The 288358-nt window shown below is 38.0% G+C and overlaps 2 protein-coding genes and 1 pseudogene across 5 annotated transcripts in view; 2 read left to right on the top strand and 1 right to left on the bottom strand.

Moving 5' to 3' along the window:
• Window positions 1–27857: 27857 nt before the first annotated feature.
• PLPPR5 (phospholipid phosphatase related 5) lies at window positions 27858–155054 on the top strand (the record flags this gene model as incomplete). 2 transcript variants are annotated; one of them, XM_082659013.1, is made up of 6 exons in its annotated part: window positions 27858–28094; window positions 68960–69092; window positions 74937–75187; window positions 125805–125981; window positions 135312–135446; window positions 155022–155054. In XM_082659013.1, the coding sequence occupies 6 exons, from the start codon at window positions 27858–27860 to the stop codon at window positions 155052–155054; spliced, it is 966 nt and encodes a 321-aa protein (XP_082515139.1). The 2 variants fall into 2 exon arrangements, with proteins under 2 accessions (XP_082515139.1, XP_082515140.1); XM_082659014.1 differs by having other exon boundaries at window positions 135312–135431.
• Window positions 155055–240750: 85696 nt separating this feature from the next.
• LOC309833118 (CBY1-interacting BAR domain-containing protein 1-like) lies at window positions 240751–241604 on the top strand (annotated as a pseudogene). Its single transcript has one exon. The product of its transcript is annotated as a CBY1-interacting BAR domain-containing protein 1-like (transcript).
• A 35529-nt stretch (window positions 241605–277133) lies between these two features.
• Window positions 277134–288358, bottom strand: part of SNX7 (sorting nexin 7) — a gene marked incomplete at its 5' end in the record, with an annotated part of 97480 nt that continues 86255 nt past the window's right edge. The window contains 2 exons of one of the 2 annotated variants that reach the window (XM_082657479.1): window positions 277437–277496; window positions 288158–288215. In XM_082657479.1, the coding sequence (XP_082513605.1) occupies window positions 288168–288215 (48 nt within the window). In that variant the 3' untranslated portion in view covers window positions 277437–277496; window positions 288158–288167. Of the gene's footprint in view, window positions 277497–288157; window positions 288216–288358 lie in introns of both variants that reach the window. The other variant, XM_082657478.1, reaches the window with a different exon arrangement.

Consider the following 288358-nt stretch of genomic DNA (forward strand, 5'->3'; position numbering starts at 1 on the left):
ATACCACTCTCTCTCTCACTACCTACCATCCAGTGTTTATAACTTCACTGGAACTTTTTCTGGTGGTCATCCAACCACCTAGAATGCTCTTTTCCAGACCATGCAAGCCTGGATTCTTCTCAGTTTCAGGTCTCAGTTTAAATGACTCTTCTTCAGAGAGGCTCTCCCTGACCACCCAAAGTAAAGTAATTGTTCTCATTGTATTCTCTGTCAAACAATTTTATTCATTTTCTCTGTAATACTTTTTGCATTCACAATGACATATTTACTTGTTGATTGTATGTGTCTCTCATTACACTGTAGACTTCATGGGAACAGAAACGTCTATATTGCTCTCCAGTATATACCCAGGGCCTTGCACAGTGCCCAGCATGTGGTAGTTGCTCGATAGATAACTGATGACTGACTGACTGAATGAATGAATGAATCAATGAAAAACTGAATAAATTGTTTGATTAACTTGGTAAACCAAAATTATTGGGTTCAGATTCTATCACAAGATGTTCAAGCCAAATAAGCTTAATTATAGATAAAATTAAAACATATATATATATATAACTTTTGAAAATTGTAAAGCACAATAGAATTGAAAGAATCATTCAACAAAAATATATACTCTTTGTTCAAGCTGATATTTATAATTATAGACCAAATACTGGCTCCTTAAAAAAGCATAAATAAAATCATTATTGCATAAAATTTATACAGTAGTGCTTTACATTTTTAATAGTATAGGAGTAAATTTGCCTCTGTGGAAACATCAATTTTATCAACAAAGCATTAATTAGAAATCAAACTATAAATGTTGGGCTCCTGAATTAAAAGTGAAGGCATATCTGTCTCAACACTGCGAGTGCTTTATTCTCACAATGTCGCTCATGAAAGCATCTCCTTGTGTCTGTGCCTTGTTCCTCTCCACGGGGCTAGGATTTATTTATGTTGTAGCATTGCTCTGGGAAAAGGACACCGCACTGCCCACTTCCGTTGCCTCAAACTCTGGCTCATTCAAATCAGCTTATGCAAATAGATGTCTGAGAGCAGCCTTCTCTGTCTCCACCAACTCAGCAGGCATATGTGGATCTTTGTTTAGGTCAATGCATGCCATATATGCGTCCACATGGCATGAAAAATATATTTCTTAAAGGAAAATTCTTAGTATAAAAATTTAAGCTAAAAGCACAGAATATAAAATGATGTGGGAAAGAAAGTATAGTAAATTTGACTACAGGCATGATATGTAAAGTTATATTATAATCCAAGAAAATTCATTACAGCAGAGATGAGAAAACATTGCCTTATCATCTATTCACTTTCCCAGAATACTGCTGAATTCTGGGAAGAACAAGTGGAAAATAATAACAGTTAAATATTCTGAAGCCTTAAGTTTTCTAAGCACTTTATGTACATCAAGTAGTTCATGCCCCACAAAAATTCAGTGAGGTAGGCAGTATTATTCATTGTGTTTGACAGATAAGTAAACATGACACGTAAATATTAGGTAACTTATACAAAGTCATGCAGCTAGTAAGTGGTATGGATAAGATTTGAGTCTAAAGCCCACATTGTTTGTTTGTTTGTTTTTTCCGCGGTACGCGGGCGTCTCACTGTTGTGGCCTTTCCCGTTGCGGAGCACAGGCTCCGGAAGCTCAGGCTCCAGACGCGCAGGCTCAGCGGCCATGGCTCACGGGCCCAGCCGCTCCGCGGCATGTGGGATCCTCCCGACGCCGGGCATGAACCCGTGTTCCCTGCATCGACAGGCGGACTCTCAACCACTGCGCCACCAGGGAAGCCCTAAAGCCCACATTCTTAAATACTGTTCAATACTGCCTCTGATAAATAAGTTACATTCCAATACATTCTTAAAGAACCTACAGATCAGTAAAAGGGAAAGACACGTGCCCGAACAAAGGATTAATCCTTTTATATAATTAATATTTATAATTTCCAGAATATTTTTACTATATTATTACATTAATTCATATAGGTAAACAATTAGCATAATACTTGGCATATAGTATATGCTTGAAAAGTGTTCTTCTTCACTGGATCCTCACCTCTACTCTGTTAGGTAGCAGAGAGTAGATGTCAACATGAGGAAAGCTATTCATGATTATGAATTAACCATGAAATTCTGGTGACATATTCAGCCAGAGTTTTTCTCACTCATGCAAAGTGCCATGTTGGTCAGCAAGGGCTCTCCTTCAAGCATGGATCAGAGGCAGTAAAATCTTTGACCACGGTTACCAGTCCTAAACCTCAATCCAACTCCGTCCACCTCAACACATGGCTACTTGGGAAGGCACAGAATGAGGTCAGATGTTGATAGCTCCCTCCATCTCAACACAGGTCATTTCTTTTCCTTTTTGTTCTTTATTGCAGTATAGTTGCCATACAATATTAAGCAAGTTTCAGATGTACTACATAGTGATTCACAATTTTCAAAGGCTGTACTCCATTTATACTTATTATAAGACATTGGCTATATTCCCTGTGCTGTACAATATATCCTTCTATTGACAGCTTATTTATTTTATACATAGTAGTTTGTACCTATTAATCCCCTACCCCTATCTTGCCTCTACTCCTTCCCTCTCCCCACTGGTAACCAGTAGTTTGTTCTCTATATCTGTGAGTCTGTTTCTTTTAGGTTATTCAATAGTTTGTTTTATTTTTTCAACACAAGTCATTTCTGCTGCTTACATTTTCTTAATCAGAACCAGTTATACGACCTGAATGCAAATCCAAAAGAAGTTGGGAAATGTTGTTTTTCTATGGGCCCATATAAAGAAAATCATGTAATAAACAAAAAGAATTGTATCTGCTACTAGTACTAGTATTCCTCTTTGTCAGATCAGTATAGTGAGGTACATGAAGGTATAGTGACCTACTCTTGACCATTCAGTCAGTACACATTGAAATGAAACAGGCTTTCTGCATTTTAAATTAGTGGTCATTATGCTAAGTATCATAACCAAATAGTTAAATCTTATGAAGAAAACAGTTATTTCAGTTGAGAGTTATTGAAATCCTTCATAGAAGAAATGCCATTGAAACTGTTATTAAAGGTAGATAGGATTTGTGTACAGAGAGATGGGATAAGGGAATCCTAGGCAAAGCTACATAAGCAGAGTAGAAGTAAAGTAGTAGAAAGTATATATAGGAGCTAACTCAATTTGACCAATCAGGATAATTATTTTAATGGGCATAAAATTATCCTGCTAAGTGAAAAATTTCACCTTGGTCTGATTGATACAAAAATCTAAGTGCTTAGTTGATATGGACATTAAGACAACTTATTATTTCATGGTTTGATCACCTTTGCTCCTTTTATTGTTAACCCAGACATAGCCTTGGGTTCTAAAATGTACATATGTTACCTGAAAACTCATAATTTATTTAAAGTTTGCTAGTGGTAAAATGCTTCAAAATATTCCCCCGATTTCAAGTATGGTCATTAATGACTGGTATATACTTGAAAAAAAACAATCTAAAAAGCCATTAATATAGAAACGTTAAATTTAAGCAAAACTAGCACTCATTCATTCATTTATTTATTCATTTGGCATTTACCTTTCAAGGATTTATGTTCTAGGCAAAATACTTGATGCAGGTTAGACATGATTGAGATAGGTCACTCACATTCTTTTAATTAGTATAGACCAGTGCACTTCACATAGAATTAGAATAAACAGGATTTGCAATAACAAAGATATGCTTTGTAAGTATTTGTATTTTTTTCCCTTTTTGAAACTCAAATGCAATAATTAAATTAAGTTGGGCACAAATACTGACATACAAAATGGACGAATTTTTTTAATCATGCCTGTCAGGATTTAACCTAAATAAAGCAGAGGATCAGGTTTTTCTCTCTTTCTGTGTATATTACCCAGAACAAAGGGGAGATTCTGAAGCTTTGGCAGTGGACTTGGAAAAGAAGCATACAACATCTCCCTAGGCAAAGCCCTAAAACGATTTAAACTGTGTGCTTCTGTGAAACATGCTATACGTGATATTATTAGGCTGAAGCCGTAGAAAACAATAAAAATAATACAGCTTTTCATTTGTGTTCGTCTTGAAAATTAGGCAAAGAGGATTCACTCAAGAACAGATTAGTTACATAAAACATGACACATGTACCCAGTTAGAGGGCACCTCCTTGTTTAGATTCTTTGGTCTCTGTGGTTACAGAAGGCTGGGCCAGATGAAGATGGACTTGCCTCATCTTTCTCATAAAGTGAAGGGGTGACAGGCAGATAGCGGCCCACAGCCTTACCACGTGCTGGGGTGTCAGGAAAGAATAGATTGAGTATCAAGGATGACAAAATATCATCAAAATGTTCCATACAAAATTAAAAATAATTATTTCAGGATTTTTGGCACAAGAAGGTAATGGATGGGTTTTGATACAAACTATAGTGTGTTATAATTTAAAACCAACTATACATTATAGAAGGCACTCTAGGATTAAAGGAAGTTCCCACAGCAAATAAAAATAAATAATGTAAATGTTCTCTGGGGTTACATTTTTGCAGCTTCATTGTTTCGTGGAAACTTCTGATGTGGGAAACCATATTATTCACTGGAGATAGATAGTGATATATGCAATCGACACAGGATAGAATATTTCAAGTAGGGCTTCAAGGTTTAATTAGAAAAGGCAGGTTAGTGACCTATAAACCTAAGAAAGAGATTCCAGTATTTCTGTCTTAAAAAAAAATCAACAAACATACAATCAATAGACTGTTCTTATGGAGCCTTTGACGTAAACGATGAGGGATATATAAAAGAGAATGAGAAAACTTTATGCCTGCTTGAGAGGACAAAACATCCCATGATGAGCACTGTTGTTTGTCAATTTTAAGAACCCTATGAGAAGAGGAGGACTGGAGACTAATATGCAATAATCAGAGAGTGATATAAGTTGGGATAGAATGAAGAACTAAATTGTTGGTTTTCACTCATCTTATTATAGCGTTTTGGAGAAAAGGGCTATCTGCAAATACTAGGTTAGACAGAAAAACATCCAGAGAAAAGTGAGCCTTGAGTTGAAGCTTAAGTGAAGGGAAGAAAAGATATTGAAAAGAAGAGGGTAGAGAATTCCATGACAGGGAACTGTATGAACCTAGGATATAGAAAGATGATAAAACTTGGAAGTTGACATCAGGGCAGAGTTGGAAGTTGCTTGAGATAACTTAAGGAGGATCAGACAATGATAAAAATCATGGAATTGATATGTTCAGCAGAGAATTCATTGAAAGTCATTTTTTAAAAAGTGTGATGTGATAATTACGCTCAGTGTCTTCTGAAGAATAGCCTGGAAAGTTTAAAAAAGAACAGAAAGTTGAGATGTGATGTCAGGGAGACCACAGATTGTACTAATTAAAGCATGAGATGATAAGGGGCCAGGAATACTCTATGTTATATAAAGAGCAACAGATGATCTTCCTTGATTATTAAAATTAACCCATCCACAGTGATACTCCCTAATCCTCTTCACGCACTACTTTTTCTTAGCTTTCCTAACCATTTTATTTTTATTTATTGTCTCTCTCATCTCTACAATAGGTAATCTTTTTTGTTTTGTTTTGCTTTTTCAGTGTTGTATTTCCACAGCCTAGAACAGTGCTTGACATATGATACGTGCTCAATAAATTTTTTTTGATAAATCAATGAGTAAATATTGCAAAAATTCTGAAGAAAGTGATCCTTAGGAGCAGATTGAATATAAAGAATGCCTACTCCTGGGCATATATCTGGAGAAAACCATAATTTGAAAAGGTACATGCACTGCAATGTTCACTGCAGCACTATTTACAATAGCCAAGACCCAAGTGTCCCTCAACAGATGAATGTATAAAGAAGATATGGTGTGTGTGTATGTATATATATATATATATATATATATATATATATATATATATATATATAAAGGCAGACAGAGAAAGACAAATATCATATGATATCACTTATATGTGGAATCTAAAAAAATTATACAAATGAACTTATTTACAAAACAGAAATAGACCTACAGATATAGAAAACAAATTTATGGTTACCAAAGGGGAAAAGGGGGGGAGGGATAAATTAGTTTGGACTGACCTATATTCACTACTATATATAAAATAGATAACCAGCAAGGACCTAATGTATAGTACAGGGAACTATATGCAATATTTTGCAATAACCTGCAAGGGGAAAGAATCTGAAAAAAATATATATATATATATATAACTGAATCACTTTGCTGTACACTTGAAACTAACAACATTGTAAATCAACTATACTTCGATTATAAATGAATGAATAAATAAATAAATAAATAATAAAATTAGGAGTAAGATAAAACTAAAATAATGATTCCAGAGAATACAACGTAGACTATTTTTTAAGTGATGGGAACAATTGAAGAGTTTTTATCCAATGGGGGTAGTTTGGAATTAGTTTTAGGTTGGAACCTAAATAATATTAGTAAAATTTTATTTGGTTAGTATTGTCTTCCCACACTTAACACAGTACCTACAAAGTTGGTGTTCTATAAATTCATTTTGAAAGAATACATTCTATATTGAGTTTAAGGATTAGTGAATGTGCTCTGTTTGGAGTTGGAAAGGTAAGTGTGAAGAGCAGGGAAAAATAGGAAAGGTAGATATGAAAGGTTTCAGCATAGAAGCTGGATGATCTGGTGTGGCAAAGGAATTTTCAGAGGTTGGAAATGCATAAGTGTTTTCATGTGTTCATGCAACTAATTTTGTGAAAGAAAGGTTACTCTCATTTGACTAAAAACTTGTTTTAGCAAATTTAGAAATTAATTTGAGAAATTTGCAACCTGGAGGCAGAGCATACAAGCACTAAACTTTGGAATTAATTTTACGCATATGTGTCTTTTATTCATTAGGTAAATTTCTGAAAAGTTATATGCAAATCAAATAAGGGCAAATCTAATAACATTGACTCACATTAGAAGAGCTATTTTATATGCATTTCTGATTGATTTGCAATTGGCAGTCCTTCATAACACCTTCATCCTTTCTTTGTCCTTCAAGATTCTGTCAATTAGTTGATGAACTGTCAGCATTTAAATTCTTCAGGAGCTTACTATTTAAAGGATGCCTGTAGTGAATGCTTTAGTTGTATGAGAAAATCATATTGGGATATATTGAGTTTTATAGAGAGTAAGGAACATATACCATGACATCTCAGAAAAGTTTTAGTATCATAAGTACACACAAAGCATGGAATGAAATAATAGTTGTTTAAAACACAACAAAGTTAGTTTGTTGTTTGTCCCCTTTAAGGGAATATATATAATGCTCTTAATCAGTGCGAGAATTTGACCAGCTATTAAGGTCTCTGAATTCAAATTTTCCAAGACTGGGGACTTGATATGAAAACTCGAAAATGCCATTGATTTGCTTCTATTTCATTCTCTTTTGTCTTAAGACAAGCTTAATATTTTTACTTTGGGGATATTTTAATTATGTGTGTCTGTGTGGATAAGTGTGCCTCCAGTATATAATCTGTACATACACATAAATAATTAGTCAACTTACTTTTTTCCCCTTCTCCTTGGAACATCTATTTGTGAATAATTTGAGTCCACTTGAACCAATTAACATCTTCCAAGAAAATATTTTGTACACCAATTACATGCAAATGTTGGGGAAACAAATTTGAATAAATTTTGAACCTGACTCAAAGAGTTCTGAAATCCATGATCCAAAGATCTCTCAAGGAACCCAGAGAGCAGGGGTCCTCGTCCAATGGTCCCTTTTGGACCCCATGGCCTATAATACTGTTCTTAATCTTTCCGAAGATTAAATAATGACTGGGAATGAGAGTAAATTATATAGGAAAATACCATTGTGTAATTCTCATATGTGAACATACTCTGAGTATTATTGAAGATAGACTAAAATATGTTGCGGTTACACCCCTCCCCCCCAAAAAATATCCTTTAAAATCTCAGTGGCTTTCAGCGACAAAAGGTTTGGATTTTTTTGTTTGTTTTGTCTTCCTTATTCCTGCAACATATTCATCTCAGGTCAGTGGTGAGCTCTGTTCCTTTTTGTCTTTGTGGGGTGGGGTGTACAAGCCAATATGGTTTCATGTCGATGACAAACAACTGTGTCTTCCAAAGACTTCCAGCTGGAAGCGGCCCGCTCAACTTACCTTCACAATGCTTTGACCAAAGCATGTCACATGTCTATGCCCAACCTCAAAGGGATGGAGAGTGCTGTCCCATCAGGTGCCTGGAAGGAGGAAAATTACAAATCACAAGTGCTCTTAAAACTAGCTCACCCTGAACTGAATAAGCAATGTGTGTATATACTTTTTTTTAAAATATAAATTTTCAGTTTAAACCAGTTCAAAAGCATTTTGGAAAGAATAAAGCACTATATAAATATACGTACTATTATTATTAACATATTTTAGGCAACATATGATCATTAGAATGGAGAATTTGGTAATTATAATAAATGACTAGTTTTGAAGTGTCCTTTGCTTTTTTCCCCCCATTCATAGAGTATTTATTGAGTACCTCTGATTTTCCTGGTACTGAGCACATAGGAATAAGTGAGACATATAGCCTCCTATCAAGGAAATTACAATCCAGTAGAAAAGAGTCACTAGTAAATCAACAATAATGACAGATTACATTGAATGTGATGACAGAAACAAATAAGTGATGTAAAGAGAAATTTCATAAAGTGATGTCAGGATGACTCTGCTTGCCCAGGTAGATTGCCAAGAGTAGGTGACTTTGAGATGAGTCTTAAATACTGAATAGAGATTATTACAGAATGGATAAGAAAGGTCTGGACAAGCACAGACATAAGAGTTTATATAATGGTGAGAAATTGCAAGGACTTCCGAGGCTAGAGAATAGATTTATGAGGGCAAGGGGTCCACAAAGCAAAGTATAAGTTGAGAGATGTAGGCAGATATATTTGTGTCATGCTAAAAATTTTTCAACATTTCTGAAAGATAGTGGTGAAACATAGTAGACTTTGCCTTAGAAAGAACATTCTCTTGGTAGGTGAAGAACAGATCTTCATTACCTTGTATAATACCTAGTATATAATCGGTAGTCAACAAACAATGCTGACAGAATGAGTGAGTGAATGGTGGCATGTAGGCCTCACTGCAATACATTAACCAATTTTTCTGAAATTTGGAAATATCATACATTCAAAATGTTGGTAATGTTTATGACAAGTATTTCTGAATAAAGACTCAGAAATGCAACTATTAATTTATTCATTCAAGTATTCATTTCCAGATTTTCTAAATTCATTCATGTAACAGATTTTGCTTCTATGCAAAGCACTACATTAAGTGCTATGAGAAGCGAAGGTACTGACATATAGATTTATTTTTTCCTGCAAGGACTATAGAGTCCAACAACAAAAAGAATAAGACCCAGGCTCAAATAATTGCTTCAATGTGGTATATGGTGAAAGGAATAAAAGAAAAACAGATTGGTGCTTACTCTAGGCCAGTGGTTGTAAATGCTTTCTGGAAGAGGTTATCATTCAGGCTGGCCTTTGACAGATTTATTTTAGACTTTTAGAGGTAGTCAAGTTAGAAGTAAATAAACAGCAATGCCTATTTCGAACAATCTGATCCATTTTGTATTTTATTGTCGTTATTTATGTTAATCCGTCGAAATTATGAGTCAGACTAATTTTTAACTATGCAGCTGATTCAAGTCAGTGAGATAACCCTGAATTTGTCTTGCATACAAGTTAGCTCTCAATGCACCAGCTACTCATATTTAGTTACCTTTCCTGACTTGTGGAACAAATATTGACAGTTTGTTTTTGTCACCAATATTTCCAGAAAATTAAAATTTATCAGCCTTTCAAACCATTTTCCAATTTTATCCTTTGGGAAAAACGTGGTAATGGAATGATTAAGTACATATGCAGATTTTACAGGAAATACATTACATTTTATAACCTGATAAAATGCTTGTTGATAAAATGCTTTCATTATATTATTTTATTTCATAAATTTATTAATCATTAGAGTATTTGTTATGTTCCAGAAAATGTACCAAATGATTAAGAATACCAGATTCATTAAGCCTATTGATTTGCCAAGCATTCAACTATTTGCTTTGCACACCTTATTCATTTAATCCTCAAAATGATGATATAAGTATTGTTATTCTCATTTTACAAATGAGAAAATTTAAGTGTAGAGAGTAACCTGCCAAATGTCACATAAACAATATGTGGGGATCCAAGATTCAAACCCAGATCTGTCTTTTCCAAATCATACTCTTAATTTCTATACAGATTGAGGAAAGAGTGAAAAAAATCTGACTCATCCTAATGTCCACCCAGGATAACTGACATATACAGAAACCACAATACTGTAACAGAAGTGCTGAAATGGGGACTGGAAGTTCTAAAAGGCAGAGTCTGTCTTTTCCCTTTTGGAATCCCAATGCCTCACCTTGTTCATTGGTGTATAGTGGTTGCTTAGGATACATTTGTTGAATGAACAAATGAATAAATAACTACAAAGAGACAAAAGGAGAAATTGGAGCATCAGGAGACTTTTTTGCATAAGAGGAAATTGAGAGGTTAAATATCTGCCCCAAACAAAACATCTATTCTAATCAAAATTAGGCTTGAGCCCAGACCATCTAACTCTATTCTTTTCCATGGTACCACAGCTGCAGGAAGATGGCATACAGACACAGATGACACTTGTCCTTTATCAAGATGACAATACCCTTGAACTCAGGTGTCGCTCTGTATTTACTGTAAAGCTCCAGTGTGTTATTGTATGCATGGGGTGGAGGGTTATGTAGTGATGAGAGCATGAGCTCTCAGGCAGGTATGAGCAGGTTCAGATTTAGGCTCTGCCCTTTATCTCAGGTAAGTTGCTTAACCTCACTAAACCTCAGTGTGATCATTTATAAAATGGATGTGTTGTGCCCGATCCATAGAACTGTGAGGATTGAATGTGAAAACTCGTGAAAAGTGCTTAGCACAGTGTCTAATGCACAGTTCAAAAGACCTGGCTGTTATTTTGTATCATCAGATGTATTTACTTAGTAGGACTGCTGCAGCAAAGCACCCAAAACTAGGTAACTTGAAACAATAGAAATTTATTGTTTCACAGTTTTGGAGCCTACAGCTCTGAAGTCCAGGTGTTGGCAAGGCCATGCTGTCTCTGATGGATCCATGGGAGAATCCTCCCTTGCCTCTTCTAGCACCTGGTGTTTGATGGCAAGGCTTGAGGAATGTATTACTCATTATTTAGCTTGAGGATGTATTACTCCAGTTACATGGCTGTCTTCTCCTCAGGTGTCTTTACATCATCTTCCCCCTGCACGTGTCTCTCTCTGTGTCCAAATTTCCCCTTTTTATAAGGATACCAGTCATACTGGATTAAAGCCCACTCTAATGACTTCATCTTAACTTGATTACCTCTGTAAAGATGCTATTTCTAAATTAGGTACTTGGGATTAGGATGTCAACATATCATTTTGGGGAGACAAAACTCCACCTTTAATACCAGGCATCTACTTTTAACACCGCTCCTTAAAGGAGCCGTGTAACTTCAAATCTCCCAACCCAGAAGAGCTGTATAGAAAGCACTTTTCTGAGAATGTTCTCTTGTGCGTCCTACTTTTCTGTACCTAGCTTCTCAGCTATCTCCTGACAGCCTCAATTGAGAGTTGCCTCTTGGGTCTGGTTTAGATGTCACTCCTGGACTAATTAGGGGAGTCTCTTGCTGAACCTGCAACCTCTGTCCCCAGTGGCCCCTGAGTTCTGTTCTTCTCGCATCAGTACTGCCTTTGGTGGTAAGACTGCCTCCCTTGGAGGCCAACCTTGTCCTCATTTTACCTTCATTCATCCTCTATTGACATAGATGATAGTAGTAACTGCTCATATTTATTGAAAGCTCTAATGAGCTAGGAGTTATATCAAACACTCGACAGGCATTGCCTCATTTAATCCCCACAACAGCCACATAAAGGTTACAGATGAGGAATCCAAGGTTCAGAGAGGAGGTTAACTTGCCCCAAATTGCACAGCTAGGAAAAGACAAAGCTAGAATGTAAGCCGAAATGTGTTTAACACAAAAGATTGGTTCTTAACTATACAGTCTCTGCCCTAAAGGAGCACAGAATATAGTAGAAAAATGAGACCACAAAATCAGTAACTATAGAAAGTAAAATGAATGGAATAAGAGATAAACATAAAAAACTATGTGGACACCCATCAAGGGTCTTAATCCCCATGGCAGTTATCAGGGAAGGCTGCTGAAGGATTATAATTCAGTAGGCATACATGGAAGTATGTGTCATGGGCAGAAACAGGTAAAAGAAGAGGGACCAGGAAGGGCTTGTATAGCATACAGAGGTCTGCAGTCTTAAAAGATGGTAGAGGGATGGAGAGCATACCAAGAGGAGATGGCATTAAAGATTCTTATTTAAGCAAGGAAGTGACATGATTTGTTCACATGTTGGGAGATTCATTCTGAAAGGAATGTGGAGAAGAGATCTGACAGGCACACATTGAGAGGTAGGGCATGTCTATTTCATGAAACAGATAAGAAACCATGAGGCTTGAACTAAGATGGTGGCTGAAGGAATGGAAGAGAGAGAGGATTTCAGAGAGAGCAGGTCTAATCTATTGCACTTGGACCTGACTTAATGTGTGCAAGAGACAGTAAACAATGAAATAACTTCCAAGGTTCCAGTGTGATACCTGATGGGTGCAAAGCATTGCTTTTTACTGGAATAGGGAATGAGAAGGGAAATCAGGTGTGGATAAGATGGGAGGCAGTCGTGGCTTTAATTCTGAATTTGTTGAGTGTGAGGTACATGAGGTTATGTAAGTGAAGGAATTTCAGAACTGGAAAAAGAAGTACAGATATGAAACCAAAGAAGTTAAGTACAAATCTTGTATTCCTGACTTTGAATTGAAATGTCAGTATGAGCTCATGGTGTGTCTTCTCTAAAAGAAAAAGTTAGCTCTATCCATTGAAAAGACCTAGAAATGAAGACCAACCTGGTAGCAATAGACAAACCCTTATTGATCAGATTTTGGTCTGTAAATACCATTTTCCCCTAACAGGAACCAAACTATTTTGGAAAAATAGCTGGTTCTAGGTCTGGGGAAAAACATGTACAAGTTGATTCTGGAACACCTTATCATACCAAAAGCAAGGAAACTACCTATCCAAAAGACCCAGGAAATCATTTTGAAGACACTCTCTGGCCAAAAATAGGATAACCGGAGTATAAATAAGATTAACAACCTAATGGTTTGAAACACATCAAACACTTTTAAATCCATAAGTTTGTAATTTTATATATATAAACTTTTCTGAATGTTTGAAATGTTTCTTAATAATAATGCAAAAAAATTAGGCAGCTAGTACAATGCCTTGCACATAAAAGACATAAGTTGGACTTCTTTTTATTATCACAGCCTGAAAGTAGCTAGCACCTTTCTATAACTCATTTTATTCCTGCTTTCATGTTAAAAAGTTTATTTTCCATTGATAAAAACTTGCTGATTCAAGGGAAACTGTTGAATTGTCTTATTCCTCTTGGTTCTCATTTTTTAAAAGGGAACAAATGAAAATCGATAATTAATAAACTTGTTTTTCTCAGCTTCAAGTTACCTGAAGAAAATCACTGCAACATAATGATTTTATATGTAACCAATCTTGCCATCGACCACATTGCTTTTGTCTTTTGTGTTTAATACAAAACTGCTTTACTCCACATTTTGAAATGTTTTCATCTTTCTCATAAAAAGAGGGAGGCACATAACATATTACTGATTTTCACTAACAAGTGCTAGACCATGTGAGAAACCTCATGGGGTTAATTTTTTGTTTTTTGTTTTTCCCATGCTAGGCTGATTGAATGTGTCCCATGACTTAGTTCAGCCTCAAAACATGGCACTGGATCAATCAGTAGGTTTGACACAACTTCAGCTGCTCTGATATAGGATTCATTAAAAAGGAGTCATATTCATGAGATATTTTAGCTGATAAAAGAGAATAATAAAAGTGTGTCCTTGCTACTTTTTCCCAAGGGGAAAGGGAAGAAAGGGGTGTTGGTGGGATAAAAAAGAGTCAAGGGAGTGGGGGCCATGTTTCTTGGATGCAGGAATCTTAAGGTCTGCCTTTTGACTTCAAGATTAAGCTTTGTTCCCATGGTAGTATGGGTTTCCAGATTGGGACACCCAGGTCCCTTCATATAAATATATTCTTCTAAACCTCTGCTTTTTTCAATTGGGTTACTGTGTTCTATTTTAGTACACTTCTCACTTACTCTATAATCTAAAAGAGAGACTTTGATACCGGAGCTAAATTAAAGAAGAGACCTCGCTTGTTTTTAGATAAAGTGAGAGCCGTCAACCTTCTTGAGAACATCATGTTTTGATTGATAGATTTTCTCACTGGCTCTTTTCTCTCAACTTCCCCTTGGTAGAGGACCTCATCAACTTCCCTATTCTGTTTTGTTTTCCATCCATCTCAGTGAAGGAAGTGGCTCCATGAAGGCTGACCCTATTGCCCATCTCACCTTCTCACTCTTTTCTGTCTCTTTCAAAATCAAAAACAAGTTCTTCCCCTCCGGCTTCCTTATTCACTCATACTTCTATTGGTTCTCAGCCATCAAATGTGTGCGCTGATTGTTCCTTTCTTGGGAAAACAGAACAGAACAAAAAAGTTTTTACCTTGTGACCTCCTCCAGCCACTATTCTATTCCCCTCACATTACTGATTCTTAAACTACAAGAACAAATAATCTGGACCCAATGCCTCTGTTTCCTTACTGCCTTCTGAGTCCTGGCTTCCTCTTGACCATTTCATGTCGAATAAAATTGTACATGTGACCAGGTACCTAATCACCGCATTTAGTGGCTCAGACTCTGTCCTCATGCCCCACATCTGCACGACAGATTTGATCTGTGTTCCTCACACATCCTTTGTGAACTCTCCCTCCAAGATCTACTTGACACTGGGAAATCCTTGATATCTTCAAACATTTTCAACCATTAATTCCCTGTTGCACTGGCTGCTCTATTTTTCTTTACTCGTATACTTTTCTTTCTAAAACTTTCCAGAATATTGGGCCTGTAGGAGGATAATATACAGTATCACTTGATTCTACTGCATAATTTTGAACCAAGTGAAAAACTGAACATGGGAGATCAGCAATTGGATATTAACTGTTTCTATAGATCCACGGCCAAAAAGGGATGCTAATATTCTTTGTCTCTCCACTTATCCTAAGCTCAGAGCTTGAAGGAATCTATTCAAGGAAACAAATTGGCTTTGTAGGGCAGACATACTTACCCAGAATTGTTGCTTCCCACAAAAAGGGGGAAATGAATCTCCAGATCTTTCAGGCTTTAAATAGATAAGATTTACCCAGTGGAAAAATGTGAACCAGTGAATGTCACTGCACTCCCAGTCAAATAAATCACTGCTCCCTCTTGGGGAGAAGTGATTAAGACACATCATGAGTGTTACTCTAGTGCAGGTTTTTCCATAAGGAAATACGGAACTATATATACACACAGCGTGAGGTATTCTTCATTCTTATGTTAATCATCATCTTTATGTAGATAATTCTGTCTCTGAGTTTGATGTATGCCTAACTTTACAATGTGAAACTTACTCACCTGCCTCTACCCCATGTTCTTCTCCATTATAGCCAATGGCAATACCACTCCCAGTCATCCAGACAAAAAACTTTGGCATCATCTTTAATTCATGAGTCTCCTTTCTTCCTATTGCTTTTCTTTCAAAATGTCTCTCGTACTCATCCTTTCTCTTCAATTTGTACATCTACCACTCTCTTCTGCTCCTTATTTATCATCCATGCATTCAATAACTATTTATTAAGTACATACCAGGTGCTAGGAAATGTTTTAGGCAGTGGAGATATAACAGAAAGGTAAACCATGGATTCAGCCCTCATGGGGCTGAGAAGAGCACACAAAGGTTTTTATCCATCTCCTTTTGATTCAGTTATCAGAACATACAACATCTGCTAAAGCTGAAGCCCACAGTCTTAGAAATTTTTCTTTCATTGCACTCCCAGTCTGCACATCATTAGTATAATTCAGATGGAAATCCTGTAGAGATGCAATATTGCTAACAGACTGCACTTTCCCAGAAAATTTGACCTCCCAAATTTGATTTATTTAACATATTTGCATTTTAATGTATTTTTCTGAAAGGGTAATCTCATCAAGATGGGCTGCTGTGGTTTTACTGAGTAATTCACAATTTTCAGCTCATTTATATGTATTTATTAATGTGCAGTATGAATATTTGCACAATGCACAGGCACATATGGATTGTGTCCACCAGAAATGCACATTTAAAAATTTCAAAGGCTGAGCATTTGGTATCTTGGTTACCTTACAGATGTTCCTCCTCTAGCTTAATATACTCCATTGAGTCAGTCTCCCAGTTTTAAGGTTAATAATAAGTAACACTTCTGTGGTACCCTACAATTTATAGTACACACTTTTCTCTGACATTAACTCATTGAATAACATGTCTGACATCTTGGCAAAGCTCAATAACCTCTTGAAGCTACAGAAGAACCATTTAAAGGGCCAGTTCTCCTCCAGCCTCTGTCACTAACCTGCAGTGATGCAAGTTCCTAAGTCAATCCTGACTAAGCTGTTACATTTAGGTATGGCACATGGACATGGTCAGTGGATGTGGCCAGAGAAATTCTGATATGACCAGATTAAATTCTGGCACTCTCTCCTTCCACCAGCCCCAGCCTCCTTTCAACTCCATTTTCTAGGCTCAGTTGGCACAAATGTGTTTTTTTCCAATGTCTCTTTCCTAGTTCTCTAGTTCTTCACGGGAATTGGTATGCTTTTCCTTAATCATTGGGACAGGGTGCCTATTTCTGCCAGCTGCTACCATGAGAAGGAACTCTGGCAGAAGAACCCTATCTACATTCTTCTCAGATATTGGATGGGATGTTTACATTAATATGCTGAATTCTTGTCTGAAATGTTCACAATATTCCTTAGGACATATATATGTGTGTGTGTGTATATATATATATATATATATATATATATATATATATATATATATATATATATATATATATATATATATATATATATATATTCCAAGAGACTGTTGCAGGTACATATCAGTCTTCATTATTTCTAAACATCATATTTTATCATCTTTCAAATACAGCTAAGTCATAATTTATACCTTTCTGTATGGGATTAAAAACTCTCACAAAACATGTCACCTTTATGTGTAAGAACAAAACTACAAATATATCAAAAGTTTTATTAGTATGATGATGTCTTTCTTATAATTTTCCACACTTTAAATATTTCCTTTTTAATTTTTTATTGATGTCTTGTGTACAGTTCAATGAATTATAACCTATGTATATTTCAGATCATTGTCACAACAATTGGGATGCAGAACAGCTCCATCACCCAAAGAACTCCCTTGTGCTATTTCTTTACAGTCACCCACACATCCACTCCTAGCCTGTGGCAACCACTGATCGGTACTCTATCACTGTAGATGTGTCTTTTCCAGAATGACATAAAAATCGAATTGTACAGTATATAACCTTTTGAAACTGGCTTCCTTCACTCAGCATAAAGTCTCTGAGGTTCACCCAAGTTATGGAGTTTTATTCCTTTCTATTGTTGTGTAGTATTCCTTAATATGGATATACCACAGCTTGTTAATCTATTCAAGTATATCTTTTAATATATTTATATTAAATATAAATGGTATTTGTAGAATTGGTACAACATATTAAAAACTGTCAATATGATGCAATAGAAATTTCTTGGGAACCGGCCAGATCTAGGTTCAAACACCAGTTCTGCTACTTATTAATCATGGGCCAGTAGGAAAGTATCTCTGAGATTCAGATTTGGCAAAGTGGGAGGTAATGGTACTTAATATTGCAGGGTTCTAGAATTAACTACATACAATTGAAACATGTGAAGTGTCTGGCACATAGTAAATAGTCAAACGTGTCTGTATTACCTCCCATCTGCCACTAAGTGAAGGTAGCATAGTATATATTTTTAGAAATTTTTGTCTTCCTGATTTTCAGGTGTGGAAACTCATAATATTGACCTTATTGTAATGTTTTGTGAGCAGATGGGAGGTAATCTATTCTTACTATGCCTGTACAGACCTTTGCAGAGCATAAATTCTTAATAAACATGTCTCTAAACAAATGCAAACCACTAGTTTGCATGATTTTCTAGTACAAGGTTATCTTATGGAATAATTTTCTAGAGGACCGGAATCTGGTAAACTTGTTTTGAGCAGCACCAGCAGAACTGGGGGTCCATGTAGTCTGATGAGATATATAACAGAATATATATATGTATATATATATATATATATATATATATATATATATATATATATATATTTTTTTTTGCGGTACGCGGGCCTCTCACTGCTGTGGCCTCTCCCGTTGCGGAGCACAGGCTCCGGACGTGCAGGCTCGGCGGCCATGGCTCACGGGCCCAGTTGCTCCGCGGCATGTGGGATCTTCCCGGACCGGGGCACGAACCCGTGTCCCCTGCATCGGCAGGCGGACGCTCAACCACTGTGCCACCGGGGAAGCCCAAGATGCATATTTTATCTGCTTCTCATCTTGCAGTCATACATAGCCAGGTGGAGAGAAGGGGGCAATATTTAAATACAAAGGAGGCTTGGGTGATTCAGAGAGCATTGGTAAAGCCCTCTGATGAAGCTGATTTCTAAGCACTCTTATCTCACTTGATACTGGACTCCATTACCTGTCAATAATTGATTTGTTGCAATTCCTGGAGCGTAGCATTTGGCTTCCTTATCAATATGAGCAAGAAGCAGCAATTAAATTTCTGACCCAAAGGTAAAAAATATGTGTATGCTTAGCCCAGACTCCCCATATTATATTCATTTTATACTTCCAGCTGTACAACTGAGTAAGACTGTCCTTCAGACACCAACATTTATCGTCTGAAAATCATGTTGAGGAGGGTTTCAGAGCAGTTGTATTGCCAAGTAGATCGTTAAAGTTATGTACCATTGAATCAATTTTAACTCATGTTTTCTGACTTTTACAATGAGGTAATAAAAATTTACTTGGTCTCAAACTTAACTTTAAAGAGTTCAACTGGAAATCCATCAGATTGGGAGGCACAGACATCATTAAACAGTGAGTAAATATAACTTATTTTTTCCTAACGTTACAATTTATGAAATAATCACCTGGATATTTCAGCAATCAAGCTTATTTGTATTGATCTTGTATAGGTTGATCCACTTGCAGTTGCCAATTTCATACGGTTCAACCTAATGAAGCATTCTAATATATTGAGTTGGGAGAGCAGTGGGATGCTCTTACGGACTGCATTATGTCCTCTCACCACTAATATGTTGAAGCTCTAACCTCCAGTGTGACTGTATTTGGAGACAGGACCTCTAAAAGGGAGATAACTAAGGTTAAATGAGGTCATAAGGCTGGGACCCTAATCTGCTAGGATTGGTGTCTTTGTGAGAAGAGGAAGAGCTACCTCTCCATGCGAGGGCAGAGGAAAGGCCACATGAAGATACAGTGAGAAGGCACTGTCTACAAACCAGATAGAGAGGTTTCACAAAAAACCAACCCTGATGGCATCTTGATCTTGAACTTCCGGCCTCCAGAAATGTAAAAACAAAAATTTTTGTTGTTTAAAGCCACCCAGTCTATGGTATTTTGTTATGGCCACCCAGGCAGACTGATATAGGTGTCAATCCCCAATCCTCCCAAAATTTTCACTCCTGGTTCAGCAGCTAAGCTGGATTATCCAATATTAAAAGGACATAGAGCATCTACTCCTCAAGCCTATGGTCTCATTTACAGGTCCACTAAACACTAAAATGAAAACTCTGTGTTATTTCAGAGCAGCTTATGTTTTATGCTCCTGTAGAATTACAAATAGGTATCTTGATTAGTAAAAACCTGATTACTCAAACTGGACTCCACATAGACTGGGACCCTCAAGTAAGTGGTAGTATTCTGCATACTACTTTTTGGAAGACTGATGTTGTCATATCTCTTCAGTAAATGGAGTGGCGGGAGTGTAGTTTTAAGAATCAGAGATTCTTAGAACTATTTTAGCATATAGTAGTCACTCAATAAACATTATTGTGGTTTCAAATAAATAAAAATATATTTCAGGCATTTTTTTTCGCAAAATGTCCAGAGTTTATCCTACCATCAGCACTTACAAAAATCAATCTCCTACATCTAGAATCACTACAATAATAAACAGTAAGAGCTGAGCTTCCAAATAATGACCCCTATGTCAGATCATCAAAGAAAAATGTAGTACATTCAGCACAATTTGATTACTAATTTAAGAGTTCTGACAAAGAACGTTAGAGGGTTTCTATTAATAAAAGCAGTAGTTCCCCAGGATACCCTATTTCATGAGCCTTTCTAAAGTTAATTAAGATTTTACTATTCATGTTCTTCTATTTTTATTGGCGATCTGTATGAGACAAAAGAAGTATTAAAGCAAGTCATCAGTAAGTGGAAAACAAGGTAAAATATTTTATCCTTATCAAGTACATTAAAGGCCCCATTACACATTGAAGCATTGATTATAATAACATAATTGATAAATAATGAAATATGATTAATCACACCTGACTTAATAACAAAGGGTGATAATCACAAGAGTAACAAAACAATATGCACAGTGATGTTTCTCTTCCAGATACTTCCCCCACTTTCCTTCAAAGTGATACAGTCTATAAATACTTATACTTTAATGGCAATTTTTCTGCTACTTACTAGCTTCCAATTAATTCAGCAATTAAGACATTATTTCTTTACTTGACCAAAAAATTACTTTCCATGCTTATAGATGTAAACTTGTAGGTGGAAAAAGCTCAGTAATTTATGAACACATTCAAGAATGATGAAATTTAGGGCAGAAATTCATCATGCCAGAAGCCTTTGTGCTCTCACTAAAATAGCATTCCAAAAATCATCTGTTTTTTTTTTTTTTTCGGTACGCGGGCCTCTCACTGTTGTGGCCTCTCCCGTTGCGGAGCACAGGCTCCGGACGCGCAGGCTCAGCGGCCATGGCTCACGGGCCCAGCCGCTCTGCGGCATGTGGGATCTTCCCGTACCGGGGCACGAACCCGTGTACCCTGCATCGGCAGGCGGACGCTCAACCACTGCGCCACCAGGGAAGCCCCCAAATCATCTGATTTTAAACTAATAGTACTAATAGTTGATCATGGTCCATGTGTGAACATAAGGAACCATTCTGAGTGTCTAATTTCTGTTGTATCTTTGCTTCAATCATTACCTAGTGCATTGAAGGACAACCAAACAAACGCTGATTGGCATTCACAAGCTGAATCTTTGACAAAGGACCTGCAGCTGTCATCAGCATAGTTGGCATCACATGCTCCATATCGCTGCTAAAGAAACTGTTTCTCAAAGTGTTAGCAGGATTTGTGATTTTGTTTAGTAGGACGGTTCTCATTTATCATAGCTCACATAACAACTTTCAGGTGTCTTCAAGTAACATGAAGTTACAAAGACAGTTCAGCAGAATTTTATGCAGGCACTTTTCCAAATGGATCAATAAAAGTTTTGCTGATCCAGCAGTGGCAGGATTAATTATACCAGAAGAGTAACAATAACCGTAATGATCACTTATTGTGGTGAATGGCCAAGGTTCTATATCACATCTTAGTGAAGTAGGCAACATTATCCTCATTTTAGGACACTACAGAAATTAAAATGACTTGGGCCAAGGTCCCTCAGTTATGAATCTACAGAGTAAAGATATGAAGTCAGTTCTGTAATCCCCAGTCCTCAGGCTTACCCATCATACTTAACTGACACACTCTTATGTTCTTATCCTTAACAATTGTTTAAAGGTATTCTTAGGGAAATTGAATATTTTGAAACTTCCCCTGATGTTATGGATCCATAGATTTATACTTAACAAAATAATTTTTTTTTTTATCACTGAAACATATGGTAAACAATTCCATATTCACAGACATGGCAACAGAGCAGGAAGCAATTAATCTGAGCTTTGGGGAACTGAAACTCAGTGCTGGGGAGAAAATCCAGGACGCACTCAGATGAGGTATTCTCTCCTCCTAATTAGGATGCTTTCTAATGTAGATTTGTCCAGTGCTTTAATATTTATGAAACATTTTATAAATATAAGTCATTCGATGTCTTTGTAAAGATTCACTAACCCAGTTTTACAGATGAGCAGACTAGATTCAGAGAGGCTAAGTGATTGTCACGGCCACACAGCTTAAGTAGTAGCAGCATGTCCCAATTAACTTTCCCTAACTTAATAATTTAAATTTTTAATTTTACTATAGGATAATAACAATAATTTTAAAAGATAGCATGCTAGTTAAATTTTTCTGTTCTTTCCCTGCTTTAATATTTAATAAATTTGGGTTCTTTTACCTGGTCAATCAATTTCACACCTATACCTTCAGTGAAATATAACTAGGTTTTCTAATAAAATATGTGCTTCGTTTGTGATAACTGTTTTGAAAGTGAAAATTTAAAATACTGGAAATATAGAAGAATAGAATAGCTGTAATACAGTCACAGAGTAAGGCACTTTAAAGATATCTTCGTGGTTCTAGAGGAAGATAAGTACCACTTATTCAGGTCAGAAGCATCTGGCCTTTGAGATAAACATCCCATTACAGCTGGAACCTCAAAGGCAGACATACAAATTACTATTCTAGCTGTTTTTCTTTCCTGTTTTCTTGAGAAAGCAGTTACCTCCTAAATCAAGCACTGAAAACCACCCTGTGAGGATGCAGTATGCTATGACATCCAAAATAAAGAGGTCAAAGGTGTAATCCCAAATGCTCCTATCTCTCTTTAGTTTTCGTATGAGGATATTGTCTCTTTGAGTTTGTATGAATGTGTTTAAGTACAACATTTCTTTAGTTAACCACCCCTACATCTTATTTCTTATTCAAGCTTCAGGGGTGTTCTCTATATCAAATTGTTTGGAAGTTAGTAAACTAGTGCAATTGTTCATTTTCTAGATCCTGGTCAATAAAGATCTGTTGAGATATTGTCTTTTGCAGCTCAATAAGTATTAGAATGAATTACTTATTCTGAACACAGCTATCTGGCCTATATAAAGCCTTTTTTTCCCAAACCTATTCCCATGAGATCTTCTACCAATATATGTTAATATTTAACGTTCCTCATTAGTACAAAGTCCTGTAACTTGTCACACATGTGAATCTCCTTAAACATCTCTAGTGCAGGTTCAGCATTATGAATACGGATTTTTGTTGTTGTTTTTAAAAGAAGGACTCTATTCTTCTTTTGGAGAGCTTCCCTAGTCCATTTATGTAAAGCCTTCTAAATTCATACCTTACCATCTCATCTATGAACTGAAAGTAACGTTATTTATCTCACCATCTCAGCTATGTATAGAAAGTAATGTTATTTATCTCTGTTTTTGCACATGGAATGAGAAAATTTCAGGAAAATGCCTGGGTTTACCTCTCAGTTACCTGAAACACATGGAAACCATTGTTTATAATTCCATATCTCCTTTGGTCCTTGGAAATGCTCAGGTATCTCTGCCAAAAACATTCTGTCTATAAACTAATGAGGTCCAAATCCCTGAACCTGAGCAGAGAATCTCAATCTGGCTCTCGGTATTCATAGATTTGTTGTACGGAACCCAACTGGTCATAATCCTGAGGAGTCATGTCCATCTCCTGTTCCGTTTTAGCAGGCACATTAGTTTCTCAAACTTAAAGAAGAAGAATACATTCAGTCATCTAGCTATCCACAAATATTCAATGCTTGGCTTCCCAAGGATTATTCAAATGGTCTTTGCACTTGCTACCAACCTAAAGGTCCCCTCCACCTTGCCTTTTTGTACATTTGTCTTCTATCTATAGAAGAAAAGTTATAAACCATACAGACAAGGACTACATCTTTCTATGCCAGTCTAGCACCTTACTAGTTCTTACTGGAGCATGAGTATTGGGGTGGGTAGATGGGAGGTATTGGAACTGATAAATGATTCCCCCAAGATCTGTCCCAGTATTCGTGTTTTATAGGTGGAGAAACATGGTGGGATGGAGTGGTTGTTAAGTCATGCACAGATAAATACAATATGAATCACTGGAAGTTGGAAAATAAAAGTTATAAATACCACACTTTTGACCTACATTACTCACTTTGGTAGGAGCTGACATGGGGAGAATTTGGACAGGACAGACTGACGGCTACAATACATTTGAAAGCACAATGATATGCCTAAGAATTAAATTAAATTAAGAATTTGGGCAAGATTCCAAAAGATTAAATATGAGTAGTGCTTTTTTTAATCTAGAAACAGATAGTTACATTAAGAATTGAGGCAGGGGCTTCCCTGGTGGTGCAGTGGTTGGGAGTCTGCCTGTCGATGCAGGGGACATGGGTTCGTGCCCTGGTCCGGGAGGATCCCACATGCCGCGGAGCGGCTGGGCCCGTGAGCCATGGCCGCTGAGAGGCCCGCGTACCGCAAAAAAAAAAAAAAGAATTGAGGCAGGGTTCCAAAGGATTCTTTGAAGTTGAAAAACGTCTTTTAGAAAAGAATTAGCTTACATGATTCACAGGAAAATAAAATGAAGAAAGGCCCTAAATAAGTACCTTCTTTGGCACTTACTTGGTACAAAGCCCAGAGGTAAGAAAATTAGTTCATTTTGTCCCCAAAGAAGCTCAGGCTCAGGAAAGTAAAGTAATCAGCCCAAAGGCATATTGCTCATGCTCTTTCATCCACCTCACACCATTTCTATGTATAACCAAGCTGTTCAAATATTCATGGAAGTTTAATTTAATGTTGGTATCTTTATAATGTGAGTTAAGATTATTAACCTTGAATTTCAGCATTGGATGGTTAGTCAACCATGAGTCGGTCAACAACAGTTTTTGACCATCTAAAATGAACAAATCATGGGGATATTGAGAATTCTGAAGGAAAATAATATCTTATTCTTGAGGTGGATACCATCTGAAAGAGAAGATAGAATGTGCACAAATCTACAGAAAAATATATACAGAAATATGGATACACCCAGAATCATTTTGTTTTTGTTTTTGTTTTTCTTTGCGGTACGCGGGCCTCTCACTGTTGTGGCCTATCCCGTTGCGGAGCACAGGCTCCGGACGAGCAGGCTCAGCGGCCATGGCTCACAGGCCCAGCCGCTCCGCGGCACGTGGGATCTTCCCGGACCGGGATACGAACCCGTGTCCCCTGCATCGGCAGGCGGACTCTCAACACTGCGCCACCAGGGAAGCCCCAGAATCATTTTGTAAGCAATAAAAAGAGAAGGAAGTGACTGGTGATGGGTGTTAGAATGACCTGGGTTAAGGCAGGCTAGATACATGTATGACTAAAGGTTAAACTTTATAGAATTTAAACACAATGTGCCAGACATAATGAAATGAGCATCAATGATCCTCATAACAACCTTGTAAAGTAGTTACGAGTATCATCCCTATTTTACCGGTGATGAAACCAAGGCAGGAAGAGGTTAAGCATTTTGCCCAGGTTCCCAGAACTGGTAAGTGGCGGGGCTGAGATTTGAACTGAGGCAGTACCAGAGTTGTTGCTCTAACATTGCCCTGTGTGCCAAATAAGTATACAGGCTAGGTTTATCTGGGGACATAAAGATTGGGATTCCCTAACCTCGATGTAAATTTTATACGTGAAAACACTTCCCTGTTGTTCTTAGAGGAGTAAGTTCCTTAATTCATTCAAAGATTAAATATCTACAGTATACCATACACTGCTCATGCTGGGGACAGAGCAGTGAACAGGACAGACGAGGACCCGGCTTTGTTACACGAACAGTACTAGGCACACATAACACCGGAACAGTGCATTACAGTGCATTTTAATTTCAAAAGTAATGCACGTTTTCATCAGTTTGAATACATTACCTACATTAGACTCTCCTTAATCCAAAGTTACATTTTAAAACTATCCTTTTAAATTAACACCATTCTTCCAAAAATGCTATTAAACAGGATTTAAAACCAGATTTGCAGTTTAAACACTCTTACAGTCTTAGAATGATTTTCTGAATGTAGCACTAGACCATGTATCTTTGTAATAGTTATATTTTCATCATATGATAAGTCTTGCTTGTCCATTTAGGAACAGTTTGCTCCCACTGCCCCAAATTGCTTATTACATAGGTTTTTCGGTGTTGTTTTCCTGGTAAGCACTAAGTAATTAGTTATTAAATGATGTCTGTAATAACATGGAGGGTAAAATAATTCTACATTAAAGAAAGTCACACTGCCATTATTATCTCATCCCTAAACCACCAATCACTTGCCAAATTTAAAAGGCCTTTTTTAGCTTAAAAGTGTTTTTTCCTGATGATAAAGGCCCACCTCTAAAAATCATCAGGCTACAACCCATTAACATGAATATTCTACAAATCTCCTAAGGTAATTCCACGTTGTAATGAGAAGGGCAGGGCTCTAGGAGTATTTTCATCCCCTCGCCTTGCATACAGGCTTCCTACCTGCTCTCCGGAGTGAAAGGTAAGCAGTGTCAGGTTCCACTAAGCTCCACCCCTCCCTAAGCCCCCTCAGTCGGCTGCCTAATCTTGCAGGCAAGGACCCATATGGCATCACGAAACGGGCTCCTTACATACATGCAGTTGCACAGCTACTTACATACCCACGCACACGCGTGCCTGCCCAACGTATGGGTGTGTTTTGTATGCCTGTGGTGTAAGCCCTCTGTCTCCCTCTCCTTTCACTTGACCCCTGGGGAATCCCGGCAGTACCTGGGAACTCAGGGAATAGCGAGGTGAGGCAAATGGCCCTTTTTCCTTCCCTAGGGGCTGCCACTGCTGGGTCCCAGGAATCTGCAGTGCCTCGTTTCACAAGCAGCTAATAAAGGGAAACTGAGAAGATGAGCCAGAGGAGACTACGTGAACGAGGAAGGGGCCGTTGTACAAGACATGATGCTTCGGGAACTCCCGAGCTATGATTTCTGTTTTTACATACAAAGCCCTAGGAAGCTGGAGGGGGAAGCAAAAAAACTCAGAATCTAAAATCCTCTGGGATGATGTTTCTCATTGCGCCTAGAAACTCGCGCTGGGCGTGTGTCCTGCACGGGGTTAAGGAATCCAAAGAGGCGCCGACTGAAAGTCGCTGCGCGGAATCGGCACTTGGCGCTTTACGGGGTTGCGCTCCGAAGACGCGTCCGCGCACCATTTTCCCAGGCGTTGCGCGGGTTTCCTAAAACACCCAGCTGCTGCTTCAGAAGGGAGTTTCTAGAAGCTCCTTCTCTACTGCCTCCCCTCCCCCCCTTTTGGTTTTTACCCCTGTGAGGAGCTTCGCCTGCTCCACTGCGTCCGCCCTCCGAGGGATACAGGTGCCGCTGTCCCAGCCGCCGCCGCCCGGTCCGCCCCTCCTCCGGGCGGGCCTGGGGGCTCGGCCCCGCGCAGCTGCATAGCGAACGGTGTCTCTCCTGGCCGCGACCCGCCGCCCGGGACTCCCCGCCCTCCCGCGCGACCCCGCGCCCGGGCGGGCGGTGCTTGCGGCGGGCAGGGGGCGGGGAGGGGAGCGGGGGTTCGTCCGGGGGTAGCCACCTCCTCCGCAGCCAGCCGGCGCCTCGAAACCCGGACCTGCCTCCGCCTCTTCCTCCGGCGGCTCCATCCTGCCTCCCGCACCTCGTCCTCCCGCCGCCCCCGCCGCCGCGCCCCCGGTGGCTGCCTCGGCGGACCCGGGAGGGGGCCCGTCCGCCGCCCGCTCGGCTCGGCCCGGCCCGGGAGGCGTGCATGCCCCGGCTGCCCGCGGCGCTCACCAGCAGCATGCTCTATTTCCAGATGGTGATCATGGCAGGGACGGTGATGCTGGCGTACTACTTCGAATACACGGACACGTTCACTGTGAACGTGCAGGGCTTCTTCTGCCACGACAGCGCCTACCGCAAGCCCTACCCGGGCCCGGAGGACAGCAGCGCCGTGCCCCCCGTGCTCCTCTACTCGCTGGCCGCCGGGGTCCCCGTGCTCGTGGTAAGCCCGGGGGTGCCCGCCCTCGCCCCGACTGCCCTTTTCCGCCCCTCGCCTTCAGGGTTGAGGCCCCGCTGAGGTCGGGGCGCGGCAGCCTTTGCCTTCTAAGTTCCTCCAAGTTGGCGGCAGACCCTTCCCCAGAGGACATTCTTCTAGGGCGCGTCGGTATGGGTCCGAAGGAAGCCCCCAGCTCTCCCCACCTGCCGCCCCCGCACCCCCGCTACCCCCCGCGGTGGCTGCAACTTAGCGTGACACGGAGGGGGATGGGAGGGAAGGGGGCTGTAGACGGTAATGGGTGGGAGTCGGGGCTGGGGAGGAGGTGAGTTATCCGGTTGAATCTTGACTTCATCTACTCTGTGGCCTTGCTCCGCTGGCTGCCACCTCTCACATTGCGACTAGAAGACGAGCAGCAGCGGGGCCAGCGGGAGGGAGACGGCGATCAACTGCTGGGGTGTGGAAGGGACTTCTGCTTCCAGAGTCGGGGCGCAAATTCCCTTTTTACCGCCTCCTTCCCTTTCGAAAGGAAGTGCCAATTAGACTAAGCTGACCAGGGAACAGATATCTAAAAAAGAACATGAGACCTCTCCTAAATGAAGAGGCTCCAGTAGCAGTGCTTGCTGAAAAGCAGGAGCTGTGCCTAAATTACAGGATTTATTTAAACGCTCTTCCATTCCCTGGGCGGCTTAAGTCCTTTTCTCACAGAGCTTTTCTGAGAATGCCTTTTGGATTGTGTGTGTGTCTATACGGGCACATGCACGCATATATATACACAGATATACATATGTAATTATTAGAATGATAATCGTATAATAATTTACATATGTGAATGTGGTGCAAAGTTATAGGTAGGAGAATTGGTGGTGTTTTTTCAGAAAATAATTATTATGGTTCCTTTAATACTGTCAAAGTATTGGAGGTTCCCTTCTTGTGGTACAGCTCATCTTGTCTCTCTCTCTCTCTCTCTTTCTCTCTCTCTCAACAGATAACTAATAAGAAATTAAAAATGAAGAGGGAAAGGAAAGGGACTTTTTTCCCCAGTGGTTGAATGTGTAAATTGCAATAATGAATGTTAAGAATATCTGTTTTATCTGTTAGGTTTGGATATTCATGTTTTCTTTGATTTTAGAGGAAATGAGTTAATAATTTACAAAATAATGAAAAGTTCCTAACACACATAATGGAATTCCACAAACCAAGGAACTTCTTGATAACTTCAAAGTAACTTTATCACAGGTACTGTGATAGTTGACGTCAAATACGGCTCCAAGAATACTGTTTTGAAAAGTGTTAGACCTTGCACCAGAAAATGTTTTGTTTTGGTTTTTTTCAGTTGTAATTTGCTAAAATATATCAGACACCCCAAATCCAGCTTCATGTTTGTGTTCTCTCTCCTCTATTTGGAAAGCTGTAAGAGAAAAAAATAAATTGGTCATTCTTGGGCCCTTTTGCTTTCTGCAGATGTTGAGTTTCCAGACACATGTTTTCTAGGAGACTGAATAGCTCAGGGATTTTTCAAGGATTTTTTTTTTTTTTTCTTTTAAGAAAAAAGCCTGTCACTTTCAGGACACTGGTTTGGGTACAGCCATAATCAGTAATGTCTGTAACTCATCCCTTGGTGATTACGATTCTGTGGCTTATTTAAATGAGATAGCACTTTTCAGATCCTAACCATCCATCCATGGTGGCAGGTGCCATTTAGAGACATAACATATTTTCCCAAAGAATTTGATTATTCTCCACTTAGGGGGAACCACAGAGGGGAAAGGGAATTAATTAGTCATTATTGAGCACCTGCTTTGTGCTGGGCACTGAATAGTCATGGCCACGTATACTTCTCAGAGCATCCCTTCCAGGAGATAGTCTCTCCAGTTAACATTTGAGGACCCTGAGGATCAGATAATAAACTAGAAGCACCTGAAAACAAAAATGGTGGGTGTGGTGTTTGATGCCTGTGAGACTGATGCCAAATGCCATACTGCTTGTCCTACTTCCAAAAAACATGTTCTCTGAAAGAAGATGAGAAAGGCTGCTTGGGTGGGGATCTAGAATATTCTTGAGAGATTTTAAAAGGGAGGATCCAACTTGATTTCCATGTTTCGATTTTCAGTTCATTAGTTACAAGAGAGAGAATTTGGGAGTCAGTCTGAAGAGAAGGAAATGTTGGATATTCAGGCTAGCTGTGCTGCTGGCCTTTGTTTCTGCTTCTGCTCTTCCCAATATTACACTCTCATAATGTGAAAGTTTGGGAACAGTAATGGCAGCCCTGCTTTTCCATTCTTCTCAAGAACACTGGCTTAGCACAGTCACTTTGCATGAAAACAATATTATTAATAGTAATGTTAGTAGTACCCATCATTTGTTGGGTTATATACCCTATACCTGTCTAATACTTGCATTATCTATGAAAGCAGTTATTATTACTGTCACCTACCCTTTGGCAAAACTGAGGTTTAGGAAGTTTAAGTAACTTGCCCGAGGACCAAGGCTAAAAACATTACACCCAGAATTTTAACCCTACTGTGTCATGCTCCCAAACCTGCGCCTTTCTATTACAATATGCAAATTCAGCTTACTCATAAATCATTCTTCTAAATAAATGCCTCAAATGGTCTCTTTCCCCATCTTTTACATTTCTTGGACTGTAGTGATACAGATTCTTCATTATATATATTTTTAATCTTCAAAACTCATTCTAATCCTTAAAGTTAATTTTGAAAAGTAGCTCTCCTCACTGCCACAATCTGTGGTTTTGTTTCAAATTTGCCAAATTTATTTATCTAAAAATTAAAAGGAAAATATTCTTTAAATTTTATCACTTTTATATAGTGTTGACTTGGGGCACATGTTTGGAGTCTGACAAGTTTGGATTCAGATTCAAAGTGCATCCTGCTGTTATGGTAGGAGTTGGGGATTCTGCTTGCTGTGTAACCTTGAACAACTAATTTATAGCTCCTTGATCCTTAATTTTCTAAGTCACAGGATTTTGAATATTAAATGAGATATAATATATAAATATCATCCTTTGCCCATAGTTGATACTCCATAAGAGATCACTATTTCATTAACACTATTAGTAAAATAGTAATTCAGTAAATGCTTATTGAATTCCTGTGTTGCAAGCAGCATATCAGCCAGAGTGGGGGTTATAAAGGTAATTTCAGAAGTAAACCATGGTCACTAATCCTTAAGAGTTTACAGTAATTTGGGAAATTAGGTAATCATGCCAAAAGTCATAATGTAAATCACCATAATAAAAGTGTTTATGTACATATTTACATATATATATATATACCGCAAAGACCTCTGGTGGTTCAAAGAGGACAAGATCATTTTTATTTGGAGAGGAGAAGAAAGGCTTCATGAAGAAAAGGGTGGCTTTTGAGATGTGACTTGAAGGAGAGGCTGAAATGGAGTTTGAGTCAGGACATCACAGAAAGCAGCAGTGTGAACATGAGTGACTGCTTGGTAGCAGAAAATGCAGTCTGTACTCTTGAAACAGTGATTGGTCTGTCTTGTTTCTAAGAGTGGTGTGTGGGGAATGCAGGGGTATATGGCAGAAGAGGAAGACTAGGGTCTCATTGCTGAGTCCTGGAATGTCAGGCTGAGTTTTTCTCCATTTATTGGGAATTGAGTAGGGACTTGTCTGATAGGTGGTGTTTTAGGACATTTTGGGGACAGTAGTGTAGGGCTCTCCTATTAAAATATCTGTGTAAGATAATTTTACACTCTAAATCCCCGAGTCTATTTTGTGTTGTGAAATATTATTATTTTAATTGTGTTTTCAGAAAACACCTGTAATTTGGGCTCATTTACAAAGATGACATGGTTTATAAACTCTTTGAAAACAGGTACTGTTCAGTTTGATCTGTATGCAGTCACCCAAGCACTACCTACAGAATTTACAGATATAAATTTAATTAGTGATCTTTGTTTTTCATTGATTAAAAGACCTGGTGATGACAATGATTTCTGCCCCCCAAATCTGGATACAGTGGCCACTAGCCCCTATTATACCTTAGATCTCTGAGCAACACAGATGATTTGAAGGAGACAAAGCTAGACCATCCCTCGTCATAGAGTCAGAATCAAGACAGAGAAGACCAGCACTGAGGGTTAGGGAGCATCTCTGATTGTTTATGCCTGCATCCCCAGGAAGCTCCCTCTGGGTTCCAGAGGCATGGAGCTACTGCCACTATACCAAGGATGTTGCATCACTAAATGTGGTGGAAGTAGATGGTGACAGAAAGGCATCTTATATCCAGAGGTCCATCTTGTTAAATCAAAGCCTAAAGCTCTCCCATAGACCTCTCCTTCCTTGAACCTTGCCTTGGGTGCCCACTACTATCTCCACCCATCTCCACTCCTGGAATCCTATGAGTATAAAATGAGTTGACATTTAAGTACCAGAGTAGTGCCCAGCTGAATATGTGTTAGCTACTGTTAGTCCTCCCAAGGTTGGGATAATTCATCAAGACAATCTATTTGGGCTTCCCCGGTGGTGCAGTGGTTAAGAATCTGCCCGCCAATGCAGGGGACACGGGTTCGAGCCCTGGTCTGGGAAGATCCCACATGGCGCAGAGCAGCTAAGCCTGTGAGCCACAATTACTGAGCCTGCGCGTCTGGAGCCTGTGCGTCTGGAGCCTGTGCTCCGCAACGAGAGAGGCCGCGATAGTGAGAGGCCCGCACACTGCGATGAAGAGTGGCCCCCTACTCGCCGCAACTAGAGAAAGCCCTTGCACAGAAACGAAGACCCAACACAGCCAAAAATAAATAAATAAATAAATGAAATAATAATAAAAAAAAGACAACCTATTTAAGGCACCTAGCAAAATACCTTTGTTAGTGGGTTCCAGGGCTGATAAAATATTTGAGGTGAACAGAAGCCACCTAGTTCAATCCATCACCCACAAAAATTGGGGAGTCTGAATAGCAAGAACACTAAAACTCAATTAGAACTCTGTTCTTCCAGTCAAGTCAGTGATTTCTGCCTTTGACGACTCCTCCATTTCTTCAGCGGGCTAACACTAGCTAATATTTCCTATGTACCAGACACTGTGTAATGTACATTTAATGTGTTACTTCATTTAATGCTCACCATGATAGTACTGTCTTTAAACGTAGGCACTATCATTAAGCCCACTTTATAAATGAGAAATAGGATGTTTAGTGAGATTAGATGTCAGACTTGTATTAATTTTTTTCAGTCCATTAGTATAATTAATCTTCACAATAAACTTATGAAGGAGATTTGGATGTAAAAAGGTGAGATGACCGGTCCAGAGTCCCACAATGACAGTGCTAGAATTATCAGAGCCTGTGCATTTAGTTCTTTTGTTATGTACCTTTATCCTTACACAATAAACAAATCTTTAAAGATATTTAGTCATAGGGATTCAATACTAGAAGGATCAAATTTTTCTCAAAACTTTTATCTTCAATTTCATTTTTTTCTGGTTTGATGGGAAACTTTGTGTTCTAGTGTAGACAGTGGTTTCGATGTGTAGTGTAGGAAATTGTTTTGTTTCCTATTAAGCTTAAAATGTTATGGAGAGGTTGGTGGCAGCGGGAGGGATTCAGAGATATTTCTGTTCTGATCTGCAGCCGCGTTTCTTATCTCTGTGGCACACATTGGCACAGGGCTTCAGGCACCTGCTTTTCTGTGGAACCGCCCTCTGGTTCTAGATCTGCAAACTGCAGTGCACGGAGAGCTGAGGGGACCTCTGTTTCTAAGACATGTTTCTTAAAATGGGACCTAGCACTAGATTTGGGGGGGGGGAGCAGTGAACACACTGAAATTATGTTATAAAATACCGTATGTACATATGTATGTATGTGTGTGTGTATGTACGCATTTTTCTAGTGAGAGCCTCCATGGCTGTATCGGATTGTCAGAAATGCCCAAGATTCCTAAAAGTTAAGAACTACTCTTTGAGGATTTATGGATCTGTTTAAACTCCTCCTTAGGTCTCTTAGGCCCTTGCTTTACTTAGATATTCTCATTCATATTCATTCATTCATGTTCACCCTCCCTCCTTCCCTTCTCCTCCCTGCATTCCTTTGATGGTCTCTCTTTTTTCATTTATCCCCTCCCCTTTGCAAACTGATTAGGAGATTGTGATGGGGGTAAGGGGAAGCAAAGGCCCAGGAACCTGAAAACCAGCTTGTGTTTCCTTTCCCTTCTTTTTCCCTGCCTCTCCCCCTCCCTTCTGCCTCTTCTCCTCCCACGCCCCTTCTTCCTTTTCCTCTCCCCTTCTCCCCCTCCATCCCCTGTCACTCATCATCCCTGTTGCTTCTCTGCACCAGTTACCTTATCTGAAAAATGTTGACTTATTCCTTCCTGCCTTTCCTACCTTTTGGAACTGTTCTTGAGAATCAAACGGATGTAAATGCACCTTGGAGACAATAAGTCACTTCATGCATATGTGGAAAACATAATGTGAGCAGATTACATGGGTGTAGCTGCTTGGTCATTGGAGATGGTTAGACTGCTTATAGCATGGCTTTGTCAGCTGAATACACTTACTCTGTGGAGTAGAAAAACGGAAAAGGGTTTTATACTTCTTTTTTTATTTTCTTGTAGAAAGAAGAGCAAAAATAAAAAGACAACAGTATGAAATGGCCTAACTAATTATTACAGACTATATTACTCCAATACTCAATGCCGTTTTTCAAAATGTTTCAATAAGCTCTTACTGTCAAGATTATTATAAAGAATCATCCCATTCATTTGTGTAATTTGAAAGAAATAATGTTTCCAGGGAGCAATGTTGATACCATCTGTTAAGTGTGCATTGTATCATATTCATTTTTAAATTTGTACTGTACCCAAAAGTCATTATTTGTAAAAGTTTGGAATGATGATAATGGATCTGCCCTGTGCTAGGCACAGTGCTATTACTTGACTTGTATAATGAGGGAGGCATAGTCATTGCCCTTCAAGAGTTCAAACACTATGCATGAAATTATATCTCCAAGCCTCAGCTTTCTTGTCTGTAAATTGAGATGATACTTAACATTATCTTTTAAGAATTAAACATAAGCATGCATTAAGTGATAGCTGCTCTTTTAACATAAATGCCAGTAACATTTATTGGTGCTACGCAGCAAAAGGACATCAGGTGTCCTTAATCATTTCTGTTGAATGGATGTGGTAAACCATTTACTCTTCATATTTACTATTCCAGGTACTATGTGTGGTAACTAACACATCTAGGGAGCTTACGCAATTCCTCCACTGGGTAAATGCCATATCTAGGATCTGAATCTATTACTTCAAATCCAATGCTCCCTTGGCTACCTGCCATTGCCCACTAATTTGATTCATAGCCTGAATGGTGGCATTCCTAGAAGGCAGAGGAGAGTTAAAGCATATTGATTATGTATCATTGTGCTCTTTACAGCGTCCTTATGCTTGTAAATGTATAGGCTCAATTACAACCAGACATGAAAAGGGGAATTTAAAATCTGTGTTCAATATGTATATGTATAGCTGATTAACTTTGCTGCACACCTGAAACTAACACAACATTGTAAATTAACTATACTCCAATAAAAATTTAAAAAATAAAATAAAATCTGTGTTCAAAGACAAAACTTCATTGGTTCCTAAAACCAGTGGAACAGCCAATAGAACTTGCTTCTCCCAGCTCAACATTCCCATCCATACAGTTCGAGGAGGCAAGTTCTGATGTCAGAGATCTTAACCTAGGAAGAGGAAGAGCTTTTAAACAGACTTTGGAAAATCATAAGACTATCGTTTTGATGGGAGATATTGTAAATATGTGAAATGGAGTTCTATGTTCAGTACTATTTAAACTATTTCTGAGAATGCCAGTTTTCACTCAGCAGGCTGCTTACTTTTTTAGTCTTATTACGACAGATGTAGTTTGAGAACCACTGTTAGTAAAATCAACATTTTTTTTTGTAAAAACAGAATCCTAGAGATTCTTTTTCCAGTTCAGGTGCATTTAAAACTTTACAGACAGTCTTGGTGGACGTTTCTCACTGAGAGAACATGTGTGAGTGGAAGCGTGTGTGTGTGTGTGTGTGTATGTGTTTTTGGTATTTAATACATTTGTAATTTTTTGTATGAACTCACTTTTATTTCCCTTGCTTCTAACCTTTATAGTGTTCTCCCACCCTTCCCCTCAGGAAAAATAATATTTCTGAAACATTCTGCTATATCCTTTCAGACCTAGCACCAACTCCTCTAAGTAGATCCTTTTTCCCATATGAGGTAGCTGCATTCTCCTCTATGATTCCTTTGTGGCTTTAACACATTATGGCATTAAAATAATCTTATATTGTGCTTTATGTTGTATTTAATTGTATTCATGTTTCTATCACTAGACTTGAGCATCTCAAAATCAGGGTTTTGTAATCTGACTCATCATGCCCAACTCTTTGGTTATTTTTGGTGGATAAATTATCCAGGGACTAATCGAAGTTTGTGATGATGAGGTTATAATGACCAAATTCTGCTGAGCACACAGTTACTTAATAACCATTCATTAAAATAGGCAAAATATTCCATACAGCCTATTCTGTAAGTTTAATGAACTGGCAGCTCTCTGTCCTTTGATGCGTTTTAAGTGTATAAACCCTGTATAAAAGGTTCAGCATAGCCAAGGTGTGATTCTGTGTCCTCAGACTGACATGCTTCAAGCAGAAACCTTCCTATCCATTGAGAACAAGTCACTGGGATATGGGTTACAGGCCTCCCTGGAGTCTTACACCCTGATCATTCAAGGGTAGGAAGTATCTCCAAACTATTTGAGTCAATCCAGTTCAATAGCTTGAATTTCACCAATTAAGAGTCCATTTTAGCACTGATCATGCTAACTAAAAGTCACTACTTTCATCAGTAAAAAATCATTTTATACCTACAATGCTAATTTAGTTGTTAATTAACATATGATAGCAAAAAGACTTACAGCAGCCTCTTTGGAGTGTGACCTTTCTGATAAAATGCTTGTGACTATCGGACTTCCTCTCTCCCTCCCTTCCTCATTCCGTCTTTCCCTGAGCAACTATTTGTTGAGTACCTTCCATGTGTAGCATACCTTGAAAATAAGGCTTACAGAAGTTACCTGACTTGCTCCAAATCCCAAAACCAGAATTAGAGCCGATCTTCCCCTTTTCCAAATCTTTCAAAGCAGGGTCAGGAAGTAAAACACTCATGAAATCATGGGGCGGTTAAATACAAATGTAGTTCTGACATATCTGCATATTACCAAAGTAACTTACGGCATTTCTTCTCTAAGGATTTGTGTTGATATAACCAGCCCTGCTATGTTGAGGAAATTGTGTATTGTGTTTCTAGCATAATGATCCCTTTTTTGAAAGGGTGCTCTCAGTAGTGCCAGCAGAAACTGTACTTTTCTATCGAGATTTTTTAATCGAGATTTCAGATTTAGCTTTTTCTCACACTGGGGTGCACAGAAGCACTCTTGACACTGAGAAGCATCTTGTATTTCCAGAGATCTCATCAAAGCAGAATGCCATGTTCTCCCAAACAGAAAAATTGAGCAGTCTTGGATAAAGGCAGTGCACCTGGGGCCTCATCTTGTAATTTAAAATGAGCTCCTGACATTTCCAGTCAAAAAACAAAACACTATCTTTGGGTTGGTGGCAATGACCTCTTCCTTCACACGTGCCTTTCCAGTGTGGGGTTTACTCAGTTACTAAAATGAATGAAGAGACTTAGTCAAAACTACGTGACAACCCTTTTGGTCTTTCACAAAGAGACCTTTGTTTCTTCTTCTTGCTGGCTCCATCACATGGTTCCTTGGGGGGTCTCCTTTTCCTTTTTCCTGGGGCTCAGTCTAGAATACAGATAGAGGAATCCAGTAGACACTTTATTCAAGCCACACTGTCAGGCTTTTTCTGCCACTCCATTTTTGGAAAAGATTTGTGAATCCCCTGTGAGAGAGATTATGCTTCTTTGTAGCTGGGACTTTTTAGTCATGAAAGAGGCCTTAGAGATCATTTAGTTTCATCTCTTAATTTCCAAATGAATGGCCAGAGAGATTAAATGACTTGCCCAAGGCCATGCAGCTAATGAGAAATTACACCAATTGCTGACATGTATGGGCACTTGGTATACATCAGTCCTTGTTGTACTTTACACTTATTAACTAATTTAATCCTCACAGCATGAGAGGTAGGCACTATTGTTATCTCAATTTACAGATGAGAACACTGAGGCACAGAAAGATTAAGCAACTAGCCCATGACCCCACAGCAAGGAAGTGACATGCCTGGGCAGAATGTCTCCATATGAGCTTTTAATAACACAGAGATGGTTCTTTTCTCCAGTACCAATTTTTTTGTCATCTCCTGGAGAGGTTAAGGCCGCCTGCAGCAAATCGTTCTGCATAGCAATATTAGTTGGGAGATAGAGATGAAGAGTATGTGATTATTATGATAGCTTTTTCGTTATGACACTGTAGTGCTGATTGAAAACATTTTCCTGAATATTGTATTTACAATTAGCAGTTAATCTGTGATAGTGAAGACATAGTAACAGATAAGGAAAAAGAGCATTTAATTCCCTAATCACTTGGTTCTATGATGCCTTCTTTTATGTTGCTGACATCAGATCTTTTCAGACAAAAAATAAAACTACATTTGAAACTTGCCACAAGTGGATATCACAAAAACCTAACCATTTTTAATACGCAGACCTTTAAGTTCTTTTTTTTTAATTTAAAACTGAGGGAATATAATTAGGGAGTTGATTACACAGGTGATGGGAAAGTTGAGAAGCTGAACAGGAAATGGTGAGGCCACCCAGAGTTTATGCAATTGCAGAAAGCCACTACTACAACTGCCAGGGCAGGAGAGACAAAGGAAGGAGATGGGGTTAGCAGAGCCTGGGGCAGAAGTTGGAACCTAAAATGATGTGTTTCACAGGAGCTAAAAGTATGGAGGAGAGCTCTTGTTAGAGGTGTTGCCTGAGGAGGGAGGAAGGAAGTGGTGAAGAAATACCGATTTTGCCTTCCTCTGCCTTTCAATCTCCCATCCATACCTCCCAGACTTTAAGTTCTTTTAATGTGATTTTTACGTAACACAGTAAAATGATCACACTACATATAATTGATATATAGCCTATCTACTGCATTCAAGACATAGTTATTACATTTGGCATACTAAAGTTTGGCAACTAGTTAGAGGCATGGAAAAACTATTGGTGTAAATATATTTCAGAGAAAAGGATAGGCAATTATATATTTATATGTTTTGAAGTCTTCTCTTTTTTTTGAAGGAACTTAGAGACATTCTCAAAACTTGGTTCAATCCTGTGGTGCCATTTCCTGCGAAACAGCAGTGACCTGAGAAAGTGCAGCTCTCTGCTCTCTGTAATTCTCTCTGCTGTTTGTTTCCATCTATTAAATGATCTCTATTCTTTAATCTGGGCAACTTCAATCATACCTCTTTCATAATTCTTTCCTTGATGTGTCTAGTCAATATTTATCTTTCCTATAAACTCCTTTTTTTTTTTTAATATAAGTCTTTCCCCTTATATACGTTCCATAAAACAGGAGTTGTTGCAGCTGTGAGATGGGGAGCTGGAGAGAAAGCAAGACAAAAGAAAAGGATCAGGGCTTCCCTGGTGGCGCAGTGGTTGAGAGTCCGCCTGCCGATGCAGGGGACACGGGTTCGTGCCCCGGTCTGGGAAGATCCCACATGCCGCGGAGCGGCTGGGCCTGTGAGCCATGGCCGCTGAGCCTGCGTGTCCGGAGCCTGTGCTCCGCAACGGGAGAGGCCACAACAGTGAGAGGCCCGCGTACCGCAAAAAAAAAAAAAAAAAGGATCAGTAACAATAATGTACTCTTTTATGGAAATAGTGAATGCAGAGAGTTGGTAATAAATTTTGTATTCACAGGTTTCATGATAATCTGAAATTAAAATAAATAAATAAAAGGAGCAGTGACTCACTGGACTCACAGGCAGGTGACCTGAGCTGTCCTCCTTGCTCTACTGCTTTCAACCTTTGAGACCTTGAGAAAGTCAAGTAGCTTTCCCGCCGCTGTATCATTAGATAATTGGTTTGAAAGTGTTTGAACCTCACCCAGGGCAGAAAACTGGCTCATGGCCCCCGGAGCAGCTCTTTCTGTGCATGAAACAAGTCTGACTATTAGGACGCTCTATATTACAGTGAAAGTCTGTCTCCCTGTCTTCTGCTCAGTGGTCTCTCTCACCTTTGGAAGCCATCTGGAAGCACCTAGATGGTTTCTCTCTGAATCTTCCTTTCTTGAGACTTAAAGTCTTCATCTTGACATAGCATGGATTTGAGTCCATTTTACCCTTTTGGCCACTCACGTCTGACTTTACTTCGGATGTCCTATGTTTTTAAGGTGTGGCACCAGCACTGAATGATGTGTCTCAGGTGTACTTTCACCCCTCGCAAATAGAGCAGGAATTTTGCATACAAAATTTTTTCTTCATACATTAGCCTTGGGATCAATATCCAGTCACCTTGTGGTTAGTTATCTCATCTGTAAAAGGAGTAGCTTAAACTTTTCGTCAAGTAGGCAGAAGCCCTGTATGATGATGTACACCGTTCTGCTCCCATGGCCACAACAGACATTGCTAAGAGACTGTGGCATTTTCTCACCAGCTGAGACTGATCTGGGCTTTCAGTCCTTAAGACAGAACTCCAGGCAACCTCTTGTAACTGTATTTGCCCTCTTGGAATCAAATGACTATTAAAATGCTTCAATTGTATGTAGCATGTACAATGTAGTATACTGCATGGCTATGCATTATCGTTAATTACATTTAAATACTATGGCCGTCAAAAGATTATAAATGCTTATAGAACAGCAAATATGCCTCGTATGTCTTTGACTCTTGCTCATCACATAATGCCTAATAGAGTGCCTTTCAAATAGTAGATATAAGTAATTATTTGTGTATTTTAGAAGAGAATTAGAGAAGCATAAATTAAAATTATTTATAATTTTACCCGTTCACAGATACTTAAGTCGTAAAGTCCAAATTATTTTTCCAAAACCCATCTTTAATATTTTACTTTATTTGCCAGTGATCCCTGATTTCAAATATTTTCCCCATGTACACTCACTTCATTTTTTTCATTTACTTAAAGTTACGTAGAATGTAGTTCAAAATAAATCTTATTTACTTGATATGAAGAATATTTCAAACACCTATCATTTTGTTTTAAAAATCTTTAACATCATCAAGTTTTGCTTCTGTAACCACTATTTCATTCCCCATGTCTTTAATTGTCCGTTGCACATACTTTTGTAACTTAAATTGTCACTACTTAAGCTTTTATGTAGCACATGCTCTTTCTTCATCAACTGTGACATTTTCTTTATTTCAATACTTTATTTTATTTTTCTCAAAACAAATTGGTTGATTTAAAGAGCATATCATCTTCCATTCTGTTTTGTAAATTAAACCACCAGTACATTTTACGTGTGAAATTTGCATGTATGGTAAATTGGAAAACTTTTTTGGTGTTCTGAAGGAGAATTCAGATGGCTGGCAGGGTTTCTAAATGAGATGAGTCATGATTTTATTGTCACTCAGGGTCTCTGAATCATACTGTATACATTTTCATTAGTAACCATAGATTAACGGTTGAAACATTTGACTCAATACATGGAACTATTTTTGAGGAGAGTTTCTTTCCTTGGAGAGTGATAAAAATTAGTGGTGCTTTAGAGAATGACATTAATGAGTAAAGAAAGATTCAGTGCTGCTGGGGCAGGCAAATCACTTACAACTTCAATTAACTTCAGGAGGAACCAGGAAAATGAAATTAGGATTTTACTGTTTATGGATACTTTTCATTGAAATTCAGGATTTCCCAATTAGAGTAAAATATCAAACAAGTGCAAATTAGTTCCTCTCTGAATCAAATGGGTGCACATGAAATGGTCTCCTAACAATCACATTAAAGCACAATGACCTGGTATTCAGTAATTCATTTCTTCATGTATTCTTGAGAAAACATTTACCAGTCCTCCCCGGACAAGGCTTTGTGTGTGGAAGCGATTCTACACATTCAAATGGAAGAAAGGATTCCTGTCCTCAAGGAACTCAGTCCCATGTGTGTGAAGAGTTAAAATATACTAATCGTGATAACTGACAGTGAGTGGGCTGGGGTGAGGGAAAGCGAAGAAGGGAATGAAAGAGAGTTCTGAGAGCAGGTGATGTTAGCTAGTCAGGGACGTGACGCAAGGGTGTTCCAAGCAAAGAACAAACACAAAGTCATTTAGGCTGGAGAAACCTTCTTGTTTGAAGAAACTCCAAGAATGTCTGGAATGGAAAGGTGTCTAACACAGAGGCAATTAGGTTCAGAACATAAGGATGTTTAGTAAAAAGTACATTACAGTAATACTCAGAGTTTGAAGTCCAGATTCCCTTATCTGCTTGAAGAGGTAAACCTGTGATACACAGTCTAACCTCTTAGGCTCACTTGATCTGTCTGCAAAATGGGACATCTAAATCTACCTGTCTTACAAAGTAAGTTTATTTCTGTGACTGATTTTTATTTAGTAAACTAAAGGAGAAACATTAGAGTACTTTTCAGAGTTTTACGGCAATATTCATCACATGGGTCTTGGCTGGCAAGTGTGTTCCAGAGTACTTATATTTTCCTTGTTTTAAATAAACATACCATTGTGAAATAAACTGTTAGATAGCTACTGAGAAGTTAACCCCCCTGACACATATATTACATGATTTTAAATCAGTATTTGCAACATGGACAATGCTAAAATATCCATATTTGTATAATTATGAAAGCTTATGTTAGTATGCATATTTAAAATTTAAATTGGTTAGTATATTTTTGTTACTATTGCTGTGTTTTGCTTCTATAATTAGGTCATTTTGACTTGCATTTTATAAATTACATAACAGGTGTGCTCACCTGTGTAGTAAATGTCTTCAGTCTTCTCATTTTAAATTGGATACTAAAGTGAAAAATATGCATCTACATGTTGCTCTAGAAATGTGAGGACACGAGTGTGCAATTCTTTTAGAAAGCACGGGTTAAAATTTATGTGTAATGGAACTGTATCATTCTTGGTAGGTGAAACTCAGATTTTCCAGTTTATGGCATTAAGGATTGAATGTGCTTGGTTTTCTTGCAAGATGCTCTATCCTTCTAAATTTAGTCATCTAATTAAGATTTCCATTCATGGGGAATGACTTTAAAGAGCACATAAGACAGGCTTTTACACAAACAAGCTTTGATTGGATTAATTGGATTTGCATAAATTTTATGAGGTGAGTGTGCTAGTGTCTCAGCTTCATCTGCTTGGAAGGGAGAACTTAAAGGGATTTGTAAAGAGGAAACACATTAAAGGTTGCAAAGGAAGCACGCAAAAGCAGCCAGGTTAATGGCATGGCGAGAACAAAGCAGCGCTTTGGCAATATATAAGCTGGCCAAGTCTGGAAAAGCTGGGCATAGGACAAAAGAGATGGGAGGTTCAGAAAGACCACAAGATTTTGGGGTGTGTGTGTGTGTGTGTGTGTGTGTGTGTGTGTGTGTATGTGTGTATGTGTGTATGTGTGTGTGTGTTTGTTTTTGTTTCCCCAAAAGAAAAGGGATCTAAAGCAGCCCTGATGCCTGATGTGGGTTTGACTACAGAGGCTGGGGGAGCTGGTGGTACATTTAGGACTGAGATAGCCAAGGCAAGGATGGCAGCTTGGATTGTAGGCAGGCAGGCTTCTTGCAGGCAGTTCTAACAGAGGGTCGCTTGGTCATTAGAGACCCGTGCTGATCCAGGCTTACCGAAAAGATGGCATTCTGGAACTGGGACGCTGAGAAGTAGGACAGAGCAGGGCAGCACCAGGGAAGCAAAGAGGTGGTGAAGTGGAGCAAGGCACATGTGAGACAAGGCAGGCTGGTCAGAATAGGCAAGTCCAGAGGAGACAAAGGACAGAACAGGCTGCTGAGACAAGGTCTCAGGCACACAGCCCGGGGCACCGGGGCTTGGCAGCCCAAATTAGGATCTCCAGCAGTGGAGACCAGGAACCCTTCCCAGCAGGCAGTGATCAGAGGCTCAGAAGTTGATTCTGAGCCGAGGCTCAACAACAGATGTGAGGTAATAGAATTCAGAAAGCCTTGATATGGAACCAAACTTCAGACCTTCCAGCCGCTAGTGCACAAGTGATCTGCAGAACATTGATTCTGGCATTCACGTATTAAATAGTAACAATGAGACATCAACAATAGCAACCTCATCACCCCTTACATTTGCTTAAAACGCTATCCTTCACAGAATGGTTCACAACAATCATGTGACATGGATAGTCTAATCACTTAGAGGTGATAAAACCCAGGCTCAGAAAATTAATATTTTCTCACAGTCATGCAGTCAAAACAGTGGCAGGGTTTAGATTAGAACCTGTCCCTGGTGTGTTTAAACCTTTGTTTTTTGTTTTTTTTTAAACATCTTTATTGGAGTATAATTGCTTTACAATTGTGTGTTAGTTTCTGCTTTATAACAAAGTGAATCAGTTATACATATACATATGTTCCCATATCTCTTCCCTCTTGCATCTCCCTCCCTCCCTCCCACCCTCCCTATCCCACCCCTCCAGGCGGTCACAAAGCACTGAGCTGATGCTTTGCAGAAAGTAAAGAAAAGGGCAGCTGGTATGAGGATAAATGAGAAGGGCTTTCCTGACCTCGGGAAGTTCACAGTCTAGTCAAGGATCCAGGCTCATGCAGAAATAACCTTAACGTTTCAAAAACTCATCCCTTTACTAGAAGAGCAACTGGGGCCTGGGAATCATTCAGCCACTGTGTGATGTCTGAATGAATATCGAGTGAACTGTGGTAGCCCAGTGAAGAGAATAATCAGTTTGAACTCAGGCTATAAAGAAGGCTTCTCTGAGAACATGGCATTTTAGCTACTAAGGACAGGATGCTTCCATGAGGGACATGCTTGTTTGGATTTGGATGGAAGGGAAAGAGAATTAGTATTTATTGAGGTAGATTTAGATTAGACATACCTGGGCTTGGATCCCGGATCTACCTCTAAATCAGTGTAATATGGGGCCGGTAACCTGACCTCATTGACTCTCGGTTTTCTTATAGCACATGCTCATTGTACAGAAGCTAGTGCCTTGGAACATGTTAATTTGTGATCTGCAGATTGGATCCTGGATCTACTACTTAATCAGTGTAATGTGGGGCCGGTAACCTGACCTCATTGACTCTCAGTTGTCTTATAGCACATGCTCATTGTACAGAAGCTAGTGCCTTGGAACATGTTAATTTGGTGGTGGGGAGTGTAAGTTAATTTTCACAAAGGTTCTATCATTTTGTATTATCACCCTTTTGCAAAAGAAGAAACTGAGACTCAAAAAATGTTAAGTAACTTGCATGAAGTTAAGCAGTTTGAAACCAGAAGATCTTCCTGGCTCCAAAACCCATTCTTTTTTTTTTTTTTTTTTTGCGGTACGCGGGCCTCTCACTGCTGTGGCCTCTCCTGTTGCGGAGCACAGGCTCCGGACGCCTCGCAGGCTTAGCGGCCATGGCTCACGGGCCCAGCCGCTCCGCGGCATGTTGGGATCCTCCCAGACCGGGGCACAAACCCGTGTCCCCCGCATCGGCAGATGGACTCTCAACCACTGTGCCACCAGGGAAGCCCTCAAAACCCATTCTTTTTCCAGCACCCTCCAGTGACATGCAAGGGATGTATTGAGGGGCTCCAGGGGGAGCTTTGAAAAGAGGGAGTGAGCTTCTTTCATTTAGTCCATTTGATTGTATTAGGGAGTTTGTAGCAGGAGAGAGTTAGAACCAAGAGAAGAGAGCAGTAATTTATGTGCAATTGAAACAATTCCAAATGCAACGATAACTATCACTGATGGAGAAAAGAGGTTTAGAGGATAGGGTAAAAATTCCATATGAAAATCAGACAGCTGAAATGCCTATTGAAATTGTAGCCCTTATAAAGTAAGATGAGGTGGGTTTAAAGGTGTGAACATATTCAATGAGTGAATCAAGACAATATTGAGTTGAACTAAACAACCAGAAGAACTTATGTCTCATGGGTATTTTGAATTAGGAGAAAACAGCTTAACTGTAAGAATATTAAATAGGATGGAGGTGAAAAAAAAGGGGGTTATTAGTCTCTTCCCAGAGTATGATCTGGGATCATCTCTTCGTGTTTAACGGTCTTTTTATATCTCCTTTTGTCAATTCTGCTTTTCCCAAATTATTCTTGATTGATGCAGGATCCCAGATAAGTAGATACGATAAAAATGTAAATGTGAGGGCTTGTGGATTCTCATAGTACCATAAAGAAGGAAGCTGTCTTGCTACTGGATATGTGATATGAATAAAGACTTTTTGGTATGTTGAAGTATTGGCAAAGGCATAAATTCTGAGTCACACAGATTGTCTGTATGTGAATATGTGGATGGATGGGTGATGAAACATTGACACCGGGGCATGGCTATGGTGTCAGGTCCATAAGTGTCTCAGTGAGATCCTACCATTGTTATAGCTAACATCGTTCATTCAGGTAGCAGGTATTCAGTTTGTGATTCAACTGAGCCAAGCTTCTTTTCATTCTTCCTATATCTCTCTTCCTTCCTCCCTCCCTTCCTCCTTTCCTCTCTTTCTTCCTTCCTTTTTTCAGCAAACATTCATATTTTGCCTTCTCTGTGCCAGGAACTGGGCAAAGTTCTGATAATAGATAAATAAAGGAGTCAGGAATCGTAGTTGAGACTCAACCATTGTAGACCTTAGAGGAATTAAAACTCATTCCTGCTTTTCTCCTTTGGCTTTTGGCAGACAAAAGTTTGGAACTGTCAAAGATTTTACAACTTTTGTCTAAAGTTACATTCATGATCTATAGCATAGCTATATCACCAGAGGTAGTTTTGCATGAGTATTTTGAGAGAGTTACATTCTTACTATTCCACTGTCTCCTTTTCATCTTTGTTATCTTTGGTTACTGGCTTATTTAATAGGTACTTTCCAAAAGCTCTGTCTACTGTAGTCTAAGTATGTAATATATATGATGTGAATGTTCCGTAAGAGCCTCCTCTATGGAAGAGGCCAGTTTCTGACCAGAGTATAAGCCATCGCTCCCTAGCAAATATCCACACGTATTAGCCACGCATAGGGAAACTGGATTAAAAACATACCAGGAAAAAGGTATACTTAAATAATGCCAAGATGAGGAACTAGATAAGGGGAGGAGCTGGTTCACTTAGAAGCGTTTATTGAGTTTGCTGCATTTAAATAGATGGTATCTATAAAAAGTTTACTTAAGAATCCTAGTTGATTGGCAAAAATTCATAGTCAAGAAAAGCCAAGTTAGAAATTCTAGATACATTAGCACATGTCTATAGAAACAATAATAACATTGCTTTCAGGAAGGAAGATAGGAAAAAAAAAACAACAACAAGGTACAAATTTTGTGAGTTGATTCCTCTCTGATCTGTTTGTTGTTTTAGTTAGACCATGTAGGAATAATGGATGGTGAATTGATTTTTGCAGGTTAGACCTCAGATGTGATTGACACGTCAGAGCTGCATCTAATTCAGGAACATGACAAATGTCAGGACAGTTGATTAAAATAACCATCCAATACAGTAGAGTTTCATGTGTATTTATTTAATCCATCCTCAAATGTATGCTTAGTTGTTGGTAGAGTGTCTATCATAGAGCACTTCATCTTTTGAAGACCAAAACACTGTAATAAAGAGACATGATGAAAAGTTTCCTAAAAGCTCTCCTCATATTTAGTTTTATATTTCTGCCTTAGAGAATCAGTCAGATGTGCACACTAAGTAAATGCCTACGAATCTATTTCCGCGATCCACTGGCAGCTCTTCCCTCTGCTCTGGCTCCTCTGAAAACCCAGGGCCTCCCGAGCCATCTGCAATTATGATGGACCAGGGGATGTAAAAATAGAATGTAGCCCCATGATATCTAATAGAAATATAATACAAACCATATTTTACAATTTTCTAGTAGCCACTTTTTTAATTAAAAAAATTAAAAAGAAAACAGGTGAAATTAATTTTAATAATATAGGTATTACTTAACCCTGTATATCTAAAATATTATTTCACCAGGTAATCAATACAAAAATTTATTAGTAAGTTATTTTCCATTGCTTTTTGTACTAAGTCTTTGAAATTCAGTGTGTGTTTTACACTTACAGCACATCTCAGTTTGGACCAGCCACCTTATGAGTGCTTAATAGCCAAGTAAGTGCCCAGGGCTATTGACAACCGTATTGGACAGGACATTGTTTTCTTGTTATCTTAAAGAAACTTAGCGGTTTCCTAGCCTATTCTTCCTCTGCTTTTAGGGGATACTTTTGAATTGATATATACCTTTTTTTTTTTTTTTTTTTTTGCGGTACACGGGCCTCTCACGGTTGTGGTCTCTCCCGTTGCGGAGCACAGGCTCCGGACGCGCAGGCTCAGCGGCCATGGCTCACGGGCCCAGCCGCTCCGCGGCATGTGGGATCTTCCTGGACCGGGGCACGAACCTGTGTCCCCTGCATCGGCAGGCGGACTCTCAACCACTGCGCCACCAGGGAAGCCCGATATATACCATTTTGAGTTGTGCTTCAGAAGACACACCTGAGTAGATTTTTAAAGAAGTGTTCTCAAATTAACAAAGACTTGGTTTACTGTAACTGTTTCGAATATGATTTTTAAAACACTTTTTTAAAATAAAATACTCTTTTTCATCAAGGTTAAGAAATAGAGAAAGATGTGAAAATATTAAAACACTTCTGAATCTTAAACTTGGATCTGGACATACTACAGATTTCCCTTCCATGAATCGTGCTGTGGGAGGAAAAAATTCATTGCTGTGTGTGGATTCTCCCCCAGTCACCTCTTCCTTTTGCCAGTTCTTTGTATATGTTGAAGTATGTGGAGAAAGGTTATTCAAGGCATCATTAAGACATTCTTGCTTTTTTTTAAATAATAAGATTTTGTCTTATCATCAGCACACATGGTGGCAGCAAGTGCCCTAAAGACTGCAGTTCTGTCATATGTATCTTTTCTTTCTTTGTTTCATTCATTCATTCGTTCATACAACACTTAGTGCCAGACCACTTGCTGGGCATGGAGGTTAAACAATGAAAAGGCTCTCACAATGTAGTGGGAAAATTGTGTAAAAAAAACTACAAATATTAACATATGATGTCCTTCACTACCCTCAAGAGGACATATTACTTAATCTTTGTTGGGAAAGTGTTTCTCTTTTCCTTTACTTTTATTGAAGGTGCTAATTATGTTCATGTTCCTGGGTTCCAGCCAATCCTTTCTCCAAGCAAATACCCCTCTCCAGAGAAGCTTATGTTCATGTTTGTGCTCAATTATTAGAGCCATCAAATCAGTCTGCATAGATATCAAAAGAAATGAATACTTTACTATTTCAAATTACACTGGGTTATATTGGTACTTTTACAAGTATTGCCACCAAAATCTCATTGTTGACAACTTTATTCATACTGCAAATACTGGCAAAAAATATACTGTTTCAGCGTTCAGTTCATCTGTGTGTGTGGATCGGACCTTCTCACTGGTTCCTGTACATCTCCAAGTACATGAATCACGTGCCATGATTTTTGTTAATGGAGGGGCACATTGCAGAATCTGTTTTCCTCTAGTGCCAATTTACAAGTGTTCCCACTTGCCAGGATGCTCTTTGCAAAGATGAGATTGGATACAAACACCTAATGCCGTGTATCAGGACAGGTGAGGCAGAGAGCCATTCTGTGACCCAGTGGAAGAGCTGGGGCATGGGAGCAATTGAAGAATGGACACAGAAGAGTAGACTACCCCAAGGGTGCTCTGGGCATCTGGTCTTGCAGCAGAACATGAGCTATGGAAAGAGGACTTACAGAAGATAGGAATTATAGGAAAGTCTGCATCAGGGAGGCCTATGGGGAGTAGTGGCGTGTGCTGGTATTGGGCAGAACACATCTCCCAGGAATCTAGGAGCTGGGGGGTGTGGGGAAAACCTGTTGCTAAGTTAGAGAATAGGGCTTTAGCCACCATGTAGGGTTAAGCAGAAGAACTCCACTACTTGGAAGACAGAGGGGGACTGAAAGTCTCATCCATAGCGGCACTGGGGTGCTAAATAGGTGACCAAGGCAGAGACTCAGGAACTGGGCTCATCCAGCAAAAAACAGGCACAAAGTAGAAATTACATTTCAGGAACAAGGCATAAATCTCGTTATCAAATATAGGCAGGAGTGTTCAACCTGAATTAGCAGTAGAGACTTGATATTGAATCACAGAGCCTGTGCTATAGTTGTGTAGTTCTCTCCTGCCTAAACTCTGAGTTTTCAGAGATCAGGGAGAGCTCAGCTTAAACTTTGGGGACAAAGGGGAAAGAAATATACTCAAGTGACCCTGGTTTTGTGAAGAGGGTGGGGGAGGGGAGGTACAGAGCTAAGAATGAACTAGGATGAAACACTGTCATCCATTTCAGAGTCCCACCTTCAACTCCTCACCAAATTGATTTCATTATTTAAATTGAACCCATTGTCAGGTCATTTACGATTAGACTGTTTGGGGAATTGCTGTGTTGATTCAGCTAACAAGGTTTTGTGAAAGGCAAAGGCAATGTGAAAAAGTTTTCTGCTTTCATCACCACCAAACCCTTTCTTGGAGGTCACCACCACCAACCTTCTTGTTTGGACGTTAAATTCCTCCACTGCTTTGCAACACCGGACACAGCTGATCAAGGACCCCCCACCCCCACCCCCCTGACATTATCTCCTCCTGGTTTCCTTGACGTGATCATTTTCTTCCATCTCACTGACACTCCTGCTCTGTGTCCTTTGTTGCTCGTCTCTTTGTTTCCCACTCCCCAGTCGTAGGTGATCTCAAAAGGTACCCTTAAGCTTTTCTTTCCTCTGCTCTCCTCTCCTCATGATTTGCATGTGCCCCTTTGCTTCCCCACTGCTCTAAGCCTGGCTCATTACCTGGAAGGATTACTGCAACAGCTAACTTAACCTGGCTTTTCACCCCTCTCTGTAGTCTCTTCTGCTTCCAGATTGATTTTTCCTGAAGCACAGGTCTGATCACACTACTCCCCTGCCCAGAAATGTTATAGCTTCCGACTGTGAACAAAATTAAGTACCAGCTTCTCACTTAGATCTCAAGGCATTTACATCATGGTCCTAAGATAATCTCCCATTAGGCCCCCATATCTAGTCTGCATTCCAGCCAGATTGGCCCACTTACTGTTTCTCAAGGGTATCCTATACTTTCCCTCCTCTGAGACTTTATTTATATTCTCCTTTTGCCCTGTAACTGTGGTAACCACATGTCTTGGTTTTTCTGGATCAGTCCCGGTTTATTCCTATTGTCTCGATAATAGTATTACTCAGCTCCCATTTCACACTCAAAAGTGTAGTAATTTGAATGATAGATTATATGGTCACCCTACCTATAAAGCTCTTTTTCCTGTTCCTTCTCTCTGTCTTATGCCTCAGGCTGCACTCTATTTAATTTTGCTTGTGGTAAACATAGCCCTATCCTTTTAAGCCATGTGCCATATTAAAAAAAACCAAAAAACTAACTTTCATGAGATTTACTTTCTCACTCTCCACCCTACCATCACCAATTTAATGTATTCCCTTCCTATTTTCAGCCCCTACATTTGCCAACATGGTATTGTAGTTGTTTGTTTTTAAATGTAGTTATTTGTATATTTTAAATCCTTCATAGTAACTTACAAGTTCAAGGCCTTATTTTTTGTATTGATTAGATTACTTTTATTTGTAAATAACAGAAAACTCTGACTTAACCATTTAACAATAAGGAAAATTTATTGTATCACATAACAGAGGGTGCCAAGTTAGGATGGCTCAAAAATGACTAATTTAGTATCTGAACAGTGGATTAAAAATCCAGGTTGCCCCTTTTATTAAATGCTTTTTCAACATCCTTGGAAATGATTGTATGTTTTAATATTTCAATTTAGTAAATTGTGTTACTAGACTATTTTCACTGCATTCCTGAATATAATCAATCTGTTTCTCATTGTATATTGTTCATACTGCATGGATGAAATAGTTTTGGTAATGCTTATTTATGAGGCGTACATTAATATTTGTAGATAAGTGGTTTTAAAAAAATCATTGAATTATTTAAAAAAAAAGAAGATCCAGGTTTCTCTTCTCTTTCCATTCTGATACACTATGCGTCTACTCTAATCTTGCTACCTCCGCTCACAATTGCCCAGTGGCCAGCCTTGTTCTAGAAATCACATGCAAATGTGATGATGTCTAGAAGAAGAATATTTCTTCTGTGAGTCTCTAAGCAAGAATCCCTGTTACAGAAGCACCCATTCCCAGCAGAAGTCACCTCATCCCTCCTTGGGCAGAATTTCATTACATGCCCAGCCTAAACTAGTCACAGATGAGGCCGTCAGGACTTGACAAATCATTCATCCCCTGAGGTTGAGGTGGCCCTGATTCCCTTGAAGATCGTGGCCATTAGGGAAGGTTGAGCAGAGCAAAATCAAGGCTCTGTGAGGAAGAGGGATAATTACCACTAGTGAGGCAAGCAACAGTATCTGCTTCATATAAGTTTGGGTTCAATCAATGTTTATTAAATAAGGTTTTAGTTTTATTTCAAGATATGAAGAATTGTAATTCACTTGAATATTCTAATGCTGTAATGAATTATAAATACTGATCTTAAATAAACCTTTAAAATGATCAGTACTGCACATAGCAGGTTCATTTCAACACTGTTTTGCTTAAGTTCATATGGAGAGATTAGAATTAAGACTTCGAAAGAAAACTTGATTGAGATTTTAATAGCTATCTAAAACTGCTGGCCAGAACACTGTGCTCAGAATTGCTCATTAAGTAGAATTATTTCCTGTTGCTTTTTGAGGGAATGTTTTTCTGAGTATTTGAGTGCTATATTCATAGGATTCAAATACTCATAGGATATCAACTCTCTGTTAACAAATTTACCTTTTGGCACTGAATTGCAGAATTCTCAAAATACCTGCCAACTATGAAATGTAATCAACAATAGGTCAAAACATTATGATTTTGAAATGTCCTGCAGCATCAAGAGGAGTTGGAAGGAGAGGCTGCTGAACGAGAATCCTCTTCTCATACCCACGAGAGGACTCTTGTTCTTTCCACCCAGGGTGTGTTCAAGCCCAACACCTCCCAGGATCCTCTGTGGGTAAATCAGTGGTGGAAGCCAGAGAATTTGGAGCAGTTCTTGTGTTCCTTGCACAGTAGTTAGTACTGTACTCTGTAAATGGGGGCTCGTTCAACCTTCTGAAGTGTTGTCACCAGTCTGCCACACAGATGGTCCCAGTGAGGAGACCCTAGGGAGCCAGTACCCTCTGGGTCAACAGGAGATGGAGCCAGCACTATTAACCTGAAAATATTCCGTGCAATAAAAGGGATCAGAAAGACTCGTTTTATTTCTGAATGAAACAAAGGACAGAACAGAGGAAAACTGCTTCTAAACCCTTCATTGGATATTGCTGCTCAGAATTCTGGACCTTGGTGCCAGAGGGCTTCGGGCTGGCATTTTATGTTTTCAGAAACCCTCTTGTTAAGTGCTGAGATGTAATGACTCTAAATATTTTGACAGCCTGCAGTAGGACTCAGGAGAGAGGCAGAATCTAAGATTATGCCTGGTTTGGATATTTGAACAAGTTTTCTGAAGGGTAAAGGGTCTGGATAAGATCGAATTCCTCCCAAGTGTAAAAGTCAGGGATTCTTATCTAAGGGCAGCCTATTTGCATGTATGTTCAAATATATGTCAAAGTTAATCTGAATCTCAGTGGGGAATCGTGGTAGGAAAATAGCACAGAAACTGAGTAAGCTGTGTATGGAAGAGATAGTGGACTTCAAAGTCAGACTTTTTTTCCCTTAATAACTTGAATGAATAGAAACATTTTCACATCAGTCCTATAGGCTTCTACTGTTCTATTAAACTCCTGCAAATAGATATATAGTCATTATTCTTTTGAGAAATAATATGAATATATAATTTTTATTCAAAGTTTTTAAAATAAACTTCCTGCTAATATTATCTGAACATCCCACCAAACTGCGCCATCACCAGTACTTCAAATGACATTTTGGGGTAACAGGCTGATTCTAAAAATAAGATGCAGGAGGCTGGGAAGACATTGCAGAAATTAATATTCCCAGCCCCACTGCACTCTGCCTACCCATACAGACTGTACTCTTCGTTTGAATGCACTTAACTGTTCATTAGAACATCTTATCTATAAGCCTCATCTAGCTTTTTTTAAAAAAACAGATTCCAGTATTTGTACTTTATTCAGAAAAGCTAATTGAGGGAAATAATATTCATAAGTGCTGAAGTTCAGGTGAAAAACTTTGCTAGACTTTCTTCCTAAAGTCAAGCCAAATAATAAAAAATATTACAGTGTCAAGTTTGACATTGAGTGATAAAGTAGGTTAATATGGATTTTATAAAGCGCTTTGACTACATTCCTGCAAAAATCTTTAATGATGAATATAATATTAAAATTGGAGTTACACTGCCTAGATTTGAATCTCAGGTCTGCCATTGGCTATGAGACCTTAGGAAAATTACTAAACCTTTTTGTGCCACAGTTTCCTTATCTGTAAAAAGGGATAATAATACCTAGGGTAAGGTAGTGTAGTTGTGAGGACCATGTCAAATTGATATACATAAAGTGTTTAGAACAGCACCTGGTCCATGGTAAGTGCTATATATCGCTTTTTAAGATGACAGAAAAGAGGGTGTATTTATGAATTTATATAATAAATATGTATGTGTCATAAGCTTAAATTAAGGGCATTTGGGATAAATAATCAGTTTTCTAAAATGCATTTCCTGTTATATATTGGAAAACCTTACATTGGCTTGCTTAATAAATTCAGTGGAATCAGAACTGTTAGGGTTTCACATTTAAGTTCTAGTTGTACCTTTTCCTAATAAGCTGGAAGCAGTGAGCTGGAAAGTTACACGTATACCAAATACAAGTGAGCCCAGACTGCAAAATGAGCTTATGTTCCAAGATTCATCTCATTCATTTATTTTTGGGTTTCAATCATGCTAGTCTTTGTACATTCTCATCAGCATTTTTAATGACTTGGTAAAGTAGAAGCATTTCCTGCGTAATCAACATTTATTTTTCCTGAGAAAGTATTTTAAAAATAAAGTCCTTCAAACGTCTAGTCTTTTTTTTTTTTTTTTCAGTAAAAATGAATGGCCTTAAAAGACATTTGTCCTGGCAGTCTATTTAAAGATGAGAGAAATGAAAGCCAAGAAAACCAGAAGAAGATGCCCTCAAGGGAAAGATCTGTATGATGAATTTGAAATTGCAGAGAATACTATTTCTGCTTTCCCAGGCAGAGCTGTCACCTCAAAAGCCTATTTTCATGAAAGGAGAGTGTTACTCAGAGTATCAGAGTTTAGTCTGTTGAATGCATATTCCCTTAATGCGGGTAAGGCACTTGAAGGTGACCACTAATCATTCAGTCCTGTTGTACAACAGAAACTTGTATTTTGGTCCAGGAGAAATCTTAACCAAACAGCAGTGTAGATTCTTCGAACTAGCAAAAAAAAAAATTACTGTCCACTAAAGACAGTAATGAAGAGTTACTACATTGGCTCAGGTCCTGAGATTATTCTCCCCAGATTCAGTTGCCAGCAGGCATTCCAAGGAAGTCCAGTAAGGGAACATATAACTCATCTGTACTATAGAGAAGAAATGTCATTCTTTCTTAACCATCGATTGAAAAGGTCAGGTAAATCCCACTATCCTTCCCTGGGTGCTTTTCTGCTACACAGATACATCTCAAAACACTACTTAAAAACCTCTTTATTTCCCACCTGTGTCATTTTTCAGAGTAATATTTTTCTCTCTCGTGTGACTTATTACTTGGTCTCTTTTGTTTTAGACATTCTTCTCTCCTCTTCCTAATAACTAGGGAAGTGGTGAATGAGTTCATCATTGCTTTATAAAGTTAGCATTTCTCAGCTTTACTTTTTCTAAAGAGCCCTAGTTCTTTTATCCAATTATCATAAATAGCTATACTAGCTCATCCTTCCTAAATGTGAATTTTTCTCTTCTTAAAAAAAAAAAACGACTTTGCTTTTACTTACTCTGCCTAGTGTTTCTGGGATACAACTCTACCAGGATTGTCCCTAGAAGATAAATTGCTAAGATCACATCAATTTCGGAAAGTTAACAGTTTTCTTTAACAGATTGTCATGCTTTGGGTTATGTAGGAAAGCTAATTGGGAGGAAATTGCACTTTTAAATGCAGAAAGTTCAGGCAAGAAAGCTTTAGCTACCAGACTTTTCTTCCTAAAATAAAGCAAGATAATACAACTTTACAGTGTCAAGTTGAACTCCAGAACTGGACTGCATGGAGCTGAGTGAGTCCTGACTTCCTGACTTATTACCTGAATGACCTTAGATAAGTCACATAACCTCTCTGCACCTTAGTGTCCTCATCCATAAAATGGAGACAGTAGAATAATACCATCATAGGGTAGCTGGAAATTATGAATCTTGATGTGCTAATGTGCACTGTGAGTCTCCAGGAGAGGTTAGAGTTTGCAGCTTTCAGCTGATTTTTTTTTGATCTAGGAGTCTCCTCCCAACCTCCCTAAAAAAAACCCCAAACAAACAAGAAAACAAAAAAAAATTACTTTACATCCTGTTGAACTTAGTTTTTAGAAGCACTGACATAGGGACATTTAATTACTGCTTGTGCTTCAAAGGCTCATTTCTAAAAACTCTGTTATCTCCAGGTCCCAAAGAATAAATTTTCTCACGTTGCTTTTTTATTGTTGATAAGAACAGGGGAAATTAATTCAAACATGTATTTTAGAAGAGCTTGAAAGCAAGCTAATAACCTGTATACTCGTTTTTATTAATTATAAGCTAGCTCTTTTGAGGAATGACAGGTACGCTACAACCGTAATGGCCTACAGATTTGTGAACATGCAGAATTTGACCCTATATGTTAAAATTTTTAAAAAAACACTACAAGCATGCAAAATGAATTTATATTACAGTGCTCTTATAATTCATTTTTCTCATAGCTTATGTTCACTACATTTATATGAATGGTTGGGCAAAGTATGGATATCATGTAAAGTTTAATTAGCAGCTATTATTTTAAATAGGAAAGAAGTTTTTTTTAATGGTTTTCACAAGCGTCTAGTCATTAAAAAAAAACAAACAAGAATGAGCATAGCATGTAAATCTGTGCCTTGTCAGGCAGACCGTGTTTCCTTTTACTGCATCCTCATGCTGCTCTCCCAACCCCCCAACACAACACACGTATGCACCCCAAGATTAATGGCAGGACTTTCATACTATTGCAACCTATCAAACCACTTTATTATGCTATTCCAGGCATCCCAGATTCCCTTACCACAAACACTAACCCATCACAGATCTGAGCTGGACAGATTCTTCAAGGTCATCTAATGATAGCTAAAATGTGCAGAGAGCTTACTCTGTGCTAGCTCCTGTTCTGAGAATTTTGTAACAGTTAACTCATTTGATCTTTACCACAGCCCACGATGCATTATTTCTATCTGTTTTTAATAGATGAAGTCACTGAGGCAAGGAGAAGTTATGTGACTCATCTAAGGTCATTCAGCTAAGAAGAGGTAAAGGCAGGACTCAATTCCAGGCAGTCAGGTTCTCGAGCCCATATTCACTGTACTGCCTTGGAGACACAGGCATGCCTTTCCCCGGGCTTGGAGCGAATATTCCAGGTAGTATTTCTCCATCCTCTGCTCTCTGGTCCTCAGGCCCTAGAGAGTTAATACTGACCACACTGCTTAGACTGGATCCCTTTCTGCAAGGGTGTTTGCTCACTCGCATACTCAAGTCCTCAGTCAGCACTTACTCCTTATCTCACCCCTTCTTTGTTCATTCACTACTATTACTTGTGTATGTGACCGTAGTGGCAGGGAAGTTGGATGTTTCTCCGATGTCCTCCTGCATTTCAGCCATAGTGAGAAGTGCGGTGAGTAGACTCTGAGCCAGAGAATGAGCATGACCTGCTGGGGTGCTGAGCATTAGGTGACCTGTCAGGGTACTTCATCTCTCCAAGTCTCATGTAAAACATCTGGAAAGTGAGAGCATTGGATTTCTTTTTATTTTAGGCTTCATTTAACCTCTTTTACAATCCCACCCTTCACTACAATGCCTAGAATAGCTCTTTGCACAGTACAAGTACCTAATAATTATTTGTTCAAATAAATATCTAGAAACCCCTTTTATAAAATGTCCCTGACAAATTTAAAACATGTGGTAATCAGAAGTTTTAGACTCCTTGAAATAGCCTGTAGAGAGCTTGAGGGCTTATTAAAACACTAACGGCTGGAACCCGTGCCCAGAGTTGCCGAGTCAGTAGGACTGGGGTGAGGCCCGAGTTGCATTTCCATCAAGTTCCCAGATGCTGCTGATGCTGCTTGTGTGGGGACCGTATCTGGGAATCACCGCCCATCGAGCACTCTCAAAAAAAAAAAACATATCCCTTTCCTCTGGTTTCCCAATTAAAAATGATTTAATAAGATTGTCGCATCCATTGGGTGGTTTGACAGCTTTCATGTGTCTCTTATCCCCTGCTATCTGCATTTTAACAGGAGTCTCTTTTTAAAGACTACAAACCTTATTTCACAGGAGCAAATCTAGTTCTTGGCCTCCTAGCCTTCTATCTAAGCTACCTTTGACCCACTGTGGCACTAAATCTGTCCTCTCCCTAAGGTATTAGGGCCTCCTTGTTGTCACACACCCACATCTTAACCACTGCTCTTAACATGTAAAGATTAAGAGCGTGGGCTCGGGAGGTGGGCTGTCTTGGGTTGAGAGGTTGGTTCCTCACTCTATATCCAATCCTAGACACTTTCTCTGTGCTTCATCGTCTTCATCTGTAACTGGATTTCAATAACAGTACCTACCTCATAGGGTTGTTTTAAATATTAAATTGGTAAATATTTGCAAAACACTGAGAATAGTCCCTAAAACGTCGTACATGCTATGGGTTTTTGAAATCTTTTTTCCCCCACCTTCATTGAGATATAATTGAAATAGAACATTGTGTAAGTTTAAGGTGTACAGCGTGTTGGTTTGATACATTTTATATTGCAAAATGATCACCACTATAGCCCTAGCTGACACCTCCAACCCATCCCATGATTACACATTTTTGTGTGTGTGGTGAGAATATTTAAGATCTACTCTTTCAGCACCCTTCAAGTATATAATACAGTATTTTTAACGATAGTCACCATGCTGTACGTTAGACCCCCAGAAGATGTTAATCTTATAACTGGAAGTTTGTGCCCTTTGACCAGTATCTCTCCATTTCCCCAACCTCCCAGCCCCTGGTAACCAAACCACCATTCTACTCTCTGTTTCTATGAGTTTGACTTTCTTTTTTTCTTTTCTTTAGATTTCATATATAAGTGATACCATGCAGTATTTGTCTTTCTCTGTCTGATTTATTTCACTTAGCATAATGTACTCGGGGTTCATTAAAGTTGTCACAAACTAGGATTTCCTTCTTTCTCATGGTTGAACTCCATTCTGTATACACACACACACACACACACACACACACACACACACACACACACAAAACACACCTTCTTTATCAGTTCATCTATAACTGGACACTAAGGTTGTTTCCATGTCTTAGATATTGTGAATAATGCCACACTGAACATAGGAGTGCAGGAAACTTCTATATCCTGATTTCAGTTCCTTTGGATAAATACCCCTCAGAAGTGGCATTGCTGATTATATGGTAGTTCTATTTTTTGAGAAACCTCCATACTGTTTTCCATAGTAGTTGTGCCACTTTGCATTCCCACCAACAGTGCACAAGGGTTCCCTTTTCTCCACACCCTCTCATACACTTGCTATCTCGTATTTTTGATGATAGCCATTCTCACAAGTGTGAAGTGATATCTCATTGTGGTTTTGCTTTACATTCCCTGATAATTAGTGATATGGAGCATCTTTTCATGTACCTGTTGGCATTTGTAAATCTTCTTTGGAAAACTGTCTATTCAGTTCCTTTGCCTACTTTTTAATTGGGTTGACTTTTTTGCTGTTGAGATGTGTGAGTTCTTTATATGTTTTGAATATTAACCCCTTATCAGATGCATGATTTGCATATATTTTCTCCCATTCCATAGGTTGCATTTTCATTTTGTTGACTGTTTCTTTTGCTGTGCAGAAGCTTTAAGTTAGCTTTTATTATATGTTAAGTGTTTCCCAAATTTACCTCTCAGGGTAAATTACCTTCATGATTTCTATCATGACTGCATATCCCCTCAACTATCATTTATTTTTTCTTTAAATCAATCTACTTTGCTAACAAGTTATTATAAAAGAAAACTTGTATTATTACTGTAAATGGAACACTGGTATCACTTGATAAATAGAGGGTAACCATAAATTAAATATAGTGAAAACCAATGTTTTTTTATTATAGCCAGTTATTTTCTGCTGAATACTCTGAGCCTGAGACTTATTCCCTTTTTATGAAAAACAGGTAAATTAGCAAGTTCTAGCTGCTCTAACAAATAAACCGCCACATTTCACTGGCTTCATACACTAGAGTTTTTCACTCACGTAACAGTCCAGCGCAGGGCTGCTGATTCAGGGACCTTGACTCCTTCCGTCTTGTGGCACCAACAGCTGAGGGACCCAGAAATCTCTCTGCGTCCAGTTAACAGATGCAGGGAGAGAACATGGAGAAGTCATCTGATTTTTTGCCTTTTTGGTCTGAAACTACCATAGGTAATTCGTCCTTTGGTGTAAATCACCTAGAGGTGGGTGAGCAGGGAATGTTGGTCCAAGCTAGGTAGCCACTTCCCACAGCTACTTTATAGTATGAAAGTGAGAATACAAGTTTTTGGTGGTCAAATTATGAAACATAAACAGGTTCTAGCAAGACATAGCCATAGTTTCTGAATTGCTGGGAGGGATTGTGCAACTACTTCTTCACTAACTATATTACTATTTTAGTTCAATTAATTCTCCTCTCTCCTAACCTCAATTTCACTCAGAAACTGTTCCAAGAAGTTAACAACTGCCTTACTTAGAGAGAGTGAAATCCATATAAACACAGAAGAAACCTGTTTCTCTGTATCATGACACAAAATTAATGAGATAGTACCCAGTGTAGCTTTTTACCTCTTAGTATAGCTTAGAACTTTCCTTGGCTAGATGGGAAATGAGCTCTGTCTCTATATATGTCTGTATAATAACCAAGAATGAAAAATGTGGTTGATAGGAACTTACATATAAACCCAGTACCCTCCTACATTTTAAAACTTAACTGTGTGCCATTACTAAACTTTTATGATTTAAAGTTGTTATTATTATTTGACATATATTTGAAATGTGTGAGACACATGTCCAGTACCACCACACTGATTGCATGATTTCTGCTGCTGCAGTACCATCTGAAATATTTTTCCTGTGCTATTTCAAACCAATGAAGCATGGATATGTTTGAGTGACCACCAGCTGAAGGGGAGAGGAATTTCTAATTGGGTTTTTATAAGTGAAAACTAAAGCTATTTGGAATTTGACATTTGATGAAAGTCTACTATGATGTTATCATCCTGGAAAAAACTTACTTCTGTATTTTGTCATGAAGAAGTAGGGATAACAGAGGGTCAGCCCCTGGAAGCTGAGGTGTGAGAGCAACATTATGTGCTCATAACAGGGAAATTTATACTTAGTGAGTTATGATTCATACCTGTATTTTTGTAGGTTGCTTTCATCAGCCACGTGGAGCTTTTTACTCACTGGCGAACATAGTAAAAGATAAGAACCAGAACTGGATACCAGATCTGTGTTCAAAGATGAGATGGAGGCATTGATGGGTCATTTAGGAAAGGGGACTGTATAGGCCCAGCTCGATAAGCAAGGTAGGGTTCAAGCAGCTTCATAATGTCAACACTGAGTTCAGTAAAGCATGATGGAGTGACTCAGAGGGTGGTGTATCATAGGGAGCATATAGTACTTCATTTTGGTTGGTCAGTGGACTGTAGGGCTTCCATTTACAGGCTGGGTGAGGTTCAGGAGCACAACTGTTTCCTCCAAGGAGGTAGACTGTCAGGGTGCAGTGGGGAGGGGACTGTGACTCAAGGAACAGCACAGTTGCTCAGACACAGCTCTGTGGAGCAGTGACAGCCCTTCAGTATCAGCTCCTGAGCCCTTGGTGGGCATCTTACCATATTCCAGATATATTGTCATGGACCACGAATGACAGCAACCTTCCAGGGAGGTTGCTTGAGGGCTTCCAATGGAGCTGGGGGAACAGGGGCCTTCCCCTCTCTTAGCAGGGGAGGCGTGATGGTGGGATGAGGTTAGTGAGCCCAGATGAGGGGAGCTGGAAGGCAGATGCAAGGAATGAAGTGAGGGTTGACTGCTGTGTTCTTACTGTGCCAGTCTACACCCCCTCTACCAGTAGAGTCTTTTTTTTTTTTTTTCTTTTATTTCCCAGTGAATGGGGAGCTTTTGCTGAGGTGGGGGAGGAATACCCCCAAGGAACTGATGGTCCATGGGAAGCGGGTTGATTCTCCCCGCCAGAGCCACAGGTGTCCTTCCCGATGTTCTACTCCTTTCTCATTCTCTGTAGCCCGCTGCAGCCTGTGGCAGGCAGGAGGAGGGGCCATGCTTCCTCTTGGTGGGTCACAGTTAACACTGTTCATCATCTCAACTCTCTCTGGAAACGGCTTTCATTTATAAGTTCATAGAGAAAGGGAATTTTATCAAGGAAAACTATGAAGCTTTTAGCATCTCTATCTATGGCTTCCATGCCCTTGTCCTGTCATGTTTCCCTGTCTCCCACTCTCAGGACAGAAAGCAACCAATTATGCTCTTTCCCAAAGGGCTGCTTTGGGAATCTACTGAAAATGGCAGCCAGTGACTCCAGATTAAGAACTCCTTCTTGACAATGGTGAGAAATGCCTAAAGCACCAGGTCCTCAGTTACACGTCAGAACCTAATGCCTGCAGTAGAAATATGAAGAAATTTTACTGGAAAGAGAACCTCAAAATAATAATGGCAGAGTTAGAAAGGGTGGTGTGAAGCTTTTTTGGTCTTTGTGGGAAGACTGGTGTGTGTGTCAAAAGGATCAGGAAAATCTTTTTCTATACTCAGTTCTCTTATATCTGGAGATTCCAGGAGTTATAAAAGTGCTTTGTGCCCCAGCACCTTTCCCTTAAAACCGTAGAAATGCTAGGAGTATGGTGGGACTCCAGGATGTAACATGAGCATTGAGGACCGACAGTAGGGATCAGGGGGCTGACCTGGCTTAACCTGGGAAAATTAGAGGAAAAGCTTACACATTCCTAGGTGAAGACTGTGGTCAAAATAGCTCTAAATTTGGATTCAGATTCTGGTTGTGCCAGTAACAACCATGTTTGACTTCTTTATTTCTCTCTGGGTTGGTGTCCTTATCTATTAAGGGCAGATTGAGCTCGATTTCATTCATTCATGCGGCCATTCATATTTATGGCCGATCACTGTGTTTTAATATGGAAATATAAAGATAACATTATACAATCCCTGTCTCAGAGAAGCTCTCAATTAAGTGGAGGAGACAGATGTTACTGATACTTGTAAAAGCATGCGTAAAGTACCATAATAAATATACAAAGTGCTTTTGGAACACAGGGAGGGAGGGATGGGTTGTACCAGGAATAGAGTTGCATTAGAGTACGCAGTATGTAAATCATGTCTTAAGAACAGAACTGCCTACCATTGCCTATCATAAGTGTGGACCAAGTATACAAGCCAGAATGTATGGGAATGCCTGGTATGTTGGGGAATGAAAATGTTTAGCTGTGACTAGAGCATAGCGTGTCTGGAGGCTTGTAAGGGAAGCTGAAAAAGATGGATTTAGGTTCACCTGTAAACAGTCTCTTACAACAATTCCTGTTACTCCATTGGCTATGAAGACACACTGGAAATTGTAAACAGGAAATTTGGATTGCACACAATTTGAGCAGGGAAAAATGCAAGCACAGAGGTGAGTTCTGAGAATATAAGAGCAATACAAGAATATTAAAATATAAGAGCAATAGAAGTTAGCAGTTGATAGAGAGAGGCAGAGGAGGGAAATGAAGGTTTCAGCATGGTGTGTAAGGGTGTGAGAGTTTTAGCCTGTGTGTCCAAGTTGGACAGGAGGTTTAGGGTGGGAGACTGGAATTTCACTTTGGATGGGAAGGCTTTGAGGCTTCAGTATGTAGGTCTGAGCATGTTGAGATGTTGCTATTTGATAGGTGGTTGGAGACCTGCATCTGGAGCTCAGGGGAGAGAGAAATATTTAGGACTTGTTACAGTAGCAGGGGTTGGTAAAGCCTTAGGAGGAATGAAATCCTCTAGGGAGGGCTTCTGACAAGTCAAGAGAAAAAGAACCTGATAAAATCAGGGAACATAGAATTTAGGTCTGCAGTTCACTGACCAGAGCGTCTACCTCCAAGGCAAACTCAGTCCACTTTAGCCTTATGTTCAGGTCAAGTTGAGAGCTACAAGGAGAAAGGCTATCTCCTTTCCTCTCCTAATACTGTCTTCCCCATAGGGCTTCCATCCAAATCCTCTACATCTGTTTAAGAACTATCCTTCCTTGAAGCGTAGTAAGAATCACCCCCCATCTTTCTTTGATGCCATGTTAATTTGGGTTCCTCTAGAAGCAGGTACCAAATGTGATTAGATATATACCATATGTTTATCAAGGGAAACACTTGTAAAAGCTAAAAGTTGCAGGGTGGTAAACCAGAGAAGGCAAGGAGAACCTTCAGACTATGATGGAGGGCTGACCCCTGTGAAGGAGAGGTGGAAGGAAGGAGGATTGGGTAGGAAGCACCTCAGAGTACAGCACAGCTCCAAGAAAGGCCAGAATCATGGGGAGTCTTTATCCCTCATCTTAGAGGAATAGACTCACCTGAATCCCCCCACCATGCCTAGCCATTGCCAGGAGGAGCCTGCAGGAAGTGTGGCCTCAGCGGGGACTCAGTATTTGATCCAGAGGAGTGTCAACTGGGAACATCAGACCAAAAGCCTGCCCAGAGCAGGAGATCCTAGTGGCACATTTCATGGCCACCATAGATGGCCTCAGTGACTCAGTGACACTTCCTAAATGTTCTCCTGGCACTTATTGTCCAAACCAGTCAAAACTCAGCATTTACAGCCTTGCACCATTATTAATTATCTCACCTTGTGTCTGCCCAACTAGATTATAAACCCTTCCTTAAACATCAGTGCAGTGTCCTTAACTCAGAGGCATCTATGTATTCATCGTAATAAGAATTGTGTTATTTTCATTACTTGAATTTATCTGAGAGGTGTAGCAATGGGAGTTTTGACTTAGGAAGTTGGGATGAGGGAAGTTAAGAAAGAATACGATTTGGATGAGGCGTTCCACAGATGTCACAGTGAGGGAGGGAGAACTAGGGAAGCAGACATACCCACTGAAGGAAAGCAGACACTAGGGCCTAGGCACATGAATTTGATGAGATGAAGTCCAGGTAGGCAGACAGAAGCCAGTATCCAGAGAACATGGTAGAAAGTGCTAGTCGAAGGGCAAGAACTAGCACGGAGGAGGTCCAGCAAGATATAATGGATGGGAGTTTGAAGTAGACATCACGGCAACTCTCTTTTTTTGAGAACTAACCTTTCTACCCACCAGGCAGTTTTCATACACCATATCACACCTTCTTAACCTTGGTTAATTGGACCAAAGAGACACCTGTCTCAAGCTGAACCTTCTGGGAATTTTGAATGGGGGTTCAGTAAATCTAATTTGTCGAATTTTCCTTGAACTGAGCTGACATGTTGAAGCAGGGCTCTTGGAGACTGCTGGAGCCCTTGTGTACACTAGGAAGCAGTAGAAGCGGCTGCAGAAAGACAAGAATGAGTCAGGCATTCAGAGACAAGCTGAGATGAGAGACAGCATGACTCCAGAGAAGAAGAATGAGACTGAGAGAGTCGTTGCCTGGACTCCTGAGAAATTTCCATCCCTCAACCTAATCCTGTGCCCTTTCACACTAGGTTCTGAGATAACCCACGAACCTTAGAATAAATTCCCTATTCTTCTTAATCCAGTTTGAGTGGGATTCTTTTAGTAGCAGCCAAATAATATTGACTGAGACAGTGTGTTGACAGATGTGCTCAAGACACAAACAGGAAGCTCAGAAACATGCAATTTGCAGGGATACAGACAAGCGAGAGGTTAGCATTAGGAAAACTGGGAAGAGTATCCCGGACAAAGCAGCTTTTAGTCTGGTAAGTAAATGGGTAACCAAGTCAGAGAGTAAACATACAGGATCTGCTTAGAGGAACTAGGGTAGAGGGTAGAGCCTTCCTCACAAGAACAAGGCAGAAAAAGGTGGTTATTAGGTGTCAGGTAAAAGGTCAGCGGCAGACTAAGATCTTCCGATCTATTGAGGATGGGACTCCTTCATGCATTCAGTAAGAATTCTTGGGTATCTACTACAGTCTAGGGGATTTAGTGTGTTAACAGACTGAGCTGTGGGTTCAGTGTACTGTGGGGTGGAGCCAACCCGGGAGTGGAGACCCTATGATACCTGCTGTGGGGAAGAGAAGGCTCAGAGGGCAGAATCGGGGGGCATCAGTCAGCTCATGATGTGGAGTGGATGATAGAATGTTAGAATTTGGAACATTCTGGGGTAAAACAGACCTGGACGAAGTTGGGACTGAGAACTCAGAAAGTAACTTCTTTCAAGGAGCAGCAGAGAGGAAGGTAGGGTGAGGAAGGAAAGAGTGATTCAGAATGGGAGATAAGAAGGTGTCAGGCACACAGCTTGTCTATTTGTCAGTTTCTCCTAGGACCCTGGTGGCAGCTGATGAACCCATAAAAAAATACCTGTTGTGCCTGTTTATGCTGACCTGCTCGACTTTGCCAAAGTTAAAAATTTCAGGAGGATTTGGAAAGCTATAGACTCTAGCCTTTCCTAATTCAATTCTACCTTACCAGATAGGCAAGACTAGATTCCTTTAAAGTAATTCAGCTCAACATCTTCTGGTTAAACTTTGAACCCTCACATACTGGGAAGAAGAAATATAGTAGAGGAAAAGGAGGGAGAAGGAAGGATAAAAATTAAGAGATGCCTCATAATCTGTTGCACATATTGGGATAAAATTAGTCTCCTGTGATCTCCTTCTCTACCTCCCACTCATAATTTTGAATATCTGGTAATCGTAGGTATATCTTTTCACAAAGACCCCAAAATCACTTCTCCAGTGGATGTCAGGGACTCCCTATATAGTGCGTTATTTAACCTTGATAAGATGACCTAAAAACTAACCTAAACAATGACAAATTAGGAGACATGCTATTGGCTCTGGTTTCTTTTCTCATAATCTTATTTCTAGTGTGGTTGTGGTGTTAAATAGAGTCAGAAGATCTAGGGCTGAGTCAGAAATTTCTGCTTGGCTTCTGACTGGTCTTATGGGGAGCAAATTATTTAACCTCCTCAAGCTTTCATTTCCTCATCTGTAAAATGGTATTATGACACATGACACTTGTTCTAATACCCTGATGGGTGATTTTAAAGACCATGTATAAAAACTAATGAAATGGTACAAACACCAGTGGAAGGTAGCCAGGTCCTTTCATAAATCACATAGTTGAGTAAAGAATCTGTATCAGAACCTAATTTTTCTCCTCACTAGCTCTGTGGCCTTTGACAATTCATTTGAGTTCCAAGTCTTGTTTTTTTTCCCTTGTCAAAGAGGTATGATAATATTCTCTGTTTCATGTAGTTTTTATGACGATTAAAATGACATATGTATACTAAAGTATAAAGAATATATTAGTGATTACAATTCTTAATGATGTCCCAGAATAGAATAATGATACTATTTTGATTATATTTTCTTGTTATAAAAGTATTAATATAATTTTATATTAGTATATTTATATCAGATCCTTTCAAGATTCTTTTCTTTTTTTTAAATAAAAGCATTCTTTTTTAAAAAAAAAATATTTACTTAGTTATTTTTTATTTGTTGCACCGGGCCTTCGTTGCGGCATGTGGGATCTTCGTTGCGCCGTGCGGGATCTTTAGTTGCGGCATGCGGGATCTTTTAGTTGCAGCTTGCGGGTTCTTAGTTGAAGCATGTGGGATCTAGTTCCTTGACCAGGGATCGAACCAGGGCCCCCTGCATTGGGAGTGTGGAGTCTTAACCACTGGACGACCAGGGAAGTCCCAAGATTATTTTCATTGAGATTTGTTCTGATATGCAGAGTCAAATTTAAATGAGACATAATCACTTAAAAATGAAACTTGAAATTCAATTACAGATAAAAAATGAGTGCATCCTTAAAGCAAAGATCTTTCATATATTTCACTTCTAATGAAGTCTTTTAGAAAGCAAAAATGTTATAGTCTGTTTTTATTCATAATTTATCAGTTTAATACTTTTTTGAATTGAGGGAAATACGGGTTTTATATATATAGGGATAAGGTTATAATAAAAGGGTCTGGCGCTTCCCTGGTGGCACAGTGGTTGGGAGTCCGCCTGCCTATGCAGGGGACACGGGTTCGTGCCCCAGTCCAGGAAGATCCCACATGCCACGGAGCGGCTAGGTCCGTGAGCCATGGCCACTGAGCCTGCGCGTCTGGAGCCTGTGCTCCGCAACGGGAGAGACCCGCGTACCGCAAAAAAAAAAAAAAAAAAAGGGGTCTGGTTACCCAAATATGGTTCAGGTTTATATTGAGATTATTACCACTCAAAGGAAGTCCTTTTTTTGCATTTTTTAAAAATTAAAATAGTCTACACTTATACTGGCTAAATTCTAATGTTCTTTAATCTTTTATTTCCTTGGAAGATAATAGTTGGAGAAACTGCTGTGTTTTGCCTACAACTGGCCACAAGGGATTTTGAAAACCAGGAGAAAACTATTTTAACTGGAGACTGTTGCTATATAAACCCACTGGTGAGGAGAACTGTGCGATTTCTTGGTATGTGTTCATTGAATTGTTTTTATTGTTACTGAAACAATGTTTATGTATAAGCCAACCTTTAAAATGACCAGCATATTAACTGTATTTGAATATTAGATTATATTTTCTTTGAAATGTTTCAATTTGGTTTTTAAAAATAAATACTGCATACTATTTTCTCTCCTGTTTTGCAAAACTCCATTTCGTGGTGTCATTTCCATATTATTTTAAGGAAAACAAATCCCACCACACTTGGATATTTAAATTCTAAAAGAAACTAAAAATTATGTAATTTAAAGAAATGATTTACTATGTTTATTAAATTTCAGAAACAGCGCTTAGGTAGAAATGATAATCTAGGTTGTTTATCAAACATCATGAAGGACAAGCAAAATAGCTGGACAAATAAAAGAAATGCTGTATTTGTTAATTATCATAAGTAGCACTCCATGAACTACTTCTGGGGTGTTTTTTCTTTTTTTACCAAAAAATGGTACAAAAACCATTTTTTACAAAAATTGGTGATTTTATTAGGGGACAAGATTTACTGATCCTTTAAATCTCAAATTCTAGCACTAATGATATGAACATTGACAAATTACTGAAAATCATCTCAATTCAAAAGACACGTGGCCAAGACAGGTTTTTTTTAACTCAAACAATAAAATTTAATATAGATTATTATTTCCTGGCTTTATCAAATAAGAAAAAGTGCATCTATATATACTAAATAACATTTAAGATAAATTCTGATCAGTATTAAGATTACGGATACTGTAACCCTTCAATATATTTCTCATATTGATGGGAACAAGATGAAGACTTTGGAGATATTATGCACAGCTCACCTAATCTATATATAAACCCACTAAAGACTAATCAAATGTCATCATGCCTTTAAATCTCTCTGGAGACGAAAGGTCTTCATATCTAAGACTGTTCATTTTATTGCCGTCAACTTATACATCCCCACAGCCCTCATTTATACTGTGGAAGGGATAGCTTTTATATGAAACTTTAAAAGTTATATTTTTCGCATGCATCAATGCTGTGTTCTTGACCCATTTAATCTTTGCATGAGAAACATTTAATAACAAAATAAGCAATAATATACTCAGAACTAAAGTATTTTGATGAAGTTGAACCTTCCTAAATATTGTTAAATTATATTATGCCTACTTAAGTAAAATATTTTTATTCATTTACTCACATATTTCTAAAGAATATACAGGCATACCTCCAAGATATTTGAGCTCAGTTCTAGACCACTACGATAAAGCGAATATGGCAATAAAGCAAGTCACATGAAGTTTTTGGTTTCCCAGTGCATATAGAAGTTACGTTTACACTCTATTGTAGTCTGTTAAGTGTGCAATAGCATTATGTCTTAAAAAAATACATACCTTAATTAAAAATACTTTTAAAAATTAAAATCACTAAAGAATGCTAATCATCACCTGAGCCTTTAATGAGTTGTAATCTTTTTGCTGGTGGAGGGTCTTGCCTCAACGTTGATGGCTGCTGACTGATCAGGGTGGTAGCATCTGAAGGTTGGGGTGGCTGTGGAAACTTCTTAAAATAGGACAACAATGAAGTTAGCCACAGTGATTGAGTCTTCCTTTTACGAACGATTTCTTTGTAGCATGCAATGCTGTTTGATAGCTTTTTACCCATGGTAGAGCTTCTTTAGAAATGGTAGTCAATCCTCTCAAACCTTGCTGCTGCTTTATCAACTAAGTTTATGAAAGATTCTAAATCCTTTGTTGTCATTTCAACAGTCTTCACAGCACCTTCACCAGGATTAGATTCCATCTCAAGAAACCACTTTCTTTCCTCATCCACAGAAGCAAATCCTCATCCATTCAAGTTTTATCATGAGATTGCAGTGATTCAGTCACATCTTCAAGCTCCACTTCTATTTCTAATTCTTTTCCTATTTCTACCACATCTTCAGTGACCTCCTCCACTGAAGTCTTGAACCCCTCCAAGTCATCCATGAGGATTGAATCACCTTCTTTCAAGCTCCTGTTTAATGTTAATATTTTGACCTCTTCCCATGAATCATGAATGTTCTTAATGGCATCTAGAATGGTGAATCCTCTCCAGAAGGTTTTTAGTTAACTTTGCCCAGATCCATCAGAGGAACCCCTATCTATGGCAGCTGCAAACTTATGAAATGTATTTCTTAAATAATGAGACTTGAAAATCAGAATTACTCCTCATGACCTGCAGAATGAATGTTGTGTCAGCAGGCATGAAAACAACATTAATCTCATTGTACATCTCCATCAGAGCTCTTGGGTGGCCAGGTGCGTTGTCAATGAGCAGTAATATTTTGAAAGGAATTTTTTTTCTGAGCAGTAGGTCTCAACAGTGGGCTTAAAATATTTAGTAAATCATGTTGTAAACAGATAATGCTGTCATCCAGGCTTTGTTGTTCCATTTATTGAGAAAAGGCAGAGTATATTTAGCATAACTCTTAAGGGCCTTAGGCTTTACGGAATAGTAAGTGAGCATTGGCTTCACCTTAAAATCACCAGCTGCATAAGCCCCAAGGAAGAGAGTCAGCCTGTCTTTTGAAGCTTTAGAGCCAGGCATTTTCTTCTCCTTAGATCTGAAAGTCCTTGATGGCATCTTCTTCCAATAGCAGGTTGTTTTGCCTACATTGAAAATTTGTTGTTTAGTGTAGATACCTTCAGTAATGATCTTAGCTAGATCTTCTGGATAGCTTGCTGCAACTTCTGTATCAGCAGTTGCTGCTTCACTTTCTACTTTCCTGATATGGAGATGACTTATTTCCTTAAACCTCATGAATCATCCTCTGCTAGCTTCAAACTTTTCTTCTGTAGCTTCCTCACCTCTCTCAACTTTTTTTTTTTTTTTTTTGCGGTACGCGGGCCTCTCACTGTTGTGGCCTCTCCCGTTGCGGAGCACAGGCTCCAGACGTGCAGGCTCAGCGGCCATGGCTCACGGGCCCAGCCGCTCCGCGGCATGTGGGATCCTCCCGGACCAGGGCACGAACCCGTGTCCCCTGCATCGGCAGGCGGACTCTCAATCACTGCGCCACCAGGGAAGCCCTCTCTCAACTTTTATAGAATTGAAGAGAGTTAGGGCCTTGCTCTAGATTAGGCTTTGGTTTAAGGGAGTATTATGGCTGGTTTGATCTTCTATCCAGACCACTAAAACTTGCTCCATATCAGCAGTAAGGCTGTTCCGCTTTCTTATCATCCTTTAAGAACTTTTCCTTTGCGTTTGCAACTTGGCTGACTGTTTAGCACAAGAGACCTAGCTTTCAGCCTATCTCAGCTTCCGACTAAGCTTCATCATTTCTAGCTTTTGATTAAGAGTGAGATGTGTGACTCTTCCTTTCACTCGTACACTTAGAGGCTATTGTAGGATTTTTAATGGCCTAATTTCAATAATGTTGTGTCTTAGGGAATAGGGGGTCCTGAGGAGAGGGAGAGAAATATAGGGGAACGGCTGGTTGGTGGAGCAGTCAGAGTACACACATTTATCAGTTAAATTCACTGCCTGGTATGGGTGCAGTTTGTGCTGCCCCAAAACAATTACCATAGTAACATCAAAGATCACTGATCACAGATCACCAATAACAAATATAATCATAATGAAAAACTTTGAAATATTGGGAGAATTTCTGAAATGTGACATAGACACACAGAGTGAGCAAATGTTATTGGAAAAATGGTGCCAATAGTGTTGCTCAATACAGGGTTGCCACAAACCTTCCATTTGTAAAAAAAATGCACTCTCTGCAAAGCCCAATAAAGCGAACCTCAGTAAAACGAAGTCCGCCTGAACGGCACACAGTAAAGTGTGCTTTTAAGTCTCTGCATGTTTCTTACTTCTTATATGATTTTATAAAATATTTAGGAGTGCTTTGGTTTGTTTCTTATTTCCTTGTTTATCATGATTTGGATGTTTCTAGTTTGTTAAAATAAAATGGAAGCTTGCGTGCAAAGCATTACTGCATAATAAGACATCACTCTTCATAGCGACTTTATTCTGGAGGTCAGCACAGTGGATACACTCATGAGATCTCACTTTAATAAGTATCTTTGTAGTTAACTTCAATATTGGCCTTGGGCCTGATGCACTATTTTAATTCTAAAGCACATTTGGGAACGTTACAAGTATCAAGAGACATTTCCATATCCTTATCACACATTCCTCTGTATTTTAAACAGGAAAACTTATTGTACCAGATAAAAAGAATGGTTTGGTTAAATAAAATGAGTACTTCTTAGCCTAGGTTTCAAGAGAAAAGAGGTGAAGACTTGCCATTTATATTGCCGTGCTAGACCATGAGATTTGGAAAGAGAGAGTATATGCGGTAACATTTTATTGAGCTTTGTTCTTTTCCATTTCTCTGCTTATGCCAGATTTCTGATTTGAGTATCATTTACTTGTATGGCTCATGGAATACTGGTAAGATGTAAAGAAAGCTTTTCATTGCTTCCTTGTAAGTTTTTTCAATAGAGAACTAAGGTCTTTGGTTCATGTTGGTTTGTATGCACATAGAGTTTTGCTATGTGCAGGTTTGGGTGCAAGAACCTTGCATAATGTTACATAATATTTTGAAAATGAAAAGGATAGTCATGTATCTAATCCTGGAAAATTATTTGAGCCTGGTGAGTTGCAACACAACTGCCAATAATTATGTAAAGGCTTAGGAAACAAACAATCCAGAAATATATGACAAAGAAAAAAAAGCATCGAATTATCATAATAGAATTTTATGACTTTTTAATGAGCCGACTGTTTGGGAAGTATTATTTTGGCATAGTTTTAAAATGTCCTGATGGATTTTATTACCCAAAATTATAAAAGAACGGATTTCTTTACATAGATACCACATCTTTGCGGATTGTATCTGTAAGTTTATTGACAATGATGCCAAAGAATTTATTTTGCCTATCCTATCTAAGTAGAAAGATAAGTTTTGGCGATAATGACCAATGACATTGAATTTAGAAAATATTTTTGGTATTTGAGTAAATTGGCATGTTCCTTACAAAAGGGGAAACATTTATGTACTTAATTTTATACCTTCAGGTAAACAAAGTAAATAAATTTTACTACTGCAAAGATAATTTAAACATTATAATGTAATTGCTTTATTATTTACTAAATTGTCCCAAATTTGATAAATTGAAACTCAAGCCATAAAAGATAAGGCGGGACTTAGCTGTTATGTAACTTTAAAAAATGTGTTTCTGATGGCGATATAGAGATTAATCTGAAAACATTCTGCTTTACTTAAGATTTTCCATGGTATTTAAATGAAGACTGATGGCATTGGATTTTGCTGCTAATTGGCACCTCCAGCTGAGTTAATATCAGTTTGAATGAGCTTAAGAGGCATAATCAAAGGGAGATGACTGCTCTGCTTAATGTTAGTAAGATTAAAAAAAAATGCAAAAATAGGGAAAAAATAAAGATTACTAACATTAGCAGAAGGTGATAGACTGAACCCTCTCAAGGGAAACACATCTCCATTTAAAAAATCTCATTATCCAAACACAGCCTTAGAATATATTTTCTTCTTTTATCATATGTCTTATAAACCTGTCGTGCATAAAAATGTAGCCAGTGGTAGACAGCTCAATATGTTAAATAATTTAACACTCCCACTACTTCAGAAAGCAAAGGGAGGAGCTGGAGGGAGTGAAATGGAAGGAACCGTATATATATATATATATATATATATATATATATATATATATATATATATATATATGTATGTAGGAACTATTTTATAGTTTCTAAAATATTTCCATCTTGGTGTATTGTAAATTAACCACAATAAACCAAAAAGTTAAAATGGTGTGTTTTCTTCCTCAGGAATTTATACGTTTGGACTGTTTGCTACAGACATCTTTGTAAATGCTGGACAAGTAGTTACAGGAAATCTGGCTCCACATTTTCTCGCCCTGTGTAAACCCAACTACACGGCACTTGGGTGTCAGCAGTATACGCAGTTCATCAGTGGGGAAGAGGCCTGCACGGGCAACCCGGATCTCATCATGAGAGCAAGGAAAACATTTCCATCCAAAGAAGCGGCTCTCAGTGTCTATGCAGCTATGTATCTGACAGTAAGTAAGAGTTAGAAACCATTCTTAGTTTGTCTTTTTGGTAATTCTCCCAAAGCAGAAATTATTTCTCCCTGCCATAATGGAAGTCACAGTAACAGCTTTCTGCAGGACATTTAATTTATTTTTAATGATAGCTGTTTGTACTGTGAATAAAATTAAGTCAGTTGACTCTCGTGAGATTACGTGTGGGTATTTGGTTGTATTAAAAAATATAGCCATTAGCATTTCCATTTGAGAATATGTTTGTCTTTATTATTAAATAGGGCTTAATGGAAACAAATTTGTCCTATAGCAGTTGCCATAAACTTGTAATAGTGCAATTAAGAGAACTACCCAGGCCTCTTAGCCACCTACTCAAGTTCTAATGTACTCTGGTGAAGGTGGGGAAAGAGGCACTCTTCTTCCAGAAAGTTCTTTTGTTATTGGTAACTATATCATCTTAATATCTCAATGAGTGTTTTAATATTTTCTCATAGAACTAACCAAAATGCCCTTAAAAATCATGTATATTTTCTTTATTCTTGAGTATTTGCCATCATTTTAGTGGTAGGAGCCAGGCCCTAAGTGCTGCTATCTTAGGACATTTAGGTGGAAGTAAGTGGTCAAAGCTGAATGCATTAATGACAGGCAGGAGTACAAAGAAGGGCAGCCTTGGCAGGCAGCTCTTGACCCCAGTATTTATATCCATCAGTCTTTCCCTCTATCACCAGAATGTGCCTTGCCAGCTATAAGGTTGAACTCCCAAAAGTGTGCTTTGAAGGCTTTTCCATAGCTACAATAAAAAGTGCAGAAAATTTTTCCTTTCGGAGTTCTCCTGTCCAACAATGCCAATAACTACTTCTGATTTCAGCTCATTGATGAGACCTCAGGACCAATTTGAAACCAAATTTGATAATTTCTGATTTCTTGAAAAAACGCAGAATTATTTTTACCTTCAACGAGCTATTTGATTATGGAAATGTTTCTAACGCTCCTGATGCAATCTTGTCAGTTTATCTCTAAAAGAGAGAATATCTGCTGTGACACCTCTACCTGAGATTGGAAATAAAGGTTACTAAAGAAAGGACAAGTTAAGAGAGGAACTATGGCATCATACATAACATTCACAATGGCACGGTAATTTTGGAGGTCATAAGGGTGTGTGCATTTTTTTTGTTGTTGTTTGTTTGTTTTTGCGTTACGCGGGCCTCCGACTGCCGCGGCCTCTCCCCTTGCGGAGCACAGGCTCCGGACACACAGGCTCAGCGGCCATGGCTCACGGGCCCAGCCGCTCCGCGGCACGTGGCATCCTCCCGGACTGGGGCACGAACCCGTGTCCCCTGCATCGGCAGGCAGACTCCCAACCACTGCGCCACCAGGGAAGCCCAGGGTGTGTGCATTTTAACATTTTAAAAGTTTTTAATCCAAGCTAGTCTACCACTTTTTTTTTAATTTAATTTTTTTTAAAATATACAGCAGGTTCTTATTAGTCATCCATTTTATACACATCAGTGTATACATGTCAATCCCAATCTCCCAATTCATCCCACCACCACGCCCACCCCCCGCTGCTTTCCCCCCTTGGTGTCCATACGTTTGTTCTCTACATCTGTGTCTCTATTTCTGCCCTGCAAACCAGTTCATCTGTACCGTTTTCCTAGGTCCTGCGTTAGTATATGATATTTGTTTTTCTCTTTCTGACTGGCTTCACTCCATATGACAGTCTCTAGATCCATCCACGTCTCTACAAATGACCCACTTTCATTCCTTTTTATGGCTGAGTAATATTCCATTGTACATATGTACCACATTGTCTTTATCCATTCGTCTGTTGATGGGCATTTAGGTTGCTTCCATGACCTGGCTATTGTAAATAGTGCTGCAATGAACATTGGGGTGCATATGTCTTTCTGAATTATGGTTTTCTCAGGGGATATGCCCAGTAGTGGGATTGCTGAGTCATATGGTAATTGTATTTTTAGTTTTTTAAGGAACTTCCATACTGTTCTCCATAGTGGCTGTATCCATTTACATTCCCTCCAACAGTGCAAGAGGGTTCCCTTTTCTCCTCACCCTCTCCAGCATTTGTTGTTTGTAGATTTTCTGATGATGCCCATTCTAACCGGTGTGAGGTGATACCTCATTGTAGTTTTGATTGGCACTTCTTTAATAATTATTGATGTTTAGCAGCTTTTCATGTGCTCCTTGGCCATCTGTATGTCCTCTTTGGAGAAATGTCTATTTATGTCTTCTGCCCATTTTTTGATTGGGTTGTTTGTTTTTTTAATATTGAGCTGCATGTGCTGTTTATATGTTTTGGAGATTAATCCTTTGTTGATTCATTTGCAAATATTTTCTCACATTCTGAGCATTGTCTTTTTGTCTTGTTTATGGTTTCCTTTGCTGTGAAAAAGCTTTTAGGTATCATTAGGTTCCATTTGTTTATTTTTGTTTTTATTTCTATTACTCTAGGAGGTGGATCAAAAACATATTGCTGTGATTTATGTCAAAGAGTGTTCTTCCTGTGTTTCCCTCCAAGAGTTTTATAGTGTCTGGTCTTACATTTAGGTCTCTAATCCATTTTGAGTTTATTTTAGTGTATGGTGTGAGGGAGTGTTGTAATTTCATTCTTTTACATGTACCTGTCTAGTTTTCCCAGCACCACTGGGAAAAGAGACCATCTTTTCTCCATTGTATATCCTTGCCTCCTTTGTCATAGATTAGTTGACATAGGTGCATGGGTTTATCTCCGCACTTTCTATCCTGTTCCACTGATCTATATTTCTGTTTTTGTGCCAGTACCATATTGTCTTGATTACTGTAGCTTTGTAGTATAGTCTCAAGTCAGGGAGTCTGATTCCTCCACCTCTGTTTTTTCCCTCAGGGCTGCTTTGGCTATTTGGGGTCTTTTGTGTCTCCATACAAATTTTAAGACTTTCTATTCTACTTCTGTAAAAAATGCCACTGGTAAGTTCATAGGGATTGAATTGAATCTGTAGATTGCTTTGGGTAGTATAATCATTTTCACAATATTGATTCTTCCAATCCAAGAACATGGTATATCTCTCCATCTGTTGGTATCATCTTTAATTTCTTTCATCAGTGTCTTATAGTTTTCTGCATACAGGTCATTTGTCTCCCTAGGTAGGTTTGTTCCTAGGTATTTTATTATTTTTGTTGCAATGGTAAATGGGAGTGTTTCCTTAATTTCTCATCATTAGTGTATAGAAAAGCAAGATATTTCTGTGCATTAATTTTGTATCCTGCAACTTTACCAAATTCATCGATTAGCTCTAGTAGTTTTCTGGTGGCATTTTTAGGGTTCTCTATGTATAGTATCATGTCATCTGCAAACAGTGACAGTTTTACTTCTTCTTTTCTAATTTGTATTCCTTTTATTGTTTTTTCTTCTCTGATTGCCGTGGCTAGGACTTCCAAAGCTATGTTGAATAATTGTGGTGAGACATCCTTGTCTTGTTCCTGATCTTAGAGGAAATGCTTTCAGTTTTTCACCATTGAGAATGATGTTTGCTGTGGGTTTGTTATATATGGCCTTTATTATGTTGAGGTAGGTTCCCTCTCTGCCCCCTTTCTGGAGAGTTATTATCATAAATGGGTGTTGAATTTTGTCAAAATCTTTTTCTGCAACTATTGAGATGATCAGATGGTTTTCATTCTTCAATTTGGTAATATCATGTATCACATTGATTGATTTGCATATATTGAAGAATCCTTGCATCCCTGGGATAAATCCCACTTGATCATTGTGTGTGATCCTTTTAATGTGTTGTTGGATTCTGTTTGCTAGTATTTTGTTGAGGATTTTTGCATCTATATTCATCAGTGATATTGGTCTGTAATTTCATTTTTTTGTAGTATCTTTGTCTGGATTTGGTATCAGGGTGATGGTGGCGTCATAGAATGAGTTTGGGAGTGTTCTTTACTCTGCAATTTTATGGAAGAGTTTGAGAAAGATGGGTGTTATCTCTTCTCTAAATGTTTAATAGAATTCACCCGTGAAGCCATCTGGTCCTGGACTTTTGTTTGTTGGAAGATTTTTAATCACTGTTTCCGTTTCATTACTTATGATTGGTCTGTTCATATTTTCTGTTTCTTCCTGGTTCAGTCTTGGAAGGTTATACCTTTCTAAGAATTTGTCTGTTTCTTCCAGGTTGTCCATTTTATTGGCATAGAGTCGCTTGTAGTAGTCTCAGGGTGGTTTGTATTTCTGCAGTGTGTGTTGTAACTTCTTCTTTTTCATTTCTAATTTTATTGATTTGAGTCTTCTCCCTCTTTTTCTTAATGCATCTGGCTAATGGTTTCTCAATTTTGTTTATCTTCTCAAAGAACCAGCTTTTAGTTTTATTGATCTTTGCTATTGTTTTCTTTGTTTCTATTTCATTTATTTCTGATCCGATTATTATGATTTCTTTCCTTCTGCTAACTTTGGGTTTTGTTTGTTCTTCGTTCTCTAGTTCCTTTAGGTGTAAGGTTAGATTGTTTATTTGAGATTTTTCTTGTTTCTTGAGGTAGGCTTGCATTACTATAAACTTCCCTCTTAGAACTGCTTTTGCTGCATCCCATAGGTTTTGGATCATCATGTTTTCATTGTAATTTGTCTCTAGGTATTTTTTGATTTCCTCTGATTTCTTCAGTGGTCTCTTGGTTATTTAGTAACGTATTGTTTAGCCTCCATGTGTTTGTGTTTTTTAACTTTTTTTCCCTGTAATTGATTTCTAATCTTATTGTGGTCAGAAAACATGCTTGATATGATTTCAATTTTCTTAAATTTAGTGCCATTTGATTTGTGACCCAAGATGTGATCTATCCTGGAGAATGTTCCATGAAGAAAGTGTAATCTGCTGTTTTGGGGTGGAATGTCCTATAAATATCAATTAAATCTAGCTGGTCTATTGTGTCATTTATAGCTTGTGTTTCCTTATTAATTTTCTGTTTCGATGATCTGTCCATTGGTGTAAATGAGGTGTTAAAGTCTCCCACTATTATTGTGTTACTATCAATTTCCTCTTTTATAGCTGTTTAGCAGTTGCCTTATGTATTGAGGTGCTCCTGTGTTGGGTGCATATATATTTACAATTGTTATATCTTCTTTTTGGATTGATCCCTTGATCATTATGTAGTGTCCTTCCTTGTCTCTTGTAACATTCTTTATTTTAAAGTCTATTTTATCTGATATGAGTATTGCTACTCCAGCTTTCTTTTGATTTCCATTTGCATGGAATATCTTTTTCCATCCCCTCACTTTCAGTCTGTATGTGTCCCTAGGTCTGAAGTGGGTCTCTTGTAGACAGCATATATATGGGTTTAGTTTCTGTATTCATTCAGTCAGCCTGTGTCTTTTTGTTGGAGCATTTAATCCATTCACGTTTAAGGTAATTATCACTATATATGTTCCTATGACCATTTTCTTAATTGTTCTGAGTTTTTTTGTAGGTCCTATTCTGCTCTTGTGTTTCCCACTTAGAGAAGTTCCTTTAGCATTTGTTGGAGAGCTCATTTGGTGGTGCTGAATTCTCTTAGCTTTTACTTGTCAGTAAAGCTTTTGATTTCTCCGTCAAATCTGGATGAGATTCTTGCTGGGTAGAGTAATCTTGGTTGTAGGTTTTTCCCTTTCATCACTTTAAATATGTCCTGCCACTCCCTTCTGGCTTGTAGAGTTTCTGCTGAGAAATCAGCTGTTAACCTTATGGGAGTTCCCTTGTTTGTTATTTGTCATTTTTCCCTTGTTGCTTTCAATAATTTTTCTTTCTTTTTAATTTTTGTCAGTTAGATTACTATGTGTCTTGGCATGTTTCTCCTTGGGTTTATCCTGCCTGGGACTCTCTGCGCTTCCTGGACTTGGCTAACTATTTCCTTTCCCATGTCAAGGAAGTTTTCGTCTATAATCTCTTCAAATATTTTCTGGGGTCCTTTCTCTCTGTCTTCTCCTTCTGGGACCCCTATAAGGCAAATGTTGTTGCGTTTAATGTTGTCTCAGCGGTCTCTTAGGCTGTCTTCATTTCTTTTTATTATTTTTTCTTTATTCTGTTCCACAGCAGTGAATTCCACCATTCTGTCTTCCAGGTCACTTATCCGTTCTTCTGCCTCAGTTATTCTGCTATTGATTCCTTCTAGGAATCAATTTCAATTATTGTATTTCAATTATTGTATTGTTCATCTCTGTTTGTTTGTTCTTTAATTCTTCTAGGTGTTTGTTCTTTAATTCTTCTAGGTCTTTGTTAAACACTTTTTGTATCTTCTCAATATTTGCCTCCATTCTTTTTCTGAGGTCCTGGATCATCTTCACTATCATTATTCTGAATTCTTTTTCTGGAAGATTTCCTATCTCCACTTCATTCAGTTGTTTTTCTGAGATCTTATCTTGTTCCTCCATCTGATACATCGCCCTCTGCCTTTTCATTTTGTCTATCTTTCTGTGAATGTGGTTTTTGTTCCACAGGCTGCAGGATTGAGGCTATGTAAGAGGCTTGTGCAAGTTTCCTGATGGGAGGGACTGGTGGTGGGAAGAGCTGGGTGTTGCTCTGGTGGGCAGAACTAAGTAAAACTTTAATCTGCTTGTCTGCTGATGGGTGGGGCTGGGTTCCCTCCCTTTTGGTTGTTTGGCCTGAGGCGGCCCAGCACTGGAGCCTATCCTGCTCTTTGGTGGGGCTAATGGCCGACTCTGGGAGGGCTCACGCCAAGGAGTACTTCCCAGAACTTCTGCTGCCAGTGTCCTTGTCCTCATGGTGCGACACAGCCGCCCCCCGCCTCTGCAGGATACCCTCCAACACTGGAAGGTAGGTCTGGTTCAGTCTCCTATGGGGTCACTGCTTCTTCTCCTGGGTCCCGATGCACACACTACTTTTGTGTGTGCCCTCCAAGAGTGGAGTCTCCCACTGGAGACTGGAGTTTCCCCCAGTCCTGTCGAAGTCCTGCAATCAAATCCCAGTAGCCTTCAAGGTCTGATTCTCTAGGAATTCCTCCTCCTGTTGCCGGACGCCCAGGTTGGGAAGCCTGACGTGGGGCTCAGAACCTTCATTCCAGTGAGTGGACTTCTGTGGTAAAAGTGTTCTCCAGTTTGTGAGTCACCCACCCAGCAGTTATGGGATTTGATTTTATTGTGATTACACCTCTCCTGCCACCTCATTGTGGCTTCTCCTTTGTCTTTGGATGTGGGTATCTTTTTTGGTGAGTTCCAGTGTCTTCCTGTTGATGACTGTTCAGCAGTTAGTTGTGATTACGGTGCTCTAGCAAGAGGGAGTGAGAGCACGTCCTTCTACTCCGCCATCTTGAACCAATCTCCTCTTTATTACTTTTCACTACCTGGACTTTTAAAAAAATCCCATCAAGAAAATTTTTATAGAGTTAAGGATCAAATCTCATCCTATCCATTTTCTCTTCTGACTTCTGTACAATTTTCCAGTTACAGTTTCCTTCTTACGCTCACTCTGCTCCCAACTGTGTTCCTCTAATTTCTCCTGATTTCCACTACACACTTGAAGGTGTGTAGACTTTATATGAAATCTAAGCTATGCGTATTCTTTCCTATTCACTAAATTGCTTGACTGCGTGTTCCACCTCTCCTAGAATATGGAACATTCAGCCTTAATATGAAGATTTAAAACTTGAGTGAATCAGGAGCCATAAAGTACTTTTCACTCATTGTCATCACATCTAAATCTGATGTTTGTATTTGTATCTGGGTATGAGTTGTAAATGTATCTGCATATACACATGTGATCAAGCCAATGACTTTAGACAAATTTTAGAATACTCTCTGACCCCAAATACTGTGACATGGTTATCTTAGCACTGATATAGATGTTAGATTTTACTGTGTAATCAGGGTGTGCCAATGGTGGTGAATGTGTTAGTATAGTGAGATACCTGGTCTTTTTATTCTGCCAAAATGGTGTGTCTGCCGGCATTTGTTTTAGCAACTTCTTTTTTTTTTTTTTTAGCAACTTACTTAAAGACATTTATTTAAACTGCTTCTGAATTATAAGCCATACTGTTCTAATCTGTAATAAACCTTTGGAGATGTTTTAATAATAATAATTATTATTATTAGCAAACATTTATTGAGCATTTGCTATATGCCAGGCATGAGTGCTTTACTTTTACTAATTTATTTAATACATTACTAGTTCTTATTTATGTGTTTTAAAATTTGTTCTTTATTTATCATTATTATTATTGTAATAACTGATTATTTGTATTAATTTATTGAATCCTCATAACAACTTCATGAAGTATATAATATTATTATGCACATTTTACAGATGAAGACACTCAGAAGGTGAAGTAACTTGCCCGGATCCATAGAACCACACTTTTTCCTGGCTACAATGATTCTAAATGTTCCAGAGAGGGAATCATTAAATCATTATTAGCCCTAATGTGTGTGTGGTTAGCTGAGTTCCCTCCTGGTCCTACATAATTTCAGCATACATAAAAGTTAAAACCAAAGGTTCAGATGGTAGATATGTTTAGAGAAAAAAATTAATAACACTCCAGCATTCGGAATTCTTCTATCGTTAAACAGTGATTCAGACTAAAAGTCAGCATTCCTGCTTGTAATTACATTGAAGGGTACCGCTGTCTTTTTAACAATAGATTCTGTTCTCTGCTAACTGCTTTTCTCTCTTCTCCACCACCCCTTTGTGTGTGTAAGTGTGGGCGGCTGCCATGGCAACTCTGAATATAACTCCTACTGCAGATGGAGGGAGTAGTCAGGATTTGCTGTTCTGTTTGAACCTGTACATATATTTCTTCCCAGCTTCACTGGAGACACCTTGGGGAAACTATATAAGAGAAATGTTGGGGTGTTTCAAATTAATACAGTCTCATGAAACACTTGCCAGAATTTTGACGTGTAGGTAAATAGGGGAAGACAGCCATATACTCAATATTCTCTGTGGAAATAGGCTTATTTCTATATTTAGGGAGAGAGATTTGTTTAATGTGGTGAAGGTGTTATAAATGTATGTAAACACATAAATAAAAATAAATGAGCCCTAGGAGGAATTATGTGAATAAGAACTGAAGAATATTTTCCTGCTGCTTCTCTTTGTGGATTAGTAAATAAAATTAAGGAACTTGAACTCTCCCTTAGCATCTGACTTTAATTAAGGCTTTGGAGATAATTTGGTCACAGAGTTGTTCTCTTTTGCTTTACTGAGAACTTTCAGGAAAAAAAGAAAATCCTATGCCTAGTTTTGCAAATGCTGTCGGTTTCCCAGGAAAAAATTCTAAAGTTTATTTAACCCTCAACCATTACATTTATAATTCAGTGTTAAGTTGCATTAGAATAATATTTAAATTTAGCTGTGTGGTATTCCTTTTCATATAAAATGGATAAAGCTTTTTTTGATTAAAGTCAAATGAACTCCAGAGTTGAGAACGAGACATAATATTTGGTGACTTTCCAGTTAACCTCATAAACCAGTGAAAGAAAAAGTCGTAGAATGGTCTCTTTAGGTCACTTCCAATTCTGGCCTTAGATTTTCTGAAAATCTTTTTTTTTCTTTTTGCGGTACGCGGGCCTCTCACTGTTGTGGCCTCTCCCGTTGCAGAGCACAGGCTCCGGACGCGCAGGCCTAGCGGCCACGGCTCGCCCGCCCAGCCGCTCCGCGGTATGTGGAATCTTCCCGGACCGGGGCACGAACCCGCATTCCCTGCATCAGCAGGCGGACTCTCAACCACTGCGCCACCAGGGAAGCCCTGAAAATCTTTTTTAAAAATGGGAAGGGTCAGCTACATTTATTGAATATTAGTCTTTTCCCACTGTCTGTTGCCACGTAACAAACCACCCTTAACCTCAAAACAAGAATTTATTATCCTCAGGACTCTGTAGGCTGACCTGTGGTTTTCTTGGTAGTCAATCCTCTTTGCTTCTCTCGTGGGTGGCATTCAGCTGACCAGTCAGCTGGGGGTGGACTGAGCTGGGACAGCCCCAATAGCTGGGCTCTCTCATTCTCAAGAGGCCTTTCTCACAGGTTGTTTTCCCTGACAGAATCTTAGAGCAGCCTACCAAAAGGGCAGAGGTCCAAGCTGTAAGGCATCCTGAGGCATAGGTTCCAAAACTTGTTCAACATCCCCATCTCTGTATTCTCTTGATCCAGTCACATCACAAGGCCAGCCCAGATTGATGGGGATGGAGAAACAGTCTCCACCTAGAGATGGGAGGCACAGCAAAGTCAGATTATAAAGAGTGAATATGCTGGGAAAGGAGGAATTTGTGGACATTAAACAATTTACTACAGTCTTTTCCCAGAATATTAGTAGAAAGCTCTAAAATATCATTTTCTTCTCTTCTTCCTCCTCGTTGTCGACAGATCATTCGTATCATCCTACTGTCACTTCCCACATGGCCATCTTTTATAATAAGTTCACAAGGTCCCACGTGCAGCAATGACTGCTTGCAGGCTGCCAAGACCAGAGTTAAATAAACACAGCCCACTGGTGTGTCTGCCCCTCCTTTTGTGATGTTTTACCTAATTCTGCACAGGGGCACGAGCAGGGCTTCATTCTGGGGTACAGGAACTTGGCGGAGCATGCCTATTACTTGCAGCAGTTGGCTCCATGAGACTGACTGGTCGGGGACTGTGTTTGGAGAAGAAGGGTTGGGGTGGGTAAAAAGAAAAGCTCTGGGCTGCCTTCGCAAATTGGTCTTCACTGGCTGGTGAGACCTGGCTGCCCTCAGAAAGCCATTCCTCTAAATCTTCTCTGCTCAGGAGTCATTTAACACTGAAATGTGTAAGGTCCCTGTGCTCTAGATTTCAAATGAGCAAATTTTATTCTACTAGATAATATATCAAAAAGTATTTACTGAGCACCCACTCATAATGTGGCTGCTGTGCTATTACTTGACTACCTGTGCCACAACCACTGATATTAGCAGACTGACGGTTCTGCTGTCCGCCTTCAGCTATGTGTTATTGGTAACAGGTGGGGAAGGTACGAAAGGTATCTGCAAAGTACCCATGGGGTTCCAGTATTTTCACTACCATAGACCCCTTTTATAGTTTATCTTTCCCCTCCCCCCCACTCCTCCATGAACTCCATGTCTTTAAGTTTTCTATTAACACATTAACACTTTTCCTTCTCGCAACTTAGGCCCAGATATTAAACAATGGTCCATAATAATAAAACTATAATATGCTGCTTTGAAACTGCACAATACAGTTATTAAAACTGCACACATACAATTATTAAATAACAAGCAGTAAATGATTAAAGACACATGGATACTCTGCCTCTTCACCTTAATTTTACCTGGCTTCTGTAAGTGACACTTATATCTGGGTATTCGGTGATTGACCTGTGGCTTTGTAGTGGCATCTGGTTTTCTGGTCACATCACAAAAATTCCTGTGCATTCCACAACATATCAGAACCACTCAGCAGCATGAGATCACCAGTGTCGCCAACTGACTTAATATAGTTCCAGCCAAAAGCAAAGAGTTACTGACATTTTACTTAGTGCGTGTGGGCTTATTATGGGTAAATATACTGTTCTGTTAGTTTCGTTGAAATATTGAAAAATATGTCGTGGCATTCCATTCATACATCTGGGGTTTCTTAGGTGTTAGCAAACTCCAGCTTGGGGATTGCTGGCAGCACTTGCACATTCTAATTAGGAAAAGGGGACTTACTATCATTGGGCAATATAATATAAGATAGCCAGGGCTGCATCATGACTTTTGTAGACCCTAGGCACTTACATGTGCCTTCATAGGCCCCTTCTGCCATTAAAACAAAATGACCTCATTACTATAAAAACAAATTTGTAAATAATATACATTCAACATTTTCTTTACTATTCACTTTTTCCTTCTGATTTTAAAAGATATTAAGACAGTTTCATGGGTCCCTAGAAGTATCATGGGCCCTAGAAGTATCACTGTGCCTACTGGAGAAGTTTGTCCTGAGGATGGCACATAATAAAGCTCTAAGTGAAATATGATTGTTAGTGTAGCAGGTAATGACAGGGGGAGCCACTGAGTGTCCAGGAGGGAAGAGATCACTTCTGACAAGCACCATGGGGAGAGCTTCAGAAGTAAGTGGTCCTTGGGATGGATCTTGGAGATGAATATGATTTGAATAGGTAAAGAAGAGGCATTCCAGGTAAGGGGACAGGGAGAGCAAAGGCCAGGAGCAAGAAACAGCAGACACAATTAGGATGGACTAAGGTGGGGAAGCTCACATTAGGAGTATATGGTGTGTGTGTGTGTTGTGGGGGGGGATTGTGAGGTTTAAGGATTAGCAGGAATAAATAAATCAGAAAGACCTTGTAAACCAATCTGAGGCCATATGCTTGAGTTAATAAGCAATACAGAGTAAAATAACGTTGCAGAAGCAGTTCTTTAGAATGATTTTATTTACTTCAGTTTCATTAAATATATTTTCAGTACTTAGAATGCATCCAGCCTGTACATACTGATATCAACTCCTCCTGAAGTTTAAAATGGCCTGATAGAGAGTAAAGAGGGAGTTAAAAAGGAAAGAAGCTAAAAGCTTAGGGCATATTTTAAGGTTGTCAATCTCAGACATGAAACGATAGGGATTTAAATTCAGCTGGTTTCCTTAAGATTGAAAGTCCTAGTGCTGATGAGACCAGAGTCAGACGATATGAAATGTATAGATTCAAGCAGCTGAGGGATCCCTAAGCAGTTTCTCTTAGAGCACAGGAATAGGAGTCAGACCTAGACCTAGAGCCAATGCTCTGCTGTGCACCTCAGGGTTTATACACCACCACCAGCTTACTTAGGTGCCGTGGCTAAACGGAGCCAAGTCCCTGGGCCCAAGTTTTGTATTTCATACTGTTTCTGTATTCCATCCTCCTGTTCCCCAGCTTCCATTTGTTAAAAAGTAACTGTCTAGCATCATACTAAGTACTCTCTATGCCTTAATCTTCACAATGGCTGGAATGAGGTTGGCTGTCTTCATTTTAAAGGTAACAAAGCTGAGGATACAAGAGGCTAATTAATGTGATTAAAGGTATTCAGCTAGTTTTTGTTAGAGCTGGTACTGTGACCCAGGTCGGTGTGACTCCAAAGCCAGTATTTGGTCTCTTATATTGCACAACCTCCTGAGATGTGCCCCAGTGAACAGAAGGCAGCTACATTCTGAGTTATCTTCAGAGTCCAGTACCTTACATATAGTAGGTGAAGAAAACTACTTGTTGATTTTAATTGAAATGTTCCACAATATGAATTAGGAAGGTTGTCAAAAAAGTATGCATTCCATAAGTTCCTGTTTTGTGTCCTATTTTCCAGGCAGCCAGGTAGCTCAAACACTAAAAGTTACACAAATGGTCATTATTACTGGACTTTAATTGTACTTTGATTTTAAGCAAATACGTATTTTATTCTTATGAACCTTAATTTTGAATATCTGTGTTCTGCCCATTGTTTGAGATGTTAAAAGAACTTCAGTTGCTTTTAAAATGACAATTTCTAAGTTATCTTCAACTTCTTTACAATGTACAATAATTGGCGACATAATAACCTAACTACTACTGGCCATGCTTAATGCTGATTAGGCCTCTGTGGTAGGCAATATTACTTTGATGTTACGGGCCAGAACTGTATTCATAAGTGTGGAATGTGTCTTCCCAAGGCTCCAGTGTGCTAACCACCTCTTGTTTATCTTGCCTGATCAGAATGATGTCTTGGATGTAAGGATCAGTATTGTAGTCTGTGAGATGTTCAGAATGTCCACCTCACTTCAGACTATTATGTGGCAAAGAGTAGGAGAGTTAACATAGCACTGACATAAACTGTGATGTAAGGAGTTGCTCGTTCCATGTGAATGTGAACCGTTTCTTATCCTCTTTCTTGAATGAGATAGAAAAGAACACATTTAACAAATCAATGGTCACCACTACTTGGTTGAAGATTCAGTAGTCTACATTCATTCTCCAGGATCTGTCCAGACCGGTGAATTAAATGGAGACGAGGAGACCTACCACCCCTGCATTCTTAAGATCCTAATCGGTGGCATTAAATCCTCACCATCTTCCCTTTCCTAATGCAATATTATTTTTTATTTATTATCTTGGCAGGACTGGGAGAATATAGTTTCATAAGCTTCCAATTGAATTACCCAATACTCCAACTGCCCAGGGGAAGATGACCACTAGGTGTGCTCTCAGACCTAGTAAATCCACTGTGAGCCAGACTCTGGCCTGGACTCATTTATTTAGTCCCTATGTGACCGACCCTACTCTACCATGAGGCCATGATGATGTTAATTCAGGTGTCCAGGTAACAATGTCCATTGGAATCCTATGTCCAATAGTCCTCAAAATATCTGGATATTCTCTTTTCCCTAGTGTAGTCACCTGAATGAATGGTCACAGGTCCTTTTGGGGCAGGACTGGGAAAATCATTACAATGTATACTTTCTATAGTTTTGCAGGTCCTTCCCTCTGGAGACCAGCTGCCTCTTCAGTCAGTGAGTTTGATTCAGGTCTGATAACTGCACAAAGGAGTAAAAGTTTTTATTGCAGCATCCACTCTCAGCTCTGCATTCTTGCTTTCTTGTGATTATATATTAAGTAGTCTCATTGGCTCCCCATCTGTTTTGCCCCTAGGGAAGACTATGAGCTATAAATCATCTTTGAAACTTGCTGCTGGTCAAGTCTGCTTGGCTGTCACTCAGGCCTTCTGCATTATTATGATAATTGAGACACTCCCTCCCACCCCACCCCTCTTCTGATGGTTAAGCACCCATAATAATAATTGGCTTCTCTTTCTTCAGGCTCCTCATCATCTGCATAGATATCAAGGAACCCAGCTCTGTGATAGGCTCTCCTACCATCAACCCTGGCCTGCACAGGAGAAGCGCCACTGAACTTCTGTGTCACGCTGGTGCCCCTCTCACTTAGCACACTCCTGATGCCTCAAGGAATAGCTCCTAGGTCCTCCCATTGTACACAATACTCTGGTGCCCCTTTGAGATCATGTTGTATGTCCATTCCAGCAACACCCACTTCTCTGAGACTTTTCATTTGTTCCCCCACCAACTGCCAAGGCAATTCAGTCATGTCAGCTTCATTAAGAGAAAGGAACCATTTGCTCTAGGCTTTCAGGAGCCAGCCCAGCAAGGTGCTTGTACTGTCCCCTGGGGCCTTGCAAGAGTGTTAAATCCTACATCCCCCAGGGAACGTGTCCTGGTGTCAACAAACACTCCCTTACCGTGTTTCGGTTTCATCTTCCTTGATAAAGACCCCTCAAAATCCAGCCCTGTAGGTCTGTCCTGGCTCTAGCCAGTGTGTACTGGCTAATTCTTGCAGCTCTTTGGGGGTGAAATCTATCTGCTTCTCATCAGGTTCATCACATCCTGGGCAACTGAGTCCTAGTTATTTGCCTGGCAGCCAGGAGGGGAGGTGGGGGCAGATCATGAGGGGTCCCCTGGCACTGGGGGACAGAGACTTCTCATTCCGCCACAATCATGCGTCCTGGCATGGGTGGACTGGGGGAGTACCAGCACTTTGTAGGTAGAGGTGGGCCGTGTCTGAAGGCTCGGAGGGTTTAGAGGAGTCTTCGTGAACCAAAGTCTTCAGGCACATCCAGCCAGATGTCCCCATCCTTTGTGTTAAGGTCTTAGATTTTCCAAACCAGGGTCCTGACCTTGGCACCATAGACCTGCCTTAGCTGAGCACTCAGTCATCTTTGAAGGCCCCTTGACTCTTAGCTAGTAAGTCGTAAATTAGGCCTTCAGCTTTTTCTACCCTCGCACTGCAGAATAAGCAGCCTCTTTCTAAGTTACCAAAGAGGCTCTCTGGCCGACACACTCAGTTTTCATTTGTTTGTTAACTACCCTCAGCTTTTCATTTTCTCTCTGTAGGGCACCAACACGACTTAATAAGAGTCAGCCAGTTTTATTATCCCTGAAGGCAGCGTTTCCCCGATTTCTCAACTGGATCATCAACCTGGTTAGCATCTTCCTCCCACCTAGTGTGACCAACTATCAGACTTCAGACTTTCAGTGGTAAAATCGGGAAAGTTTGTGTAAACCAGGATGAATTGGTTACCCTACTCCTACCGGAGCATTCTCCCAAGCCACTACTGATGGCTTTTAGCAATTGCATTGCTATCTGGCAGACTGTCTGTGCCCCACACACCACATAGAACTGGGTCCTTATTTCCGCCAGGATTTGTTCCCAAACCCTGTCTTACCACCTGCTTTCTTAGACCAGCCCTGGTACCAACTCCATTAGTTAGGATCCTCCAAGAAGTGGACGAGATTTACTGGCAGCTTGGAGGGGAGGCAGTCCTTTCAAAAGTTAGAGGAAAGTAACAAGGTTGGATAGGGAGAGTCTCAGCCAGTCTTGAGCAGAGGTGGTCCATTAGAAGAGCCCCACATTGGGCATAAATGGCCAAGCCTTAGGTCCCCTGCCATTCTTAGTCGCTGGTGGGGGTCTGGCCAGGAAGATTGTGGCCTCTTCTCAGACACTGTGGAGAATCCAAATGCTTTACAGGTGGAGATTCTCAGCTCACTGCTCTCCTAACAGCAGAAGAGCTTTATCTTTTCTGAGGGGAGATCAGAGCAACTTACCTCTGTGGCTGCCACACAGCTTTCATCTAGTTCTAACTCAGAGAGGATCTAATAAGATAAGGGCTTAGTAGTGTGATGTATTATCTTCTGTGATCCTCCCTGTGTCAAATATATTTGCATTTGAATTGCCTTAATGTATAGGAAAAAAATGATAACACTGTAATTTCAGTCATCAAGCTCCTCCTAAACTGACGATATAGTTTAAATCCAGATTTCCTGTCACGTCCTCCACTGTATTACAAAAGACATCACCTTTTCCTATGAACACAGTCTGCTTTGAGCCTTTCATTTGTTTATGCCATTTAAAGAAAACCTTGGAAGAACAAAGGACTTCAAATAACAAATAGAAATTCTTTTATAATAATATAGAAATTTAGGGCTTCCCTGGTGGCGCAGTGGTTGAGGGTCCGCCTGCCGATGCAGGGGACACGGGTTCGTGCCCCGGTCTGGGAAGATCCCACATGCTGCAGAGCGGCTGGGCCCGTGAGCCATGGCCGCTGAGCCTGCGCGTCCGGAGTCTGTGCTCCGCAACGGGAGAGGCCGCAACAGTGAGAGGCCCGCATGCCGCAAAAAAAAAAAAAAAAAAAAAAAAAAAATATATATATATATATAGAAATTTAGAGTATAAAAATAATTATTACTGAGCGCTCACTGTGCAAAGCGTTTTACATACAGTTTATTTACTGCTTCCTTTCCTTCCTCAAACATACTAATCAGGCCTCTTTCTATATATAGGGATGTGTGCCATTAGCTATATACAATGGAGGGAAATATGATTTCCTTAGAAATGCTAAAATTTCCACCACCAAAAAATAAAACCAGCAATCACACAGAAACCATCCATTAATTTGAACTACCATCCCATTTCTGAAAGAAGCTTCTAGAAAGACTAGTTTATACTTCCTCACCTTCTAAACTAGTTACAGCATGGGTTTTGTCCTTCTCCACCCCGCATACACTCTACCTAAACCACTCTTCAGATTTCATCCACCAGAGGTCTTAATCAGAAGCCTCTTCAGATCCTTGTCTTTCTGACCATTTCAACATCACTGAGACTCCTGATCACCCCATCCTATCTGAACTTTTCTCTTTTTTTAACCTTTGAGAACATTATATTTTCCAAATTGGCCTTCTGTCTCATTAAGTGCTTTACTGCAATGTCAGAAAACCACCTACCAGCATTTACCAGGTTTCTGTTCTTGACCTCCTTTTCTTCCCTCTGTTATCTCTCCCAAGGGTGATCTCATTCATCACCATTTCCATGTCTTTTGAAGTGAACCCTCAAACTCCTTCCCTGGCCTATCCTCTCTCCTGAACTCCAGAGTTTATTCCTAACTTGAACATAAATATGTTGTGTTTCATCAGCTCCTTAAACTCAGCATTTCAAAAATGAAAATCATGACCTTGCCATTGCTCCAAACTAGCTACTGCTTTTGTATCTTCTGATTTGATTATTGGCATTCCTACCCTCCCAGTTACCCAAGTGAAACCTGTGTCTTCCTCAGCTCCTCCTACTTCCACACCCCAACGTCAGATGTCTGATTAATTATGTTGGTTCCACATGTGAAATCTCTCAAATCCAGACTCTTCTTCTCCACCCTGCCCCCCACACTTCTGCTTGAACATGGGTCCTTTAAATCACTTGCCTCGACTATTGCAGCAGCCTCCCAAAAAAGTTTCCTAAGAAAGTTCTTCACTTACCCCATCCATTTTACCCTGTGCCACTAGAGTAACACTCCTAAAGCATGAGTGTAAGCAAGTCTGTCTTTGCACAAAAGCTTTTCATAGTCTCCCCTCACCAACCCCTCAAGGGTCACACTCCTACACGTGATATACGAGAGCCTCTTTGTCCTGTCTTCCCTTCTGCTATAGACTGAATTGTGTCTCCTGCAAAATTCATATTAATATATTGAAGCCCTGACTTCCAATTGATGGCATTTGGAAGTGGGACCTTTGGGGGTTAATTAGGTTTAGATGAGGTCCTTATGATGGGATTAGTGCCCTTATAAGAAAAAACATCCGAGAGCTTGCTCTCTCTCTCAGCCATGTGAGGACACCAAAATAAGGCAGCTCTCTGTAAACCAGGAAGAATACTCTCAGCAGAACCCAACCATACCGGTCCCTGATCTCAGACTTCCAGCCTTCAGAGCTGTGAGAAAATAAATATCTGTTGTTTAAGTCATCCAGTCTATGGTATTTTATTATGGCAGCTTGAGCTAAGATACCTCCCTAAGTTCATAACACCGTCTTTCATGAGCTCAGTTCCCAGGTCACGAGAACTCAGTTCACACTAGATCATCACCACAGTTACTGACCACAGTATTTTTTTCCACTTTAATACTTTTACTTTTGCTGTTCTCTCTCAACCTACAGTATCTGCAGTACCTCCTACCTCCATATTCACCTAATCAAAATTCTAGTCACCTTTTCATGTATCAGCCAAAGTTCTCTACTACACATAATAGAAAGTGAATCTGGCTGATTTAGCCCAAATGAGGTGAAAGGACCGGCTGAGAAACTAGGTTCAGGGAATGAGCAGGAACCGATGGAACCTGAACAGCTGGAACTCAGCCAGAATCTGACCACAGGAAGGGCTTGGTGAGGATACACTGCTGTGACCACAGGACCCGTTCACCACATTGCCACCCTCTTGCCATGCCTCTACGAGCACGGCTTCCACTGCAGCTCCCGGTGGAATGAATATTTCACTTTATCCGCTTCTCTGTGTCACTTGCAGGCCTGCAGGTACATCTGATTGAGTGTGGGTCACGTGCCAGCAGCTGGCTTGCCAGGGCTTTGAGGAAGGCACTGTCCAGCTCTTGTTGGCTTTATTGGTGGGATAGAGTCTGTGCTTCCCATATGGGAGGTGTACTGTAAGGAAGGGGGTTCAAACATTTTGTAGTAAAAAGAAACACGCTCTTTACCTTTATAACCTAGAGCAAGGTTGATCTCCTTTTTGAAGTTTAGTCACATCTTTTTAATTGAAATTACTCTACCCGTCTTCAGTGGCACACCTAGCCTATTTGACACCAAAGCACATCATTCTTTAGCATCCCTTCCTTTAAATGGAAAAATTACTTTCAGTAATAGTTATATGATAACAGTAATAATCATTATTTTATTGATTCATTTTTTCAGGTTTAAGATAAATAAGAATGTTTTAATTTTAAAGGCGTTAAAATTTGGTAAAGTGTTTCATGTATGAACTAAAGTTTGCACTTACCCAATAAAAACACTATACACTGCTTTTCCATTATTTTATGATTTTATTATGCTGAAGTATCTTATTATTTCATTACATCATTTCATTAAGTTAAACATAAAAACTCCAAGTAGTCACGTAGATTGGCAGAATCAAAATAATTCAAGGTCTTTTTCTTCATCTTTACAGTTACTAAGCTTCATTTTTTTTCCCTCTCAAATCTACTGTTTAAATGTGGCACCATAGGGGTTTGAGACACTACATGACCAAAGTGTGCTTGAATGGTTCCCAACCTTTACAGACTTACTCTCCAGATGAGTATGTGTGGCTGAGTCCACATGCCAGAAGTCGAAAGTATAGCTGGGAGTTCAAGTTAACTTCCATGTACAATGCAATATTTATTAGAGATTATGTAGTCAAAATGTGCTGATTTGAAGATCATATATATATATATAAATAAATATATATATTAACACTCATCAGTAACAGCATCAATTATTTCAGCTTAAGCCAATGTTCCACTTACTATTGCTCCTTAACAAACCATCCCAGACTTGGAATAAAACAATTTACAGTGCTCACAGATTCTGTAGGTCAGATATTAAAAAAAGACGCAGCATGGCTGTCTTGTCTCTTCTACATGATGTTTTTGGCCTCAGTTGACAAGACTCAAAGGCTGGCTCCAAGGGCGCCTTGATATCTAGAGCATGGAATCATCTGAAAGATTGTTCATTCAGATGCTGCATCAGGGCTGGGAGGACTTGAAGACTAGGGCTACTTATATATGACTTTTCCATAGGTCTTGGCTTCCTCAGAGCATGGCTGCCCCAGATGGTCAGGTTTCCTACAAGACTCCAAGCACAAGTGTTCCAGTGAACAAAGCAGAAGTTCATTGGCTTTTATGAGCCAATGCACACCTGCTGCATTTTGTTGTTTACAAGCAAGTCATAAGACTGCCCAGATGCAAAGGGAGGAGAATTTGACTTCACCACTTAATGAGGGAATGGCAAGGGAGCAAGGGGATGGCGGGACTGTTGCAGCCATCTTTGAAGAGTACAATCTGCCATAACCAACAAAAGATCCTGGGGGGCAGAAGTCCCTATTCACTGACATTGTTTAGAATTGCCTGGCAATTATAGAAAGCAGTTAGACAGTTGGTTTTATTATTGTATTCCCTTTATTGCCTGCACCTGGGGCAGACTGCTGTTCCCACTCTGCCCTTAGTATGCCACTGCTCATGTTCTGATCTGGGAAGGCCTTGGTAAATTAGCACTTAAAAAGGGTAAAGGTTCTCCCAGTTGTTTTATTATTTATGTATTTCTGCCTCCAGTAGATTATAAATTCACTGAGGTTAGAGACCATTTCTTTATAGCCACCACAATGCCAGCAGTAGCATGAGTATAATACAGACTAGAAACGTATGTTGATTGGTTCAAACAACTACACCCTATTTTAAATGCTCATTATTTGTAACTACGAAGTTTAGATGTTTTCCCCTTGCCCCCTAATAAATCTATAATCTCTAATTATAGTGATCTAGAAAATGATACTCAGAGGTTGTTCCTATACAAAGCACTGGATTGATCCTTCTGAATAAACAGGTCAAATTCCTTTTTTTTTTTTAAGTTTAAATTTTATTTCATTTGTTGGTACAGACTCTTTTTTCTAACACCTTTATTGGAGTATAATTGCTTTACAATGGTGTGTTAGTTTCTGCTTTATAACAAAGTGAATCAGCTATACGTATACATATATCCCCATATCTCTTCCCTCTTGCGTCTTCCTCCCTCCCACCCTCCCTATCCCACCCCTGTAGATGGTCACAAAGCACTGAGCTGGTCTCCCTGTGCTATGCCGCTGCTTCCCAGTAGCTATCTATTTTACATTTGGTAGTGTATATATGTCCATGCCACTCTCTCACTTTGTCCCAGCTTACCCTTCCCCCTCCCCATGTCCTCAAGTCCATTCTCTATTAGGTCTGCGTCTTTATTCCCATCCTGCCCCTAGGTTCTTCATGACCATTTTTTTTTTTTTTTTTTTTTAGATTCCATATATATGTGTTAGCATACTGTACTTTTTCTCTTTCTGACTTACTTCAGACAAGACTCTAGGTCTTGTATGACAGACTCTAGGTCCATCTACCTCACCTCACAAATAACTCAATTTCGTTTCTTTATATGGCTGAGTAATATTCCATTGTATATATGTGCCACATCTTCTTTATCCATTCATCTGTCAATGGACACTTAGGATGCTTCCATGTCCTGCCTATTGTAAATAGAGCTGCAGTGAACATTGTGGTACATGACTCTTTGAATTATGGTTTTCTCACGGTATATGCCCAGTAGTGGGATTGCTGGGTAGTTCTACTGTTAGTTATTTAAGGAACCTCCATACTGTTCTCCATAGTGGCTGTATCAATTTACATTCCCACCAACAGTGCCAGAGGATTCCCTTTTCTCCACACCCTCTCCAGCATTTATTGTTTGTAGATTTTTTGATGATGGCCATTCTGACTGGTGTGAGATATCTCACTGTAGTTTTTCTTTTTTTTTTTTTTTGCGGTGCAAGAGCCTCTCACTGTTGTGGCCTCTCCCGTTGCGGAGCACAGGCTCCGGACGCGCAGGCTCAGCGGCCATGGCTCACGGGCCTAGCCGCTCCGTGGCATGTGGGGTCTTCCTGGACCGGGGCACGAACCCATGTCCCCTGCATCAGCAGGTGGACTCTCAACCACTGCGCCACCAGGGAAGCCGCTCATTGTAGTTTTTATGCACTTCTCTAATGATTAATGATGTTGAGCGTTCCTTCATGTGTTTGTTGGCAGTCTGTATATCTTCTTTGGAGAAATGTCTATTTAGGTCTTCTGCCTATTTTTGGATTGGGTTGTTTGTTTTTTTGATATTGAGCTGCATGAACAGCTTGTTAATTTTGGAGATTAATCCTTTGTCAGTTGCTTCATTTGCAAATATTTTCACCCATTCTGAGGGTTGTCTTTTCATCTTGTTTATGGTTTCCTTTGCTGTGCAAAAGCATTTAAGTTTCATTAGGTCCCATTTTTAAATTTTTCTTTAATTTCCATTTCTCTAGGAGGTAGGTCAAAAAGAATCTTGCTGTGATTTATGTCATAGAGTGTTCTGCCTATGTTTTCCTCTAAGAGTCTGACCTTACATTTAGGTCTTTAATCCATTTTGAGTTTATTTTTGTGTATGGTGTTAGGGAGTGTTCTAATTTCCTTCTTTTACATGTACCTGTCCAGTTTTCCCAGCACCACTTATTGAAGAGACTGTCTTTTCTCCATTGTATATTCTTGCCTCCATTATGAAAAAAGTGGTGACCATATGTGCGTGGGTTTATCTCTGGGCTTTCTATCCAGTTCCTATGGTCTACAGTTCTTTTTTTTTTTTTTTTTTTTTTTGCTGTACGTGGGCCTTTCACTGTTGTGTCCTCTCCCATTGCGGAGCACAGGCTCCAGACACGCAGCCTCAGTGGCCATCGTTCACGGGCCCAGCTGCTCCACGGCATGTGGGATCTTTCCGGATGGGGCCACGAACCCGTGTCCCCTGCATCGGCAGGCAGACTCAACCACTGCACCACCAGGGAAGCCCTACAGTTCTGTTTTTGTGCCAGTACCATACTGTCTTGATTACTGTAGCTTTGTAGTGTAGTCTGAATTCAGGGAGCCTGATTCCTCGAGCTCCGTTTTTCTTTCTGAAGATTGCTTTGGTTATTCGGGGTCTTTTGTGTTTCCATACAAATTGTGAAATTTCTTGTTCTAGTTCTGTGAAAAATGCCAGTGGTAGCTTGATAGGGATTGCATTCAATTTGGAGATTGCTTTGTGTAGTATAGTCATTTTCACAATGTTGATTCTTCCAATCCAAGAACATGGTATATCGCTCCATCTGTTTATATCATCTTTAGTTTCTTTCATCACTGTTTTGTACTTTTCTGCATACAGGTTTTTTGTCTCCTTAGGTAGGTTTATTCCTAGGTATTTTATTCTTATTTTTGCAATGGAAAATGGGAGTGTTTCCTTAATTTGTCTTTCAGATTTTTCATCATTAGTGTATAGGAATGAAAGAGATTTCTGTACATTAATTTTGTATCCTGCTACTTTACCGCATTCATTGATTAGCTCTAATAGTTTTCTGGTAGCATCTTTAGGATTCTCTATGTATAGTATCACGTCATCTGCAAACAGTGAGAGCTTTATTTCTTCTTTTCTGATTTGTATTCCTTTTACTGTTTTTTCTTCTCTGATTGCTGTGGCTAAAATTTCCAAGACTATATTGAATAATGGTGGTGAGAGTGGAAAACCTTGTCTTGTTCCTGATCTTAGTGGAAATGGTTTCAGTTTTTCACCATTGAGGACGATGTTGGCTGTGGGTATGTCATATATGACCTTTATTATGTTGAGGTAAGTTCCCTCTATGCCTACTTTCTGGAGGGTTTTTATCATAAATCGGTGTTGAATTTTGTCAGAAGCTTTCTGTGAATCTATTGAGATGATCATGTGGTTTATATTCTTCACTTTGTTAATATGGTGTATCACATTGATTGATTTGCGTATATTGAAGGATCCTTGCATTCCTGGGATAAACCCCACTTGATCATCTTTTATGATCCTTTTAATGTGCTGTTGGATTCTGTTTGCTAGTATTTTGTTGAGGATTTTTGCATATGTGTTCGTCAGTGATATTAGCCTATAGTTTTCTTTCCTTGTGACATCTTTGTCTGGTTTTGGTATCAGGGTGATGGTGGCCTCGTAGAATGAGTTTGGGAGTGTTCCTCCCTCTGCTGTATTTTGGAAGAGTTTGAGACGGAGAGGTGTGAGCTCTTCTCTAAATGTTTGATAGAATTTGCCTGTGAAGCCATCTGGTCCTGAGCTTTTGTTTGTTGGAAGAGTTTTAATCACAGTTTCAACTTCAGTGCTTGTGATTGGTCTGTTTATATTTTCTGTTTCTTCCTGATTCTGTCTTAGAAGGTTGTGCTTTTCTAAGAATTTGTCCATTTCTTCCAGGTTGTCCACTTTATTGGCATATAGTTGCTTGTAGTAATCTCTCATGATCCTTTGTATTTCTGCAGTGTCAGTTGTTAATCCTCCTTTTCATTTCTAATTCTATTGATTTGAGTCTTCTCCCTTTTTTCTTGATGAGTCTGGCTAATGATTTATCAATTTTGTTTATCTTTTCAAAGAACCAGCTTTTAGTTTTATTGATCTTTGCTATTGTGTCCTTCATTTCTTTTTCATTTATTTCTGATCTGATCTTTATGATTTCTTTCCTTCTGCTAACTTTGGGATTTTTTGTTCTTCTTTCTCTAATTGCTTTAGGTGTAAGTTTAGGTTGTTTATTTGAGCTGTTTCTTGTTTGTTAAGGTAGGATTGTATTGCTATAAACTTCCGTTTTAGAACTTCTTTTGCTGCATCACATAAGTTTTGGGTTGTCATGTTTTCATTGTCATTTGTTTGTAGGTATTTTTTGATTTCCTCTTTGATTTTTTCAGTGATCTCTTCGTTATTAAGTTCTGTGTTGTTTAACCTCCATGTGTTTGTATTTTTTAGTTTTTTTCCTGTAATTGATATCTAGCCTCATAGTGTTTTGGTCAGAAAATATACTTTATATAATTTCAATTTTCTTAAATTTACCAAGGCTTGATATGTGGCCCAAGTCATAATCTATCCTGGAGAATGTTCCATGAGCACTTGAAAGAAAGTGTATTCTGTCATTTTTAGATGGGATGTCCTATAAATATCAATTAAATCTATCTGGTCTATTGTGTTATTTAAACCTTGTGTTTCCTTGTTTATTTTCATTTTGTATGATCTGTCCATTGGTGAAAGTGAGGTGTTAAAGTCCCCTACTATGATTGTGTTACTGTCGATTTCCCCTTTTATGGCTGTTAGTATTTGCCTTATGTATTGAGGTGCTCCTGTGTTGGGTGCATAAATATTTACAGTTGTTTTATCTTCTTCTTGGATTGATCCCTTGATCATTATGTAGTGCCCTTCTTTGTCTCTTGTAATAGTCTTTGTCTTAAAGTTTATTTTGTCTGATATCAGAATTGCTTCTCCAACTCTCTTTTGATTTCCATTTGCATGGAATGTCTTTCTCCATCCCCTCACTTTCAGTCTGTATGTGTCCCTAGGTCTGAAGTGGGTCTCTTGTATACAGCATATATACAGGGCTTATTTTTGTATCCGTTCAGCCAGCCTATATCTTTTGGTTGGAGCATTTAATCCATTTACATTTAAGGTAGTTATTGATATGTATGTCCCTTTTAGCATTTTCTTAATTTTTTGGGGTTTTTTATTGTAGGTCTTTTCCTTCTCTTGGGTTTCCCACCTAGAGAAGTTCCTTTAGCATTTGTTGTAAAGCTGGTTTGGTGGTGCTGAATTCTCTTAGCTTTTGCTTGTCTGTAAATGTTTTAATTTCTCTGTCGAATAAGAATGAGATCCTTGCTGGGTAGGGTAATCTTGGTTGTAAGTTTATCCCTTTCATCACTTTAAATATGTCCTGCCACTCCCTTCTGGCTTGCAGAGTTTCTGCTGAGAGATCAGCTGTTAACCTTATGGGGATTCCCTTGTTTGTTATTTGTTGCTTTTCCCTTGATGCTTTTAATATTTTTTCTTTGTATTTAATTTTTGATAGTTTGATTAATATATGTCTTCGCATGTTTCTCCTTGGATTTATCCTGTATGGGACTCTCTGTGCTTCCTGGCCTTTATTAGTATTTCATTTCCCATATATGGGAAGTTTTCAACTGTAATCTCTTCAGATATTTTCTCAGTCTCTTTCTTTTTCTCTACTTCTTCTGGGACCCCTATAATTCGAATGTTGGTGTGTTTAATGTTGTCCCAGAGGTCTCTGAGACTTTCCTCAATTCTTTTCATTCTTTTTTCTTTGTTCTACTCTGCAGTTATTATTTCCACTATTTTATCTTCCAGGTCACCTATCCCTTCTTCTGCCTCAGTTATTCTGCTATTGATCTCTTCTAGAGAATTTTCAATATCATTTATTGTGCTGTTCATCATTGTTTGTTTGCTCTTTATTTCTTCTAGGTCCTTGTTAAAGATTTCTTATATTTTCTCCATTCTATTTCCAAGTTGTTGGATCATCTTTACTATCATTATTCTGAATTCTTTTTCAGGTAGACTGCCTATTTCCTCTTCTTCTGTTAGGTCTGGTGGGTTTTTCCTTGCTCCTTCATCTGCTATGTGTTTCTCTGTCTTCTCATTTTGCTAAACTTACTCTGTTTGGGGGTCTCATTTTCTCAGGGTGCAGGTTCGTAGTTCCTGTTATTTTTGGTGTCTGTGCCCCAGTGGCTAAGATTGGTCAGTGGGTTGTGTAGGCTTCCTGGTGGAGGGGACTAGTGCCTGTGTTCTGGTGGATGAGGCTGGATCTTGTCTTTCTGGTGGGCAGGTCCACGTCTGGTGGTGTGTTTTGGGGTGTTTGTGGACTTATTATGATTTTAGGCAGCCTCTCTGCTAATGGCTGGGGTTGTGTTCCTGTCTTGCTAGTTGTTTGGCATAGGGTGTCCAGCACTGTAGCTTGTTGGTCATTGAGTGGAGTGGGTCTTGGTGTTGAGATGGAGATCTCTGGGAGATTTTTGCCGTTTGATATTACGTGGGGCTGGGACGTCTCTGTTGGACCAATGTCCCAAACTCAGCTCTCCCACCTCATAGGCACAGGCCTGACGCCTGGCCGGAGCACCAAGACCCTGTCATCCACACAGCTCAGAATACAAGGGAGAAAGATAGAAAGAAAGAAAGCAAAAAGGAAAATAAAATAAAGTAATATAGAATAAAGTTATTAAAATAAAAAATAATTATTAAAAATAAACAAAAATTTTAAAAGTATTTAAAAAAACGAAAGAAGTGCAACCAAATCAAAAAACAAATCCACCAATGATAAGCACTAAAATCTATAGTTTAGAAAAAACAAAACAAAACAAAAAACGGAGAGACAGAAACCTAGGACAAATGGTAAAAGCAAAGCTATACAGACAAACACACACAGAAGCATATGCATACACACTCACAAAAAGAGAAAAAGGAAAAAAAAATTATATATCGTTGCTCCCAAAGCCCACCTCCTCAATTTGGGATGGTTCATTGTCTATTCAGGTGTTCCACAGACGCAGGGTACATCAAGTTGATTGTGGAGATTTAATCCGCTGCTCCTGAGGCTGCTGGGAGAGATTTCCCTTTCTCTTCTTTGTTCTCACAACTCCTGGGGTTCAGCTTTGGATTTGGCCCCGCCTCTGCTTGTAGGTCCCCTGAGGACGTCTGTTCTTGGCTCAGACAGGATGGGGTTAAAGTAGCAGCTGATTCGGGGTCTCTGGCTCACTCAGGCCGGAGGGGGGAGGGGTACGGAATGAGGGGCAAGCCTGCGGCCGCAGAGGCCAGGACGATGTTGCACCGGCCTGAGGTGCTCTGTGTGTCCCCCCGGGGAAGTTGTCCCTGGATCATCGGACCCTGGCAGTGGCGGGCTGCACAGGCTCCTGGGAGTGGAGGTGTGGGTAGTGACCTGTGCTTGCACACAGACTTCTTGGTGGCTACAGCAGCAGTCCTAGCATCTCATGCCCGTCTCTGGGGTCTGCACTGATAGCCATGGCTCGTGCCCATCTCTGGAGCTCGTTTAGGCAGCGCTCTTAATCCCCTCACCTCACGCACCAGGAAACAAAGAGGCAAGAAAAAGCCTCTTGCTTCTTTGGCAGTTCCAGACCTTTTCCGGGCTCTCTCCCGGCCAGCTATGGCGCACTAGCCCCCTTCAGAGTGTGTTCATGCAGCCAACCCCAGTCCTCTCCCTGGGATCTGACCTCCGAAGCCCGAGCCTCAGCTCCCAGCCCCCACCCGTCCCGGCGGGTGAGCAGACAAGCGTCTCGGGCTGGTGAGTGCTGGTCGGCACCGATCCTCTGTGCGGGAATCTCTCTGCTTTGCCCTCTGCACCCCAGTTTCTACGCTCTCCTCCATCGCTCCGAAGCTTCCCCCTGCCGCCACCCGCAGTCTCCACCCGCGAAGTGGCTTCCTAGTGTGTGGAAACCTTTCCTCTTTCACAGCTCCCTCCCACTGGTGCAGGTCCCGTCCCTATTCTTTTGTCTTTGTTTTTTCTTTTGCCCTACCCAGGTACGTGGGGAGTTTCTTGCCTTTTGGGAGGTCTGAGGTCTTCTGCCAGTGTTCAGTAGGTGTTCTGTAGGAGTTGTTCTACATGTAGATGTATTTCTGATGTATTTGTGGGGAGGAAGGTGATCTCCATGTCTTACTCTTCTGCCATCTTGAAACTCCTCCTAATTCCTTAAATACATTATTTACACTTCCTATGGCACTTTTATTAGAGCCAAGAGAGGAACTGGGCATACACCTTGGCGTTTATATATTTCCCCCAAAGGCCCTCCCGTGGAGTCTCTTTGCCACTCTCATCTCAACTGGGTAAGCCTTTAATCAATCTCGTAATTGGACATGGTGCCTGCAGTGGGTCCATGCACATCCTGAGGGTGGGGAGGTCCTTTTTACACTCTTCAGTGATCCTAGTTACTTGTCACTGCCTGGGGACGTGAAAGCAGCTGAGTTGGATTCACAGGGATGCTGGCTGGTAGGGTCCCTGTCCGCAGCTGAGCTGTGAGTGGTGATGACCACAGCCTCAGCACCCGGTACAGCACCCCCTTGGACCCTTCAGCAGTCAGCTTTACAATACTTCTTATACGCTCAAACAAGCCCTAAAACTTAAGGCCCTTTTGACTCTTACTTTCCCTAAAAAGGGGTCCAACATATTTGTGTGAATAGCTGAATAATAAGTGACATGCTTTTACTGTGTGTGCCAGTACTGTGCTAAGTGCTTTCCATAGATTAGCTTGTTCAGTCCTCACACTTGTAAGCCATGGATATATTATAATTCCCAAATTAAAGATGAAAAAACTGAGACTCAGAGAAATTTAATAACTTGCCCAGCGTCACACAGCTGGTGTATGCTGGAGCCAGAGTCTGAATCCAGAATGCGCCCCAAGTGTATTTTCTGAGCCACTCCCTTGCGCTTCCTCCCCGGTACAGCCAGTAAACTAAGGTGCACACCTGGAGTGCTGACAGTGTAGAATTCCATCCAGGTCCCTTACCTGGGGCCCTTTGTTCTGGGTGGCTAATGTCTCTGTAGTTTCCCAGGAGCGTAGTTTTGACTCCCATGTGCCAATGGTATAATACGGTGTTTCAGCCTGGTTAGTTTCTTAGGGTGAGCCAGAAATCACAGTGCACTTACCAGAATGCTAAAGATAGCCACTGCACGTAAATCAGGCATACTTCTTACACTTAAGTGTTCTTAATGGCCCCAGTGTGCTCATATATTCACAGCTATTAGGTTTAACTAACTTACGGTGACACCCACTAATTCACTTGGGCCATTTTTAACATAGAATCACAGGGTCTTTTAAACTCATTCTGTAATTCATTTTCTTTATTCCATAAAGTTTTCTTAGTGGGTATTTTCATTTCATGAAGGTCTATGGTATTAAGGTGATAGCTTTGGGGTTATTTACAAATATAATTAAAATAGGGAAAATTAAATAGTAAAGTTGAACAGTCATTGGAGGTATTACTTCAGCATGAAAAACTTCTCTTCATCCCACCTACAAACATGGTTTAGGCCCTCATCGTAGCATGCCTGGATTACCAATAAAATTTTCCTAATAGCCTCTTCTCCTGCCCATTGTAATCCATTTATTCTTCACGTAGTTTTCCAAGTGACTCTCTAAAAGGGAAATCATAACATGCAGGGCCAGTTTCATTGGGCGTGTAACCTGTGCTGTCACACGGGGGCCCATGCTCAGGAGGGCCCCGTGGTTGGTTTTGATGCTCTGCTCTTGACATTCCTAATGATTTTTCCACAAGAGGTCTCGCATTTTCACTTTGCACTGGACCCTGCAATTTAAATAACCAGTCCTGGTAACATATAACCATGTAATCCTCTCATCACACTTCCTCATGAATGATCTAGAAGCCTCTCTTTGAATTTCCTAAGAATTCATGAAATATGGTTTAGAAACATCTGGATTTTTTGTAAACTTCCTTATTTTGCAATTCTATAATTCTATGACCATAAAATGCTTTACAAATATAAATACTAAGGGACGTCAAAGATCTCATATTTACACAAGCACCTTCCAAACTGATCCAGTGCACATAAACCTAAGATGGCAGTAGTTTTTGTTCATTTGTGTTGGTTTCTCTGCTTGCTTGCTTTATCACACTGTTGACTTGTATAGACTTCATGGTCACACAATTCCCAAGGGTTTTCTTTAGCAGTGACCTTTGTCTTTTCCTTTAAACTCACAGGTCTAGATTCAGCTTTTCAGTAATATTCAATGCCATCAATTATCTTAGTGTTTGACAAGAAATGTCTAAAAGGGCTCAAAGTAAAATAATCTTGATTCACTATATTTTTATATGAATTTGCAGCACTTGTACCACATTTTAAAGAAGAAATTTAGATTTAAACAATGAAACAATTATTAGTTGGTTTATTTCCAAAACACTGACAATAACAATTGATTCAGTTATGTATTCATTAATTTATCAAAAAAATATTGCTCACCTATGATGTTCTAAGGATTCAAAGACAAAGGCATTCAGCCCTTAATCTCATGGCGCTTAATACTTAGATGTAGCTGGGAGGGGGAGGGTTCTATTAATTTGCTAGGGCTGCCGTAATAAAATTGCACAGACTGGGTGGCTTAAACAACAGGAACTGATTTTATCACAGTTTGCAGGCTATAAGTCCAAGATTAAGGTGCTGCCAGGGTTGATGTCTGGTGCTGTCTCTCTCCTTGAGTTCCAGTCTGGTATTTTAACTTATTTGTTGAAACTTTACCTGATGGCAAGCATGTCTTACATGGAGTTTTGGTACCTAGCTCAGCCTTCAAAAGCCTGTTTAACTCATTAATGTTATATACTTAACGGATATTACTAATAATGCTATAGGACTACCATGAAGTACAACGTTTCCATGATGAAACAGGTAGAATGTTTTGATTCTTGGTGAATGTGTGAACATAATTGTCTGTTTAGGTAGGAATATAAATTTCCTCACTGGAACCTTCTGTTGAGGCCTGGGACTAATTATGCTTTACTCCTCATTCACCTTACTTTCTACCCCCACTGACCTGCACTCAGTTCACACTCATGCACATGAATGCACGTGCACACACACACACACACATCCAGTTAACCACCACATCTTACCAGTTCAACTCCTTAAATATTTACTTAATCTGTTCTTAATTACAGCCATTACTCCAGTTCAGGATATGACGGTCCAACACCTAGAACCCCTTCAGCCAAAGTGATATTTTAAAACTCAGATCTTGTCCTGTCGTCTCCTGATGTCCCTTTAATGGCTTTCCATTTTCCTTTTAATAAAAATCCAAACTCCTTCACCTGACACACAAAGCCTTTGTGTTTTTTGGTTGTTTATTTTTCTTTTTAAAGCCATTTTTATTTCTTTGTTGTTGTGAACGAATATGCTAATTTTTTAATGAAGTATAGTAGATTTATAATATTTAGTTTCAGGTGTACAGCATAGTGATTCAATATTTTTACAGGTTATACTCCATTAAAAGTCATTACAAGATAATGGCTGTAATTCCCTGTGCTATACAGTATATCCTTGTTGCTTATTACATAGTCATTTGTATCTCTTAATCCCATATACCTATCTTGCCCCTCCCCATTTCCCTCTCCCCACTGGTAACCACTAGTTAGTTTTCTGTATCTGTGAGTCTGTTTCTGTCTCACTATATACATTAGTTTGTTTTATGTTTTAGATTCCACATATAAGTGATATCATACAGTATTTGTCTTTCTCTGGCTTATTTCACTAAGCATGATATCCTCTAGGTCCATCAACATACAGAGCCTTTGGAAACATGATCCCTGTCGCTCCAGACTGATTTCCCGCCACTCCCCTCTCTGCGGTCACCTCCCAGCACTCGCCCACACCCCACCAACCAAACCTTCAGTCTGACACACTGATTTTCAGTTCCTCCAATTTCTCCTTTGTGCATGCTCTCACCTCTGCTTGAAGAACCCCTCAAGCCATGCCCTCCTCCAAGACAGAGGTAGAGGCTACTGCATATGGCATGGTGGTGGTCAGAGCATGGACTTCACACCTAACTGCTTGAATTTGGAGCCCTGCTTCATCACTATTAGCCATAAGTCCACGGGCTACTTAACCTTAACCTAAGTCTTAACCTTTCTGTATCTTAGTTACCTCTGCTGTTAAGTACCAAAGTCGTGGAATTATTTGGATTACATGATTGACACAAGTACTGCATGTAGAATAGTCCTTGACAATAGTAAGCATTCAGGTGATCTTAACTTTTATTGTGATTAATTAGTTATTGAGAGTGAGCCACACACCGTGTTAGCCACTGAGGTGACAAAGAGGAAAGGATATTTCTATCCCTCATAAGCTAGCAAAGAAGAAAAAAATATATTGTTTCAATACAAAAATGATGTCTTTTCATAATTGTTATGAACAAAATGCCTAGTAGCAAAACGAGAACGAGTTCACTCCCCACAACAGCTGGACCAGAGACTGGGAATGTGATTTGAGGTGCAGAGCAGGCATCAGGGAGAGAGGGATCTTTTAACATCTAGCCACTCATGTGCCCCAGGCCTAGAGCTTCTTGAGGTACGGGATGAAAGCTGGTGGGGATATGGGAGAAGAGAGGCCACTCATAGGGCTCATCCTCTCCATTTAATCCTTCTTCTTGAGGAGGAGTGAGGTGAGAGTTGGAGATCGGATGGGGGCACAGTGGAAATGAATCTAGGCGGCTTTTAGTTGAATGAAAATTGAGGGGTGGGAGGAGAGAAGTCTCAAGACATGAGATGGGGGAACAAAAGGCACCTCCTAAGACCCTAGGGACCATAGAGGAAAACTTATCCCCCTGTGATTTAGCCACAGATGGGGGTTAGCAATGAGGTCAGCAATATCCTGAAAGCACACTCTCAGATTTTAAGGTATCCCTTGAAATCTCACACTGTTATATTTAATATTTATTATTTGTGTGAAATGGGTAAAGTACTTTGTTGCTAATTGCAAACATATATATACTGTCTTTTATTATATACTCCCAGTAACTATGAGACTCTGTGTGGGGTTGGGGGAGGCCAGGGGAGCATGCCTTCTCTTCACACATTTCTTTTCCTTATTGCATTATTACATTTTCTTTTTAAGTCTTATGAGTCTTTTCCTATTATTGTATAATTTAAGCGACTATCTCAAGATCTGTACTCCAGTTCTTAGTCTTTAATTTTTTATAATTCGTATGATATATAGATTATTATACATAGTGCATATCATACAGCGATCATGTATTTGGATAATCACTTATCCACTAATTATAGCTTCTTTCCTTAGCTAAAGAAAATCTGAGAAACATTGTGAGTCCTAAGATTTAACCACAAATTTAAACAGTTTTGAGGATTTGTCAGAGATATTTGAGATGTGCTTTTACCATTTTTACCACTAACTTCTTATCCCTGATTTTTTTTTTTTTCTTTTTCTTTTTTGCGGTACGCGGGCCTCTCACTGTTGTGGCCTCTCCCGTTGTGGAGCACAGGCTCCGGACGCGCAGGCTCAGCGGCCATGGCTCCCGGGCCCAGCCGCTCCGCGGCATGTGGGATCTTCCCGGACCGGGGCACGAACCCATGTCCCCTGCATCGGCAGGCGGACTCTCAACCACTGTGCCACCAGGGAAGCCCCTTATCCCTGATATTAAACTTAAATTTCTTATTTGCATATTTTAATAGTTTAGTAGGTTCTACTTTCTTAATTTGCCTTTAAGTTAAACCAAACCTAATTCCTCAATTCATCTAACAGTCTAGTGCACGTTTTGTTGTATTTAAAGGTCTCTAGGTTGGTCTTTGACATATTAATTTCACTTTCTTGCTTACCAGTTAGAGAATTTTAAATCTTAGAGATGATGGAATTCTCACAATCACAGGAATCAAATTCCTTTTGCTTGCATGTAACTCCTCACATGTCACATAGCTTTCTTTTCCTTGTATCCCAATCAGAAATAAGACAGAAGCCTATCTTTATCTAAATATTATCTTACTATTTTATCTGGTGAATGGAAACAGCTGTTAGATGATGGAAATGTTTTTATAGATGACAGAGAAAATGTCAAGTAAAGGAGTTTTTGTTCTTCTGGCTGATGGACGAAGTGCTGTGTGTACAATATATTTATCATGGGGGTCATACTGGAGAGAAATGGCCTCCATGTAAAACCAGCCACGGCTGCATTACAAGGATAAAGTAAATGTGTCAGTGATGAAGGGGCTGCTATTCACAGCCAAACCATCAGTCGGCCATTGTGCTGGGGGCAGCTGAGTCACTGAGCGTATTCTGATCCTAACTGTGTGTACCAGCTGGTCCTGAACACTGAACTTGTTGTTAATTTACATCACATTTGTGACTCCCTAGCGTTACCCATTCAGGGACATCAACTACACGATAAATTCTGTGTCTGTGATTATGTGATCTTTTGTTAGGGACCCATTAAGTATATTGTAAAGAAAATGGATGGCCACTCTTGGTTTTTCAAATGCAATATGTTTAAGGACCTTTATTCCCATGCACATAAGTTAGGCGATTCAATTTATTATTTCTCCCAGCAAATGTAGTTTTAATCCAAATATATCATTTTAATCCTTTAGGTTTTATCCTGGCACAGAGCAAACAAAAATCTTCATGGTGCCTTGTGACAGTAATAAAACTTACACTCCTTGTAAGATAACTGTGCTAAATCCTACAGACTGTTATTGTCATTTTCATTTAAAAACTGATCTAACTAAGATTCAGAGAAGTTAAGTAATCTGTCTAAGGTCACAGAAATAATCAGTGGTAGACTGACATTTTAGCCCAGGTTACTAAACTCCTAAAGTTCAGCTTTTCCTCCTGGTTTACACTGACTAAATAAGGAATCCACCAAGTATTTAAAGGGTATCGGGGGGACCTTCAAGTTGATGGAGGAGTAAGACGTGGAGATCACCTTCCTCCCCACAAATACATCAGAAATACATCTACTTGTGGAACAACTCCTACAGAACAACTACTGAATGCTGGCAGAAGACCTCAGACTTCCCGAAAGGCAAGAAACTCCCCACCTACCTGGGTAGGGCAAAAGAAGAAGAAAAAACGGAGACAAAAGAATAGGGACAGGACATGCACCTCTGGGAGGGAGCTGTGAAGGAGGAAAAGTTTCTGCCCACTAGGAAGCCCCTCCACTGGTGGAAACGGGGCGTGGGCAGGGGGGATGCTTTGGAGCCACAGAGGAGAGCGCAGCGACAGGGGAGCAGAGGGCAAAGCGGAGAGATTCCCACACAGAGGTTCGGTGCCAACCAGCACTTACTAGCCTCAGAGGCTTGTCTGCTCACCCGCTGGGACAGATGGGGGCTGGGATCTGAGGCTGGGGCTTCGGAGGTCAGATCCCAGGGAGAGGACTGGGGTTGGCTGCGTGAACACAGACTGAAAGGAGCTACTGTGCCACAGCTGGCTGGGAGGGAGTCCGGGAAAAAGTCTGGAGCTGCCAAAGAGGCAAGAGACCATTGTTTCCAGGTGCTCGAGGAGAGGGGATTCAGAGCACCACCTAAGTGAGCTCCAGAGACAGGCGCGAGCCATGGCTATCAGCTCAGATACAAGAAACGGGCATGAGATGCTAAGGCTGCTGCTGCAGCCACCAAGAAGCCTGTGTGCAAGCACAGGTCACTCTCCACATCTCCCCTCCCAGGAGCCTATGCAGCCTGCCACTTACAGGGTCCCATGATCCAGAGGTAACTTCCCTGGGAGAGCACACGTCGCGCCTCAGGCTGGTGCAAACTCACGCTGGCCTCTGCCGCCGCAGGCTCGCCCCGCATACCAGTTATAACTACTGGACCCCTTCCTCCCCCCGGCATGAGTGAGCCAGAGCCCCCTAATAAGCCACTGTTTTAACCCCGTCCTGTCTGGGCGGGAACAGAAGTCTAAGGGCAGCCTACACACAGAGGTGGGGCCAAAACCAAAGCTGAACCCCAGGAGCTGTGCGAACAAAGAAGTGAAAGAGAAATCTCTCCATGTAGACTCAGGAGCAGCAGATTAAATCCCCACAATTCCTTTTTTTTTTTTTTTTGGTGGTACGCGGGCCTCTCACTGTTGTGACTTCTCCCATTGCGGAGCACAGGCTCCGGACGCGCAGGCTCAGCGGCCATGGCTCACGGGCCTAGCCGCTCCGCGGCATGTGGGATCTTCCCAGACCAGGTCATGAACCCGTGTCCCCTGCATCGTCAGGCAGACTCTCAACCACTGCGCCACCAGGGAAGCCCCACAATTACTTTTTTATTTTACTAATTTAAATTTTTAAAAAATTTTAATTATTTAATTTTATTTATTTATTTATTTTTCTGTCTTTTTTTTCCTCCCTTTTCTTCTGACCCATGTGGCTGACAGGGTCTTGGTGCTCCACCCTAGTGTCAGGCCTGAGCCTCTGAGGTGGGAGAGGCCAAGTTCAGGACATTGGACTGCCAGAGACTTCCCGGCCCCACATAATATCAATCGGCGAGAGCTCTCCCAGAGACCTCCATCTCAATGCTAAGGACCACCTCCACCTAAAGGCCAGCAACTCCAGTGCTCGATGGTCCATGCCAAACAACTAGCAAGACAGGAACACAACCCCACCCATTAGCAGAGAGGCTGCCTAAAATCATAATAAGATCACAGACACACCAAAACACACCACCAGAAGGACAAGATACAACCCCACCCACAAGAACACAGGCACCAGTCCCCTCCACCAGGAAGCCTCCACAAGCCACTGAACCAACCTTACCCACTGGGGGTAGACAACAAAAACAATGGGAACTATGAACCTGTAGCCTGCGAAAAGGAGACCCCAAACACAGTAAGTTAAGCAAAATGAGAAGACAGAAAAATATGCAGTAGATGAAGGAGCAAGGTAAAATCCCACCAGACCAAACGAATGCAGAGGAAATAGACAGTCTACCTGAAAAAAGAATTCAGAGTAATTATAGTAAGGATGACCCGAAATCATGGAAACAGAATGGAGAAAATACAAGAAACATTTAACAGGGACCTAGAAGAACTAAAGAGCAAACAAACAATGATGAACAACACAATAAATGAAATTAAAAATTCTCTAGGAGGAATCAATAGCAGAATAATGGAGGCAGAAGAACAGATAAGTGACCTGGAAGATAAAATGGTGGAAATAACTACTGCAGAGCAGAATAAAGAAAAAAGAATGAAAAGAATTGAGGACAGTCTAGAGACCTCTGGGACAACATTAAACATACCAACATTCGAATTATAGGGGTCCCAGAAGAAAAAGAGAAAAAGAAAGGGTCTGAGAAAATATTTCAAGAGATTAGAGTTGAAAACTTCCCTAACGTGGGACAGAAATAGTCAATCAAGTCCAGGAAGCACAGAGAGTCCCATACAGTTAAATCCAAGGAGAAACACACCAAGACACATATTAATCAAACTATCAAAAATTAAATACAAAGAAAAAATATTAAAAGCAGCAAGGGAAAAGCAACAAAAAACATAAAAGGGAATCCCCATAAGGTTAACAGCTGATCTTTCAGCAGAAACTCTACAAGCCAGAAGGGAGTGGCAGGACATATTTAAAGTGATGAAAGGGAAAAACCTACAACCAAGATTACTCTACCCAGCAAGGATCTCATTCATATTCGATGGAGAAATTAAAACCTTTACAGATAAACAAAAGCTAAGAGAATTCAGCACCACCAAACCAGCTTTACAACAAATGCTAAAGGAACTTCTAGGCAGGAAACCCAAGAAAAGGAAAAGACCTACAATAACAAACCCAAAACAGTGAAGAAAATGGTAGTAGGAACATGTGTATCGATAATTACCTTAAATGTGAATGGATTAAATGCTCCAACCAAAAGACATAGACTGGCTGAATGGATACAAAACAAGACCTGTATATATGTTGTCTACAAGAGACCCACTTCAGACCTAGGGACAAATACAGCTGAAAGTGAGGCAATGGAAAAAGATATTCCATGCAAATGGAAATCAAAAGAAAGCTGGAATAGCAATTCACATATCAGACAAAATAGACTTTAAAGTAAAGACTATTACAGGAGACAAAGAAGGGCACTACATAATGATCAAGGGATCAATCCAAGAAGTAGATATAACAATTGTAAATATTTATCCACCCAACATAGGAGCACCTCAATACATAAGGCAAATGCTAACAGCCATGAAAGGGAAAATCGACAGTAACACAATCATAGTAGGGGACTTTAACACTCCACTTTCACCAATGTACAGATCATCCAAAATGAAAATAAATAAGGAAATACAAGCTTTAAATGACACAATAGACCAGATAGATTTAATTGATATTTATAGGACATTCCATCCCAAAACAACAGAATACACTTTCTTCTTAAGTGCTCATGGAACATTCTCCAGGATAGATCATAACTTGGGCCACAAATCAAGCCTTGGTATATTTAAGAAAATTGAAATCATATCAAGTATCTTTTCCGACCACAACGCTATGAGACTAGATATCAATTAGAGGAAAAAAAACTGTAAAAAATACAAACCCGTGGAGGCTAAACAGTATGCTACTGAATAACCAAGAGATCACTGAAGATACCAAAGAGGAAATCAAATACTTAGACACAAATGACAATGAAAACACGATGACCCAAAATCGGTGGGATGCAGCAAAAGCAGTTCTAAGACGGAAGTTTATAGCAATACAATCCTACCTCAAGAAAAAAGAAAAATCTCAAATAAACAACCTAACCTTACACCTCAAGCAATTAGAGAAAGAAGAACACAAAAACCCCAAAGTTAGCAGAAGGAAAGAAATCATAAAGATCAGATCTGAAATAAATGAAAAAGAAATGAAGGAAACAATAGTAAAGAGCAATAAAACTAAAAGCTGGTTCTTTGAGAAGATAAACAAAATTGAGAAACCACTAGCCAGACTCATCAAGAAAAAAAGGGAGAAGACTCAAATCAACAGAATTAGAAATGAAAAAGGAGAAGTAACAACTGACCCTACAGAAATACAAAGAATCATGAGGGATGACTACAAGCAACTATATGCCCATAAAATGGACGGCCTGGAAGAAATGGACAAGTTCTTAGAAAAGCACAACCTTCTGAGACTGAACCAGGAAGAAATAGAAAATATAGAGACCAATCACAAGCACTGAAGTTGAAACTGTGATTAAAAATCTTCCAACAAACAGAAGCCCGGGACCAGGTGTTTTCACAGGCTATTTCTATCAAACATTTAGAAAAGAGCTAGCACCTCTCCTTCTCAAACTCTTACAAATTATAGCAGAAGGAGGAACACTCCCAAACTCATTCTACGAGGCCATCATCACCCTGATACCAAAACCAGACAAAGATGTCTCAAAAAGAGAAAACTGCAGGCCAATATCACTGATGAACATAGATGCAAAAATCCTCAACAAAATACTAGCAAACAGAATCCAACAGCACATTTAAAGGTTCATACACCATGATCAAGTGGGGTTTATCCCAGGAATGCAAGGATTCTTCAATATACGCAAATCAATCAGTGTGATACACCATATTAACAAATTGAAGCATAAAAACCATCTGATCATCTCAATAGATGTAGAAAAAGCTTTTGACAAATTTCAACACCATTTATGATAAAAACTCTCCAGAAAGTAGGCATAGGGGAATTAGCATAATAAAGGCCATATATGACAAACCCACAGCCAACATTGTTCTTAGTGGTGAGAAACTGAAACCATTTCCTCTGAGATAGGAACAAGACAAGGTTGCCCACTCTCACCACTGTTATTCAACATAGTTTTGGAAGTTTTAGTCACAGCAATCAGAGAAGAAAAAGAAATAAAAGGAATCCAAATTGGAAAAGAAGAAGTAAAGCTGTCACTGTTTGCAGATGACATGATACTGTACATAGAGAATCCTAAAGATACTACCAGAAAACTACTAGAGCTAATCAATGAATGTGGTAAAGTAGCAGTATACAAAATTAATGCACAGAAATCTCTTTCATTCCTAGACACTAATGATGAAAAATCTGAAGGAGAAGTTAAGGAAACACTTCCATTTACCATTGCAACAAAAAGAATAAAATGCCTAGGAATAAACCTACCTAAGGGGACAAAGTCCTGTATGCAGAAAACTATAAGACACTGATGAAAGAAACTAAAGATGATACAAACAGATGCAGAGACATACCATGTTCTTGGATTAGAAGAGTAAAACTGTGAACATGGCTATACTACCCAAAGCAACCTACAGATTCAATGCAATCCCTATCAAACTACTACTGGCATTTTTTACAGAACTAGAACAAAAAATTTCACAATTTGTATGGAAACAAAAAAGACCCTGAATAGCCAAAGCAATCTTGAGAAAGAAAAAAAAAAACAGAGCTGGAGGAGTCAGGCTCCCAGACTTCAGACTATACTACAAAGCTACAGTAATCAAGGCACTATGGTACTGGCACAAAAACAGAAATATAGATCAGTAGAACAGGATAGAAAGCCTAGAGATAAACCCATGCACGTATGGTCACCTTATCTTTGATAAAGGAGGCAAGAATATACAATGGAGAAAAGACAGCCTCTTCAATAAGTGGTGCTGGGAAAACTGCACAGCTACATGTGAAAGAATGAAATTAGAACACTTCCTAACACCATACACAAAATAAACTCAAAATGGATTAAAGACCTAAATGTAAGGCCAGACACTATCAAACTCTTAGAAGAAAACATAGGAAGAATACTCTTTGACATAAATCACAGCAAGAACCTTTTTGACCTACCTCCTAGAGAAATGGAAATAAAAACAAAAATAAACAAATGGGACCTAATGAAACTTAAAAGCTTTTGCACAGCAAAGGAAACCATAAACAAAGTGAAAAGATAACCCTCAGAATTGGCAAAAATATTTGCAAACGAAGCAAGTGACAAAGGATTACTCTCGACAATATACAAGCAGCTCATGCAGCTCAATATCAAAAAAAAACATTCAACCCAATCCAAAAATGGGCAGAGGAGCTAAATAGACATTTCTCTAAAGAAGATATACAGATTCCCAATAAACACATGAAAGGATGGTCCACATCACTAATCATTAGAGAAATGCAAATCAAAACTACAATAAGGTATCACCTCAAACCAGTCAGAATGGCCATCTTCAACAAATCTATAAACAATAAATGCTGGAGAGGATGTGGAGAAAAGGGAACCCTCTTGCACTGTTTGTTGGGAAGGTAAATTTATACAACCACTATGGAGAACAGTTCCTTAAAAAACTAAAAATAGAACTCCCATATGACCCAGCAATCCCACTCCTGGGCATATACCCTGAGAAAACCATAATTCAAAAAGATACATGTACCACTATGTTCATTGCAGCACTATTTACAATAGCTAGGAAATGGAAGCAACCTATATGTCCGACAGATGAATGGATAAAGATGTGGCACATATATACAATAAAATATTACTCAGCCATAAAAAGAAATGAAACTGAGTTATTTGTAGTGAGGTGGATGGACCTAGAGACTGTCATACAGAGTGGAATAAGTCAGAAAAAGAAAAACAAATACTGTATGCTAACACATATATATGGGAAAAAAAAAAGTGGTTCCGATGAACCTAGGGGCAGGACAGGAATAAAGGCACAGACGTAGAGAATGAGCTTGAGGACACAGGGAGGGGGAAGGGTAAGCTGTGACGAAGTGAGAAAGTAGCATTGACATATATACACTACCAAATGTAAAATAGATAGCTAGTGGGAAGCAGCCACATAGCACAGGGAGATCAGCTCAGTGCTTTGTGACCACCTAGAGGAGTGGGATAGGGAGGGTGGGAGGGAGACGCAAGATGGAGGGGATATGGGGATATATGTATATGTTTAGCTGATTCACTTTGTTATACAGCAGAAACTAACACAACATTGTAAAGCAATCATACTCCAATAAGATGTTAAAAAAAATAAAATATCAATAAAATACAAAACAATTGATTAACTTTTAGAAGCAAAATGTTTTTTAAAAAGCTGTTTTAGGGCTTCCCTGGTGGCGCAGTGGTTGAGAGTCCGCCTGCCGATGCAGCTGACGTGGGTTCGTGCCCCGGTCTGGGAAGATCCCACATGCCCCGGAGTGGCTGGGCCCGTGAGCCATGGCCGCTGAGCCTGCGCGTCTGGAGCCTATGCTCCACAACAGGAGAGGCCCGCGTACCGCAAAAAAAAAAAAAAAAAAAAAAGCTGTGTTAATAATCAGAACCTGAAAAAATAGACTGTGATAGTTTAACTCTGAAAATTAAAGATAATTCCATAAAATCATTTTATTACTTTATGTGCTGCTTGAAATAGTAATATATTAATAGATGTAAAAGTTAGATATAGTTAAAAGATATAGCTAACTATTGTCTTACAGAACACAAGTGCCCTAAAAAATGGTTTTAGGTTCAGTACACAACTCCAACCAATATAATAAATAAAAATAATAAAATAGCAATAAATGCTGAAATAGGAACAATATTTTTGAATATTAACTGATATATGTTTCATTTCCCTTGAATCATATGCTCTTGTCTATGTCTGCAATATCTAGTAGAAATATAAAATGAACCACATATATGATTATTAATTTTCGAAGTCATATTTTTCAAAAGCAAAAACAAAGGTTCAAGTTTTAAAATATATTTTATTTAACCAAGTATGTCTAAATTTTAACATTTCAATATGTGTCAATATAAAAATTATTAATGAGATATTTTGCATTCCCCTTTTTGCAAAGTTTTCAAAATCCAGTGTCTATTTGTCTTTTGCAATTCAGCTCAGTTCTGATACTACATTTTCATCTCAAGTATTTGATCTCTATTTAGGTTTCATAAAACTTACAGTGTAAAAGTAGAAACACATACCCAGTTTGTTCCAAACATATTTAAAAGTTTTCTAATAATCAAAGCAAGTACCAGTTTTAAAAACTGAAATTAACTAATATTAAAAATGCAGTCCCTTGGTCCCACTGTCTATGTTTCCAGTGCTCAGTAGCTCTAGCTAGCAGCTACCATATTGGGCAACGTAACTCTAGGATTTATCATCTGTTATTCAGTGTCTCAGAGAAGGACATGCCATAAGAGAAGGGCCAACATCTATCTCCCCGTTTCCCTGTCTGCTAGCTTCTGGCAGCCCCCACTCTACTCTCTGCTTGTATGGGGTTGACTATTTTAGATTGCACATATAAGTGAGATCTTGCAGTATATGTCTTTCCTCGCCTGGCATATTTCACTTAGCATAATGTCCTTCAGGTTGATCCGTGTTGTCTCAAATGGCAGGACTTCCTTCTTTTTTAATCCTGAATAGTATTATATCTATACATACCACACAGATATAATGTATAGCAATGTAACTACACTGTATTGTGTACTTGAAATTTGCTAAGAGAGTAGGTAGATCTTAAATGTACACATACACACAAAATGGTAACTATGTGATGTAATGGTTACATTAAATTAGCTTGATTATGGTGATCACAATGTACACATATATAAAAACAGCAAGTTGCATACCTTAAGTATATCGATTTTTTAAATTTGTCAATTATACCTCAGTAAAACTGGAAAAAGGAAAAGAGAGATGGGCCAGTACCAATTAGAAAAGGAAGACAATGTTTGGCTTCAGTAGTCAAATCTCTCTTTGTCAAAAGAGAACAGGAATTTCTAAATTCCAAAGCTACCTTTACATACCAAAAGCAAAATTTGACGATCTGTGTATTTTATTACAAGGTAATAATAAAGAGTACACAGGATATAGTATAAACAGGGTGGTACCACCAACATATAGGAGGGGAAGGTGGCAGACTTTCTCTCTCCCTCATTCTGTTCCTCTTCAGTGCAGGATGGATGCCCATGATGAAGTTTAGGTCAGTTAGGGGAAAAAAAAGTAGCTGCATGCTCTATACAATCTAGGTTTAGTACATAAAATTTATGGCTTCAATATACCACTGTTTATTGTGCTTCCCCAACACAGCCCTGAAAGGTCTGAATTATGTGGACACAAATCTGGTACAAAGTCCATGGTCTTTCTACCACTGCATTACCTCTCATCACAATTCTATTACATACCCTATCAAATACATTTACATTGCAGTTTGGCAAATGTATGATCACGGATAAGTATGGATATAATAATAAGACTTTCAGGACACTGCACACCTGGCTTAATAAATGTACACTCCAAATTTTGTTCAATGTCTCTGTACCAATTTGCAAATAAATCTCCAGTGGAGTGCCATGGAATTCTACCCTTGACACTGCCTTGTTATTGGTGATCTGTATGGTGCTAAGAAGAAGCTGAGAGAAATGGGACTAATTTGATAGATGTCAACCTCAAAGGTCAAAAGGGTTTTAACAAGGTGGAATGCTATTTTGAAAACAATTAAGAAATTTGATTTTTTAAAAATAACCCCAGGAATCCAAGATAAGAAGAACTTGGTGGGACATCAGTCCATGTGAGGACTACAAACAATATGACCAGTAGTAATGCTATGTGGTTATTAAAAAAACAAAACCAAAAAAACCTATTGCTTCTTAGGATATATGAATCAAAGTAGTCCAAACCTGGAAATCAGTTTAAAGAATCCATCCTAACCTGATTATGAATTGTAGATCCATGAGTAAGACTATAGGGTGCAATCCGAATAAACCCACACATTATGGTCAATTAATCTATGACAAAGAAGGCAAGAGTATACAATGGAGGAAAGACAGTCTCTTCAATAAGTAGTGCTGGGAAAACTGGACGGCTACCATTCTCTAACACCAAACTCAAAATGGATTAAAGACCTAAATGTAAGACTGGATACTATAAAACTCCTAGAGGAAAACATAGGCAGAACACTCTTTGACATAAATCACAGCAATATTTTTTTGGAGCAGTCTCCTAGAGTGATGGAATAAATACCAAAATAAACAAATGGGACCTAATTAAACTTAAAAGCTTTTGCACAGCAAAGGAAACCATAAACAAAATGAAAAGACAGCCTAAGGAATGGGAGAAAATATTTACAAACGATGCTACAGACAAGGGACTAACTTCCAAAATATGCAAGCAGCTCATACAGCTTAATATCAAAAAAAAAAACAACCCAATCATTTTATACATAAGGAGTTCAAGGCTTAGATAGGTTGAATAACTTGCTTAAGTAAGTGACAGAGCCAGGACTCAAACCCAAATCTCATTGGTTCCAGAGCAGGTAACCTAATCACTATGCCACAGTTATCCCTTATGGATCATTTTTACAAATTCCAGTCCATTCATTCATTCACGCATGAAGCAGATATTGATTGATTATCATAGTTTTCTTTTGACACCATGACAAAATACCACAAACTTAGGGACTTAAAACAACCCAAGGTTATTATCCTAGAGTTCCGTAGATCTGAAGTCCAGCATAGTCTCACTGGGCTAAAATCAAGGTTTCAGCCTGGCTGCATCCCTTCAAGAGGCTCTAGGGAGAATTCATTCCCTGCCTTTTCCAGCTCCCAGAGGCTATCTGAATTCCTTGGTTGGTTGCTCCCTTTCTCCATTGTCAAAGATGGCAGCATAGCATCTTCAGATCTCTCTGACTACAGTTAGGGAAGGTTATCCATTTTTAAAGACTCATGTGATTTGGTGACATATTCACAAGTTCCTAGGATTAGAGCTTCGGCATTGTTAGGGGGCTAATATTCTTTCTATCACAGGTGCCTACCCTGTACCAGGTTTTGATCCAGGCAATATGAGATAGACAAGGAGGAGAAAGACAATAGCAACTAAACACATGCATATGCAAGACAATTTCTGATAGCGATGTGTATTTTCTGACAATAAAAGAGTTCAAAAATTCACTTTTCCCCAAGCATGCCATTCATGCATTCATTAATTCAACATTTTTGAATACTTACTACATAAAAGGAGTTCTATGCATTTCAGGTAGAATGGTGAATGGACAGAGGTTTTATTCTAATGGAATATTCTCGTGGAGGCAACAGATATACCTACACAGAAATGGGGAGCATGATTTTAAATAGTGACAAATGCTATGAAGAAAATACTTTATACTCTTTCTCTTGTGCCTTTGCATTTTTCATTTATTCGTTCTTTTATTTAGTAAGTCTAGTAAGTCTTTTGAGTGCTTACTGTGTTTCAGGCAAAGTGCTAAGCTCAGGGCTTACAGTGCAGACTCCAGATTTGCCTTCTGTGTCCTCACTGTAGTGAAGGGAACAACCCAAATGAGTATAAACCACACATTGTGGTAAGTGTTCTGGGAGAGGATGACGCGGGTGCTTGGGGAGCGCATAGCAGGGTTACGGATGCTCTCCCTGGGTCTAGGACACCTTCTACCCCCATTTCCCCTTTGCCAGGAACTCGTACTCATCCTTCTGGATCTAACCTAGATTCCTCCTCTTTGAATAACAGTTTCAGTTGTATAGTAAGTAATTAACAAACACAAACATTTGTGTTTTTATTTTATAATAGTATTGTTTTAAAATTGTACAGTGCTTTCTCATTTACCCAAGAGATAGATTAATATTCTCACAAGTGAGTCCATTCACTTTACTATGTGGGCATTGAGATTATATTTTAGTAAAAGCAAACAAGTAAGCAAAACCCCTTTATATGTGTGTCAATTATTGTATATATTGTATAAGCAAGGAAAAAAATGTGTAGAAGAATATACACCTCGCTGTTAGCAGGTAGCAAATGACTGGTTTTAATCTTCTGTATCTTGGGGCTAATAGATATTCATGGGATTGAGGAATAAGAACTGCCTAATAATGGCTAAATGGCTTGGCCTATGAGGTAGTGAGCATTCACTGACCCTTGAGGACTGAGCAGATACCATCCTGCTCAGATTATACACCCTTCTGTTTGTGTTTTATTTTAGCTACATTTTGACATCTGGTTAACCTAGATGGTTTCATAAGTGAATTAAAAACCAAGAGAGCATAAATAATCAATTCCTGTCCTGTGTCCAACTTGCTTAATAGATTCTCATGCTATAATTTCCTCTTCTGCAAATTAGGTATAATAGACCTTCTGTAAGGATAACACAATTAGACTGGTTAAAAGGCACTTACGTTCATAAGTACCAAAAAGTTTCCTAGTACATATAAGTGCAAACTCAAATTTTTCTTTTGTGACGTCCATGTCAACTGATTATGGTACAGAAAAATCTGTGCATTATAAAGCACTACAGTGACCCACTTTAAAGTTGAAATTATTTGAAGAAATGTCGTCCTTCTCCCATAACGCTTAAAATTCAATTATCTTCTATTCTGGTTCTGGACATTAAGTGGGGATCTGGTGGGGGAAGAGCCAAATCCCAGGCTATTCCTAATATAAAAGCCTTTTCATGAGTTTGCATAGTGGCCAGACTGTGTCTTGGGACGCTTTATAAACAATGCTTAAGTCATAGAGCATCTTAGGAATAAACTCAAATTCAAGAGACACTTCAGAGGATTGTAACCCAAGGTCACAGATTACTATAGGCTTACACAATTTGGATAAGTTAGGGCTGAGCTCTATCTGTGATGGCCTCTGGGGTTGAAGGAGAAGGCAAATGTTTTCCAAAGCCATACAGATTCTGTAGGAGATTTCCCACACAAACCACATATATACTACTTCCTACTTCTTCCTACTAGTAGAGTATAGATGTAGCCTCACTGCTATGTACTATGGTGGCCTTCTTTCCCGTATTTTTCATTTCATTTCTCTTGCATTCACTGATACTTAGCTTATGCCATTTTCTCTAGGCAAGAAATCAATCAAGAAAGAAACAAAGGTTAAAGGCACCAAAGTGCTTTACCCCTACTTCCCATTGACATCTCTCCTTCTCAAAAGTGCCACCCCCAATAGTTAAGTTGTATATTCTTCATAGTAAGCTTTGTCTTGAGTCAATTTTTTCATCTATAAAATGAAGATAATAATGATTTCTTACTAATATGGTTATTTTGAGGATTTAATAAGTAAAGTAAAATGCTTAGAACATTGCCTTGAACAGCCATCGCTCATTAAATCATAGCTATAATAAGTATTAGCGGTATTAATACTATTCAGTTATCATTTCACGTTCATTTTGTTTTAATAAGGATAGGATGTCTTTAGCGTTCTGACAGATGTGAAGAAATGCAAAGGTAAGAAGTTAGTAATCAGCCGCATAGCTGTGTTACAGAAAGTCCCACAAGCAGCTCAAATTTCACTCCCTGTTTATATGCACGAGTCAAATAAGGAATTACTCTATTAGGTACGTCACTGGACACCTGAAGTGGTGTGATATTCTTGCCTTGTTACTCATGTGGGCAAGACTCTTTAATATATTCTCTTAGAATGGCAAAAGCACCATTTTCTCTTTCTCATCTCCTATTTCCCTCTCATGTATACTTATACTTCTTAACTGATTATTTTGCTCTTTCAAGCACAGGCTTAGAATACACAGACATAGCTCTGAAGGTCATAGGCCCAAAATGGAGATAATCCAGGTTTTTTTTCCCCTAGAGTATCGGGACCAGGGATAGATTGCAAAGAGCTAGAACTTGGCTAGGTAGAAGCCTTGTATCAAATGAACTGTTTAAATATTCATACAGTGTGTACTGGCAGCTAACAGGGCTGCAAACTTGCCCAGAAAAAAAAAAAAAAAGAGAAAAGATAATTACTGAATTTCATAGCATTCTAAAATGGCTGCCATGAACTAAAAGCATAAGTGCTGATTTTGGTTTAATCTCTTAGGCAAATGTATTTTTTATTCAACTGAGGACAATAGGCAAGTGGTTACATACATTTCTAAGTATTTTTCTGATTATATTATCAGTATCAGATTCTGACATTAATATCATAAAAACTGATTGCACTGTCAAAGCCATCTCTTTAATAGTTACTTTACTAGTGACTTGAAATAATAACTGACACATTTCCTTCACAGTCAACAGATTCACTTATATAGGAACACATGGTTTAAGTTATGAGCAATTGAGCTATAGAATAAATCAGATTGGGGGAAAGACTGGGTTTTTTGAGCATGGTGGCTCACAACTTGAAGGCATTTCATTCTGTGCAATCAGCTGACACTTAATTGTTCTTCATTAGCATATGTGAAGATGCCAAAAATGTAGGTGTTTACTAATTGTTTTGTTTTGGCTTTAGCTGACACATTTCCCCCATCATCGTTAATTTTTTGTTGTCCTAATGCTGGTTGATAAAATTTGGTTAAAACAAAGTAATTTCACAATTTCAGGTAACAGCATAAAAGCAAACCTTGGCACTGTATTGAACTTTAAATTCTTTTTTCAAAGTAGTATCTGTTTAGTGGAAATCCACTCCATTTTGTTTTTTATAACTATACTCACAACTTCTAATTTTTATAAAGTATGCATCCTCTCCATATGGTATACAAAAATGTAAACATTAAAAACATTCATTCATCAGTTTTCCCCTTCTAATAGTATTGATCTAAAATGTAAATTCAGATGAAACAGGAATAAGTACATTAAAAGTTAAAAAAAGTCACTTGGAATGTCTGCACTCAGTATCTTAGATAATTACTAGTACATAAGAATTGGCCATTAGTCAATATAAGGTAAGTAAAATGAACTAATCACTACTTTTAAACTACTTTTAAGAAACTTCTTTCAAAAAAATTCGTAAACTTCAGTTAATTATTTGAACTATATAGGCATATCTGTGTCAATAAATATATATATATGTACAGACACATATATGAGGTGTATATCAAGGAAATACGTTCATGGAAAGTCATGTTTTTCATTTACTATTTCAGATGTACATTACCAACACAATCAAAGCCAAAGGAACAAGACTTGCTAAGCCCGTTCTATGCCTGGGCTTAATGTGTTTGGCCTTTCTTACTGGGCTCAACAGAGTAGCAGAATATCGAAATCATTGGTCCGATGTGATAGCAGGCTTTCTGGTTGGAATATCTATAGCAGTATTTCTGGTAAGTACAAATTTCTTTAAATATAATTTGTTTCTTAATCAACGTGTATAACCACCTATTAGAAAATACAGGTGTGAATCACTGGGTTTAGTTGTCAAAAGGTGGTATAGCAAATAGAAATATTTATGTTTTAAGTCATTCGTTTCTTCCTGCTCCCTCGTTTATTCTGCCCAAAGTCAGGTTTGGGGGTGAAGAAAACACATTGGGTTGACCAAAATGTTCGTTCGGGCTTTTCGTAACATCTTACGGGAAACCTGAACGAACTTTTTGGCCAACCCAATATATTCTACATTTAAAGGTGAACAAAATGTTTTCATGTAAAATGGAACGGGGCTAAAAACACTCATGCCTCCCCAGATGGTTTTTAAAACTGGGTTGTTTGAATATTTTAAAAGTTTCCTCATGGCACTTTGCATCCTGGAGTATGTAGACCAACCCAAAGTGCCCTGGTGCCTCTGCGCAGTACTCTTAGTGAGCCGCCAAGTCTCAGCACCTGATAACAGGTGAACCTCACTTGTGAGATGAACCGGTTCCCTGCAGTGACTAAAAACCCAGGGATAGTTTCCAAGACGACGTCGCGCAAATCAGATTTTGCCAAGGAGTGAAGAGCATACGTAGTGACTTCTGATGAAGTCATCTCTACTCTTATGATAAAATCCCCTTGGAATATGTCTATAGGTTTTAGTTGTTGGAAAATATACTTCAGTCTGGCTGTAGAATTAATCAATCCATTATAAGTATGGATATTTTACCCAGATGGAAAAAATGTGTAGACTACTGTAGAAATCAAAACATATTTTTGGGGCTTCCCTGGTGGCGCAGTGGTTGAGAATCTGCCTGCTAATGCAGGAGACACGGGTTCGAGCCCTGGTCTGGGAGGATCCCACATGCCGCGGAGCAACTAGGCCCGTGAGCCACAACGATTGAGCCTGCACGTCTGGAGCCTGTGCTCCGCAACAAGAGAGGTCGCGATAGTGAGAGGCCCGCACACCGCGATGAAGAGTGGCCCCCGCTTGCCACAACTAGAGAAAGCCCTCGCACAGAAACGAAGACCCAACACAGCTAAAATAAATAAATAATTTAAAAAAAAAAACCGTATTTTTGTATTGACACATTATAAGAAACACTTTATTTTAATTTTAATTATATTTAAATTGTTTCTCCAGAGTAACTTTCCTTCTTCAGTTTATTTTCACTAGTTCATAAGCAGTAAGCAAAAACTTATATGAACCTTTCTTCTACCAAAGCTTTGGGCACTATCTATGTGTCGGGCATTTTAGGAGGTTATTTCTTCTAGAACTTCCTGCGGTAAAGTGGTGACTATCCCCTGATCCCTCTCTAGACCCTGTGCTGCTTTTCTTGCTGATGTCACTCCCTCTGATGTCCAAAGTCCTGAGAGACTTAGGCTCACCCCACTCTGTTTCCCAGAGATATCCTGTAGCCTCAGGAAAACTGGGGCCCACCCACGCTTGGGCCAAAACCTTTCCCTTGCTGTCACTTATCACAATTGAAACAGGTTAACTTTTTATGAAACAGAACAAAACAAAAAGCATCTTACATAAATCCTAAGAAAATAATCATAGGCAGGGCAAAGAGCACACCAAAAGTCAAAGTTTTAAAACACTGCTGTCAGATGTAACTGCGTTTCAGCTCTGCAGGTCCAGAACATCTTTGCTAGCACCTCATCAGGCTTCGTCTTATCCTCCTGTGGCTGTTTCGATCTTCCCTTTACTGCCAGTGAATGTCGTGACACCCTGCGTTGTGAAATCTAGAGCCCTCATGTCTTCCCTGTCGCTTCCTTATCTGAGAACCATGTGGTGAATGATGAGTTGGGCTCTGGATACCCCTTGGGTTCAAGACCCTCCTACTGCACATATTTAGAACATTCCACAGGCCCCTTCAGACATTCCCATGCACCCAGGGAAATGACCTTATAAAAAGGTCATGTGAAAATGCTTTAACCACGTAATGGCTAAACAAGCTTTTATACGTTCATTCCCAACTGTTTATGAATGTGAGTGCCTACAGGTGCCAGGCAAGGTGTCAAGAACTGGGGCTGCAAGGAGGCTCAGCTAAACATGACCTGTCTGCTGTGGGAATCTGTTTCCGGGGTCAGGGAGGAATAGTCAGGTTATTCCCGCAAAAGTTCCCTCCCTCTCTTCCTTCATGAAACAAACATTTACTGAGACCCTATTCTAGTCCAGGCACTGTGCTTGGTGCTGGGAATAAATACACGAAAAAGATACAATCCAGGTACTCAAGTAGATCGCAGTCAGGTGGGACAAGGTGGACACAAAGAGTTCTATAGAGGGTAAATGTAATGGTAGAGGTACATATACTCAAGACATCTACCCTGTTGGGATTAGGGACAAATCAGAAAGAGGAGATAATTTATAAACTTGAAAGGTTTGTAGAGCAGGTAGGTCTAGCCTGGGGCATAAGGAATGAGGGGCAAAGAGCACAGAGCACAGAGGCAGTGTGAAATGCTTCATAAAATAAGTATGTATGAAGCCTCTCCTATAGTCTAGGCCCAAGGCGCCATGTGCATCTGAGAGAACACGGCACCCGGAAATGGTACCAGACATCCAGCGCGAGTGACGAGAAAGGGGAGTGGAAGAGCACACAGGGGAATACCCTGAAAGGCCTTGTATGTTATGACAATAACGTAGACTTTTGTTTAAAAACGTATGTGATTTGGGAGCCTCTATCAGGGTCCAAGTGAGTTGAAACAGAAAAACAGCCTGATTGAATCTGAATCCCAGCTTCTTTATCTACTCAGTTTGTGCCGTTAAGCAACCCTCAGTTTCTTCCTCTTTAAAGGAGGCTATAAACAGCCTCCTTAAGGGATTATTATAAGGATTTATAAAGGTTAAACAAAATGGTGTGTATATTCAGGGCATGGCCACATGGATGACTGAAATAATTTCTGTAAGTGAGAGTTTGTTTCCTGTCAGTCCTTTTACTTTCTGATAAGATTTGTGCTTTGGGGAAAATATGTTTTCTGGAAAATAAAGCTCCAGGTGAAGATAGAGGAGACAAGTTAGGCAGAACCAGGGAAATAAGATGGCACAAATCGGGCCTCTGAGGGCACAGAGAGAGGGGAGGCTATCGGGAGGTATTTGGGAGGTGGAATGTTTTGGAGCTTGATGGAACATTGGAGATGACGAGGATGAAGCAGGCAGCAATCTATGATGATTCTCGGATTTCTCACTTGGGCAACTAAGTAGAATATTTATTTCAAGCAGTGACTGCAGCTCTGGCTTACAATATGCTGGGGTGTTTCCAGTGATCCTTCAGTGTGTGCAGATCACTAAAATGTTTCCAAAATAAAATTAACAGTAACCTACTCCAAGACTCTGTGTGTCGGTTGAAGGCGTTCACATCCCCCATCACCCACACCTGGTGTCTAGCGTTTGCCTTTGACCCACTCTCCTCCTTCACCCCCACACCCAGTGACTGATCTAGTTCCAGTTCATTTCCACCAGAGTCTTTCTCCCATGTCGTATTTCTGCACTGTTCTGACCATAGCCTCTCGATTTTAGAGATCAAAACTTCTTACCTCTATTATATCAACGGGTTCCTAGCTGCCTGCTCACTTCAGACTCTCCTCCACATACCTCACATTCTGCTTCATACACATGATACCATAATTCATTGCCAATAACAAAGCAAAACAAACAAACAAAACCCTCTTTCCTGCTGCATTAAATCAGACACTTCCATTGAACTTCTGAGATCCTCCATAGTCTGGCTTCACTCTTCCCGGCCAAGTTTATGTTTCCCTCGTTGCAGTGGAACTCCTGCACTTGGAATCGAGTCAGTTTTCTTCCTGTCTTACACAGACAGGCTCTGTCTGGCCTGTGCGTTGCCTCAGCTGGAACACCCACTCCTCTGTATAGTTTAGAGAGCAAAACAGGAGTGGGAGTCAGACAAACCTAGGTTGAATCCTTCTGTTGCCACTTTTTCTTTTTGCCACTTTTGCTGGATGTGTGACATCATACAAGTCACTTAGCCCCTCATCATCCCTAAAATAGTGAGGCCTCCCCTGAACTGTATTTAAAGTGATTACCCCTCCCCAAGGACTCCTTTTCTCATTTCCTATTCACTTTTCTCCACTGTGTAATTCAACTTTTAATATACCACATATAATATTTTTGGTTTTGTTTTTTGCTATCAAACCCACTGGAATGTAAGCCACTCACAGAGAAGGTGTTTATTTGTTTTCATCACTGTGTATTCTCAGTATTGGGTCTGGTACATAGGAGGTTCTCAGGAAATGTTTGATGAATGAATGAATGAACTGTTTTATTTACTTTCCAGAGCTCTTTTGAGGGTTAAGGGAAATCACATATATAATAAAGGCAGTCGAGTGTGTGGTACAGAGAAGGCTCTAGGTATCATGGTCTTCACCTTTGATGACTGTATTCAAATCCTTTATGCACTTGAGATTTTTCTTAGACAAATCCCAGCTTCCCCAGGAAGTGTCCCTGACTACATGGTTCTCCCATTTTTCCTGAATTTCCACTGCACTTGAAGTCAGTCCTGTTACAGTCTAACGAGTAATTACCTTCAGTAGTAAATTTATTATTCTTATCTCACGTGCCTTTTCTTCAAAGTTAGAGAACACAATCCCCAAGCTTAGGAAAATACAAAGCAAATACTAGTTGAACAATAGGTGTAGATTGACTAATATTGTTTTATAAAAATGTGTGCCTCAAAGCACTTACAACAAAGATGCATATTAGTGTCCAGCAGAAAAGTTCAAGTTTACTGAGCCAAAGCAAAAGCTTGTCGGGTTGACATATGTGATATCATAATAATAAAAATAGGAACTATTTGAATACTCTTTACTATATTAACTCAATTAATCCTCATAACAGCATGTTGAGATGTAATTATTATTGTCCTCAGTTTTCAGATAAGAGAAACAGGTCTCGTTATATTAAGTAACTTGCCTGGACTCACAAGGTTAGTAAATGAAAGAGCCCGGGATTAAGCCCCAGGCCTGTTTGACCCCAAAGCCCGTGCACATAGCCCCATACAACAGAGATGTTTTATTTGCCACAAGCAAGAGAGAAAATGATCACAGATGGATCAGATTAATTTATTATCACTACCGGATAAAGGAAACAAAAATCTATGTGTAACGGTGACTTAGGAGTGTCATTTTTTGGAAGAGAGGGTAGAATTACACTCATGGAAGCCACTCATGTAAAAATAGAATGTTTCAAAAGAAAATCACTTTAAATTGTACAGGAACGTTAGAAAATTTGAGAATTTTTAGGCTGGATACATACATGCTCATTCATTAATCTGTTCATTCACGGTGGCACTGAGAATACAATAGTGATCAGAAAAAAAAAACATGTCTGCTACCATGGAGCTGACAACCTTGAAAGAGAATCACCTCAACCAAAACACTATGCTAACAGATGTATAATTTCATATAGAGATAGGTGCTTGGATGAAAAGAATCACAGGTCCTTGCCTGCAAACAAACAAACAAAAACAGCCTGGGGTCAAGGAAGACTAGTAAGGAAGTGGAGGGGAGATGGTGATACCACAGATGAGTAAGATATGGTGCCCAAAGACAGTGGAGATGAGTATTCCGAGCAAAAGGCAGTGAAAGGGAGCAGAAGGTGTTTAGATAACCAAGAAGGAAGGTTGAAAGGTGGGCCAGAGTTTACACTTGAAGAGAAATGAGAAGCCAAGCCACAAAGTGGTTTTAAGAAGGTTAACATGATACAATTTGCATTTTGGAAAGACCATTCTCACTTCTTTGTAGGAAGGGATCAGAGGGAGGCAAGATTGGATTTAGGGAGACTTTAGAAAGCCATGCAGGAATTCAGGCAAGCGGTGGTGATTGCTTAGTCGATGGAGTCGGTGTCGGAGATAGAACAAAGCAGATATAAGAAATCAAAATCTTTAGGAAGGAAAATTGAGCAAATTGAGTGACTGGTTGAGTATAAGAGGTGTCCAAGTTTTCAGCCTCGTGCAACTGCATTAGGGGAACGGGAATGTGAGGGGTATTGCCTTTCCCTGAGAGAGTCCAGAAAAAGATCCAAGTTTTGGAGTAGGGCCAGGAGATGGGCGCATCTTGGGTTTTATTTTGAACATTTGTTGAATTTTTCATACCTTTGCCAAACAAAGAAATGGAGCTAACTTGCTAATCTATTACAAACTCTTCACTTTCAAATTGAGAAGACTGAGACCTAGAGGACTGTTCAAGAACTTACAGACTCAGGATCAAAAAAACAGGTCAATTGCTTTTCTTGGAGTATTTTTCTAATAGGATATCAGTTTCGTGCTTGTGAACGTTACAAGACTTACTAAATATTTGAATATGATTCTAGGGAAGATTTGGTAATTTCCTTCCTTATGATTTAAATAATAACAGTAATGAAGAGTAATCATTATGTTAATAGATGCTTTAATGAATATCTACTCTGTGTTAGGCATTTAAATATTTCACATGTGAATTCTTAGATGCTTCAATGGGGTGTTGTCCTGACCCTCAATTAAGGTAAAGAGATAACTGATAATACCTTTCAAAGAGTTTTCCAAACCTAAATAACGTTAAAAGCAATTAAACTAATTTCAGTAGCCCATATTAACTCTAGATGAATGTTTCTTCATCTAGTGACTTCCTTTTGTCTATGTACATAGTTATTTTAGCAAATTTTAATTCAGAAGAATTTGTAGCAATGTTTTTCATCTGCCGATTTTCCATTAATTTATAATATTAATGAAAAGGAAAATGTGCATGTGTGTGTATATATGTCATGAAATGGGTATGAAACTGCTGTTTGTTATGTTGTTGTTGGCTAAAATTCTTGATTATATTCTTTGTGCTCTTGGCAGTAATCAGTTGGCAAACTACAGCCCATAGGCAAAATCTGGCCTGCTGCTTATTTTTTTTTAAACTTTTTATTTTATATTGGAGTATAGTTGATTAACAATGTTGTGACAGTTTCAGGTGTACAGCAAAGTGATTCAGTTATACATATGCATGTATCTATTCTTTTTCAAATTCTTTTCCCAATTAGGTTGTTACAGATTATTGAGCAGAGTTCCCTGTTCTATACAGTAGGTCCTTGTTGGTTATCCATTTTAAATATAGCCGTGTGATAAGTTGTATTGGGACACTGATATGCCTATTCCTATATGAATTGCCTCTGGCTGCTTTCACGCCAAAATGGCAGAGCTGAGTACTTGCTGCAGAGATTGTATGCCTGCAAAATCAAAAATATATACTATCTGCCCATTACAGGCACAACACTATCTATTAGTCCTTTGCAGGGTCAACATTTGATAGAAGGATTATCAAGTACCCATCTCTAAGCCTTTGCCATCCCTTACTTTAAACATCTTGATGGCAGTGATGAAGCTGAGGTATCAAATAATCAGGCTTTGATCTATGCTTCTGATCTGTAATTATTCAAGGAAGTGGAAGGATAATAAGTATATAGCAATTTGCAAGGAAATTTTTTTTCTGAGATAAAGTCTCAGAGTATGTGTTATTTTGTAGATTTGAAAATTTTATTTAAAAACTGGAGAGTAACCAAGATCTAATTGGCCTTTGAAAATATTCAGTAATGAGCCCTACTAAAGGAGAGGCTTTCCAATGGAGGATTTGTGAAAAATATACAGTGTAAATTTATACTTGTATATTAAGCATTTATTTTTTTAAATGAATGTTAGGTTATAAATTGCAAGTAAGTTCTATATTTTGGTTTGATAATAGAATATAAAACCCAGAAAAAGAAGACTCAAGAATAGCTTACCCATTAGTTCAATATAAGCAAATAATAGCAAATAATTTTCCTGAATTGTTTAAATCACTATTACTTTTTTTTTTTACATCTTTATTGGAGTATAATTGCTTTACAATGGTGTGTTAGTTTCTGCTTTATAACAAAGTGAATCAGTTATACATATACATATGTTCCCATATCTCTTCCCTCTTGCGTCTCCCTCCCTCCCACCCTCCCTATCCCACCCCTCCAGGCGGTCACAAAGCACGAGCTGATCTCCCTGTGATATGCGGCCGCTTCCCACTAGCTAGCTACCTTACGTTTGGTAGTGTATATATGTCCATGCCTCTCTCTCACTTTGTCACAGCTTACCTTTCCCCCTCCCCATATCCTCAAGTCCATTCTCTAGTAGGTCTGTGTCTTTATTCCTGTCTTAGTCAGAAAGAGAAAGACAAATACCCTTTGCTAACACATATATATGGAATTTAAGAAAAAAAAATGTCATGAAGAACCTAGGGGTAAGACAGGAATAAATCACTATTTCTTAAAGTTTGACTCACCTACATTTTTTTTTTTTTTTTTTTTTTTTTTTTTTTTTGCTGTACGCGGGCCTCTCACTGTTTTGGCCTCTCCCGTTGCGGAGCACAGGCTCCGGACGCGCAGGCTCAGCGGCCATGGCTCAGGGGCCCAGCGGCTCCGCGGTATGTGGGATCCTCCCGGACCGGGGAACGAACCCGTGTCCCCTGCATCGGCAGGCAGACTCTCAACCACTGCGCCACCAGGGAAGACTAGGAATGCCTTTTAAAAGTGGCAACTCCTAGGCCTTATCCTTCATCTGTGAAATCAGAATTTTTAGGAGAGGGCTTCGGAATGTGCATTTTTAAAAGTGCCAGAACTTTATTTTATGCACACTAGAATATGAGAACTTCTGGTTTAATTCAAATTCTGTCACTTATGGGATATAAGTGGGATAATTGAAACAAGGGCCAGTTTCCTTTATGTAGAAGTTCTTCTATTTCAGTGGTAGCAGTAGTAAGCTATTGTCGAAATGCCAAATATATGTGGGATACAATAACAGACAATAACTTAGGTTAATTAAAGGATGCTACTAAATTAGAAAGTGCCAATTGTAGAAGGTTTATTATGAATGTAATGATCTTAAAGCAATGGGAAATAATTAGCATTTATTAGCCACAATAGGAAAGGTTAGCTTGCTATGAATTTTTAGCCACAATAAGGAAAGGTTAGCTTGCTATGAATTTTTATAGGGTTATGATCTTATTTTTGGATTGATTTGAGCATTGACTATAAGCTAATTTAATGAAAATTTTGGAATAATAAAATTGTCCTTATTAACTGAGCTACATATTAATTGATGAATGTTCTTGAACATGCTTGTACTGGATTAACCATTAAAATTTACACAGAATAAATCTGGATGTAAAGTTATAGACATGTAATATTTAAGTAATTCCAATACTTTATTACTGTGATTAGATTTATCAGGCTATCCACAAGGGTCATAGTTATAAGGAGCATGGCTTTGCTTTAACTGTATTTTTTCCCAAAATTTTAGGTCGTGTGTGTGGTAAATAATTTCAAAGGAAGACAACCAGAAAATGAGCATATACACACAGATAATCTGGCACAGATGCCAATGATCAGCATTCCTCGAGTAGAAAGTCCTTTGGAAAAGGTAACATCTGTACAGGTGATTCATAATTTAAATTCTAAATGTGATTGTTAGAGCAAATGAATAATTACTCTTGAGAGTTCCTACACAGTCATTTTTGATTTACTAAAACAAGCTCAGAGTCTCATGTGGTATTTAGCAAGAATTTAGTCACTGAATACAGCATCTTAGAAAAATGCATATCACATGGAAAATATTTCTTCAAATCCCTCACGCTAAATGCTGAGTCTGTACATGGGATGCGTTCTGTAAGTTGCCATAGCTTCAAGATAGGAATGTTATACAGTGGTCCCACACATGGGCAAAATAATAAGATAGTTTTACTTGAGAATATAAGCATTTTTTCATAGCATATATTCCATTTCTTCCATGTCTCACTTATATGAGAAACTGCTTAGTGTAACAACTGGCACACAATCAGGACTCGGTAAATATTTGTTGAACCCCAGTGTATAAAGTTCTGGCAGCAGGGAATCACCAGTCATGCTCTCCTGCTCAGGGGGGGAACTGGGGGTCAGCTTGGGCTGAAGGGAGCCTGACTAGGTAGCACTTTGAGTGGCAGGTCAAGGCCTCATTGGGCATAGCAATGAACAGAGAAGCAGGTAGATAACAATAACTTTCCTTGAGACTCTAAGTGACTGCTCAGAGGGTTACTAATGGCTTCTCCTCAGCCCTGTCCACGTCCAGATTTTGATCAATATCTTAAATGAAGAGTTCAGTTACATGCTAATTGGCGGTTTAGATGGTCTGAGTCTGTGAGGGATAATTAATACATTGGATGAAAGAATAAAAATTCTTGGAAGAGTACAACAAAGATACAACTAACAATTAACTAGAAATAAAGGAAGTGTTTTGTATTTGGACTTTTTAAAAAAGTTCCTGTAGGGTAGGGTATGTCTAGGTTAAGTGCACAAATGAAAAAGGCTCAGAGAGTATAGAAGTCTACCATTCAACTTGGGTCAACAGCATGATATGTCTTCCAGAAGTTAATATGGTTTTAAGTCCCACTTAGGGAAAATGATATCCTGAATGAGGGGTTTGACGGTTTGCTTTGCTCAGACCAACTTGGTGTACTGTGTACTGCCCTTGGCAACATGGTTTAAAGGTGAATATTGATAAAATAGAAAAGTTGACAATAAATATTTGTTAAGTGAGCAAATAGATGTGTCTAAGATGGTGAGTGGACTCAAAATCATGGATTATAAGAGACTGGAAGGAACAAAAAATGGTTAGTTTATAGGAAGAGAAAACTCAAGAAAGAAGCAATATCTTCCCATAAATATCTGAAGTACTGCTGTATGGCAGAGGGATGCGATTTGTTCTGTGGGGCCTCAGAGATCACAATTAGGATGAAAGAAATGAAAGTGCAGAAAGATAAATAATGTCTGGTAAGTAGTAACAACTTTCTGAAAGTGGAATTCCCACCTTAAAAGCAATGAAATTTATTTTTACTATAGGGATTCAAGAATAGCTAAATAATCACTTATCCATGATACTGCGGAAGGAATTCAAGCATTTAGATGAGGATAGAGACACTAGATGATGATGATGATGATGACGATGATGGTAATAAAATAGCAATGGGCATTTAGTGATCATTCAGAATGTGTCAAATACTATGCTGATTGCTTCCACAAAAACACTTCTGTGCTCTACAAGTAGAATTTTGTTCTTTACAACAATTTTTACAGCTGAGTATTATTAGTGGCAAAGACTGCTAATAGTTGACCAGTATTCCTTCTCCCCTTCTTCCTTTTAGTTACTGAAATTTCCCACTCCAATTTTAGCTACACTCACAGCTGCCCAGCTGTAGTCTTTTTCCCAGCTTCCCTTGCAGTTAGGTGTGACCATGCAACCAAGTTTAGACCAATACAATGTGAGCAGAAGGGTAGGTGCAACAACCTCTGGGTCATCTCTTTGAAAACTCTTGTCCTGGACATTCTGTACTCCTTCTCGCCAAATGGAAAAGGTAAATGACTGGAATAGTCTTTAAGTTTTAAAGACGACCTCCTCTCCTTGACAGCGTAGGTTCTGGATGAGCTTATGGAGCAGTCCACATACATACCCTAGATGGTTCTGAAAAACAAATAAATTTCTTTTCTCTTTGAGTTATTGGATTGTTTTCATCTTTTTTCTACAGTGGTTAGTTGATGCCCTCTTATAATAAATTTCCTCATTATACGGTTAAGAAAACTGAACTTCCAAGTAGTTAAGCAGTTTGCAAATGTCCATATCACTGATAAACAGCAAAGAAAAATTATACAACATAGTAATCCAAGACACATGCCTATGTGATAAAATATATAAGTGAATAATACATATAAAATTCAGTCTTGTTTAATTTTAAATTAAATATAGAAAACAGTAGAATTTAGGAAGAGATCTTAAACATACTTTGAAGAAAATGGTTAGGGTAAAAAATAGAGTCTTTATTTTATATAGCTCTCAATATATTAACTTGAACAAAAACACAGTCTTCTGCTTTTTAGCATATTTGCATAACGGTTTATGCAAACGGTTTATTTGCATAACGGTTCTTTAGTGGTCTACTAGCATTGCCAGATATTCTTATATACCATTACATCATTATGTATATTAAGTTATTAAAATATTTCTGTTCTTGATTTTATGCAAATTCATTTTTATTTATAGTGACTTTTAAGATGTTAGGTGGTAAAAGCAAAAATATTCTATTAGAATCCATAGATTGCAAGAGATCCGTGTTTATTAACTTCTTTCTTTCATTAATATTTTTGTTTATGACAAATTCATGTGCCTTGTCTTCACTCCAGTAGTTAGGCAATAAAGATGATTGGAATCTAATTTGATTCTCCCCTTCACACACCTAGCACATTTACGCTCACCCCGCTGAGCTCCAACTTCCCTCTCCGCTCTCTCCATCCCTGTCTGCAAGGCAGAACGCTGTCTGCGCAGTTTGTGGTCTGCTGCCCTCACTCACATAGACCACAGGAAGAGCATGGATCTCAGGAGTTTCCGCCAGGAGCTCTGCGGGTGAGAGGACATGTATTTGAGCTCATCAGCCAGAAAGGGAAGAAGACCATCACTTCAGGGAAGCCCACAGTAGCTTTCTCTTCTTTCTGTGATAAGGAATGTTTGGAGTAAATATATTGCTTTTCATCGTAGTTCACAGTGGGAAACAAGTGAATGCAAATCGCTCCCCAGTAAGTTGATCTTAATAACCGATAGTTGGAGAGTGACATTAAATCCTTAAAGCTGGCCCTCTGAGGAGAGAAAGGAGGCGCAGTGTTAAAGTGTGGTCCACAGGCATGGCCTAGTGTTTTAGCATTATTATGCCAAACTATCATTTTCTGGTTGTCAGTTTTACATGGAGAAGGCAAAGGGTTTCTTTTGGAAGTTATGTACTTATATAACCTCATGTTCAAAGTACATGTTTGATAGATGGTACACTACAGAGTAATTACAGCCTGCAAACGTTCTTGCTTATAAAATGCCAGCAATTTACCCCTTAATTATAGGGAGTTTGTCATATAGTTAATTACCACAGTTTGAGGAAAAGTCATGATTTTTCTGAAAGCTAAATAAATCTGAACATTCATTACATTTGGTTTTATGAAAAGAATTAATCATCTGTGGAAAGTAGCCCATCATATCTCAATGCCCACTTATTTAAGTTACCAGTAACTTTATTACAGCCGTTTGTAATATCAAATCATGAAAGATCTAAATGTATATCTGTAGTGAATTATTAAATCAGTTGTGATACATTCCTACAATGGGATCCAGTACATTATAGTGTGGTACTTCTGCTTACAGTTTCTAGAGGTAGACTAGCTGGCAGTTACGGACAATTTTGATCTTGGGCAGCTTACCTAAATGCTCTGTGACTCAGTTTTCTCCTTCATAGAATGATTCATAGAATGATAGTCGTAAGAGTTCAATAAGATAATAGTCAAGCATTTTAGGGCAGTGTCTGGCACCTCTGAAGCCCTTAATCATTACGAATTATAATCATTATTACTATTCCACAGTTAAAATGAATGAGGTAAATCAAGATGTGGAAAGTTTTCTAGTATGTTGTAAAATTTTTATAAGTTGATATGTATAAAATGTGTCTGTGTATGATGAAGCCAGTTGTGCAAAACACCACACAAACTACTTCTCTCTAGTAGGAAAGAAAAGAGCATATAGATGAGAGAGAGAAGGGGGCAGGGTACCCACAGACACCAGTCTGAGAGCAACTGACATAGTGGACCTGATTCTCTCTCTCCTGTCTCTGTCTTCCTCCCTTTCCTCCCCTCCCTCCCTCCCTCCCTTCCTTCCTTCCTTCCTTTCTTCCTTTTCTCTCTCATTTTCTCTTTATCTTCCTGTAATGAGGCTATATTTATGAAAAATTGTGTAACTAGAATAATTACAGTGTTTTAAAATTATTCAGTTTTCTTCAGCTGCTCTCTGAGGAGGTCTTGGTTATGCTTCCTTGTATTGACTGTTGATATGTTCTGATTGAGCAAAGTCCCTTGGAAAAATTTCCCTGGAATAATTTAAATTCCTGTGTCCCTTCCTTATGACTCCCACAAACCTTTTGAGAGTGTTTGGTTTATTTTTCTCTGCCAAATTGGTTGTAGCTCGCATGCCTTTATGCATCACGCCCAGGGTCCAGCTGTCCTTGGCACACCTGCAGTCATCTCCATTTCATATCTGTCCTGGGGCCCTGACACGAGCTGTGTGTAGGTGCCTCTCATTTGCAGGAGCCACAAAATCCCACCGACCGAAGGCCTCAGGGAGCCAAGTCACACCACTCCTCCCCTTCAAACTTATCCTTTTCTGGCTCCTGCCTTCAAGGGCCCATGCATCCCAAACAGAATCTTCAGGGGTGCTGGCTTCAGGAGGTCTCCAAAAACACAAAGACACCATTAATTACTCTCGGGAGGCCAAAAACCAAAAGTCTGCCTCTCCTTCTAGGAAATGAAGATGGAAACATTTACATATTCATTAGCTTTACTCTCCTATATTAGCAAGAGCAAAGTAGGAGTTAATATCTTAATAGCTGTGTCACAGAGAGAAAACAAGATAGAGTAAAATTATAGGCATTTCTACTAGATATGGTATAAATAGTTCCAGTTTGATGGATGTCACCAAAGGACAATTGAAATTCTTCTTTGCCAGTAAAGAAGTTCAATGTTGCAGAAGTGGCTAAAATCCTATACGATCCCAGTAATACCTCCAAAATTTCAAAGAGTGAGGACAAGAGATAAGAATGACCTTTAAGGGAATGAGAAGACTTATTTAGAGCACAATTCAGCACCTTGGACCAACACCATGTTGAAGCAGGGTTAGCAGATAGGCAAGTACACACCAAAAGAAAGCCTTCAGGCAAGAAGCTTTCCTCTGATCAGGCTTCTCATTAATATGGGCACGTGCCAGATGAAAGAACCCTTTCCTGAACTGAATGGGTACCATAAAATGGGTAAAAAAATAAATAAGCTGCCTCCAAGGACTATGCCATCTTCCTGTAGTAGAGTTTAAGCTGAACAGAATAGCAGTCCTGATATTTCAGCAGCCATAGCAATAGTTTCATTATAGCTTCTATATAGTTTCATATAGAAATAAAGTGACCTTCCTGGAAATGTCCATGGCCTCAGCTTCTTCTCCCACTCCTGTCAGGCTGGTAAATCATCAAAATGATATTATAAAACTACATTCTCCTGCTCTTCAGCTTAAGATCTAGGTGAAGGATTCCCTGACTATTCAAGAAAACAGTTCAGGGGTCTTTGAATCTTCTCCCACTCAGTTTAGGAAGATAAACTGAGGTAAATCTATTCTGATTCAAGTATAAATAATCAGGACAATTACTTAAATCCTTTAAAACGATTTCTTGACACAGAAGAGAGACATATTTTAAGAGATAGAATACGTTTTTGAGGGAAAAAAAGATTACAAGATAATTAAATTCATTGTAGATAATATCTGCTTTCTACTGTCAAGGAAATTAAAGAAAATATGTGAAATGAGAGGTGAAAGATAGCTGGAACAATTAGGAAACTAATGTAAGAGAAGAATGTCATGGCAAGATTAAAACCAATACTAGAAACCATAAAGAACAAAATCCACAATGGAGAAAGTGAAATCAGTTATGTTAAGGACAAGTTTCAGAATTCGTAGTACAAGAACAAGAGAATAAAATTGATCTGAGTAAAAATAATAGATATGAAGGATATACCACAGAAACGTAACATGTGAATCACTGTAGATGCTAAAGAAGAGGACAAATGAAGCTATAGCAATATTCAGAGAAATACTATAAGTAAACTTTCCTTCCAAATAAATATCTGAATCTTTAGGCTCCAAGGGTTAACAGGATACAAGGGAAAATTAAAATATATACCAGAATTTAGATATTTCTCAGTGAAATTTTCAAATTTCAATACTGAAGAAAGAATTCTATAAATATTGTGGTAGATGGTATTGTTGTTCCCAATTATTAACTACCCTCTTCTATACGCAGAGTATCCTTCCTGCTCCAGTTATTTTGGACTTGATCAATAACATGTGAGTGAACCTGATAGATAACCCATCAACCAGAAACTTGTAGAGCCATCATGAGCTTCTGCCCACCCTGTTGCTCTTGAGCCTTCTTCCAGGAGAAGGCTGTGTTCCAGATACGGGCTGTTCTGACAGCCTGAGTCCCAGAATGGGAAGTCATGGGAAGCAGACCAACACCCAACCTGTAGCTTGGGGCAGATCCGTAGAACCTGACCACCAACATGTAGTATGAGGAGGTATATACACACATTTGTTGTTGGAAGCCAACTGAGCTTTTGAGGTTAAAATAGAGTGTGCCTACTGAAAACTAATACACACAAAACTAATATACCACCCAAGACTAACAGCATGTTAGCCTCAGACTTCTCCCTCTATAGGATTAGATGCCAGAATAAAATGGAGTAATGTCTTCCGAGTTTCCATGAAAAAGGTGGTGACATACGAATTCTATTCCCACCCAAAAGGTCATTTAAGTGTTAAGATAATCATAAAGCACCACGTGCGTAAGAATTCAGGAACTATATTACTCATGAAAGAAGATACTTGCTCGTACCAGAAGATATTTACCAGTTAACTGAGCAAAACACCAATATCTAGAGCTCTCAAATTGAAAAGTCATATTATGAATGAGTAGGCAGGAAAAATGGAAACCATTTAAATATAGACTTAATTAGAATTGACTGTGGTAAATGCAGTGACAGAAACAGGGCAAAATTATAAAATTCATTTAGAGAGAAGATTTATAACAAAATAAATTAATACAGCAATGACAAAATGAGACAAATCTTAGATAATGCTAATAAAATTGTCAAAGTATGATAATTTGTAGATTTTATAAAGGGGGGACTCAATATTACTGCTTCATTCTTGCATTACTGACTAGAAAAATTTAGGTTCAAGCATTTTTTAAAATAAAATTTATCGAGAGTAGTTTAAACAGTTTAAAAAAGCCAATGACGAAGTGTAAGATGTAAACTACACACTTGCCAATGGTTTAATGTTTGTAATATATAAAACATCCTAATTGAAAACTGGGTAAAGTTCATGAATAAGCACATCATTAGAGATCAAATGCTAATGAAAAAGAAGTATATGGAAAAGTACTCTCTGTCATGTTTGATGAAAATTTGTGAAGGGTCTTGTATGCAACACTGGGAAGTTGGTTCTTACCCTGTAAGCAAAGGGGAGCCGTGAAGGAGTGTAAGGAAGGAAGTGGCGTGTTCAGAATGGAGAATAAATTGAAGGAGAGCAACACTGCAGCAAAACAAAATCAAACAAAAACCAATCTGAGAGGCTGTTGTAAAAATCCAGATAAATGATAAAGATTACATGGACTAGACCTCAATATAGCCATGTTATGCCATATTGACTGACCAGGCATCATTTGGCAAAGTCTCTCTTGGTCGGGTGCTGATTCTGATCAGAGGAGTTGTATTACTCCATTCAGGCTGCTATAACAAAATACGATAGACTCGTGGCTTATAAATAACAGAAATTTATTTCTCACCATCCTGGAGGCTAGGATATCTAAGATTAAGGCACTGGCAGATTCAGTCTCTGGTGAGGGCTCACTTCCTGGTTCATAGATGGCCATCTTCTCCCTGTGTCTTCACATGGCAGCAGGGGTGAGGGAGTTCTCAAGGGTCTTTATAAGAGTACTTATCCCATTCATAAAAGACTCTGCCCTTATGAGCTAATCACCTCCCAAAAGCCCCATTTCCTGATATCATGTTGGGGATTAGGTTTCAACATATGAATTTGGGGGCACACTAGCATTCGGTCTATATGCAGGGGTTATCTAACCATACCAGTACTTTACAGTGAAAAAGGGCTAACTGCTGACCAGGGTGTCACTAAGAAAACTATCCCTCCACCCTACCCACCTCAAGAAACCTGCTGACCTTTCATCTATGGAGTTTTCCTGTCCTCTCTTCAGACATTTCTCTTGGCCATAACTAACAGAAAAGGAGCACCTTGACTTCCTTCCAGGGATCCTCCTGGGTCAAGCTGCATTCATCCCAGAAACAAAACACTAAGTGCTTTTGTTTTTTCCCTCTTGCCCTCTGCTTGTTCTCTCTCTAAGGCAGAATGCTGCTGTTCAGATTTGCATAGGTAAGCACATACACATGATGTGTGCTTATGCATTATCAATTTTAACTGGTACCAAACAGCAAATCTAAAGAAAGGGACACTCACTATCTAGCAAGGGAACAAAAATATTTAAAAATAAATGTAAGGATAGATGGGATTTGATAGAAAATGGAATATTTCCAATAAATCTGAGAGGAGTTGATAATCTACATAGTTTTATTAAGGCAAATAGAACAGGCCACTGTAGCCACTTATGGCTGACTCATTGGAGATCACTTTGAGAACTCACTTAGTGGATAGGGCCAGGTATAGGCAATGCTTTTTGAGAAAAAATATTTTTTTTCCATCTAAGCCTAAGCATTTTTTCTTAGGTTTATGTGACCTAATCATTTAAACCAAAGGTAATTCCCTCTTGCCAACAACAAGAAAGGGAAGGTAATGCTAGGAATAATTTACAAGATTACAGCTTTGTACATCGGGTCAGGGACTTTTCACTAACCTGTACTACTCAAGAACCTTCGTTGTATGAAAGCACTTCCTGATTAACAGAAGCATCACCTGAGTGAAAGTGGTAACCAGTGATGGCAGTTCGAAAAATCTAGAAATGGCATAAGGAGTGTGTACTAATACAGATAGAAATTACCATGTTTTGTTTAATTCCCATGGCAACTGCGAAGGAAAACTATATGGATAGGAAAATTCTAAGGGAATTCACGGTGACCCAGGAAAGCCCACGCATTAACATTTACATTGACTGTTTTGCAGATTATAAAATCACAGAAATCAAGGTGAAGCCTGAGCTGAAATTTAGGCAGAGTGGGGGTGGGGTGGAGGTTGGAGAGACAAGCTTCTGCAGCTGGCAGTCCTGAGCCTGAAGCTTGGTTTGTCTACATTAGAACTAGGTGGGGTTAGACAAATTATTCCTCTTCTCCTTTTCCAAAAAGATTGATATAATAATGTTTTCCTTATGGAGTGATTATTGGGATTAACAGATCCCAAATGAACTTCTTGGCACATGGTAGGTGCTTAACACAAGTTAGTTCCCTCCTATAACAATAATGATTCCCTTAATAGGATTTTCATTTTATTGCAGGATAGGATACCCTTATAGATATATTTCACGGATTTAAAAATTTATACAGATCGTCTATGTCATACATAGCACATGTGGCAGAAAATCTTATAGTATAAAATGTTGCATACATTAGTGTCATAGCAACAGCAAAACAATCCTGTGGTTTCTTGCCAAGACAAATATGATTATACGTTACGGTGCTCTCTGTGATAAATTCTTTTGAGGTTTCAAAATGTTGTGTTTGAATAACAATGGCAATCTATTTAAGATTCAGTTACTTTTCTATAATGCAAATCTTTGTTTAACAGAGCTGCTGAACTGTAATGTAAATGTTACATAGGACCTGTCAAAACAACTGATTAGTGATCAGATATTGGAATAGTTAGTGGAACAAAATATCTTTATATTTTAGGCCTTTTTTCTCAATCTAAGCTTTGAGCACTTATGAAAAATATTTGAAGTGAATCAGTGTTTACATGCCGTACTCTGTTCTCATTTGTTAAATTTAATATTGCTTAAAAAAGGCAATTGAAAACGGAAGCTTAAAAATTCCAACCAGGCATCAACGTTTTAGGTTAGAAAAATTAACATATACTTATATTACTTTGCCATATGTCATTTTTCCTATTTGTACTTACATATATTCATTATTTATTTCTCCACACTATTTATAAATCATAATATACTATACAAAGAATAAAAGCCAGATTTTTTTGTTCAGTCGTATCTAGCAGGCCTTTTATAAAAGCGTCTTTTCAGTACATTACTTTTGAATATAAACAAGCTCTCTCATCTCATTTTATGAATAAATATAGAGTTGATGACTGCATTTTTAAATTATATGATTCTTGCAGTCATTAGTTAAGGACAGAATAAGACAATGACGGATTAAAAAAATCATTCTCAGTGCACACATCGTTAGTTACACATGGAAAACTTCTTCCACCCATTCATCCCCCCCTTCTCTCAGATTGGTTCCCTTTTGGTAGACTGTCCTAGAGACGCTTTTGAAGCTATGGCAGCCTTCAAAATCAGTCCAGAGCACCATGACACTATGAACATTTTTGGTAGAGAAAATACAGTTTTATTTGACTAAAACTAGGAAAATAAACAATGACCCCATTCCCAGTCTTATGAAACAACCACATTTAGTTTTTGTTGTTTGTCGTTTCTGTTAAAGGAGCAACAAGTAACTTATGTACATTATTTAAAATTTGAAAATCTGGGTAACCAAAACAGTAATGAATAGGAAATATCCATATCCTACCACAGTAATCACTGGACATATTTTCTTAAAATAGCCTTCGAGACCCCATGAGTATGTGTCTGAGTTTGTGTGTGGTACAGGACCTCCCTGGATGCTCCCTTCTGTAGCCAGCTTTTGCCCATGTAACAGTATATCATGAGTATGCTCACAGCTCAATGAATATATCATCATATCAAGCATAACTGTAAAAGCTCATCTTCAGTGAGAACCTAATATGTGTTCAGAATTATGCAAAGAACATCACACATAAAATGCCATTTTAGTTTTGACAGAAATCATTTGAGTGTAGCTTGTTATTCCGATTTTACAGAGGAGACTTAAAGAGGTTAAGTAATTTGCCCAAGGTCACATAACCTGCATTCTGAAATTGGAATACAACACTGTTTTTTCCATTTTTTATTTATATTCCATGTTTATCACTGCAGAGCTCTAGATCATAATCACTGTGCTGTACACATAGAATTACAATATAGAATTACATTGAAAAGCTTTAATCCATATAAATTAATCATTACCTTTGTTAGGCAGAGGATTGCTTCCACTTCCAATTTCCCACAATTATAAACAATACTAGGGTAAACATCTCTAAAATAGATATATTTGTAAGTTCAATTAATAACTTATTTAAGATACATTTATAGAAGTGGAAATGCTGGAAAAAAAGAGGATGAGTACTCTTAAAGTTTTTGGTTTGATTCACATCAAACCAAGAATGGAGAATATTGTTCTTAAAAATCTTCACCAATCTTATAGGTCAAAAATAAATGAAGTACCTCATTTTAATTTGCATCTTTTGAATACCTTCCCATACATTTATTTTGTATTTCCCTTTTTGTGACTGAAACAAATATTGAAACAATAGTTCAATAACTGACAAATCAAATTCTAGTCATCACTTGGCCCTTAGACTTAATTCATAGAGTGGCTTACTGGTACTCCTTTTTTTAATTGGGGTTTATTAAAGGCATAATTTACATCCTATAAAATTCCCTTTTTAGCATATAGTTTTACGAGTTTTGACAAATGCCTAGCATCATGTAATCATAACCACAATCAAGTTATAGAACATTTCTGTCACCCTAAAATGGTAGCCAACCCCTCCTTTAGCCCCCAACCCCTGGCAACCACTATCTTTTTTCTGTTCCTATAGTTTTACCTTTTCCAGGATGTCATATAAATGGATTCATATAGTATGTAGCCTTTTGAGTCTTCTTTCACCTTGCATAATGCATTTGAAATTCATTCATGTTGTTACCTGTTTTCTTTTTTTCCTTTTTTATTGCTGAGTGGTATTCTGTTGTATAGGATGTACCACCATTTTTTAAAATCCATTTACCAATTGAAGGATATTTGGGCTCTTTCCAGTTTTTCCCAATTATGAATGAAGCTGATATAAAAATTCATGCACAGGTTTTTGTGAAAATGTATATTTTTCAATCTCTTGGATAAATACCTAGGAATGGGATTGTTGGTTTGTATGGTAAATATATTCAATATGTTTACCTTTACAAAATTTTTCTGAATTATCTGTGTCATGCCTAATGGCCCTTATGGGTTTGAATGGTTCTGAAATTACTCTTGATGTAGCTCATCCAGATTTTTATTGACTGGTACCTCTTTCTGAAAATAGGCAAGTTTTTAAATAAAGAGTTCTAATCAGCTCCTGGTTATACAAGAACTTATCATGCACTTGATTCATTACCCACATCCTCTGATTCTTCTCTGTCAAGTAGCATTGGGCTGCTTATTTAGCAAATATAATGCATTTTTAAAAGTTAAAGAGAAATTAAATAAGAAGCCATTAGTTAGATTAAAATACTAGTGTAAAAGAAGGCATGGGTACAATTTATGGGTGAGTTACATTTTTTACCATCATTTGTTATGTATAGTAAAATTTTATTTGTTACTAGGTTTGTAATATATGAAACATGTAACAAATATCAAATAAGCAGCACTATGGTACCTTTCCCAGGACTCATGAGTTTACAGTCTCATGAGTCTGTACTTTTATATATTTTATAAATAATTTTATAGGCAAATTCAGAACAGGGTGATGATAGCTATGCTAGAGGAGCACATAAACGGGGACCCATCCAAACTTAGCGATGCTTACAACATCCTCTAAGTAGAGATCTGAAGGACTGGTGGCCATGGGAGAAGGAGAGAAAAATATTCCAGATAGAGGAACCAGCTTGCACCAAGGTTTTATTTGGCAAGTGAGGTAAGAGCACTGGGGCAAGAGACTTGAGGATGCCATTAAAGAGAGTTCAAATGGGGTCCAGAATGAATGTAATAGAAATAGAATTGAAAAGAAGCAAGATGAGCTGCAGCAGATGCACAATTATTGGTTGGGAAATTTCTAAAATGGCCAAAGAAACTTTGTAGTATGAGGGAGGTAGGCCAGGAGGTACATTGAGTTGATGGTTGAGAACATAGTTGTGAATATGGGCTAAAGTTGTGTTAGACAGGTCATTAGAGTTAGGGAAGTTAAGAAACTTTAGATAGAGTCCAGGGATACCCACATCCACTAAGGGCCATAAACACATTAGTATTAATAGACTTACGTGGAGTTTCATGTCGGTGCATTGGGAAATATTGAGTTACAGTGAAACCCAAGAGTTTATTACACATCTTCTCAATACCTTATGCCCCATGAAGTTCTAAGCAAGGGAAATAATGTACAGCTGTTCCCAGAAGTATTTAAACACAGAGATTTTTTTTTTTTTTTTTGGAGAACCATTCAGGATTACTGCTTTTTTAGGCAATACTCTTTTTACCAGATAAATAATATTTTAAGAATTGATTGTATATATCTGGCAGTGCTCACATTGCTAACTAATCACTTTTCTGTACCTTTTGGCAGTGGTTCTCAGACTGGTGTAAAAGGAAATTCCTGCGAAGAAACAAAACTCTGAACTAATATAAAACTCTGAATTGAAACAGAACCACTATAAAAAAAAAGAAATAGTTCCCCAAAAGTCATCTTTCCTGAGAGAACTCTGGTTCTATCACATTTATCTTTTATGTCTTCACATCCCCAACTTTTCAAAACAAGAAATTGCTTAGATGAACTTTACAATGTTTCGTAGTCTCAAGTTTGAAGTTCTCTAATAATTTCTTCTAATATGGACCTAACATCATTTCTCTTTTCTAAAATACTCACCAAGTTCACAACCTACCAGGAGGAAAACAATGTGACAAAGTAGAGTCTAAGAGCACACACTTCATATGCTACTGCTTTTCTTCCTTCTCTCTTCTCTTACCCATTTTGCCTTCATCAAGAGACACAGTGAAGGAAGGAAGGAAGCAAATGCAAAATAAAGATAGCCAATATTTGGGAGTATGACATCCATCCACCTTCCCCTGACAAAGTGTAGGTTGTGTCTGTAATAATTGTTGATTATTATAGGACCATGATTCCTTATCCTAAATCACTAGTGCTAGGTGTTTTTCAGGATTAAAATATTTTATATTTTAGGGAAAAGTACTGTGTATTCTGTTACACAAGCAGGATCTTGGGCATCACTTTGTAATCAAAGATGGATATTTCCACAGCATAACAGAGTACAAATTGCCTCACAGCTATTCAGGTTTGTTTTTTACAACCAAATGAATTTGCACCAATTTTACCAGAAACATTTGGGTTTTAAAGTTTGTTTGGATATTAGAATTGTAGACTATAGCATTGTGAAATTCCAACCAATTATAAAAATCTTCTTGACTTCATTCTCTCTCTTTTTCTTTCTTTTCTTTTACTTTTTTATCTTGTTTCTCTGGCTTTTACAGACAACTATCGATATAATGATATGTTTGAGTAGAGACAAGGACCTTTGTTCATATCATCTCATTTAATCTTAATAAAAATCTATTCGAATAGGTATTATTATTTCCATTTCACAAATGAGAAAGCTAAGTCTCTGAAAGGTTAAATTGCTTGTGAAAATTTCAGTTGGTACGGAGCCCACCTTCAAACACTTGGCATTCACACTACCTGACTGCAGAGTCCACTGTGCCACCCAGCTTCCTTACCAATAGAGCTGAGTACACAAATCATTGAGTTAGCCATCATATGCACAGATCCCATTTTATGCTTAAGTTTAGCATAAAAGCTGATTGCTGATAACCTCCTGTTAAAAAACAAAAGCTGTTTATAATCATCCAGAAAGAAAAAAACTGGAACAACATTTAACCTCAGCATTTGGTCCAGCAATATAACAGCGTAGAACTTTAAATAGACTAGCACTTTATCCAAGTAAGTCAGCCAATATTTAAATAAACACTGAAATAATATACAAAACACATTTTGTAGGTGTCCCAAATCCAACCTATTGAGAGTGGTCAAGAAGAAAATTCACAGGGAAGGTCCTTTAAAGGCTGTCTTGCAAGACTCTTCAGCTGGATAATGGGAATCAGCCACTGTGAACACCTTCAATTAAGGCAATAAACGTATGTGCGCTAGAGCGCACTGGTGTTGGAATTGGTTGCAAAGCTAAGCCAAATACAGAAACCGTGTCCTTCTGTGCAGGTTTCCATTACAACGAAAAGGGATCTAGATACTAGATTGTTTGGGTTGTTATTGTTATTTTTCAATATAAAATTTTGTATATATTTATTCAAATATATTTTGTGTTTTCACTGATTTTTTTCACTCATTAATGAGAAATTAGCGTTCTTCAATGAAATAGCCCTTAATAGTAGTGACTATTTTTTGTTTTCTTACCTGAGGTACTCATTTTGCATCTCCCTCTGTTTTCTCAAAGAGAAATGGCGGGTGGCAGATCTTGTCAGGTGGCAAGTCATCACCAAATTTTCATGTCATAAGTAAATGACAATTTTGTTTTAAGTAACTTTTTAAAATTCCAAAGCATAATTTATACAACTGGGGGTATAGAATAAATAGGAAAACAGAAATTTTCACATAGAACTTAAGGCTTCAAAAATTGATATGCTAGAGACTTAGAGTTTATCAAATTTAAGAATCCAAAACTACTTTTCAGAAACAAGCGCTTGTTTTTCCATGGGACCTCTGCACTCAAGGACTGGATTCAGTATTTTGCTCACTGATTTGCTGTGGACTTGAATGAACACTTTCTAATGGATGTAGCATATTCTAATCTTCAACTCTTTGGACACAAGCTTTGTTATCTCCACTCTAATCCTCTGTATGTATAATTGCACTGATGATTTATATGACCACTTTCTTCTTGTGACTCTGAATGAAGCTTCTATGCATGAGTTTTTGGTTTGCCTGCTGAGTGTTTGCACTATCATCTACTAATAAGATTTAGTATTGCATATTAAGAATTCAGCTGGATTAAAAGGGGAAAATCCTTGTCACCTAGTTTGCCTCATAGGGAGTCCATTCCTCAAGACAGGTGATCTGAAAATATTAAGTGCAATTCTGTTTTTTTAAATATTACTGAGAAAAATGCTGATGAAGTGAGCAATGCCATAACTTCCTGCATAGGAATTATACCATTTGAATATTTCAAATCATGCATTTACATGCATGTAATTGTTATAATATAGAATCATAGAGTCTTATAGATGGTAAGGACTTTAAGTAATTAGTTTGCCCTTTCTCTAGATTCTTTCAGGGAAAAACTTCTCCTGTGCTAGACAAGAATTCATCTTATTTCTTAAAGCATACTGAGATATAAGGTCCATCCCTTTCAGTCTGTGGTGTGGGTTTATTTGCTCTTAGTGAAATTAATAAACAGATGGCCCCTGCGCTCTCTGTATACTCCTTTAATGTACTTGGAAACTGTTATTAAATTTCCCCTTTATTTTCTCTTCCTTTTGCATAGTCACTTTGTTATTTATTTTCCTCTGTTTACCTAATGACAATCTTTAAATGATTAGCCCCAAGTAGAACCCTTCTAATTCCAGTCAAATAGGAAAAATCAACTCAGAGATTAGAGCTTAATTGTGATGTGAAACTGAAAGGGTACTAATTGGAAAAAGCAGGCATTTCCCCAGAGCCCTGGGATCTAAAAGTGGAGTCAGTCTGGAAACAAACTGTTTACCCTTGAAGTTTAACCTGGTAATGACTTAGCATAAAGAAAGGGGTAATATCCTTCAGAATTTATGGGCAGTGAAAGGAAGATCTAGTGGTCACCAAAACGTGCTTTTATTTTATTTATTTTTATTTTTTTGCGGTACGCGGGCCTCTCACTGTTGTGGCCTATCCCGTTGTGGAGCACAGGCTCCGGACGCGCAGGCTCAGCGGCCATGGCTGACGGGCGCAGCCGCTCCGCGGCATGTGGCATCTTCCCAGACCGGGTCACGAACCCGTGTGCCCTGCATCGGCAGGCAGACTCTCAACCACTGCGCCACCAGGGAAGCCACAAAACGTGCTTTTAAATGGCAAGACTGAATCTAGGATTTCCTGGTTCTCAATAGCACACTTACAGTTATCCATTCAATGTCTCATTTCTAAGGTGACCTCGTGTCCCTATTTGGGACAGCCCCAGTTTAAGCCTGTCATGATTAGCATGCCTTTTCTCCCCCACTATGTCCAGGTTTAGATGATAATTTATATGCTCTCCCTGCAGTCAGTCATTGCACATTCTTTGTCACTCTCTCCAGCTTGTACCTATCCCTTGGTTTTTCTTACTCTGCTTGTGTTCTCCCTTGCACTGATTATCAGTGATTTGTTTCTGATACTTTCTTTGCTTTATTAAGGTCTTTTAACATTTCAGTTCTATCTTCCAAAGTGATGGCTGTCCCCTTCACTTTGGATCATCTTCAGCAAATTTAATGAGCCTTGTGGATACTTTATTATTTAGGTTAAGGGAACACTGATACCTAGGCCAGTGGCCTTTGGAACAGCATCCATTTTCTCTCCCTTGTTTTGTGTGTGTGTGTGTGTGTGTGTGTGTGTGTGTGTGTGTTTTTGCGGTACGCGGGCCTCTCACTGTTGTGGCCTCTCCCGTTGCGGAGCACAGGCTCCTGATGTGCAGGCTCAGCAGCCATGGCTCACGGGCCCAGCCGCTCCGCAGAATGTGGGATCTTCCCAGACCGGGGCACGAACCCGTGTCCCCTGCATCGGCAGGTGGACTCTCAACCACTGCGCCACCAGAGAAGCCCTCTCCTTTGTTTTAATCTCCTTTCCTTTCTTTTTACTGTCATGTCTTCACCCTTTCCCAACCCTCCATTTGCCACTGACCGATTAATCTTCAATTTATATCTTAACATCTTTCCAGAAATTACTATGTGCTATGTCCTGTCCAGAGGAGTGCACTCCTGTCAGTTTTGTACTGAAACACTGTATATCAAATTGTTCACAGATTTCAAGTCCCCATGGGGCCACTGGAAATAAAACTATGATGTACTGTTTCCACAGTTCTTATGGCTTTTACTCAATCATAGTGCATTATATAACTCTGACAAACATTTTTTGTCCTAAAGTCATGCTTGTGCTTTTGGAAGGAAAACTCAAGAAAACTTAGAGATGAACTGTTGAATTTGCCAACATTTTCATCATGCATTTTTTTAAATGGGAAATTAAAGTACCCAAGGTCTTGTCAAGCAGTTAGTAAAAGGGTCCACATGCTCTGCTCACTACTGATTCTTACTGATATTGTTTTTCTCTAGGCTTAAGTGGGTCACACCTAGAAAATAATGCCTTAAGCTGTGGTTAGTAATATGCTTCTAGTGTTTAATATGCCTCAATTCAGTGAAAATGAATTTTAACTTATTCACATACATTCAGAAAATGTTTTAGCTGTTTAAAACACCTTAACTTGAAAAGAGCTACACATACATGGAAGAAATCTCATGGCGTGCATTCATTATGTGAAATTCTATTTATGATGTCTTTGACTTATAAAGAGTCCAAGCTACTATGAAAAACATTCCAAACAGGTAATTTGATGGTAAAACCCTTCCATAATGCTGCTGTTAGTGGTTGGGGCTGTCACTTAAGTTAGCTCTTGACATGACCTATATGTGGCATGATTAATTATGTCATGTCGATTTTCCACTGCAGTATTTCAGCAGCCATGGTATGGCCTGTTGCATGTCTGAAACCATTTAAATATTAGCCATTCCGCAGGGTTCCTTTGTACACAATTCAGTTGCTTAAACAAACAACAACAAAAAAAATTTAAAACCTCCTTCAAGAATTTTCTGGTTGAGGTAAACAACAGAGATTGCAGTCTGTAGTCTGGATTCATGCATCAAAAATGAAATGTTTAAAGGCGATCTTTGTCAACTAGCAAATGCCATTCCAGTCTGAACATTTCACCACTCCTTCTATGCCATCTGTCTCACAGGGAGCAATTAGTCTGAAACTTCAACATGCAGCATTAAAATTCCATTAACACTGAACAGAATATTAACATGCCTGGCATTGCCATTTTTATCTCTCCAAATTTCAGTGTTAATTTTGAATAAGGCAGGTATAACATTTTACTCTATTTGGTTAATTAATAATATTGAATAAAATATATAATTAGCAGCCAAATTTATGTAATAATATGTACAACTCATTTAAATAATGCTGTATGCTTTTGCAGTTTAAACATACCTGGGCTACAGTTTTATATGAGGCTAATGATTATTTGTAAAAGCACTGAATCTTTTACAAAGCCAGTTTTCCCAGGGCTCTGACTTTGTAATTCTTTTCTTTTTGCAGAACCACATCACTGCCTTCGCAGAAGTCACATGATATTGAAGCAGATGGTCTTTCACTGCATTGGACATCATCCCTTTTCACCATCCATTCATAACACCCAAAGTGTGTTTGATGACAAAAACGTTTATCAAGTTGTCTAATCATTTTTATAATTTAAAAATCAGTGTCAACTTATCTGTTTCCCCCACTAGACTGTGAGCTCCTCAAGGGCAGGACTGTGTCTTTCTTCTCTGTCTCCCCAGCACCTATGACAAAGCCTCACACAGAGTAGGTTCAATAAAAAATGAGGACCAATGAACAAAAATTAATTCTGAAATAAAACATTCACTTCAGTTTCTCACAGAATCACTGAGACCATGTGAAAAGAAACCTCTACGCGAGTCGTATTTGTGTAAGAAGTCCCTCTATTTTGAGCTAGTCAAGCTTTTTAATTTTTCATGTATCTTCTATTCGGCAGCACACCATGTTTCATTTGAAGTGGACTTTGAAAGTCATGGGGGTTTTTATTTCATTATTCAGCATGACTTATTTCCATTCTAACAGATTTCAGTGTGTGAAATTACTTTTAGAAAGTATGTTCTGTACTAAAATAATGTTTGCACATAATATTATGCTATATTTCACTTAAAATACCATTCATACTATAAATTCTAAGACTGGTGCTTCTGCTTTTGAAGGGGAAAATGCCAATTTTTACTGTAATAAGTAATGTATCATAATTAAAAATTATTTATTTGGATTTTTGTTCCTGACAGTTGTGGTTTAATTGTTGACTTGTAGTTTTTGAATTCAGGCAGTGTTTAGGAGAGTCAAAGTGACTAAATCCTTAGCAATGATACCTATTTATTGAGCATTTTTCCACTGATAATGGTCTCAAGAGTGGTCTAAGGCTCCATTCTTTTACTAGTCAAGTTTCCAGATAATTTAAATGGCAAAGAACCACACCCTGACAGCTCAGTTTAAATTATATAAAAGTAAGAAATGTAGTTAATGTATTTTACTTTGCGTATGTGTAGTACGTTATAGTTTACAAAGTACGTTTTCATTTATTAGTTCATTTAATCTTCACAGTAACCCTGGGTAAACATTAAGAGATTGGCTTTAGTGTTACAGATGAGAAAAATAAAGACAACGCAGGTTAAGTAATGTGCCCAATTCCACACAACTAGTAAGAGGCAGTTAAAGTTTAAATTTAGATTTTCTGACCCTAGTATTCTTTTTAAATATGCCACAGCTGCCATATCATTTTGGACACATCGAGGCCTTTCAGAGGTCAACGGAGTCTGGGCAACTATCTACACTTCAAAAAAATGAAGACATGCCAAAATAAAGTTATAAAGTTATGCTGTATTTTAAACATTTGTGTTTTAAGAAGAACGAACACTTTTCAAAGCACAACAATATACTAGCCAATTTATAATCCTATTTAAAAATAACGTCAAGAGTCTAGATGTGAGGTCTTTTGTAAAGTCAAAACCTAAATCAGATGTCTGTCCTGCAACCCTCACCCCCATGCCCTAACCCCACCCCTCAGGAGAGGCCCTGAGGGACTTCCCTTACACTGAGCATGTGGAATTAAGGATGAAAATCATAATATAAGGAAAATAAATTGGACTCTGAGAAAACCATTCAATGTACTGCTCAACAATAACTTTGTGATTTTCAAAGCTACGCAGAGTAGCTTTGTCTTATATGAGAAGTGGTTAATTGACTGAAAAGATTCTTCCCAACCTTGATAGAGCTAAAGGAAACAAACTTTTAATTTTCTCTGTGATTTTAACAGAAATCAGAAAATAAATATAACCAAAGACTTGTCCATTACTCCCAAATTAGATGTTACTTACTCTTTTTCATCACCGTGGGAGTTAAAGCACTTTTAGTAGGGCCAGAAAAACAAACAAACAGAAAATTCACGTTTCTACCTTTCAGACTTCTCTAGAAAATTCAGTTCCGGTAGAAATTTAGAACACAAAAAAAGCTTGGAATGCCTTTGACCCTCATTAAAGACTTTTTAGGAAATAACAGTGATGTGGAATTCACTTACTGGCAATGAAAGTGGAGGGAATGATCATAATATCTTAGGAGGCAGGATTACAAGTAAGACTTAAAGAGATCTGTTCTCTTGGTTCTAGCATCAGTCTTCAAGGAATCAATTAGTCACATTTTTCTTGTTGGAAGCCTTAGCTATATATTATATATAAATGTATCTCTGTACCTGGTTAAACCTGGTCTAAATGCAGGAGTTATAAATTCCTCAGAAATCCACATTTAAACCAGGATCAGAGTAAGGTCATCTGTAATATTTAAATGTCATGGACCCAAGATTGTGCAGTGAATGATCCTGCCATGAAGGAAATTCAGAAGGATAAAAAGGATACACATGCATAAGGCAAAAAGTCAGCAAAGAGCCCTTAACCATGATGCTGTTACTGAGAATAATGATAAAACTCATTTAAGAAAATATTCATTTGTAAATATGTACATAGGTAGTCTAGTGAAAGCAGGCAAACACATGTCTTTCTGATAAAAACATCTTTTTATTCTAGTTACTTGGGGCCCAGGTCAGTATAAATTGGTCAGCCTGAAAATTTCAGTAGTCTCTGTTTGCATGGCAGAAATTCTGCACATGTTTTATCTGATTCCTAAGATTATCTAAAAGGATCTTTTATGTTAAAAGAGAGGTGAACCTTCTTTGACAGACTTTGTCTATTCCACTTCTAACTGGGCCTCTCTTTTCTCAGGATCTATCCTAGCCAAATATCTCAGTTCCATTTACCATACAGTTTCCTTTGTGAAAGAGCAGTAGGGGAGGAAATAATTCTCTGCTGTGTATTGTATTTTTCAAATAAAATTTAAAAACTAAATTAAAAAACCTAAGTTTGATTTTTTTTCCCCAGGTATTAATTCTTTCTTGGGGGTAGAGGAATAAAGAATGCTGGCTATCCTGATGGAAGTCAGATTGCCAGAGCGACTGGAGAATGTTTGGAAGGGGATCACAGTGGCTCAGATTGGACCAGTTCTTTGGGCAGCTAAAAGACCCTCTGCATCCCATGGGCCATCCTGGGATCTCACCAACTTCCTTATTTACAAATCACAACCCCCTGGAGACAATATGGGATACTGAGCAGGTACACAATCTACTACATAATCTGCCTCCTATGTATGAGCAAGATGCTAAAGACTAGTTGTAAATGACCTTGTGATGCCGAAAGCTCAGCTTCTCTGTACACAGTTGCTGAATCAGATCTTGGAGACAGAGTTTTGGGTGAAGTAGAAAAGAGTAGCTTTATTACTTTGCCAGGCAAAGGGGACACAGTGGGCTCCTGCCTCGAAAAATTATGTGGCCCCCCTTGGAGAAGATAGAAGTTTTGTTTGTTCGTTTGTTTTGTTTTATTTTGCGGTACGCGGGCCCCTCACTGTTGTGGCCTCTCCCATTGTGGAGCACAGGCTCCGGCCGCGCAGGCTCAGCGGCCATGCCTCACGGGCCCAGCTGCTCCACGGCATGTGGGATCTTTCCGGACCAGGGCACGAACCCGTGTCCCCTGCATCGGCAGGCGGATTCTCAACCACTGCGCTACCAGGGAAGCCTAGTGAGAAGTTTTATAGTAATTGTTCAAAAAGGGTGTGATCAGCTCATGGATATTCTTCTAATGGGTTCGTGGGTAGGTAAGTAGGAGTCAGCATCATCAACCTTCAGGTCCAGCTGGTCTGGGGTCTACATGCTTGTGTGCAGCATACCATCGTTAATCGTTAACTTCTCCCACCTGGAGGGGGTTTCAGTATCTGCAAAATAGTTCAAAGATATTGTTGTGTGTATCCGTTAATGGGGAAACAGGACCTTGCCCCAAGGCTGCTCGACTGTTTGTTTCTCCCTGGTCTCGCATCCCCTCCCTTCGCTAATTAACAACTGCTTGGATCTACCCATTGGAACTCAGGGAAGGTCATGGAGGCTGAATGAAGGCTGTTTCCTGTCATCAAAGAAACGGGGGACACAGAAAGGTTTTGTGCCTAGGAGCCCCACGGGGCCATGCTCAGTATCACTTGTTCCTGCCTCTAGGGTACCATTTATTAAATTTTTATTTTATACTCTAAAAAGTTTCCCTGGACATATACCAAATGGTTCTATTTACACCTTACAAACATTGATCTCACATTTGGCAGGCATGGTCTTTCTGAGTTTTGTGAGTTATGATTCTTTAAAAATATCAATTAAGGAAATTTATTCCAGATTTTAAATGAATGATTTTCTTCCAAGAAGTAAAAATAAAAGTATTCAAATTCTTCTTTCCTGTCTCCTTCACTTTAGATCATAGTTGGTTCTTGGTCTGATAGAGCCTCAGGACATGATCAAGGTGTAGTAAAAATTAAGTTTGCTCTCACCACCCCAAGATTGTGAGCCATGAATGGATTATAGGATCTAAATTCTAAACTCACACTGCCATTTTCAAATCTGTGCACTTGCTCACAAGGACCTCCAGACAAAAAGAAATACAGAGGAGTGGGCATGAAACCACCTCCAACAATCAGACAAAAACTGAAAGTTTACGTCTCAAAGATGCCAATATTAACGAGGGTGATTCTTACACCATCCTTTGGCCTGTTGACCTTCATATTACTGCATTTATAAATTCATTTCCATTTTCATTTTGCACTGAAATACTGTCACTTGTAGAAAAGGGGAAAAAGTTTTTTTCTTCCCAGGAGGAAAACAAGAGGTACATTTTAAAATTGATATTTAAAAAAGGTGTATTTTAAAATTGAGGAAAAGAGGTGTATTTTAAATTTGATATTTAAAAAAGAAAAACCTTTCCAAAATATTGATACATTTTGAGTATTAATCAGATTTCCCTAGAGATATTGTTCTTACTCAAAAAGGCCTTTAGGCCTTCACTCATTCAGCAAATATTATAGAGAGATTCTGTATACCAGATAATTTGCAGTGTGTCGACTAAACAGTGGTTAGAAAGAGAGACATGGTCCCTACTCCTCCAGGTTGGATAGATCAGCAGCTCTGCCACTGATGGTGCCCTAAGAGGTCTGTTTAAAGTTAAGGTGGTAGAATTGGCTTGGAGTTTACCAGCTACCTACTCTTGGGACTAAGCAAAAGACATTTTTATAGATTACAGCAACAGCTAAAGTTAATTTAAAAAACCTTTGCCTCTATAAATGACACTGTACTATTTATTGCAGAGCTTTAAAAAAAATCAAATGCCATAATAATAAGCAAATACTATTCTCACAAATCTATGGTTTAGCCGAGCCATTTTTCTAGTCTGAGCTGGGTTCATTCATGCATCCGTGACCAAGTTGACAGCTCTGTTGATCTTGGCTGGACGTTCTCCAATGTATGGGGATCATCTGGATGTAGGCTAATCTAGGATGGCTTCACTTGGGACAATTGAAATTTTCTCTGTGTGGTCTCTCCTTCAGACTAGCTAAGCTGCTTCACACAGGGGCCAAGTTAGAGCAGAAACATGCAAGGCTCTGGCACATTATCAATTTCATCTCATTCAGTTGAGATGGGCCAAGGCAAGTCCCAAGGCCAGCCATTTTCCAAGGAGTGAGGGAGGAGCTGCAAAGGCACATTGCAGAGGGGTGGACACAAAGATGGGTGGAGAACAAAGGCTATTTGTGCATTCAATCTACCGTAGACTTCCTGCAGCTAGACCTTAAAAATGTTCAAGCAGAGCCTAACTGAACTGAGTTCCTCAATGTGCTGAGCACGGATTTATTCTGATAAGCATGAGAAACTCACAAATGACAATAGAGAGCAAGCTCATTGTATCTGACCCAGAATGCACCTCCCCAATCTCCAGCCAAACCCCCAAAGTGCCTTTGAAATAAACTGACTAGAGAACTGTCCACCTGGTACTTAGAGCCATGGGGAGCTTGCTGAAGCCCTCCTAAGTTCTCCCAGAAAGCCTTCCTAGCTCTTCTCCTGTAGGCACATAAGAAAGAGAGAGAAGGAGAAAAAACATCTGAGCAAAAAGAGTAGGGAAGAGATTGAAGCAAAAGAATAAAACCTGAAAAAAAGAAAGAGACTAATTGAAATATAAGACCATGTTCTGATACATTAATTGTGTGCTTGCATGTGTGCGTGTGTGTGTGCGTGCGCGAGCTTGCTTTGTGCAACTCTGATGTTTAAAACTTGTTACCATGGTGCTACGGACTTAATATTCATGTCCCCCCAAAATTCATATATAAAACATGAATCCCCAACTTGATGGTATTTGGAGATGGAGACTTCGGGAAGTAATTAGATCACAAGGGTGGAGCCCTCTTGATGTTAGTGGCCTTACAAGAGAGCTTGCTCCGTCTCTTGCTGCTCTCCACCATGTGAGGATACGAGAAGACAGCTGTCCACAAACCAGGAAGATGGCTCTCCTCAGATACCAGGTCTGCAGGCACCTTGATCTTGGACTTCACAGCCTCTAGGCTAGTGAGAAATAACTGTCTGCTGTTACCCAGTCTACGGCATTCTGTTATAGCAGCCCAAACTATATAAGACACATGGTTCAAGTAAATAACACCACTTCGCCAACAACAGTGTTCAAATTTTATTTGCCGTGGTGTAACTGAGTATTTGCACAAAGTACCATGTTTCTGCTAACTCTTCAGTTCATAAATTACTAGGTAAATAACACATGCACATAATGATCGGTGACCAATCATACCACTTTTTTGAAGTCTGTCAATGTTCACTTCACGTGTGTTATTCTGTTCACACACAGACATAAAAGCATGCAGTTGTGTTGACCCCTTATCTCCCAGTGACAAATCCATGAGACATTTTCAAAAATACATAAGTAACAGAGGAAACTGGCCAATAAAGACGGAAGGGCAGTAAAGAAGAAAAGGTGATAACGCTGAAAAGGAAATTCAAATCAAACATAAATGGCATAAAAGAAGATATAGCTGACCATGGGAATGTTGAGTGCAGCCAGAGAAATTGAGTAAAAGCGAGCTTATTGACAAAAATAAAGAATGAGATTGTGATGAAAATGAAGGTGTCCCAGAGAAGTGATTCTGACCAAAAACATCACATTAAAGGAACTCTTGGAGATATTTTCACAGCATTGAAAGTTCAAAGGATAAATTATTGGTAAACGTAGAAAGGAGTATGACAATTAGCCAAGGCAGAGAGAAAATAATCACTCTATGCAGTAAGTTATATGACAGGAAGAAAGCAGCAAGCACTGTTCAGGCTGCTATGGATAAATTTTTTACAAAGAAATAAAACATTTAATTCAAAATGTTTCCATCATTTTAAATTACAGTGTACTAAATAAATATTAGTTTTGCTAATTTTTTCACTTCCCTACATATTTAAAATTGACAGTAAGGGAGCTTTTAATGTTTTGACCAAAAAATAAATGTAGCAGATTAACTGTAATATTCCCCATCGCTTATTAAGATCTTTTTGCATTGATTCAGTTTGCATGGTCATTTTATGTTTTATGGTCCCACACTACTGTACAAAGACTGCCTATCTATCTATCTATCTATGTATATATATACACACACACATATATCTACAACTGTCTATATAGAGAGACCTAAATAGAGACCTGTATATAAACACAGAGAAAGAGATATATCTAAAATCCCTAATATATATATAACACAAAGTTTTCTTTTTAAAAGAAATGTTATCTATACTTTATTAATACATAAGAACTTTGTAATCTCATAATTGTTCATTATTAGGTCTCTTTTTTTAACTTTTTTACTTTTCTTATTGAAGTATAGTTGATTTACAACATAGTGTTAGTTTCAGGGGTACAGCATAGCGATTCAGTTATGCATATACATATATGTATATATAAATATATATACATTCTTTTTCAGAATCTTTTCCCTTATAGGTTATTACACAATATTGAGTATAGTTCCCTGTGCTATAAGTAGGTCTTTGTTGGTTATATGTTTTATATATGGTAGTGTGTATAAATTAATAGCAATCTCCTAATTTATCCCTCTCCCACCCCTTTCCCCTTAGATTTCTTTTTATTGTGATTATAGAGATCCAATGGGAAAGGGAGTCACTTATTTTTATATGACCAAATTAAGAAATACTGGTCACATCAGTGGATAGAAACGTATTTGTATTAGAGTGCTATCTCAGCTATTCAGACTCCTCAGTAGAAGGAGTAGAAGAGAGACCAAGAAAAGTGATTTTTTTTCCAAATAACTCAAGCTTGATAATTTAGGTAATTTTTCTAAATTATATTGTGCACATTCTAGCTCACATACATAATTTAACCCACCCAGCATTTTCCCACCCAGTCTTTCGAACATGAATCATTTTTGTTGCTCTAATAAAGTAAAGCTCTTGGGAGTTATAAAGAGCTATATAGAGGACTTTGTTCCCTTGAGCTAAAGAAGTTCAGAAGCTATAATTGTTGATATTTTTTCCCTATTCACCTTCTTATGGCTTTCTCTGCACTCTGCTGTTAATTCTCATTATTTCTTGAATTTTATCTCTCTTAGCAACCTTCTCACCCATTTTCATTCTGCTATTATATTGTCAACTCAGGCTGCCATAACAGAATACCACAGGCTGGGTGGCTTAAACCACAGAAATGTATATTCTCACAGTTCTGGAGCCTGGAAGTTCAAGATCAAGATGCCAGCAAGACCGGTGTCTGGTGAGGCCTCTCTTCCTGGGTTGTAGACAGCTGCCTTCTCACTGTGTCTTCATATGGCTTTCCCTTTGTGCACACATAGGGAAAGAGGGAGATCTGATATCTCTTCCTCTTCTCACAAAGACATCAGTTCTATCAGGTTAGGCCCCATTCTTATGACCTCATTTAACCTTAATTATCTCCCCAAAGATCCTATCTCCAAATACAGTCACATTGGAGATTAGGGCTTCAACATATGAATTTTGGGCAGAACACAATTTAGGTCCTAACAGCTATCCACTGCCTTAAAATTTCATCTCCTGCAGCTGTGTCCTACAGAAGAACTGAAGAATGCCAACAGAACACAGATAATCATAGTGCTATTATATGTAAAATTAAGTCCATTAGGCTAAAGTGGACTCAACTCTCTTATGAAATAAAATGTGAGGGCTTTTTTCACTATTGTTACTCTGACTTATTTGCTGTGCCACCAGTCATCAAAAGTGGGGCCATGATTATATATGTGATGTAGATAAGTACATCTTAAATTAGGGTATTTTTTTTCTCACTGCTAAAAGTGAAGAAGTACAACATGAGATTTCTGGATGTTATCCTAAGTCATAATCTGTAAGAACTCAGATGTCAGATCATTATGTCTGCTCTCTTAGAAAATTCTTTTAGCATATGGTTCAATATTAATACATTTTTATTATAAATGAAATTTCAACTTTTGAGAACATAAATTGCAATGACTGAAAGTAAAACTTCAATACTACGAAACTTTCAAGCTCTCTTGGCTAGCTTGCTTTATCTGTGATATGGTGCTTTGTGCTAGGAAATCAACTTGTATGTTATACCAGATAAGCCAAATGATATAGACTTGGTATTTTGTAAATGGGAAATTCATTATACATATGGTGACAATATCTGGGATCACGTCCCTACCATTTTAGATGCCTTTATATTTATTCTGAATACATGGTCCTAATTTTGAAATGCTAAAGACATATGGACATAACAGGTGGACCACCATCAATTGAGACTAACACTCTTCACTTTGACAATATATATTTTACAAAGATAATATTGCAATTTCTCATCTCCCATTTTTTTTCATTATTGCTGGCTCTTTCTAATTCAACAGATTTCCAGGAACATTGTAAGGATAACAGAAGCAATAGTAAGGAAAATTATCTTCAATCCAGGTTAATCTAGATGTAGTCATAGAATTGTTATACACTATTTATACCCTTACATAAGCTCACGGTATTTACTTTTGAATTGTGTCCCCCTAAAATTAATATGTTGAAGTCCTAGCCCCAAGCATATCAGAATGTGACTTTATTTGGAAATAGAGTAGTTGTAGATATCATTAGTTAAGATGAGGTCAAACTGGAGTAGAATGGGCCCCCAATCCAATAAGACTGGTGTCCTTATAGGAAGGGGAAATTTGGACACGGCCAAACACACATAGGGAGAATGCTATGTTAAGATGAAAGCAGAGAGCTAAACCAACTATACTTCAATAAAAAGAAAAACAAGATGAAAGCAGAGACTGAGGTGATGCTTCTACTTGCCAGGGAACTCCAAAAACTGCCAGCAAACAGACAGAAGCTGGCGAGAGGCATGGAACAAATTCTTCCTCACAGCCTTCAGAAGGAACCAACTTTGCAGACATCTTGATTTCAGATTTCTAGCCGCCAGAACTGTAAAACAATAAATTGTTCTTGTTTATGCCACCCAGTTTGTAGTACACAGCCGTAACAAAATAATACACCTATTTACTATCTATAGTACTCTGGGCTAGTGGAAAAGACACAGGCAGAACCAGGTTTGAATCTTGGCCTCTCCACTGCCAGCCCTGTGATTCAGACCACACTATGTATACATACTAAATTCTGCATTAGTTAGGTTACACTAGATTTTACTACAGTAACAGTCAGCCCTCAAATATCAGCCCAAAGTAATTATTGTTTATTTCCTGTTTACACAGTATGTCTACCAAGGATTACTTGGAGGCTCTAATCTATTTCATAGCCCTCCTAAATTTGAGACCTAGGCTGGCAGAGAAGACACTATTTGGAACTTAGGCATTAACTCTGGCAGAGGGGAAGAAAAAACAGTGATGAGCGTGCCTGGCTCTTAAACAGTCTACGCCACTAAGACATACATCACTTCTGCTCACCTTTCATTGACCAAAGCAGATAGACCATGCTTGACCATATTTTAATGCAACAGAGTGTATCCAGAAAGGACAAGACAGCACCATATATCTCTAAACAGTCTTAATGGCAAGCCAATAGAAGTGACATGATTATGAACTGAGACTAATTAATTAAACCTTTCATAATTTCATTCAACAATGTTTATACAGACTCTACTGTGTGTCAAGTACTATCCCAGATAATAACACACAAGACAAAACCCCTCTGTCCAGCGAGTTTTCATTTTATTGGAGGAATTGGTAAAGTAAAGAAGAATGTAAATGTGTAATATAATTTCAGATATTTATAAGTGTTACAAAGGAAAGTGAAGCAGATGAGGGCTATTGAGAAACACTGGAGTGGGGAGACAGTGCTAGGGTCAATATTTCAGGCAATGAGTATAAATTTCCTAGCATGGTGCATAGCAAGTGTAGGCACCCAGAAAATGTTTCTTTCCTTTCCCCAACACCCTAGATCATTAGCATCAACAACAGAGGACAAAGTGAATTTTGTGCCTATTAAATTATACAACATAGAAAAAAGGATTAAAATGCCTAATTCTGGCAAGGATGTAATATAACTGATACAAGCATATATTTCTGCTGGCAGTGTAAATTCCTTTGGAGAGCAATTTGGCAATATGTTTCATGATCCACTAAAATGCTCATAACCCTGACTCCATAATTTCATTCCTGTGAATCTGTCTCCAAAAGCAATATAATTTAATAATCACAAAGATGATTGTTGCAGTATTATTTGTGATATCAAAAACAACCTGAATATATAGCAATAGGGGAATGCTTAGATGGATTATGGCTTAGCAACTATATAGAATATTATGTAGTCATTAAAATGATAATTATGCACATTATGTAAGCAACAGGAAAAATGTTTATGATATAATTTTAAGTTAAAAAGGATGCAAATTATACCCTGTAATTACTGTGATGTAAAAATCATATATGTAAATGCATAAGATTAAAGAGAACAGAGAAAAGTGAAGTCTAGAATAAGCAAATTCTTAGCAGTTAAAAAATATATTTCAGTCACTTTGTTACCTTTATCAAATGTTTAACAAGCACTTTCACAGTAGTATTGTTTATGGAATTGTTACTGAGTCCAGGCTTGTACTGCTTGCTGCGCGACAGGCCAATAAATCGAGAGAGGAGTTGCTGGGACAAGGAATAGAGACTTCGTTTGGAAAGCCAGCAGGCCAAGAAGATGGTGGACTAGTGTCCCAAAGAATCATCTTCCCTGAGTTAGAATTCAGGCTTCTATTATACTAAAAAGGGAGGGGGTAAAGTCCTGCTTCCAGTCAGACTCTGGAAGGGATGTGTTAATTTCTTCCTTACTGCTGTCATTCACAGGTGAGCCTGGTCAGGAGGCTTCCTGTGAGCTAAACAAAGGTATTTTAGCTTAATGTTCATTGCATTGGAGACAGTGTTCCCAGAGATGGGCCATTATGTATAATTTAAGCTTATAGGCCACATCCCTTTAGCAATTAACTTGTAGCAAAAAAAATAGAATACAAAGGGTAAAGTAATTTGTTCTTTCCTCTTATATAATGAATTCAAAATTATAATTAAAAGGGCCATGGAGAACAATGCCTCCACACTCCATGGATCTAATCTTGAATGAAATCCTAACACGTATGTGCTCTAATCTGACCAAATGTTATCCTTTCCTAATTTATAATCCTCAAATTAGCATTTTTATTATTTCTATATTAAATTACTATTGTAAATGATGTCCTATATATTAAACAAATATAATTCTTAAATTTGGTGAATGATGCAATCACCCAGAGCTTATTTCTAATACATTACAATAAAATGTGGATTTAAATTTTAAGATATTTGAGATCTTAATTGTTGAAGTTTGGGGGGGAAAGAAATGTCTATTGCTTAAAAGCAGATTATTAACTAAGGCCAGTAGTTCTCTAACAGGAGGTCAATTTTGTCCCCAGAGAATGTTTGACAATGTCTAGAGAAATGGTCACAACTTGGGGGAGGGGAGTGTGCTACTGGCATCCAGGGACTAGAGACCAGGGATGTGGATAAACATTCTACTATGTACAGGACAGCTCCCACAACAAAGAATTATCTGGCCCAAAATGTCATTAGTGCCCAGGTTGAGAAACCCTGGGGTAAGCAGTGGGAAGAATACAAGCTGAACAGTACAGAAACCCAACTTTTAGTTTTATTTCCACTGCTAAAAGAATGACCTTGAGCTAGCTACTTAAACTCAATCCCTCAATTTACTTATTTGTAAAAAGGAGATGAATAATTTTTTTAACATCTTTATTGGGGTATAATTGCTTTACAATGGGGTGTTAGTTTCTGCTTTATAACAAAGTGAATCAGTTATACATATACATATGTTCCCATACCTTTTCCCTCTTGCATCTCCCTCCCTCCCACCCTCCCTATCCCACCCCTCCAGGCGGTCACAAAGCACCAGAGCTGATATCCCTGTGCTATGTGGCTGCTTCCCACTAGCTATCTACCTTACATTTGGTAGCGTATATATGTCCATGCCTCTCAAAAGGAGATGAATAATATTTATCCTATCTCATGGGATGGTTCTGAGAGTAAAATGGGAGACATAATGTGACTGTGCTCTGAGGAGCTAAAATGTACCATATAAATGTTACCATCTCATGTATTTGAAATATCTCTTTAAGTTGATTACCAAAAAGAAGAAGAAAAAATGAAGGTAGAAACAATTATTCAATAGTTTATGAGTAATTGCTTCTGACATTTTTAATATAAATTTATTTATTTACTTTTGGCTGTGTTGGGTCTTCATTGTTGCACGTGGGCTTTCTGTAGCTGTGGTGAGCAGGGGCTACTCTTTGTTGTGGTGCGCGGGCTTCTCACTGTGGTGGCTTCTCTTGTTGCAGGGCACAAGCTTTAGGTGCGTGGGCTTCGGTAGTTGTGGCGCATGGGCTCAGTTGCTCCGTGGCATGTGGGATCTTGCTGGACCAGGGCTCGAATCCATGCCCCCTGCATTGGCAGGCGAATTCTTAACAACTGTGCCACCAGGGAAGTCCCGCTTTTGACATTTTTAATCTGTTGTGTTTCCCTGGAAAATATTGATGAAAACCATGACAAAATATTGCTACCTTACTGATATTTTCCAGATAGAATAATCTAGCTTCCTTAATCAATTGTCTGCCCGTCCTGTGTCTTGAATTTCTTCATTCATTGTCATTGGATCCTTGCCTTTAGATACAAACATTCCCAGGATCCTTTGGATGGTCACCATCCAGGCTCCACCTCAAGCTACCACTTCCCCTCTACCATTTTTTTACTTGTTACCGAAAATTTCTTATCTCCCATTCACTCCACTGCCAACTGGCATATAACCCATGCATGTCTTCATTGCAACTGCTCAAATTAATCTAAACCTCCCTCTGACTTCACAGCAGCTAAAGAGACTGGCCTAGAAGCAATGACACCCCAATAGCAACAAGCACATTCAGTGCCTACATCTTGGTTTTAATATCATTCTTCAGTGAGAGGAAGCAGGGCATCTCAGGAAAATGGCTGATTCTAGGACTGGGGCAGGAAAGATGAGCCTGGGACATCATCTTGTAGTGCCAGAAAGAAAGGAAATGATCACACACACACAGAGTGATGGAGGTGTGTTGAAGAAAAACAGGGGTCTACTAAAAGAGCTCCCAGTGACCAAAGCTGGAACAATTTGTGCAATCAAATAAATAAAGTAGCATTGGATTATAACCCAAAGTACAAAATAAATACCAATGATCCCATGTTTATATAAATAAATGATTGAATAAGTACATGGCAGAGAATAGACAAATCTGTGCAGCATAAGTGTTAATAATTTAGGTAGATACTTAGCCCTCAGGGAGATGGAACATACCTCTCTACTCTTTAAGTGGGGACTGAGCTTGGTGACTTCCATCCAAAGAGTCAGTATGGTGACTTCCATCCAAAGAGTCAGTATGGAAAGAGAGGAAAAGGAATGATTTCACAGTGAAGAAACCTGTCAATTACTACCTCAGCCAGGTGACCACAATTAATATCAATAGTCATAAATCATGTTTATAGTATGTATCCTTGATATAATGTGATGAGAATGGCACTTTACCTCTGTGACCTTCCCAAAACCCATAAACCCAGTCTAACTAGGAGAAAAATATCAAACAAATCTCCACTGAGAGACATTCTACAAAATACCTGATCAGTACTCTCAAAGCTATCAAGATCATCCAGAACGAGGCAAGTCTGAAAAATAATCACAGACAAGTGGAGTCTAAGGAGATACGACAAGTAAATGCAATATGATATCCTGGATGGGATCCAGAACAGAACAAGGACATTAGGTAAAAACTAAGAAAATTAGAATAAAGTATGGACTTTAGTTAATAATGAAAGACTGTTGGTTCATTAACTGAAAATTGTGCCATAGAAACGTAAGATGCTAATAAAAGGGGAAACTGGCTGTGGGTATATAGGAATTCTCTTGTACCATCTTCACAAAGTTTCTGTAAACCTAAATATTTTGAAATAAAGTTTACTTTAAAATAATGCTTATTGAAAAAAAAACAACTGTTGTCAAGATTAGTCAGTGCATCTTCTTTTTGCCGAACTACCTGAAAGTCACAGTCAGAGACAGACACAGAGAAAGTCCACATTCTTTACTATCAAGACTTCAACTTCATCTATTGGCTGTTACTAGTTATTCATAAATATGCCTAACATCTACTTGGCAGTCTCTTTATAAATATTGTTTATATATTAATTAAGAGCTAGAGATATTTGATGACAAAGAGGAATACAGAAGAGAAAAAGCCTCATGCTTCTTTAAAAGATCAGAACTACTGGGTGGGCTGTAATGGGATAGATCTGACTGAAGGATGGGGCTGGGAGGTAGCAGGCATGGTGGCCACTGCTGGTCCTAAATGGAAGGCCAATCTGGTAGGTAATAATACAATACCTGAAAATAGCAGGGGAATAAAAAACAAGAGGTAATGCAGTATGTTAGTCTGTCTCAGAAGAGCCCAGAGTGGAGCAACACATATTAAAGAGCACAGAACAGCGTCCAAGTTGCTAGTGCAGATCCAACAGGCAGTTGCCATTGAATATATCTACCAGCAGGGCATTGGTTCAGAAACCACTGAGCTGGGTGCAGTAGTGGGGCTGAGCCTCTGACGTTCTTCTCCTCCCCACTGCCCTGCCTCCAAAGAAAAATATAAAGGCAAACCTCAGTCCTGATGTGATCAGAGTATAAAATAGACGTCATCACAACAGGCATGAAAACATGAGGATCAAATAAGGATCTGATTACCAGTGGAAATAGAAGATTAAGATCAGACACTGGGATGAAGCAGAAACCTAGGTTTATTTAACAAACGCTTAGAGAGCATCTATATGTCAGGCTATCCTAAAGCGCTTCAGAAGTGTTAATTCATTGGTTCCTCATAAGAGAAGACAACATTTTATTATCATTTATCCTCTATACCTATGACAGTACATAGTTCCTAAAAGACCCTTACGAAATGTTTTTTGAAAGGAAGAAAAGAAAGAAGCAAGGGAGAGGAAGGGAGAAAAGGGGGGAAAGAGGGGAAGGAGGGAGGAGTGGATCGCTATTCCTAAAAGTCCATGTTGAATCCACTTAAATATCTCTTGTCTAGATCTAGATTGGTTTTAGGGAATGGAAAGGAGCAGAGAATATAGATGGTGGGGTTGGGGGGAGAATAAGAAGGTTAAACTATCTTTGAGGAGGGGATGGAGAAGATAATAACCATAAAATGGCTAACATTTATTGATCTCTCACTATGTGCCAGGACTGTGCATGTACAAGCCCATGTGATCCCTACAAATCACCTTTATCATTAATATTATTATCCCTCATTTTACATATAAGGAAAGTATAACACTTATAGTTAATAACTTACTCGAGGTGACACAGATAACAAGGTATAAAGCTGAAACTCAAACCCAAGTTAGATTCTCTGCTCTTAGCCACTAGGCTAAAAGCAGACAGAGCCTGACAAAAGTAGATCAAAAAGTGGGCCTTTTTTTTTTTGGTTCGCGGGTCTCTCACTGTTGTGGCCTCTCCTGTTGCGGAGCACAGGCTCCGGACGTGCAGGCTCAGCGGCCATGGCTCACGGGCCCAGCCGCTCCGCGGCATGTGGGGTCCTCCCGGACCGGGGCACAAACCCGTGTCCCCTGCATCGGCAGGCGGTCTCTCAACCACTGCGCCACCAGGGAAGCCCGTGTGCCCCTTTTTAAAGAGATCAATGCGGTGCTCATTTTAAGCAATCAAGTCTGCCTATCAGTGTAAGAAGCACATTCTACAGAGTCAATATAGTCAGCATTTGTGAAAACAAGTCAGAAACTGGTGTACAGGGATAAGGGGAGGGAAGTTTTGGAGGGTGGAGAGGGTAATATAAAAAGCCTTGGCATTTACATCATATAAATCAATATCTGCTTTAAATCTTGCTGATGACTGTGAAAGGCAGAGGATATTAAATAAACTGTGATGTAAGTCAGATATATGCCACAGCCTGGAAGTAAAATAGTCTAAACAAAAAGTCAATTTATATGGCAGGAATTTTGAAAACCATTCAAACACAATGCATAGTTGTACAGAAATTATTCAAATTTTCTCTTTTTTTTTTTTTGGTTTTCAACTAATGCCATCACCTGGAAGGGGGAAGACCTTTTTAATAGTTAAATATTAACTAATCCCAAACTGACAAAATCAAAATACCACATAATATAACAAGAACCAAAACCAAAAACCAAGAACCAAAAGTGTCTTCACTTTTAGGCACTTTGTTCAAAGTGCTCCATTTTCAAGGGTCTCAGAGACACACTGAGAGCAGAGTCATGAAGCTCAGGAGATGTCCTGTGTCCTGACTTCTTGTACCCTTATCTTTGACCGTCACCCTTTCCCAATCTTTGTTTTAGTCCCATAGCAGAGTGGAATTGTGCTGTCTCAGAATCTGGTCTCTGACCGGAAATGTCAAATTAGTTTCCAATCAATATTAAAAATTGCTGCCTGGGTTGCTCAGTTAAGACTGATAGTGAAGCTGCTTCCGGGCTTCCAGTGGGAAAGAGTCCAGTGATCGATTAGCAATGTCTGGCACGATTGCTGAGGGGCGAATTGCAGGGAAATGTGCCTTATTTGGCACCTGTGGCCCCTTGAGGCTTCTATTTCTAGCATGCCTTAATAGGACTCTATTCGTGTGATTTCCATCCACCTACACGGATAACAGTGGATGGGTTAACCAACCCTCTGCAAGCCTAGAGACTTAGGCATGGAATGGGGGATCTTCTCAAGGCTGTAGAAGGAGCCAAATTTCAACACAGCTCCTCGCAGCCCTGGGCTGCCAGCTCTCACTCCCATTTGCTTCTCTCCATGTGATAAGCCCACTCCAAGATCTACCAAGAGTGTCCCGGACATTGGCCTGGGAACTTGCCTGGCTCTTGCTATTCTTGCCCTAAACATACAAACCAAAACATTCCTAAAGGTAGCATTACGCTAAATCACTCCTGGTCCATTTTGCCATTCCGTATCTCCCAAACTCCCATTTTTCACGGCAGGTATTGCTAATCCGTCGCTGAATTTGCTCTGCCTGAGACTGTATGCAGCTTCAGAAGCAGCTTAACTCTGCAACCTAGAGTGAACATGGAAGGAGCAATCCACTCAGGGCTAGGAATCAGGGGGATCTGTCTCCCCCCCACCAAAGGAACAAGAATCTGTGAGAGGGCTTCCCTGGTGGCGCAGTGGTTGAAAGTCCACCTGCCGATGCAGGGGACACGGGTTCGTGCCCCGGTCTGGGAAGATCCCACATGCCGCGGAGCGGCTGGGCCCGTGAGCCATGGCTGCTGAGCCTGCGCGTCTGGAGCCTGTGCTCCGCAACAGGAGAGGCCACAACAGTGAGAGGCCCGCGTACCGCAAAAAAAAAAAAAAAAAAGAATCTGTGAACACTGTGATTTACTCTAATGATGTTGTGTCTGCTCTGGAAGGGGAAAATTTGTTTCTAGAGCCAGAGTATCAAAGCCAGTATATCCTGAATATAGACAAATATATATATATATATATATATCCTGAGTATATTTATATATATATTTATATATACTTATATATATATGTATATATATTCAGTATATCCTGAATATAGCCAGGGCTGAATATAGACAAAATTCTGAAGGAGACTAAATTAAGGGTTTTTTTTAGTGAAGTATAGTTGATTTACAGTGTTTCAGGTGTACAACAAAGTGATGCATATATATATATATATACACATATATTTTTTCAGATTCTTTTCCATTATACATTACTACAAAATATTGAATATAGTTCCATGTGCTATACAGTAGGTCCCTGTTCTTTATATATTTTATATATAGTAGTGTGTATCTGTTAATCCCAAACTCCTAATTTACCCCTTCTGACCCTTTTCCCTTTGGTAACCATAAGTTTCTTTTCTACGTCTGTGAGTCTATTTCTGTTTTGTAAACAAATTATTTGTATCATTTTTTTTAGATTCCGTATATAAGTGATAGACTAAATTGAGTTTTAAGCTTCCTTCCACATGTCCCTCTTTTAATTTCTTCACAATCCAGCCTGCCTGGAGTCCCTTACCATGGTTCCCCCTCCCTGCCAAAATTCTTTTTCCCTCTAATGACTTCTTCCACCTCCAACAGTAATTCACTGCCTCGTTCCTTCAAAACTAAGCTCTCAGCTTGAGTACATCTTAAGTATTTAAGAGATGCTGGCAGTCTGATTAGAGGGGGGAAAATGTCAAGAAAAAATGCCCATTAGATAAAAGGAGTTCTTCCCAATAGGTAATAAAATATACTGAATCTTGCGACATAGCGCATACTGTGGCTGCTTGGATGAAACTTACATGTAATGGGTATGAAATAGTTAAATAGCAAGTCCCAGCTAGGTGGCACTGTGTTTTAAGTAAATAATTTAAAACCCAACTACAATAAACCTGCTGGGAAGTTTGCAGAAAATGGCTTCCAAATAGTAAGGGGCAATTAATTAAGCTATAGGGCACCATAAAAACAAATGAAGTTTTATGGGCATAAGGTTGCCAGATTTGGCAAACTAAAATACAGATGCCCAGCTACCTTTGAGTCTGAGACAAACAATGGATAATTTTTAGTATAAGTATCCCCAATGCAATATTTGGGACACACTTATACTAAAAAATTATTCACTGTTCATCTGAGATTCTAAGTTAACTGGGCATCCTGTATTTCATCTGGCAACTCTATATGGATATTTACTATATGTCTGGCACAGTATTAAGTGTTACACACACATTTTCCTGTCTCTTGTTCTTACATTCAGATCCCCAGTCCCTGGCTATCCAACTCCCAAGTTTCTCGGTAAATCTTCAGATTGTATTTCACACATGCTACCAGTCAGTTACTCTATTACACAATATCACTTCTGTCTTTTTTTTCTCTGTCTCTCTGCTTTCCTCTTTTGCCAGGATAGTCTGGCTACAACATCATGCAGTAATGCTGGATATTGCCACCACAGCATCTTCTGGGTACCATACTGCTCTTTAGGTGGCTCTGGCATCACCAGACATCTCTATGTCCCTATGGACACCTGTGCTTCTTCAGCCTATGACCACCATTCCCTCTGGGCACCACTTATTTTCCAGGCACTACAGCAGCCTCTGCTAAGGAGTGCCACATCTTCCAGGAACTATCTCATCCACTCGACTTTTCAACTCTTTCCATGGGGATTGTCATCTCATGAGAGGTGTGTTGCCACTGAAGCTAAAGCACTAAAGCCAGCTGTGTTCTCTGTAGAAATAGACAGAACTCTCAAGATGTGTTAGATTTTTACTTTCTCATGTGGACCCCCAAAAACTTTTGCTTGTGTTCCAATATCTTAAAGGGTTTTAAATGAAAGTAAATAGCACTTATAACTTTTTACTTCCAGCTCACCCTGTCCTGTCACCAAAGAGCACCTTAATTCCACATAGTCCACAGTAGTCAGACATGAATTGGTTAGGGGACTGAATTTGACGTGCACCTGCTCTGTGCTCAGAAACCTGTCTCTTCTATGAAGGAGGTGTTTGTTGCTGGATGAAGCTTGTTTACTTATTCCTTGCTCCTAGGAAGTTCCACAATCCTTCAGAAATGACCCCAACAGATTAATATTTTATCCATGATTATATTTAATCCTTATACAACCCAGTGAAAGAGATGTTATTTTCCCTATTTTACAGTAAGTGATTTAGAACCACAAGGAACTTACAGACATGAGAAATGCACCTCAGTCATAATCATCTGCCACTCTCTTCCTTGTTGGCCTTGTCTCTGCCTCGAGAACATGTCAAGAGCCTTCTTGCCTTTACATTTTCTGTGTCTACTGTCCAGAAAATGACAACCCCAGGCTGACTCCTCATAATTCAGTTTTAATTCAAATGTCACTCTTCAGAGAGTCCTTCCCTGACCTGCCTTTCTATAGCGACTTTCACAGCCATGCCACTTTCCATTCCAATAATGCTTTTATTCATCATAGCTCTTATCAAAATGCAAAATTATGTATTTGTTTACTATTATTATTTATCTATTATCTGTCTTCCCACTGGAATTTAAGCTCTAAGAAAGAAGGAACCTTGAACCTGCTTTATCCCCAGGAGCTAAATAAATATTTGCTGAAAGAATAAATGAATCTAAAACCCAAACCTTTGATAGTACCCTAGTAGTTAAAGCCAGAGATAGTTGTAAAATCCTATTCTCTTTAGCTACTGAGAATATTTTAGAAGATGTTTCATAAATATAAATACATAAACATGCACACATATTTTACAGAAGATGTTAATGAAGACCAAAGAATCTGGTGATATACTCCAATGCTGAAGAGAAAGAAAAGGACAATGGGAAAGGTGGTTTTTTTGACTCAAAATAAAATTTGGCCACTTGATAATTTTTCTTTAGATAGGTCTTCATTAGAAAATCTATTTAATCTAATACAATTGAGAGCCTCCTTCTAGGTGTCAGCCTTCATGCTGAAGATATTTCTGGAAACATTTTATTATATTTTTTCAAAATGAACAATCCCAACTCCTTTAGCCTTCCTTAAGGGTCTTATTGGATCCAGTTATGAAATACTCTAGCCCTTGAGTCTTCACTTGCAACTTAAATCAGGGACTGCACACTCAAATGCCCACAAGGCCAGAGAGATAATAAAAATGAATGATCGCTGGTCTTTCTGTGAATATGTTTACATTGTATAAATGCGGGTGCATGCCCAGATACAGGGTTGGTGGCTGCAACATGCAGCTCCTGACAAATGTTGCTGTTGACCCTGAGCCTCTGGATCTTCTAATATTTCAAGAGAACCCAGAAATCTGGATTTTTATGAGAAAATTACTCATTTTAGTTTATAAACCACTTTAGGCTACATAAGTATGTCTGTGCACCCAATGAAACATGCTGGCAGTTGGTTCAAAACTCTAAGCTATTGATTCTCTCTGGGTACTCCACTTAGACACAGGCAGCCTTTGGCTCTCCAAGACTTTGACCATCTGTGTTCGGATACGTTATTCTACCAGACTGTGTGGAGCAAGCAACGTGTCATCAGGCACCCTTGATTAATAGAGATTACAGTCTTTTCTTCTAGCTCATGTAAACACCTTAGGCAGTATTGACAGCACTGAATATTAAAATAACCTTGTCTTTCTTCTGGGTCATATATTAATTTTTTAAATTGGGGTTTTCTATGTTTATTCTTTATTACAGATCTCCTTGCTTTCTTTCTAGGTTGCTGGCATTTGATATAGCTCAGTCATATCATCAAATAATAATGATTCTCAATTGCTTAATATGTGGAGTGTTTTTTTTTTTTCCTTCAGGGCTTTTCCTTAGCTAGTAATCTAATGTATTGTGTTTAATTTGGTCCATTCTCTGTACTCAAACAGCATGCTATATATTCCATACCTGAACTGTTGATTAGACATTAAAATTAACTCATAAATCCAGCCCTTCCTCTTCACCAAATCAATTCCTATCAGTTTAGTTTCGCTTTTTCCATTACAATCGTTTTCCAACTGTTTCCTGAACTCAAGTCTCATCCCCATGTTTCCAATCATGCACACTGCTACCTGAATAAATATTCTAAGACCATGGTTTTACCATAATCAGATAAATATTCATAGCTAATTATCTATAAGTCTATGCATCAGAGCATTCAATATTATCAGATCCTAATATATATTTAAAATGGCATCTTTTGGTTTTCTCACAAACAATCTAACATTTAGTCCCAATTTTGCAGTGACCACTTGCTTTCAACCATCTCTGACTTTGCCATGTTCACACTGTGTACATGGTATGGAAATGGCACATCCTTGATCATCCTATTCTGCTCTCCAGACCCATTGTACCTTTCAGACTCTGATCAAACATCAGCTCTATTTGATAATTTTCTCTACAACCCCAGGTAGTAAATCCCTGCCTTGTCTGTGCTATATACCTTTAATACAGCATACAACATACATTTCTAAATTTGAGGGTTTTTTCTCACATTTTTCTGGGATCATAAGGTGGACAGGAACCATGTGTTATTCACTTACATAGGTCCACTACTCAAGAACTGACACTACAAAATTGTGGCCATTCATTAAAATATTTCAATCTAAATAAATGAATTATTGCAATACTCTTTAACAACATAGCACAATGGCTAAGAGCTAGGATTGGGGAAATGAAAAGACTTGAGTTCAAATTCCAGATGTAACATTTATAAGCCAGGTAATTTTAAGTAAGTCAAATCAACTGTTTTGCCCTGCTTGAAAGATGCCATTAAGAAAATGAAGGGACAATCCAGGGACTGAGAAAAAATACTTGAAACATACATTTGAGACAAAGGACTTACATGCAAAATACAAAAGGACCCCTTAGAGCTCAATATAATACAAAGACAAACAAACCAATTAAATATGGGCAAAAGATTTGAACAGGCAGTTCACACAAGAATATATATGAATTGCAAATAAGTATGGGTAGAAAGGTCTAACGTCTTTAGGTGTTATTAAAATGCAAATTAAAACCACAATGAGATACCACTACACACCCATTAAAATGGCTAAAATGATAAAATAATTAAAAGTCTGACCATATCATATGCTGCTGGGTATGTGGAGTAAGTAAAACTCTCATTCATCAGTGCTGAGAATATAAAATGTCACCACGACTTCAGTACAGGTCTTGGCAGTTTTGTAAAAAAGTTAAAATGCATTCATTATACACCCAGCAATTCCATTCCTAGTTATTTACCCAAGAAAAATAAAAATGTATGTCCATTCCAGTATTTGTACATGAATATTCATAGAAGTTTTGTTTGTAATAGCCAAAAATTGGATACAATCTAAAGGTTTATCAGCAATTAAATAATTAAACAAATTGTGGTAGAGCCATACAATGGAAAATAACTCAGGAATTAAAAAAAGGAAAGAATTATTGACAGATGCAGCAACATAAATAAATCAGAAAATCATTATGCTCAGTGAAAGAAGCCAGGTAGAAATAGTACACTTTATTATTTCATTTATATAAACTTCTAGAAAATGCAAACTAATCTATAGTGACAGAAAGTAAATCAGTGGTTTCTTGGGGATAGGAGATGATGAGGGATGGATTTCAAAGGGACACGAGGAAACTTTGGGGTATGATGGATACATTCACTTTATTGTGATGGTGGTTTCACAAGGGTATGCATATGTTAAAACATATCAAGTTGTACACATTCTACCTGTGTACTTGTTTTATACTTCAATTTTATGTTAATAAAGTTGTAAAAGAAAAGAATAACCATCATTAGCTACTAAATTTAAAAAATTAATGCTGATAAACTTAAAAGAATTGACAGAAGAAATTATTCTCAAATTACTTCTTATTTTTTTAGTTATTTTCCTCTCCAATTACTTAAGGCAAATTGAGACAGAGATGGCTAGCTGTGCCAACCAGAAAGAATTAATGACATAATATGCAAAATAGCTAATAGACTGGCACAACATCTTCCACAAGTGAAGACCTTTAACATAATACATGCATTGGATTATTCTTTTGGTCATGACAGATTTTCTACAGATCTCATGCAAAACCAACTGACTATAACTATGGGGGTCAAAATGATGTCTGTGGTCAGGCAACCAAAGAAAATAAACTGATCAGCCCTATAGAGGAACTACAGGTAGCTCTGTGTTATAAACCACTTAGCTATCCAGCCCTCTGGCCATAAACTCTGGGGAAGACCAATCCACATATTAAACTTGTGAAAAATACCACTAGACATGTGTTTGAGTGAGAGACAGAGAGAGGGGGACAGAGACAGTGACAGAAAACAGGAGAGAGAGAATACAATTTACTATCCTATAGGAAAAAAGATGGAGAAAACCAAGTCTACCGCTTCATTCAAAGAATACATTCCACAGAGAGTATATGTGCATCCGATGTTCCTTTAGTCAGCATCAGTCTCTTCTCCTAGTATAAGCACTAAATGTGATCTAGTGCTTAAAGATACAAGTTTTGCTTTAATATAGCCAACTTCTTCACCTGATGCTCAAAGAAGGTGGCCATCTATCTGTTGAACTTTCTGAAAGGTGGTATGTAAATCTCTGTTCCAAGTGGTTTTCAGTGATAAGTTGGGGGTATATGCAGTAGTTGTCTTATATGTCAACTTTAGAACTTACCCTCTAAAAACACACAACGCCATCACCACCACAACCACCACCATTACTACCACTATCAGCACTTAAAACGTGATTTCACTATATTAATTATTCATAATATCTGCCGCACATTTTTCTAAGACTGAAAAGTGTGTGCTATTTCAATTTTTTTCCATAGGGAAAATACTCTGCTGAAAATGTTTTAAAATAACAAAATTATGGTTCAGTTCCTAACTGAGAAGTTAGTATTAGACTTACCCTTATGTAATAAAAAACTGTTAATACTGGAGAAAAAAAAATTGTAACTGTTTTCAAATGTTGAAAAATGGACAGTACAAGGCTGTGATCCTTGACAGAAGGGAAGCTCATGAGGTAAATTTTCCATTCATGCTGGTTTTCTGCCTGGGAGAGATTTCCAAATTATTTCTCAGAAGATTGAACAAGCAAAAGGAGCTATATGGGTGGATATAGGAAAAGGTAAGTGGGTAAATGAATGTTAGACGTTGGGGATTTTAAGACATCTGGAATTGTTAGGGCAGGACCCTGGAGAGAGGAAACGACTGAAAATAAGTCTGAGAAATTAGCATAAATATTCACCTTATGTTGTTGGCTAAATTCTAAGTTGTGCATGTGTGGGACATGAATATGTGAGGACAAGCCAAAAAGAGATGCTGGGGGACTAAGAAGTGGACAGAGGTTTCCAAGTCCTCACAGTTCTGGGGAAACATTGGCATCCCCACCCAGCCACATGGAGAGACCTCGACGAATGACTTGAGCATCCAGATGAGAATTTAGAAAGCCAATGCCTTAGGAGTTAGAACTGCAGCCTAAGATCCTTACTCTTGTAACATGCTAAAACCAAGAGCAAATGAGATCAAAGTAACCTGCCAAAAATTTAACTATTCATCGGGACAAAATCCCCTCTTTAGAGGAAAATGATGTAATCCAGAAACTCTCCAATTATCATTCACAATGTTCAGCATATAATAAAATTACTAGATATGGAAGAAGATGAGACAAGAGACCTATCTCAACAAAAAGTTGGCTGATAGAAGACCCATAAATAATTCAAAGGTTGGAATTAGCAGTGAGGGACTTAAAAGAGCTATTATCAGCATGTTAAATAATTTAGTGGAAAATATGGACAAAAAGTATGAACAGATGGAGAATTTTAGCAAAAAGTTGGAACTCTAGAAAAAGATCAAATGAAAACTTTAGGACTGAAAAGAAAATCTGTCTGAAACAAAGAATTTATTGAGATGCTTAAACAGACTTGAAAATAGCAGAAAAAATTTTAGTAATCTCAAATTCAGATCATAGGAATTATCTAATCTGACTTACAGAGAAGAAAAATGAAAGAATAAAAAATGCGGGCCAAAGTTTCCATTATCACCTGAGCTAATGTCAAACAGTTGAAGATACATGCAACTAGCATACAAGAGTGAAGAGAGAAAATGGAACAAAATACAAAATATTTGAAAAGATAGTGACCAAACATTTTTCAAATTTGATTAAAATTATTAATCTACAGACGAAAAAAATTCAGCAAATTCCAAGAGAATGAATAAATATAAAGACCACACTGAGGCACATAAAAGTGAAAATTGAAGCATAACAAAGACAAAGAGAAAAATCTTAAAACCAGTAAGGGGCAAAACACACATTAGCAGTAGAATAATAAAAATGACGGCTGTCTTCTCATCAGAAAGAAGTGGAAGGCAAGAGAGCATGTAATGACTTTTTTTAACATTTAGAAAAGAAAATCCTTTTAATTCAGAATCATATGTCCAATAAAAAATGTCTATCCAAAACTGAAAGCAAAACGAAGACATTTCAGACAAATAAGTGTTTAGTAAGTTCAATAGTGGGAAACCCACACTACAGAAGTACAAAGGAGGTTCTCAGGTTGAAGAGAAATGTTTCCAGATAGAAGTCTGGACCTGTAGTAATGAAGAACACTGAAGGTGACAAATATGAGGGCAAATATAAAAAATTATTTTTTGGGCTTCCCTGGTGGCGTGGTGGTTGGGAGTCTGCCTGCCGATGCAGGGGACACGGGTTCATGCCCCGGTCTGGGAGGATCTCACATGCTGCGGAGCGGCTGGGCCTGTGGGCCATGACCACTGGACCTGTGCGTCCGGAGCCTGTGCTCCGCAATGGGAGAGGCCGCAGCGGTGAGAGGCCTGCGTACCGCAGAAAGAAAACAAAAACAAAAACAAAACAAAACAAAAATTATTTTTTAAATTTCCCTTCAAAATAACAAAGAACATATGGGACATATGCAAAACAAAGAGCAAGACAGTAAGCTTAGACACAATCATATCAGTAACTACAATAAACCTAAGCAGACTAAACCACTCTATTTAAAAGACAGTGATTGCCAGAACAAACTAAATGCTATTTACAAGGGATCTATTTTAAATATAAGGACACATATACATTGAAAGAAAAAGGGCAGGAAATTATATAGCATGCAAACACTAATTTTTTAAAAAGGCAGTGTGGCTATATAGATATTAGACAAAGCAGATGTGCTTTATGGTTCAAAGATAGGATTTTTAACAGAGATAAAGAGGGAGAATTCTTAATGACAAAAAGTGTCAATTCATTAGGAAGTTATAATGACTTAAATATATTTAACCAAATAACACATTTTCAAAGTGCTTGGAAAAATGGAGAAAAAGGGAAAAGAAAACAATAGGTAAGTCCACAAATAACACTTGGATATTTTCATACTTTTTCCTCAGTAATTTATAGTGGGAACTGGCACAAAATTCAGTAAACATATAGAAGATTAGAAGAACACTATTAACCAGCTTTACCTAAATGACATTTGTAGTGCACTATGCCGAACAACTGCAGAAAATACATTGCTTTCAAGTGTACATGGGACATTGACTAAAACAGACCATATGCTTGGCAGTAAAAACGAGTCTTAATAAATTTAAAAGATAGAGCTCACACAGAGCATGTTTCTTTAACACAATGGAATTAAAAGTAGAAATCAATTTAGAAAAGTGGAAAATCTTCTAATAAATAAAAATTGAATAACACACTTCTAAATAACATATGGATCAAAGAATAAGTTGTAATGGAAATTAGAAAATATTTTGCGTCCCTCTGCTGTGAAGAATAGACAAGGGGGAGAGGGCAAGGAAAGAAAAAAGGAGACAAGTTTGGTGGTTATTACATTTATCCAGGTGAGAGATGAAGGCATAGATGAGTGTGGTAATAGAGTGTGAGAATCGGTCAGATTCTGAATATGATTGAAGTTACACACAATAGGATTTGCGGATAAGTAAATATGAAGTTTGAAAAAAAAAGAGAGAAGTCAAGAAGGATTGATCTGAAAATTTTGGCAAAAAGATGGAGCTGCCATTAACTAAAATGAAGAAAATTAAAACAGAAACAGGTTTTGAGGAGAAATAGTATGAACTGAGTTGTGACCACAGAGATTTATTATCTATTCAAGAGATGTCCAGTAGACTGTTGGATATATGAGTCTGTTATTCACGGGAGAGATTGGAGCTAGGATATACATTTTATATATACCTGATTATATATATTTATATGTATAATTTATACCTGAAATAAATTCAACAGTCTATATTACAGAGTGAGTAAGACTTATCCCTGAGGCTCTCCATCATTAAGTGGCCAGGGAGATGAGAAAGAAAGAATCATCAAAGGAAACTGAGGGGTAGCAGGAAAAGCAAGATTATGATGCTCTGGAAACCCAGTGAAAGTGTTTCAAGGAGAAAAGAATGATCAAATCTACAAACGTCTACATGTAGGTTAAGTTAAGATGAGAGCTGTAGATGGACGCTTTGTTTAGAACAAGCAAGTCAGCTGATGACCTGGAGAAGACTAGCTGTAGTGGAATGGTGGGAGTGAAAGCCTGACTAGAGTGAATTGAGTACAGAGAGTAAACCAGTGCGCAGAGACAACTATTTTCAGTAGGGCTTTTCTCAGACAAGAAAAAAAAAAATAGAACAGTGACTGAAAGGGAAGTTGGGTTAAGAGATGAATTTTTAAGAAGGAAGAAAGGATAGCGTTTTTGTATACCAATGAAGAAAATCTGATAAAAAGAAAATCACATCAACTTGGACATAAAAGGAGAGAATTGGTTGAATGAGCAAAAGGTGATAGGATCTAGCACAAATGAGAGAGGCTGGACTTACCTCAGAGCACAAGCAATTCTTCTATTGTAATATGAGGAAATACAGAGCATATATAAATGGCAAGAACTTGACAGATCCTTTTCTGATCGCTTCCTCAGAGAGGTGAGGAAGGTGTTAGAGATTAGAAGTGTGAAGGAAGAAGTATAAAGTAGTCATTTACGAGAAATGGAAAATTAATCGAGCAAAAAATATAGTATTACTGTTGAGAAATGTTAAAAGCCCAATTAAAGTTATTGATTGTGGGCTTAAGTGAGACCAGTCATCGTGGTTACTTGCTTTCCCCCAGACATTTTCACCTGAGCAGGTACAGGGATAAGGTAGGCAGAGATTTAGATTTAACCAGGATTGGGGTTTTGCCAAATAAATATAAGAAAGGTAAAGGCATCTTCAAAGAAATGATTATACTGATTGACAATGGAATTTCAGGAAGGAAGGACATAAGAATAAGCAAAGAGGTGGTAGAATCAATGGATTTTAACTCTGAAAGGGGGATTGAAACAGTAATCAGAGCAATAGTATGAGTGAGCAGAAGAGCTAAGAGTGAGCAGAAGAGCTAAGAGACAGGATACTTGGGTTTAAGTTACGAAGGGATTTCAGTATTGGTACTAGCAGTGGAAATGGTGTATGAGGTAGTTTAGGAGAAAAACGTCATCACTGGAGGAGGGCAGCTAAACTGAGATTTTAGGGGTTTGGAAAAATGGCGTAAGTGAATATTGAAATCATCCACTGTTATGACAGGAGTAGTGTTGGAGAGAGAGACAGTCAGCCCGGATCTAACTTCTTCAAGGAATAGGGAGGTGTTGGTTTGGCAGAGGGGTTAGTAGTTGGGCTGCATTGGGTGTTTTCTGTTGGTTTAGAGAGGAAAGAGAAGGGTCCATAAGGACCAGTAGGAGCAAGCAGGATTCCTGTCTCACCTCTAATACCTGATGTATTACAGGCGCAGGAGAGAAGACAGCCCCCAAAAGAGACACACAGGAAAGAATTGTCTTCAGAAGAGATTCTGGTTTCAAATTTGTTCTTAATGGTAGAACTATCCTGTTATCCAGAAATAGCCTAGGAGAGAGTGGCTGTCGCTAAATCTGCTTTTCTGGCTGCTGAAGTGTCTGCTCTATCTTGACACTTCCTTTGGTGCTACAAGAAAGTGTTACTGCTGCATCTCTGGCAGTCTCAAGCAACCCCCAAACCGCTGACAATGTTGAAGATCTCACACCTATTGATGATAAAATTAGTTTCCACGTGATGAGACAGAGGTTTTTCTCTCTTTCTTTTTTTTTTCTCTCTCTCTCTCTCTCCTCCTTCCTCCCCATATTCCCTTCACTTCTCCTTCTCTCTGCCTTTTGGCGGAGGAGGATAAATGAAGAGATGATGAGATAGTTTAAAGCTCATTTGGCTACTGTTAGAAGCAGAAGGTAGTAAAACTATACTGTCAGAAAACACTAAATATAAAAGCAAAGCATGTAATTTGTTAATACTCTGTAGCACACTAAGTGGGATGTGGCAGATCCTGAAGTCAACCAAAGAGTGTTCTGAGAGGTAAAACTTTCAAGCTGGGAAAATGTCAGAAGACTATATTAAAGAAGAAAAACTGTCGATGGCCAGATGCTCATCTCTCTCAGAATTCTACATACTTTTCTTCTTTTCAGATTGGTTTTTCAGCAGAGGAAAACTGTTCTTAGGAGTTAACGTGCTAGACTATTAGACGACAGTCAGGAATCGATTCCTAACGTTTAGCTATGAAATGAAGTGAAATAACTTGTAGTGGATTGTACAGTAAATTTTCTTTTCTAACGTGGCTTGGATTAGAGATAAGATCCTTGAAATATTGGCATTCCAACATTGATGCTGCTATATGCCCGACCTCTTACTCGTGTCTGAGAAAAAGCTCATCATTTTCTTGATTCATCTTGGGAGACTATATATATAGCTGATTTAATAAAGAGACCTACTTCAGTCTCACAGGTGGTTAACATTTAATCACACCAAGAGAACACTCACTTGTGTACAGCTATTTAGTACATAGGTACCACCTACGTGGTAGCCAAGCTCCAAGAAGGTCTCAAAGATCCTTCCCTCCTGGTATTTCTGCCCTTGTGTAGTCCCCTCCCACAATGATTCACGGCTGGCCTGGGTGGCCAATTAGACAGTGTGGAACTTACAGTGTGTGCTTCCAAAGGGAGTTCATAAAACACTGCGGGTTTTCACCTTGCTCTTTCTTGGATTACTCTCCCTAGGGGAAGTCAACTGCCATGTCAGAACACTCAACAAGTCTATTTAGAAATCCGTTTGGTGGCGAACTGAAGCCTCCCTCCAATAGCCAGCACCAGCTTGCCATCTGTGTCTGTGAGTGTCCTTGGGACCTTGGAAGCACCTGCTGCAGCCCAGTGAAATCTGAAGATGACTGCAGCACCAGAGGACATCTGAAACCTTAAGAAAGTACCTGAGCCAGACCACGCAGCTAAGCCACTACTGTAGTCCTGACCCATAGAAACTGTGTGAGATAATACATCTTGTTGTTTTAAGTAGCAATTGTTTTTCTGTATGCAAGCAGAAGCTTTAATCATTGATCAAGGAATGGGGAAGGAAGGGCTTGTACTCTAAAAACACCTTCTCCCCGAAGGGAGAGGAATAATGGGAATTTTTTTTTAAAGACTTTTTTTGTTTTATGTGGACCATTTTTAAAGTCTTTATTGAATTTGTTACAATATTGCTTCTGTTTTATGTTTTGTTTTTTTTGCCCATGAGGTATGTGGGATCTTAGCTTCCTGACCAAGGATCAAACCTGCACTGCCTGCATTGGGAGGTGAAGTCTTAACCACTGGACCACAAGGGAAGTCCGGGGGAATTTTTTAGTTGAAGTATAGTTGATTTACAATGTTGTGCTAGTTTCAGGTGTACAGCAAAGTGATTCAGTTACACATATGTATATATATATTTTTCAGATTCATTTCCCTTATAGGTTATTTCAAAATATTGTGTATAGTTCCCTGCACTATACAGTATGTCTTTGTTGGTTATCTGTTTTATATATAGTAGTGTGTTTATGTTAATCTAAGCAGCAAATTGTGAAGTTATTTGTTACACAGCAACTAGAGCTATCTAATACAACCTGATCAAGATACCTAATACAAGTTATAAATTCATCACTTATAATCCCAGAAAACAGTGACTCCAATGCTACTAAAAGCAGTAGTTCAAAAAGAGAAAAGGTTTTGGATATCATGGTAAACAGAATGGCCTCTCAAAGATGTCCATTGGACTAAAGAGGTTCAAATCTCCAGACCCTATGAATTTATTTCCTTACATGACAAAAAAAGAGTACAGATGTGATTAAATTAAGAATCTTAAAATGAGGAGGTTTATCCTGGGTTATCCAAGTGGGCCCAATATAATCACAAGGGAGCTTATGAGGCAGAGGAGAGAAGGTCAAATGAGATGTAGGAGATAACGACAGTGGAAACAAGAGGTTGGAGTGTGACAAGGAAGAGACCATGATCCAAAGAATACAAGCAGATTCTAGAAGCTGAAAAAGGAAAATGATTCCCCAGTGACACCTCCAGAAGGAACACAGCCCTGGTGACACTTTAATATTATTCTTCTGACCCTCCAGATTTGTAAGAGTATAAATTTGTGTTATTTTAAGCCACTAAATTGGTGATAATTTGTTACAGCAGCAAGAGGAAACTAAAACAGTAAACTAATATTGTGCCATAGGAATGAAAAACAAAAAGAAGTCAAAACAATGGTTGATTTCACTACTTTATCTTACAAAAGCCTCTCTGAGCCTTGTGTAAGCACACCAAGCTTCTACTCTGAACAAACGCACTCCTAAGGTTGCAATCCACTAAATGAAGGAATTCAAATGACTTATCATTTAACTAAGAAACACTTTTGATGATGCCAGTCCTCCCACACTTTCACAGAAATGCAAATGAGGTTTCCAGGACAAGTTCCATAAACGTTTGTTGACAATGATACAGAGAAAAATTTACCAAAAGCATTCCTGGCAATAAAGCAAATTTGAGGATCTTTGGGTACTTGTTCTTTCCATAAGTGAACCTTATGCACTCTGACTTATGACACTGATTTTTTTAGTAATAATAACAAACCTGATACTTTTACAAAATGCTTCACGTATATGTCTCAGGTGATCCTCACAACACCACTGGGAGGTGGATGAGACTATTTTTTTTTAATTCATGAAGAGGCTAAGTTTCAGCAAGATTGACTTCTCAAATATCATCCAACTATAAATGACAGAGCAGCAACAGAAAATCCCTTATTTAATTATGAATACTGTGTATCCACATGCTTCTTCATTTTATGCTGTGCTTTTTCTAGCTTAAATTAAACAATATGTTCTTAGAAAAAGAGCTGGATATAATATTTATCATTCTAACTTTTCCTTTTGACAAATACATGTTGAGCATCTCTAAATTTCAGGCATCAGATCTACAGCAGAGAAAAGGATGTAATCCTTAGCCTCAGGAAGTTCATTGTGTAGTGGAAGAGACACATTAGCGGGTTGGCATTTACCCTTAAACTGGTGGGGGCTGTTATAGGGGTAAGTACTGTGTCAGGGGGGCAGAGAGCATGAGACACTAATGTGAAATTGGGGACATCAAGGAGAATTTCTCAAAGGTGGTAACTCAAATTTTCAGCCGCAGCTAAGAAAATTAGCCTGGTTAATGGAAGATGGGAGTAGGGGAAGATGTTCCAAAAAGAAGAACAAATGCAAGCTGGGAACCAGTTTCCAAGAATGTTCCAGTTCTTCAGAACTGCTCTGCCCCCCACAATGGATAACACACCTGTCGCTCAGTAGATGCTACCCAGATGCCAACAGAATAGTTCTGAGTCTCACTGGTCCAGGAGGCCATCTGAGTAGAAAGATGACTTTTTTTTTTCTAATTTTTCTTTACTCAAGAAATTGGCAGATGTTCTTGATATGGAAATGTTATATTGTGTACTTCATATCTTAAAGGGCTGTTGCCTAATTTCTTCTAGGAGAACTCCTAAGCCACGCTTATCTTTTCAGACTGTGCATTGATTCCTGTTAGCTCTTGTCCATGAGGATCTCCTTCCCTGAATCCTGCCAGTTTCCCTGCACTGGAAAGAGCAGATGTGGTAAAAACATTTTAGAAGGCCATTGGTATATCATTTTGCAAATTCCTTAACTTCAGAAGTATAGGCCTAGAGTGTATAAAGCATTTTAATAGCTTAGAAATGCAAAATTAATGCAAAGCAATGTTATGTTGAATAACAATTAATTTGCTTACAGTGTTGTATGTTATGTCACTTAATACACAGCCAGAAATAATTCACTGAAGGTTGTGCTGGGGACATAAAAAAAAAACAATAGTTTTTCTAACATCCAAATTTTATCCCCAGGTGGAATAAATTCATTTATTAAATACAGCTGAAGTGTTTACTTATTGCACAGGGTATGAAAAATGGGAGATATATGTACCTTTTAGCTACTTAAAATATGGGATTAAAATGTTAAAATAATTTATCAAGAAAATTCATAAGGGGTCCAGTAGGATACAGAAGAAGGAACTTTGGACTAGGCAGGTACAAGTGAGACCACATGCCATTAGAGCAGGGACCTTATCTGTTCTGTTTATTGCTTACTCTCCCCCCAGCCCCACAAAGCAGTTCCTGGCACCCCGTAGATGTTTAGTGGTCATGGGCTCATTAAGTAAATGCATGAATATCTGTTATGGTTTGAATTGTGTCCTCCCAAGATCTGTATGTTGAAGTCCTAACTCCAGGTACTTCAGAATGTGACCTATTTGGACATAGAGTCTTTAGAAAGGTAATCAAATTAAAGTGAGGGTGGGCTCTAATTCAATATGATTAAAGTCCTTATAAAAAGAGGAAATTAGGAGATAGATATGCACATAGGGAGAACACCATGTGAAGATAAAGGCAAAGATTAAGGTGAGGCTTCTACAAGCCAAGGCATGTCAAAATTGCCAGCCAACGAATAGAAGCTGGGTGAGAGGCATGGAACCAATTCTCTCTCACAACCCTCAGAAGGAACCAACCATGCTGACACCTTAATCTCAGATTTATAGCCTCCAGGGCTGTGAGACAATACATTTCTGAGATTTAAGCCATCCAGTTGTTTAAGCCCTAGCAAACTAATAAAATATCTTTCTAGTTAAGTCTTCCAAGTTACAGGCTTTCTTGATTTTAAAGTTCCACTATGACTTGCTTAAATTCTTCAGTTGTGGTTATATCAGCATTTGGCTATCTAACCACTCTGTAAAATAGTAAATAAACTTACTTTCTTTGGATTTCACATACCATAAAACTGTGCACAGGGCAAGTGCTTGAAAGATGCTTAATGCACAAAAGCTATAAAATAGTCTTACCTCTTCTGTTATTACATTTCACATATGCTTGTTGGAGAGTTAGGTGAGATGATTCATGCAAAATACAAAGATGGCCCAGAGAAAGCCCTCAATAAATGAAATTTGAAAAGATTTAACAGTTTAGTATAAAAAATATGTTTTGAAATTAGATATTATGGGTTTAAAATTTTACTGTGTGACCTTGAGCAAGCTTTATGATTTCTCTGTGTCCATGGAGAGGTTACATTTTTTCATATTCCCTTGTAATGATTTTGTAATATGATGTTAAGATGATTATGATAATGAATGAAAATCTCTCGGCATAGTGATGCCCACGTAGCAAGAACTCAGTAAGAGATAGTTTCATTGCTACTCATTGAATATGAAAACACTGTGCTAGACACTGAGTGGGAGTTGGAAATAGAAGTTTCAAAAATAAACAAGCCAGTTTTACTTCTTTGTAAATTCATAGAAGCATATAAAACTATTATAGTTAGGAAATGTTCACTGCTGTAAAAAATAAGTCACCAAATTTCCATGAGTAACCTCAATAGAGGTTCATTTCCTATTCATGCAAAAGTCCAAGGTGGCTGTTCTTGTTTGGTAAATGTGACATTCCTTTATGCAGTGATTCAGAGAACCAGGTTCCTTCGCCTGTGGTCCTGGATTCCCTTAGGACTTCTGTGTTGTTGTCCTGCAGCCAGCAGAAGCGGAAAGTGAGAGAGTGTGAGAGACATTGGAGAAGGCGTAACTGCTTTTAAAAAAACCTGGGTCCGAAAGTGACCTCCCACTTCAGTTCCCATTCCACTGATGAAAATCATTTAACCTGGTTGCAAAAAGTCTAGGAAATATAGTCTCTGGCTCAGTAAAACTCCCAGCAACAACTCATGCTGTGAAAATGGAAGATATAGCTTAGCTATATCTGTCACAGACATATAGCTATACACAATGACAGAATGGAGTGAGCCCAGAATGGAGAAGAGATATAGAGTATAGTCTGGGTGTGAAACCAGCTATTCTCAAGGATCCTAATTAGAACTCTGGAGTTCTGAGCCACTTTTAAATCCACAGTCTCTTGTATAATCAACAGTAGAAAATCCTACTTGGTGGTAGAGGCAAGAGAGAAATAAAAGTGAGGGGAATACTATTAAACCCTATTTCAGGAATGTGATAAAAATTATAGAATTTCAGAGTGGTATTCTAAAGAAAGAATTTAAGCTTATAGTTGAAGATTTTTGACATAATTTATTTCTGCTCACCCTGGAAGTTTGAGGCTATAAATGAGACAGAATATAATTACTCAGTGCAACCATTTTTCAATAATACATATGAATCCCTATGTGTGTTGGGTCTGATCTTACCAGGTATGACTGAGTTTTCTACTTTTCATTATCTTTCTGAATAAAGATCATTAAAACAAAGGTAGCATTCAGTTAGCAGCACTTAGCTTTTCAGAATACCTTTTCCCAAAACTAGCTAGGTCAGCAGTACTACTATACATATCTTTGTTGCACAATAAGAGACTCCAAATTCCAGTGCTGAGAATGCCATTCATTGAGATGCAATGCATGGTGTGCCAATATATTACAAACCTTCCAGTTTGTTACAGCATTTTCTAAGAACTAATAAACCCAAGCAAATGGCTTATGGCTGGTCTCAGGATGGGAAAAAAAAATGTTATCCAAAGGGAAATGTGCACCAACCGACATTAATTTATCTGTGAGCCAGCTCTTCCATATTAAAGGGAGTCAACAGAAAATGCTTTGCTTAGAGGACTTAGATTTGGATTCAATTTGAAAATAATTCATTGCATTATCTTACTAAAAATTATGTCACAGCAGAAGGGTAGAGTTTACTCTTATTTCATGAGTAAATTTTTTAAATTACATAATTTAACAATATAAAGTTGTTTCTTTTTATATATCCTTAACAAGTGATGAAATCACAGTGTGGCATACACTTGTTAAGGCTGAAGTGTTTTCTCACTTGTATTCTTTAAAATGTTATTTTTTTGAGTAATGGTTTTAAAAAGGATGTCTAATTTTATGAGCAATATTAAGGCTAGGGGTCAAATTATACTCAAAGAACACATGAAACTTCTGTGTGGTAATGGTAGGCCTCCTTAATATATGTACATTCTAAAGCTATCTAAATAGTCCATCAAATTTCATCAAAGAAAAATATGAGCCCTATAATTTAGTACAAAAAGGTAGCTAGTAATACATGAGAATTAGCATATCAAAATAATTATAATGAGAAAGTTGCTTATTAGAGATAATGGTTTATAAGTTGCATCAAATGGCTAGCTCTTCTATTTGTTAGGTCAAAAGAGATAATTCCAATTTGTTTAATGCTCTTTGTCTCTGATGCAACTAAAGGCTTATGTATTTAGGAAGATACAGGTCCAGGCAATAGAGCAGGAGCTTATCTAAATGGGCCTGGACATTTAGTGAAAGGCTACCATATCCATGGCAGGGAAAAGAAGACCTTTTGTCAACAGGGAAAATCTACATGATAGTTAAATGACAAGGAGGAAAACTTAAGGTCTGAGAATGATTCCTCTGTCCAGTAATAAAAGGGGATACAAAATACACAAAAGCTATTATCACCATCATGAGAGCTTTAACTGGTAATTTATCCCAAGAGTTCCAAATATTCAAAATATTTTCTTCCTGGGGGTTAGTAACCAAAAGTAATACAAAAAATGAATCTAATAGTTCATGGTCATCACACTTTATAGTACTGACTTTCCAAATTGCTTTAATATTTTATAACAGAAGAGTTCAATGGAAAAGGGATTGATTGATGATCTGGAGACATAGGATGTGTGACTTCAGAAAAAACTGTATGCACTCTTGGCCTCCATGACCTGAGAGGTAAAACAAAGGCTTTAAGTTGAATTACTCTTATCTTTTTTTCACTCCAGTATTCTGAGCCTCTTTATTTCTTTATTCTAACGCTGAGCCTTCCAGTTCAATGACATAAAGAGGGCAGTGGCACCTCATTCATGCTAGGGTTGGTCCCAGCCATCTGAGGTTTTCCAGAGACACCACATTTATGGACCAGAAATAGAGAAGAAAAATCAACTGGTAGCAAAGTAATCACTAAAGCAGGGCCTTTTAAAAGCATATGGTGAGGAGCTTCAAGATGGCGGAAGAGTAAGATGCGGAGATCAACTTCCTCCCCACAGATACGTCAGAAATACATCTACATGTGGAACTGTTCCTATAGAACACCTATTGAACACTGGCAGAAGACCTCAGACCTCCCAAAAGGCAAGAAACTCTCCATGTACCTGGGTAGGGCCAAAGAAAAAACAGAGACAAAAGGATAGGGACGGGACCTGCACCAGTGGGAGGGAGCTGTGAAGGAGGAAATGTTTCCACACACTAGGAAGCCCCTTCACTGGCAGAGACGAGGGGTGGTGGGGGGAAGCTTCGGAGTCACGGAGGAGAGCGCAGCAACAGGGGTGCAGAGGGCAAAGCGGAGAGATTCCCGCACAGAGGACCAGTGCCGACCAGCACTCACCAGCCCTAGAGGCTTGTCCGCTCACCCGCCGGGGCGGGCGGGGGCTGGGAGCAGAGGCTTGGGCTTTGGTCAGAGCGCAGGGAGAGGACTGGCAGCGTGAACACAGCCTGAAGGGGTTAGTGCACCACGGCTAGCCGGGAGGGAGTCCTGGAGAAGAGACAAGAGACTTTTTCTTGCCTTTTTGTTTCCTGGTGCGCGAGGAGAGGGGATTCAGAGCACCACTTAAAGGAGCTCAAGAGACGGGCATGAGACGTGAAGGCTGCTGCTGCCGCCACCAAGAAGCCTGTGTGTGAGCACAGGTCACTATCCACACCTCCCCTCCTGGGAGGCTGTGCCGCCCGCCACCGCCAGGGTCCCATGATCCAGGGACAACTTCCCCGGGAGAACACACGGCGCCTCAGGCTGTTGTAATGTCACACTGGCATCTGCCGCAGCAGGCTCGCCCTGCACCCATACCCCTCCCTCCCCCTGGCCTGAGTGAGCCAAAGCCCCAGAATCAGCTGCTCCTTTAACCTCGTAGTGTCTGAGCGAAGAACAGACGCCCTCAGGCGACCAACACGCAGAGGCAGGGCCAAATCCAAAGCTGAACCCCGGGAGCTGTGGGAAGAAAGAAGAGAAAGGGAAATTTCTCCCAGCAGTCTCAGGAGCAGCGGATTAAATCTCCACATTCAACTTGATGTACCCTGCATCTGTGGAATACCTGAATAGACAACGAATCATCCCAAATTGAGGAGGTGGACTTTGGGAGCAAGATATATTATTTTTCCCCCTTTTTCTCTTTTTGTGAGTGTGTATGTGTATGCTTCTGTGTGTGATTTTGTCTGTATAGCTTTGCTTTCATCATTTGTCCTAGGGTTCTGTCCGTCCATTTTTGTTTTTCTTTTTTTACTTTTTAAAATTGTTTTCTTAATAATTATTTTTTATTTTAATAACATTATTTTACTTTTATTTTATCTTCTTTCTTTCTTTCTTTCTTTCTTTCTTTCTTTCTTTCTTTCTTTCTTTCTTTCTTTCTTTCTTTCTTTTCTTCTATTTTTTTCTCCCTTTTATTCTAAACTGTGTGGATGAAAGGCTCTTGGTGCTCCAGCCAGGCATCAGGGCTGTGCCTCTGAGGTGGGAGAGCTAAGCTCAAGACACTGGTCCACAAGAGACCTCCCAGCTCCACATAATATCAAACGGCGAAAATCTCCCAGAGATCTCGATCTCAATGCCAAGACCCAGTTTCACTCAACAACCAGCAAGCTACAGTGCTGAACACCCTATGCCAAACAACTAGCAAGACAGGAACACAGCCCCATCCATTAGCAGAGAGGCTGCCTAAAATCATAATAAGTCCACAGAAACCCCAAAACACACCACCAGATGTGGACGTGCCCACCAGAAAGACAATATCCAGCCTCATCCACCAGAACACAGGCACTAGTCCCCTCCACCAGGAAGCCTACACAACCCAGTGAACCAACCTTAGCCACTGGGGACAGACACCAAAAACAACAGAAACTACAAACCTGCAGCCTGCGAAAAGGAGACCCCAAACCCAGTAAGTTAAACAAAATGAGAACACAGAAAAACACAGAGCAGATGAAGGAGCAAGGTAAAAACCCACCAGAACTAATAAGTGAAGAGGAAATAGGCAGTCTACCTGAAAAAGAATTCAGAATAATGATCGTAAAGATGATCCAAAATCTTGGAAATAGAATAGAGAAAATACAAGAAACATTTAACAAGAACCTCAAAGAACTAAAGAGCAAACAAACAATGATGAACAACATAATAAATGAAATTAAAAATTCTCTAGAAGGGGTCAATAGCAGAATAACTGAGGTAGAAGAACGGATAAGTGATCTGGAAGATAAAATAGTGGAAATAACTACTGCAGAGCAGAATAAAGAAAAAAGAATGAAAAGAACTGAGGACAGTCTCAGAGACCTCTGGGACAACATTAAATGCACCAACATTCGAATTATAGGGATCCCAGAAGAAGAAGAGAAAAAGAAAGAGACTGAGAAAATATTTGAAAAGATTATGGTTGAAAACTTTCCTAATATGGGAAAGGAAATAGTTAATCAAGTCCAGGAAGCAGAGAGAGTCCCACACAGGATAAATCCAAGGAGAAACACACCAAGAAACATATTAATCAAACTATCAAAAATTAATTACAAAGAAAACATATTAAAAGCAGCAAGGGAAAAACAGCAAATAACACACAAGGGAATCCCCATAAGGTTAACAGCTGATCTTTCAGCAGAAACTTTGCAAGCCAGAAGGGAGTGGCAGGACATATTTAAAGTGATGAAGGAGAAAAACGTACAACCAAGATTACCCTACCCAGCAAGGATCTCATTCTTATTCGACAGAGAAATTAAAACATTTACAGACAAGCAAAAGCTAAGAGAATTCAGCACCACCAAACCAGCTTTACAACAAATGCTAAAGGAACTTCTCTAGGCAGGAAACACAAGAGAAGGAAAAGACCTACAATAACAAACCCAAAACAAGAAAATGGTAATAGGAATATACATATCCATAATTACCTTAAATGTAAATAGATTAAATGTTCCCACCAAAAGACACACACTCGCTGAATGGATACAAAAACAAGACTCATATATATGCTGTCTACAAGAGACCCACTTCAGACCTAGGGACACATAAAGACTGAAAGTGAGGGGATGGAAAAAGATATTCCATGCAAATGGAAATCAAAAGAAAGCTGGAGTAGCAATACTCATATCAGACAAAATAGACTTTAAAATAAAGACTATTACAAGAGACAAAGAAAGATACTACCTGATGATCAAGGGATTGATCCAAGAAGAAGATATAACAATTATAAATATTTATGCACCCAACATAGGAGCACCTCAATACGTAAGGCAAATACTAACAGCCATAAAAGGGGAAATCAACAGGAACACAATCATAGTAGGGGACTTTAACACCCCACATTCACCAATGGACAGATCATCCAAAATGAAATTAAATAAGGAAACACAAGCTTTAAATGATACATTAAACAAGATGGACTTAGTTGATATTTATAGGACATTCCATCCAAAACAACAGAATACACATTCTTCTCAAGTGCTCATAGAACATTCACCAGGATAGATCATATCTTGGGTCACAAATCAAGCCTTGGTAAAATTAAGAAAATTGAAATCATATCAAGTATCTTTTCCGACCACAAAGCTATGAGACTAGATATCAATTACAGGAAAAGATCTGTAAAAAATACAAACACAGGGAGGCTAAACAATACACTACTGAATAACCAAGAGAACGCTGAAGAAATCAAAGAGGAAATCAAAAAATACCTACAAACAAATGACAATGGAGACATGATGACCCAAAACCTATGGGATGCAGCAAAAGCAGTTCTAAGAGGGAAGTTTATAACAATACAATCCTACCTTAAGAAACAGGAAACATCTCAAATAAACAACCTAACCTTGCACCTAAAGCAATTAGAGAAAGGAGAACAAAAAAACCCTAAAGTTAGCAGAAGGAAAGAAATCATAAAGATCAGATCTGAAATAAAGGAAAAAGAAATGAAGGAAACAGTAGCAAAGATCAATAAAATTAAAAGCTTGTTCTTAGAGAAGATAAACAAAATTGATAAACCATTAGCCAGACTCATCAAGGAAAAAAGGGAGAAGACTCAAAACAATAGAATCAGAAATGAAAAAGGAGAAGTAACAACTGACACTGCAGAAATACAAAGGATCATGAGAGATTACTACAAGCAACCCTATGCCAATAAATTGGACAACCTGGAAGAAATGGACAAATTCTTAGAAATGCACAACCTGCCGAGACTGAACCAGGAAGAAATAGAAAATATGAACAGACCAATCACAAGCACTGAAATTGAAAGTGTGATTAAAAATCTTCCAACAAAAAAAAGCCCAGGACCAGGTGGCTTCACAGGTGAATTCTATCAAACATTTAGAGAACAGCTAACACCTATCCTTCTCAAACTCTTCCAAAATATAAAAGAGGGAGGAACACTCCCAAACTCATTCTACGAGGCCACCATCACTCTGATACCAAAAACAGACAAAGATGTCACAAAGAAAGAAAACTGTAGGCTAATATCACTGATGAACATAGATGCAAAAATCCTCAAATAGAATACTGGCAAACAGAATCCAAGAGCACATTAAAAGGATCATACACCATGATGAAGTGGGGTTTCTCCCAGTAATGCAAGGATTCTTCAGTATACGTAAATCAATCAATGTGATACACTATATAAACAAATTGAAGGAGAAAAACCATATGATCATCTCAATAGATGCAGAGAAAGCTTTTGACAAAATTCAACACCAATTAATGATAAAAACCCTTGAGAAAGTAGGCATAGAGGGAACTTTCCTCAACATAATAAAGTCCATATATGACAAACCCACAGCCAACATCATCCTCAATGGTGAAAAACTGAAACCATTTTCACTAAGATCAGGAACAAGACATGGTTGCCCACTCTCACCACTCTTATTCAACATAGTTTTGGAAGTTATAGCCACAGTAATCAGAGAAGAAAAAGAAATAAAAGGAATCCAATTGGAAAAGAGGAAGTAAAGCTGTCACTGTTTGCAGATGACATGTTACTGTACATAGAGAATCCTAAAGATGTTATCAGAAAACTAGTAGAGCTAATCAATGAATTTGGTAAAGTAGCAGGATACAAAATTAATGCACAGAAATCTCTTGCATTCCTATACACTAATGATGAAAAATCTGAAAGTGAAATTAAGAAAACACTCCCATTTACCATTGCAACAAAAAGAATAAAATATCTAGGAATAAACCTACCTAAGGAGACAAATGACCTGTATGCAGAAAATTATAAGACACTGATGAAAGAAATTAAAGATGATACAGATAGATGGAGAGATATACCATGTTCTTGGACTTGAAGAGTTAACATTGTGAAGATGACTCTACTACCCAAAGCAATCTACAGAATCAATGCAATCCCTATCAAACTATCACTGGCATTTTTCACAGAACTAGAACAAAAAAAAAATCACAATTTGTATGGAAAAACAAAAGACCCCGAATAGCCAAATAAATGTTGAGAACGAAAAATGGAGCTGGAGGAATCAGGCTCTCTGAATTCAGACTATACTACAAAGTTACAGTCATCAAGACTGTATGGTGTTGGCACAAAAACAGAAATATAGATCAATGGAACAGGATAGAAAGCCCAGAGATAAACCCATGCACATATGGTCACCTTATCTTTGATAAAGGAGGCAGGAATATACAATGGAGAAAAGACAGCCTCTTCAATAAGTGGTGCTGGGAAAACTGGACAGGTACATGTAAAAGTATGAAATTAGGACACACCCTAACACCATACACAAAAATAAACTCAAAATGGATTAAAAACCTGAATGTAAGGCCAGATACTCTAAACTCTTAGAGGAAACCATAGGCAGAACACTCTATGACATAAATCACAGCAAGATCCTTTTGATCCACCTCCTAGAGAAATGGAAATAAAAACAAAAATAAACAAATGGGACCTAATGAAACTTAAAAGCTTTTGCACAGCAAAGGATACCAAAAACAAGACCAAAAGACAACCCTCAGAATGGGAGAAAATATATGCAAATGAAGCCACTGACAAAGGATTAATCTCCAAAATTTACAAGCAGTTCATGCAGCTCAATATCAAAAAAACAGACAACCCAATCCAAAAATGGGCAGGAGACCTAAATAGACATTTCTCCAAAGAAGATATACAAATTGCCAACAAACACATGAAAGAATGTTCAACATCATTAATCCTTAGAGAAATGCAAATCAAAACTACAATGAAATATCATCTCACACTGGTCAGAATGGCCATCATCAAAAAATCTACAAATGGGCTTCCCTGGTGGTGCAGTGGTTGGGAATCTGCCTGCCTATGCAGGGGACATGGGTTCGTGTCCCGGTCTGGGAAGATCCCACATGCCGCAGAGCGGCTGGGCCCATGAGCCATGGCTGCTGAGCCTGTGCATCTGGAGCCTGTGCTCTGCAACGGTAGAGGCCACAATAGTGAGAGACCTGTGTACCGCAAAAAAAAAAAAAAAAAAAAAAATTAATTGAAATAATCTACAAACAATAAATGCTGGAGAGGGTGTGGAGAAAAGGGAACCCTCTTGCACTGTTGGTGGGAATGTAAATTGATACAGCCACTATGGAGAACAGTATGGAGGTTCCTTAAAAAACTAAAAATAGAACTACCATACGACCCAGCAATCCCACTACTGGGCATATACCCTGAGAAAACCATAATTCAAAAGGAGTCATGTACCAAAATGTTCACTGCAGCTCTAGTTACAATAGCCAGGACATGGAAGCAACGTAACTGTCCATCAACAGATGAATGGATAAAGAAGATGTGGCACATATATACAATGGAATATTACTCACCATAAAAAGAAACGAAATCGAGTTATATGTACTGAGGTGGATGGACCTAGAGTGTGTCATACAGAGTGACGTAAGTCAGAAAGAGAAAAACAAATACCATATGCTAAGACATATATATGGAATTTAAGAAAAAAAAAAGGTCATGAAGAACCTAGGGGCAAGACGGGAATAAAGGCACAAACCTACTAGAGAATGGACTTGAGGATATGGGGAGGGGGAAGTGTAAGCTGTGAGAAAGTGGGGGGCGGAGGGTAATCTGTGACAAAGTGAGAGAGTGTCATGGACATATATACACTACCAAACATAATATAGATAGCTAGTGGGAAGCAGCCGCATAGCAGAAGGAGATTAGCTCGGTGCTTTGTGACGACCTAGAGGGGTGGGATAGGGAGGGTGGGAGGGAGGAAGACGCGAGAGGGAAGAGATACGGGAACGTATGTATATGTATAACTGATTCACTTTGGTATAAAGCAGAAACTAACACACCATTGTAAAGCAATTATACTCCAATAAAGATGTTAAAACAAAACAATTTGATTTCTTTGTCAGGCAATTCATAAATATCCATTTTTTCAGGGTCAGTTAATAAAAAATTATTATTTTCCTTTAAAAAATATTTAAAAAGAAAAAGAAAAAAATAAATGAAAGCATATGGTACCTGAAATACAACTTAAAAAGTGGGCAGAGCAGCAAGATGATATTATTGTACATAGCCTCTAGTCCCATATATCATTCTGTGGTTTGGATTCAAGAGAAACTTTTTTGATCAGAGCAAGTAAAATTAACCTAATGTTGAGAGGAAACCACTTATTACTGAGAACAGATGATGCTTTACAGAGCTGATTGATTGGCTTATATGACGTCTCATTTATTTTTGCACACAAGCATAAAGTAACAATTTTCCTACATATTTCCAGTGTATAAGCCATTAGTTTACAACTATATCAGGAGACATGCTTAAAAAATTATTCTGAGAATAACTGAGGTGATATCAATTTTTTTTGCATGCTCGAGTAATATGGTTTTATATTTACCCAATGCATTATGTCAGAACCAAGAGAACTGAACAAATAAATTGTTATTCTATTACACAATTCAGCATGAATGAAGGAAGCCAAATGCTCTTAAATAAGCATTTTCCCAGGCCTCATTCCTAAATCAGTGGTGAATTTCAAGATAAAGACTAAGCTTATAGATTCCACCCCCTTTCCCAATTCAACATGTTTTAAGAGGCTGAAGCAAATAAATTGAATGAAAACTACCCATCTGTAGCATTCATCGTCTCTACTGGCACTCAGCCCATGTCCAGTTATGAGATGAAATGGATTTTTGCAGAGCCAAAAAAAAATTTGCTCAGCTTTTTCTCTTAAGCTTGACTTGTAGGCACTAAATGATTGGGCCCTTTGTCCCATCATAGGCATCCTTAGTGATCACCAGCCCTGCCTCAGAGCTAGATTCTTTCCTGCAAAAGAGCCTTGATATCCCTTTCTAGTTCATGGAACTAGAGTCTTGCCATTCCAGTTTAGGCAACTGCTTGCTCCCTAGAAAAAGGAAGTAAAGGTGACTGATGAATGAATTCATCATGAGTGTATATATGAATGAATAAAAAAGAATCTCCCTCAAGTCCTCTGAACTTAAGAATGCTTAATAATTCTATGTTTTTTTACTTAATCCTGCTCCTATATAAATGAACTAAAAAGTAATTTATACCCCCATCCCTAAGAAGTTGTTGAATCAAAAAGGACGTATTTGTGTTCATTCCTTCCAAATCCTGACCACACATCTCCTACTACTGAATTGATAGGGATATTGATTAGGTAAAACTATTAAGAGAGATTATATGAATACAAACAACATTGATCTCAAGTTCTACATAAAATTTAAATCTCTCAAAAGTACTGTCCACTCAGGTTAGAATGTGCTGAATCTCAATAGATCTAAACTCTTTATGTCAAAACAAAACAATAAATTTGTTTTATTAATTTATTTTCTTTTCATCTGTGGCTGTTTTTAAAAAATGAATGGAAATCTTTTGACACAGGTCCTGTGGAGGATTGTGCTCTGTGTCATCTCTCCTTGAATCTGGGTAAGATTGTGCCTCATTTGTAACTAGTAGAATGCAAAAGTGACTCTGCATGACATCCAAGGCTGAATCAGAAAAGGTAACACAGCTTCTGTCATGTTCACTGGTACACTCGTGCTTGGAGATTTGAGCAGCCATATAAAAAGTCCTATTACCTTTAGACCACCATGCTGGAGAGGCCACTGTAGACTTGCTGGCTGGCAGCCCGGTGGGGTCCCAGCAAATAGCCAGCAATTCACTTTCATATGAGTGAACTGTATTGGACCTCAAGCCCAGGCAATCCCTCAGGTGATTGCAATCCCAGCCCACATCAGACTGCAACCACATCAGACACCCCAAGCAAGGATTGCCCAGATGAGTCGTCCTCAAATTCATGACCCACAAAATTATGACCAAAAAGAAAATGGTTGTTTTAATAAGAAATTTTTAGAGTAATTTGTTATGTAGCATTTGTAACCAGAGACATCTTTTCCTGAAAAGATTTAAGGCAATTTACAAAGATATAAAGACAATAGGTGGGATATATTAACATTTTTTTCATCATGCCCTGTTTTTCTTTCTTGGATTTAATCTTCATATAACTTTTGGAAATTTGAATGAAAAGATTTTGCTTGTCACGAATATCAATAAAGTAATATATAATATATATTACATATATAATATATAACTTACCAAAATGTATTTATTGCCAAATTTGTCTGCATATTTTTTGGACAACAAATGTAAAGATATATTCTTTTAAATTATGATCTTCATATTAATCTTTTATTTTAACTGGGTTAAAATTTATATACAGTGATTTATATATAAAATTTGATGAGGATACGACAAATGAGACATCCATATAACAAGAGGCCAATGATGATATGAAATATTTCTATCACTCCAGGAAGTTACCTTTGCCCACTTCTGGTCACAGCCTACCCACCATAGGTAAACACTATTTTGATTTCTGTTATCATATAGATTAATTTTGCCTGTTCAAGAACTTCTGTAAGTGGAATCATACCGTCTGTTTTACTGTAGCTAGATAGTATGTGTTCTCAGTAGAGTTGATACCTTGGTTATTACAGTAGTGTGTGGCACTCCAGAAAAGTTTTACCTGACAAGGTTTTATCACTTAAAATTACTTAAGATCTACAGTAAACTTTTTAAAGTCATACAGCCTGAGTCTTCCAAATTTATTCTTTTCCAAGATTCTTTTGGTTACTCTAAGTCCTATTTATTTTCATATAAAGTTTAGAATATCTCAAATTCTATAAAGAATAATTTGGGGATTTTGTTTGGAGTTATAGTGAATCAGTGGATCAGTTGGGAGACCTTCTAAACAGTATCAAGTCTTTTATTCCATGAACACAATATCTTTCCATCTAAGTCTTTAATTTCTCACAGCAATGTTTTGTAGTTTCCAGTGTATAAAATTTGCATTACTTTCATTAAGATTATTCCTATGTATTCTTTGTTGTTAGATACTATTGCAGATGGTGTTTTTACATTTCATTTTCTAATTAATTACTGCTAGTATATAGAAATAAAATGTATTTTTGTAAACTGACCCCACTTTTTGTTCTAGTCAGTGTGTGTATTTGGGTATGTGTATGCACGTGTGCATGTGTGTGTGTCTAAAATACAGTTTAGGATTGTCTATATAATCAATCATACTGCCTGTGAATAAAGATAGCACTACTGATTCCTTTTTAATCTTTATGGTTGTATTTCTTTTTTGAGGCTTTTTGTTGGCTAAGGATCCCCAGTATATGAAAGTGCATTTTCCTGATTTTGAGGGGAAATAATTTTCTAGTTCTCCATTAAGTATAATATTAGTTGTAGAGTTTCCATAGATGTCCTTTACCAGATTAAGAAAATTTCTTTCTATGCCTAACTTGCAGGGAATGTTTTAAAAATCATGAATAGGTGTTGAATTTTTCAAAATTATTATTCTGTATCTATTGAAATGATTATAAGGTATTTCCCATTTGTTCTGTTAATATGGTAAAATACACTAATAAGTTTTTTAATGTAATCTAACCTTGCATTCCTGGAATAAAATTCACTTTTTTGTAATGTATTACCTCTTATAAATATTGTTGGATTTAATTTCTAATATTGATAAGAAATTTTGTACATATTTCTAATGGAGAAAGTTATAGTAGTTAACCATAAATTATTTATGTTAGTTCTTTAATTTCCAAATATTTAGGGGATTTTCTAGATGCCTTACCATTACTGATTTTAATTTAATTCTATGGAAGTCAAAAAAAACACAGCCTGTTTAAGATTTAAATCACTTGAATTTTTTTTTTAACATCTTTATTGGAGTATAATTGCTTTACAATGGTGTGTTAGTTTCTGCTTTATAACAAAGTGAATCAGCTATACATATACCTATGTCGCCATATCTCCTCCCTCTTGCATCTCCCTCCCACCCTCCCTATCCCACCCCTCTAGGTGGTCACAAAGCACAGAGCTGATCTCCTTGTGCTATGAGGCTGCTTCCCACTAGCTATCTGTTTTACATTTGGTAGTGTATATATGTCAATGCTACTCTCACTTTGTCCCAGCTTCCCCTTCCCTTCCCCGTGTCCTCAAGTCCATTCTCTACGTCTGCGTCTTTGTTCCTATCCTGCCCTTAGGTTCATCAGAACCACTTTTTTTTTTTTTTTTTTTAGATTCCATATGTATGTGTTAGCATACGATATTTGTTTTTCTCTTTCTGATTTACTTCACTCTGTATGACAGACTCTAGATCCATCCACCTCACTACAAATAACTCAGTTTCATTTCTTTTTATGGCTAATATTCCATTGTACATATGTGCCACATCTTCTTTTTCCATTCATCTGTCAGACACCTAGGTTGCTTCCATGTCCTGGCTACTGTAAATAGAGCTGCAATGAACATTGTGGTACATGACTCTTTTTGAATTATGGTTTTCTCAGGGTATATGCCCAGTAATGGGATTGCTGGGTCATACGGTGTTCTATTGAAACTTATTTATACTTATTTTATGGTCTATTTTGGTGAACAGTCTATGTGCATTAGAAAAGAGTTGGTCTCCTGCAGTTGTTGCTATAATGTTCTATAAATATTAATTGGGCCCTGTTGCTCAAGTCTTCTATATCCTCACTGATTTTTTTTAGTCTACTTGCTCATCAGTTATTGTTAAGAAGTCTCCGTCTGTAACTGTGGATTTGTCTATTTCTCATTTCAGTTTCATCAGATTTTGTTTCATGTGTTTTGAAGTCTTATTAGGTGCTCTGAAATCCCAGTCCTTCAGACCAAAAACTTGCAGTCATCTGGGCTAATAACATTATCTAATTCCACACATCCAAAGTGTCAATTCTGTTTGTTCTAACTTCAAAATATATCCAGAATCCGATTATTTCTCAATGCCTTCACTGTTATAATTGTGGTCAAATCACAATATATCTCACTTGGATCACTGTAAAGCTTTCTGTTGGACCTTCAATTTCTGTCTTGGCCACCTTACCATCTTTTCTATACACAGTAATCCTTTTAAAATGAAAATCAGACCTTGTCACACTCCTGCTCAAAATACTCCATTGGATTTCCATCTTTCTCATATAAAATCCAAATTCTGTACAATGACCTACAAGTCCTACATGATCTGTTCCCTCTTCCTACCTCATCTCCTATCACCTTTGCCCTCGCTAAATCAGCTTTCACAGCCATCTTACTGTTCCTAGAGTGCAGCAGGCACACTCCTGCCTCAAAGCTTTTGCATTTGCTTTTCTTTCTCTCCAGAAAGCTCCATTCAAAAATAGCATCTCCCTCCCCACCTCTCTCCTCAAACTCATCTCCTTCAGGTCTTTGCTTAAATTCTATTCTATTTAAAATAGCAATATCTATCTCCTTTTCTATTCCTCTCCTTTGCTTTTGTTTTTTTGCTTGTTTTCCATTTCATTTATCACCATCTTCAATATTCTATTTGTTTTTTATTTGTCTCTATCACTAGAATGTAAATACAATGAGGACAGATATTTTTGTGGTATTCACTATTGCATGTTTAGCAATTAAAACAATGCTTCGCACATAACAAGCATTCAATAAAAATCTATCAAATAAACAAACATACTTTTTTCTTATAGCACGGTGGCTCTCAATCTGGTTCCACATAGAATCATTTGGCGATCTTTGTAATAATATTGTTTACCATCCTAAATCTGACTCTTGAGGGGTGTGGCCAGGGTATGGGTAAGATTTAAAACATTCTCAGGTGATTCTGATATGTAGCAAGGGGTGAAACTACTTACCTAACATGATGCCTCATCCATGTTAATTATTAAGTGGACAAATTAAATATTAACCTGAGTCTATGCACTGGATCTCCCAGTGAACTTATTTAGAAAGAATCTGAGCCTCAATTTCTCTATAAAATAAGATCATTATATCCCTTCTACCTGAAAGGGTTACATAAATTTAAAAAATGCTTTTTAAACTGTAAGGCATTCCCAAAAGGCAAGGTTTTTAAATTAACTGTTATTTTATTTCTTGAATGAATATGAACTGGGTGTCAAAGAGACCAAGATTCTACTCTTGGTTCTCTGGCTATGTGATTTTGGACAAACCATTCACTTCTCTTCACTGGAAAAAGTAAGAAGATTGGATTTGAAGACAGCCCTACAATGTCCCTCTGATTTGGATACTTTATGATTCTATAATATATCAGTTGAATATTTCAGCATTCTATTCTTACTTCTCTCAGTTTTGTTGACAAGATTTCATTTAGAATTTTCTGACACATGTCTATGAAGTCCATACTGGCTCAGAGAGCATACCACATTGAGCAAAACCAAACAACAGCAACAAGAAAAAAGGTGGCTATAAAGGGGAACAAAGCCCAGTTACAAACTGTCAAGTTGGTATGCATGGTGTTACTAAAATCCTATGTATTTTTAAATGTCTAAGTGCTTTTCAGTATAATGTGCTTTTCTCAAGTCATGTAAAAATATACTGCTCCTGTACATAAATTACACCAAATATTTGTTTTGCCCGATGGTATTTCCTTACAAGGAGATCCAATTAGAAGCTGAGAAACATTTGCTCTCATTGATTTCCAGGTCCACAAATTCAGGTGGAACTCAATTTTGATTAGCAAAGGTCAGAATTTTTGAATACTCGTTGTTGTCAACAGAACATATCCCTTGCCATGTCCTCATTCTCTGAGGGAAAATGTCAATAGTGTCTGGCTAATACACTTCTCACCTAGAATCAGGACACATCTTTTATAAACTGCCATGATTCATGATTCTCAGTTAAAAAATAACACTGAATTTTGATCCAGATTTTTACTTTGCAACTCATTCTCTCATTTGATCTTGGAAGATAATTTAATGATAGCTTTTTATAGCTGTGGGTTTTAGTCTCCACGTTGGCAAATTCAAGGTCCCAGCTGATCATATATGTACCTTCTAAATATATTAATGCACACATGTATTTTTTAATCCTTTGATTTATTTCTGGTCTTTTCTAGTCTTAACTCTTTCACACTCATAAGCATTAGCATTTATGATATTCCAATCAAGCTTTTGCACAAGAGAAACAATTTTAATAAATACTCCTAAGTTTTTCACAATATTTAATGATTTTTGGCTGATAATAAAAATAAATGCACTTTTATTTTAAAAAAAGAATTGAGAACACAGAAGATATACAGAAAAAAGTGAACAAAAATTGCATAAGACAATTCCACAGAGATTAACAGTATTATGTTGCAAATTTCAACCTTTTTTTTTTTCAAGTGAAATATTTTATTGTAAATAGCTCCTCATAGGTCAACCTTTTCTTTAACACAAAAACAAATGTTTATTTTCAACAAGTTCATAGTTTTGATTCCTTTTTTTTTAAATTGAGGTATAATTTACATACAATGAAATACACAATTTTAAGTCTGCAGTCTGTTGAGTTTTTTTTTTTCTGTTGAGTTTTAATAAATGTATTATATGCTTGTAATCACTACCCCCAAGCATGATGCAGAATATTTCCATCACCCTAGATAATACCTTCCTACCCTTTTCCAGTAAAGCCACTCCCATCCGCAAATGTAACCGCTGCTTTTTTTTTCTGGCCACTCTGCATGGCATGTGGGATCTGAGTTCCTTGACCAGGGATTGAACCTGTGCCCGCTGCAGTGGGAGCACAGAGTCTTAACCACTGGACCACCAGGGAAGTCCCATAATTTTTATCACCAGAGCTTAGTACTTAGTACGTGTCTAATTTTTTTAGTTATTTAGTGTGGGCTAAGTGACTTTGGCCAAGTCATCAAAACCTTTACTTTTCTAAATGTCTTCATTCATTATAAAAAGAAGAAGAAGGAGGAAGGGGAGGGGAAGGGGGAGGAGAAGAAGAAAAAAGGACTTGAAGATAAGGTCTCTCCCAGTTTAAAGACCATGTATCTATAATACACCACTTGAATATTTCAGCATTATATTCTTACTTGTCTCCATTTGATTGGTAAGACCTCATATAGAATTTTCTGACACACACCTGTAGAATCCTTTTGTGTCTGACTTCATTCAATCAACACAATATTTTGAGATTCATTCACCCAAAATGTGGAGAGTACCAGTAGTTCATTCCTTTTTATTGGTGTGCTGTATTACACCTTTTGAATATACCACAGTTTATCCATTTTTCTATAAATTGCTATTTGGATTGTTTCTAGTTTCTTTAATATTATGAATAGCACTGCCATGAGTATTTGTATACTTGTTTTTTTGTAGACATGTTTTGATTTCTCTTGGAAAAATATCTAGAAATGAAATTTCTAGTTCATAAAGTAGGTGTTTGTTTAATTTTATAAGAAATGGCCAAACTTTTTCTCAAGTGGTAGTGTTATTTTATCTACCACCAGTGATGTGTGAGAGTTTCAGTTGTTCCACATATTTGCCAACATCTGTTATTGTCAATCATTTTTATTTTAGACATTCTAATGTGTGTGTATGGTATTTGATTTTCATTTTAATTTACATTACCTTAGGGGTAATGATATTTAGCATGTTTTCACGTGCATATTTGTCATTCACATAACTTATTTTTGTAAAGGCTCTGTTCAAGTTTTTCATTCACTCTGTTGATTTCTTAGTCTTTTTATTATTAAATTGTAAAAGTTCTTTATATATGCTGGATACTGACATTATGTCAGATAGAATATTTCCTCTCAATCTCAAGGCTATCTTTCATTTTCTAAATAGTGACTGTATAGAGCAGAAGTCTTTAATTTTATAAAAGCAAATTAGTGATTTTTGGAGCATAAAAAATCTTTGCATCAAAGTCACGAACAAATTATCTAATATACTCTTCTTGAAGTTGTATAGATTTTGCTTTTATGTTTAGGTATATGATACATTCTGAATTAATTTTTGTGGATGGTGTGAAATATGGGTCAAGGTCAATTTTTTCCTTATTTATATCTAGTTGTTCCAACAATATTTGTTGTAAAGACTATCCTTCCCCAATGAATTACCTTGGCACCTTTGTAAATAACCTATATGAGCGGGTCTGTTTCTGAAATCTCTTTGCTGTCACATTCATTAATTTAATTGTTTATTTACTTATATACTTATTTGTTTTATTTTATCATTAAACTAATACTACAATGATTTTATTACTATCTTTTTATGGGAAGTCTTAAAATCAAAGAGCATATGTCCTCCAACTTCATTTTTGATTTTTAAGATTGTTTTGGTTTAGGGTCTGTGCTTTTCATACAAATTTTAGGAGCCCATACTCTGTTTGTTCTTTAAAAAATCCTGCTTTGATCTTTAAGTGTTTGGCATTGAATCTGTAGATCAACTTAAGAATAACTGACAACTTAACCATATTAAGTCTTCTAATCCATCGTTATGATAAATGTATTATTCCATTCATTTAAATTTTCTTTAATGTCTCTTGGCAATGTTTTGTAGTTTTCATTGTAGAGATCTTGAAGATTTTTAAATTAAATTTATTCCTAATAAGTTATACTTTTTGGTAGCGTTGAAAATGCATTGCTTGATTTTATTTTATAATTCATTTGTACTAAGTACAAGAATCTAACTGATTTTATACTGACCTTGTTAAATTCACTTATTTTTCTGTAAATACTTTATACAATTGGATCTTGCTTTTATATCCAGTCTAATTATCTGTGCTTATTAAGTGAAGTGTTTGCTCCATTTCCATACAATGTGACTTTATATTTAGAAACTGCTGATATTTGTTTTCTATTTGTCCCCTCACTTCTCTTTTTCTTCCTATTTTCCTGACTTTTTTGTTATTGTAAATAGACTTTTAAAATTTCATTTTATTCTCTTCACTCTATTGGCTTTTTAACTGTCCTCATATTTTTAAGTGGTTGTTCTAAGGATTTCAGTAGATATCCTTAACATATTATAACCTAATATTGTAGCAGTTCATTTACAATGTAAGAACTTTAAGAGTATAATTTCTTTTAACCTCTCTCATTTTAGTGCTACTCTCACCACATATTTTACATCTGTATATGTTATAAACCCATAATGTATTATTATTTTTGCATTTAACTGCTTTTAAAAGATGTACAAAACTAAAGAATATTAGTCTTTCAAATTTATCCCTTCTGGTACTCTCCACTCATTCTTGTGGCTCCAGATTTCCACCTGGTGTCATTTGCTTCAGTCTAAAGAATTTCCTTTGGCATTTGTTGTATTGTGGGTCTGCTAGTGACAAATTCTTATAGCTTTTGTTATTTTGCCTTTTTTTTTTTTTTTTTTTTTGTGGTACATGGGCCTCTCACTGCTGTGGCCTCTCCCATTGCGAAGCACAGGCTCCGGACATGCAGGCTCAGTGGCCATGGCTCACGGGCCCAGCTGCTCTGTGGCATGTGGGATCTTCCCAGACTGGGGCACGAACCCATATCTCCTGCATTGACAGGCAGACTCTCAACCACTGCACCACCAGGGAAGCCCCATGTTTACATTTTCTAAAATTTTAGATTGGACACTGTAGATGATGATACTTGTGAAAATTGTGAGTTCGGTTATACAACTATTTGTTAAACAAATAGTTTTGAGATTTGTCTGAGAATGCAGTTAAATTATTGCCAGATTACCTTGATCAAATGGAGGCTCACTTTATACTTTATTAGGGAGGAACTATTTTAGTTTTGCCTTTAATCCTATGATGAATCCCTTAATTCTGGTCATGTTCTTTTCTTCTAGCCCATGGCCTCTCCAGCATTTCACTGGAAATCCCAAGGTGTTTTACAAGAATGTCAGGAAACCAGGCACAGTTTAGCAGGTTGAATCTGGTTCAAGGTCTCTGAGGAGATAGCTGTTGGCCAGAGCTGAGGTGTCTTCTGAAGGTTCAGCTGGGTGAGTTCAAATGGGTGGGGACACCCCTTTCCAAACTCACTTACATGGTATTTTCAGAGCTTCGTTCCCTGTCACATGGGCCTCTTCATTGAGCTGCCTCACCACATGGCAGCTGGCTTCCCCCAAGGTCAGGGACTCAAGTGGGGGTCTGAGAGAGAGAGCCAAGCCCCAATACAGAAGTCCCAGTCTTTTTATCACTTGATTTTGGAAATGACATCCCATCATTTCTGCCATATTCTATCTTTACAAATGAGTCAATTAATCCAGGCCATGCTTCAGGATAAGAGGGAGTAAATACCAGGAAGTGGGAATCTTTTGGGACCATCTTAATGGTTGCCTACTACACCATATAAGCTTTTATAATTAGTAAAATATATAGTAACATTTTGTCACTGAGTACCCATTTTTAGTTTGTTGGTCTCAGACATCCTTATCCTCAAAATAATCCTATTAGGATGGCAAAACTAGTTTCAGAGAAGAGAAAAATCAAGACACAAGGAGCTTAAGTGAATTGTCATTTGAAATCACAACTTTGATCTTCTAAATTCTTTACTGTAGAATCAAAGAGTGCACATTCAGCGGTCAACTCCTGCTCCTCTTTCAGATCTCAGTTTAATTTTCTCCAGAAAGATTCCTCAATTCTCCAAGACTAAATTTGGTATACACTTTAGGTATTATTTAGGTCTTTGCTGTTGCATTTAGCATCCTTAGCATGTATTTGTAGTTGTACTCGTCTGTATAGTACATTACTGTACTATAATGCAAGCTCTTTGAGGGCAGATATGGTGCCTTACTCATGGTGGCATGCCCATTTTTTTTCTAGCAATCTACAGGAAAATACCTACCTCAGGTTCAAAAATAATTGATTTCCTTTTTTTTTTCTTTTTAAGCAAAGAGCAGACTTTAATTTAAAGGGGGGGAAGTTGAGCAGAGACTGGAGGAGAAACGGAAGTGACTCTAGGTCCATCCCATGCTTTGCAGGTCCCACACAGAGGAGGAAGCTCCAGAAATATTGATTTATAAATGCCCCAAAGAGTATTCTATTTATTTTTAATATAAAAATAAAAGTTATGTTGATGTTTTATGAGAGAGGGAAAAATAAAAAACAACCAATGAGAGATATAAAAAAACGGAAGAGAAAGGTAGGAAAAATAAAGAAGAAAGACAATTCTTTCCTTTGTAACATTCGTTACCAGATTTGCTCGCTCACTGGCCTAAGAATTATTTAGTCTTAAAATATATCTCCAAAATGAAATGGAAATAAAAATGTTAGGGACAGGTTGCACATTAGCAGGGCAGTGAATCTCTGCTCTGTGGTTTCTCCTCAGTTCCTGGGCCTTTCTACCGGGTAATTTGAGAAGCCGTGACAGTCATCATTGGATACTCCAAGAAGGTCATTTTTGACAGTCAGTCATTAATTTTCTGACTTACGTAACTTGGTTTTTTTCTTCTAAATTTGGAGATGATGATTCTTTGGTGTACTTTGGCTTTTCACTCATTAGATTCTCCAGGATTGCCAGGGAGGATTGTAGAAAGCCTTTTGAATGACATTTCAGCACTTTTTCTGAGCATTGAAGAATATTGTTGCCGGGGCTTTTGGAGGATGGATTATTTTCTTGGCAGGTAGTGTGGCCTCCACAGGGCTCATTAGGCTTTCTGTTGGGAAGATCTAAAGTGCACAGTTGAATACTGTCATAAAAAAGGAAGTAGTTTGGGTCTAATTCCTAATGGAGCTGCAAAGACTACAGCTCCTTTTTGATCTCTGAATTCCAAAGTAAGCCTTTTACAGTTGTCATATTATTGACTGCTCATTCTAGAGCCACAATATTTTTTCTTTCTAAATCTTTTATGCTCAGAATGTTATTTTGATGCTTAGTATACATGAGCAGATTTGGCACCCTTGTGTATTTAATAATAACATTTCCTTCTTACTGGCTGTGTATGTATGTGTGTGTTTCTCACAAAAGAGCTCTCCTTTGTAGGACCTAGTTTCTCCAGGTTAAGCAGTCATACATCAAAGTCAATTGTCCTTTCTCACTATTCCTTGTGTAGCCATTAGGTTATAATACACCTCATTTGATAACTGACATAGAAATTTTAATGTATGATGTTCTTTGGTGATTTGGGATGGAGGGAACAATTTATCATTTTGGTATAAAGGTAATTTGCAAATTTTCTTGAGAATGAAGATTCAGGGCAATCTCATATTCTGGATGATGGCAGGACTACACTATTGCCTAAAGGTAAAAATCTGCATCTGGATAAGAAAGCAGAAAAAATAACAATGTCACTTTACATGTAAAGTTTTTACTTACTTCCCATTATAGCTATTTCATGCTGTTTTAGAAGAATGCAATTTCAGGAAAAACAGTTTTATTCCACTTATGGAATAAATCATGTGTCCATTATTAATTTTTTTCTTGTTTGCAAATAAGCAGTAGGTATGCATTGAACACTATATCACATGAATTTAAGGTTTATAACCACAAAACATTATAATTTGTGTCTGTGAAACTAATTAATAAGTATATCATGAGTATAAACATTTTAAAATGTAAGGTTTTAAAATGAAAAATATTACTTAGGGAAGAATTCTTAACATAATTTCAAACATCGTTTAGTATTTACTTGGGCTAATAAATATGAGTGTGACTATTTCTTTTTCCTTTTTGTTAATAATTATTTCTCTCTATTGTTTTCTAGGCTTGTAGTGTGTCTGAATATCTATAATCCATAGCTTATTTTTGTTTAAAACTGTTAAAAATTAGACACTCCTGGATTTAATAGTTTATCATAACATGAATGAAGAATATTTGTTTTTTAATAAGAAGATAAATGTAGTATGAACTGAAGGCCTATACTAAGAACACAGAATACTGTAGCAATTTCAAAGACATCATACCTATCCCTATAAAGTAATCCCAGGCTGTGTGTTCACATTTCCAGAGTAATCTTTTTGTCCTATAATGATACCAGAATGTATTGTCTTACCTTTTAAAAAGAAAAATGATAATGCAGCAACACTTTTGAATATAACTGTGTAAAAGGAAAAATAGTTACCTATAGCCCTGAGCCCTAACTAGCTATTTTAATTCTTGCACATTAGCTTCCAATCCTTATCTATTTGCATCTATATTTTTATATAACATATGTTCCCCTTAACATTATATCCTATACACTTCTACATGTTCTTGAATAATCTCCTAGATTACCATTTTCAGTTAAGTATAACTTTTCAAAGAAGACTACTCTTTATTTTCATAGCTAAGAGATTTGAATCTCCTTTTCTAATACTTAAATCAAAGAAAGGTACAAAGTTCATGTCAATTAGCTACCAAATCACTGATGCAGACCCGCCAGCATGATGAACATTTAGGCAGACAGAATTCAAAATGCTGAGTTGTATGTGCAGAATTGGAACTTTTCTTCAGTCAGTACCTATAACTACAGATGCCACATTCCTGTCTTCTCAAGTCCCTAAAAGTAAATATTGCAATGAAAGCCAGAGCCCTGTGAACATCAAAGGAGATCCTATTAGCTAAATTCTCTTTATAATCTTTAAAAATCTATGGAAATGTTTTGAATACATGTTTTGAATTATGATGTTGGATTATTATTTTGTCAACAGCCAGAATATGAATCAGTAACAAAAGAATAGTAACATTTTCCTTGAACATGTTTTCTTAAGACATCAAATGCAGAAGCACTTTGAAAAGTTTAGTATTATCAAAAATTTATCTAAACAAAAATGTGTAGGCTTTTGTAACTGACCTTATAGATATTTCAAAATTAAAATAATTTCTAGTATTCTACTGATTATGAAACATAATGTTGGCCTTATAAACCTAGTCTTAACTAGAATATAAGTATCATAAAATTAGCGATTGAGTGCTAGAGGTCTGTAGGAGACAAAAAGTAAAGTGGAATCAACATAAACCATTCATTCATATATTCACTCTGTGAATATTTACTGAACACTTTCTTTGTATGTGGTAAGACTCTAACAAAGACCAAAGCTGTCCAGGTGCTTGCCCTCGTGAAGCTTAAATTTTCAAATTGAAATTCTTTGGAAATTGAAGCCTGTTAGGAATATTAGTAACCATTTCATTCTGTTATTTATTACACAATTTAGGTGGAAAAAAGAAAGGAATACAATAAATGTTTAATTTCCTTGTTTTCTTGTACAAAACTCTGTCCTTCTTACTAAGACCTGTCTGGAAAATTAAGAGCTTGGAGTGTAAATATGTAAATGGATTATCCTCCTCAGTGGGGTTGGATAATCTTAATTTAACAAGAATTTCAACTCTGTGGTGGTACTTGGCTCCCACTGAGATATTCATTTCTGTGCCAGAGTGATCAGCTCTAACTATGCAAGCAGGACGTGGCTTCACTTCGGGCAGATGGTGAATGTACCTTATCTGCAGGTATGTGTGTAAAAAGGCTGCTTCGTTTGCATGCCATATTTATGCTTTGCAATTTTAGCAGGTATTCTCCTACAAATATATCAACATTGACACTCCAGCTATGAGCAGGAAAGCTCCATATTTGTAGTAAATGTGGAGTCAACAATCTTCTCGTTAGCTGTTGACACTTTCCACCTTGAGCTCTGGGGATCAGAATTAACCTTTGTTTTCTTTCCCTATTCATGTCAAAAAGACACCTGTGTTATTTGCGGTGTTTCTTATAACAAATGTGCTTCACTTACTTTCAAATATGTACACTTTTAGTCTATCTTCCCAGGATGAAAATAATTCATTATTTTGAATATTTTTTTCTTGCGAGATTAGAGCTTAAAGAGACAATCACATGAAAATTTTCCTCCAAGCAAAATCACTGTTGGGGGCCCCTTCATTCACTTAATCCATATTATTGTTATTTTTCTCTTGCTGGTAAGTAAAGACAGTCAACTGTAAATATATTCCAAAGCAGTGTTGTAAGATTGGGGAATTACTGGGTAGATCATCTGAGAGACAGTAGATGTGCTTGGTAATTATGATGATTTCAAATTTTGTTTTATTTATATGTCACATTGTACCTGCTTTTTAAAAATTAATGTTTATTGTATACCTAGAACTCCAGATAGAAATAAAATGAAGTATAAAATAAGGTCACATTTTAGCTGAGAGAAAGCTGAATACACATCTATCCAGGTGCCCTGTTTAAACCCAAATTGGAAGCTTAGTTATTTGCAACATTCGTAGGTTGAAATCACCTAGTTGGTTGTGATTCCTTTGTCTGAGTCAGAAACCCTAGTAGAGATGAGTTCTAGATGGGGCAGGTGGAAGATATCTGCTGGAAAGCTGTCTGGATACAATGGTGGACAGAAAAAAATTACCACACAGAGAGTGTAGCACAGCTGGTGAATGATATGGTTGACCTTAGAGGTTGTGGGTGATTAGGTTACTTCGAAATCTGTCCTATAAGAAATAATTGAAAGAAAAAAAAAAAGAAAAGAAAAGAATTAAAGGCTCTGGGAAATTTAGCTAGTTGAAAAGTTAAAAAAACTAGGAGTAGCATGTAGCAGATAACACAGAGTTGACCAAATATCCTTGTGCTCTCCTAAATTTCCCAGCATCCCTTGCAGTTAGGTTATGGTCACAACTAATTCAGGTCAGTGGATTGGATGATGTGTGTCACTTTGGTTTCTTTACTGCTTCCAAATCTCTTTTCCTCTGGCAAAGTGATACAGAAGGCCCCATGTTCCAGAAAGCATAATTACTAGGTTCAGAAAGGCATTTTGACCTACATGAGAAAGAAATAAGCCTCAGTGTTAAGCCACTGAGATTTCAGGGTTTATCTGAAATGACCGCTAATTACCCTGATTAGTCCGGGAAATAATGACTGCTTGTAAATATTTTGAGAACCCAGTCATGTAAAGCAGTAACAAGTTCCTAAGGAATAGAATTAAAACCAAATATAAAACATACAGAAACAAATATTAAAACAAAGGAACACTTTTTAACAATCAGAACTATACAAAGATGAATTTGGCTTTCTTAAAGAAGCACTGCTGGTGTTTGGACACTGGGAACATTGTAGAAGGGATTGGAGCATTTCACAGATGACTGGACCAGGACTCCAACAGAGAGCTGCATAGCTCTGGAAGAAGCAGGAATTTTTAAGAAGAGGAATGATCCCTAGCAAGGCTGCCTGGGAAGGCCTGTGTTACTGCTTTCTAATGGCAGTGAGGAGGTACATATCGGCCACCTCTCTTGGAAGCTGCTGCAACCAAGCAGTTAAACTCGCATCTCATCGCTTCCTTTGATGAACTGGTAAATTTCTTCAGTGTCCCAAATACCCCTCCAATCATCCAAAGCACACCAGTGTCTGTGGCTCCTGACTTTGGCTCTTCTAATCAGCATCTTTTCTCTTTCTACATTTCTGCCATTGCTGGACCACTTTCCCTTTTTTATTTTGGACCTTAAGCAATGTGACCTTGTAGTTCACAGCCTCAAACTCAGGTTAACTTGGGCACTACCTGACAGAAGCAGCAAATGAGATAATTTAGTGCTTCTGACGTTTATTTTAACTCACTGTGTTCTACAGTGACAAGGGAGGGACTGTTCTGAGGTAAATTTGTAGCTACCGTTCCAGGTAACATCCTCTTGAGAAGGCAGGCTCAGTTCTCACCAATTTTATTGATTCTTAACTCAGTACACTTGATTTTTTTTAAAATTTGTATTGGGGGTGTAGTTGATTTACAATGTTGTGTTAGTTTCAGGTGTCCAGCAAAGTAAATCTGTTATACATATACATATATCCACTCTTTTTTAGATTCTTTTCCCATATAGGCCATTACAGTGTATTGAGTAGAGTTCCCTGTGCTATACAGTAGGTCCTTATTAGCTATATATTTTATATATAGTAGTGTGTATATGTCAATCCCAATCTTCCAAGTTATGCCTCCCCCACTTACCCCCTGGTAACCATACGTTTATTTTCTACATCTGTAACTCAATACACTTTAAAATGGATGGACTCAATAGACAGCAAGATGACATTCACTCAACTATTCAAAATGTATTTATTGAGCAACTGTTATGTACCAGGTAGGCTGAAAGTATGCCTGCACAGAATACAGAGTTCTCTCTTTCTTAGAACTTGCATTTTAATGGGACTATAGAAAATAAGCCAGTAGGGAAAATATAATAAGTAAGTATAGATAAGCAATGTGGAACAGATAAAGCACCTAATTTATTTTGAGTGAGTTACTAATATCCTGGATTAGGCTGTTTGATTTATCCAGAAAGATTAAAGATTAAACTCTTCATATCATCCAGAATCTATCTCACAAGCTACCATATTTCATCAGTTACCACCAAAACCCCAAACATTGTCATGCATATTGTTGGCTCACAATCAAAAAGGACAGCAGTCTGGAATGCAAGAAAAGATGCAGCATCTCTCTTGAAAGAGGAAAGCAGAACTTTTGCCAATGCAACGGCCAAGATTCAAAATTCGAGAAGCTTTCAGAAAAGGAAGGACAAAACAGAGCTGTTCAACCATAATGTCTTATCCCAGGCAGAGAAAGGACACAGATGGACAAAGGATTACTGCCATGTGCCGTCCAATGTCACCACCAGGCCGGACTCAGCAGTGCCCTGGGCTGGCGTGCAGAACACCAAGCGCTATACGCCATGGGCAGCCATATGCAAGGCCCACTGAAAGGCTGGCTGGTTGTCTCTTTACTTTTTAAAACTGGCATTTAAATCACTCTGGCAGATGGGAGAAAAGTATGTAATAAAAGTTGACATTTCATTTTTACTCTTTATGTTTGTTAAGTTAATTCTATTATCATACACTGGGAGATCAGTACTGAATGGTAATCAGACTGTGGCAGCTTGCAGTTAATGTAAAGAGAGAATAGTTTCTAAGGGCCAAATAGATACTAAATGATAAGCAACAATTAATCACAAGTATGTCATTACCTTTGGAGGTTCCAGGATGATGTAAAGGCAAAGGTATAGAAGAGAAGTCTATGTTTGGTCATACGTATTTTTCAGCAATATTCTCTTTGAGTTGTACATTCTAAAGAAGGAAGGAAGGAAGGAAGGGGAGTGAGAAGAAGAGGGAGAGAGAGAAAATTTCTGCTAGATTTTGGGTTTTCATTTTTTTTAGAACTCTCATACCTCTCTTTCTGTATTAAACCAGCATTCTCTTTTCTAATACATTTAAAGAGGCAGCTTTTAAGCAAATAGCTCTCAGCCAAAGGCTGTTACTTTTGACTCAGAAATATATCACTTCAACACATTCATCTCAGATAACAAATTATGAAACTGATTTAAAGTTCTCAATTATATTATTTGACCCCCAAAGTAACTGGTTTTAGTAACTGGTTTCACAACATTCTTAGGAGGTGTAGGAGGATTAATTTTTTCCTCCACAAATGGATTTCCTTTCTTCCTTGCTCCATTTCTGTTAGTCCATCTTTATAGTTTTTATTTTCTTTTTCCCTTTATCCAATATATCACTGTAGTAAATGTTGCCAGAGCCCCACCTGGATACCTGCACCTACCACAGAGGGTACCTGTGCCTTGCCATGAAGTTACCATATGTGTCAATGGCTTCTTATCTCATGCACCTGCATTCAGGGAAGGCTGGAACTGTCACAGGTAAATGCTCCGAGGATTAACACTCAACCCGCAGGAGCTACAGTTGATAGCCTGATGCTGCAGCATCCTTGCCTCTTGGTGGGATTATTCTGAGGTGTGTTTCTTATAGCCTGTTAAAGAGTCCCAGATGGATTGAGTTCCATTTGTCCACACTGGTAAACTAATCATAGCACCATCCTTTCTTTGGTTGCTGAAATCTTTTCCCAAATAAAATACACATGTCCACATCCTTCTCTCAGGGATTGCTTTTGGGAGAATGCAAACTAAGTCTGTCATTGATGAAAACAAGCTAGTCATTAAGCAAGCATTAAACAAGCACTTACTATGTGCCAGGCACTGTCCAATGTTTGCATATAAGAAATATATTTTAATTTCTTACTCTTGGAAGTTCTTCCCTTAAAATATCTCACTAGCATAAGATTGTTCCGCACACTCTTAGGGCAAATTTAATGTTCTTATTTTTACTTTATAAATTCTTTGCTTTCTTTTTTTTTTTCTTTTTGCGGTATGCACGCCTCTCACTGTTGTGGCCTCTCCTGTTGCAGAGCACAGGCTCCGGACGCACAGGCTCAGCGGCCATGGCTCACTGGCCCAGCTGCTCCGCGGCATGTGGGGTCTTCCCAGACCGGGGCACGAACCTGTGTCCCCTGCATCGGAAGGCGGATTCTCAACCACTGCACCACCAGGGAAGCCTTCTTTGCTTTCTTTTATTGTTTATTTTCATACGTGTACCAAATGAGAGCCCAGAGGACTTGGGTATGTCTATGTACCTCGGCCATAGCTCACTTCTGGCATGGGTGCTGGGGATGGCGACACATGTGTAGTCCATTTAAAAAAGCCATTGGAACGTAAAAAGGAATGTTTTGGAGAAAAAATACTGGCAATGGATATTATAGACACTAATATTCTCAATGTACAATGAACATATATAAATCAATAAGTCAAATATAAAGATTGAAAACTAGGCGAAAAATAACTCACAAATGGCCCATAAATAGGAACACTTCTTTCAACAATACTAGTTGTAGCCGGCTGTTTTTTCCGAGATTAACTGTAACAAGATTTCCCTTCTCATATGCTCTTCAAGCAATATGACCTTGAGACTCCTCAACCAGTAGACTTCAGCTGAAGTGACACTATGTGACTTCTGAGGCTAGGTCATAAGAATGTCATGCATTTCCATCTTGTTTTCTTGGAATGCTCAACCCTGGAACTCTGCCACCATGATGTGAGGAAGTCCAAGAAACCCATGGAGAGACCACATGAAGAGGAATCAAGGTCCCTGGCCAAAAGTCTTGGTTGAGCTCCAGTCAACAGATTCCAGTGAGTGAACCATCCTGAAGATGGGTCATCCAGGCCACAAGCATGCTGTCTTGTTTGACACTGGATGGAGACAAAATGAGCTCTCCCCACAGAATCCTGCCCAAATAACAGGGTTGTGAACAAAATAAATGATTGTTATTGTTTTAAGCCACTATGATTTGGAGTGATTTGTTATATAATGATAGACACCTGATACATAATTTGATACCCGAAAATGAGTGATGTCATAACAAAAATCTAAATATGAGGTATTGGTTTAGGGATACGGTACTGAGTAGAAGCTGGAAGGAGCTTGAGAAGACTGTTAGTGAAATCTGGAAGGGACTTACGGGTAGTGTTACAGATATGTAAAAGATCGCAGAGCTCAAAGGCTATCAGTGACAGCTTAAAGAAAAATAAGAAAAATGTTATTGGAAGCTACAGAAATGGGTTTCTCGTTATGTAAAGGCAGAAAGCTTGGCAAATCTATTGACTGCTGTAATGTGAAAAAACAGAAAATGTATATCATGAAAATAATGATATAACTAAGGAGATTTCCAGGCAAAATATTAAAATTGCCACCTGGCTTCTTTTACTAGACTTTGATAAAATGTGAAAGGAACAAGTTGAGCTAAAGAGAAAACTGTTAAATATCAAAGAGTCGGAACTTGCTGGGCTCAAAAATAAAACTATTTCTCATTGCTAGTCTCTCCAGATGGCAAATGATTCTCAAATTAAGTGTCATACCAAAGATCAAATCCTGGATGGGGTTATAAGCTCTTTTTTTGACTTTATAAAGTTCTAATACAGTGGCTTATAAAAACTTCCAGACAAATAAAAGCACTTTAAAGATCTTAGAGAATGCCTTGCAGATTCCACCAAAAACTGGGGTTTATATGAATATTAAGCATTTTGTCATTTAGCTTCCTTCAGGAAGCCCAAGATAGAAAAGGACCAGTCTTAAAGATACTTGTACTTGTGGCTTTTGTCTATGGGAGTGAACCCCAATAAGATTCATAGAAAAGTCACAACATTTTTAAGAAAACTGTTTTGGCACAAGCATTGCCATCATAGACTGAAAGGGACAGAGACAGTACAAAATGAAAAGAAAACTGCACCTACAACATTTACAGGCAGGAAGCAGACTGGGAAGACTTCTCAACTGAAACCACAGGCTTTTTCTTGGGGAAAAGGAAGAACTCACAGGACAGAACCAAGCGATACTGAGAACTCCCATAGAGTAAGATTGAGCCCTAATCAAAGAACTGGTGAAATGTGTTCTACTGGATTTCAGAACTGCTATGAGCCCCTGAATGTGCATTTTTCATATCCCACCATTTTCAAGCAGTTATCTTATTAGTATGCCAGACTTTTATGTTTGGGGGTCAGAGAGCTAAAGGACAGATAATTTATCTCTTTTAGTTTACATGTCTTTAGATCGAGAGGAACTGTACTAAAGTTGATGTATTTGAGAAAATGCTCATGAGGAGACCAAACCGAATTTAAATGACAAAATACTGAACTTTGAGCAAATGCTATAATGAGATGAAACTTTGGAAATCTTGAGGCAGGGGTAGACATATTTTGCCTGCAGAAGCAATGTGAATTCTTGTGGCCAGAGAATAGACTGTGGCAGATTGTATTTTGCAAAGATGACCATCGTCAGTATCTCTTGTCCCACATGGTCTTCTTACAATGTCATCTTGATGTTCCTCTCATTGAGTTGTGAGATCTATGTCTCCTCCCAGTGAATATGGGCAGACCTTTGTGATTGTCTCAACCCATGGAATACTGTGGGAGTAACACTGTGTAACTTCCAAGTCTAGGTGATAAAAATCATTCTAAAGAAAATATGTGTCAAAAGAAGTGGAGATATCCTCAAGGGTCACAAAAAAATGCAAATCAGAAATGAGTTTGGTAGTATTACTCCACCACTTTCTAAAGAAAAGTGACATTAAATCTTACAAACACATTTCTTACTCATTGGAGAGGGGGAATCTGTTGTGAAGCAGGGAAGGTTCGTGGGACCTCATCATGAATCAGTAAAACCGTCTTCAAAATGTTCTACTTCTCTTTTCTCTGATCCTGTGCCTGCCAAGGAACATTCCAATTGCCAGTTTAATAACTCTGGACTCTGTTACTGCAGAGGCATTGACTTGGGTAGAAGAAGGTTATTTTGGTTGCTGGAAATGAAAATTCCCTCAGTCTCAAGTAATGAATTAGCCATTCAGTTTACTTAAATTATTGGTTAGTGTGAGTTAGTCTTTATGACCAATGAAACTATAATTATGTCATTGAGTTCCTAGACCTACAAAGGTAAGGAAAATATTAGAATGCGGGGGAAAAAGGCCTTGGGAAACCCAAAATGAAAGCTTTCTTTCTTCCCTTTCCATCTTTTCATTTAAACATTATTCAGTGTTTAGACTTCATAAAATGGTTTTAGAATAGAACAGGCTGAGTTGAGATGACAGGCAGTGGTAGATACAAGCCAACTAATAGGCATTCATGGTATTAGAGACCTTCAATAGTGGTTTAAATATTTTCTCCAAAGGTTTTTGCAACAAAAATAAGCATCTAAGTATGTAAATTGTATTTGTTATATTCATCACCAAAAACCTGTCAGATTTATCATTCCAGTATCCTTTTGGTTGGACATTTCTTATAGTCTTTGGCATGTGAAAATTGTCTTTGAACATCTGCTAGGAAAAAAAGTTAATTAAACACATATGGTCTGAAACCTCATGAAAAATTTTAGGATTCAAAAAATAGTACCTAAATCTAATAAATATATCCCTGTAATTTTTCTTTTATCATTTTGTGATCCAACTCTTTCCTCTTTGCCTTATCTGTCCTCCTTAGAATTTTACATAGCCATACCTTAGTAAATGGTCATTAAATGTCTTTAAAAAATTTCCAATTCAAACCCCAGATATGCAGTAAGAATACTTGACAGAAGAAAGCCACAAATTTGCATATCAGGTAAGGAAGGCTACATCTCTGGCATCACCTGTGCCCCCACCCCATGCCCCATAGTGGCCAACTGCATTCACCAGGCCCTCCAAGCTCTCTTCCCTCTCTGTGCCTGGGAAAACCCTGGTACCTCATAGTCTGCCTAATACTTATTCCTCCAAAAGGAGATCACCTTAAAAATATTTTGTGGAAAGTTCCATTTACAGGTTAATACCTGACTTTCTTTTCTTTATCTACCAAAGTGAAACAATATACTTCAAGAAATATCTGAAGAATTGCCATTCACATTTAAACTTTATGAAAACATCACAACGCCACTCCCCAAATCTCAAGATAAAAATAATTCCTTTTTTATGTATAATCATAATGCCCTTAATCTCTTATCAGAACATCCATAATATTTCAATACTGTTTATTAATTCCCTTTGTCTTTTGCAAACTGAAAAGTTCTTGAAGGTAGGGGCCCTGTCTTATTCATCTCTGTTTTCCATGGCCTGCAAGATATTTGATATTGTTGAATATGGAAATGAGAGAAGGGAAAATAAGAACATAAAGACAGAGTGGAACTAATTACTTTTTCTATAGGCTATACACCATATTCTAGCCCAAAATAAGCAGTGATGGCTTAAAATTACTTCAGCTTTGCATGAATATGGAATACTATGTCAGTTTCCAGAATATCCCAGAGAAACAGCCATGGTAAGTACCGGATGATTTCTGGGTCACTCGGAATTGTGCTCACTCTGGATTAGTTTATAGTTGTTTTCAGTCTGAACTACTGATGACGCCTAATCTGAACACCTTCCAGTGGTGGGAATTTCCAACTGAATGTCTCGTTTCAGGTAAAACCTTAAGGTGAAAAAAATTATTTATTTAATAAAGAATAAACACCTACTATGTAGGAGGCACTGTAGTAGAAACTGAGATATGATAAAGAAAATGAGTTCCAGTCCCCTCTCACTCTTAGGTGTGGCCTAGAATTGTTTGCTTAATGAACATATTAGGAAAGTGCAAAGAGCCCACATCTCATACTCCCTGACCACTTAGCCCCAAGAGCCCCATTGTTGAAGACTTATGGGTTTGTTAGACAGGAACCTGCCAGAAGGCTTGGGGTCATCAAACAAAGGTAAGACTCACGCTATTGTCATTCAAGATGTCAAATTGCAGTTTATTCGAAAGAACTCATTTTCTGTTATTTAAGCAACAAAAACTCTACAACTTTCAAATAAACAAATAAACATTGTTTCAAATAAAACAAAAACCAAATCTGTGCTTGAATGTCTTAGAATGGATTACAAATCACACTGCATTTTCTCATCAAATACAGTTCTGGGCATTACATAAGAGAGCAAAAACCCCAGATTATCATACGCCACTAAGAAAGAATGTCCCCTAACTCACAAAAGCTCTTCTAAGACCAAGTCTATGCTCATGAAACTGCGAAGGACTTAAAAGTCAGTCCCTTCATTTTTCAACTTTCAGTCTGGCATGGAATTTTCTTCTGAGTGGTAAAGGCCTTGCTTGTTTCCTAGTTTATGTGTTTAGAGAACAAGAAAGCAGATACACACAAGAAATAAAAAATAAAAACTTTTGAAAGAACTTAATGTTTCTGAAAGCATCAAAGTTGTCATCAGCACATTGATGGACTTTGCCACATGCATTTTATTTATTTATTTGGCCACGTGGGGTCTTTGTTGCGGCGTGCAGGATCTTTGTTGCAGGCCTGTGCGGCCCGTGGGTTTCTCTCTAGTTGTGGCGCACGGGCTCCGGAACCTATGGGTTCTGTAGTTTGTGGCACTCGGGCTTGGTTGCCCCGCAGCACGTGGGATCTTATTTCCCCGACCAGGGATTGAACCCCCGTCCTCTGCATTGGAAGGTGGATTCTTTACCACTGGACCACCAGGGAAGTCCGGCCACATATATTTTAATGATTGTTGTTGTTTTTACTTTGAATTACCATGCTAAGGGCTTTGAGATCTCAGTAGGGCCCTGGGTAGCGAAGGAAACAGAGCCTAGTTTCCTTATCTGTAAAGGGAATGTATTTTGACACACTTGAGGTTGTGTGTCTAGCCTACTCCATCTCCTCTAAACTGCCCCCCACCTCTCAGCAAGTAAAGAAGAGGGAGTTGGGAGAGAGACAGACAGACAGACACTAAAAGCTACGAAACACATGCAGACCAAGAGAGCAGTGGAGAGGTTCATGGGTTACCAAGGGCTTTCCTGCTGTGTTTCAATACATTGAGATAACTCCTTTCTCCTTGTTACAAATCTCCCTTTACTTAATCTACCTTGAGTACATCAGGTCTCTTGCTACCAAAGAGTCCCTAATTAGAGCAGGATAAAAAGTATCTGCTAAACACACAGTTATGAGACTCAAAGGAAATAATGCTTGGTAAAAGCTAAAGCACTACTGAAAATGTTATTAAACATTTTTATTACTACTATTATTATAGTAGAGTTTCATGCTCACTGTCACCTCTTTTTTAAAAAGTAAAATGGTGGATTTCTACTGTTATTGTTCCTATATAATTAGCTGGTCCTATCAAAAAGAGGAGGGTGCATATGTTTTAAATGACACTCTCTCTTTAAAAAAATGTGTGTGACAATATATAAATACAAACACACATATACACACAAACACACTCTTTAGTTTAATCCAGTTCGTGGCTGGAGTACCCAAGAAAGGGCCTCTTAAATGAGACAATATCATACAACTAGAATACTGAAACCACATTTAATAGGTTATTCATATGTTTCTTTCTTTTTTTAAACAAAGCTTCACTTAGCCAAAAAAGAAAGCTTTACAGTTTCAAGAATATAAGAATCCCATAATTTCTAAGTGTCTCCAGAGAAGATGAGGCCATAATTATTTCTTAATTAAGATTTTTAAGGTTCTTATACTGTACTGTCTCTCATCCATGTTTAAAACACTTATTTTATTGTAATCAATGCCATCAGTTCATGCCTACGTTTTCTGTCATTTCTAGAATACACTGAGCATAAATCAGTTATGGTAACCATGAAATTTGAATTCAAATGTCAACGTAAAAATGTTCTTCTTTCTTTCTCTCCTGCTCTTTTTCTTTTATCTCTCTCTGTGTGTGTGTGTGTGTTAAAGCCCTTCACCCTTCATTCCAATGGTCCAAATAATTCAAATCCTTTATAATTCTCATTTGCCAATTCTATGTCCATTTTTATGAATTGTACCATTGAACCAATCATTATTTCCCAAATCTGCCCACTTGTGTCAGGCTCAAGGACAGAGCATTCTTTCATTTTAGGTCACAAGCAGAGTGGAAAACAGGTGTGCCCTTGAAAGGTAGCCCACCGTACGTTCTACAACATTGGACCAAGAGGTAGATTGCATACATTTTGAAAAATAAGGCAAATTGACCTTGAATGGAACCCAGAAGAGTATCTAGGAGAAGAAGCAGATACATAGGTGTTCTAGAGCCAGAGTTGAACAATTGGGATAATTAATAAACTGGAATGGAGACCTTATAAGATATGCACTCAGGACACTGCCTGCCACATAAAATGTGTTCAATACATGTCCTCTGGTAAAGAGAGACCTTAAATACTCTTTCATTTTTCAAAACATATTTAATATTCTTTCATTTTTCTCAACGTATTAAACATGCTCATTTAAAATTCTGTTCTGGTCATTCTAGCATTTGTCATCTTTGGGCTTTTGATTATGTAGACTATAGTTTCTGCTGTCTCCCAGTTATGGTGACCTGATTTCTTGTGTGTTTAGGGAAACTTTACCATGAAGTCTTTCTGTGCAGAGAAAATTCATTTACCTCTTCTAGGGGTGATGCCAACCATGACTACTTTAAAATAATTCTTGGCTTTAGTATTTGGGAGTCATAAAAGAGAGTTCCACACACTGAATCCAGGTGTGTGGTTCAGAATTCTTAAGGGAAACTTCTTTTCCAGTGCACCCAGATAACACGTTCACTCCTGCCCTCAAGACTTTGAACCAGTCATTTCCTCTGCTCTAGATGTTTATGTTTGGTCTTTTTCATCCTTCACTTCTTAGCTCAAATGTCACCTCCTCAGAGAGGCAACTCTGAATGAATTGAGTTCTCCACTCCAGTCACTCTATGAATCCGTAGAAGCATGCAGTGTAGGTCCTCAAACACATTTGCTTGATTCTTTAAACCAAGTAAATAAAATAAAATTTCTGTCTGTGATCACATCCTTCAAAAACAGTCACAAGGATTTTCACCAAATTTAGAGGCTATGTTAGAGGTGATGAGTCAACACTTATGGAATATGAGGTAAGCAAAACAAACTTTGTGGAGTACAGTGTTGCTAATGTTTTCATTTAGTTTCCCCTTTCCTTTTATCCAGGATTGACTATCAGCATCTATGTTACTAGACACCTTAAATAATTTATTTCATATCAAACTTAAAATTAAAAGAAAAGGCAGTTTATCCAACTCCATAATAGAATAATTTGAACTCTCTGCCAGGGCCACACCTAGACGTATGGATAAGTTAGACTAGCTAACAGTTTCATATACATCTAAACCAGTAATTCAAAAATATCTGCCCAGTAATTACTTATTGAAGAAAGAGAAAAGTGCCTTTTTATACCTCTTTAATTATATTTAAGGTAATTCAATCACATGTACTCAAAGTAATGTAATATTCTAACTTAATTTGGAATCGCCTTTTCTTCTGTAGTTTTTCCTCCCTCATAGTTTACATGCACCAATATAAAAATAACTTATAAGGATATGTTACAAAGTCCTGTTCCAAATATCATTGAAAGTTCTGGGTTTTTTTCCTGTCTTTTATGTCAGCAAAAATATTTTCACCTTCTCAGCAGTTCTTTCTCACGTTTAGTTTCTGTTGCAATTTTCTAATTCAGAAAACACTATGGCAGGTATGTTAAAGGGTTTAAAGTTCAGGGGGAAATTTTCAAATTCTCACTAAGCAGCACTATAACACGCATTTCTCAATTTCAGCTCTAACTGCTGACTTCAGGCAGCTGTCAATTCTCTGTTCTCAGAGTGGCTGTCACCTGTTGAAAAAATCTGCAACAGAGATCCATCAGTGGTGGCAAGGAAAGTTTTGTTTTGTTTTAATTTTTACTCCAAGGTGCAATTTGGCAGAAGTCAAACTATGAAAGAAGCCAGCTATGAAAGGGGTTGTGTGCAGAAAACTGAATTAAATGGCACTGCATCTTCAATGTACTATAGTTGTTTTAGAGTCCCTATACATCTTTCTGCTTTCTGCTCGGCCTTGACCATCAGAACTTGGGTCCACAGCTTACCTTCCTAGCCTGACAGTACCCTCATGCTTGACTTTCTCCAGAATCTGAGCAATGAATTTAGTCATTGTTGACTCTTCCCCATCAGCAGTAAAAAATACCAAAGCATCAGTGGACAATACAAAAGGCACCAACTTATATTTGCATACTTAATGCCTGGTTGATTGGGCGTTGGGTCTAGGGGCATAGAACGGGAGAAATAAGAGTGGACAAAGAAAAAAGAGTCTAAGCCAAAAGAAGGAAGAGAAAGGGTTAAATATGAGGGAAAGTTTGGAACCTGTCCTCTGATAAAGTAAGCTCTAGGTCATGGATCCAAGCTACAGTTGGACTGTATGACTCCTTCTGCCTCAACACTCCCTCACCTCCTGCAGCAGTCTGACTTGTTTACTGACAGCCTATAACATGGGCCAGGCAAGGCACTGTGCTTTATTTGCATAAGCTCATTTTAAAATGTAATGTCAAAAATTAGATAATTTTAATTCCCATTTTAAGGTTGAGGAAACTAATGCTAAAAGAGATTCTTTCTCAAAATATCACATCCAGCTGGTCTTCAAATCCAGGAATATCTAGCTAAAAGAACGAGCCATCTAAGACTAAGAGATTGAAGACCACACACTTTGAACCCAAAGTCTATAATCTTAAAATGACTGAGGTAAACTTATCATCAGAATCAAAGTCAAAAGTAGGTGGAATGTGAGTTCAGTGGGAATGAGAAGACTCACTTGTCCAGTTAAAAAAAATCTATGACCAGTGAGATGCTGAATAGTGGTTGCCAGGGGCTGGCAAGTGGGGGAAATGAGGGAGATGTTGGTCAAAGGGTACAAACTTTCATGTATAAGATGAATAAGTTTTGGGGAACTAATGTACAGCATGGTAACTACAGTTAACAACTCTGTATTATATACTTGAAAATTGCTAAGACAGTAAATCTTGTGTTCTCACTACAAAAGGAAAAAGGTAATTATCTGAGGTGATGAAAGGGTTAACTAACCCTGTTGTAGTCATCATGTCACAATATATTTGTGTATCGAATTTTCATGTTGTACACCTTAAATTTACGCAGTTTTATATGTCATTTGTATCTCATTAAAGCTGGAAAAAATAAAGGTCATTACACTGAGGTTTAACAAAGTTAAATAAACTTCCCACTGTCACAGATATTTTAAGTGTCAGAACCAGGACTCTGACCCAAGTCTGTATGACTCTAGACCTAGTGCTCCAAACATCCAGATAAACCACTTCTAAAAGGGGAACTAATGACTGTAGCATAGGTGACCTAAGTCATCATCTACCTTAGCTGGAAGCCAAGCTCCACAGAAGAGGATTCCCAAGATAAAGTGAATACCCAAGAGATCAGATAATAATATCAAAACTAAATAACATTTATGGAGCAGCATTAAGGCTGTACCAGACATTAAGCTAAATGCTTTATCTGGATTATTTTATTTTTTGCTCACAACAAATCTAAGAGATAGATATTAATATTATCCTTATACTAAAGTTGAGGAAAGTTGAGACAGAGAAATTCAGTGTTTTGCCAGGACTTAAATCCTAGACTCTAGGAACTGTACCCTCTTGGTCAGTTTACTGTACTTCAAGCCATACCTCTATAGGCTGGGAGCTTTAATTCCATCTTTCATAATACTAACCACTTAGTACCCTAGAACCTGGAGCTTTTTACATTTGCACCCATCTTGGGCAATACTGACAAAAGTGGATGGAGTAGCCTCCAGCCCCTCCTCGTGGCTAAAATGGCCATTAATATTTACGAAAGGATCTAAGTACTGTGAATCAATGCTAACCAGGAAACACCAGCTTGTGGGTTTATCTAAAGACCTGGCAAGCATTAAACACCTGCAGTGCAACCCATCCTGAGTCTCAGAGGCCTCATTAAATGTCTGACATCTGGTATACAACAGGGTACTTTAGCAACTGGGGAAGAGCATCACACACATTAAAATGATAAAATTACCCCCAAATTAGTTCAGCAGATGTGGAGCAGAGACACCAGGAGTTTTGTTTTTCAGCTTCTTCCTTGCATTCCACTACAATAAATATCAATGCTTGTTATCCCAGCTAGTTATACAGTTCCCCAGCATCAAGGAAACTCCATTTTCCTTTCATTTCTGACACACAGCATTTAGATGCATCCCCTCTAATGACCTGCTTCCTCCTCTTTTAAGAACAGTGCTACAGCCATCCAGCTAGCAATTCAAAACTGAAAGCTACTCCATCCTCCAACCCTTATTCTTTTTAGGGTTCATTTTTAAGACATAACCCTAAATACAGGAATTTACAGTCTTTAAAAAGTGGTTATTTTCAGACCTGTTTACAAGACCACAATCTGAAACATCAGTCAAAAACAGCTTGAACTGATTGCATCCTTCTCTGGAACAGAACATCTAGCAGCAAAACATCCATTTGTAGCTGGTCCATCTGCCCTGTAATTAAGGTTGCATTACAGCCCTGCTCCAAACTTATTTCTGCAAGGGAACAGCTGAGATCCCCTAGATAAGATGTCAGAATATGTGCTATCCAATTTGTTGGGTAACATTATCAGAGCCAATATAGTGCTGAATTTAAATCACCAGCAAAGTTGGTGATAGGGTAACATATATCCAAAGAAGCTCTTGTAAAGTCAGTAATGACTGCCTTGCTCTCCCAGGTGTCACTTGAAAATCCTCTTCATAAGACCCATTCAAAGCTCAGTGAAGGAAACACCTTGCCATTGAATGAAAAAAAAAAAAAAAGACTCATTATGTACATCAACTCAATATTGTGCACTTAAAAGCTATAGAAACCAACCTTTCCAAATTGCAAGTAATTTTTAACCATGAGTTCATTCTTGTGCCATTATTCACACAGATGATGTAATATGCATTTTAAAAATGAGAAATCAACTTTGAGGATCAAGTGAGTCAAGGATAAGAACAGTGTGGCCCAAAGGTCTCAACACCTCTTCTCAGATTGAAGTCAGAAACTCTAAAAATGAGAATATCAGTATTAGGGGCAAACCTTGAAAACAGGTTTTTTTTTTTTTTCTTCCTAAAGCAAGTTTTATGAAAACAAAAGCAGCAAGTGTTTTCAGAGGCTGGTATATTTATAATATGCAAATCACATATTGCTAACATGGTTTCATGTTTTCCCCAAAATAATTATTAAACAGACCCAAAGAATTCCTCAAAGAATATAGAATATAATATCAGACTGATAAATATTTGCTAGAACCTACTATCTGCAAAACACTGTTTTGCTCTGAGGTGCATAGGGGTGCAGAAAATTTGCCACCAACCATCTGCCCCTCCCTGTTTGTCTAATTTTAGAAAATTCTCTCCCTTAAAATGTCACGTCTCTGCTTTCCCCTAGCTGATAGCTTTACGCTATCACAGGGCCTCACAGCCTTGAGATTTAGAGTCAAGTGTTGAAGTACCACAATGCTATGAGGGAAAGGAAGGTAAAATGGATGGATCTTATGCTAGCACACAGGGACATGTCGCTTGTGCTCATACACACACACACACACACACACACACACTAGATTTTATGGCATCAACCCAAAAGTCATCTCTTAGGACAGTAAAAAAAAAAAAAAAGCTTCTCCTTTTAGCTCCCACTCTTGAAAAATATTTTAAGAATCTATCCAAATCTTTTTTGTTTCCTCTCAAATGCAGAACCTGTGAATGAGTATGATTTCAAGTCAATACAAAATACATAAGTTATCAGGGGATTTTTTTTAAAAACCATGCATTTCCAAACATAGTTGTTAAGGTTACAGCAAGTAATAAAAATGCAGAGAGCATCTAGCTGTAGAGACAGGCATTGGGAACCCCCTACTGGTTTAGCCAGAGGAAAACGACCCCACAGGTTCACCCAGCAACAGCTGTGGGATCCAGATTACAAATTTCTCCCCAGGCAGTATGAATATGAGCTTGAAATATTCATCTCTCCTTCCAAAACAAATTTGCCAAGGCATTCCTGTCTCAATATTTCTATGAACTAAAACACACCACCCTCGGAGCAGAGCAAGTTGAATCCTAAATTCTTAGGGATTAAAGTATACGATGCTCAAGAGGGCACATATGAAAAGATTTTCCTTTGGAATCTCAAAATCAGTTGGCGGATGGTAGCAAGACCGAACAGAGATAAAGTCAAAGATTCTATCACTATTTCAGGTCCTTGAATCTCAAAAAGTAAACATATTTGTGGTTGGATTAATACTTTCCTTTTGGGAACCATTTCCAGCAAAAGGAAGGCACATTATTACACAATGTAGAAGAATATCATATGTGTTGGTTTATAAATATCACGACAGAATTGGACGGAAACATCCAGACTAAACTACATGAAATCCAAATTCGCAGGGGCTGGAAAATGCCTAATGTAGATGGAAGGTAAAATTCTGAACTGCCGGCCTCATCTAGGATTGTAATAAAAGTGAATTGTGAGTTTAAAAATATTGAATTATCCAACTTTTTATTCTAATTTCAGTTCAACAAGTATTGAGTATATTCTATGTTCTTGATATTACAAGTCCCAGAAATACAAAGATGAAAGACACATGCTCTGCCCTCGGGAAGCACACAGTCTAAGGGAAAACACACATGCGATAGCGTTAACATGACTCTAACAAAAGTCTGCATACAGTAAGGACTTCTAGGCTGTAGGTAAAGGAATTTAGCTTGTTAGTGCATTAGCCACATTTTTATAAACATAAACAAATAATCATCCTATCTGTCATCTCTGCATTAACAATTTCCAGCATTTTATTAACAATGTACTTTAACATGAACTATCTTATGTACCCTACACAAGAGTTCTATCAAATAAGCAGGTGATGAGAAAACTGAAACATCAATAAATCTCCGATTTGGAAGTCATGTTAAATATCTTTAAAGTCCATCTGTGGGTAGTGCACACCCATGGTATTACACTAAGAAGGATTCCGAACTCCTGTTAAGTCTAATGTGAAAAAGTCCGCAATTGATTGAGAATGTCTGTTAGAGTTGTAGGGGAGGGAGTGGCATAACCAGTGTCTGTATTTATGAATCATTTTCTATCCTATTCACAGCTGCTTTTAAAAGACTAATGGTAGCAACGACCCCTTAGCAGTTTCCTGCTGCATTCTGAATACTGAAGACGAAGTGGTCTTATGTCTCTCCATCCAGATAATTCCAGGCCTTCACTCCAGTCCGGAATGACTTCCGGTGTTTCTTTTTAGCTCCATAATTCCCTTCTCGGAATAATCGTACTTTATTCACAAAGGCCATTGTTATCCAAATTCTCTGAGTTTTACAAAGTAAATAATCCATTTTTAAGCATTTTCAAATGTTTCACCATAGTGAACCAAATTGCCCTCAATGTACATTTTGTCTTTTCATTGATATCAATATAACATTTTTACCAATACTGTGTTTGTTCAACCAGGGTTTTAATTTGTCTCTGACCACTCTTTTGCTCTCTTTTATTATCTTTTACTATATGGTTCATACTTGCCTACCCAACGCCACTAATGATTTCACAAATATTTCCAACAGCACGTTTTTCCCATAAAATGTTTTTATAAGAAAATCTGAACTCTGTGGAAGAAAATTTCTATACACATTGTAGAAAGAAAAATACACCATTTTTATTTTATGACATTCTCTAATTTTTAAAAATATATGTGGAGACTTTCTTTGCATACTAACATTAAGGAACTCAAATTGTCATCTTGGTTTCATCTCTATGAACATTAAAATCAGCAAGGAAGACATTTAGCCATTTCTACCTCAGCCATACCAAGAGATGGTTCTTATTTAGCATATGAACATGTGGTTCAAGTTACACTGATGTTATGGAGGACTGCTGGAGAAACACCCAAATCCAGAGGACGGAAGAATTCCTGCAGAAGAATACATACAGCACACTCCACTCCACCCATTCTTCTCCCAATACCATATTCGGTATTTTTAAAATACTGTTTAAGAGCTTTCAAATTCAAATTTGAACCTATGACTCTGAAACCCCTATGGTCATTTTTTCTTCTTTTAGCTTCTGTAGGACTTAAGGCTGCATTCAGTTTCTTATCCTCTACTACACAGTCTCTTGCATAGTAAGTGCTCAGTAGATGATAATGGATTCTTGAACCCGAAAGAGGAATTTTTAGGTTATGGGTATGCTTAAGAAGAGAATTCCATTTCAGAGAAGATTCTTCAAGAAAACAGTTTTATGCAAAATGTGAATGCTGCAATGTTATTTATAGTAGTAAACGATTTAAGACTACATGAAAGTCTAAACACAGGAGATGGGTGATAAATCATGGGATGTCTAAATGATTGAATTTATGACAGCCGTTAAAATGTTTAGGATAAAAACTGTCATTTAATATCAAGTGAAAAAACCAAGATACATGACTTTATGTAGTGTTAACATATAAATATGATTTTTAATAAAATATACAGGTAAATTGTGCCAAATATTAATAGCAGTTGCAACTATATAGTATACTTAAAATTTTGGGGGGTATTTTGTAAAATTTTCTATAAGAAATACAAATTTTTTTTTTTTTTTTCTGTACGCGGGCCTCTCACTGTTGTAGCCTCTCCCGCTGCGGAGCACAGGCTCCTCCAGACGCGCAGGCCCGGCGGCCATGGCTCACGGGCCCAGCCACTCCGCGGCATGTGGGATCTTCTCGGACCGGGACACGAACCCGCGTCCCCTGCATCGGCAAGCGGACTCTCAACCACTGCACCACCAGGGAAGCCCATAAATTGCTTTTTTAATGAGGAAAATGTTTCCACAAAAAGTTTTAAACTTCCCAAAGAATAATTTCTCTGGTGAGTAGCATGAAATAAATGATTCCAGTACTGAACAGTTAGTTGCACAATGAAATCTGATTGGTGAGTCATCACAGAGGAGGTTTTCTTCCTTTGGCTTCCAGGGCTGAGACCAGGAGGGGCCAGATATGTTATGCCAGTAATGTATCTAGTTATTGGCAAAACAGCAGCCCCAATAGAAACATTCCACGGAAGAGGGTTTCCAAAATGACTAAAATGTATACAGAAAGATATTTGGTCAATAATTTGTATCATAGAATAAGATAATAGTAATGTCAAAAGAAAATACATCTTTTATTTTGCCACTGTTATACTGCACAGTTTACCTTCCAAGACAGCACACTCCAAGTTAAGAGTGTTAACAGGGATAGAAAAAGCTATGCATTCCTAAGTGTACTTATTTTTTAACTTCTTTATTGATGTAATATTAGTAAACGACAAACACCACCTAATTTAAATACACAATTTGATGAGTTTTGACATATGTATACACCCATGAAACCATTAATACAATCAAAGTAATGAACATGTCCATCATTCCCAAAGATTTCCTTATCTTTTTATAAATCCACTCTCCTACCTCTCCTCACTCCACCCACATACCCTGTCCCCAGATTAGTTTGTCACTATAGATTATAGACTAATCTGTCACTCTGGATTTGTTTGCACTTCCTAGAATTTGATATAAATAGAATTATATTGAGTACTCTATTTTTACTTGCTTCATTCACTCAGCATAATTAGTTGGAGATTAATTCATGATGTAGAATATATCAACAGTTCATTCATTTTTGTTGCCGAACAGAATTCCATTATATAAATTTTTGTATAGAATAATTGTATTTCATACATGTATAAAATTATGTTAATTTTATTGTATAAATATGTATTATATAAAAATACTATGTATGTAAAATTATATTAGAAACATGTATAAGATACAAGTTTATCAATTCACTTTTTTTATTTGTTTAGAGATTTTGGCAATTAAACATGAAGTTTTTTTGAAGAGTCCTCTACAAGTCTTTGCATGGACATAGACTTTTATTTCCCTCCACCTAGAGTGGACTGTCTAGATCACATGGTATGGGTGTGTGTAACTTTTTAAGAAACTGCCAAACTCTTTCCCAGAGTGTTGATAGCTGTACTATTCTCTTCTGTATTATATGAGGGCTGTATTATATGAGGGCTCCAGTTACTCTACATCCCGGGAATTGTCAGCACTTGGGATGCTCTGTCTTTTTAAATTTAGCCATCCTAATAGATGCGTGGTGGTACCTCATTACAGTTTTAATTTGCATTTCTTTAATGAAAAGTCATGCTGTGTATTGTTTCATTTGCTTATTTGCCACAATAGCATACCTGTTTGGATCTATTCAAATTTTTTGCCCACTTTTTAAAAAAAATGAGTTGTTTTCTTTTTATTGAGTTTTGGGAGGTTTTTATATATTCTGGATATAAGTTCTTCATCATATGCATGATTTAAAATTTTTTCTCTTTACCATAATACCATTACCATTACCATAATTATGGTAATAGATTATTATGTGAAATGTAGTTTTCTTCTTGTTTCTTGTACTTGGGATTCATTGATATTGTTGATATGTGGATTCATAGATTTCATCAAATTTGGAATTTTTTCAGTCTTTACTTTTTCAAATATTTTTTCCAGTCCCTATCCTCTGTCTTTGAGCACTCTGATTACAAGCATATTAGACACTTGAAATTGTTCCATATCTCACTGATTCTCTATTCATTTAAAAAAAATTCTCCTGTATTTCTGTGTATCATCTTAATAATGTCTATTCCCAAGTCTTCATGCTTGCTAATTTTTACATCTGGAGTGTTAAATTTTCACAAATCCCATCTAGTGTATTACTCAAGTCAAACATTTTAGTTTACATTTATAGAAATGCAATTTTTGTCTCTTTTTATGTCTTCCATGTCTATACTTAAATTTTGAACATAAAGAATAGGGTTATGATAACTATTTAATGTTTTTATTTGCTAATTCTAACATCTATTTCAGCTTTGGCTTTTGATTGATTTTTTCCTTCATTATGAGTCATATTTTTCTATTACTTTGTCTGTTTAATCATTTTTTATTGAATTCAGCATTGTGAACTTCACTTTGCTAGATGCTGGATATTTTTGTATTGTCATAAATATTCTTGAGCGTTGTTCTGGGTCACAGTTAATTTACTTGGATACTGTTTGTTTTTGCTTTTAAGATTTATTAGGCAAGACTGGAGAAGTGTTTTAGACCAATTATTTCCTATGATTGATGAAGACGCTTCAGTGAGCTCCACCTGATGCGCTACGAATCATGAAGTTTTCGAGTCTGGCTGGAGAGAAGAGAGGCTGGCATGCACTGTCACCTTAACCTGTTCGGGGGGTTCTTTCCCTGGCCTTGGGTAGTTTCCTCACTCCCGTTCACTCATTAGCACTCTGCTAAAGAAATAAAGGGACTGGCTCAGATCTTTGTGTTCTCTTTCTGTGCAGCTCTCTCCTCTGCAGCACTTTAAGGAGGTAAACTCCAGGCAGCTTTTTGTCCTCAAACTCTCAGCTTTGTCTCTTCAACTCAGTGTGTTGTCCAGACTCTGCCTCAGTTCTGCCTCCATACTCTACGGCCTGGAAATCCTCTCAACACAGAAATCTAGGGAAATTCATAAGGCACACAACATTTCTCCTCATCTTTCAGGCATCACTGTCCTACATTCACTGATGCTAGTGCCTTGATAACCTTTATTCCATATATTTTGTCCATCTGCATTTTTTATTTTTCAGGTTCAGTGATAATTCTGTTCCCAGCTACTCCATCTTAGTTGGAAATGGATATTCCTAAGTGTATTCATTCTGATCCTAAACGACAACCAGTAAGTCTCAGCATTCTGAGTACTGAATAAGCAACCACAGTGTTCATACAATCACATACAATCATGGAGTCTCAACTATTCCTCTGTGAAATAACCCACACATAAAGAAAAAAAAAGATGTCTTTGACCTTAATTGTTGTTGTTTAATGGGTATTGCTTTCAGTAAATATTTTACACTTTATCTTTTTAAAATTTGCTTTTTAAAATTAATATTTTTCATACTGTTCTTGAGTAGTGATATTCGTTAAAGTGCTGTGCATTAAATTTGTTTTGCACTGCCAAGTTAAAGCCCTTTTCAATAGACTATAAAGGTAAATCTAGAAATTACTTATTTTACATTTATTTCTTTTTTAAATCCAGGATGGGCCTGGGTGCCTCGGAGCCCCTGTCTTTGGGCCCCAGCCTGCAGTCTCTGGCTGTGTGTGAGGCAAGATGTTGAAATGCAGCTTGCAGAACCAGGATGCTCAATTGTAAGTTGCTGTCACAAATGTGGAGAAGTATTTTGGAGAGCTGTGCTAAATCTTTGCTGCTTATGTGCAGAAAACTGCCAGACTGAGATACAAAGCAGAACTCCTGGTGAATGAAATCAATGTGTATGTCTCTACAGAGACCCCAAATTTAAATCAGGGCCTGAAAAACTTTGCTGACGAGTTTGCCAAACTTCAGGATTATTGACAAGCAGACGTTGAAAGACTTGAAGCCAAAGTAGTTGAACATTTGAAAGCTTATGGAACCATTGTAGAAATGAAACGAGATGACCTCAAAGTAACATTAACAGCAAGGAATCAAGAAGCTTTTCAACTGTTAACTCAGAAAGAATATGTCAGAGAAACCCGTCTGACTGATATGTTATTTCACAGGCAGAAACTGAATTACAAAGAGCTACAAGGGATGCTACCTGAATAACTCGTCATTTGGAGGAAACTATTGACAATTTTGAAAAGCAGAAAATAATGGATATAAAGACTATATTTTCAGAATTTATCATTATCGAAATGTTATTTCACAGCAAAGCTTTAGAGTTCTACACTGCTTCCTACCAAAATATACAACAGATTGATGAAGAAGATTTAGAGGTTTTCCAAAATTCTCTGTATCCACCAGATTATTTATGTCATTTAGATATCGTCAGAGCAAATTCAAAGTCACCTCTTCAGAGATCACTGTCAGCTAAGTGTTTATCTGGAGCAGGACAGGTAACTATTTGTTGATTAAGAAAGAATCAACAAGCAGAAGAGGACGATGAAGAAGATGAAGACTTAGACGTTATAGAAGAAGAAAATTAAACTTCTTAAGTAAACTTTTCATTTCCATTTTCATCTTAAATGACTTGAAATCCAGATTTACTAAAACTGTAGAACTTTACACTGGATTCATATGTTAAACCTCAAAATGAAATCCTACTGGAAATGGAGAAATTATTAAAGGAAATTTATGCTGACCAATAAATAAATAAATAAAATTCAGGATGTGTCCATGTAAACGTTATTTTAGAAGAATAAACAGGGAGACACCTTCAAGATGGCGGAGGAGTAAGACGTGGAGATCACCTACCTCTCCACAAATACATCAAAAATACCTCTACATGTGGAGCAAATCCTACAGAACACCTACTGAACGCTGGCAGAAGACCTCAGACTTCCCAAAAGGCAAGAAAATCCCCATGTACCTGGATAGGGCAAAAGAAAAAAAACAGAGACAAAAGAATAGGGACGGGACCTGTACCTTTGGGAGGGAGCTGTGAAGGAGGAAAAGTTTCCACACACTAGGGAGCCCCTTCACTTGTGGGGACGGGCAGTGGGCGGCGGGGGGGGGGAGCTTCAGAGCCACGGAGGAGAGCACAGCAACAGGGATGTAGAGGGCAAAGCAGAGAGATTCCGCCACAGAGGATCATTGCCAATAAGCACTCACCAACCTGAGATGCTTGTCGGCTCACCTGCTGAGGCGGGTGGGGGCTGGGAGCTGAGGTTGGGCTTCGGAGGTCAGACCCCAGGGAGAGGACTGGGGTTGGCTGTGTGAAGACAGCCTGAAGGGGGCTACTGCGCAACAGCTAGCTGGGAGGGAGTCCGGGAAAAAGTCTGGACCTGCCTAAGAGGCAAGAGACCATTGTTTCAGGGTGCACGAGGAGAGGGGATTCCTTCTCTGTCTGCCCACAGAAGGCAGAGCACCACCAAAATGAGATCCAGAGAAGGGCATAAGCTGAAGCTATCAGCTCTGACACCAGAGACAGGCATGAACCACTAAAGCTGCTGCTGCAGCCACCAAGAATCCTGTGTGCAAGTACAGGTCACTACCCAGACTCCCCCCAAGAGCCTGTGCAGCACGCCACTGCCAGGGTCCCGTGATCCAGGGACAACTTCCCCAGGAGAACACACGGTGTGCCTCAGGCTGTTGCAATGTCATACAGGTCTCTGCTGCTGCAAGCTCACCCCACATTCCAATTATGACTACAGTACCCCTCCCTCTCCCTGGCCTGAGTGAGCAAGAGAGCCCTAATCAGCTTCTTCTTTAACCTACTCCTGTCTGGGCAGGGAAAAGACCCCTGAGGGCAGCCTACACACAGAGGCAGGACCAAAACCAAAGCTAAACCCCAGGAGCTGTGAGAAAATGAAGAGACAGGGAAATTTCTCTGTGTAGCCTCAGGAGCAGCAGATTAAATCCCCACAGTCAACTTGATAAACCCCGTATCAGATGAGTACCTGAATAGACAATGAATGTTCCCAAAATTGAGGGGGTGGACTTTGGAACCAACTGTAGACTTCGAATTTGCTTTCTGCATCTAATTTGTTTCTGGTCTCATGTTTATCTTAGTTTAGTTTTTAGTGCTTATTATCATTGGTGGATTTGTTTATTGGTTTGGTTGCTCTCTTTCCTTTTTTTTTTCCTTTTTCCCTTTTTGTGAGTGTCTATGTGTATGCTTCTTTGTGTGATTTTGTCTGTTTAGGTTTGCTTTTCCCATTTGTCCTAGGGTCTGTTTGTTTGTTTTCTCTCTTCCTTTTCTTCTGAGCCCTGTGGCAGGGTCTTGTTGATCCAGCCAGGTGTTGGGACTGAGCCTCTGAGGAGGGAGGGCCAACTACAGGACATTGGACAACCAGAGACCTCCCAGCCCCATGTAATATCAATCAGTGAAAGCTCTCTGGACATCTTTGTCTAAACACTAAGCAACGAATAACATACAAGGGAAACCCCATGTGGTTAACAGCTGATCTTTCAGCAGAAACTCTGCAAGCCAGAAGGGAGTGGCAGGACATATTTAAAGTGATGAAAAGGAAAAACCTACAACCAGGATTACTCTACCAGCAAGGATCTCATTCAGATTCAATGGAGAAATTAAAAGCTTTACAGACAAGCAAAAGCTAAGAGAATTCAGCACCATCAAACCAGCTTTACAACAAATACTAAAGGAACTTCTCTTGGCAGCAAACACAAGAGAAGGAAAAGACCTATAATAACAAACCCCAAACAATTAAGAAAATGCTAATAGGAACATACATATCGATAATTACTTCGAATGTAAATGGATTAAAGGCTCCAACCAAAAGACACAGACTGGCTGAATGGATACAAAAACAAGACCTGTATATATGCTGTCTACAAGAGATCCACTTCAGACCTAGGGAAACATACAGACTGAAAGTGAAGGGATAAAAAAAGATATTCCATGCAAATGGAAATCAAAAGAAAGCTGGAGTAGCAATACTCATATCAGACAAAATAGACTTTAAAATAAAGGCTATTACAAGAGACAAAGAAGGACACTACATAATGATCAAGGAATCAATCCAAGAAGAAGACATAACAATTGTAAATATTTACACACTCAACATAGGAGCACCTCAATACATAAGGCAAATGCTAACAGCAATAAAAGGGGGAATCAACAGTAACAATAATAGTATGGGACTTTAATATCCCACTTTCCCCAATGACAGCTCATCCAAAATGAAAATAAAGAAGGAAACACAAGCTTTAATAGACACATTAGACCAGATAGACTTAATTGATATTTATAGGAGTTTCCATCCAGAAACAACAGAATACACTTTCTTCTCAAGTGCTCATGGAACGTTCTCCAGGATAGATCATATCTTGGGTCACAAATCAAGCCTCGGTAAATTTAAGATTATTGAAATCATATCAAGTATCTTTTCTGACAGCAATGTTATGAGACTAGATATCAATTACAGGAAAAAGATTGTAAAAAATACAAACACATGGAGGCTAAACAATATGTTACTAAATAACCAAGAGAACGCTGAAGAAATCAAAGAGAAAGTCAAAAAATACCTAGAAACAAATGACAATGAAAACACGATGACCCAAAACCTACGGGAGGAAGCAAAAGCAGTTCTAAGAGGGAAGTTTATAGCAATACAATCCTACCTCAAGAAACAAGAAACAGCTCAAATAAATGACGTAACCTTACACTTAAAGCAATTAGAGAAAGAAGAACAAAAAAGTCCCCAAACTTAGCAGAAGGAAAGAAATCATAAAGATCAGATCTGAAATAAAGGAAAAAGAAATGAAGGAAATAGTAACAAATATCAATAAAATGAAAAGCTGTTTCTTTGAGAAGATAAACAAAATTGATTAAACCACTAGCCAGACTCATCAAGAAAAAAAGGGAAAAGACTCAAATTAATAGAATTAGAAATGGAAAAGAAGAAACAACTGACACTGCAGAAATACATAGGATCATGAGAGACTACTACAAGCAACTATATGCCAATAAAATGGACAACCTGGAAGAAATGGACAAATTCTTAGAAAAGTACAACCTTCCAAGACTGAACCAGGAAGAAATAGAAAATATGAAGAGAACAATCACAAGCACTGAAATGGAAACTGTGATCAAAAATCTTCCAACAAAGAAAAGCTCAGGACCAGATGGCTTCACAGGTGAATTCTATCAAACAGTTAGAGAAGAGCTAACACCTATCCTCCTCAATGTCTTCCAAAATATATCAGAGAGAGGAACACTCCCAAACTCATTCTACAAGGCCATCCTCACCCTGACACCAAAACCAGACAAAGATGTCACAAAAAAGGAAACTATAGGCCAATATCACTGATGAACATAGATGCAAAAATCCTCAACAAAATACTAGCAAACAGAATCCAACAGCACATTTAAAGGATCATACACCACGATCAAGTGGGGTTTTTCCCAGTAAATGCAGGGTTTCTTCAATATACACAAATCAATCAATGTGATACACCATATTAACAAATTGAAGGAGAAAAACCATCTGATCATCTCAATAGATGCAGAAAAAAGATTTTGACAAAATTTAACACCCATTTATGAAAAAACTCTCCAGAAAGTGGGCATAAAGGGAACCTAGCTCAATATAATAAAGGCCATTTATGACAAATCCACAGCCAACATCATACTCAATGGTGAAAAACTGAAACCATTTCCTCTAAGATCAGGAAGAAGACAAAGATAGCCACTCTCAGCACTATCATTCAACATCATTTTGGAAGTTTTAGCCATGGCAATCAGAGAAGAAAAAGAGATAAGAGGAATCCAGATCAGGAAAGAAGAATTAAAAGTGTCACTGTTTGCAGATAACATGATACTATACATAGAGAATCCGAAAGATGCTACCAGAAAACTACTAGAGCTAATCAATGAATTTGGTAAAGTAGCAGGATGTGAAATTAATTCACAGAAATCGCTTGCATTCCTATACATTAACAATGAAAAATCTGAAAGAGAAATTAAGGAAACACTCCCATTCACCATTGCAATGAAAAGAATAAAATACCTAGGAATAAACCTTCCTAAGGAGAAAAAAGGCCTCTATGCAGAAAGCTATAAGACAATGATGGAAGAAATTAAATACGATACAAACAGGTGGAAAGATAGACCATGTTCTTGGATTGGAAAAAACACTGCTGTGAAAATGACTATAATACTGAAAGCAATCTACAGATTCAATGCAATCCCTGTCAAGCTATCAATGACATTTTTCACAGAACTAGAACAAAAATTTTACAATTTGTATGGAAACAAAAAGACCCTGAATAGCCAACACAATCTTGATAGAGAAAAATAGAGCTGGAGGAATCAGGCTCCCTGACTTCAGACCATACTACAAATCTACTGTAATCAAGACAGTATGGCACTGGCACAAAACCAGAAATATAGATCAATGGAACAGGATTGAAAGCCCAGAGATAAATCCATGCACCTTGGTCACATTATCTTTGACAAGGAAGCAAGAATATACAATAGAGAGAAGACAGCCTCTTCAATTAGTGTTGCTGGGAAAACTGGACAGCTACATGTAAAAGAATGAAACTAGAACACTTCCTAACACCGTACACAAAAACAAACTCAAAATGGATTAAAGACCTAAATGTAAGGCCAGACACTATAAAACTCTTAGAGGAACACATAGGCAGAACACTCTATGACATAAATCACAGCAAGTTCCTTTTTGACCTACCTGCTAGAGAAATGGAAATAAAAACAAAAATAAACAAATGGGGCCTAATGAAACTTAAAAGCTTTAGCACAGTAAAGGAAACCATAAACAAGATGAAAAGACAACCCAAAGAATGGGAGGAAATATTTTCAAATGAAGCAACTGACAAAAGATTAATCTCCAAAATATACAAGCAGCTCATGCAGCTCAATGTCAAAAAATACAAACTACCCAATCCAAAAATGGCAGAAGACCTAAATAGACATTTCTCCAAAGTAGACATACAGATTTCTCACAAACACATAAAAAGATGCTCAACATCACTAATCATTAGAGAAATGCAAATCAAAACTAAAATGAGGTATCACCTCACACTGGTCAGAATGGCCATCATTAAGAAATCTAGGAACAATAAATTCTGGAGAGGGTGTGGAGAAAAGGGAACCCTCTTGCACTGTTGGTGGGAATGTAAATTGATACAGCCACTATGGAGAACAATATGGAGGTTCCTTAAAAAGTAAAAATAGAACTGCCATATGACCCAGCAGCCCACTACTGGGCATATACCCTGAGAGAACCATAATTCAAAAAGATACATGTACCACAATGTTCACTGCAGCACTATTTACAAGAGCCAGGACATGGAAGCAACCTAAGTGTCCATCGACAGATGAATGGATAAAGAAGATGTGGCACATATATACAATAAAATATTACTCAGCCATAAAAAGAAATGAAATTGAGTTATTTGTAGAGATGGATGGAACTAGAGTCTGTCATACAAAGTGAAGTAAGTCAGAAAGAGAAAAACAAATACCATATTCTAACACATATATATGGAATCTAAAAAAAAAAAGGAGGTTCTGATGAACCTAAGGGCAGGACAGGAATAAAGACTCAGATGTAGAGGATGGACTTGAAGACATGGGGAGGGGGAACGGCAAGCTGGGACTAAGTGAGAAAGTCGCATGGACATATATACACTACCAAATGTAAAATAAAAAGCTAGTGGGAGGCAGTTGCATAGCACAGGGAGGTCATCTCTGTGCTTTGTGACCACCTAGAGGGGTGGCATATGGAGGGTGGGAGGGAGGCTAAAGAGGGAGAGGATATAGGGATATATGTATACATATAGCTGATTCACTTAGTTATACAGCAGAAACTAACAAAACATTGTAAAGCAATTATACAATTATACTCCAATAAAGATGTTAAGAAAAAAAAAAGAGTTATGCCATGACAAACATAGAGCACATGAACCTAAATTTTATCCTTGACTCAGCTCTCTGGGCATTCCGCTGATCTGCTAAGTTATTAATATGGCTTAACTTGCTCTTGGTGAACTCATTCTGCTTATCAGTGCCCATCTTTTCTATGTGCTTACATGTCATCTAATCAATACCAGTCCATTCTTAGTTTGAAAAAATCAAAATAAAATTTACTCTTCTATATATATTAAAATATATTATTTCTACCATTTTGAAAATTTGACAACTGCTATATTCTAGGCTTGAGGCAACTCTGATCTTCATGATTTCGTGGAGCAGATTCTGTCATTCTCTTGAATGGAGTTCACCCAGGTCTGGCAAATGGTCTTCATTATAAACGTTCAGATTTTATCCTACTATATTTTCACATGTGATTGTTTCTCTGTTCTTTCCAAGCATGTCATGGGGGTCAAGGAGTCCCACAGCCCCACTCGCAATAACTCCAACCTTTTCCCAGCATTGCCCTTTCTGGGGTCTAGTTCTCTGAAATAGAGATAGCTAATAGAGATAATGCATTTTTTCCTTTAACCTTTTCTATGAATTTCAGACCATTCTGGGTTTTATTCTTCCCTGAACAGATTTTACTTTTTATAGACACTCAATAAATACATGTAAATTTTTTGAAATAATAAAAAAAGAAGAAGGAACAGACCAAAACAATAGGAATATTTTATAATAAAGAAAACATAATTTTGTGTAGATAAAACATACTAACTTATAGAACTTCATATCAGACGGTTAGACTATACCTACAGGTAAAAATCACTTTAACTGCTTTGCCTGAGTTGATTGCTTGCTGTTTCAAATTCCCTGGCAATTCAGTTAAATTGGTTAGACCATTACATAATATGAAACTGACAAGTTGCTTCACTGAACTGACTCACCGAGTCAACCAAAAGTTGAACTTGTTGCATATGGAGCCATAAGACAATCTGGGAATAGTCTCATATTGGGTGCTGTGGGGCTTGGAGAGCACTAAAAAAAAAATTGTGAATCTTTTCTTTTCCTGTGATGTTTTTACCAAAGGATTTGGAGATACAACAGTATTAAAGCTCCCTAGAGCTAAGGTGTCTTTGTTATCTGAAGAAATATAGTCATGATTGCAAATAGTCTATAACATGCATTTTAAAAATATCTTTATTGGAGATAATGTTGTGTTAGTTTCTGTTGTACAACAAAGTGAATCAGCTATATGTATACATGTATCCCCATATGCCCTCCCTCTTGAGCCCCCCTCCCACCTTCCCTATTCTACCCTTCTAGGTCATCACAAAGCATCGAGCTGATCTCCCTGTGCTATACAGTAGCTTCCCACTAGGTATCCATTTTACATTTGGTAGTGTATATATGTCAATGTTACACTCTAACTTTTTCCCAACTTGCCCTTCCCCCATTGTGTTTTCAAGTCCATTCTCTATACCTGCATCTTTATTCCTGTCCTGACACTAGGTTCATTAGTACTGTTTTTTTAGATTCCATATATGTGCATTAGCATACAGTGTTTGTTTTTCTCTTTCTGACTGACTTCACTCTGTATGATAGACTCTAGGTCCACCCACCTCATTACAAATAACTCAATTTCTTTCCTTTTTATGGCTGACTAATATTCCATTGTATATATGTGCCACATCTTTATCCATTCATCTGTTGATGGACATTTTGGTTGCTTCCATGTCCTGGCTCTTGTAAATAGTGCTGCAGTGAACATTGTGGCACATATATCTTTTTGAATTATGGTTTTCTCAGGGTATATGCCGAGTAGTGGGATTGCTGGGTCGTATGGTAGTTCTATTTTTACTTTTTTAAGGAGCCTCCGTATTGTTCTCCATAGTGGCTGTATCAATTTACATTCTCACCAACAGTGCAAGAGGGTTCCCTTTTCTCTACACCTTCTCCAGCATTTGTTGTTTGTAGATTTTTTGATAATGGCCATGCTGACTGGTGTGAGGTAATTTTGTAGTTTTGATCTGCATTTCTCTAATAATTAGTGATGTTGAGCAACTTTTCATGTGCCTCTTGCCATTTGTATGTCTTCTTTGGAGAAATGTCTGTTTAGGTCTTCTGCCCATTTTTGGATTGGGCTGTTTGTTTTTTTGATATTGAGCTGCATGAGCTGCTTGTATATTTTGGAGATGAATCCTTTGTCAGTTGCTTCATTTGCAAGTATTTTCTACCATTCTGAGTGTGTCTTTTCATGTTGTTTATGGTTTCCTTTGCTGTGCCAAAGCTTTTAAGTTTCATTAGGCCCCATTTGTTTATTTTTGGTTTTATTTCCATTTCTCTAGCAGGTGGGTCCAAAAAGATCTTGCTGTGATTTATGTCATAGTGTTCTGCCTTTGTTTTCCTCTAAGAGTTTGATAGTGTCTGGCCTTACACTTAGGTCATTAATCCATTTTGAGTTTATTTTTGTGTATGGTGTTAGGAAGTGCTCTAATTTCATTCTTGTACATGTGGCTGTCCAGTTTTCACAGCACCACTTATTGAAGAGGCTGTCTTTTCTCAGTTGTATATTCTTGCCTCCTTTATCAGAGATAAGGTGACCATAGGTGCATGGGTTTATCTCTGGGCTTTCAATCCTGTTCCATTGATCTATATTTCTGTTTTTGTGCCAGTACCATACAGTCTTGATGACTGTAGCTTTGTAGTATAGTCTGAAGTCTGGGAGCTTGATTCTTCCAGCTCCATTTTTCTTTCTCAAGATTGCTTTGGCTATTTGGGGTCTTTTGTGTTTCCATACAAATTGTAAAATTTTTTGTTCTAGTTCTGTGAAAAATGCCATTGGTAGCTTGATAGGGATTACACTGAGTCTACAGATTGCTTTAGGTGCAATAATCATTTTCACAATGTTGATCCTTCCAATCTAAGAGCATGGTTTATCTTTCCATCTGTTTGTATTATCTTTGATTTCTTTCATCAGTGTCTTATAATTTTCTGCATACAGTTCTTGTGCCTCCTTAGGTAGGTTTATTCCTAGGTATTTTATTCTTTTCATTGCAATGGTAAATGGGAGTGTTTCCTTAATTTCTCTTTGAAATTTTTTGTTGTTAGTATATAGGAAAGCAAGAGATTTCTGTGTGTTAGTTTTATATCATGCTACTTTACCAAATTCATTGATTAGCTCTAGTAGTTTTCTGGTGGCATCTTTAGGATTTTCTATGTATAGCATCATGTCATCTGCAAACAGTGACAGTATTACTTATTGTTTTCCAGTTTGGATTCCTTTTATTTCTTTTTATTCTCTGATTGCCATGGCTAGGACTTCCAAAACTATGTTGAATAATAGTGGTGAGAGAGGGCAACCTTGTCTTGTTCCTGATCTTAGAGGAAATGCTTTCAGTTTTTCTCCATTGAGAATGATACAACATGCATTTTGCATCATGGTACCAAGTGAGGAAATCACACCTAGAACTTAGAATAACCCTGTCTTGGCATCATAAACAAGGCACTGATATTAACTAAGTTAAACACACTAGTAAGAAACTGGGCTAATATTTACCAAAAGACCACTGCAAAGCTGGAGTAGAAATTCCGAATGACATTCAATAAATGGATTAGTATGTTTGTGCTGGATTTACAAAGTATATCTTGGCACTCCTTGTCATTGAAATGTCAGTAAGCACTACAGTACCAATAGGCCTGCTTCAAACTTCTTCCCAATAGCTAGAATTGAGGTTTTTGCTTAGAATGTTATTTTGTGGTTTGAGGCTTTGACAAACTAACTTGGAAGCACAGCACAATTTCTTTGAAATCTTGTAGTTTAAAGTGGCATTGACAATTGCACCTTCACTATTCCACTTTCTCTCCTAACTCTGCATGTTCTTGTTAAGAAAGAAACAATACTGGCTGAAGTGAGCATTAGAAAGGAAGTAACATGTTCTAAGACAGGGGCTGGGGTAAAAGTAAGAGGAAACTACGATCTAATGCCATGTTTCTTAGGCTCACATAATTTGAGTTAGAAAATAGTTTAACAGTCAGCTAATACATTTCCTAATTTTACAGATATTCTAGGAAGTGAAGTCACTCTGCACAGAGACAAGATAAAAGCCTATCCAACAGGTCTACTGTTAGTTATTTCTCAGTCTTACCTGGTAGATCACCAGACTGGTTGACACTGATATTTCCTCCTCTCTGCCACTCAGCAGGCTTTCTAAAGGGGAAAGATACTGGCTGTGGCTGGCAGCAGTGTCTCTTCGTCCCTCTGCATGACACTGTCTTCCTTTTCCAAGGGATTTTGCTGGGAGAATTCCACGGCTCCCCACCAGTGTAGAGCCAGTGCTTCAGGGAAACACAGAATAACTTGTGTTTATCAAAAACAAAGACCTGGAGTTCTCAGATAGGGAAGGCAGTTTAGGGAGGGGTTAAGAGCACAGACTTTGGTGTGAATCACATGGATTGTTGTGTGAGATTGTTCAAGCTATTTTTAAAGTAATAATTGGTTTGGTCTCATAATATCAAGTAAAGACTTTTCCGTGTGTAAATTACTTGATGTAGTATCTGTTAAAAAATATTATCCATTGTTACTATATAATCAAATAGGATTACCCCACCTCAATGTTTCTTTTCTTTACCAAACCTAACTGTGATCTGATAGCCTTTCATTTTACTGATTCACAATGAAAAAAAAAAAAAAAGGATATTTGTACAGCTAACAAATTTGTTGAGGCAACCAGGTTTTCGTGTATCAAATATAAAGTATTTAAAAAACATCATTTCAGAATCAATACCATATTGTTATTCAAGTTCTGTGTCATATTTATATGGGGCCACAGGCTTTTCAAAGAATTATGGGCTTGAAAAATAACAGCAATGGAGCTACATAACCTGTATGCTGGTGATGGCAGTGACCCATAAGTATTTGGAGTTAGTGAGATGGCTTTTTCCACCTCTTTACCCTTCTGTACACCATTTTGATGGCTTGTTTGTTTGTTTTTTCAAGCAAGCTGGATTCAAAGGACTGAGAGCCATATGTCTCATTGATAACGGCTCTTGAAGACTCAATGTAACAGCTGAATCAGGAAAAGTGATGTGGTAAGAGAGAAAAGTCTGATAATCACTGAATCAATCAATGTCAAGTATCTTTGCTTCCTGTACTGAAACCAGAGAAATGTTATGTTGGAATATTATATAAATAAATTATTTTCCTTCATGTATTTTTAAAGATCTCTTTTTAACATCTTTATTGGAGTATAATTGCTTTACAATATTGTGTTAGTTTCTACTGTATAACAAAATGAATCAGCTATATGTTTTAAAGATATTTTGATGAATGAATTATTAAATTCCTGAATGAAGGTAAGGAAGATGGAACAAATTTATTCTTCTCTATAAGATGTGTTTGGACATGCTGCAAAATGAATGGCTCTCAGCCTTCAGAAAGTGTGTTCTTCCCCCACGGTGTGCCTCTCTTTTGCTGTGATGCCACATGTGACACAAAACACAATTAGCCTTTCAGTTGGGCTCTGCATTTTTCTGATCTTCTAACAACTGGGTGTCAGATATCTCAATGTATAACCAACCACTCACAACAAGATTATACATTAGACTCTGTGCTATCTATTTTTATGAAAGATTTCTGAAAGCTAAAAGGAATAAATTAACTCTGCCAAATCTGTGATAAAGTTTCTTGCTCTGATTGTTAATAATATTTCCATGACTGTACAGTTAATACCCATCAAGGAAAAGACCACTTACAGTATCTTAAAAGGCGGACACTGATAGTTATATAACATACATTTGATTCTTGGTGCTATATAGTCATATTTGCTGTAGACTAAATATTATGGTAGTATCTAATAGCAAGCTGTAAAATAACTATTAGAGTAAATCTTTTTGAATGCAATGTAAACACAAACCAACAATGCAAAACCAGGTATAGAAGTTTTTTTAAAATTCTCAGATTTTAACAATCTGATGCCTGTTTTCCTCTGAGTGGTATTTTAGTGTTAACACTTCTGTGTCCATACTTTGTAGAAATGTATAGGCTGGTGAATATTTGGGAGTAGAGATGTTGTCTGTCTTTTTCACCATTAACTTCACCACTGAGGAAAATGGCTGGCACAAAGATACTCAAAAGATACCTATTTATTATTAAATAAACAGTACATATCAAAAACTGTGGAACATGTATAATAATGTATATTTTATTTTTTAATTAATTAATTTTTATTGAGGTAACATTGACTTATAACATTATATAAACTATATTATATATATAATGTATACAACATTATATTTCTACTTCTGTATACCTTATAACATGCTTACCACCCAAAATTTAGTTTCTATCTGTCACCATACAGTTGAATTCCTTTACTCATTTACTAGCGGTTACTCTCTGCCACTACTCTGTTCTCTGTATCTACTTGTTTGTTTTTATTTGGTTTGGTTTGTTCATTTATTTTGTTTTGTTTCTTTGTTTATTAGTTTTTGTATTCCACATATGAGTGAAATCATACAGTAATTGTCTTTCTCCATCTGACTTATTTCACATAGTATAATACCCTCAAGGTCCATCCATGTTGTGACAAATGGCAAGATTTCATCTTTTTTTATGGAGATATATATATATATATATATATATATATATATATATATATATATATATATATATATATATATATATATATATATATATATATCCTTTCATCCCATAATGGCACTTAGGTTGTTTTTATATCTTGGCTATTATAAGTACTGCCTCAATGAACATGGGGGTGCAGATATCTTTTTGGATTAGTGTTTTCATATTCTTTGGATAAGTATCCAGAAGTGGGATAGCAGGGTCATATGGTAGTTCTGTTGTTAATTTGGGGAGTCATCTCCATACTGTCTTCCATAGTGGCTGGACAAATTTACATCCCTAGCAACAGTGCATGAGAGTTTTGATAATAGCCATTCTGAGAGGTGTGAGGTGATATCTCATTTTAGTTTTGATTTTTATTTCTCTAATAATTAGTAACGTTGAACATCTTTTCATGTGCCTGTTAGCCATCTGTATGTCTTCTTTGGAAAAATATCTATCCAGCTCCTCTGCCCATTTTCTAATTGGGTTGTTTGTGGTTTTATTATGGGGTTATATGAGTTCTTTAGATATTTTGGATATTAACCCCTTATCAGATATATTATTTGAAAATATCTTCTGCCATTCAGTAGGTTGTCTTTTCATTTTGTTGGTGATTTCCTTTGCTGGGAAGAAGATTTTATTTTGATGTAATCCCATTTGTTTATTTTTTTATTTTTTATTTAAAAAAATTTTTTTTTAAGACTTAAATTTATTTATTTTTGCTGTGTTGCATCGTCGTTTCTGTGTGAGGGCTTTCTCTAGTTGTGGCAAGCGGGGGCCACTCTTCATCGTGGTGCGTGAACCTCTCACTATCGCGGCCTCTCTTGTGGTGGAGCGCAGGCTCCAGACGCGCAGGCTCAGTAGTTGTGGCTCACGGGCCTAGTTGCTCCGTGGCATGTGGGATCCTCCCAGACCAGAGCTTGAACCCGTGTCCCCTGCATTAGCAGGCAGATTCTCAACCACTGTGCCACCAGGGAAGCCCCGATTTGTTTATTTTTGCTTTTGTTTCCCTTGCCTGAGGAGACATTTCTAGAAAGCTATTGCTAAGACCAATGTCAGAGTGTACTGCCAATGTTTTCTTCTAAGAAATTTATGGTTTCTGGTCTTACATTCAAGTCTTTAACTCATTTGGAGTGAATTTTTGTGTATGGTGTGAGATAGTGGCCCAGTTTCATTTTTTTGCATGCAGTTGTCCAGTTTTTCCAGTGCCATTTATTGAAGAGAATATCCTTTCTCCATTGTATGGCCTTTGCTCCTTTATTATAAATTAACTGTCCATATAAGTGTGGGTTTATTTCTGGGCTGTCAATTCAGTTCCACTGATGTATGTATCTGTTTTTCTGTCAATACTGTGCTGTTTTGATTACTATGGCTTTGTGATGTAGTTTGAAGTCAGGAAGTGTGATACCTGCAGCTTTGTTCTTTTTTCTCAAAGTTGCTTTGGCTATTCAGGATCTGCTGTGGTTCCATATACATTTTAGGATTTTTGGTTCTATTTCTGTGAAAAATGTCCTTGGTATTTTGATAAGGATTTCATTGAATCAGTAGACTGTTTTAGGTAATATGGACATTTGACAATGTTAATTCTTCCAATCCATGAGCACAGAATATCTTTCCATTTATTTGTGCCTTCTTCAATTTCTTTCAACAATGTCTCATAATTTTCAGTGTACAGGTCTTTCACCTCCTTGGTTATATTTAATTCTAGATATTTTATTCTCTTTGTTGCAGTTGTAAATGGGATGGTTTTCTTAATTTCTCTGATAGCTCATTGTCAGCATATAAAAATGCTACAGATTTTTGTATATTGATTTTATATCCTACAACTTTACTGTATTTGTTTTTTATTTCTAATAGTTTTTTTGGTGGAGACTTCAGGATTTTCTATTTATAAAATCTTATCTGCAAACAGTGACAGTTTTACATTTTCTTTTTCAGTATGGATGCCTTTTATTTATTTTTCTTGCTTAATTGCTCTGACTAGGACTTCCAATACTATGTTGAATAGGAGCAGCAAGAGTGGGCATCCTTGTCTTTTTCCTGATCTTAAAGAAATAGCTTTCAATTTTTCACCATTGAGTGTGATGTTAGCTATTGGTTTTCACACATGGCCTTTATTATGTTGAGGTATGTTCCTTCTATTCTCTCTTTATTGAAAGTTTTTATCATAAATGGATAATGAATCTTGTCAAATGTTTTTTTCTGTATCTTTTGAGATTATGGTATGTTTTTTATCATTTATTTTTTTAATGTAGTGTTTCATGTTGATTGAATTGTAGACATTGAACAATCTTTGCATCCCTGGAATAAATCCCCCTTGATCATGGTGTATGATCCCGTTGGTGTATTGCTGAATTTGGTTTGCTAATATTTTGTTGAGGATTTTTGTATCTGTGTTCATCAGAGACATTGGCCTGTAATTTGTGTGTGTTTGTGTTGTCCTTATCTGGTTTTGGCATGAGGGTGATGTTGCCCTCATAAAATGAGTTAGGAAGTACTCCCTCCTCTTCAATTTTTTGGAATGGCTTGAGAAGTATAGGTATTAAGTCTTCTTTGAATGTTTGGTAGAATTCAATGGTAAAGCCATCTGGTCCTGAATTTTTGGTTTGGGGGAGCTTTTTGATTACTGTTTCAACCACTGTACTAGTGTTTAATTTAGATTTTCTATTTCTCCAGTCTTGAAAAGTTGTATGATTCTAAGATTTGTCTATTTCTTCTAGGTTGTCCAATTTGTTGTATAGCTGGTCATAATATTCTCTTATAATCTTTTGTGTTTCTGTGGTCCAACCAAGTTGACTCAAAATTAACCATCACAAGTCCACTCCTTATCATCTTGACACCCTCATGCATCTCCTTAAACAACATGTAATCTCCCAATAAAGACAATAACTAGGTCCTACTTTTGCCTATCATGATACAACTATCCCATGTACAACAAAAAGTGCATTTATCTTTTCCCCAGAAGAAGATGCAAAGTCATTGGATAATGTTTACTCTTCTCCTTGATATCTTGTAACAAACATAATGTAAAGCTAACAATACTTAAATACTATGATATAAATTCAATACATCTGATGTGACATAAGGGTTAAAAGAGTGAAGAAAACAACAATATTTGCATTAAACCTATACACACAAAATATTGATAACAAAATAAGGAAATATTACTCATGACAATGACAGTCCTCATTTTGGTAACTGGTTACATGGCTGTGGTTGTAGCTGGTACTTACAAATACCTTCTTCCATTACCCACTCTGTATTCCCTTTGCCTTCAGCAAGCACCTTAGCTGCTTGTGGTTCTTTACCTGGTGGGTGACCAAAACCTTCATTCTTAAAGGGTCAAGGCCATTGGAATCCCTCCCTGAATTGGGTTGTCATAGTTTTCCATTGACCTTAGTCACAGGGCATGGCAATATTAAGATGCCCTAATTCCAGACGTACTCTTACTTACCTACATTGTGGAATAGCAGTCCATTTTCCCCTTCATAGTCAGGATCAGCCAGCACAGTAACTCCCTTCTTTGCCTATTGATTCAAAGGTATGAGGAGCCCAAAGTGGTCAGGCAACAGTCTAAACTTGCAGTTCAATGGAATCGTTGTGTCTCCTTATGGAAATATGCCTCCCTTTGGAACTAATCCCTCTAAGCCAGTAAAGCATAAAGTCATGAGACCAGAAAGCAAAAATTTTGCTTGTGTTTCACTAGGAGTAATAGTGAGTGGTGCCATTCCCATTTCTGTCACTTGATTTTTGGACCTGTGAATCCTGGCTATGAGTGAAATAGCACCCTGTACTGGATACTAATTCAGTGCATATACAGCCTCCTGTAAGGTTGGTCCTGACTGAGACCCTGCTTCACAATTTCTTCATAAACTCAGAGACTAAGTTAAATTATCCCCATTGTAACTTACAGCTTTTAGGGTCCTATATCATGACTGTATTATACTTCATGCTTCTTAGATTAAAAAGATTATAATGTTTACTTGTTATAAAAGAATTTTGGGATCTTTTTTCTTTAAAAGGAATTACCCCCAAATCTTCAAGTATTTGCAGCCTAGCCTTAAGAGGAGAAAAATATTGACTTCCTAAATGGGATTCTCAATGATTTTCATCACATTATTAATGGAACATTCAACTAATCTAACCTGTTACAGAGAAAGGATCAGTATAAGACCTTCAGAAAAAAAAAAAAGAAGAAGAAAATGCAGCTATTATATATTTTCAACCTTAATGTTTAGAAGTGGGTAATGATAGTTCTTTGGCTTGCATTTCCATTTTAGCTCTTTAAAGTTTACTGGAGGATGCAAATTATGCCATCAAGCCATCTTGTGCTCTTTAGGGCTTTGTGATAAAATAATTAAACAAAAAACGTTTCTCTCCAAAAACATATTGATTGTGGCATAATTCTCCCTTCCTTCAAATGTTAGAATCTGAATTCCTTAGGTCAGAATGTATTCCAATATGACAGAAATACATGAACATGAAACTTCAAAAAAATAATGAGTGTAAGAAAGGATGATAATTAAGGGAAAAATGAAGAAGGAAAGGGGAAAAGGTGAGTTACTATGCTGTTACTCTAAGAAATATTTATATTTTATAATGATTTCAAAAGCAAAATTGACTGCAATGATAATTTAGAGGAAACAAATAATGGGGAAAGAAACGATATGGCCTTCAAGAGCGGCTCTGGGCAAGGTTACTAAGTCTGGCATCAAGCTTGAAGACATCTCAGAACCCTCAGTCTTCCATCTGTTATCCATTGCAGCAGACTTGTGGTGATGGGAAATGGAATTTCTATACTGTTCACCCAGGGTTCTGACTTACTTCAGATACAGCTAGTTATTCACCCCATATCTAGCCTTCTCTTTTTCTTAGTAATGAAACTTTGATTTTATTCTATGGAAGTTGCATATACAAATAAATAGTAAATTCTCCAATCTTCCTTGAAGCTAAGTGTGGTACTTGACCAGCCACTGAATTGTGGTAAATTCCGGCCATTGAGTTATAAGCAGACCTGTTTGTTAGCATTAATTTCCTAACTGCCAAGTTCAGTAGGTCCATTTCCTATATGTTGGCTCTGAAGCGATTCACCTTATTTTGTTTTTTATTTATCCTGAAACTCTGTCCTTCCTTTGCTTTCAAAACAAAATTCTGTATTTTCTTCCCTAACATTTCAGCAACTCCTTTCAACTTCTACTGCCACTACTTTAGTTAAGATCTGAGTAATCGCTAATCTGTGCTATAGCAACAAATTCTTAATTAATCTTGCAGCCTCCAATTCAAATGTAACTTCGGTTTGTTATGCACAGAATCACCTTATTTTCTCTAATCACTTTAAATTAGTACAGTTTGAGGCTGATACTATGAGGCAGAGAGTTAGAGAATAATTATTATTACTGTGACTGTATTCTCAGGATGACATAGACAAGTAGATTTCAGGAACAGGGGGACATGACAAGAAATAAACATTTAAACTCATGCATATGTGGTCAATTAATTTGAAGTCAAATAGTCTCTCCAATATACTGTGTTGGGAAAACTGGAGAGCCACATGCAAAAGAATGACACTGGACCCCTATCTTATACCATACACAAAAATCAACTGAAAATAGATTAAAGAATTGAACATAAGACCTGAGACAGTAAAACTCCTAGAAGAAAATATGAGGCGTAAGTTCCTTGCCATTGGTCTTGGCAATGATTTTTTTGGATCCGACATCAAAAGCAAAGACAACAAAAGCAAAAATAATCAAACGGGATTACATCAAACTAAAAAGCTTCTGCACAGCAAAAGAAAACACAAAATGACAACCTACAGAATAAGAGAAAATATTTGCAAGCCACATATCTGATAAATTGTTAATATCCCAAAATAGAAACTCATACAACACAATAGCCAAAATCCAAACAATCTGATTAAAAAATGGGCAAAGGACCTGAATAGAAATTTTTCTAAAGAAGATATACAGATGGCCAACAGGTATATGAAAAGATGCTCAATCTCACTAATCATCAGGGAAATGGAAATCAAAACCACTATGAGGGGCTTCCCTGGTGGCGCAGTGGTTGAGAGTCTGCCTGCCGATGCAGGGGACAAGGGTTCGTGCCCCGGTCCGGGAAGATCCCACATGCCGCGGAGCAGCTGGGCCCGTGAGCCATGGCCGCTGGGCCTGCGCGTCCGGAGCCTGTGCTCCGCAACGGGAGAGGCCACAGCAGTGAGAGGCCCGCATACCGCAAAAAAAAAACCCAAAAACAAACAACAAAAAAACCACAATGAGATATCACTTCACACCCGTTAGGATGTCAAATCAAAAAGACAAGCAATAACTACTGCTGGCAAGGAGAAAAGTAAATGTCTGTACTGTTGGTGGGAACATAAACTGGTACAGCCGCTATGGAAAACAGTATGGAAGTTCCTCAAAAAATTAAAAATATAACTGTCATATGATCCAGCAAGTCCACTTCTGGGTATATATCCATAAAAAGCAAAATCACTATCTGGAAGAGATATGTGTACCCCTATGTTCATTGCAGCATTACTCACAATAGCCAATATATGGAAACAAACTAAGTGTCCATCAACAGCTGAATAGATATACAATAGAATATTACTCAGCCTTAAAAACAAAAAAGGAAATCCTGCCATTTGTGAAGACAAGGATGAATCTTGAGGGCAGTATGCTAAGTGAAGTAAACCAGATAAAGAAAGACAAATACTGCATGGTATCATTTATATGTGGAATCTAAAAAAGCTGAGCTCATAGAAACAGAGAGTAGAAAGTTGTTGCTGAGCCTGAAGGGTGGGGGAAATAGAGAGAGGTTAATGAAAGGGTACAAACTTTCAGTTATAAGATGAATAAGGTTTGAGGATATAATGTAAAGTGTGGTGACTATAGTGATAACATTATATTGTATAACTGAAATTTGTTAAGAGAGTAGAACTTACATGTTCTCACCAAAAAAAAAAAAAAGGTAAACATGTGAGATGATGAATGTGTTAATTAACTTGACGGAGAGAATCCTTTCAAAGGTACACATATGTCAAATCATCATGTACACTTTAAATAACTTACAAATATTATGTGTAAATTATATCTTAATAAAGCTGAAAAAATTTAAATGAATAAATAAATAAACCTAGCTATAATGTGCCATGGGAGGATAGAGGGAAGAGTGACTCTTGGAGATGATAGGAAAATTCATCAAAGATTGGATAACGTTAAGGTCAGTCTTAAAGGATGCGTATGAGTTTGAAAGGCAGAAGGGAAGAACTCATCAGTAGAAAGAAAAACGAGCAAAATTGCAGAGGCATTAACGTGTACCAGTATTTGGAGAATGCCAAGCAAGTCCATGCGATTGGACTTTTCAGTGGGTAGGGAGAAAAGCACGGAAGGTCATATAGGCCACAGTCTTCAAACTAGCCTGTGGCTACAGAAGAAAATTTCCCAAAGGTGAACTGGCATGGGTGACCTTTTTGGTAATCAATTTTTAGATATTTTTTTGCTAACGTGTTTTTAATTACTTGCCGTTTTAGCCTAAGTATTTTTTTTTTTTTGGCCAAGTGACGTGGCATATAGGATATCCTAGTTCCCCGACCAGGGATCAAACTCACACCCCCTGCAGTGGGAATGCAGAGTCTTAACCACTGGACCGCCAAGGAAGTCCCAATTTCTAGATACTTTACTTAACTCCTAAACATACTCTTTTAAAACTCCTTCAGAATGTCTCTGTTTTTTAGAAGTCATGCCTAATTTTCTTTCTCATCTTCCTTTTACAATAGACCTTCTCCCACTTTACAAAGGAGAGGCATATCTCTTACACAGTTTACAAAGTTTACTTCAGTTTACACAGTAAACTGAATTTTACTGTGGCTAACTTCCCAGGGGTACAAATCCACTGGTCACTGAACAAAGAGACTATATATATATGATGTGTGTGTGTAAATAAAAATGCTGTATTCTTGTCAATGTTGAGATGTTCAGCATTTTGGGTGAGGCAAGATTACTTAATTTTTATTTAATGACTTTATCTTATCCGTCTCTGGATGATTATGAAAGAAAGCATGGCTCCAGAGACTGTGTCTCATGAGAGTAAAGCAAAGATTTTATTATAAGAAATGCTGAAGGTTGTGATGCTTTATTTTATCCAAATGACACACTGGTAGCAAGACTGATCTATTTATCTATCTGTCCACTTATCCTTCCGTTTATCACTTATCTCTCATGCAACTATCTTAGAATTCAGAAGGGAGATGATTACGGTAAAAATACGAATTTATATGTTTATTTGAATTGAAAAATAAAGACAGGATTTCTTACAGAAAGTCTGATTTGACAATGAGGGCTGGCTTTGCTAATTAGGTCATATGGTAGACATTTACCATAAACTGAATGAGCTAAGTCTGTAACTCCAAAGTTCTGACAAAGACATATTTAAGATACATCAGATTAAAGCACTTTACTTTATCAAAATTTATTGTAAGGGCCAAGTTTTATTAAAATTAGCGATAGCTAAATTTTCCCAAACATTTCTGTTTAACTAAGTGCCTCTAAGTGAAAGAGTAAGAGAATTAGTAATTGTCACTGAATAAGTCTGGGTAAAACCTATTTTTCATATGTTCCAGAAACTGAAAAGTGAAGAAGGACTCTGTGTGATAGCCATGTAAACAGCAGCTAATTGTGCCGTGTAGATCTCCTTCCAAGAGCAGACCTGCTGTGAGCAGTGTAGTTAGCAGATGCCTCCAGCTGCCACATCTCCATTTCTACTGTGATGTTCACAAGAGGTCATGCTTTCCCTAGGCTGCTCACAGCCAGTGACTGAGCCTGGCAGAGTGACTAGAGCTGGGCCATTTCTGCCAACACCAGACTCTCCCAACAGTCATCTTTGCTCTGGGGCTGCCTTCTGACCTAAGACTTTCTCAGGGCTGTTCTGTATCCTGAGGTCCTTCAAACCCAGTTTCCTTTCCTTCCACCTCTTAGGTTTAGATTTGCATTGTAGTCTGAAGCCTTTCTCTGTTCCTCGCTACTCTATCTCTTGTAGGTATATCCTATATAAATCTTTGACATTTCTAATGTTGTCTTGGTGTCTGTGTCCTTATCTGACCAACTTTAATGCTAGGGCATCAAATCCTTTTCAGATTCTTTGCTTTCAAAAAAATTTGAGAGAGAACCTAATCAAATTGTCCACTCCCCAATAAGTGAAAAATAAATTTTGTTAATAAATCTGGGATTGGGCTAATCGGCGTTAAGAGTAATCTCATACCCTGTTTGGGATGAATTCAGGAATTCAGACCAAGGTCAATTGTTGCATAATTAAATAGACACAGGGATTGGTTCAAGATGGGCATACATTCCAATCTGGAGAAATGATACACAAGGAGAAGTTTGTTGGGTAGTCTGGGAAAGAGTTTTCCTGTTCTTAAAAATAGGTAACTACTGGAAGACAGTTCCTAGTATCCTCCGGATGCTCTGTATGTGGATATGAAACCAAAAATCATCATTTTCACTCGGTGAGGAAAGCAAGCAGAGGAAAGGCCAGCAAGTGAAGTGCTCAACGAACAAGGGAACTGCAGGGGGGCAGAGGTGGGGTGATCTGAATAAGTAAGTTGATCCTAAAGCCCACCCCTTCTTCTGGACCTCCTAATTAAGGGAGGATATATTTCCTCTCTGATTAAACCTCTTAGGGTCAATTTTCCTATGTATTATCATCAATGTGTCCTACTTCCTTTGTCAATGTTAGCCTCCCATTCCTCTACTTAACATCGGAACCTGTCCTGAATCCAGTGTGGGCCAGTCCCCTCCCACGTGGAGTGGATCCTGTTCTGCATCCCCAGTTCCTTGGGCTGCTCTCCTGAAAATGGCATGCAGTTATTTTTCTAGCCTTTGGGCACTGCCTCTGTCTGAAGCCTCCCACTTCTAATCTTTTTCTAGAATGAGACCAGTTTGGATGTGGATACCAGCCTGAATCAAAGCCAACTTCGTGACTGTTTGCTGCATTTTCTGCTGCAGAGTTCATTTCCCCAGCTACACCTGTCTCTAGCCTCTACAACTTCCATATCAGCCAACACCTTGAGTTTCAGTGGATGGCTAAGATTTCAGAGATTATGGCTCCAACAGGAATATAAAATAAGTAACTTTTAAGCTTATTCTCCTAGGTAATTTTCACAAATATATAGTTGTGTACAAACACATATTATGCAACCTCTCTCTATATGCACATAAATATGTATCTCTCTATATGTATCATATGTGAACATTTCTTACTAGGATATGCCCAGTACGTTATGGGTAGACCAATCAGAATGGAGAACAGTAAGCAACAGAGTGAATGCAGGTAACTTCCAGGCCCCAACTATCTCTTGAGCTAACACTTCCACTTCTGAAATTTGGGGGCAGTCTAGGAAAGGTTCCAGGGGAGAGGCCAGCAAGGTGATTGGAGGCCTATGGCAGGGGCTATTACCAATTGTTATCAAAGTAATCAAATATTATAATGGCCAGTATGGCTGGATTAGTTCAAATCATCCTGAATATCAACTCTGGTTATGACAATTTGCAGGCTTTTCTTCAAGTTGTGAACAATTCCACTGATGTTATTATTTATACTCCAGCCTTTTCCTTCTCCCTGTTCTTCTGCTGTTCCTAGCTTGCAAATATCCTCCAGTGTCCTCACCTTTTTCACTTACTATCAAGGAAGTCATAAAACCATACTGATTACATCCTTAATAAGTTCATGCTATCTAACCTCAATCTTTTCTGGTAATTGCTCACAGTTCCTAAAAAACAAAAATTTGGATAAAGTTAAACTACTTATCTTGAGACCTTTTCTCTCATTCACTGTACTCCAGACACCCTGGCTGTCTTTAACTTCTTTTTGTGCATCAAGCTTTTTCCCACCTCAGGACCTTTGCATGTGCTGCTTCACTCAGCTGCATCTACTCCCCTTTGCCTACTTGGCTAATTCTTATTTTCTGGGTCCTCAGTAGTCCTTCCCTGTTTACTCAACTTAAAATAGAGGCTCCACATTATTCTCTCTATTGGTGGTTATGTTACATCATAGCACTTGTCGCTGTTTGTAATTGTGCATTGTTATGGGTTGAATTTTGTCCCCCACCAAAGAAGGTATGTTGAAGTCCTAACCCTCACTACCTCAGACTGTGCTCTTATTTTAAAATAGGGTCATTATAGAGGTAATCAAATTAAAATGAAGTCATTAGGGTGGGCCCTAATCCATTATGACTAGTGTACTTGTGAAAAGAGGAAATTTGGACTCAGAGACACTAATGACGAAAACTATATGAAGACACACAGAAAGAAGATAGCCCAGTGACTGCAGTGGCACATCTACAATCCAAGGAACACCAAGGATGGCCAGCAAACAGCAGAAGCTAGAAGAGGCAAGGAAGTATTCTCCCCTAGAGCCATCAGGGAGAGGACAGCCCTGGTGACACCTTGATTTCAGATTTCCACCCTCCAGAACTGAAAGACTAACAATTTCTATTGTTTTAAGCCACCTAGTTTTTGATACTTTATTATGGCAGCCCTAGAGCCTAACACACGCATTAAATAGACACTTAATTTTTATTTATGCATGATGTCTACCTCCTCATTAGAGTTTTAGCTTACTGAAGGCAGGTTATGTTTATTTTATTTAGCATTACCATTTACAACAGCACAGATGATGGTATCTGGCACCTATGAACAGTGGAATATTTGTGGAATTAGTGAATTACTGTTATGACTGGATGCACGGATGATGGATATTTGAATGCAAAGTGTTTCAAAAGATTTGAGAATCTCAGATTGCTTAAATAAACCACTTAGAAGCAATAATAATTTAACCTTAAAATCAGTAATCATAATACTTCAAGTAGGAAGAGAAAATTGTTTTTGCATAATTAACAAATGCTTAATTTAACCAGCTCTGATTAGCTCTTTAATTGCATGTTCTGGGATGATTTGCCTTAAAATGAGAAAGCATTGTTCTTCTGATCTTACCGAAACATTACCCTAACTGTCATGTTTAGAATAAAAAATACAAACAGTGTCTCCGATCTCCATGACTTACATTAAAAGAAATATAAACAGGAACTGTGGACATTCAATTTTTCTGTTTTGAACATATGTAATTATAGCCTTAAAGAACTGCACTAGCCAAAGTGGTGGTAAACACACACAAATACCTGTCCTATTTTAAAGGATCTCATCGCTCAAGAACCTTTTGAACATGAACATAAATACATTTTCAAACCTGGGGAAAGTGTAATACACGAAAAGAAGGGAGGAAGATAAGCAATAGTATGCATGCAGTTGGCTTCTGCTCCAATGATTTTTAATTCATATGTCTTTCCACTAATTACCATACACATTCACACACTACACATGTGTACGCACACATCCACACACACACACATCCATGTACATAAGTACGACCTTAAATGTGTATCCATATCTATCTATATTCACACGCATACATCATATTCTGAACCTTTCTTAATACACCTTAGTAACTATGACCATTAGCATGCTTTATCTCAGGATATCCTGAATTCATGGATGGACTGAAAGTTTCAAGTATTTGGGCAAGTAACAAAGGAAAGCTGATGTAGAATTTAGTATTTTTTTAAAGTAAGTAGTCAAAGTCAGCTGTGTATGATTTATTCTAGTACTTCCCAGCAATGTAGATCTGGCACGTTAATTCCCCCTTTCCACAGATGGGAAACTGGGGCCTAGAATACTTAACTAACAAGTTCAGAATTTTAAATGCTAAAATGCTTCTTCTTCTTCTTTTTCTTTTTTACAGTATGCTCAGTACTTAATTCTACCTCTAACAACTCTAAGAGTTTATCCAAAGCCATTATTAACACAGAAGAACATTATTTCTACATTTGTAAGCTAGACGTCAGAATTGGGTTGCCAGAAAAAAATCTGTTTCCAGACAACTTCTATTTCTCTCTGAAGTTAGGCTGTTCATGGTTCACGTTGCTATACCCCTACATCTGATGTGTAAAAGCTAGAAATTAGGAAACTTTTCTTGATCTTTATATTATCTATGAGTTGATCAGTACCTAATTGTTGCATGTTTCTATTTCACATTATGTAGCGATCAAATTGATTCTTCCGTTTAGGAAAGAAGCCTATGCTGTAAGGTAGGTCTCTCTGGGAAAAGTCCTAAGATCCGGTTTCTATCTTTTATGTTTAACGTGTGCACTTAATATATACAGACCTTTACATAAATTATTTTATGCAGTACTATGTTAGTAAAGTACTATTATTAGTCTTTTTATAGAACAGGTAAAGCAGGGTGGATCAGGGCACAGATTCTGGACTTCTGGTTTTCACCAACCAGTGCAATTTCAAAAGAACTACAGGGAGATGAAATGATGGTGTATTAGTCAGGGCTCTCCAGAGAAACATAACCAATAGGATGTGTGTGTGTATAATTTATTATATATAATAAAGGTATCATAAAATTTATATTATATCATAAATATTATATATAATAAATATACAATTATTATAAGGAATTGGCTCACACAATTATGGAGGCTGACAAGTCCCAATATCTTCAGTCAGCAACCTGGAGACCCAGGAGAACTGATGGTGTAGTTCCAGTTCGAAGGCCAGTGGGCTCAACTTCACCAGTCCCCAAATCTGGGAAAGCTATAGACCAAGGAAGAGTTAGTGTTTCAGTCCAAGTCCAAAGCCAGAAAAATAGCCAGTGTCCTAGTTCAAAGGCAATGAGGCAGCAGGAGTTTCCACTTTTTAGTTCTATCCAGGCATTCAGCTGATTGCATGAGGTCACCCACATTAGGAAGGGCAATCTGCTTTACTCAGTGTATGGATTTAAACGCTAATCTCATCTGAAACACCCTCATGAAAACACCCAGAATAATGTTTGACCAAATATCTATCTTGCCACCCTGTGGCCCAGTCAAGTTGACACATAAAATACAATTAAATTTTATTTTAATAAGTACGGACATTTCAATTATCATTACCTCATAAAGGAAGCATATTCATGACTTTAAAAATGACTTTAAATAGGACACAATTTCAAAACAATTCATGAAGAGAATTAAGTTTGGCTATATAAAAACTACAGTAATTATCTTTCATTTTCTCATTTTAATGTGGACCAAATAAAACTGCCAAGATGAAATGAGTCAGAAAATCGAGATTTGGAGGCTACAGGGAGTATGCAAGGGAGTGAAATATTGAGGGGGATGTCCACTGAAATCCAGGGCTGCTGTGACAAAGACCTGCTTTTCTGCAGTTGAGAGTACAAAAGGAGTGATGAAATGGAGAGGGCAACCACCTAAGAGTCATTAGGCCCCTTTGAACTTTTCTTTTCTCACATGACAAAGGCTGACTGAGATACTGTTAAGAACTGGTTGTCAAATGCCCTGATTCTAGATGTTCAACCTAAGCAGATCTGTGAAATGACAGAAATAAAACAATTTGTCAAAAGCTTAAACCTCAGAGATCTGATGCAATGTGGTGCTGTGGACAGAAAATTTGGAAGTCATACTGTGCTTACCAGGTGGCTCTAGTCATTCTACAGTTGTATGAATTTCATGATTTGTTCCTTTCATTTTCAGAAGAAAAAAAGGACTAATCCTATTTAAAAACAAAGCAACATAAAATAAAACAGCAAATTAAATCCTTTGTAAAATACCTGTGGAGAAGGGAACAAATGGGCCTAATTCTACTGCTTTAACTGTGAATGCTTTTTCGGTACTGTTTGTACGTGAAAGTTTCACTTGAGATGTTATGAAAAAAGTAGCTGCCTTTCAAATGAACATTCTCTGTCACAGGTGTCAGAATTAAGAGGTGCACTGCTAAAGTGAGTCAGCATATAACATGGTAGAGGAGTCCAGGAACAGACTGATCAACTACAAGATCAATTAAGGGCATGTTGGCATCCAGAGCACCTCCTTCAAGGCTGGTCTGGGAGCTGTGGGAAGATCAAGGTAGCCAGGCCCCAGGAGGCAGGGGTTGAAAAGCTTCTCCCCCAGTGCAGATTTATATATATATTTTTTTCCTTCACTGTGTCAGGTGGAAACACAAATAAAATTGAAAAGAAAATACCAGGGACAAATGGATACATTAATATGATTCTGTTTGTGAAGATTAAAAACTTTCTAGTGACCTGTGTATCAGTTCTAAATAAATTACTGGGTAGCATTGTTTGCGGGGGGAAGTCCCTGCCATCCTTGTTTAGTCTCTATTAAGGAAATCTGTGTCTTTTTAATATTCTTGTGATGTTTTAAGAGCTATAGGTCTCTTCTTGCATGTTCCACAGTAATGTGTTTGTGGGTTTTACTTTTGAATGCTTGCTTTTAGAGAGAAAAGGACATTACCCCTTTCCCTTTTCCTCGATTCTCGACAACCCCAAGGGGGATGATTTAAAGGGAAGGGGTGGGGAAACACCAAAAATGAATTTATTTTATCTAAGCTCTGTAGCAGGATTCATGTTGTCCCTCTGGCAGTTCTTTCTATTTCCTGTATATGCAATAACAAGGTTTTAAAAAAAAATGATAAAGAAGCGAGACTCTTAGACAAAGTATTTATGTAATTATTTGGTAACTCTTGTAAATAGGTGGAATATGAATGCTCGGAATATTAAACTTTAATTTATTGACATTGTACATCACTCTGTGTAAATAGGATTGCCGCTGTCAGGTTTTGTGGGTTTGTTTTCCTATAGTCAGTTTTATTTCAGGGTCACAGGATCGCTTTTGAAAGTAGAAAACACACTTTCTGCACCGACATCAACACACTTTTCAAAAGAGTTGTCTGCAAAGAAATTTTTTTTTCTTTTTTAATGTCCAAAAGTGGGGAAAAGTGCTATTGCCTATTTTACCAAAACTTGGGAAGGTTGAAATTTCTAAGAGTGGTTCTGAGATTGCTTGGGGGCAGAGGGCGGGGAGTGCAGAGGCTGTGGTAGGACTTCCTAATTTTTCTTTTGTATTTGTATTTGCTAGTCTCTGATTTCTTCAAAACGAAGTGGAATTGACTACTTGCTGTCTTCAGTATTGATGGTGTTTTGAATTGGTGCCTATAGAGATGTATATTCAGAGTTCAAAAGTCAGGTGCTGAGAGCTGGTTTAAAGACAAAAATTCATGAAGTTATATTTTGTGTTATAGTTTTTGATGAGTTCTTTGGTTTTCTGTATTTTTGCCCCCTCTCTTTAAAATATCATTGAAATTTCAATAATTTTTTATTGAAATGTCAAAAAAAAATTACGGGCATGGGCACTTCAATTTAAATTAAAGGTGTTTAAATGCCATTTTTCACATGCTAACCTGGCTTAAGAGACCTGGAAATCTCCACATCATAGACTAAGTTCATTATTCTTAACTTTCAAATCTTCATGAAACAGTGAGAATACTGAACTTGATCTTTAATGAAACTGGGTGCAGCAGTCCCTCATTACTCCATTCACGTTACAGTATTCATATAGTTGGTTAAACATATTTGTAAAAGAAAGGATCACAGCTTTGTCATTCAATATATCCTTCACATCAGTGTGCTTTGATGGAATCTCAATGTAGTATTTCAATACAGGAATATATTTTATACACTGGGCTCAGTCAAATCTAATGTAAAGGTTGTATTTTCAGTACAGATGTGTGCACTGTCAACTCTAATTTCACAGTCTTGTGCTATTTCTTAGCCAATAAAATTATGATTGACTTCCTATGTAATTATATGTGCTGGACTAATGGTTTATTTATACTTGTAATCTCTAATCCACGTTCCTTCAAGAGCTATTTTTACGTTGGTCCTTTCTTGTTGAAGAATTCTAGGCATAAGAACAGAATATTGTTAATTATATAAGTGTATAGAACTTATACCATCTAAATGAATAAAAATGTAAGCTCATTTTAAAATTATACTGTGGACATAATTACTCTGTCTTCCCCCAATCTCTTCTTTCTTTTGCATAAAGCAGCCCTCTTTGTTTGGAGGATGAACATCTAACATGGGGTCTGAATGAAAGCTGCCATCTTCCTTTGGCAGTAACCTCCCTGCCTGCTGTAATTTGTATAAAAGTGAGAACCTGACCTAGAATATACTGATAATAGCACCCTGGCTCCATATACTGATGATAGCACCCTGGCTCCCAGCTGCAAAGATTGGCCTGGGGCAGGGATGTGGGGAAGAGGGAGTTGGCTGTATCCCAAACCACTTTCCTGGGGATTTTCAAATGAATTGAAGCTGGAAGGGAAGAGCTTTTTCCTTCCTAGCAGCAGAGCTGGGGACTCGTGAGCCAGGAGTTACTAGGAGACATTAATCTAGCCCATGATTCCCCAACTTCAGCGACCTTGCATTTTGGGTCAGACAGTCCTTTGTCGTGGGGGGCTGTCCTGTTTATTTTAAGATATTTAGCAGCATCCCTGACCTTTATCAACTAGATGCCAGTGGTACCTTTACCCATAATGTGGTTTCAAAAAATATCTCCAGACTCTATTAAATGGCCCCCATCTGAGAACTACAGAATGAGTCTCATGTATGAGCAGGACTAGGTGGAAGTGAGGTCAACCTATTCGAGCAAAGTAGGAGATAAAGACAGAAGCAGAAATAAACCTGTTCAGAACCAGGTATGCCCAAGTGTACCCTTTTCCTTTTTGGTTATGTAAGTCCATCATTTCCCATTTTTCTAAAGTAGTTTCTTGCTTTTGTCAGGTGGAAAAAGAATTCTGAAACAATATCAGAAAAAGAGACGGGAAAACTGGGCCAAAGGCAATAAAAATAATCAATCAATAATAGGGTTTGATCAAGGCATAGATTTAACTGTGAGTTTTGAAAAAAAAGAACTTATAAACCTGTTTAAAGCAAAGAAATTGATTATGAAACAGACGGTCAACAGCACGAGTAGAATCCTAAGAGTTCCAGAGTAATATAAAATTATCTTCAAGGTAGTAGTCTTGGGATGAGGCATAAGAAACGGGGAAAACACATTTATTTGCATCTTCTTGAGATTATACACATGTCCAGTGATAATTTCCTATTTAAAGTGTGTGTCTGTGTGTGGTTCTCTAAAAAAGGAGCACATACTGTTTTCTAGTCAATCAACTGCCAATAATAAAAAGAGAGAAGGGAAAGTACAAACTGTGAACCAGACACGTTAAGTAACATCCCCCAAAATATCTTAAACCTGAACCCACTGACTCTAAAATTCACATGAGTCAACCTCTATGATGATGACTTTCACCCAAGTACAACACAGGAAATAAGTTTCTTTCTTCCTAGGACTTTAGGTCAAAACAACAGAGAAATTCATCATTAATGTTTCCCCTTTGAATAGCCACTTGAGGCAAAAAGATTTCAAATTCCCCTCCAGGTAACTGGAATGAAAGGAGGGAGTGGAATCCTTAGAAAGAAAGAAACAGTATTACCTGGTTAGAAGCAATTGTACAAGATGGACTTGAACCATTTTCAAAATGTGCCAAGTCTATCACCAATTCCATATAGCAGCTACTGGCCTGTCTCACTTGAAATCCTTGTCTTTTTGTAAAGGCTATGTACCGGGGGGAAGGTAACTGAACAGCAGGAAATCTGGTTTTTTGGGAAGCAGTTATTGAAAGAAGGCAGTTGTGGAATGAAAAGTACCTATAAACTTTAGGGTAGATCTTTCCTTTAAGTAAAAGTCAAATGTGTTATTTTGTTGTTGTTAAATCTTTTTTTATGCTAAGGTATCCAGTAATCATATTTTCATATCACTAACAACCCAACCACCACCTCAGCACACATCACAACAACCAGTTCAAGAAAGCTACACCAGGAGTTCCACTTCCAGGATGACAATACAAGGAGCTCCGAGGACCCATTCCCCAGCAGTGAAAATTATAAGACATAGTCTCTTCAGCAAATAGTACTAAGACAACCGTATATCCTCATGTAAAAGAATGAAATTGGGCCCTTTCCACACATCATATGCAGTAATTGACTGAAATTGGCATCAAAGACCTACATCTAAAAGTTAAAACTCTCTTTAGAAGAAAACATAGATCTGCATAACCTCTGATTTGGCAATGGCTTCTTGGATATGATACCAAAAGGATAAGCAACAAAAGAAAAATACACTAAACTTCACCAAAATTTAAAACTTCTATGCTTCAAAGTGCATTATCAAGAAAGTAAAAAGAAATATTTGCAAATCATAATCTGATAAGGGATTTGTATGTAGAACACATAAATAACTTTTACAACTCAATTATTAAAAATGGGCAAAGGATCTGAACAGACATTTCTCCAAAGGATATATATAAATGGCCAACACACCCAAAACAAAAGATGCAACAGGAAATGCAAATCAAAACAAGACACCTCTTCATCCATTAGGATGACTACAATAAAATAAAATAAAATTTAATTTAATTTAAAAAATAATAAGTGCTGGTGAGGCTGTGAAGAAATTAGAACTCTCATACACTGCTGGTAGGAATGTAAAACGGTGCAGTCACTTTGGAAAACAGTCTGGCAGCTCCTTAAATGGTCAAATACAGTGGTGATATGACTCAACAATTCCACTCCTAGGTATAGGCCCAAGAGAAATTAAAACATATGTTCACACAAAAATTTACATACCAAGTTTTATAGCAGCATTATTTATAATAGCCAAAGCTGAAAACAACCCAAATGTCTATCAGTGAAAGAATAAACAGATAAATGGACACATACACACACACACACACACACACACACACACACACACACCCCAGAATATTTTTGGCCATAAAAAAGAATAAAGTACTGACAAATGCTACAACAGGAATGAACCTTGAAAACATTATGTTAAGTGATAGAAGACAGTCACAAAAAATCACATATGATTCCATTAACATGAACTACTATCTAGAATAGGCAAATCTATAGAGACAGAAAGCTGATTAGTGGTTCCTCAGGCCTGGGGACATGGGGGAAGGGGTTATGGATATGGAGTGTTAACCAAAAGGTATGGGGTTTCTTTATGAGGTGAGATGATGAAAAACCAGAAGCAAAGTAAGTAACTATAAACAAGAAAATGGCTGCACAAATCACTACAGATTCAGACTAGGAAGTACTGTGCAGCCATTTAAAAATGTATAAGAGCTATTCTTGACTTTGAAGGATTTCCACAAGATATTGTGAAGTGAGGAAACAAAAGGCAAAATAGTATGTATAATATGACTTCATTTTTATAAAACAAAGCTAGAAACTGTGTGTGACGGAGTGTGTATGTGTGTGTAAGTCTGTATAGGATACTATGAGCATAGAGCAATGTAAGAAAGGATACATATTAGTTAACGTGTGTAGCCTGTGTGTGTGTGTGGTGTATACGTGGGATAGCAGTCGTGGATAGAAAGGGGGAGAGAAGCGAGGAAAGGCATACAAAGCTAAAGTTTTGTTGAGATATAATTGATATATAACATTTAAATGTTTAAGGTGTACAACATAACGATCTGGTTTATATATCGCAAAATGATTACCATAATAAGATTAGTTAACATTCATCACCTCACAGATACAACCAAAACCTTGACAAGAACTTTTAAGATCTATTCTCTTGTCAACTTCAAACACGCAACAGTATTAACTATCTTCATCATGTTGCACATTACATCCCCAGGCCTTATTTATCTTATAACTGGAAGTTTGTACCTTTTGACCACCTTCACCTAATTCCTCTACTCCCACCACCACTTCCCTCTGGCAGGTGTTCTAAGTTTCTGTATCATTTAACACCCTGTGAGTTGGAAATTATTATCTCTACTTATTATCTCCATTTGAGTTCAAGATTATTATCTCCAGATGGGGAAATGGAATTTGGAGTGGTTAAATGGCTTGGAAAACAATACGGTTGGGGCCATCCTGATAGGAAGGACTCTCACCCAAAATTTGTTTTGTATGTCAAGACGGGCGACGCCATGAACACACCAACAGGGTATGAAAAGGTTTATCACTCATATAATGAGGCTTCCTGGGGAGAGCAGGGCTGGCCTCTCAGGCTGTTTGAAAATGTCTTGAGACCTGGGAAAGGAGACTGGCTTGGGGTTTTTATGATGGTTAGAGGGTGAGCCCCTGCATGCTGGGAGGAGGCTGTATGGTTTGAACTTCCTGTGAGTGCCGAAAGAGGGAGCACTCTTTTGGCCTTAGCAGCTTGTCCAGACACGGGGCAGGGGAGGAAAAGGGAGGTGAGGCTTAAAAACTGTCAGCAGGGTGGTGGCGCAGTGGTTGAGAGTCCGCCTGCCGATGCAGGCGACACGGGTTCGTGCCCCGGTCCGGGAAGATCCCACATGCCGCGGAGCAGCTGGGCCCGTGAGCCATGGCCGCTGAGCCTGCGCGTCCGGAGCCTGTGCTCCGCAACGAGAGAGGCCACAGCAATGAGAGGCCCGCGTACCGCAAAAAAAGAAAACAAAAAACAAAAAAAAAGCTCTCAGCAGTCAAACATCAAAAAATGAAGCCAGGGCTTCCCTGGTGGCGCAGTGGTTGCGAGTCCCTGTCGCACGGGTTCGTGCCCCGGTGCGGGAGGATCCCACATGCCGCGGAGCTACTGGGCGTGTGAGCCATGGCAGCTGAGCCTGCGTGTCGGGAGCCTGTGCTCCGCAACGGGAGAGGCCGCAGCAGTGAGAGGCCCACGTACCCCAAAAAAGCCAGATTCTTTATCACAAATGGTTTAAAAATTGTACATGCCACTATTTAAGAAAAATGTTTAGTTTTATATTTATATGGTGTTTGTGTATCTCTTGTTTTAGTTAAGATAATCTAAATGTCTAGTTTGTGTGTGTGAGATACTTAAGAGCTAGTAACCAAATGGTACTTAAAGTCATACATGTAACAGGCATGACTAAATACCTCAAACTTTACTCAAAGTCTTGAGAAATATATATTTCCAAAAATTGCCAAATATTAGGATAACCAATACATTCAATTTTTAAATGCAGCCATAAAATGAATATAAAATTACTCTGTATGATAAATATTACTAGAATGTAAGCCTGGAGAATGAAGTGAGTGTAATGTGTCTTTATCATTATCATCATAAGCACCTGCAATTGTGCCTTACAAAGAGTAGACCCTTAACAAATAAATGGGAGAACAAATTTGATAAACACTGTGTACATTAAAAAATAAATCTAGATGTGAATTGTGAAGAGTATGTAAAAAAAAAATACCAAAAAAAAGAATAAATTTACTAGTGGGAAAATGACTGTATAAGGAATTCTAAATAGTAACTCAAAAAATAATTTAAATTTATCTTGGTAATCTTTAAACAGTTACTTAACTTTTAATAAACCAACTTTTGAAGTTATCATTAATGTTTAATAATATTTAATCATTTTTGCATATTTACTTTGAATTCCTAATATCAAAGTAAATAGCATTTCAGAGAAAATTATGATGAAATAATGGTGAATACATAGGATAGTTGTTAACATACATTGGATTCACATTAGAATCTGCTTCAGAGGCTTGAGCTACTAGTAGAAAAAGAACACACACAAGTCATTTCATATTAAACTTTTTATTAAAACTGAATCTTTACAATATATTTAAAATGACATGTTCCACAGACAAATATTTAAGAAAAAAACTTTTTAATGTATAATTATTGGTATACAAATTTAAGAACATAGTTAAAACTAAGCTAAATATTTATATGTATATATATGTATATATATATCCAAATTCATATGAATGCTCTGGAACACCTGAGTTTTAAGTTGTTGGTTTTCCAGATAGTGTGAAACACTTTTCGTTCACTTTAGAAAGGACCCAGCCCATCCAGAAAGAATAACTTTGGTTAACCTTGGTTATCTCCCAAAGATCACAGAGAAGTCTTCAATGCGATTACGATTTATCTTCAGAGGCTTCTTCCAAGTGGAGATCTGTCTGTGATGTAAGGAAGGATTCCCATGTAGCAAGGCACTAAATAATGGAAACACACCATGAGGAGGTCAACAGTAGTTCACTTTCACTGTTAGAAGGATTAATAAATCCTTACGTATCTGTTCCTATAGCAATCTGCCCTACTCCTCTCTCCCACAGGCTTGCCAGGATCCCTGTCATTTTCTACATATTTTAATTCTTAATGAGGGAAACTGTTGCTAAATAAGAGGAAACCATAAGAGGTTAAAAAATTAGCATGGATTAGTTTGCTGAAATAATCCACTATTCCCCCATTGTCAGGATAGAAAACAGATCTATAATAAACTGTAGAGGGAAAGATGGACCATTTGGATCTGAGGGGGCAGGCATTAAGCATCTAGACAGAGGAGTAGTGATACAAGCATGGCTTAATCAGATTTGAATCCTACTATATCAAGTGTGAGTTTGTGCAAATTGATTAATCTCTATTATAGTTTCTTCAGCTATAAATTAGGTTAATGACAATACTTACCAGTAAAGCAATCGTGAAAATTAAATTTACATAACCTGTATAAATTTCTATGCAGAATGCCTGGCTCAAAGTAAGTATTCAAAAAATTAGCAATGATTATATTATGATGGTCTGCTGGGACTAGGTGGTGAGATAGTCATTAATGTGCCCAGGAAATGAATCAAGGTGACCTAATTGATATCTACAGAACAAAAGAGAATATGTATTTTTTTCCATGTGCATATAAAACATTTACCAAAACACACCATATTCCAGGTTATACAAGACATCTCAATAAATTTAAAAAGAATCAAGTTATATGAGGTTTGTTCTCTGAACATAATGAAATTAACTTAGAAATCAGCAATTGAAAGATATCTGAAAAATCCCCGAATATTTGAGATCTAAACAGGACACTTATAAATAAGCCCTGTGTCAAAGAAGAAATCAAAAGGTAATTTAGAAAGTATTTTATTTTAAACTGAATGAAAATGAAAATACAATGTATAAAAAATTTTGGAATGCCACTGAAGTAGTACATAAAGAGAAATTTATACCACTAAACACCTTCATTAGAAAAGAAGAAAGGGTCTTAAATGACTTGAGTTTCCACCTTAAAAACTAAAAAAGAACAAATTATAACCAAAGTAAGCAGCAGAAGAAAAAAACCAGAAAAGATAGAAGTGTGACTCAATGAAAGAGAAAAACAATGAAACCAAACATTGAATCTTTGAGAAGATTAATAAAATAGATAAACTTTTAGCCAGACTGTTCATAAAAGAAGAAAGATGACACAAATTACCAACTGTTAGGAATGAGAGAGGTGACATCCCTTTAAATTCTACTGAAGGAAAAAAAGAAAATATTATTGAAAACTTTATACCTATACATTTGAGAACTTAAATGAAACCAATGAAAAGATACAAACTACCAAAACTCACTCTAGAAAAAACAGATAATTCAAATGAAGTTGAATTTGTTGTTAAATATCTTTCCACAAAGAACACTTCAGGCCCAAATGGCTTCACCAGTGAATTCTACCAAAAACTTAAGGAAGAATCATATTAATTCTAACACAAACTCTTCCAGAGAACTGAAGAGAAAGGAATGCTTTCCAACTTACCAAAGACATTACAAAAGAACAAAACTACAGACCACTATCCCTCATAAACATAGATGCAAAAATTATAAACAAAATTTTAGCAAATCAAATCCAGCAATCTATAGAAAGAATTATATTTCATGACCAAATGGAGTTTATCCCAGGAGTGTAAGATTGGATTAATGTTCAACTATCAATCAATGTAACTGACTGTATTAAATGTAATTTATTATCATCTCAATAGACATGGAAAGACATTTGTCAAATTACAATGTTCATTTCTTACTTTAAAAAAAAAATTCTCAACAAATTAGGAACAGATGGGAATTTCTACAACTTGAGGAAGAACATCTACAAAATACCTACAATTAACATCATATGGAGAAATGCATTAAATATTAGCAGTTATTAGTATTTTATTTCTTTTCAATGCCAGGAAAACAATTTTTAATTCAGCTTTATAGATACTCAAAAATCTCCTTCACCAAATTTTGAGTATAAAAAAGAAGGAAATACAAAAATACCTAAATACAGATAATGTTTAAAAATCTATCCACAACATTTACAAAACAATGAAAACTATGAACTGGGATTGAAGGGCCCATAGAGAACCATGGTTCACCTTTGGAAAGAGTCCTGTTTCCCTTGAGAACCTGATTTCTGGCCTCTTCTGCGAATCCATACGTTATCTACTATGTGGTAACACTGCAGGGCAGGCCAAAGCAATTACTGCTTTCAGGAGATATCATATCTTTTTGATAACTCTGCCAAACTATCATTTAAAAAATCTTTGAACATATGCAAGGTAAAATTCAAAATAAAAATCTGAGCAGTCTGCTCTATTTAGAATTACTGTCAAATAAGGGATCCAAATTGCACGAAAGATGGTATTAATCCTAATGTGATGAAACTTCTATCACTGTCATATTCTTCAACTCTCCTAGTTTAGTAAATGTCTAAGGAAGATCAGCCCTCCATGCTGATTAGTGTTGTGAATTAACATTTTCATTTCTAAAGCAAATCCTAAAAATGACAGTGAGACATGGTAAAAGAAACAAATTAGCTACTTAACTATCTCCCTACCATCCACCATACGAAAGGCAGAAAAACAATTTACGTATTTTGAAATACAGATTATAGAACACTAGCACAGAAAATCAAGAGAAGTATCATGACAACGGCTGAATATCTATATGAATACTTGGTCAGGCATTGTAATGGTTGTTTTATCACATATTACCTTCTTTAAACCTCACAGTGACTACTATGAATCTTATTTTATAGATGAGAAAGCTGAGGATCAAACGGTTAAGTATGTCTGTGATATTACAAACCTGATAAGAGGTATAGCCATTCATTAGCAAATGGAAAATAACCAATCTCTTGAATGACCACCAGGATACATGGATACATTTAATAAGTCACTGGCCCATCAAGATGAGACATCTTTTTTTTTTTTTTTTTTGAGACACCTTTCTTTTATATAGTGGAAGAAGGACCATTTTGGAGGGCAGGTGAGTAAAAAAAATGCATAATTGCAGGGGGATCAACTTTTTTTAAAAAATAAATTTATTTGTTTATTTTGGTTGCATTGGGTCTTTGGTGCTGCGCGCGGGCTTTCTCTAGTTGTGGCGAGCAGGGGCTACTCTTTGTTGAGGTGTGCGGGCTTCTCATTGCGGTGGCTTCTCTTGTTGCAAGGCACGGGCTCTAGGTGCATGGGCTTCAGTAGTTGTGGCGTGCGAGCACACTGGTTGTAGCACACGGGCTTAGTTGCTCCGCTGAATGTGGGATCTTCCCAGATCAGGGATCGAACCCGTGTCCCCTGCACTGGCAGGCAGATTCTTATTCACTGTGCCACCAGGGAAGTCCCAAGGGGATCAACTTTTAGGAAAGAGTATATATGCAGGTTGAGTGTGTAGAAATTGATTCCTTGCATACCTCTTGGAAATTTTTATGTATTTCCAGGAGTATGTATACCCTTTGAAGATGACTGAGTTAATACATGCCAGGAATATAGTAAGTGCTCAGTAAATGCAAAGACCATAGAGAAGAAATGTACTTTACTACTGATGCAAATATGCTGCTCATCATAAACACTGCATTTTTCAATCTGAATATTCATCAACTGACATCCTGGTTTCTATTGATCCCTAAATTTGTTAATGTTAGGTTTTGCTATAAAAGCCTGATCCCCACTCATGTTGCTGACCATCAGATTTCTGGATCTACAAAACTGAGGACATGCTCTGAACTGTGTAGCTCCTGAAGCTACCAATCTTCTTTTGGAATTTTGATAGCAGATTTTTTTTACTAAGTAAATATGTTGACTGCCTCCTCCTGCCAATGTTTAATATTAACCTATTACCTGATATGTTGCTCATTTACCCAGTTAATGTACATAAATCTATTTTAAAATAATGAATGGTAATCTCTAAAACTCCTTAAATCTTTTTAGTCTTTCTTGTTTTTCTTGGATTTCTGAGTATGAAAAACTAAGTAAAAACTCAAGAAATGGATTATTTATACCACATAAATAGTTTAGTTCAGTATTCACTGCATCCAGGACTGTGATAATTGGAGGATATAAAGAATCATCAAAATGACAACAACAAAAAATCTCAAAATCTAGTGTGAAACTTCCTTATAATTGTAAATTATATATATATATATATTTTATTTTTTTGCAGAACGCGGGCCTCTCACTGCTGTGCCCTCTCCCGTTGCGAAGCACAGGCTCCAGACGCACAGGCTCAGTGGCCATGGCTCACGGGCCCAGCCGCTCCGCGGCATGTGGGATCTTCCCGGACTGGGGCACAAACCCGTGTCCCCTGCATCGGCAGGCAGACTCTCAACCACTGTGCCACCAGGGAAGCCCGTAAACTATATTTTTAAAAAATGTATTTCTGCAGACTTCCCTGGTGGTGCAGTGGTTAAGAATCTGCCTGCCAATGCAGGGGACATGGGTTCAATCCCTGGTCTGGGAAGATCCCTCGTGCCATGGAGCAACTAAGTCTGTATGCTACAACTGCTGAGCCTGCGCTCTAGAGCCTGCGAGCCATAACTACTGAGCCCACTTGCCACAACTACTGAAGCCCGTGTGCCTAGAGCCCGTGCTCTGCAACAAGAGAAGCCACCGCAATGAGAAGCCCACACACTGCAACAAAGAGTAGCCCCGGCTCACTGCAACTAGAGAAAGCCCATGTGCAGCAATGAAGACCCAACGCAGCCAAAAATAAATAAATAAAATGAATAAATTTATTTTAAAAAAAGAAAAAGATGTTAAAACAATTATTTGAAAAAAATATATTTCTGTTATTTGGCTTCTCACTGTTTTCTATCAAGAAATTGATTTTTTTCCCCACTTTTAAATCATTATAATTAGTAAAGCAAACTAATATCAAAATTAGAGTAACAATCAAAAATACCCAGTGTCACGGGTGGCCTGACCTTCAATCATACCCATCAGCTCATTCTAGTTTTAGATTCTCATATTGTCATAAGAGAATCAACAACAATTCCCCTTCTAGTTGAATAATGTATCATGATTTTCCATACACATTATTTTATTTGATACAACAATACTTTGACAAACTCAAGTAATTGCATCTTATAGTTAAGGGAACTGTGCTCCACTGAGTCCAGCACTCTTTTCTAGTGCCCCATGCTTCCACTGCAGTAAAAGTAAGTCCATAAATATGTTGAACATATTTATTGGCAGGATGTTGGGTGACCAGAAAGCAAGTTGATCACAAATCCTCGTTAACTGAGAATGCAGTGCACACTTTTTTCCAGGTGGCTCCAGTTTTTAGACAAAGACCAAAAACTGTAGCTTCTCTATAAAGGGCAGGACTGGGAAAGAGGCTGTACTGTTAGAAAAGGGAGCCAGAACTAGGGTAAACAGGTCTGACAGGTAAACAAAAGCCCTTTTGTCCCAAAACACATTCTTAAATACTTCTCAAATACACAGACAGAATAGAAAATAAGTTTTAATTCCAAAACTCTTCTTGAAAGTAAATCTCTTGCTACCCCAGTAAAGTAGTGATGACATTTTGCCATTAGATAAGGTAAATGTCTCTTTAGTTCTCGTAAGTAGGTAGTGATCACACAAGCAGATATGATCAAGTGTTCTAAAGAATGAATGATAACAAAAATGGTGTTTCTGTAGATATAGCTTCCAATGAAAACTTCCACATTTAAGAATCAATATTTTCTCAAGATGGTGGGATATGAAGAGGTTCTGTTCCACAGTCTGACTTCAGGCAAATCTTTTCATTTCTCTGGGCCTATTCGCCCATTCATAGAATAGGGGGGTTGGACCATGTGTGTCTGTTAACTTTCATCCTAGAACCTAAAGTGGCCAACACAAAAATAAACAAATGCAACCTAATTATTAACTTAAAAGCTTTTGCACAGCAAAGGGAACCATAAACAAAACGAAAAGACAACCTACAGAATGGGAGAAAATATTTGCAAATGATGCAACCGACAAGGGAATAATCTCCAAAATATACAAACAGCGCATACAGCTCGATATCAACAAAACAAACAACCAATCAAAAAAGGGGCAGACCGAAGATCTAAATAGATATTTCTCTAAAGAAGATATACAGATGGCCAAAAGGCACATGAAAAGATGCTCATTATCACTAATTATAATTAGAGAAACGCAAATCAAAACTACAGTGAGGTATCACCTCACACTGGTCAGAATGGCCGCCATCAAAAAGTCTACAAATAATAAATGCTGGAGAGGGTGTGGAGAAAAGGGAACCGTCTTACACTGTTGGTGGGAATGTAAATTGGTGTAGCCACTATGGAGAAGAGTATGGAGGTTCCTTAAAAAACTAAAAATAGAGCTACCATATGATCCTGCAATCCCATTCCTGGGCATATATTTGGAGGAAGCCATAATTCAAAAAGATACATGCACCCTAATGTTCACTGCAGCACTATTTACAAGAGCTAAGACATGGAAGCAACCTAAATGTCCACTGACAGATGAACAGATAACGAAGATGTGGTATATATACACAATGGAATATTACTCAGCCATAAAAAAGAATGAAATAATGCCATATGCAGCAACATGGATGGACCTAGAGACTATCATACTAAGCGAAATAAGTCAGACAGAGAAAGACAAATATCATATGATATCCCTTATATATGCAATCTTAAAAAAAAAGATACAAATAAACTTATATACAAAACAGAAATAGACCCACAGACATAGAAGACCAACTTATGGTTACCAAAGGGGAAAGCGGTTGGGGTGTTGGATAAATTAGGAGTTTGGGAATAACATACACACATTACCATATATAAAATAGATAACCAGCAAGCACCTACTGCAGAGTACAGGGAACTAGACTCAATATTTTGTAATGGCCTATAAGGGAAAAGAATCTGAAAAAATATATATATGTATGTATAACTGAATCACTTTGCTGTACACCTGAAACTAACACAACATTGTAAATCAACTATACTTAAATAAAAATTTAAAAAATGAAAATAAAAGTTGGCAAATGAGATCACATACAATTTGTAAATATGCCTTGTTCTATTTGGCTTGACACAGTGTGGAAAGGCATCAAACATAACATTTTACCTCTCCCCTCTGTATTTGATATTTATAAGGTAATTGTCACTATAAATAATTTCCAAAGGTAAGATTCAGAAATACATGAGAAATATTTTCAATTACTACTACTGCTACTATTACTACTAATAGTTTACATTTATCAAAACCTTATTATGTGCTAGGCACTGCATTAAGAACTTAACATATATTTTACTTATTTATTTACTTATCTATCCAGCAGCTTTCAAACATATTTTCTATATTGGCTATTTCGGGCTCAAGTAAAGTAAGTAGTGACTTAAGGGATAAACTAGTTGAGACTCCTGGAAAAGTATTTATGAGTATAAAAGCTTCAAAATGATTTACTTTTAGTGACTTACTGGGAATACTGAATTTTGCTTCTAAGACTTTCCTTTCATCTTTCTTTATTCCATTATATACATACAAACATATGTGTACATATATATTTTAATACCAAATAAAGCTGATGTATATACTATTATTTTTAGCACTTTATAGATAAGGAAGCTGAGGTCCACTGAAATAAAAAAAAAGTCTTCAAGGTCTCTGAGCTTAAAAGTCACAAGTTATGCCTGTCCAAAGCCCATGCTCTTAGCCACCAGATGATAATGCCAACATAAAGTTTGATATCTCCATAGGTAATGCTACCACACTGTTCATGGAACAGCTAATAGAAAACCTAGTCTCATCCAAATTATCACATAAGTCAAATTAATAAAATATTATCTATATATCTCTGCTAATAAAGTAAAATAACCATATATTTGCCTAAAACAATAACAATGATATCTATTATTATAAAATGTAATAAAAGCCAAACCTTACCATGTACCCCTTTTTAAACCAGAAATTTCCATATTAAGTCAAAGTTGTTGTGCTTCTAGTTTTCCTAGTAATCTAATTAGGTATCTTTTAGACAGTGCCATAATAATTGCATCTCTCTTAATAAACGAAAACTGAGAAATATGACTGAGTGTCCTTTACGTACTTTAATGCTGTCTCAAATGATCTTGGGCACAGACGACATCACCTACATTTGAGGAAACACTGAAGCTCAAATATGTAAACATCTCCATACTAGGCCAATATCACTGCAAAATAAATTACATTATAAAAATTGTAGGCCATGCCTAAAATGAGGGCAATGGAGTGTGTAACATTTTAGTAATTGTTTTTTTTATCATCTAAACCTAAGATCCAAACAGTAATGAAAACTTTCAGGAGCTGCATATTTAAACATTTTTCTGAAATGTAATCGATCCAGAAAGAAATTAGAGATTATGTTACAAATGGAAAGCAACTTCTATTATTTTGCAATGGCTCAAAATTATTCATTAAATTTCATTTTTGAAAAAGTCTAAATTCAGAATAACCTTCCAACTTATAATTTGAGAAATGTCAATAACTTCAAAATAACAAGACTTGCATACTTTTTTCTAAAATTACTTTTACATATCTCTCAAGAACATAAGTAATAAGTTTGGATTTGTAAATACTGCAAATACTTCAATGACTGCAACAGAGTTAACACAAAAAACTCATTAGCTACAAACGCCATCTTGTGGTCCATTTAAAAACTAATTTTGTAGTATTAGTCTGTAGATCTCTAACTCAAGATCTGCTAAAGATAGAAAAAGCCTTAGATACGAATAACTCCACTTCTGTCATTGTTACATGTGGAAAAATTGGGGCTCCAAAAGATCTAATACATTGGAAATCTTTATAGAAAGAATATGAGAGCCAAATTTTCATATCTTTTCAACTCATACTTTTCTATACCATATCATCATTGTTTTTTAGCAATAACAAACCAATTACATGAAGTTTGTCCAGTTTAGTACCCCAGACACTTCAAACACCAAGCTTATCTGTGTTTGCTTATCAAACATGGAAATACAACAAACTAAAAAAAAAGCACATTTACTTTCGGATTACTGGAAAACTATCAAGGCACAGCTATGATGCTTAACTACATTATTTTAAAGCATTTCACACGTCTTCTAATTTTATTCTCCTAAAGACCTGTGAGGGATGTGTGTGGATAGGGTGTGGAGAAAGAGGAGGACCATCAGTACCACTTTTTTTTTTTTTTTGCTGTACGTGGACCTCTCACTGTTGTGGCCTCTCCCACTGTGGAGCACAGGCTCCGGACGGGCAGGCTCACGGGCCCAGCCGCTCTGAGGCATGTGGGATCTTCCCGGACTGGGGCACGAACCCGTGTCCCCTGCATTGGCAGGTGGACTCTCAACCACTGCGCCACCAGGGAAGCCTGGTACCACTTTTTGACAGATTAGAAAACTGGGTATAGAGAAGATATGATGAAGATTTTACAATTAGTGGCAGGCACTCTCATATCCAATTTTAATTTTTTTCATTAGTAAACCCACCTTCTTTTTTCAAGATGTTACATCATGCAGTGTGTGCATGTGTGTTTTAAATCATTTCTTCCTTTTCTTTGCAGGAACTATATATTGGTCCATAGTATATAGTCTGCCATTTATGAAGAACAATAAGAAGAAAATTCTTGATTCAGAATCTAGATAATTTTAGAAATTATTTAATTATCATATATAATCGCCTATTCAAGTATTTGATAAACTTAACTACAGAAAAAGTTATCCAATCCAAAGGGTGGGAAGAGGCACAGACTGTCTATGCTATGGCATAACTGTCCCTTTTACATCTAAGCTCAAATTCGCTTGTACAGATAATTGAGAAATAACTATCTCACAGAATGAGACTGGTGAAAATGTTTTTAATACAAGTTTTTAAGAAAGCAGAAACCTGCAAAACAACAAAAGCTTTAAAATTACATGAACTATAATTAAAGATGTACACAGTTATGTGGAAACATGAGCTATAGCTATGGCTTTGGAATATGCAATTCAGAACAGAAATCATCACTTAATAAAACAACAAAATAGTTAATTACATAATACTTTAGAATTCTAAAAATGATAAACACTCGATTTTTAAGATTTCCTTAGAAATAAATAAAAGTCAGACCCTGGTGCATTTAAACTGAATTCTATAATTAACTGTGCTTTATATACATTATAATACTTGAATATTAAACAGATTATAAATGTTTAAATGAGAAAAGACACTACCTATGTTAAGTGTAAGAGATGAACAGACTTTTAGAAAACAGAAGGAACTTTAGAGCAGCGCTTCTCAAACTATCTGCGATGATGAATAAGTCTTTTTCTTTCAATCTGCTGAGGACCATTAAGTGAACCTACTAAGCTGACTAGTTTGCACTTCATGCCACAAGAAATCACCACAAAAGCTGGATAATACTCGAATTGGCCTATACCTTACTTAACAAAAGTCTAATAATCACCCACTTGGATGTCATGACAATGTCTAATTGCTATAGGAGATTTCAACTGATTACATTTAGTTTCTGAATCTATCATGTTATAAATCTGTAATTAACAATTTATGAATTGGACATTAGTCCACAGTTTAAGTAGCATCACTTTAGAGATCAACATACTTACCTGAAGTTTCCTAAATTGTGTTCCATGACAGGCTAATCCTATAAGAAGAAATGCTGACCTAGTCAAAGAAATTATGTCTTCAGATTCATAAACCATATAAGCACATAAAAGACTCTGAGAACTTTAGTAAAAACGCCTGTTTAACTTTAACTCAAACTTATTTGACTACAGAACCTATCTTTTCTTTCACGATTTACACCC

This window comes from Grampus griseus (genome assembly GCF_964374135.1).
Source record: "Grampus griseus genome assembly, chromosome: 1".
NCBI classification, from domain to species: domain Eukaryota; kingdom Metazoa; phylum Chordata; class Mammalia; order Artiodactyla; family Delphinidae; genus Grampus; species Grampus griseus.